This window comes from Tasmannia lanceolata, unplaced genomic scaffold, assembly GCF_043159265.1.
Source record: "Tasmannia lanceolata isolate RefF3 unplaced genomic scaffold, GAP_Taslan_0.1 ptg000015l, whole genome shotgun sequence".
In the NCBI taxonomy this organism is placed as follows: domain Eukaryota; kingdom Viridiplantae; phylum Streptophyta; class Magnoliopsida; order Canellales; family Winteraceae; genus Tasmannia; species Tasmannia lanceolata.
The window spans coordinates 52,796,898-53,057,916 of record NW_027518692.1 but is presented as its reverse complement, the minus strand read 5'-3'; the positions used below and the strand labels follow the sequence as shown (position 1 = coordinate 53,057,916).

General features: G+C 37.7%; 13 protein-coding genes and 1 long non-coding RNA gene across 40 annotated transcripts; 6 read left to right on the top strand and 8 right to left on the bottom strand.

The window, feature by feature from the left end:
• The first annotated feature begins 303 nt into the window (after positions 1-303).
• On the top strand, positions 304-3,698 carry LOC143892369 (very-long-chain 3-oxoacyl-CoA reductase 1-like). Of its 2 annotated transcripts, none has more exons than XM_077396954.1 (3): positions 304-1,011; positions 1,636-1,705; positions 2,940-3,698. In XM_077396954.1, exons 1-3 carry the CDS (start codon positions 374-376, stop codon positions 3,222-3,224), a joined length of 993 nt encoding a protein of 330 aa, XP_077253069.1. In that variant the 5' UTR covers positions 304-373; the 3' UTR covers positions 3,225-3,698. The 2 variants fall into 2 exon arrangements, with proteins under 2 accessions (XP_077253069.1, XP_077253070.1); XM_077396955.1 differs by having other exon boundaries at positions 305-1,011; positions 2,970-3,698.
• Positions 3,699-4,024: 326 nt separating this feature from the next.
• On the bottom strand, positions 4,025-16,664 carry LOC143892370 (Haloacid dehalogenase-like hydrolase (HAD) superfamily protein). 4 transcript variants are annotated; one of them, XM_077396956.1, is made up of 9 exons: positions 16,271-16,664; positions 15,467-15,537; positions 15,030-15,188; positions 8,512-8,578; positions 6,584-6,679; positions 5,901-5,947; positions 4,957-5,037; positions 4,329-4,443; positions 4,025-4,249 (listed from the first exon to the last, which is right to left on the bottom strand). In XM_077396956.1, the coding sequence occupies exons 1-9, from the start codon at positions 16,586-16,588 to the stop codon at positions 4,235-4,237; spliced, it is 969 nt and encodes a 322-aa protein (XP_077253071.1). In that variant the 5' UTR covers positions 16,589-16,664; the 3' UTR covers positions 4,025-4,234. The 4 variants fall into 4 exon arrangements, 3 of the variants coding, with proteins under 3 accessions (XP_077253071.1, XP_077253072.1, XP_077253073.1); XR_013255485.1 differs by lacking the exon at positions 5,901-5,947; XM_077396957.1 differs by having other exon boundaries at positions 4,025-4,443.
• A 477-nt stretch (positions 16,665-17,141) lies between these two features.
• On the bottom strand, positions 17,142-36,442 carry CER9 (RING/U-box superfamily protein). Its single transcript, XM_077396953.1, has 9 exons — positions 36,020-36,442; positions 30,687-31,382; positions 27,710-28,483; positions 27,383-27,594; positions 26,743-27,117; positions 22,957-23,114; positions 18,729-18,892; positions 18,431-18,577; positions 17,142-17,907 (listed from the first exon to the last, which is right to left on the bottom strand). Exons 1-9 carry the CDS (start codon positions 36,296-36,298, stop codon positions 17,383-17,385), a joined length of 3,330 nt encoding a protein of 1,109 aa, XP_077253068.1. The 5' UTR covers positions 36,299-36,442; the 3' UTR covers positions 17,142-17,382.
• Positions 36,443-37,594: 1,152 nt separating this feature from the next.
• Positions 37,595-44,727, bottom strand: LOC143892367 (putative E3 ubiquitin ligase SUD1). 5 transcript variants are annotated; one of them, XM_077396950.1, is made up of 5 exons: positions 44,348-44,721; positions 43,847-43,886; positions 43,485-43,597; positions 40,315-40,868; positions 37,595-38,096 (listed from the first exon to the last, which is right to left on the bottom strand). In XM_077396950.1, exons 4-5 carry the CDS (start codon positions 40,861-40,863, stop codon positions 37,725-37,727), a joined length of 921 nt encoding a protein of 306 aa, XP_077253065.1. In that variant the 5' UTR covers positions 40,864-40,868; positions 43,485-43,597; positions 43,847-43,886; positions 44,348-44,721; the 3' UTR covers positions 37,595-37,724. The 5 variants fall into 5 exon arrangements, with proteins under 5 accessions (XP_077253065.1, XP_077253064.1, XP_077253066.1 ...); XM_077396949.1 differs by lacking the exon at positions 43,485-43,597; XM_077396951.1 differs by lacking the exon at positions 43,847-43,886.
• A 2,687-nt stretch (positions 44,728-47,414) lies between these two features.
• Positions 47,415-48,857, top strand: LOC143846602 (early nodulin-like protein 21). The gene is made up of 2 exons (XM_077355080.1): positions 47,415-47,744; positions 48,264-48,857. The coding sequence occupies exons 1-2, from the start codon at positions 47,549-47,551 to the stop codon at positions 48,596-48,598; spliced, it is 531 nt and encodes a 176-aa protein (XP_077211195.1). The 5' UTR covers positions 47,415-47,548; the 3' UTR covers positions 48,599-48,857.
• A 1,943-nt stretch (positions 48,858-50,800) lies between these two features.
• On the top strand, positions 50,801-59,790 carry LOC143892366 (DNAse I-like superfamily protein). 2 transcript variants are annotated; one of them, XM_077396947.1, is made up of 9 exons: positions 50,801-51,068; positions 52,410-52,499; positions 52,906-53,050; positions 54,705-54,906; positions 55,358-55,436; positions 56,585-56,646; positions 58,195-58,281; positions 59,030-59,133; positions 59,375-59,790. In XM_077396947.1, exons 1-9 carry the CDS (start codon positions 50,826-50,828, stop codon positions 59,446-59,448), a joined length of 1,086 nt encoding a protein of 361 aa, XP_077253062.1. In that variant the 5' UTR covers positions 50,801-50,825; the 3' UTR covers positions 59,449-59,790. The 2 variants fall into 2 exon arrangements, with proteins under 2 accessions (XP_077253062.1, XP_077253061.1); XM_077396946.1 differs by having other exon boundaries at positions 50,805-51,068; positions 52,407-52,499.
• An 18,137-nt stretch (positions 59,791-77,927) lies between these two features.
• On the top strand, positions 77,928-81,924 carry LOC143892364 (putative aldo-keto reductase 2). The gene is made up of 5 exons (XM_077396945.1): positions 77,928-78,183; positions 78,745-78,945; positions 79,053-79,225; positions 79,381-79,483; positions 81,322-81,924. The coding sequence occupies exons 1-5, from the start codon at positions 77,980-77,982 to the stop codon at positions 81,667-81,669; spliced, it is 1,029 nt and encodes a 342-aa protein (XP_077253060.1). The 5' UTR covers positions 77,928-77,979; the 3' UTR covers positions 81,670-81,924.
• A 1,729-nt stretch (positions 81,925-83,653) lies between these two features.
• On the bottom strand, positions 83,654-133,163 carry LOC143892362 (Galactose oxidase/kelch repeat superfamily protein). Of its 2 annotated transcripts, none has more exons than XM_077396943.1 (20): positions 132,715-133,163; positions 132,361-132,447; positions 131,532-131,600; positions 131,322-131,454; positions 131,168-131,214; positions 127,129-127,215; positions 119,985-120,046; positions 113,633-113,675; positions 113,450-113,530; positions 109,272-109,388; positions 103,286-103,391; positions 101,572-101,635; positions 97,787-97,829; positions 96,045-96,320; positions 95,454-95,615; positions 94,130-94,243; positions 89,405-89,557; positions 85,192-85,278; positions 84,140-84,208; positions 83,654-84,041 (listed from the first exon to the last, which is right to left on the bottom strand). In XM_077396943.1, exons 1-20 carry the CDS (start codon positions 132,844-132,846, stop codon positions 83,934-83,936), a joined length of 2,040 nt encoding a protein of 679 aa, XP_077253058.1. In that variant the 5' UTR covers positions 132,847-133,163; the 3' UTR covers positions 83,654-83,933. The 2 variants fall into 2 exon arrangements, with proteins under 2 accessions (XP_077253058.1, XP_077253059.1); XM_077396944.1 differs by lacking the exon at positions 132,715-133,163 and adding an exon at positions 131,739-131,803 and having other exon boundaries at positions 132,361-132,453.
• On the bottom strand, positions 114,540-116,098 carry LOC143892363 (uncharacterized). Its single transcript, XR_013255483.1, has 2 exons — positions 115,361-116,098; positions 114,540-115,229 (listed from the first exon to the last, which is right to left on the bottom strand). It is a non-coding gene; the product is annotated as an uncharacterized LOC143892363 (long non-coding RNA).
• Positions 133,164-135,167: 2,004 nt separating the features above from the next.
• On the bottom strand, positions 135,168-148,999 carry LOC143892361 (peptidyl serine alpha-galactosyltransferase). 2 transcript variants are annotated; one of them, XM_077396941.1, is made up of 8 exons: positions 148,306-148,999; positions 146,186-146,356; positions 141,653-141,896; positions 140,985-141,185; positions 140,055-140,527; positions 138,040-138,204; positions 137,402-137,645; positions 135,168-136,475 (listed from the first exon to the last, which is right to left on the bottom strand). In XM_077396941.1, exons 1-8 carry the CDS (start codon positions 148,599-148,601, stop codon positions 135,801-135,803), a joined length of 2,469 nt encoding a protein of 822 aa, XP_077253056.1. In that variant the 5' UTR covers positions 148,602-148,999; the 3' UTR covers positions 135,168-135,800. The 2 variants fall into 2 exon arrangements, with proteins under 2 accessions (XP_077253056.1, XP_077253057.1); XM_077396942.1 differs by lacking the exon at positions 148,306-148,999 and having other exon boundaries at positions 141,653-141,867; positions 146,186-146,326.
• Positions 149,000-152,786: 3,787 nt separating this feature from the next.
• LOC143892360 (uncharacterized) lies at positions 152,787-166,984 on the top strand. The gene is made up of 10 exons (XM_077396940.1): positions 152,787-152,950; positions 155,551-155,576; positions 155,879-155,963; positions 158,140-158,349; positions 163,890-164,012; positions 164,299-164,356; positions 164,433-164,506; positions 165,143-165,231; positions 165,362-165,456; positions 166,653-166,984. The coding sequence occupies exons 1-9, from the start codon at positions 152,867-152,869 to the stop codon at positions 165,429-165,431; spliced, it is 819 nt and encodes a 272-aa protein (XP_077253055.1). The 5' UTR covers positions 152,787-152,866; the 3' UTR covers positions 165,432-165,456; positions 166,653-166,984.
• A 2,260-nt stretch (positions 166,985-169,244) lies between these two features.
• On the top strand, positions 169,245-196,591 carry EMB2423 (embryo defective 2423). 8 transcript variants are annotated; one of them, XM_077396938.1, is made up of 15 exons: positions 169,245-169,362; positions 169,761-169,945; positions 170,419-170,447; positions 172,297-172,399; positions 173,284-173,458; positions 177,637-177,834; positions 178,392-178,552; positions 180,519-180,783; positions 185,804-186,021; positions 186,316-186,414; positions 186,515-187,023; positions 189,419-190,188; positions 190,430-190,628; positions 194,184-194,380; positions 195,539-196,591. In XM_077396938.1, the coding sequence occupies exons 2-14, from the start codon at positions 169,771-169,773 to the stop codon at positions 194,343-194,345; spliced, it is 3,063 nt and encodes a 1,020-aa protein (XP_077253053.1). In that variant the 5' UTR covers positions 169,245-169,362; positions 169,761-169,770; the 3' UTR covers positions 194,346-194,380; positions 195,539-196,591. The 8 variants fall into 8 exon arrangements, with proteins under 8 accessions (XP_077253053.1, XP_077253054.1, XP_077253050.1 ...); XM_077396939.1 differs by lacking the exon at positions 169,245-169,362 and adding an exon at positions 169,413-169,683; XM_077396935.1 differs by lacking the exon at positions 169,245-169,362 and having other exon boundaries at positions 169,413-169,945; positions 195,809-196,591.
• A 1,234-nt stretch (positions 196,592-197,825) lies between these two features.
• LOC143892081 (small heat shock protein, chloroplastic-like) lies at positions 197,826-198,200 on the bottom strand. The gene has a single exon (XM_077396549.1). It carries the CDS (start codon positions 198,198-198,200, stop codon positions 197,826-197,828), a length of 375 nt encoding a protein of 124 aa, XP_077252664.1.
• Positions 198,201-204,443: 6,243 nt separating this feature from the next.
• On the bottom strand, positions 204,444-258,817 carry LOC143892358 (uncharacterized). 9 transcript variants are annotated; one of them, XM_077396928.1, is made up of 20 exons: positions 258,606-258,817; positions 255,843-257,968; positions 248,327-248,549; positions 241,206-241,344; positions 232,838-232,989; positions 232,548-232,631; positions 232,370-232,432; positions 224,520-224,651; positions 224,232-224,441; positions 222,598-222,714; positions 222,085-222,134; positions 220,290-220,452; positions 220,048-220,185; positions 214,811-214,933; positions 214,600-214,698; positions 213,456-213,545; positions 213,224-213,308; positions 205,633-205,763; positions 204,946-205,097; positions 204,444-204,653 (listed from the first exon to the last, which is right to left on the bottom strand). In XM_077396928.1, exons 3-20 carry the CDS (start codon positions 248,441-248,443, stop codon positions 204,590-204,592), a joined length of 2,109 nt encoding a protein of 702 aa, XP_077253043.1. In that variant the 5' UTR covers positions 248,444-248,549; positions 255,843-257,968; positions 258,606-258,817; the 3' UTR covers positions 204,444-204,589. The 9 variants fall into 9 exon arrangements, 7 of the variants coding, with proteins under 7 accessions (XP_077253043.1, XP_077253040.1, XP_077253046.1 ...); XR_013255481.1 differs by lacking the exon at positions 255,843-257,968 and having other exon boundaries at positions 204,826-205,097; positions 258,606-258,813; XR_013255482.1 differs by lacking the exon at positions 255,843-257,968 and having other exon boundaries at positions 204,826-205,097; positions 224,232-224,438; positions 258,606-258,811.
• Between the last annotated feature and the right edge of the window lie 2,202 nt (positions 258,818-261,019).

The window sequence follows — 261,019 nt, the reverse complement described above, 5'->3', positions numbered from 1 at the left end:
TTCATAGGGCCTCCTTCATTCTATCATTCCTCGCTAGCAAAACCCTTTTTTTAAATTCTTCGAAATGAAGGTGTTGTAGTAGTCAGTTGTGAAATTACATCCGGTAAAGGGGGGTGAATTCAACCTGCAAATTTATGAGCTCCCAATCTCGTGGCTAAAATTTGGTTGACTCCAAAAATAAAATTCGAGAAGAGATGTCCTTTTTCGAGTGCTGATGTCAGCTATTAATTTAGCCCATTATGTTGCACCTACCCCCATGAAATCTTATGACCCTTCATGACTATTTGTTTTCCCATTTCTGTCCTTCTTCTATCCTTATCACCACCACGTCTCAGACCAATGCAAATGAAATCTAAGCTTCATCCTTTGAGGTATGGAGCTCCTTTGCATTGACCAAATAAAAACCCAACCCTTCTGGGTTCTACTACTCTCAGCTCTTGGATTTTTGTCTATCTTCAAGTTCTTCTTATCATTTCTCAAATGGGTTTTTGTCACATTTCTCAGACCCTCAAAGAATATCAACAAATATGGCTCTTGGGCACTTGTGACTGGACCCACCGATGGCATTGGAAAGGCTTTTGCATTTCAATTAGCTCAGAAGGGCCTCAATTTGATTTTAGTGGGTCGAAATCCTAACAAGTTGAGAGAGGTTTCAGATCAAATCATGGCCGTACATGGGAAAACCAAGATAAAAATTGTCATTCTTGATTTCTCAGGAGATGTTTCAGAAGGAATTCAACGTGTTGAGGAAGAGATTGAGGGATTAGATGTTGGGATTTTGATTAACAATGTAGGGGTTACGTACCCCAATGCCAAGTACTTTCATGAGGTGGATGAAGAGGTTTGGAAGAAAATAATCAAAGTTAACATTGAAGGTACAACAATGGTTACACAAGCTGTTCTTAAAGGGATGATCAAGAGAAAGAAAGGTGCAATTGTGAATATTGGTTCTGGATCTTCCATTATTGTACCTTCACATCCTCTCTATGCTGTTTATTCTGCAACCAAGGCGTAAGTATTCTTATTTCTGAGTTTTGATGTGGTGTATGCCTGTATAGTCTAGTATTTTTCAAAAAAAAAAAAAAGACTCTGGACATACACCATAGGATAATCCAAACCGTCCATTTGATGGGCCACAACGTAAATAGGTTGTGCCCAAAAAGTTATTTCCATTGGATGATCCTAGCCCTCCAATCTACAGAGGAACTGCATATTATGGAAACCTATATAGATGGGAGGGTTTGGACCATCCTAGGGAAATGATTTATGGGGGCACAACCTGTCTACATTGTGGGGTTTAAATATAAAATTTCTGACTTTTTATATGGTATAAGCCCGTATAGTCCAGTTTTGATATGGTGTAGTCCCTATAGTCCATGTCTTGATTTGAATTCAACTAGAGAAAAATAGCTTTTAGAGAAGTGATAAGAGTAGGGAAAAATGAGGTTCTGAGAGTCTAGTGATTTTATGAAGACACATCTAATCATCTACAATTCAAACTTTGAATATATTTCTGGGATTTTGCAGCTTCATTACATTTTTTTTTCTTTATTTGGCTTCATTATTGGATTGTAGGGAAATGTTATTTAGAGAAATTAGGTTTATTTTAGAATATTAATGAAGGGTTATTTTCAGGTACATTGATCAGTTCTCAAGAAGTCTCTACGTTGAGTACAAGAACAGTGGGATCCATGTGCAATGTCAGGTATGATGTTTCTGCTTCTTTGGTAGGTGTATTTGAAGTAAAATTACTGTTTTTTGTTATTGATATTTTTTTTATAATTGCACTAACTCATCTTGTCTTGTATTATTTAAACTGCTGGCAAAAGTTATTGCAGTTCCCAAAAAGCTGGGAGAAACCGGCTAAAGAAGAAAAGACAAGCTGAGTTTGTAGAATTATTAAAAGGAAAAATATATCAGCACAATCATGTTTTGTTATATGCACAGTCCAAACTTGTGTGTTAGTATTTAAAGAGCTGTCAAAAGGTTATTGCAGTTCTCAAAAAGCTCTCACATGCCGATTAAAAAGAGAAAAGACAAGCTAAGACCGTGCAAATAACAAAACATGATTGTGCTGATATCATTTTTCTTAGTCTCTATTTGGTTCGCTGGGAGAGTAGTGGAAGTAGTAGTCAACAAGAGGTGACAAGGATGTGAGATGTGTAGAGTTGTCTAGAAAATGGAATAAAACTTGGCTTCGGATCAGTTTGGAGGAAGTTCCTCCGGACCCCTTGCTAATAGTGTAAGAGCAAAGGGTGTGGAAATATCAAATCCATTGAAAATAAAAAGTAGCCATGGATTTGATATTTCCACACCCCCTGCTATTAGAGGGCACTGAGGTGTGGATTTTATAATCGAGGATATTTCAAGTTAAAACTGGGTGGATTTTAAAAGCTTAAACCAGGATTTTAAAATCCTGAAAATGTAATCTAGGTTTTATCTTATAAAAGTCAAGTATTAGCTTATAAAATCCAGGGTTTTAGGCTGCCTTTATCCAAACGGCTTTGGAGTTTTGAACTGAGGTGTGGATCTTTGTTTGATCTTTTATTAGTATCTCCTAACGGATTCCGTTTCGATGAAAAAATGGGCATTATTTATTGGGGCCACGTCCACTAAAAGACAAAGGTAGGGAGCAGAAATTATTAAGGAGCGTAAAATTTCCTGTCTTTCGACCTTAAAATGGACGTAAATTTTGTTTTATGTTGAACACGGAAATTTTCATAGAGTTTTTCTTTTTTGAATTAAATTTTTTATTTTTAGTCTTTTCCGATTCTGTTCGGAAGGTAATAGGAATACCGATCGGATTAGGATACCGATTCCGTTTCCTGATTCAGGTAATTCCAATGCAGCCATAGCTTCTCTTCTTCTTTTTTTGTTCTTTTAATCCAGAATTCATCTTGGAATACTACTATATCTGACTCTTGTATTTTGTTTATCAGTTAATAAAATTCCAGGATTCTTGGATACAGGTTCCACTATACGTTGCGACGAAAATGGTGCCCTTTATGAGATCTTCCTTCTTTGTTCCAACTCCAACTACTTATGTTGAAGCAGCTATGGATTGGATAGGCTATGAACCGCGATGCACGCCCTATTGGAAGCATTCTATTCAGTGGTGTTTGGTTTCTCTATTTCCAGAGGCTGCCATTGATGCATGGCGTTTACAACTTGGGATTCAAAGGAGAGGAAAGCTGACAGGCACTAAGAAGGAAAGCAAAGAGTAACTACTAACTAGTCTCTTTTATATGGTTATTGAACATTCAAAGAGTACGGACCACACTATATAGTATGGTCCAAACCTTCCATGTGATGGGCCACAGCGTAAGTAGGTTGTGCTATAAAAAAGAACATTTCTATAGGAAGATCCTAGCAATGATTGTAAAAGAGGGTTCATGATCAAGCTGTTATTTGTTGTCCTGACAGTGTTTCTTGGATTTTAAGAAAGAAATCCAGGTTTTAAAAATCTCTCCCCCATCCTGAGATTTCTAAAGCCTGGAAACATGCGACGATCACCTGCTCTCTTGCTGTCGGAAAGAAGGGCGAGAAATCAAAAAACAACGGCCTGTCTCTTTCTTCTCTCGTCTCACATCTACAATTTTGACGAAATCCAAGATTCTGAAATCCTCATATCCAAACACCCCCTTCGAAGTGGGATTTTTTTAGTTTATTTGATCAGGCCCATCGTTGGATGGCCCTAATGGCAAGCTTGTAAATATATTTAAGTGGGATATTATATATAAATAGGGATTTGCTAGGCAATTTTGCAGAAAGTCATTTCGAAGCCCACTTTTGCAGGAAAGAACAGGCACACAGGGTCACAATTTTAGCAGATTTTGTCTTATTCATTTAATTTATGTAAGGCAATTCTTTACCACAAAAGTGAGCTGCAAAATGGCTTTCCGCAAAATTCCTAGGAAATCCCATAAAAATATGATTAGAATTGTGGGATTGTGATTCATCCTCTACTTCTTTCACTTCCAATAAAGAAGCTCAACATTCATCCTAAGAAACAAAGAATTCACTATAGAAAGGAAACTCTTGCCTGAAAGCTCAAATGGGCTGTTTTTTCCAAGCTGAATGAGCCTGAGAACTCTGACATAAACTTCAATTCAATCTCTAGGGAATAAAATATGTTACACTTACACCTATCAAATTTCCTGTCCACTTCTTTCCCACAGATGTTGATAACAAGATTCAGGCATGAATCTTGTTAGAGACAGAGCTGTCTGCCAACTCACGTGTTGCTTCTCTACAAGGTTTAACACTATTGTGAATACAATCATGTTGATAGAAACAATGGGGATAGAGAGAATTATCTGCTAACTCACATATTGCTTCTCTAGAAGGTTTGCACAGAATGTCAAGTCGAAACGCTGCTCGGGGGGATCACCTATGCAGTCAAATACTGCATCCGCTGACAGGAAGTCCTCTTCCGCAGTGTAGCTGCAGTCGAACAGTGAAAACAAAATGTGTACATGGATTAGATCAAAATCCACAATTTTCTGATTGTTGGTCACTAAAAATATGATAACCAGTGTCATCAAAACGATTGCCTGTTCTACTTTAGTGCGAAATAACCCAATAATTCACACTGATAGCTCATGAAATATAATGGTGGCATTGATCATTTTGAATCCCTAGGAGGCAGAACTCAGATTTTTTCTTCTGGGTCTCTTAAAGGTTTATATAGCATGCATTTTTCAGCATTGGGTTAAGATTCAGCTTTTCTATACCCTCAATTGATCTGTAATTTGCAATCTAAGAAAATTAAAAAGAGTATATGAAACCTGCTTCTCTCAAAATAACAGAAAGGTGAAGATTTAGGGCTGATAAAGTTTGAGGTTGTGATGAATGTGTTATTGGATAATACACAAGAAAATAAAACTGCTTCCCATAACAAAAAGATGAGTAAAATAGAGATGGACTTTTACTGGATGAATGATAGTCAATACTCACCCACTCTTTGTTACTATACACTTCATTCCAGCAGCCTTGGCTGCTGCAAGACCTATAGCACTGTCCTCGACCACAACACAACTGCAGAAAATGGAAGAAAGAGATTAAATTAGAAGGATTTTTACCTATAAATCTCTAATCTGTAAAGCATATGCTGATTGGTCATCAAGAATCATGAAATTGCCAAAAAAAATTCAATTAATCCCAAAATGCTATGCATGGTAACATACATTAGATACGAAACATTTCTACACCAAAATATCCTTTGAATAACTCTATAATGAATTGTTTTGCCAACAGTTTCCGTTTTGTATCCCTATGAAACTGCAATAGCTTTTAATTGTAAAAATGGTAAGGTAAATTTCCTTTAGGCAAAATCATTCAAAAAAAATTTCCTTTGTTCATTTCATAATTTTCAATGACTAAATTTCATTTATTTTGCCGCAGTTGAACAGTAATCATATATACATTTAATATATCCAGGTGAGAGTTAATGCAAAAATGGATATAAATATTTTGAATAAGGTATTAATAAGATGATGCTCCATTTATAATTCAAAACAACAGCTGAGAACTAGAAAAACAGATGTACATTCTGGTTGGGATTCTTTTTTATCTGATTTTACCAAAGGAATTAATGCATGTATCGATGTTCCCTGACTTCATCCAGAATGTTGTAGTTAATATCTTGATTTCGTTTATTTTTTTATGCATATAATTAATTAGAGGGACAAGCCAGAATGGAAATGTCATTCCAACAGGTCTATTGTTGGCCCTGCACAGCAGGATTCATAAACAAGACAACACATGTTACAGGTGTGAAGGCCCACTGCATGGGGCCAATCAGAACATGTTGGAATTATTTTTGCCCCGGAGTTTGTCTCTACATCATTGCCCTTCTTATATAAAGTAAATCAGCTTTCTGGAGATATATAGAGCAATACCTTGACGGATCAACACTCAAAGTACTGGCTGCTAATAGATAGATGGCCTGCCAGAAAACAATGATCAGTTTTCTTTAACTTTCAAATATTAAGAATAAAGTTTTTTGTTTATCTTGATCATTAATATTATTAAAAAAAAAGTAGTCCAACAGAACAGCACTGAATTATTCGATGTCAGACAACTGATTAGAAACCATGAGACGTAAGAATGAATTTTCCAGTAACGATCTCAATGAAAAATATTCTAGTGTATATGGATGCACTGGCTGCAAATTGTTAAGGGAGCGGTTTGTTTTCAATCTGGGGTAGTAGTGTGTATTAACTTGCAAGGTGGTGAAAAATTATACTTGCGGTAACTAGAAATAAGGTTCTCCCCAATAAATGTAATTGTCAAAGAATAAAATGAGAAAAAAAAAAGCCTCGACGCATAAATCCTACCAGAAAAGTGAAAAGGAAAACAAAATTGTGGGTATGACTTTAGACTAAAAGTACAGGCATGTAAATCTAGTGAATAGATACTTACAGGAGCTACAGATACAATCATAAAGCTTAAAAGAATCCCAAAAAAATAATAGCGCATAAATGAACATCAAGAAGTGATTGAGCTTTCAGATACTACTTATCTGGGTATGACAGAACAAACATTGCATAACTTAATAACCTAAATGGGCCAAAGAACTTACTGGATCAGGCTTTTTACGAGGAACCACATCTCCTGCAAATATTGTTATCTTCTCTGCTCGGTCAGGACCCAACAAGAAAGAAACTATAGCTGAGACCTGTAATCAGCATGCATAATGCAAATAGATTAAAAAAAAACTTTTTTTTTTTTTTACAATTGTCTAATGTAATAGTTCCAAACGGAAATATACTCGCCCTTGAATCTAGATTGTCATTGTACAACATGTTTCTCAATTAATGACTTGACCATGTCAGCATATGCCAATTAACCTGCCTCTTCTATAGCTCAAGTTCAGGTCAGTGGGTGAAAAGTACAAGTGCCTAGTGTAACTATTCGTTCCAGCAGGCTTTTCCGGCCTCATCGTCGTAAATAAAGTCCGGAAGGACTTCGGGTGTACACTCATTGGAGAGGCCACGAGACGCCCAATGGAATCCCGATCTGTGATTTTGTGGTTGGGACTTTGGATTCTCCGTGGTTGGCCGGAGTTTGTTATGGTCTTGGCTGTATTGCCAGAGAATCTACACGAATCTAGGCAGATGGTTTCATTTGATCGAGCCATCGGAGAATCCAGTTTCCAAGATTCCTACCCACTTCAATGTCTCTTTGTTGTATGTTTTGATGAACTTTGAGTGCAATATCAAAAATAGCACGGGTGCACATTAGCTAAGTTAAGTTGGTTATTTTATGTAATTAACATAGGTACAATCATAATTGGCTGTAATGGCATTAATTGTAATCTACTACAACTCAAAATATATAAAGACTACATATGGTTACCAATAAAAAAAAACATATGGTTGGACTTAAACGGTTAAACCTCAACAAAATTTCATTTCAGAAAAAAAAATGCACAAATTTTCTTCTCTCTGCTCTTTCTTTCCTCCTCTCTCCTATTTCTTCTTCTCCCATATGAATTGGATGTGGTTAGTTTCTAAACATTAAAAATATGTGATATATGTATCTCTCTCTCTCTCTCTCTCTCTCTCTCTCTCTCTCTCTCTCTCTCTCTGTATATATATATATATATATATATTTCTTCTTCTACCATATGAATTGGATGTGGTTAGTTTCTAAACATTAAAAATATGTGATATGTCTCTCTCTCTCTCTCTCTCTCTCTCTCTCTCTCTCTCTCTCTCTCTCTCTCATATATATATATATATGAGAGAGAGAGAGCGAGAGAGAAAAGTGTTTCTAGTCTGCCAACTAGAGATCATTCTCTAGTCGGACGACCAAAAAACATGAGTCCCACCTTATTTGGGTGATGTAAAGCATTCATTTGATGGGCCCTGACATAGAGAGGGTGTCCACAAAAAATCAGCTCCATAGGATCATCCCAACCCTGTGATTTGTGGAGCTTAAAATGGACGGCTATAAATCGGCACAAATCTGTCCATTTTTTAGCTCCACAAATGGAAGGGTTAAGATGATCCTATGAAGCTGATTTTTTGTGGACACCCTATCTATGATGGGGCCTATCAAATGAATGCTTTAGATCACCACAAAAAATTTGGGACCCTAGTGTTTTTGGTCGCCAGACTAGAGAATGATCTCTAGTCGGCAGACTATATATATATATAACTAAAGCATTCCTGCACGTCAGCGCAGGGAGGTTATCTGCGCTTTATTGGTTTATAAAGCACCCCATTGGTTAGTATAGTGGGTCCCCCTTTGAAACGTATAGCGGGTCCACAAGAAAGGAACCAATGGGATGCTTTATAAACCACTAAAGCGCAGATAAGCTCCCTGTGCTACAGCATAGGAATGCTTTTATATATATATATATATATATATATATATATATATATATATATATATATATTTTAACAGTCTTTTCTAAGACTATTTTTGTGTCACCATTATACATTTCTCATCTTTATGTGCAACAAATTACTACAAGCAGTAATTGTAGAACCTGATTATGCATACCGCCTTCTCATTTGATGTACTGCATACAGCAACTTTGACTCCTTTTTTCAAAGCCTCGTCAATTAACCTAATCAGTTCAATTAGAGAAATCAATTGATCTAGGAATAAAATCAATATGTGGAGTAAAATCAATAAGCTCTTGCATCTAGGAACTGATTTATTTCAATGCTCCCAACAACAATATATAGAAAAGAATTAAAAGACGTTCTTGAATAATCAAATTAGTCACCAAGTAGCATAAAGTAGGAAAAGGTTTAAACAAAGGCAAATCATTTGTTAAATTCTATGTGAAGAACTTGAAAACCAAATATCATAGATGATGTTCCTTCTAAGTAAGAGATAAGGTTCTTTGATGTGAGTTTTTATATGGTGCCCGACCGTCAAGTACCGTCAAAGTGGTACCACCCTTGATAGCAGAGCACTTTTTAAGAGTCTGCTGTTGGATCAAATATCAAGGATGGTACTTCCATCGTACCACCTTCACGGGACTTGACGGTCGGCCACCATATAATTTCTCCTTTGATGTTTCCATCCTTTTACTTAACAATTTCATATTTTTACTTTTTTTCAATATCTATGATGGCTGAGGCAACCCCAATTGGTAACCATCTCATTATCAAAAGAAAAATGAAAACAAAAAGTTTGTCGCATGCTGCATACGAATTGATCAATATGATATCCCTTCCATTTCTTTCTCCCCACACCCAATGCATTGTGCATGGGCTTTTTCTAAGCCCAAAGTACCAAATAAATCATCGATGACAAAACTTTCAGGGATTTTGTGAGGAATTTGCTACAAGCAAAAAGCTAGGGATGCCTAAGAGGGAAGGAGAGCATTAGTAGCCAGAAGATGAGAAGAGTTCATGTCTATAAGATGGATATTCACTAATCACGTGTTCACACCTTCCAAGTCCCTTTCCCTAACAGGGAGAAATATTCCCCTCTTATGAATTCCTTCATATTTTTTTTGAACGTTGAGACATATTAGATGAAAAAATAGGGGGCAGAAGCCCAGGCAACCGACATGGTCTTTACAGTGAAAAAGGGAAGAGAGAGGAGTATAAAAATATATCTTGGTGACTCCAGGGGGAAGGAAATCAAACAACACTAAACCTTCCCTAGAAGCACCAGCCCGGGCTAACCTATCCGCGTCTCCATTAGCCAATCTTCTTACATGAAGTTAAGAGATGGACGCACCAGCCACTCGATCACGTATCTCATCAAACCGATGTGCAAATCTCCATGGATGGGGATGACTCCTCCTCAACCACCTAATGACGTTTAGGGAGTCTCCCTCTACGATTAGACTATCCAAGATGTTGCAATCTACGATCCTTATGCCCTTGAGGACCACTCTCACCTCTACCTCATTGGAGTCAACACCAATAGATCCAGAAAAGGCCCACCTCACAAATCCATGGTCATCTCTTAATACCCACCCTACTCATGCTGGTCCAAAGTTTCACAAACAGGGTCCATCAAAGTTAAATTTCATTTTTTCGGGATCTGGTGGCTCCCATCTAGGGGCTAGGATCGACACCCGCTCACTGCTGAAGCATATTACTCTCCACCCTTGCCAAAGGTCGAAGGCTGATGATACAAACCTGAAGTTCAGTAAAGTCTTAGTCCAAGCAATGGTTAGGACGATAGTATCCGTGTAGACAAACTGTGAAGACTTTACTAGGCGGGTGCATCCATCTCTTATAGGCATGGATGGGCATGACTCTCCCTCCTACTCTTGGTGGTCCAGTGACTTCAGATTTTTCAACTAAAATTGGATTCGATTCGATAGGAGGAGCATCTCCCTTTTCATGGCATCCACCTATGGAACAGGCCATGCAAAGACATCTCCCTTATCTCTCTTTCATCCTAGAAAATGTTCTAATCAGCAAGTGATGCAGTCAATTAGTTTTAAATTTCAGCCGAAATCTCGTTCAGCCGAAATCTGAAATTTCAGCTGAAATATTTCGGTGTCGGTTTGAAATAGTGTACTGTAAATTACAGTTCAGTTATATACTGAACCAAACTTGTAGTGGGGCTGGTTTGAATAGTGGTACACAAGTTCCAGAATAACCTGATCTAAAAGCGTTAACTGTCAAAAGCGAATTCGAATTGAGAATGTCTGGCTTTAACGAAATCAGCAATTAAGGTCAGATTAAATCTCTCTCTCTGCAATAATCCATTTCAGTCAATCTGAACTGAAATAAGATTAGCAAACAAAATTCAGCATGAAATTCAGCATCGAAGGAGATTAGCAAACGAAATGGCGGATGGCTTGGCCAAGGATGGTGTATTGTGGGACTCTATGTTTGACATTGTGTATACCGATAACATCCATAACTCTCTCATTTTAAGTCCAAAACAAATGAAATCAGTCTCTATCTGCTCATCTCGAAGTTTTCTTTGAAACGTAACAAACGGCACCGAAAAAGTCAAAGGGATGAAAGAGTTCTGGTCTGGTTTCTAAAGACTGTGCGAAACGTCACCCAAAATTAAAAACTCCGTAGCTCTCTCATTTTAAGTCCAAAATGCGTGAAATTTGTATCAATCGGAGGTCTTCAAATTGTCTTTCGACCGAAAAAACCTCATCAAAAAATTCAATGGGAAGAGAGATTTATGGTCTCTTTACCTTAAAACAGCATCAAACCGTAGTTTTGGGACAAAATGGAGTTATATAGTAAAACATCCATAACTCTCTCATTTTAAGTCCAGAACAAGTGAAATCAGTCTCTGTTTAATCATCTCGAAGTTTTTTTTTCAAACGCAACAAACGGTACCAAAAAAGTCAAAGGGATGTTAGGGATGAATAGCCTCTGGGATTTTATTTTTCTTTCTTTTTTCATCCATTGTATGCTCTGAGTGCAACTATAGTGTGCTATGTCTGGGGATTCTTGGTTCCCCTTGTACTTTCATCTTGGTAATATATGTCATCTTTAAAAAAAAAAGAACTGAAATAAGATTAAGCTTGTGTGCTCTCTTAGTCTGCCAAGTCACACCAAGTTCGAGCTCCATTTTCGCGCACATAACATTAGCACTCGCAGGATTCCAAGGGTTTTCTGCTCACTGGGTTGTGGAACCAGTCAATAGAAATCAGATTTATTTGCACCGTGAACTGTTGTTGCATTGAAGTAGTTGCAACCAGAGATTATGAAGATCAATCCAGTTGCTATTTTCAGTAACTCCGGGTCAGATCTATTTCAGCTCAAAACAGTCACATCTGCTACTTTTTTTTATGGCATAGGGAATCCCCACCCCAATTTTTTAGAGCGGTACTATTCCCTACGGATGTGCGCAATCACCCGTAAACCACGTGCACCAGGTAAGCCCTGGTAGATTTGAACTCGCGTCAATGGGGAGCATACCCATGACTTTAAACCAAAGAGCCACACGCGTACGGGTTTCAATGTTGTTCTTCAGTTAGTCCTATGCTGAACTTACAAAGGAATCCGACTTGAACACATTGGCTACAGAAATTTTTTACAATTTCCTGTTTCAGGAGTACGACTCAAGATCAGTTTCGTGTAAGTTCAATTACTGGTTGCCGCAAATTTTACGAACTTAAGCCCTTTAGTTGTTGTTTGGCTCCAACCGAAGCCATTTCATTTCAATCCATTTCCGAGTAGTTCTGATCTGCGTAATCACAGCTGGAGCTACCCATTATACCTCACTTCTTTGGTTATGATAAGTGCAAAGATGAGTTCCTATATTGGGTCGACGTCATCTAAACATGCCAGGTGCAAGTGTGCAACACAGTATGAGCCATCAAGAGACAATTCAGTATGCTACAGAGACCGTAGCTTTTCGCGCCGAATCCATGTGGGTATGCATGGGAAGGGAGCAGTGCGAGTTGCGACAGGCTCCATTCCACAGATGGGAGGAAGTCCGTGACCATTTCATAAGGATCTATGCACCGATAGCTTATCGACAGAGACTTGAGAGGGAAGCCTGTAATAAACGAGAACCTAGACAGGAACCTAGACAGGCAAGGCAGAGACTGAAGTTGTGGCAAGTAGTGAAGAAGGGGGAAAGAAGTTGCGGCCGCCATGAACGACTTAGTAGGAGAGGTTGTTGATGATGATAGTGACCACCAAGAACAAGAAAAGTGCCATGAGGAAGCAAAGGAGACCATTATCTTGACAGGAGGTGATGACAGTGATGAGCCTGATGCTAGTGAAGCTAGTGTTGAAGTGGACGTCGACACTAGTGAAGCTAGTGTTGAAGTGTTGAAGAGGATATGAAAGTTGAAGGAGAAGATGAAAAGCAGAGAGAAGAGGATGTTGCAGATGACATTGACTTTGTCTTGGTAGTAAAGGAATTCGTCGCAGCGGATAAGGTGCTACCCATGGCTACTACACTAGCCACAAATGAGCTCTATGGTGAGATTTCAGCTGATTCACATATTGAACCACCCAAAGTTCAGCATATTATCCATTTGAGGTTGGGAGATGCTCCACCAAACCGCCACCCTTGCAGAGATAGTTCACATGAGCCAGAACGTATGAGGCAGGAGATTGAGATTCATGGGTTGACAGTCATGAATCGAGAATGGAGAGAGTGATGCAATACATTCCTTGGCGCATTGGCTCATCCATGGACTGCACTAGTATTGTTGTCATACTAGTGTCTTTCCTCTGTTGTAGTTGTAGTCTAGTGAACGAGTTTGCCTTTATTACTTTGTACTTATCCATTTTAGTCGTTTGGCTATATAGTCAAGTTGGTTGAGAAGTAGTTTGTAAGGGATAGTTCACCAGAGCCAGAACGTATGAAGCAAAAGGTTGAGATTTCAGAAATTTCAGCCGAAATTTCAGAAAAATAATTTTTTTTACAATTTTATTTATTTTCCAAAATTTCGGTAATTTCAGCTGAAATTACAGGATTTCGGCCGGACCGAAACCGAAATTTAAAACCTTGGTCACTACATTTACAATTGTCGGAATCCGACACAGGTAGCGAGTGTCGGGTTAGGCAAGCCTCAAAAAAGAAAGATTCATGAATTTGCAAAAATATTTTAATCAATTTTTAAATTTAAAGTTGTTTAGATAATAAGGTTATAATAAATAATATATTGAAAATTTTAATAAGTACATATAATGTTTTATTTTCATATAAAACGCAATATTAGGATGTATAAAACGCAAAGAATGCCGTACTATAAAGATGTGGTAGTGGTATTCAGGGAAAAGAAAGACGAGATCTAGAGCAATTTTTTTATCTTTACAACTGCCTTTAATTGTTCCACTCTGCAATTTCTATTGGGCATTGTGATTTTAGAGCAATCTTTACCATTTAAACCCATTGGGTGACATGTATATGCAATAAAATATAAAAGGACTACAACACAAAACTCACCATGATTTCAGAAGCTGAGACATCTACAGCCACACAACACTGGAAGCAATTATTTGAAAAACTAAATGTATTTCAAGAGATCCTACATTAACTGAGATGAGTTTTGCAAGAGCTTCAAATTTAACTTTAATAGCACACTAAAAAGAATTTTTTTCAAGATGACCGCCACTATCACCATCACTAAAGCACAAGCACAGAAGAAAATGAATATATCTAGCACATACTAAATGTGCATGGCGACTGTGTGGAAACATTCTTCTTTCTCTCAGATTATACATAGTTAACGTAGACCTACAAATAAAAAAATCAGCCCCATTAATCACTGGCAGGACTGAGTAAATAAAGAACTTGCTGCGCCAATTATTGACTCGCTCAAGTCGACTAGTTTTTACTATGGGAGATTTCATGTCCAAGTACGAGTTTTTAAACAACGCAACAAACAACAACACAGTAGGACTTCATGAGATAACTACAAATAACCTGTGCTACAGAATTTAACATGATTCATCAAGTTTTGAATGAACTGAGGCCACATTTGGATACCCCCAAGATTTAGATTTGGATTTCTCACATTTGCAGTTGAGATTTGGAACTGGATCAGATCCTTAGATTTCCAGATCAGCTACAACAGTGAAAAAGATTCGATTTTCAAATCTGTTCTATAAGACATTGTTTGGAAATCCATATTTGTGGCAATCACCTTCACCCTCGCTGCTCCTCGACCTTGCTGCTGCAGCAGCCAGATCCCTCCCTCCCTCTCTCCCTCTCTCCCTCTCTCCCTCTCTCTCTCAACATCAGCATGAGGATGATTGATGTATTTTGTATCCCAAACTCAAATCCAAATCCAAATCCAAATACAAAAACATGAGGTATCCAAACTTGGCCTAAATGTTTTGTTTCAAGACATGCCTACCTACCCTCTCTTTAAGAAAATGAGAAAACAAATTTAAAGCATGAACCCCAGAAAAGCAGCACAACATCCTGTCTTGCACAGGAAACACGAGTGATATACAACAACAATCTCTAGAATGTGAAGAGAAGAGACATCCAAAATACAAGGCAAATTATGGGTCAGTTAATTGGCAACAGGTTCAAATACAACCAAAGGTGACTAATTATGTAAAGATTTGACCTTAGCACAAAAATTGGTAGCTCAAACAGTATCTAACCTTGCAACACCAGGTCGAAGAGGAAGCAACTTCTTCTCAATAAGTGCCATAAACAATTCTGTCTTCCTTTTATGAAGAGAAGCTATGAATTCCCTTCTTTCTTCATCTGTCTTAGGGGATTTTTCTGGCCAGCATGTCTTGTTAAAATATGCTGTCATTCTGAACGTACCCAAAAAAAAAAATCAATGATTACTTCATGAAATTATTACTCCGATGAAAAAAAATCAGATTTGTTAGTAACATTTCTGTCATTACACCATTTTAAATAAGAAAGTATCAGTTTACTCTCACTTAAAGTGCTCCAATAAATTAAAATTTACTATAATTCAGCATGGCGTTGTTTCATATAGAGCATGTAAAACTCAAGCATGCACTTGAAAAAAATAATTGAAATTCTAATGTGGGTGTGCATTGGAATCTCTGGAAGGGCTACTAACCTCTCTTTCCCACCCCCGATTTTGAGCAATTCACCGTACAAATCCACGTCCCAGCTAACACCCAATTCCCTCTTTGTGATCATTCACACACAAAAAAAAAGTTAAGAGCATGAGTTTTCTGCAGAGCAGTTTGACAAAAAAGATCATCAAATTTCCATGAAACTTATAGAAAGCGAACAAAATTGACATGAAATGTTTAACTCACGCTCTTCTTTCAAAGAAAGATAGAGAACCATCACCATAAACGAAACAAAAGGCGAAAATTTTTCTAATAAAGATTCAAAACCATTCGACCTCCATGAAAACAAAGCCAATGAATGAGAAATTCACACGAAATATTCAAATAACAACACGAAAAAAGTCCACATTCCAAGTAAGTGAAGAAAATTGAGTAACTTTTACAAAAGTGATTCAAAACCCAGATCATAAGCCACTCCCACAACAAAGAGAGTGAAGAAAAAATATTTATAAAATTTCCTACTTTTTTTTACACATGGAAAAAGATAAGTTGAACCAACCCTATTCAATTTTTACCTAAGAGGGACCTCCAAGTAATGATAATATCCCTCTAAATTAATCATAATCATATGATTTTCCCTCTAAATAGTGGGAAGAAAAAATTTCCCAACAAATCATTTTATGTCAGAAATATTTTTCTTGCAATCCAAACAGGGCCTAAAAAAAGAAGCAAAAAGAAACCCTCCCCAGTCCCCATTAACCCTGAAAACTGAAAATCAATAAAACCCAGAATCAAACTATAGAGAGAGGGGGAGAGAGAGAGAGAGAGAGAGAGATAAAGCAAACCTCGGTGAAAGTATCATTGAAAGAAATGCGGTGACCGTCTTTTTCGGTGTCGACGAGGACGCCATCACAGTCAAAAAGGAGAGCTGAAGGTAGAGAAGAAGCTGAACAAAACATTCCTTTGCGAGTACTGATCCTTCTTCTTCTTCTTCTTGTATTAACTAAAGAAGAAGGATTTACTTCATTGAATCGGAGGGTGGAAGTGGAAATCTTCGGGGGGGAAAGGAGAGAGGCAGCAGGAGAATAGCTTCTTGGGGAAAAGAGGGAGGACGAAGGAGAGAACGAAGAAGAAACCAAGGTTGAAGGAGAGAGGGTCGCCATTAACAAACAAATCAAGCTCTCTCTCTCTCTCTCTCTCTCTCTCTCTCTGTAACGGCTTTGTATGCAACTTATCCTTCACCGGGCCACAAAATCAATATAGGCGTTTATTCAAATTTAATTTATGTTAATATCAACCTTAATTAACTATAATCATATCATTAGCATCTAAATCATGGAAACAAATTTTCCAAGAAATTTTTTTCTATCAGAAATGTTTTTCTTATAATCCAGACAGGGCTGACTCTTTCAATGTGATACAAATTTTAACCCATTTTTGAAGCTTACTAGTTACTATGGGTGTAGAATGTTTTAGGGGGCATTTTACATTGTAAGAAAGGGAAAAATAAGTAAAAAAGTTTGACCCACCATGCAATGATCCAAACCGTTAATCTTTTAGGCCTTACTCTGGATGGGTCATGTATCAAAATCTGCTCTCATCGGCAATAAGAAATACCACTGCAATTGGGAAGAAAAGGACATTTTGCTGCCACAATTGGGAAAATTTTTAAGACCACAGCCCATTTCAAAAGTCACTGGCAATAAGAAATAGCACTACATCAAAGGGGTACAACAAATATTATTAATAAACTACACAGTTCTTAGATAGAAAAGGTCTTGCAAGTTTCAAAAGGGGAAAGCAAAGCAGTTAAGCTCTCCCTACCCACCATACATATTTTATATGCACACCCTAAACAAAGAGAGCACCTCTAAAATTTTACAAGTGACCCACAAAATGCCACAAGAAGGAGCAGAGCAACAGCAAAACAGAGAATGTTGATGAAAAAACTGATAAGTTAAGCAGCTTGTTGTTGTAGGTGATTTTGATGATTAGCAAGCCTCAATCTCAGCCCTACATCAGCCTCTTGCTCGCGCCACACTAAACCCACGTCGGCCCCACTAGAATTTTGCATCTCTGGAACAATCTCTGTTTCATTCCTCTTCTCCACTGCGTCCTCTCCAAAGTTATGTAGCCTGCGGCCAATCAAATAGCGATCATCCCGTATAGAGTTGTGAAGGTTTGTGAACCAGACATGGAATCTCTTGGCGCAAAAGCAGAGCATGCTGAACAGAAGGCAACCCAGCCACGCAAACCGGTAGACCGCTGAGTTTACTATTAGTGGATAGCCGAGTGCGGGGAACAAACCCCTCGCAAACACGTAGGGCACACATAAGGCTGTTAGTAGTTTCACCATGATGGGGAACACAATTTCACGCAACACCCACAGTCCTTGTAGCCGTGAGAAGCCGTCATCTCTCACTCTTTCGAACTTTGTCTTCCAACTTTCATCCACCAAGGGTGCCATCTGATCCAACATAACCTGTTTCAATCAAAATAAATGTAAAGGAGTGTGAAGACCCAGTTCTTTTTTCTATTTTTATCATCCTATACTGCTGAAACAACTACTTTCTAGGCCGAAGCATAGTTAGCAAAAACGGTGTTTTTAAACACCGTTTAAAACTTGTTTTAATAGTTTGCCGTTTAAAACTCCTTTTAAAACTTTTACAGCAAAAAAACTCCTTTTTTTTTTAGGAAAACATTTTAGACGTATTAAACACGTTTTTTTGGCCAATTTTCCACGTTTACCTCTACTATATTTTGTAAATTAAAAAATTTTAAATGCACTTTTTTGTGTTTCCATCTTTTGACTTCGTTTTTTGAATAAAAAACTGTATTAAACTTGAATTTTTGCTGCCTGTTTTATTGCCAAAATACTTTTACTAACTATGGGCCAAAGTCACTCCATTTATCAGTTCAACTTCTGAGAAAAGATGAAACCACTACTTAAAATCCGATTAATATTTCATTTATAGCTCAAAAAGAGCAAGTGAAAGAACATGTACCAGCCTGGTCCAGATCTTAAGGAAGATAAGTCCCAATGCCCAGTCCTGATACAAGAGGAAGACTGGGCTTTCATCCACAGGCACACGCATTGGCACGATCACCAACAGCTCAAACAGTAAACCGATCAGCACTGGAATGACAAAGATCTGAAAACAAAAATCACGGTCATCACATGAAAAGAAAATCACATCCATATGTAAAGCAAAAGCTGATAACAAAAATCACGGTCATCACATGAAAAGAAAATCACATCCATATGTAAAGCAAAAGCTGATATCCCACAATGAAACAGCTTACCCATAGTGACAACAGCGCAGAACTCTTAAAAACAATAGCACACCATTTCCAGACTTGGATCACCAAATCCCCAGCCCTCCGTGTTTTAACATAATCAATTGAATACCTTGCCCCAGCTACAGCAGTCCAAATGATGTAGCATCCGATATTGAATGCATACAGATCTTGAAAGAAAAAAGAAAGAAATTAGTGTCCATAAGCATAAATTATCCGAGCAATAATATTACGTTAATAAAATGAAAAACACAATTACGGGGACACAATTACGGGGACGAGAAGTCCTATAATTGGGGTACAACACGAAGGGATTAGCCAAATCACATAACCAGTCCCAAAACAGTCCTAGAAAGGCACTGATCCTTTACTGACATCAAAACTTCAGTGACCCTAGTCCTCTAATGGGACTATTTCTCTTATGATAGTTATTTCCCTATTTAGCCCTTGTTTCGCCAGTTCATCTGCTAATGCATTTGCAGATCAATGCCAGTTCCAGATCTATGGTTGAAACTGATTGAATAAGTCTAATCTCCAAAACGACCCCAGCTAACTTCCATGGTTCGGGTATGCTTTGATGATTCTCCCATTTGAGTCACGAAAACCCCCGCATACCCATCATCCACAGTCTACCCATTGAGCCATCAAAGTTTGTTTTTAACCATCTGATTGGCGGAGGCACCCATTTAGGCTTAACCTTGGTGTTGAAACCTTTTTCCCATATTATTTAACTCCAATTTCTTAGTATCTCTAGCATACAATAGGATCACGACTTCTTACTAGTTTTTGCCCTAACGATTACATCCATTTTTATATCCAAAATGACATCTCCGAGCACTGCTTTTATCATTAAAAGCATAACGAACCCACTTCCAAAGCATTTTCCTGTCCCCACAAAAAGGATTTCTTCCCCAATCAAGAACCACATTTTGTGTTGAGGAATGGAATACCCAAGAAATCCCAAAGCAATGAAGGATCATGCACCAAACTTCACAAGCAAAATCACAATAAGAAATAGACGACGAAGGATTTCATCCTATTTTTTGTAAAGCACACATTTGCTGCACGTCTAAGCTTCTACGTTTGAGCTTATCACAAACATTTATCTTTTTCCATAGCATTGTCCACACAAAAGGAACTACCCTAGATGGTATAATGGCCACCTTCCAGATTTTAACAAGATGAGATCCACCGTCTCCACTAATGGAAGAATGACAAACGGAGATGGTGCCTTGCACGTCTAGTATCAAAATTCTTTTATCGGGTCTACCCATTGAGCCATCAAAGTTCGTTTTTAACCATCTGATTGGGGGAGGCCCCCATTTAGGCTTAACCTTGGTGTTGAAACCTTTTTCCCATATTATTTAACTCCAATTTCTTAGCATCTCTAGCATACAATAGGATCACGACTTCTTACTAGTTTTTGCCCTAACGATTACATCCATTTTTATATCCAAAATGACATCTCCGAGCACTGCTTTTACCATTAAAAGAATAACGAACCCACTTCCAAAGCATTTTCCTGTCCCCACAAAAAGGATTTCTTCCCCAATCAAGAACCACATTTTGTGTTGAGGAATGGAATACCCAAGAAATCCCAAAGCAGTGAAGGATCATGCACCAAACTTCACAAGTAAAATCACAATAAGCAATAGACGACGAAGGATTTCATCCTATTTTTTGTAAAGCACACATTTGCTGCACGTCTAAAGCTTCTACGTTTGAGCTTATCACAAGCATTTATCTTTTTCCATAGCATTGTCCACACAAAAGGAACTACCGTAGATGGTATAATGGCCGCCTTCCAGATTTTAACAAGATGAGATCCACCGTCTCCGCTAATGGAAGAATGACAAACGGAGATGGTGCCTTGCACGTCTGGTATCAAAATTCTTTACATAGCTAGATAGGTAAAGGTTACTAAGTTTCCCCAATAGGTTTGAGAAGGGTGCATATAGGTTTGAGTTGCAAACTCTCAGCCCTCTATTGATTGCTAGGATATACACACTGTTTGGAAAAATATGGCACGACAGAGATTCTCCTAACCATAAATCCTCCCAAAACCTAGTAACCCTCCCCCTTCTCACCCTAATTCTAACTCTATACTTAAACAAGGGTATTGACAAGCAAATTGATACTCTCGAACCTTTTGCCTAATGATGGGGTCCCTACTCCCTATTCCCTCATTGCTTCCCATATTTGTCCCCAATAATTGTGCAGCATTAGGCATCTTTTTCTTCACCGAATCTCTAGATCCATTTCCCTAGTAGAGTTATTTCTCAATTTCAACCGGTTAATTTGAAGTCTCCCTTGTTTTTTGGTTCTCTCACTTTCTCCCATTTCACGAGATATTTTAGCCTCTTTTATTCTCATAGAAATCCCTTCGCACCCATTAGATTTTGTTAGCAACCGATATTGGAAACTTAAATAGTGACATAAAATAGATAGAAGATTTACCAATGCCGCCTTAATAAGGGTGATCATCTTGCCAAAAGAAAGATATTTCTTCTTCCACGATGCTAGTTTCCTTTCCATTCTTTCATTATCGGAACCCAAAGGTATAGGGGTTCGAAAGTAGTTGTTTTCTACAACCCATTATGTTTGCAAGCTCTTGGATTCTTCTCATTGAACATTAACACTCGTTATTGAACCTTTTTCAAAATTTATTTTCAAACCCAAAAATAATTCGACCATCGAAAGATTCTTATTAATTTTTTACTTCCCCAACATCCTTGTTCAAAAATACTAACATATCAAACCCAAATTGTAGGTGTTAGATAGTAGGGATATTCCAACTAGCTCGGAATCTTCCCACTATACCTGCCTCTTCTGCCTTCTTCAACATCTGACTAAGAGCCTCAATCACCATGATGAACAAATATGGCAATAAAGGGTCTCCTTGGTGAAGACCTTTTGAGTTTTTTGAAGAAACCAATCAGAACTCTGTTTAAAATTATTGAGAAAAGTGTTGACGAGAGATAAGATTTTATTCAGCTCCGCCATTGACTTCCTAAATCCCATTTTTCTTTGAACCATATCGAAAAAATCCATGTCCACGTGATCATACATTTTCTCCATATCAATCTTGCACATAATCCCCGCCTTCCCTTCTGTTTTCCTTGAGTCAAGACGTTCGTTCACAATAAGCGAGAGGTCAAGAATTTGTTTTCCCATAACAAAAGATCCTTGATACAGTGATACGACCACTTTGAATCAATTAGCTAGCACCTTAGCCAGCATCTTGTAAGCACTGTACATCTAACTCACTGGCCTAAAATCTTTTAATTCTATAAAGCCTTCTTGGGCGGTAATGTAAGTGGTATTGTTCTCCTTTCCCAGACTTCCCCTCTCACGGAATTCATTTAGTAGATTTAAAAGGTCCAACCTAATTTCATATCAAAATGATTTATAGAACGACATAGAGAATCCATCCAGACCAAGTGCTTTATCTCTTTTCATTGAGAAAAAAGGTCCGCCTCACTTCTTCCTCAGAATTTCTTTCTAACCATTTGCTTCGATTGGATCTAGAGCATTGAAATCCAGATTGTTAATCTTGGGTATCCAATCACAATCGTTCATATAAAGAATAGAAAAGGATTGAACCAACATTTGATTGATCCTCTCCTTTTATTTGAATACCTCCTCATGAACAATGCAATCTATCGCATTTGTCCTTTTCTACCACAAGCCGATTTGTGGATGAAACTGGCAGTTTTATCTCGTTTTTTAGCCATAGTGCTTTCAATTTTGTCTCAAGCTAATCTCTTTATGGACCCATATTCAATTCAAACACTCAAGGTTTCTTCTCTCTTCCCTTAGGTTCTCTCAAATAAACTGTACTTCTAAGCGGTCGATACCTTCGATTGTGTGCAAAATTTCTCCCTCTTTTTATTACTTTAATAGAAACTTTTCTTCCATTGCTTTATTTTGTCTTTGAGCAATTTCTGCTTCCTACAAAATATGAAATCTTTCCACCCCTCAAAGCTCAAACTCCTACCACCATTCTTTCAATTTGTTTTTCAAAACCCGGAATCTCCAAAAGTGACAAATTAAACTTAAAGGGACTCAGCACCCCCTGCCAATTCTTTGATTCGAGCAAGATTGGATGGTGATCAAATTAGTTGTAGTTGATGGGGATACTGGATCTCCTAGTCTTTAGATATAAGCACCCTATCTATGATTTTCCATAAACATGGCATGCACATTAAAAACCAGTTATTTTCCATCTACTTACCATTACATTTGACACCATGAGTTATTGGGAGGCGAGGAATGGCATTGAACAGTGCCCGTCCAAGTGAAATGGGTACAACTATCAATGATGAATTGAAGAGAAGCAAAGTCATCCAAGCTAGCACCAGCAATAGCACAATGCGAAGTACAAAACCATACCTGCCAAGAGTTGAATTTCAAATTGTCAGTGTAGATGATAATGGTAGGGAATTTGGATATTGTTATCACCATTAGTGAACTAGTCAGAGAGAGATCAAACCCAAAGGTGAAAACTCTAATGCATATGAGAGCATCCAGCAATAACATAACCAATCACATGAACACTGCCCATACAATTCAATAAATTAAAAAGCATCCACGAAATAAGCAGCAAATTACTTGCATGACACCATATCCTTAGCTAAACATAAAGGTTAGGCTACTCAATCAAAAATACTCCACAGGAATGGAAACACATTTTCCAATTCCAAGAGCTCAAAGATGATAAATGATAATAGAAAGAACTGACATAAGGTATATTATCCAATTCTGCAAGATAAAAGTGCAAGTAACAAAGGTCAATCCACCTGTTCAATCTGTTTCAGTTTACCAGGATGTAGCCAGATTTGTGTCCATGGTATTTGCTCTGGCAAAGCCACTTCTTACTTTCACATTTTTCCCACTCCTCACTACTTGCTAAGTGGCATGACGTAATTGTTCTCAAAATTTTATTCGCTTGGGTATTTCTTGGAATAGTTTCAGAATTTGACATTTTCCACAAGACATTACAATGAATTCTCACAGAAAAAAATAGTTAAAAATTATTTTCAAAAACTGTTTACTTAAGTAATTGGTGTGTTGTTTCAATTAACAAGGCTGACAATCACTCTCGGAATCAACCCTAACAATTAATTTTTGGACCCCACACATGTACAGGTATGTGTAATTGAGACCATTGATCATCATGAGCCAGCCCACATGGTCCTGGTCCCATGCTAACGGACATCCTATCCGTAAGATGAGTACAAAAATAAATGATTTGGATATTCTTAGCAGAACCCTAAATAAGACTTGATAGATCAAGCAGTTAGGATCATCCCATCAAAAGCTGGGATCAACAGCAATTGGCTGGACTTTGGTTGCCAGTCCGATCAGCAGATCCGATAATACCATGTGGCACAAATGGGGCCCTAAAAGTGGCTGTTAGGGAAGAACCTAAGAGCAACTGTCTTTTTAGCATTTTTCGGTATTATCAGTTATTAATTTCTGTTCTCTTTAGAATAAATTTTAAACTACAAGAAAAATAAGAGTACATTTTTATTGGAAAAGATGAGAAAAATTTTTAAAGGATACAAGAAAATAAGATAACTTTTTCAATGAAAAAGATGAGAAAATTTTTAAAAGGAAAAGAGATTTTTTGTCAAATAAAAATATTAATGATAAATGATAACAAATATTGCAATTTTAGCTTGATAACTAGAATACGTGTGTGTGTCCTGAAGCATAATCACGATGTTATCAGGATATCTGGATTATATTACTATAAAATTCTAGTCGGATATAATTGCCACATATAACCATAGGAAGTCTACCCATTCCATCCCCCAATCTCAGTCTAACATGTACATTACAACAATTTAAGAATTTAAATACCTTCTTAAAAAAATAAAAGAAAAATCATAAAATTATATATTGGTCCTTTGGCAGACACATGTTGTTCCTTCCATAGCCAAATCAACAGCCACGTTCTAACCAGAGCATAGGTTTTATCAAACTATCTTCACATAAACCAAGCTCGTATAAATTGCAATATTGTTTTGGCATCTAATTTTTTTCCCTTTTTTCTTTTAAGCATATATCAAGGATTACCAAAGCAAAAGAGGGGAGAAATAAGACAACCACTTTCGGTTGAAAATATTCTTGAAAGTAATGGAACATTTTAAGAACAATTAAAACTGAGGGGAATGATACTATGAGATGCGCTTAATGTGAGTACTTTGAGCTAGGTTAACCTTAAAGATGTCAACATGATCCAGATCCATCATCTCAGGCCACCTTCTTGTCACATAATGTGAAAATCACTCTGTTCCAAATTTATAACTATTCCATCATGGAACTTGATTATACATAGTTGCTCATCTTTTCTTACCTATTGATTTGCAAATCATTGATTGGATTGTTGGGATATATGTTGCATGGATTCTTCATAATGGGCAAAGTACCCCGTAGACACGTGTCGGATTTCGAGACATCGTAGATTCTTTTATCTTTTTCTTTAATACTACTAACACAAAGCTTACAATTAGCAACTCATTTTAATTTTATCTATCCTTATAGCAAGTTTTTTAAATGGAAATAAAACATTACATTTACATAATCTATTAATACTCCTAACATATTACATATATAGCATACTATTACATATATAGCCAAATTCACAAATCCTTTTTCACAAGGTTTTCCGAATTTGGCACTCGGTGCCCATGACATGTCCGTACATTGTACCAACGAACCCATGCAACATAGGTAGTACAATTTTCTGGTCATGTCATATCCACGATAGGGCTCACCAAATGAAGACTCCAAATCGTACTAATGCCATGCAAGTGGGCCCCAATAAATCAAAACTAGATAACAGAAACAGAAAAAAAAAATAACAGCTTTGTGAAAGTAAAATTGCAAAAACAAAAAAAAAAATGATTAGTAGTTTTCTTCAAAAAAATGATTAGTAGTTTTCTTCAAAAAAAAAATGATTAGAATAAAATTGAGAATTGGCAGCTACTGCCAATCTCCAATTTCACCCCCAAGATTCTCACAATCTGGCCACTCTGCACATAACATGTGGATGTGATGGGGACCATTGGTCCACTCCATGTTCACCCCTTAGATTCTCACAATCTGGCCACAGTGCACATAACATGTGGGTGTGATAGGGACCATTGATTTTGCAGACCACCATAAGACCAAATGGTCCATAAGATCAAATGGGAATACCCATTCCCACATCGAACAGACAGTCCCCTCAATCAAAATGGAACCTTTTTTCTCATATGTTCAGCATGAAACCAAGTGCGACAGATAGAAAAATGAGTGGCATGCACACAAACCCCTACTTAATTCATTTATGGTTTTTAGAGGACAGTGGTTTATGAAAATCTGATTTTCCCCTATTTCAATGAATTTATATTAGATATAAAAATTAAAGTAAAAAAGAAAATTTTCAAATCAACCAAAATGTCATAAAGAGTGATCAAATTAAGAAATGAGTTTATTTTACAAAGAGCACCAAGTCATCCAGTGCTCCAATTAAACTATTAGATGAGTTTTGAGAAAAAGAAAAGATAAATTCATTCTAGATAAATTCATTCTAGATTTCGAAGCTAGCTTTAGTGATGCGCTTTAGTGATGCACAGTGATCTATTACATCATGGAGACATTTGGTACGAGAAGGCTTCACAATAACACTGAAATAGAAATTTGGAAGTGGATTTTAACTCAAGGCCTTGTTTGGATCGCAGGAACTTTCTGCAAAAGTTTGGAAAGGAAAAATATTTCTAAAATTTCCTATTTTATTGACACACAACAGCTGATAATTTGAGCCAACCTATGCAGCTTTTAATAGTGGGGCCTTCATTTTATTATATTATCCCTCCAAATTAACCACAATCATGTCATGTGCCTCTAAATTGTGGAAATAAAAAATTTTCTTGAGAAAACATTGTCCATCAGAAATGTTTTTCTAGGAATCGAAACTCAGCCTAAGATAATGTTTCCGTAAGATTAGATCATAGTGCTGAAAGATACTTACTCAGCATCAGCCTGATCATCACCATCTGACTCGTCCGCTCCATCCATGTTTCCCGCTGTATTAACTCGTCTGTCAGAGTCGTCAGCAGCCGCAAGTGCAATCAAGGCCCTATCTTGTTGCCCAACTCCACCACGGCGTATGTTACGAAACCTGTCTTGCCTTGCGAGTCCCACATTACCATTTTCCTGCCCACCATTATCCTCGGGCCTCGGTAGCAAGAAATCAGTTAAGCCGAGGGCCCACCCAACTACTGTAAACCATTGACGGAAAATGGCTTTAATAGTTGCTCTCGGCTTAAAATGCTCAATTGCAAATGGTATACAGATTTGAAACAAAAGCATGTCCGCAGGGATCTCAGTAAATGGATCAGAGACACTGCAACATACAAATGAGTATATAAATGTCAAAATGACAAAAAACCATATTCAAAAGAAATAAATTCAAGCATGGTTTTAAATTTTGGACGGACCGAAATTTATACTGAAACCGAAATTTTAAATTTACACCAAAATTTCCACCAACAACCGAAATTTCGGTTTCAACTGAGGCCGAAACCGAAACCAAAATTTCAAACCTTGAATTCAAGTGGACCTGAAATGGTGGACAAATTTTATCCTAAAATGTAGATTTTGCAACTTACGTAATATCCAGTGGAAAGACCGAAGGTGCCAAACGCATGGCAAGTTTAACAGGTATAAATACAAGCATCACAATCAAACTCCCATAGACAGCCACAGACAACAAAACCCGACGTGCATGCTTGTGCACAGGGTCATCAATTAGATCACGGAATGGATTATAGTTTGGATCAGCTGGGTCCCGGAGAAAATATAGAACTCCATTACGCAAAACCTATCACAAACAGATGAATAGAGAACTTAATTAGAAAGACAGGTAAGATGATTAATGATTAGAAGAAAGAATAAAACATAAGGTTCCTAAGATCAAATGGGCGAAAGAAAAATACCCCACGGAGAAGGCTAACAAAGATGCTAATTTGTAGCATGTAGACAATCCCCACAAGCCAATGTATCAAGGAACTTGCTAATGGTGAGACTGAGAAAAACTCGACCCTTTGTGCAATTGTTGTCCCAAGCATCTTTATAGTACAAACATCAAGCCACCACCCACACATCAGAGGGAAGACTCCAAGTTCAATAACCAGGAGAAAAGCAACCTTAACCATGGTCATCAAATGCTTCATTCCGGCCAAGAATTGTCTAATAAGGGATGGAATTGCGTCTGCTAGTGAAGCAATCCCATGAAGCCTTCCGATAGTCAAAGGCTCACCTCTAGTGTAACGAATTAAAGCAAGAAGGCCAAGGTAGCAGATGACCATAAAAAATATAAACACATATCCAATGCTAAGGGTAGTAAAATCCGGAAAGCGTGAGGTTCCAATACTTGCCCCTTTTAATAGATCTGCGGCAAATGGTTTGCTGACAATGTTCGAGACTTCGTCTAGTCCGGTTGAATTTACCTTCAAAGATTTTGCAACCACCTCCATGGCATGGTCAACGAGGCCCTCACTATGGCTTCCAGATGACAAATTTGCAACGGCAGTTAATGCACTCTTGAGTGTGTTATTTGCTAAAGAAAGGGCTGACTCCGTAAATGGCAGAACTGATAAAAGCGGACTGGATGTTGAGAAAAACCAAGATATGTAATATAGGACCACCCGTCCTATAGAAAACGGCAGGAAAACTACAACGCCAAGGAATATTAAATTGCTTGCTAGAACCTGTAACGAAAAAATATATATATATTGGTCAGGACTAAGATCCACACGGCACATCACACAACAAAACTCACTATAAGATGCTACTTATGAATTCAATGGGTAAAGTCCATTACAGATGTCATATGGAAAACATTTTAAAAAGTTGCATAAATAACAGCAAATCCTCGTTGAGATAATCTCAGGTTCTTGTATTTTAGTACACCCTTCTACACACACGAAGTGTACTCTGGATCGCGCATGTGTGCACGCATGTACTCTACTTCGCACCCGCGCACAGAGGAGGTCTGAAGATACTTCCGTGTCTGTCCGCCCTTATAATAAGCACATGAAGATATGTCTTATAAGGGTAAGTGCCATGTATTCTGAATCAGCGAAGCCTTTCCTCTCAAGCGACGAGACATGTGTTCTCAATCGGCAAAATCAAAAGCCTTACTGTGTCTTCCTTACCAATTACTGACCTAATATTGTAAATTGGGGGCCCTCTCAAGCGACGAGACCTGTGTTCTCAATCAGCAAAATCTAAAGCCTTACCATGTCTTCCTTACCAATTATTGACCTAATATTGTAAATTGGGGGTAAGCCAGACATTGCTTTTCCTTCACTAATGGAAGTAACACAAGGAAAGATTCTAGATACTGTCCTCGTCGGCGAGGTCCAGTTTTTTCCTATCCTGTTACTTTTTCTCTTCATTTGGTAGCGAAAGTGAGTAATTTGAACCAAGAACGTGATCATTGAAATGTGGGACACTCCATAAACACTATATTTTTTAACATATGCAAGTATGCATGATCCATGAATAGAAGAATGGCAACTTTCAAGTACATACTTCAGTGTAAGACTACGAAATATACCATGGGGAAAGCATTTAAATAAAATATTGAGAAAATAACAAAGAACCCCAAAACAACTATTTGTTTTTTTAGACAGGCAAAATCATCCAGTACAGCTTTCTGTCCTCATTTTCTTTCTTATCAGTTTATTCTTACGATATGGAAGGCTATAAAATTGGGCCAAAATTCGCTATCAATGCTCTAAGCCGCTAGCACTTCGCAGTATACAATAATTCTTACTAAGGGAAACATATTTCACCATAAGTCTCCTCATATTGGAACTGCTTCGATTAACAAACAGTTACACCTAGAAGAATCATACATTAAAAAAAAAACACTTAAAAGTGTTTCCTTTGGTAAGAAACAATCTATTTACCCTGGCCTCTTGTTTGGCCTAAAATCAAAGATGTGGACTCCGCATGCTGCCAATGCAAGACCAATTGGTTTAGGGAAGCAACATGAGTCCAGGAGAGCAAATTTATGATGACCATAGGCAATTGAATATTTAAAAGAAGAGGTTTTAACAAACTCAAAGTGATAAAAATGAAACAGATTGCTTTAAATCCCAATTGAAACAGAAATGAAAGAGATTGACTGCCAGTAAGAAATCAGAGGATGCGAACAAGAAGAAAAAGGGAGAGATCATTATGGAGTTATCGGTCGGGAAAATCCCAGTAAAAAGTAGTATGTATTATAATATTACTTCCCGCCTGTTTGGCCTAAAATCTAAATATGTGGGCTCATGCTGCTGATGCAAGACCAATTGGTTTAGGAAAATAAAACAAATCCAGAAAAATAAATAAAAGATGACCATAGGAAATTGTATGTTTAAAAACAAGAGGTTTTAACAAACTCAAGTTGCCAGCATTAGGCATAACGGCAAAATATACATCAAGTTTATTTTTGAAAGCATCATTTTAAATCCCGAGTGAAGCAGGAAGTGAAAGTGACTTCTTGCCAATCAGAAATCAGAGGATGCCAACAAGAAGGCAAGGCAAGGCAGGGGACCACTATGGAGTTGCCGGTTAGGAAACCACAAAGTGATGTAGGGCAGGGGAAGAGAACTAGAAGAAATATGAGAAAGATAAGAGAATAAGAGAAGAGGAAGAAGAAATCTGTAGAGGGAGAATCAATCAATCTTTAATCATCAAAAACTAATAATCTCTAATACATGAGGCCTATATATAGGCAATGGAAACAAAATTCCATGGAAAATAAAAGCCCTAAAACTAAAAATATGGAAATAAGAATCCTAGAAACTAAATAACAAGGAAATAAATCCTAATGGGCAAATTTGCCTCTTATTGCGCCTACAATCTGCATCAAAAAGGATATAAACAACATTAACAGCAAAAAAGGAACAATGAACTCACAGTGATTGCATTTTCAACCAAATGAAACACGGGCCCTTGCATGCCAACAAGCTCATCAAAGGGAACATCTTCCGCACCATCAGCATCATCTAGGCCATCAAACATCTGTTCAACATGTGCCTCAAGACGTGCTGCCTGCATTTCTAACCGAGCAGCAACATTCTCTGCATTTCTTCTAATTATTTGACCCGCCCCTGCAATACCTTGTCCCACACCCACATCTTCACCATGCCCATTGCCAGCATTAATTCTATTAGCCGGGGCAGGAGGTCTCCTTACTGCACGAGCACCATTTCTGTCTTGGCCTTCATCTTCTCTCTCAGCATCATGGCCTCCTAACTCCCGAAGATTTCTAAAGTAGTCCCTCGCAGAAGTGGCTCCAAGAAAAATAAATACAATACTAGCAGAAAGTATAAACCCATGCAAGCAGTCTGTAAGAATTGAAGTAGCGGATATGTTACTCAGAAAAAGTCGTTGGGCTTCACCAAGACTCCTCACAAATGTCAATCTCCATATCCAAAATGTAATGAAAGGTATTATAAGGAGCCAGACAGAAAGTACAAAAGCAAGGCGGAGGAAGAACTGCAACACATGGCATGTTTTCATTGCCATCCCAACTATAAACTCCTGGAAAGGTAGCCTTGCTGGAGCATTGTCGGCATAAACAGGAGAGAAAGAAAATGGATGTTTACACACCTGTAAAGCATGTCAAGTGCATTAATCAGAGCATTAAAAGTGTGTTAATCAAGTTAAATAACGTGTAGAAAATTATTAAAAGATAACAGAAACATATTTACAGCAGTTAATAAGACGAGGAATGATAGACTGAAGGACGCCCTTGCAAAATGCAGTTACAAGGGAACCCCCATTGGTCATTGGCAACGAAGTGCACTTATAAGTGCACCTAAAAATGTGGAAATAGCGTTGGCCAAAGAACGATAAATACCAAAGACAAATACGAGCGCCCTTGTAACCGGTTTTTTTTGCAAGGGCGCCCTTCAGTCTATCATTTCTCTAATAAGACATGAAAAAAGAGAAACAAATAGGATCATCCACAATCCACTAGCATCTAAATCCTAACAGTGTTGTTGATATAAATAATGGCGTGTGCATTTGACAGACACCAACATGTCCTATATACTATGTGTGTTGAGAGTTGAGACAAAGTCAACAAGATGCCCCGATGCTATTGACAGTGATAAAAACGTGACCCGTGTAATATAGCCGACAAATCTTTCAACCTAACGTTGCCTACTCATAGGTTAAACAATTAAGGATGACCAGTATGCTAGATGCATCAGCTCACTTAAAGAAAAATACGATGTAATGGTAGAGGGTCCCATCAACACAAACAATGTTTGTTTGTTTTTTTTAATGAAGACCTCATCACAAAAAATGTTAAGACAAGATTATGGTAAATAACAGCGTCAGAAACAAGGAAATTTCTGCAAAAATGCCCAGAAACTGTGGATTGGAAGCAAAGTTATTTTATTAGCTGCACACATATGGTTCAAGGCTTCAAGCATCAAGTGCAGCATTTAAGGTAGGGTTGTCTATTTCTGTCAAGTGAGTTTCTCAGTGCTTTGATCTGGTCAAGTAAATTCTTATGGAAATAAGTATTACTTTGGAGACATATGAACTTTATCCTCCATTTAATTACTTCCACAGAACAAAGACAGTTCCTTAAACCAAGAGTCGTGCTTCTTTTTTTCTAGTGGCAAGTTCTACAATTCAACTTCCTAACAATGAAAAATTCAAACTATAAATTGGAAAATCTCTACACCATATGTAATTTCCTTCTCTTATTATCATCATCAAAACTCTTTTTTTAACAAGGTAAATAAGGGTGTGTTCTTTAACTATTCTCATGATTCTCATTCTAGAAGCTCGAATCAATTCTTATACTTTGGACTTTGAAGTGCTTCCGGTATTAGAATCATGTTTCTTAACTCATTTCTAAGAATCATTTTTTCTTTTTTTTTTGGAATACAATAGTGTTCTTCTGTAATTAAAAAAAAAAACAAATTGATTCTCAAGTACTAATGGAAACCACTATAGTGGATTATAGGCTAAATTCCTGATAACATGGGAGAAACCTGTCACTTCCCCTAACTTGAAGATTAAGGCTCATGATTGTTAAAGCCTTTAACAACTAATTAGAGAAGCTAAAATAAAATGGGTGTCAATATTAGAATAAGGCAATGCGGAGATCCTTCCCCCTTAGTTTATAGCCACAACACATGTTATTTCTAAGATTTCTAAAATAAAAAATAATTCACAATCTATAACAGAGAGAGAGAGAGAGAGAGTGCGTGTGTGTGTGTGTGTGCCTTTTCACATTTATTAATGCCTAATCAAGAAAATGCCAACTATCAATAGCCTAGGCAATGCCTCTCCTTGCCATCTTTGGAAGCTATCTTTCCTTCTCCTTCAGGGAAAGTTCTTTGGAAGCTATCTTTCCTTGCCATTATATGGTCGCTATGGAGAGTAAGAAATGCTAGAACGTTTAAAGGAATTTCGAAAAGTGTTGTTTTTGTTGCTTTAAAAGCTACGGCGTTAACTATTTCTTGGGCGAAGTCTTTGCCTCTTTTTAATTTTGTATCCGCTTTCGATTTATGGTATGGGCAGTTAGTGGTGTGCTCAAGTGTAGAGAGGAGTAATGTTATTGTTCAAACTTGGGTTCCTCCGGAGTATGGCTCGTATAAGTTCAATTTTGATGGATCAAGTTTTGGTAACCCCGGCCCGGCGGGTATTGGAGGGGTTTTCAGAGATGATAAAGGTGAGGTGATTTGGTCTTTTGCTGATCCTATTGGGATTGCCGATTCGAACGAGGCGGAAGTGCGGGCTGCACATCAAGGTATCAAGCTTCTTGAAGGGGATAATCTTAATAATGTGGTGGTGGAAGGTGACTCCATTAATGTTATCCGTTGGCTATCAGGCTCTCATAAGTTTCCGTGGAGATTTGCAGACTATTTTAATGAGATTTTTGATATCATTGGTGATAATCATGTGACTTTCAATCATGTGAGAAGGTAGGCTAATGAAGAGGTGGATTCTCAAGCTAGGAGGGGGGTTGATTTGGAGTCGCTGGAGAAATTCGACTTTCTTCCTCTTGATGTTGTATTCTCTTGATTTGTAATATTTTTCTACTTTGTAATCTTTGACCATCTCGGTCTTTTTTAATGAGTTTCACCATTAAAAAAAAAACAAAGAAAATGTCATTTCTACTTGCATTACTACCTCTGAATGCCTGCTTGATAGTTTCTAAAACTTAACTGATGTAGATATGCCCAATAAGAGGCATATTTGCCCATTAGTATTTATTTCCATGTTTTTAGTTTTTATGACTTATTTTCCATGTTATTTAGATTTAGGGCAGATATTTACTTTCCAAAGAATTTTATTTTTATTGCCTATATACAGGCCTCATGTATTAGGAATTTTAAGTTTGAAGATTCATGGATTGGAATAGAGATTTTCTCGCCTCTAATTCTTCACTTCACCTATTTCTAGTTCTTTCTTCTTCCCTCTTCTCTTCTTCCCCTATTATTCTTCTTCTATTCTTCTCCTTCTCTTATCATCTTCTTCTCTTTTCTCCTCTTTCTTCTATTTCTCTTCCCAGTCCTACATCAATTTGGTATCAGAGCCAGGTTCCAAGTCACCGAAGATCGATCGAAGTTGTCGCCGATCAAAGAGACTCTTCGTCGTGCACTGTTTTGCCATTGGAATCCGAGTAAACAACCAGCAACTTGCACCCAGATTTTCAGCCCTTTAAACATACTTGCAGGTTGGTATTTTCTCAGCCCATAATAGCCCCATACCACACCCTAATACTCCGCTTTTCAGCCTCACCAAACAGTCCCTTTCCTTGAACCCAGTCCCTTCAAAACCACTTTTTTCCCACCATTTTCAACCTGCAGAAGACCATATATAGAGAAATCCCCACGATTCAATTTTCCTACCTGCAGCACCTATTCCTCGCACCTTGCAGTGCTGCCCATCTCTTAACCAAACCCTCTCCAAACAGCTCCTAAGAAGTCAAACAACGGGTCCACATGGCATACGAGCAAACTACTAGCAAAATCCAAGCAAAAAACACCAAAAAGGTGATTTTTTTGTTATCAGTTTGCAAGTACTCTCTCTCTCTCTCTCTCTCTCTCTCTCTCTCTCTCTCTCTCTCTCTCTCTCTCTCTCTCTCTCTCTCGGCTTGTCTCCTCCCTGTTGACTACTTAAGTTTTAATTCACCACTACTCTACGAGGTAACTACCTACAACCAAACCAAGCCTACCTATGCATCTATGCACAGTAGCAACATCTTTTGTTGATTAAACGTTGCTTATTGGATTAATCCAATCTGATTGTCTTAATCAAGATGAAAATAATCTTTTTGTATTCAGATCTGAAAAAAAGTACATTCCTTCTTGAATTCGTGACTATCATAGATTGTTTTCCTGGATCCAACACAGATTTCCATCATCAGTCCTTTCTTTCTAAATTCTCATTTATTTCTGATTGATATTTTGATAATCCTAAACCTGCTTGTTAAACATCTTACTTTCTTGGCTTCTGATGATCCTTCTATAGGATATCCTACATCAAACGTATACGCTGATCAAACTCATCCAGGTTGGAAGTATGAAGTTAACCCAGATGAAAATGATAAAAATAAGACAAATGTGTTCCAACCTGCAGTCATAGGACTACTAATACCAGAACTCATAAATCAAAACAATCTCCCTCTATGTACAGTCAGGCCTTAAGAATGGATAATATTATCAAGTGTTCCCAATGGATGATGCCTCCACGCTTGAGGAGACATTTGACAACCTATACTGTTTTGAATCACTATGTATCACCATCCAAAATGTATTCCGAGGGTAGAAATTCTTTTTTTTTATGGGCAAGCTGGGGTTTTTGGCAAGACCCCTAGCAGTAAATCAAAGGTAGAAATTCTTAACTTAAAGCCTAAGCAAACGTGATTTTTTACATTTCTTTTGAACAAGTGAAACACTAGTTCATTTAACAAAGTGAAACACCAGTTCATTTAATGAAGGAATCAGAAACGTAAACCCTAAAAACAAAAAAACCAAAGCCCCATTTGGATTGCAAGAAAAAAATCTCTGAGAAATGTTTTGTTTGCCCAATTTAAAGAGAAATTGTATGATTATGGTTGATTTAGAGGAATATCATCATAAATTTAAGATCCATGTAAATAAAAATTGAACAAGGCAAGTTCAAGTTAACAATTTTTAACATGTAAGGGAATTAAAACAACATAGAGGGCAAAATCAATAGAACAAACGAAACAACAAAACCCTAACCCTAAAAGATACCTCACACTGGCGAGCGTTGCTATGATTAAGCCACTGAAGGAGGCACTCCTGATGGACGAATTTGATGCTTCCGCTGCAAGCGCATGGATATCGAAGGGGGTTTTCGAGCTCTCCGGGGTTTCGGCAGATCCTGCATACATCTTCTTCTTCTTCTTCCTCTTCCTCGTACTTTCTGTTTGGTGGATTATTTTGATTTTGTTGGGATGAAGATGATGATGATGAAGGTTCTGGTGATGGGTAAACCTTGATGCCATCTTTTTCCTCGGTTGATATTTCCATGGAAATCTCTAATCAGAGGGTTTTCCCTCTCTTTCTCTCTCTTTTTCTCTGAGACGGAAAGTTAAGGGAGGAAGAGAAAACCAGAGATATGAAGGAAGAGGGGAGGAAAAAGGGAAAGGTGAGACCGGACAGGCTCCGTCCAACCTCTAATTTCCACATTTCATTTATCATAGATGATAAATCCGCAACCCCCTCTAAGATAATTCGCATCTCTTTACTGTGAATTAACGTCAAAAAAGGCGGTTCAGGGGTGCGAATTATCCTAGAGAGGGTGCGGATTATCATTTCCCTTCAACTAGTCCCCAGTTTGTTTTTTTGGAGAAATGATATCAGCACAGCTATGTTTTAATAATTACACAGACACAACTTGTCTGTTGGTTTTTAGTTGGTTTTTAAGAGCGTTTTGGGAAATGTAATTACCTTTAACAGCTCTTTAAACAATAAAGAGACAAGATAGGCAATTTGTCTAATAACATTTCCTTTTTTTTTTGTCCTTTTCTTGTCCTTTCCCTCGTTGAATGGATTTTTATATGGTGCAGAGCAGAAAGGTTACGAAAACGATAACTCTTCGAATCGAAGGCTTTAGAATCATCTAACCGCCTCCATTTTTTGGGCCCAAAAAAATGAATTGTTTATGGGAAATGATATAATCACACCCTTTTTTTTCTTTGGACAGCCCTCTAATGTAGAGAGTAGAGAGTCAGGATTCTTTTCTAACAATCACCCTTGGGCCAGAGTGCCATGTGGACTAGATTGAGTCCCCAAGTGTGGGCCTCTTACTGGTGGTTCCACGTTGATTGGATGATCTAGACCCTTGATTGTTTAGAAAAAAGAAATTACTACCCTAAAGATTGTTTCTCTACACAAGAAAAAAAAAAAAAAAGGTAATAAGAGTTTTAAGATCTCTGTCATGTTGGGGTTCCACGCAAAAGCAAATAGTCCCACATCGGATAGAGTGAGATGGATGTAGTCGGGTTATAAGGGAATGGCACCCTCCCTCTTACGGCTAGCTTTTAGGGGTGAGTTCTACCCGGTTAAATTCCCTGGCATGTCAATCTATGATTTCACTTCAGACGCAACCGATTAAAAACCCAAATCTTTATTGCATGTGGCAAAACCCATAATGTCTCTTAAACCCATGAATCAAGTTTACCATAAACATTAGACCATATTAATCTCTGCAACAAACTAAAACATACACCAACTAAGAAGCCAGTGCATGTGCACGCATGAAATTCAGAATAACACCAGATAACTAACCTATAGTAATCCTACTAACCCATAAACATCAAGAGATGATTAATTGCCTTTTAATTAAATATCGTGAAGGATAACAATTGAATCTAATCAGCCATCACATACTATAAAACCAGTATCAAATGCTTAATTCCTGAGAAGAATTGTCTAAGGGACGGAATTGCCTCTGCTAGTGAAGCAATATCCCATAAAGCCTTCCCAGAGTCAAAGGCTCACCTCTTTTGTAAAGAATTAAATAGACAAGGCCAAGGGGGCAGAAGACCATACAAAATATAAACATATATCCAACTGCAAGAGTAGTAAAATCAGGGCGTGAGGTTCCAATATTTGCCCCTTCTAATAGATGATCTGGAGCAAATGGTTTACTGACAATGTTCGAGACTTCGTTTGCTAAGGAAAGGACCGCCTCCGTAAATGGCAGGACTGATAACAGCTGACAGAAAGTTGAGAAAAACCAAGATCTGTAATATAGGACCACCCGTCCTAATGAAAACGGCACGGAAAGTACAATGGCAATAAATATTGCATTGCTTGCTAGAACCTGTAACAAAATAAAATGAAAATTGTTCAGGACTAAGATCCACATAGCACATCACACAACAAAACTCACTATAAGATACTACTTATAATTCAATGGGGTGTATATACAGAGAAATGTGTAAATTCATGATGTATTCGACTATTCCTTAATGTTTTAACTAAAAAATAATTATATCGAGAATATTAAAGCAAAAGTATCAGAGTAAACTCCATTACAGACGCTATATGGAAAACATTTAAAAATGTTCCATAAATAACAGCAAATCCTAGTTGAGAGAATCTCTTCTGTTTTTCCCTCTCCTGTTAAATCTTCAGTTGGTGCTTGATGGGGATCGTAGACGTCCCTTACGGGTTTATTCTAGGCAGGGCTGCACTCAGCGGCCTTGTAGGGATCTTTGTATTATTCGTAGGGATATATTAGGGATTATTTGTTGTTCGTAGGGACATTTAGGGAATTTTTAGCTTTATTAGGGATATTTTGGTCTTTAAATGAATTTTGTCTTTTATTGATTTTAGGGACATGCTAGTCTTTTTTTTTTCTTTTTTTCTTTTCGTTTTTTTATCCTTTTTTCTTTTTTCATAAGAGTTACAAAAATCACCGACTTGGGTTTCTTCTAAAAGAAGAAACCAATTAGGATTTCTTCATCTCTCAGCGAGATGAGGCGCGGCACAGCATGCGACGGTGACAGCGGCGATGGCGCAGCTCCGGCGGTAAGGGTGATGGAGAAGACGGGTTGAGGTTTAAGGAGGTGCTAATCAGGAAAGAGGGTTTCAGTGGCTGATGTGTAGGGAACAGGGAGATGGGGATGGGATTTGAAGTTTAGAAAGGGAAAAAAGGTTAGGGATTGAGGTGGGAGAGATCAGTTTTGTTGGGTCTATTTTAGGTGGCGGGGTTTAGAATTCGGTTAGGGTTTGATGAATTAGGGTTCATGGTATGGTTAGATGAAGGAGGTGGTGGTGGAGTCTGTGATAGAGGAAATGAGGTGAAATTGTGAAGATGGTTGGCAAGAGGGCTGTCGGGAGTGAGATTACATGGGTCTAAGAGGTTGAAGATAACCGAGTTGGCTCACGAGTCAACTTACTCGATAGCAAGAAGAAGCTACTATTTCAATCTTTCCTTTCTAGATTTTCGGGACAAAACCAACGGAATCTTCGAACCTTTTACTCTGAAGCGTCTTGGATCCTTCACTATGATGCCAAATTGATGCAGGCTAGGGAGAAAAGAATAAGAGAAGAGAAGGAGAAGAAGAGGAAGAAGAAGAAGGGAAGTAGAAGATGAAAGAAATCTGGAGAACTCAGTAATAAACTCAATAATACATCAAAAGTGAATATAAAGTCTACAAGTGGCTTATATATAGGCATCAACAATAAAAAAAACTAAGATGTCCCTAAAATTAATAAAGGACCAAAATATTCCTAATAAAGCCAAAAAACCCCAAAATGTCCCTACGAACAACCGATAATTCCCAAAATGTCCCTACGAATAATAAAAAGATCCCTACGGGGCCCCTGAGTGCGGACCCGCCTAAAATAAACTCGTAAGGGACATCTACGATCCCTATACATAATATTATGTATGATAATATAACTTCACACCTATTTGGCCTACAATTCAAATATGTGGACTCATGCTGCCGATGCAAGACCAATTGGTTTAGGAAAATAAAACAAATCAAGAAAACAAATAAAAGATGACCATAGACAATTGTATATTTAAAAACAAAAGGTTTTAACAAACTCAAGTTGCCAGCATTAGACACAAAGGCAATATATACATCAAGTTTATTTTTGAAAGCATCATTTAAAATCCGAGCGAAGCAGTGACTCCTTGCCAATGAGAAATCAGAGGATGCCAACAAGAAGGCAAAGCAAGCGATCATATTGGAATTGCCCGTGAGGAAATCCTAGAGGATATAAACAACCAAGGTTTTAAATTTAGGCCGAAATTTCGAATTTTGTTGGGACCGAAACCGAAATTCCCAAAACCCGAAATTTCAAAAATATGATTTTTTTCACAAATTTACTAATTTTCCGAACTTTCGGCCAAAATTTCGGTAATTTTGGCCGAAATTAGCTTTCGAATTAAAAATGTAATTCATTTTTTCCCCGAATTTCGGACGAAATTTTGGTTTCGGCCGAAGTTTCGGTTTCTGAATTCGAAACTGAAATTTAAAATCTTGTAAACAACATTAATAGCAGAAACTGAACAATAAACTCACAGTGATTGCATTCTCAATGAGATGAAGCACGGGCCCTTGGATGCCAACAAGCTCTTTATAGGGAACATCTTCTTCAAGATCATCATCATCATCATCTAGGCCATCAGACATCTGTTCAACATGTGCCTCAAGATGTGCTGCAACATTCTCTGCATTTCTTCTAATTATTTGACCCGCCTTTGCAATACCTTGTCCCCCACCCGCATCTTCACCATGCCCATTGCCTCCATGTCTGTCTTGGCCTTCATCTTCTCTCTTGGCATCCTGCTCTCCAAGTTCCCGAATACCTCTTAAGTAATCCCTCGCAGAACTGGCTCCAAGAAATATAAATACCATACTAGCAGAAAGTATAAAACCGTGCATGCAGTCCAAATAAATTGAAGTAGCAGATATGTGACTCAGGAATAGTCGCTGGACTTCACCAAGACTCCTCACAAATGTCAATCTCCATATCCAAAATGTGACGAAAGGTATAATAAAGAGCCAGACAGAAAGTACAAAAGCAAGGCGGAGGAAGAACCGCAAAACATGGTATGCTTTCATTGCCATCCCAACTATAAAATCCAGCATTGTCAGTATAAATAGGAGAGAATTATTAAAAGATAACAGAAACATAGATATGGCAGATAATAATACATGAAAACGAGAAACAAACAGGATCAACCACAATCCACTAGCATTTAAATCCTAACAGTGTGCATCTGACAGACACCAACATGCTCCATATACCATGTTCTGTTGAGACAAAATCAAGAAGATGTGCCCAATGCTATCGACAGTGACAAAAACAAGGCCATGTAGTATTATAGTTGATAAGTCTTTTAACTTAAAGTTCCCTACTCATAGGTTAATATTAATACATGCATAGGTTCACCCCTATGACTGACAACTAAGTGTTAGATCACCATTGTGACAATATTTGCAAGATATTGAGGGTTTAAATACAAATTTCTTGTAAATCTTCTTGAGAATTATTTTGTGAGCCTCCAATTGTATATCAACCTTTGTGAGAAGGTCTTTTGTATTATTCTTCTTGTATTTGGTGAGAAGGCAGAGGGCGAGCCTCGGCGCAACGGTAAGGTTGCTCCATTGTGACCTGGTGGTCATGGGTTCGAGTCACGGAAACAACCTCTCTGCAGAGCAAGGGTAAGGCTGCGTACATCTAGCCCTCCCCGGACCCCGCAATGGCAGGAGCCTAGTGCACTAGGCCTCCCTTTTTTTTTATTTTGTGAGAAGGCACAGCATCAACCTTCGGTCTTGGTGAGAAGGCACCATATCAACCTTTGGAGTCGAAGGTTGGGGGATAAAGCTTTGGGATTTGGTGAGAAGGCACCGGATCAACCGTCGTAGTAAACAGTTTGATCTCCACCCGCAAGGGGATCGGTTTAGTGAAGCCTCAAGGAGGGAACATCCTTGAGAGAGGATTTGGCCGAACCACTATAAATCTCGGTGCACTCTTTTCTCTTTATCTCTTTATCTTTATTGTGCATTAAATTTATCTTCTAGTTCTTTCCTTTGCTTTGCTCTTGAAATAACATTTGAAATACTTTAAAAGAACAAAGTTTTTAAAATACCCAATTCACCCACCCCCCCGCCCCTCTTGGTTTACCTTACCTGGGCCAACAATATCTGCTATGATATATTAGGTTAACAAATCAGTTCGTTCTTAATCATCATCTCCTTATTCATAGCCTAGCAATATTCATCCTATCTATTACTTTTACAACCCTCGTTGTTGCTATTGTTTGTTTCTTTCATCTCAATTTACTACGACATATTCTTATCTCCAATCCTATCTTCCTTGCAGAATTCTCTAATGGTCTATTTGGTTGCACAATATCCTGGATCCTGTAGAGGTTTTTGTGTAGTTTTTGGCTGCCACATCAGCAAAATATTTTGGTTGGTTGCATATAGAGTTTCAAAGTTCAAACTGCCAGGAGACTAGGAAAATCCAAGCAAAAGCCACCAAAAAGATGGTTTTTCAAGTGTGTTGGGATTGATGCTTTTTCTCTCTTTCTCTCTCTTCTATCTCTCTTCTCTCTATACATAGACTGGTAATGACACCCCCTACACTACTTGACAAGCTTGACAGCCAAACACCACTTAGTACTTACCACTACCCTACGAAGAGATAACTTGACTCGTCTCAACCCTGCTGACTACTTAAGTTTTAATTCACCACTACTCTATGAGGTAACTACCTGCAACCAAACTGAGACTAAGTATACGCCTGTGCACAGTGGCAACATCTTTTGTTGCTTATACGGTGCCAATTGGATTAATCCAATCTAATTGTCTTGATCAAGATTGAAAAAATCTTCTTGGCTGACTGTTGGATTACAGATCTGAAACAAAGTATTTTCCTTCTTGAATTCGTGACTGGCATAGATTGTTTTCCTGGATCCAACACAGATGCCCATCATCGGTCCTTCATTGATAAAATTGCCATTTATTTCTAATTGATATTTTTGATAATCCTATGCCAGTTTGTTATATATCTTACCTTGTTGGCTTCTAAGGATCCTTTAATAAGACACACTAAATTAAAGGTATATGCTTATTAACCTCATCTGGGTTGGAAGTGTGAAGTTAACCCAGGTGAAAATGATAAAAATAAGGGAAATGTGTTGCAACCTGCATTCATAAGACTACTGATACCAGAATTCATAAATCAAAACAATCTCCCTTTATGTACAGTCAGGCCTTAAGAATGGATAATATTATCAAGTGTTTCCCATGGCTGATGTCTGCGTGCTTGAGGAGACATTTGACAACCTGCGTTATCAAGCATTATGAATCATGATCCTCGAAGGATGATGAATCCCCTTTGACAGCCTATACTGTTTTGTATCACTATGAATCGACATCCAAAATGTGGTCAGAATGTAAAAATTCTCATCTTAAAGCCTAATCAAACATGATTTTTTACTTTTTCTTTTGAACAAGTGAAACAATAGTTCATTTAACAAAAGACGGTAGAAACACAAAACATATCAAAATACTGAAACATTCCCAATAGAGCTCATGTAATAAAGTTACAACGCATACACACAAGGGTTCCAGAATATTTTTTTTTTCCAACCAATCCCTCTAATTAGAATAAACCAAGAGAATTAAAACCTCTTGGAGGCAAAATCAAGAGAAAAACAAAACAACAAAACCATAATCACTTGCAGTAAAGTTTTAATCGGCATTTTCAATGCACTTTTTCCCAAATCACTTGTCTCCATTATCAAGGTTCTGAAACTCACATCTCATAAAAGGCTCTAGATTCTATTTAAACCTAAATCAGGATTAAATCAATCATCAACCCAAATTTAAAAAACACAATAGCAGAAAAAAACCAAAAATAGAAAAATGCTTTTGGTGATTAAGGCCGTAATTCAGAAGCAAACAGACAAATGAAATCAAAGAAATTAGCAGAATAGAGTCTTCACATACAAAAAAACAGAACCCAAACCCAAAACCGACAAATGACAAAGATGGATCTATAGAAAAAATCAAAGAGAAAAGATCAAGACAAGGAGATTACCTTTTACTGAGAAATAGCAATAGAGAACTGCACCCCTTCTCTAAGAAAGACTAATGAGGTGAAAGGAAATAAATGCGTGAAATAAGAGAAAAATAGTTAAGAATGCCTAAAAAAATATATGTTTTATAGACAACAGAATCATTAAGGCCCTATTCGGTTGGGATTATGGACCAACCGATTGCAATTGTTGCAACCAATTATAACAATCACCTATTATAAAAATAATCTATTATAGTGTAATTGTGTTCTGCTGCATCACTTAATAAGTGATTATTTACAAATTTGATAATGACGGCCTTTGAACCCTGGCTCAATTCCAATTGGAATTATAATATGGAATCAGATTCAATAAAGATTCAGATCGTGAGTTTTTTACTCCAAGAATTTGTATTTTTCAATGGTAAACAGATCTGGAAGCTTTTTCTGTAATTTTCTAACTTGATTTTCAAAGACAATTCAAGGCATCCCTTAATCTAAACAACAGGATAAGAAATCTCTTACCAAGTGCTTGCAAATAGTGGAGGATCTTGATGTGAAAACTCAGGAAAATTTCTTCAAGGAAAGAGCTGAACGAAGAAGACATCCATCTAGGGTTAGGTTTTTTATTATGATTTTCACAAAAGATTCAGAGAAACTAGAAGGTTCTTCCTAGATCTATCGAACCAGAGAGAGAGAGAGAGAGAGAGAGAGTGCTAGGGTTAGGTTTTTGCTTTTGATTTTTGCAAAAGATTCAGAGAAACCAGAAGGTTCTTCCTCGATCGATCGAACAAGAGAGAAAGAGCAAGGGTTAGGTTTTTGCGAGGAACGGGACAGAGTTTTTTCGCAAAGGGGGTAATTTTGTCGGGGTAACATCGCCATTTTAAAATTTTGTAAGGGCATAATTGGAAACAGAAGGCGGAATTTCTAAAATCGCGCCTCGAAAGAGCGCTCAATCGGTTTCAATCGGATGTCAAGCACCAAATTTGGTGATTATGCGTCATAGTTATTTTCTGTAAAATTCAAATAATCGGTTATTAATTTACAATCGATTAATATTCATACGAACCGAACACCATATTTTGGGTAACCGATTGTAGAATCGGTTATAGCTGACAATCGGTTGTCAATAATCCCAAACGAACTGGGGCCTATCAAAGGATAAATTTGGAAGAATATTAACTTGGTAATTCTCGTTCCAGAAATGGAAGTCGATGATCACCTTACCATTTTGATTTGTGTGAAAACTCCTCAGATCGAAGGCTTTTGGATCATCCAACGGCCCTAATTTTTGTGGCATGGCTATGATGGGCCCAAAAAAATGAATGGTTGAGATTCTTGAGAACCCTCATTCGTGTGGGCCCTGTGCCCTGGGTCCTACTGTGGGCTGTAAGGGGGTGCAAAATATAAAAACGGTATAAACAAAGAAAAACTCTACAAAGGGCAGTGATATTTCCCCCCTCTGATGGATATTTGCACCCCCCGCCCTACCCAACCTAACAGATACCGTTAGGATATATGAAGGGGGGAGGTGCAACCGTTAACCCCAAATGCTTTAAAAGTTAACTATTTCTGTTGTGTGTGTGTGGGGGGGGGGAGGGGGGGGGGGGGTGTTGACTCTTATTGAGTCCCACATTTGACCAGAAACAGTGTGGGTCGCTATTTTTGGATCATTGGCTTCACCTTGATTGGATGATCCTAGACTCTTGATCTATTAATCCTTGTTTAGAATCCCACCAAGGAACACCAAAAGCATTGATATTTAATTATTTACAGCCCTTTATCTTAAGAATGGAATGTTCTGTGAATGACAGAACAAAACAATGCTATGAAGCAAGATCTTTAATATTCACACTCTTGCGTATACAAGTTCTTGGTTGGTAATTGTGTATATAGGTTATATATACAAAGATATGAGATTTTATATGGTGTGAGTCCTTATAGTCCCTTATTTTTAAAAAGTATTGTATCAACCACATCATAAGATGTCCAAACCGTACATGTGATGGAACACAACGTAAATTGGTTGTACCCCATAAATCACTTCCATAGGATAATCATATCCCTCCGATCTATGAGGATTTGCATATTTAGCAGTTCTTCAAAGACGTTCATGACTTCATCCTGACCTTAGCTTTAAGATATCCTCTGCTTAGAAGCACCAAGCCTGGCCCCCATACATGAATTGGGGTGGCCTATCTCGATCACTGGGATAATGGACCCTAAGTAGGCAACATGGGTGGAGTAAATGGTTTACGCATTGAATGAGATCATTGTATCCTAGACTAACATGTGAACGGGGATTAAGGGTAAGGTTTCAGAAAAATACCTTTTTATATGTCCTAATACATGAGGGGTTATATTGGTCTGTGGGCTCTATATTATTGGATTTGCCTTATAATGGTTCTCGATGGGGATCACATTAGGGTATGATGGGCTATAGGGTAACCTAAGAAATCAATAGGGTTTCTTAACAAGGAATCTACTACCTTGTCAAGAGTAAAGTCATTTACAATTTTGATCACAACACTGACTTCTAAAAATACCTGGGCGGGTGATTTGATAAATTGTTTATAAAAAGTTTTTCCAGTGTCATATTTTTAAATGGAATTTGCAAATGCATTTACGGGTCCAGGTTGTCTTGATACTTCAATCACAGATCTAAAGGCGTCCATTGTTGATTTGTGCAAGCAGATCAATTTAATCACCATCTGATGGTTCTAAAGGAATCTGATCATGGATCGGGCGCTTTTCGGCCATTGATTAGACCAATCCGATCAATCCAATTACCCTGGTTGAACATACGATCCTCGATCAACTAAGATGTGCATGCATCACCGACCTAAGGTAGGGCCGGGTATTGCAATTTTACACCAATGCGTGGGGCGCACCATCTCCACCCAAGGCCATGCACAGGGTGGGCCCCATCATTTTACACCTCATGTTTTGATGGGGTAGGTCCCACTATCTTCACACATACCCAAAGCATAGAGTGGGTCACACCATTTTACACATGTTTTGATAAGATGGGTCCCACCATCTCCCCCCAAATCATGCATAGGGTGGGGCCCACCATTTTGCACCTCATGAGTTGATGGGCTGGGACCCACTATTTTACACCCATGCGTATGAAATTATGAATGCTGGTAATTCTCTAATTTCCAATCACAAGTCATGCTTATTGCTCCATAGGATGATCCTGACCCTCCAATTTATACAAGGACTGAACATTATAGAACCTATATAGATCAGAAGGTTATGATCATCCTATGGAGATGATGTACAGGGTAGAGCCTATTTACGTTGTGGCCTGACAAATGAACGGTTGGATCATCCTATGAGTTGGCCCCCGCTGTACTTTTTTAAAGTTCCTAAACTTGAAGCAGACACACGTTTAATTGGGAATGAAAGAGAGGAGTGCCATTATTGAAACTAGAGAGTGCGGATATCTTTTCTCACACGTTTTACCGCGGAAATACAGCCAGATAAGAACTTCTCATCTTTTGAAATTTCAATTAGACCAAGTCAAATGCAAGCCCACAAACGGTTACCTCCCATATCTCCACAACTCACTCTCTCATGACTCATGAGAACTAACTCTTTAACAACCCCACCTCACTTCAATATCAGAATACCTTTAAACATCCGAATATCTCTCCCAAAAATCTCTTCTTCTCCCTCTCTTCTCACCAAAACACAGTAAATACAGCACCCCAAAGGCTAATAATGGCTTCCCTTTACTCCATTTCATGCAAAACATTCCTCTTTCTAACCATCTTATCTTCCCTCCATCTTTTTCTTGTGGTTTCTTTTGAGTACGATGTTGGAGACACTACCGGTTGGGTCGTTCCCTCGCACAATGACAGCCAATCCTACAATGAGTGGGCATCAAAGAACAGGTTTAAGATTGGTGACACCATTGGTATGTTCATAAGAAAAAACCCCATTTCTATCTACTTTCTTATATTATCTACATATCCAAACTATATGGTGTGTGGCCGTATAAATTTGAATGAAATGATTTTTGGGGCACAACCTATTTCATTGTGGCCGATCAAATGTACGGTTTTGGAACATCCAATAGTGTGGACTGTACCGTACTTTTTACTGGTTCATACGAGCACACATCATATAATTTCTCCAACTTCAATTCCATGTTTTTGATACGGAGTTAATTATATTTAAAAATATATATATCCAATTTCATGTTCAAGTTCATGATATCAGTGAAGAAAATGACCCACCTTGTTACAAACCCAATTGGTTGGCAATGTGATTATGTGATTGATCTTCTTAGAAGGAATATCAGTCTCTCGACCCACTTAGAGGGAGCGGTCAGTCCTCCTATGTGTGCAGAAACACAGTTCAGGCCTAACTAATTTATTTCACCCCATGTAGGACAGATCTAGGCACGTAATGCATCTCCTGATTTTTTTTTCAGATTTCAAGTACAAGAAAGATTCAGTTATGGAGGTGAGCAGTGAAGATTACAACCAATGTAATTCTGCTCATCCTATCTTCTTCTCCAACACGGGGCATACTGTCTTCAAGTTAGACCGATCAGGGCTGTTCTATTTCATTAGCGGAGCTTCGGGACACTGCGTGAGAGGACAAAAAATGATTGTTAAGGTGTTGGGTAATTCGCCAGCTCCGGGAACCTCACCGGTTCCACCGGGTGGTCCTGATGAGCCCAGTGGTGCAGTTCTAACAGCTAGTGTTTCTTCTCTGGCCATTCTCTATCTTGTTATGTTTTTTCTAGGGTTCCTCTTCTTTTAATTTTATGTTCAAGGTATGAGTTGGAAGACTGTGCAAGTTTCTCAGTGTCGTGGTCAGTCTAGTTTAGGTTTCTTCTAGTTATCTTCTTTGTCTTCCATGGATAATTATTAGGGTGATTTTACAAGTTCTGATATATGGGATTTGTAAAGACATTGTATGGGTTTGATCACTGTTTTTTTCTATTTTAAGTTTGATTGCATGAAAATTAGGTTCTCCTTCTAAGGTTCTTTCCATACAAATGCATTTACTTATTGTTCTATGTAAAGCTTCTATAATTTCATTGATCCAAAGTTCCAAACCATTTGTTTTCTAAGACTTGTTATTAATGTGCAGTGGATTAAAATCCAATCTCATCCCAGTTTGATAATCCTAAGCCTCTCATTTGTGATTAACAATGGAGGATGAGAAGCAAAGAAAAAACCAGCCTGTATCTATAGCCACAAATTAGGGGGTTTAGGATGGACCGATGGGAGAGGATTTTGATGCATGATTCATACATGGCAAGGCCTAACAAATAAATGGTTTGGATCATTAAACAAGCAGAAGCAGTCCCACTTGTACTTTCGGCCGCTCAATTTTTCCTTGTGTTTCTTTGGGCGTAAATGGGCATAAAACAAATTTTATGAAAATTCAAACAAAATTTGCAAAATAAATTTGAGGGATGCTAGACTGAAAGACGCCCTTGCAGAAATAGGAGGAAAGGGCACCCACATTGATTGTAAGTTGTAACTTCACGGAGTGCATTCATAATATGTAACTTATGAAGTTGCAACAAATGGGGACGCCCTTTCCTCCAATTTCTACAAGTGTGCCCTGAGTGTAGCGTTCAACTTTACATAGAAAGAATCTGAGCCTCATGAAAATAATTAGCAAGTGATATACCTGCCCCTTTTGATCACCAGGAACACCCCTATCAGCGTTTCGATGACTAAAGAGGGGCTGTTGTGCTTAGTCATTGTCATTGAAACACGGTATAAACACAACAGTCATTGTCATTGAAACACGGTATAAACACAACAGCCCCTCTTTAATCATTGAAACACTGACATGGGTGTTCCTGGTGATCAAAAGGGGCGGATCTATCATTTCCCAAATAATTAACATAATAAAGTAGAGTATATTGGAAAGGGGAGTGATAAAATAGGAATGCAACTCGGGTCGGCCAGCCTGAACCCGACCCAACCTGAGGAACTCTTTTTGCCGACCCGACTCCAACCCGAGATTTTAAGCTTAAAAAATAAAATTTTTTTATTAAAAATGTCAGGTTCACTCGGGTCGGGTTGCCCAAGCCCTCAACCCGAACCCCACCCAAACTCAACCCAGGTTGAGAAAACTCACCCCTAACCTGACTTGAACTCAAACCAACCAGACTTTTTTTCGGGTTGAACCTTTCGAGTTTGGGTTGAGCCCACCCGAGTTGCACCCCTAGGATAAATCAACCCCCATATATCTTAAATTGACCCCATACAAGGCGGTGCCGAGAGAGAGAGAGAGAGAGAGAGAGAGAGAGAGAGAGAGAGAGAGAGAGAGAGAGAGAGAGAGAGAGACCACCCTCAGTCTCCATATTATTAATCCTTTTGTTTTACCAAAGTTTTACCTCGATTGGAAGTTGGAACATAAGTGGGGATCTTTCCTAAGGATCACCCAAAAAATGGCTTCCTTTCACACCCTAAAAATTGGTTGTAAACAAATTCACCATGATATCCCTCTAAATTAACCATTATCATGTCATTTCACTTAAAATTGTGGAAATAAAAAGACTTTCCCGAAAGAAATTTTTTCCATTCAGGGCCAAATGAAGCCACAACTTTCAATTTCCTCTTTACCAGTAGATAAGAACCTTAAATCTGTTAAATAAACAAAGATTTTATACGGTGTAAGCCTTTATAGTCCCTTATTTTTCAAAAAGTACTGTACGGATCACACTATAGGAGGATCCAAACCGTCTAAGTGACCGGCCATAACTTAAATAGATTGGGCCCAAAAAATCATTTCTATAGGATGATCCCAACCCTCCGATCTGTAGAGGAACTGCATATTATGGAAACCTCTAAATCAGAACGCTAAGATCATCCTATGGAAATGATTTTTTGCGCACTACCTATTCACGTCATGTCCCATCACATGGACGGTTTGGATTATCCTATACTGTGGTCCGTACAGTACTTTTTTGAAAAAAATAAGGGAGTGTAAGTGCTTGCACCATATAAAATCTCTGCTAAAACATATGAGTTGGGTAGCAGGAAAGATGAAACGCTTCTTCAAACCGGTAGAGAAAGGAGCTTCCAAAAAACCCTTCCTTTCTCCTCCTCCAGAAGATGAGAAAAACGTAGAAGGAAGAACAGGGAGTAAAGACCCATTAAAGTTCTTAACGTGGAACGCTAACAGCTTTCTTCTTCGCGTTAAAAATAATTGGCCCGAATTCACCAAATTCATCCAAACCCTCGATCCTGATGTCATCGCTCTGCAGGTAATCTACACTCCCCTACCCCCTTTTATGTGGAAACTTCGCTAATTGTTTCTCAATGCATGTTATGACACATGGGTTTTGGTGTTTGGGGTTTGATTCTAAGGTTTTGAAGTGGTTTTGGCTGTTTTGGTTACTGGAATTTTGTTGGGTTTTGGGTATTGGATTAGATTTTTGTCTACATTGATGCTTTTTGGTTGGTTGTTTTGGTTTGTCATTTTTTTTCCTATGGTTGGTTACATTGGGAGTAGTTTTAGGCCTTGTTTGGATTGCAGGATTTTTTTTTGGAACAGTTTGATAATGGGAAATATTTCTAAAAGTTCCTACGTTGTCTACAGGATAGAAAAGATAGCTTGAAGCAACCCTATTCAATTTTTTGTTAAAGGGAATTTTAATTTATGATAATATCCCTCTAAAATAACAATAATCATATCATTTCCCTCTAAATTGTGGAAAGAAAAAATCTACCCTAGGGAAAAAAATTTATCAGAAATGTTTTTCTTGCAATCCAAACAGGGCCTTAAGGTTTTGGAGGTAATTAAGGTAGCTGTCTTTTATCTTCCTTTTCTTTTCAGGAGATATTGGTCACACTTAGTTTTGTGGGGTTAAGTTTTTTGACCTAGATGGATTTTGTTTTTATTGATGGGCTGACTACGCTTTTTTTTTTTTGGTTGGTTGTGTCTTTTTGGGTGGACTAGAGTTACATTGGGAAGTTTAGAAGTGGATTTTTGTATTGCATTAAGGTTTAGAAGTGAAAGTGAGCTACATCTTCTGAAGAATTTTATGGGTTTTGTTTGATGGAAGGTATTAGTTGGTATGTTGATCTGAATTGATGTGTTGAAGATCATATTCTTACATGAATTACTAGCAATGTGTAAGATAGGTGGGGTTGGGCCTGTAGCTCAGTTGGTTGAGGCTTTGCACCTCAACCTCGAGGTTGTTTGTTCAATCATGGCTTACCCACCGCAAGAACAAGGGGTTGGTATGTAGATCAATTGGTTGAGGCTTTGTTTCTTAACATTGAGGTTGTAGATTCAATCACAGCTTAACTACCCAAAATAATGTGTAAGATAGGGATTTTTAACCTTGTTTATGAGTAATTCAAGATTAGCAGTATTAGTTTTAGTATTTATTCATTCTGGGGGAATTGGCAGTAAATAAAAATAAAATCTGTGCAAGAAAGATACTAGCAAGATGCTCAGAAAATTAACCAAAAAATTCTTAACCATGGAAGTTAGTGTTATTTCTTTTTAAATATATCAGTTTTTATGCTGAACTAATCAGATATGCGATTGCATTGCCGTAGATTTTACTAACAACACTTGAGATGGATGGTGGTAGGAGGTACGGATGCCAGCGGCTGGGTCCAAGAGCATGCCTAAAAATCCAGGAGAGCTGAAAGATGATACAAACTCTTCACGCGAGGAAAAGCAGGTAAAATTATGGCACATGAAAACTCATTCCTATTCAGAATGCAGATTTATAATCCTTACTCCGTGAGTTTGTTTATATATTGAAGTTAGATCAACCCCAAGACCTTTTGATCTAATTTTACATTAACAATATTATTTTTGGGGATTTGTCTTTTCCTTGTCTAGATTGTACTTTTACCTATTAAGTGAACGGTGAACCAATGACAAGAGCCTCTTTCTTTTCAGTAATTTTTATACATCTCTTCTTGCTCATGTTCTTCAACCTATTGTTTGTAGACTTCATTGACTCTATGAATAAAGGGATTATCTAATTTTTTTATATACATTTCATGTGTCTATAATCTCTAGGAAGCAAACTACATACAACTAATAAAGTTATCTATGTGGGGTTTCTCAATTTAATGCAGATGTTGATGCGTGCTATTTCAACTCCTCCACTTGGAAATTATCGTGTGTGGTGGTCTCTTGCAGATACTAAGTATGGGGGGACTGCTTTGTTCGTAAAGAAGCAATTTGAACCGAAAAAGGTCTCTTTCTCCCTTGACAAAACAGGTAATGAACCATGTTGGAAAGAGATACTTGTGATTCTCTTATTTTAGGGCTGGAAGTAATTCTGCGAATTGGAGATCTTTCCCCACTTTTCCTTGTACTTAAGTAGAACATGTGCACATAACTGAACACTATAAAATGTGTTTGCCGATGTGTCTATGTTATTTTCTTTTGATTGGGAAAATAAAAAATATATAGGATTAAATGGTTTTTATACTTCAATCTGATTATCTCAATTGAGTCCTTGGTCAACACATTATTTAGTCAACAAGTGTGAATTTACAATTTGAAAATTAACTGAAATGCATCACTTATCCCACAAACAATGTCTTTGTTGAGAAGTGGATGAGGTAGAGAAGAAGGAGAAGAGGGGGAAGATGAGGGATTCTCCACTAAGGAGATCCCCATGTAATATGATGCATATAGAGGCCAAAAGTAGGGCAACATGGTACAAAGACTACAATGCCCTCCAACATACATATAATGACCAGATTCCCTTCAACACTCTCCAACACTCACCCTCAAGCTGGAGTTTATATACCATACAACTCCACACTCCAGCTTGTTACAAAGAAAACTACAATAAACAACTTATTATAACCATACAACAAAAGGGCGGCCTAGTGCACGAGGCTTTCGCCATTGCGAGGTCTGGGGAGGGCTAGATGTACGTAGCCTTACGCCTGCTTTGCAGGGAGGCTGTTTCCGTGACTCGAACCCGTGACCACGAGGTCACAATGGAGCAACCTTACCGTTGCGCGAAGGCTCACCCTCTATCCATACAGCAAAAAACAATAATCCCATACACACTCACCAGCTTGGTACAACACTCCCCCTCAAGCCGGTATGGTGAATACATAAGGAAAAACATAACAAAAAAGGGCAACAGCCATAGAGAGTACAACAGCTTGATCAACGACCACCAAAAACAACAGCTCCTCCTGAATCAACACTACCACCAAAGCAATCAACATAGAGCCTCCCCCTGAATCAGAGCAATGACCAACGAATCCGCATACCAACAAGTAAGCAACAACGATCGAATGGAGGGGTCCTCAGCAGTGAAACAACAACGAACCACCAAGAAAATAAGCACACCAAAGGCGCGCACACGAACGACAACAAAGCACCACGGATAGACATCAGCGGAACGACACATTGCCAAGAGAAGAAGAAACGAATAGACATCAGCGGAACGACACATTGCCAAGAGAAGAAGAAAGACAACCACAAGAAAGGTGATCGGAGCTAACAACCAATGAAAGATGACCTTGATCTCTAGTTGTCTATCATGCATTAATGTTGAGTTCTCTGCTGCTGTGTAAAATAATGTCTTTGTTGATGGAAGGCTAATGTTGCAGACTTTGATTTCCTCAGTCTCTCCTACGGTGATACAGTTGATATTTCCTCTGTCTAAGACTAAACTTTTATTGCATTGAGTTCTCTGCAATATGCAATTTTGATGTGGTTGACTGCATATAGTCTTAAACCAATAAGCGTGTCTGTCTAGCTTACCTACCAAAAAATATGTTCTTTATGTTTCTTCTTGCTTGCCTCATATCCGCTAGGACCGCTATAGATTTATAGGACTAGTTTTTATTATTCCTTTATAAAATGGTATGGGTTTCAATTCACATATTCTTTTTGTTGTTTACAGCTTTGAAACATGAACCAGATGGCCGAGTAATTTTGGCTGAATTTGAGAACTTTCGACTATTAAATACATATGTACCGAACAATGGTTGGAAAGACGAAGAAAACTCATTTAGAAGGAGAAGAAAATGGGATAAAAGAATTCTGGAATTTGTTCTTCAGTCTTCAGATAAGCCTTTGATTTGGTGTGGAGACCTGAATGTTAGGTAATTGCTTCTAGCTAGAAGTTTTTTTTTGAATGGTACTGCTAGCTAGAAGCTTACTACTTTTTTTTAATGGTACTGCTTGCTAGAAGCTTACTACTTTTTTTTTTTTGAAGGTAAAGGCTTACTACTTTTTGTGATGACCATTTCTCGTTTCTCCTCATCTAATGACTTAGTTCACTCTTATCTTTGTCGGCTTTATTCATCTCTTGACTTATCTAACTTATGCTTTATTTGAAGTTCTTATTAATTGAAGTCGTGGATCATGGATTAAGGAATCTCAAAAGAAAATCTATATACTGAATAAAATTTTGAAGTCTCTTCATTGGGTTACATCTTGGAAATGATTCACTTTGGGACCTCAAATTTTCATTTCTAGTTTTTTCAATTCATGGACTATGAGGGTATTCTCTTCATGTAATTCTCATATTTTGTCTATGCTTGTTATTTGCAGCCATCAAGAAATTGATGTGAGTCATCCTGATTTCTTCCGGAATGCAAAGCAGAATGGTTATATTCCTCCAAATAAAGAGGTACTCATATTTCATGTACATGTTTGTTTGATCAAAAGTGCCATATGTTTTCCTACTAACTATTGGTTTTCACTACATGCATGTTCTTTCTGTGCTACAACACATTGGAGAGTGAAGCTGTAAATTTCTCTTTATCATTGATGTACTTTATGGCAATGTTACCTATCCATCTTAGTTGTGTATATTATAATCTTATTTGGTAATAAATTGTCCTAAGTTTATCTTATATTTGAATCAATCATCTGTGGGTTTAATGAAAAAATATTATTCCCTATCTATTTTTCCTACAACAGCTCACATTGTTCAAATGTTCTTACCTCATTTTTGCCAGATATTGTTTTAAATGTTTCATTTCCCTATGTTCTTAGAATCTTACCTCATTTTTGCAAGATATCGTTTTAAATTTTATTTTTTCCCTGTGCAAATCCTCTTCTTTAACTTATTTGTTTCATTTCTTTTCTTGTTCACCTTCCCTTTATTTATTAGTGTTTATGTAAACCTCCCAAGAGTTATAACAAAATCCCATTTTTTCTTTTGTAAACTAGCAAAATAAATATGAAATGTGGCATTAGGATTGCATCATAGTAAAGAGCCAATTCCAAATAGCACGCTAGACCTAATGGAACATTAGAATACCTTAAGAGTGTATGACTACCTTTTACTGGAAACCTATAAGAGTTAATTGAGGCCTTTTTTTGGACCAAATGTCCTACAATATAGGGGCCTATTAAACTCACGAAGAAATTGATTCTATTATCCCTTAGCCAATCTCATATGGTCCAAAGGGTGTTTTTGCTCGATATTAATCTTATTTGCATTCGAAAATTATTATTTAAGAAATAGTATTTTCATATCTAATTACTTACTAAACCTTTTGAGTCTTAACAGATGAAACATTAATAGCAGGAAATGCAAGAATGAAAATAGTTTTTGACAAACAATAGTAATGATTTTTCTTCTTTTTCTAGTTAGTACCCATACTTACAAATCTTAAAAGGATATTTGTTTGTCTTAAAAGAATATGTTGTTCTGTTATATGTGAATATGTTTTAAATTTGTAACACCATTCAAAAATATGTTTTAAATTTGTAGCATAATGTAAAATTTGAATCTTTGATAAAACAAGCCTAAATTTTTTGATGATGCAGGATTGTGGACAGCCTGGATTTACCTTAGCTGAAAGGCAGCGGTTCAGTACCGTATTATCTCAGTGCGTGAATCTTTTGGAAAATATGAACCTATTACTTGTTTCATTGATATGCTCAAAACTTCTTATATCTCCACATTTAATTGCGTCTTCTATTCGTCTGAATTGATCATTCATGGGGGCGAATGTGGATTTAGAGTTCACACACACACACACAGAGTTGAGTACTCTGGCAATAAGATTATTCTCAGATTGAGACAAAATGAGCATGTTGTTGTAGAACAACACCATGGATTTAAATTTCGGTCTTGGTTTCGGTTTCGGTTTCGGCCTTGGCGCAAACCGAAATTTCTGCTGAAATCTGGTAAATAAAAAAAGCATTATTTTACTATTTCGGAAATTTCGGCCGAAATTTTGGAAAATTAATATTTTTTTGAAAAAAAAAAAATCACTTGTCCAAATTTCGGAAATTTCAGATTTCGGCCGAAATTTAAACCCATGAACAACACTATCAGTTCAGCATAGTGTTAGAATTTGGACAGTCTCAGATAAGATTGTTCTCTGATTGAGACAAAATGAGCTTCTTGTTGTAGAAGCAACACCATCAGTTCAGCAAACCTAGAAGCAAGACCATCATCAGTTCAGCGAACAAGATTTGCTTAGCGGAGCTCGATGTTGCAAAGCTACTGACAAAATGGGCTTCTTTCGTAACAGTAACATCCTTTTGGGATGGCTAATTTCGGTTCTTCGACCAATATTTCATATTTTGTTTCAAAGTAGCGTGCTACTCAATTTTGTTTCTAAGAGCGCCATTGGCCACCCTTTTAATGTAACTGGCTTTCCTTATAAAGAGTCATTTGAGTCGATCCATTCAGAAGTCAAAACCTAGAATGATCAATGATGTGATATCTATTTTCAAATCTTACCATCACATGATTTTTGACTAAATTTTGCAAAATTATTAAATAATTTTTATTGGATAATGGCACCGAATATACCTCTGAAGAATTTAACAAGTGTTATCTGGGCTGCATTTATTTACTGTTAACAAGTATCAATTATTCTATAATAGTTTGCTGCTGGTTATTGGATTTTGTTGTTATCTGGGCTTAAGGTAGACCCTTTCCCGACATGTTATAAATTGTTTTGTTGGATGTTTGACTTCTTTGTTGTTGTCTGATGCTAATTTATTTTCGATATGTGAGGAAATATGGTTAACAGCAAAAACGAAAAAACCTTGTCTTGGTTCCCTTATATAACCTTTTTGATATCATGGCATCATCATAGTATTAATGTTTTAATAAATGAAATACACATGATTGCTTTGATAATGGCGGCTCTCACTTTAATAGCCTTTTGTGGTTAGTTGTTTGTAGCTTTTTGGGAACTGTAACAGCTTTAACACCTAATTATAAAATTTAAATAAGGAGAGGATTGCCATTAGCAAAACAAGGGAGTGTAAATATCATTTCCATTAATGTTATGCTTTCCATTAATGTTATGCTTATTAGAAAATTATAAGTTTGAACTCTAAATTCAATTGTTTATTGCATTTGGTTATTTAGGAAATTTAAGCTACTAATTTCTGTCATTATTTGGGATTTCTTTCAGGGGGAAGCTGATGGACGCTTACAGATTCCTGCATAAAGAACAAGATATGGAACGTGGCTTCTCTTGGTCCGGAAACCCAGTCGGAAAGTAAGAAACATATATTGGCTTTTATTTATATTCTAGTATCTCATGTTCCAATTGTTCCTAGTTTATCTACTTGCATGTAGGAAATAAAAAAGGTGGTTATCTTATTTTTAATTATCCAAACTGAGTGGAAGATTCTTCATTTCCAATAGCACTTTATTTGAGGACCAATGAACCACTAGCAAGAATTTGAGAATGCTTGTGGATTTAGAGTGTTGGATACATTGGGGCAAATTTTGTTGGTTTTGGGAACTCATGTTTGCTAGAAGGCATTAGAGGGGCCTTTGTGACCACAGATTTGCGCTTTGTATACTAAGACATGTATTTGGCACAGTTTTTTTCATTATAACATTAATTTTTCCATTTCAGCATTTTTTTTTTCTAATTTTTTACTTTCTCCTGTCAGTTTTTTATCTTTTAGCATTTTTGAGAATCTGCTTCTTTCAGTCTTTCAATAGGAATTTCTCCATAAGCCATCATCTTCTTTGAGGGTTTTTCTAAGAAGCCTCGAGTTGCTTGATGCTTTTTAAGCCTAGCCATAAATCAGAATAATTTGATTACCACTCTTTTGGGAGTCCACTGTGTACATTGTGTAGCCCACCAAATCGATGGCCACGATCAATGTACACATGGCTTAGAAACTTTAAGCCCCACAAGGCTTCATACCATTTCCCTTCTATCAGTATTCTTTTTATTTCAGCCTCAGAATTTGTATCCAGAGCTAAAAAAATGATCATTGGAATGTTTGCAGACACCGAGGCAAGAGAATGAGAATAGACTATTTTGTAGTTTCAGAGAAACTCAAGGATAGGATCGTTGCAAGTGAAATGCACGGTCACGGGATTGAGTTAGAAGGTAAGGCTCATTTTTCCCTGTACAAATCATGCCAAAATTAAATTGAGTTTGAAATGTCAGCATTGTTGATCATGTTTGGTAAAGTTTGATCAGCTATTAGCTTTGCATATTTTATGGGTGACAGACCGGTTTAAATACCATTAGTCTGAAGCAAGAGTTCAAACATTGCATTGCATTTGTGTTACTCTGTCCTAATGATTTTTTTGTCTTCTCATCTTACTTTCTCTGGTACTATTTGCAGGATTCTATGGAAGTGACCATTGCCCACTTTCACTTGAGCTTTCAGAAAATACTTCTGAACCCAACCCATGTTAATTCTCTTTAGCCTTGCCTCCATCTTACTCTGGTTTTCATCACATTTGAAGAACATGCCCTTTAATGATGGCTTATTGATCATTTTCTCTGATTTTTGTTTCATAGGTATCTCATTTTGGATTATATCAATACGATATTAGAATGAAGATACTTAGTTTGCTGTAGAAAATTATTTCCTTTTTTCTTTATTTATCTAGTTATCTTGTGGAGAAAGGTAGTAGAATGGTGATGAAATTTGCTTTCTACTGTGTGGGTACTTTTTGGGAATAAACAGTACAAACAGGCTTCAAAACTTGAAATATAAGGATTAGACACCTCTAATAAATTGAGGTGGAAATGATATACACACTCTCTGGGCAGCAACCGAGTTGTGGGCCTTTAGTCTCTATGATCACCAAGTTTTTTTTATAGTTTGGTTTTCTGAAAGTAGATCGGAATTGATTCTTCGGCTGGGTCCAAATAATCCTTGAGTCCAATAATCAGTTTTGGACTCACAATCGGTTTTCAAAATCCAAAACAGACGGGCCTTAACCAATCAACCAATAAAAACCCTAGTCAAGGGATTAAAGAAGTCCCTCCTCTTCACCTATCTCAAGCTGAATCCTTTTGCAAATTTATGTTGGGTGATCGGATATACACCAAATGATAGTCTATGAAAAATCTCAAGACTAATAACAATTTAGCATACCATCACCTTAAGGGACTCCACATCTTATGGTCTTCCCCCGGCAATGATTGACTATACACTGAATAATGGTGTATTAACTTATACCGAAGTAATGCTTTATCATGTTGTCACTACCCACTACTTGAAAGCAAAAGAATTCATAACAAAGGATGGGCATTCATCCACGAAGCAAGCAGCAAGAAGAATCTAAGTTTTTATATGCATTACATTTTTTTAATTTCCTCTAAAGGGTACATATATAAAAGTATGGGTAACAAAAGAATAGGAACAACCAGACATTCCACACTCTATTAGTCTGACAAAGGAAACCGAAGTGGCTTTTTAGAAGGCCTATGAAGTACGATACCACCATAAATGAAGCACACCAATCTCAGAGCTCAAGGCACTGTGGTTCAACCACAGCAAAACCACTTTCTCTGCATCACCCAAATCCAATAAAGGAAATTAGATTCACAACTACCATACAGAATATCAGATAAAACCAATGAAAGATACAAAATAAAGCACAATAAAACCAATGAAAGATGCAAAATAATGCATGAAAAAACCAATGGAATACAAATTAATGTACAAAAGCATACACTTTTTGTGTGATAGGGATTCTCATCTTGCTTGTATGCACCATTGTTGTTTTGTGGTGACGCTGCACCCCCGGCATTGCTGGTCTTCTTTTCATCTCTAGCCTTGTTGAATATGACTGTAAATCCTTCAGCCGAAGCAGGATTGTTCACATCCCATTCGCCGAATTTAGGCAATGGTCGACCCTTATCCTGCTGTATATAAAAAAGATCAACTATAGAAGAATTAGCCAGGCTCTTTTCAAGGAAAATGTGCAATAAAACCGTATAACTTAGATAATTTGAACACTGATGGATTTATGTTCTTATCTACGCGACAGTAGGACAACACTATCCAAAAGCCCAACACCATCCTAAATCTCTGCATGAGATTGGGACAAGCTACTGAAGCATCTTGTTATGAGCAATGCCGTAAAAACAAGTTTCATCTCTACAAAGAAAGCAGGATATAGAAGAAAAATAAAAGGCTAAAAGAGGTTTAGACCTGAATAAAGGAGAGAAATCATTGTTGCAATAAAAGATTTGATCTCTACAAAGCAAGCAGGATAGAGGAAAAATAAAATGGTACAAGAAGGTTTTAGACCTGAATAAAGAAGAGAAATCAATGCAATAACAAGTTTCATCTCTACGAATAAAGCGGGATATAGAAGGAAAATAAAAAGCTGAAGAAAGTTTTAGAGCCGAATAAAGAAAAGAAATATTTTCTGGGTGATAGATATAAATGCACAAAAACAAATACTGGTATTTTTTTAATGAATAATCCCTGTTACATGGTTGCTAATTCAACACAAAAGCTTCCATTCCAGGATGGGAAGCATTCAATAAGTCGGATAATGAAAATCAAAAGATGCAAGTCATCAGAGATTGGTTAACTCGTAGTTTAGTATGTTTAGTTCCCACTTTGAATGCCATCATATTCAAAGTAACCTACAATGCATGTGAAATTAATGATGTAATTTGCATAAATGCCCTAACATTTTTTGTGTTTCCTGTCCATACGTTGACAAGATCATGGCAGATTGTTTTCATCATACACAATTTATAGAAACAAGGTCAAAAAGAATTTGAACATATAGAACTTTATGTGAATAAAGGTGATAAGCGTGATACAGGAACAAAAGGGAGGGAAAATGAAATAGGAGAGATTTCCTCATATTTATATTTCAATCCAAGTAAATCAAATAAAAAACCAGCTCTCATTTTTTTTTTTTTAAAAATTCCAAGAAAATCAAAAAAAAAACCAGCTACTTGATTTGATTTGTTAGCCATTTTACATATTTCACTTACTTCACTTACTGATGTTTCTCATTTGTCAGTTTTGGCTTCTAAAAAGTTTGATTCAAGGAAAACACACCAAGTTAGTATTCAATGCAATTTGCCTAGGAGCAAAGGGACAGCAAGTGTCATGCACGTGATAAAAGGCCACATTCCCATCTGTAAGTGAAAGCAACTATAGATGGGAGTTTAAAAATAACAACCCAAAAAGCCTAAAACTAAAAAGACTTCATTCATGTCCCATCCGCAATTTGAAATACATCAAGTTGTATTTTTTTTATGCAAATGGTAGCCTAAAATATTATAAATTGATAAGTAATAACACTATTTCAAAACTCCATGCGTCAATCGTTGACTCAATCGAGTTGACATCCTTTTACCTTGGCCGAATAATTCTCTGAGGCCGTATTTTGCCCAATCAAGTCAATCAACCCCCCCTTTGACTCTTGAGTTATAACCGCCTCAACCAAGTACTAGGGCACATCGGCTGAGTGCGGCTGCGCCAGGCCAAGTCAACCACGATTTGCTTTGGCCATGTTTTGACCATCCCCGTTTTGAAACAGTGGGTTATAGTAGACATGCCATCATACTGGATATACATGTATTGAAGTACTAAACATTATGCAAATAAGTTATAACTCCAAAAATAGTCATATATAAACCTTTATGTGATCATATGAATTATAAAAGCTATAATTAATTTGCTTTAATGACCAATTGACTGCCTCACAGGGACGTAGTTGGAATTAAATATGGAAGTGTCCCTGTGTTGTTGCAATTTTGGAAGTATGCAACCACAAGACCTTTGGTGGGCACTCCTGTCCAAGCGGAGTGGTTGCCTCCACTCCTTAAGGGGTTGGCTTCCCGTGACATGCTAGCTCCCCAAGCCCAGCAGGCTATGAGTCGGAACCTTGGCAATGTGAACGAAGAGTCATGTGAGGCCCTAGCTCGTGCGTGTGTGTGGCACAGCGGGAAATCGTCTTGCTTGTTGGTGTACTCTAAGTGAGCTTTGGGTGCGAACTATGAGTCTTCTAAAGGATGCTCCAATTTCTTTGGTCGAGGACATCAACCAAAGACAGTGTAAGCTAGGCTGGGTTCACATTTGCATAGCGCATAAGGAACCATGCTGAGGTTTAACCATGTCGACGACTTAGCAATGTTGTATGTCTTGTGGGTATCTCTAGGCGTTCCATGATTTCATGGAAGGGTGGGCGTCTCACGGATTACTCCATGTTGCATGCTTGCTCCTTGGATGACAAAGCCTTCGGGTTTGGTGGACCGGGACGTGATGAACGCAATTTGTCATTCCTTGGTGGGCTTCAACTATCCGAGCATGACAGTGAACTTGGGCCACGACCTTCAAAAAGTCCCATGATGTGGTCATGTGAGCGCCCAAGTCTTTGGGTTTGGCAAAGCGAAGTGTGGCTGGACCCGGCCTCGTTGACTAAAATCCATAGGTTCCTATTATGTGTGAGATACAAAGCAATTGTGTTGTGCAAGATTCTATGGGGAGAAAGAGATACAGAGCGCAAAGTAGCGTTTAAAAACTCATTGACTCGACTCAGAACTCGCACGAGTCAATTCCCCTTTTACCTTGGCCGTGTTCCTCGTTGCACTGCATCCGCATTCCGCATTCCGCATTTTGCCCTACAAAGTCAATAAAAACTCCCTTGACTCTCCTGAGTTATGATCGCGTCAACCACATTCTTGGTCGCGTCCGCGCCGAGTCGACAAGGATTTTTCTTGGCCGCGTTCCCCGTCGCATCCGTGTTTTTTGAAACTGGGGCAAAGGGTGGGTTACAGAAAGAGGCATGGCATAGCAAAAATCGGGCTTTAATTTTTGTGGGAAGGACATGTTTCAAGGATGTTGGCAGAAATGCCTTCGGCCGTATAGTGGTTTTGAAATGTCTAAATTGTTGGAAGTAGTTTACTCCACAATTCTCCTTATACATACCGTAGATATTAGGTAAGTGAACAATAATAAAAAAATGTGAATGACAGTTGGCAAAGCCACTCAACTACTTTGCTTTATATAGGTTGTATAGATAAAGAGAAATACGAGTAAAGCAAATGCTATTTTGTCACAACACACTAATTTAACCTCGAGTCCTTGGAAGTATATCAGTGATAAGAGTTTGAATGAATCAGAGGATAAAGGAAAAGTAATTGAATTAAGTGGCTCCAGCTAAAATTGATGAACTATCATCATTGGCAGGTAAGAAAAAGTATCCTAAAGAGTGTTGTAAGACACCGCAAATGAACAAAAAGTCTGGCCCTAGAAAGAATTCAATCTCATAAGGGGATGTAGATGTATGTAATAGTTTAAGGGCCAAAGATTGTATACAACAATTTTTTAGAGGTAGCTAAAGTGGCCCTAAAACTTTGAAACAAAAAGTCACATAAATGGTGCTTGACTTGCATACATATACACCTGGTGCATGACGTACATAAATCAACACCAAATTTTTACCTACATTAGGGCAAAAATTAAACCAGTTGCATGCTAGTAAGTGACCTCATCTAAACTGAAAAATCTATCAACCATTGCATACAAGTTGAACTATTTGGTGCTAGTCCTATTGAAATTGACTGAAGTACAAGCGAATTTATCTATGTTATGAGTTTCGGAATCCGATACGGACAGGTATGAGTTTCGGAATCCGAAATGGATATCAAGTGTCGGATTCGGCAAACCTAAAAAAGAAAGATTATGCAATCTTGAAGTACTGGAATCCAACACGGGTACTTCGACCGTTCAGAAGAATCTGTGAGAAATTCTATCTTGCTACAGCACATAAATTTAACCTTGAATCCTTGGCAGTATATTGGTGATAGAGTTTAAATGAATGAGCGGATAGTAGAAAAGTAAGAGAATCAAGTGGCTCTAGCTAAAATTAATGAACTATCATCATGGCCAAGTAAGAAAAAGTATCCTAAAGAATGTTGAAGATACTGTAAATGAACAAAACGTCTGACCCTAGAGAGAATTGAATCAGATAAGAGAATATAAATGCATTTAAATTAAAGGGCCTACGATTGTATGCAAATAACCGGTAGAGGTATCCAAAGAGGCTGTAAAACTTTGAAATCAAAGAAGTAACATAAATGGTGCTTAATATACAGACAACTATACCTGGTTCTTGATATACATAAATCAACACCAAACTTTTCCTAACATTAGGGAATTTGTAGAAAAATTATTCCAGTTGCATTCTAGTGAGTGACCTCATCTAACAGAAAAATCTGTAATCCAATGCATACAATTTCAACGATTTGGTGCTCGTCTTTCTATTGAAACTGATTAGAGTACAAGTTAATTTATGAACCAGAACATTCAGCCCAAAATAGACAAATCGGAAGAAACCCTAACAGAATTTTATGCAATAATCAAGTTATTAAAAAGAAATACATAAGCCTAATGGCTGCTACTCTTTGGTTAAAAACGGTACAGTGCTCAAGATGGAACAGAATCATTTTATTTGTTTAAGGATATTCTCGTATTTGATAAAATTTACAAGAGACATGCAATGACTCAAGGGTTACTAACTCAAAGACACATTTTTATACTAAAACATCTTATAAGATTTTAAGTAGGCCAATGCATTTGCTTTATCCACAAAGTTCATATAACAAGCCTAAGGGGATCATTAAAATCCTAACAGACCAAAGGCTGGAGGTCGATTCTTTTATACTAGGTCAATCCGAGCATTTTAAGAAAATATTGTCAGTCCCCTCCATGACAGCGCCTATGATTTCTGTTTTGATTCCCTTATCAATTAAAAAAAATTCAGTGAAAGCAAAATACGAAATAAGAAAAACATTGCGGGCATATAGACCGAAGTCTAAACAGTTATAAAACTCAATTCTATAATGGTCAGCATTTAAATTATCTCATGATAGGGTAATTAGTTGTCCTAACCTGAATCATTGGAAGTGAAAAAAAAAAATTAATCTCAAGAATTTTGTGCACAATAGGAAGAACAGTGAGCACCCATTCTCACCCTCAATTAACAACCCAGAAAAGAAAATCATTTGTTTTGAGATAACAGACTGGTAATAATATATTCCTATTCCTCAGAATATGTTCAGCAGAAGAAGCAATATATCTAAAATTTTAATTATAATAACAAAATTCACATACAATTGAATCAGCCATAAAAAAGAGATCCTGGAGAGAAAATAAAACCATTTTCAATAAGCCAAAGCTAAACAAATTAAGCATATCTATTCATTTTCTCTTCTATTTGCAATCCCAAATAATCAAAGTTCCCATAATACACCTCCACCAAGCTTTTTCTCCCTTTGTCCTTTGTTACCCACAACAAAATGAAATCATCCCATACTTTAGCAAAAAAAACTGATATTACCCAGATGAAATATTGTACTACTAATTTAGAATAAACAAATAAATCAAAAATAAAAAGAACCCAAATCTCCCAACATGCTCTTATTACTTCTAAAACTCTTCCCACAATTCAAAACTAACAGAATCAAATAAATCAAAATCTTGAGAGAGATGAGAACATCTTACCGACGACATGAATGGAAAATCACAAAAGCTTGGGATTAGAGAGAGAAGAGAGAGGAGAGAGAAAGAGAGGAGAGAAAGAATGAATGAAAGATATAATAAATAGAGAGACAAAGAGACCGTGTCAAAGGGCGAAGAAAATGGAAGGAAAATACAACGAGGAATGCGCGCTACATAACAAATTTTAGCTGTCTCTCATCCCTGTTTTTCATTCTCTTTTTCGTTTTTTGAGCATACTACTGTCTCATCTTTATCCCATTATTTTGTATTGTGGGTCCCATTTGATCTCTTGTATGATCTGGACCATTTATCGGTTAGGCTTCCAGGAGATCATCTGATGGTTGCGTGATTGAAGGAAAATGAATCATCCTAGGCACTTAATAGTGCACTGATATTGGCACTACCCTGTTTTAATAATTGCACAAACTTAGTGTGTCTTCTCCTTTTTTATTGGCTTTTGAGAGCTTTTTGTTAACTGTAATAATAACCTTTGGCAGCTGTTTAGATTATAAAAGACAAACAAAACATGGCAATGCCAATATAAATGGTATTTTCTGTTTAAATTTGGGCCTACATTTTTTTCATTGTGGGACCCATCACTGAATATGCTACATAAGATACTACGTGGGCCAGCCTGTTATAGACTGACATGGTGTGTGTGTGCGCGCGCACATAGGGCCCGACCTCGTTGTAATAGTGGGTCCAACTTTTGGCTAATCTGGACCGTCTAATTGGCGTAATATTAGAGGCATAAGAGATCCAAAGTGAGGTCTATCAATTGTACGGTCCAGATTAACCAACGGAGTGACCCACCACGCCGCGATGGGCGCACCACATGTTGTCACAGTGAGTTGCTCTCTAATTAGCATTCCTCCTCAAACTTACTGGTTTGTTACCTTCTTCATCGGTTCATTTTGTTCATGTTCGAGTTCACAGTTGGCAACTTTTGTACAAACCCAATTTGTTACGGGTGAGCCTATGGGACGTGAATGTGGACTCTAAAGAAAAGATGGAAATATTGAAGTCGATCTCTAGTCAATGTTGGGCATCCAAGTGTGTGTCATTTGATAGTGTTTCGGTCGAAATGCCGCTAGCATGGCCGGTTAGTAGGGTGGTGTGTGGTTTGTGGTGAATGCGTGGGCGTGCCGGTTCTAAAGAACAGTTCGAAGTTCAATTCGAGGGGTCGACGATCTAATATAATTTCCACCCGTAAGATTGGATTTCAGGCGATTGAGAGGAAGAGGGGAACATCATTTTTTCTTGGGCTCTAAAGCCTTTTCTCAGACAGAAAGGACTTTTCTAGAAATGATGCGATGCAAAATTTGATTGTCAACACATACAAAGTGCGAACGACTCATGGTGAACTCCGATGCGCGTAGAATGCAAATGATGTCGTCAATGCACTCATAATGCAAACGACTCTCAGGATCGGCAGATATCCGACAAGTTGTTAACAAAATAACACAAATAGATGCCAGTGAGAGGGATAAGGAATTAAAGAGAAAATGATAAAAGATAAATGCTGCAACTACTAAAAAGTAAATGACAGTGGATGAAAAGAAAATGAAAAAAGATAAATGCTAAGACATGTTTTGTGTTGGTTCTGTGACCTCTTCTTCTGAGGTAGTCATTTCTTTTTCTAGCCTTTTCCTCATAACTACTCATCATTGTCCCTCAGATAGCCGACATATTCACTCAAGCTATGACTAGGGATCATCATCTCGTTGGTAAACTCTCACTTATCTAGGGGTGTTCATTATTCGGTTAAAACCGAATAACCGAACCGAATTGGTTTGGTCGGTTCAGTTCGGTTGTTTTCCTTTTCGGTTCAATTTTGGTTTTTTTTTTTTTTTTTTTTGGAAATTCGGTTATTCGGTTATCTCAAAAAAAAATCGGTTAACCGAAATTATGATAAAAACCATTATTTTTTTCAAAAAAAAGTACTATATGGGCACTCCGTAGGATGATCAAAACCGTCCATTTGATTGATCACAACTTAATTATGTTGTACTTAAAAAATCATTTCAATTGGATGATCCTAGCCCTCCGATCGAAACCTAGATTTTGCTTTTTTCCCTCTTTCTCCCACTATTCGGTTATCTTAATAACCGAATTTTTAATTTCGGTTCGGTTTCGGTTACCGAAATTTGATAACTGAAATTATTTCGGTTATTTCGGTTCGGTTATAACCAAATAACCACCCCTAATCTATCACTTATCTACATTCAACCTCAAGTTTGAGAGGGAGTATGTGTTCAAGGATGTCAAAGAAAGCTTCATTCCAGCAGTATCCAGGTGGTGAATTAGAGCTGGAAGGAAGCCCTCGGGGGGGGGGGGGGGGGGGTACTAAACTCTTTAGCAACTTCAGCTTCCAACTTTCACACATTGCCTTGTTTAAAGATGACTGCAGCCTCTATTTTCTAGAAAGAAGCAGCTGGCGTATTACTCCTTTGATCTTATCGGACAGGTCATCAATCAATAGCTCGGTCTTGCATGACCGATTTCAAATTCAAAAATAGGTTTAAACATTGACCCCATATTCCTTTGATTGACAAAAGCAAGTCGATGGAATGATGCCTTAGACCGATTGTTGGTCAGGTTGATGTTAAAAATGCTAATCCCCTTCTAGCTTTCTAGGCATTTGTGCATATCTGCCGAAATAACATCGTTCTAGCACTGGCATTGTTCTCTTTCAAATCTTAGAAATTGAAATTCATAATCTTCACTCGATCCTGCCGTTTCGTATTTCAGATTTTGGCGAAAATCCGGGATGCGTGTCATCCTGGGATGTAGCACTTCGCTTCAAAACCTACAAGATATGCTTCGAAGATACCCACCGAGGCGTTGGCTCTTTGGCATAAAGTCATGGGTTTGCTCCCTATCGACGAGTGTTCGAATCCTGCCTTTTACTTACCTGATACCCGTGGTGAGTGGGTTGTTGCGTGTATCCGTAGGGACTATTCCTACTCCCGAAGGGACATCATTCGTCATCAAAAAAAGAGAAAAAGAAATGGTTGGAAGATGGGAAAAGCAGCAGCAATCACTATATATTCCTAGTATGCACGCTTAGATGCCCTGAAAGCTCTCACGGAGATTTCGATAAAATCTTCTTTCAAAATGAGAAATAAAGACATCCCATCGAATCTTGAGTAGCTGAAAATCTTAATAAGCCAATATAGTCCTAGCCTCACACACGCACAGAAAGTGGGCGAAATGGGTAGACCGCATGTACAGACAAAAGGAAAATTCTTGGAAGGACATTGGTATTTATGAGGCTATACATCTATCAAAGCCCTGGATAACAGAAAATCATCCATTGCTGGCAGTGGCTCTGCATTTCACCAATTCTTTCCATCTTAAGCTTGCTCCCATGAGTCCAACCCTTTTAGACATCGCTGGGCTTGACCAGCCTCTTTCCTCATGGCGAAGAGTTTTATGCCAACTCGGACATTGTCGAATTTGACAAAGGCCCACTTACAATAGGTTTGATACCTTGTATTGGAAATCTAAAGGTGCCATCAATGACCAAGAATACCTTGCCTTCTTACTAGTTTGAATATGCAAATTTCCCGTATGCTTTAAGGAGAAATTATATGGTGTAAGGCCTTTGTAAGGTGGAAGTACCGCCCTTGACATTTGATCCTACAGCAGCTCCTCAAAAAGCTCAAAAAGTGAGCTGTTGTTGGATCAAATATCAAGGGCGGTACCCCTACGTAATGTTGTAAGGCCTTACACCATATAAAATCTCTGTTTTTTAAGTCTTGTAAAGTTATCAATGCCAATTTAAAATTAGCGCTAGCTTTAGCAGAGAGACGGAAGTTAGCTCTAGGTCTCATGGTCCTATTTGTCATCTATTGTAACGATGATGTGGCAGCGTGTATATCGCTGGAGACGTCGGAGGCCGTGCATTTAACCCCTAATGTTTAAAAAGTTACAAGTAGACCCCTGTGGTTTCAATTTGTGTTAGATAGACCCCCTCAGTTGACGGTTCGTCCACAGATTGAAGGGTTAGGATGATCCGATGGAGCTGATTTTTTAGGCACACCCTATCTATGTCATGGCCCATCAAATGAACGCTTTGGATCATCCAAACAATATGGGCCCACTGTGTTTTTGGACTCGGGTATGGGCCCACATTGTTTGGATGATCCAAAGTGTTCAATTGATGGGCCTTGATATAGATAGGGTGTGCCCAAAAAATCAGCTCCATCGGATCATCCTAAATATGTGGACGAACTATCAACTGAGGGGGCCTACCTTATACAAATTGAAACCACAGGAGGTCTACTTGTAACTTTTTAAACATTAGGGGTTAAGTTGAATGTGTCAGAAACCACAGGGGGTCTAAAAGAAATTTATGGCTATATAGAAATGTATATTTGTAAGCTGAGGAATTTTAGAATGAAGGGAGTGCTTGCAAAAAAAGAGGTGAAATGGCTCTCCTATTGGCTACACATCATCAGCATGCATTAATAACAGCTGAAAAGTCAAATATGATGGTGATGTGCAGCAAATGGGGGAGCCCTTTCACATATTTTTTGCAACCAATAAAAATTTCACATTCATAGGACATTTAAATTATGGAAAAATTATTAAAAAAATGCAAAGTTTTGTTTAAATTGTGAATAAAGGGTAGTGATTTGAAAATTATAAAAAATGTGTTGTCAGGTGAGAGAAGATGGCTTTTAGGACAAATATACCCCTCCTAGTGGTTCCGTAGTGGTTCCGGGATAGAAAATGTGGTTCCCTAGTAGTTCCAGTGTATAAAATGTGGTTCCCTACTGGTTCCGGGGTAGAAAATGTGGTTCCCAAGTGGTTCCGGGGTATAAAATGTGGTTCCCTAGTGGTTTTGGGGTATAAAATGTGGTTCCTTAGTGGTTCCGGGGTATAAAATGTGGTTCCCTAGTGGTTCCGGGGTATAAAATGTGATTCTATAGTGGTTCCGGAGTATAGAATGTGGTTTCGTAGTGGTTCCGAGGTATAAAATGTGGTTCCCTAGTGGTTCTGGGGTATAAAATGTGGTTCCCTAGTGGTTCGGGGGTAGAAAATGTGGTTCCCTAGTGATTCCGGAGTAAAAAATGTGGTTCCTTAGTGGTTTCGAGGTATAAAATGTGTTTCCCTAGTGGTTCCGGGGTAGAAAATGTTGTTCCCTAGTGGTTCCGAGGCATAAAATGTGGTTTGGTAGTGGTTCGAGGGTATAAAATGTGGTTCCCCAGTGGTTCCGAGGTATAAAATGTGGTTCCATAGTAGTTCCGAGGTATAAAATGTGGTTCCGTAATGGTTCTGGGGTATAATATGTGGTTCCGTAGTGGTTCCGTGGTATAAAATGTGGTTCCCTAGTGGTTCCGACGTACAAAATGTGGTTCTCTAGTGGTTCCGGGGTAGAAAATGTGGTTCCATAGTGGTTCCGGGGTATAAAATGTGGTTCCCTAGTGGTTCCGAGGTATAAAATTTGGTTCCCTAGTGGTTCCGGGGTAGAAAATGTGGTTCTCATGCCGGGCCCGTACAGGCCGGGACGACCCGCGTGTCACCCGGATTTTTGCCGTATTTTTTAAGATGTTTTTGGGAAATGTTATCCGCACTACCGTATTTTGATGAGGACACTCCTCACTTTATTAAAAGTACGGTATGGCCCGCATCATAGGATGATCCAAACCATCCATTAGATGGGCCACAGCCTAAATAGGTTGTGCCCCAAAAAGCATTTCTGTAGGTTTATCCTAACCCTATGATTAGAATGTTAGAGGGTTGGTCCTAACCCTCTATAGATCGGAGGGTTAGGATCAACCTATGGAAATGATTTTTGGGACACAACCAATTTAGGCTGTGGCCCATCTAATTGATGCTTTGGATCATCCTATGGGGGGCAATACCGTACTTTTAATTAAATGAGGAGTGCCCTCATCAAAATACAGTAGTGTGGATAACATTTTCCTTTTTTTGTATAGGAATTTGCTAGCCACCTTTGCCGAGGCAACTTCTCGGCTTGTTGCCCATCCTTTGATGCAAAGATTGGCAGAAGTAATATGGGTGCAAAGGTGGCTAGCAAAAGCATAATTGCAAAAAATAGTAATCATTACTTGCAAAAAATAGTAATCATTACGGATTTGTGGCTGAAGTGTTAAGTTTTAAATGAAAAATTACGAAAAAATGGAAGCAAAGTATTAAAATTACGAAAAAAATACTAAAAGGATGCACTAACATATGACAATTACCGAACTACAAAGTTTGATTGTCTTCCTTCGGACTTCCGAATGGAACCAATATTTTGGTTATGTATACTGGCTTCCATTCGGAAGTCCGAAGTTTTGTTCGGACTTCGGATGGAAGCCAGTAGAATAGGGATAATTTCAAAGATTTTTATTTTCAAATTGAGTAAAAATTCGAAGGATAATAGAGATATACATTGTGATCTTAGTGTCATGCAGGCAACCATAAGTTGAAGCTTGATTTTGATGTTTTAGAATAAAAAAATGCAAAGAAAATGGATTTATCTTGAAAATGGGGAAAACAACAAAATTCAGTTTTAAGCTCAAAATTCATTTTCTTTGCATTTTGTAACACTCCTTCGATAAGTTTATCATGAATAAACACTCATGATTACCAAGTCCTGTTGTAAATGACAACCTTCAAAACCCTTCCATGGAGTTTTTCATGTTAGAAAAGTCTTGAGAAAGAAGAAGGTGGTAGGTGAGAAGGTAATAAGTGCATAGGGATAAGTGCAAAAAGGTGGAGAAAAAAAAGAGGTAGGAGGGGTATATTTGTCCTAAAAGCCTTCTTCTCTCACTTGACAACACCCTTTTTATAAATTTCAAATCACTACCCTTCATTCACAATTTAGACAAAACTTTGCGTTTTTTTAATAATTTTCCCTAATCACTTGTAAGGAAATTTTTATAAGGCACCTAGTTAATTTTCTGGTTACAGACAGCTAGCATAGATAATGTACATAAAGAGTTCTAGGTGGGTTGTTCTACCATCTTACGTTGTTGAGATGGTCAATATCCTAACATACATGTGTTACACGCTTCTAGTTATCAAGGTCCTATGAACCGGTTGGGAGTCCAAAAATAATTACTCAACTCAAAATTAAGTGTAAATTTGAGTCCAATAATCATTTTTGGATCTTAGGGGGGGGGGGGGGGGGGACGTAAAATCAAAGCACTGATCAAGCAGAACATTGCCTTTCTCCCATCTTAAAATGGAGAAATTATATGGTGCCCGATTGAGTATGCTCGTATAACGGGGAGCCATCCTTGATATTTGATCTAACAAAAGCCCCTTGAAAAGATGAAAAAGAGGGTTGCTGTTGGATCAAATATAAAGGGCAGTGCCTCTTGCACGAGCATGCCCAATCGGGCACCATATAAAATCTCCTTGAAATGACATTCCATGCATATGATAAAAGACTATAAAAATGGAAGATTTCGCTTTTCTTACTCAAACGCTAAATGAGGCTTGATGGATCAAGAGCCTAAGATCGTCTGATCAAGGTGTCTGTGGTGACATTTCTCATGAAGATAACCAATGTACCTTTATATCATAAAAATGAGAAAAAAATTAAAAAATGGAGAATTTACTAAAAAGAAAAAAAATCATAAAATATTGATAATGGGTAATGGCCAAAATACCCTTATCTCAAGGAAAAATGATAAAATTTTGGAAAGAATTAGAAAAAAATCATAAAGAAGTGGAAACAATCCTCAACTACTCTTATGTAATGAGAAATGACCACAAGACCCCTATCTCATTGAAAATGAGAAAAATGGAATAATTACGAAAATTTCTAAGAAAATATAAATTCATAAAAATTGAAAAAGATCCTGAAATACCCATATACATGGAAAATGAAAAATAAATGCCATTATCTAATAGAAAATAAGTAATATACCCTTATATGATAGAAAATAAGAAAACCAGAAAATAAGAAAAACAATTCTAAAGAAGAAAAAAATCGAAATGCCCTCTGGCATTGGAAATGATAAAAAATACTATTATCCAATGAAAATGACCAAAATGCCCTTATCTTATGTAAAAATGAGGAATAGAAAAAATCCTAAAAAGGAAAAAAATTCTATATCATAAAAAGACAAGAATGCCCTTATCTCATAAAAATGATCCAAATACCCTTATCTCATGGAAAATGAGAAAAAAAATAATAGAACAACATCCTAGAAAGGAATAAATCTTAAAATATCTTTAAGGCATAGAAAATAGCCAAGGGAAATGATAAATGCGCCCCTTTTCATCACATGGGACACCCAAATGCAGTGTACGTGGCAGTCAATTCCGTTGAATCCTTCTGACGTGAAGTAGCAGTCATTGATACACTGCTGCTGGGTGTCCCAAGTGATGAAAAGGGCGCATTTATCATTTCCCATTAACCAAATGTCCATATCTCATAGAAAATAATGAAAAAAACCACCATTTTATGAAAATTGACCAAAATGCCCCGATATCATAAAATGACCAAAATCCCCTCATCTCATAGAAAATAAGTAAAATGCCCTTATGACATGAAAAAATTACTAAAATATGCAAGTATAGTATGACCCACCTATTGGCATGATCCAATCCAAACATTTATTGGTCCCCGCCATAGATAGGGCCACAACATTTGTTTATTTGGTCCCACAACTTTGTTTAATTGCACCCGCAACTTAGCCTACCATCTTCTTGGAAAAATAGTAAAAATTAAAATGTAAAACCTTTTAGGGCTTTGCAATCTCCTACTTCTTTACGAGTAACCCATTTTAGTGAGTCCCTCAACATTTATTTGGACTCACAATTGGTGCCCCACAAACTTTCAATCGCAATGGTGAAAAATTAGAATGTAAATTTTTTTTAGGAATTTATAGTCCCCATTTCTTCACGACTAATCGAGGACTTCAAAGCCCTGATCATTCTGGAGTCCCTGCTTGAAGACTCCCAAGCATTTCCAGCATAACCCACAATCTGTTGACCTTCCCTAGAGTAACCAACAGTCGTGGAAGTCCCCTGGGGATTTAAAATCCTACATGACTAACCTCCTCTCTTAGGATAAAAGTGAATTGACTTCCCTATTAGCATTTCCAATAGGTGTCTTTTTAGGAAGGGCCTTAAAAGTGAATTCCTTTTAAGCATTTTCATATAACACATCATATGCTAATCAGTGTTCCTTTGTTTTTTTATATGGGTTACTCTACGAGCATGTTTGGATGTGCAGAAAGTTCTTTCACGAAAAAGTTTTTTCCTGAAAAGTTCTACTGTGGATTTTTTTTACTTGAAATTTTTTTTCTACCATTATTTTCACACTGTTCAATTTTTTAGAATTTGAAATTCTACTATTTGGTTGGTGTTGGTCAGCATTTTTATGGAAAATTATTTGGTGGAATGATAAGGTGAAAGGTGCCCCTGCAATGGCCCAACAACAAGGTCTCCCCATTAGCTCCAAGTTACTCACTGCAAGTGCACACAGTGTACTTCATAACAATCAATTTTAGGTTTGCTAATCATCAAAACACGGGTAAGAGAGTAATTGCCTTGGGCTAACAAACCTCCATCGAGATAGCGAATCGGACAACTGTCGGCCACCTGAACGGTAAGTCATACCATTGTTTTACTTCAATCTTTCCAGAAATGAATTGAATTGACGGAGACAAGTGTTTTAATGAAAAAAATAATATAAAAAAATCCAGTCAAAGTAGTTATCCGATGTAAAAATGGTGAAATTTGGGGTTGTGTCGGTGAAATATCGGGCCGTCTTATTGAAATGTGAGGACGTGTCGAAAAAAGTGGGATCATGTTGGGAAACTGATGGGTCCCGTAGGGAAAAGTTGGGTCTTGTCGGTCGTGTTGGAAAAAAGAGTAGACTTGACATCTACACACATATCCCCACTTTTTCCGATATGACCCGAAGTTTCCCCTGATAAAACTGACATTTCCAACAAGACCCAACATTTTTTGTAGGGGTGTCAATGGATCCAGACTGTCTGAGGATCGTTTGAATCCGAAAATTAATGAACGGGATCTAAACATATGAATAGGATTCATGGGCATATTTCGGATCATCAAATCTGGGATCCGAAAAATTTTGGATTGTGTATGAGCACGCCACAGATGCCCATTGGATAGTCACGATTCGAAATGGTTTACAAAAAATACCCTCTAATTTTTGTTAATGCTAACGTTCTATGAAGGGTATTTTGGTCAAAACATCTCATATCACTTAATGAATCAGATGAGAATGCGATTTCACTCATTTCAGTCGTTTCATTTCATACTTTCACGAAGGAAAAGAGAGAGGCGTTTTGTTCTTTATGCATCATATTCTTTGATAATAGTTATACATTATATTTGTGTATGTAATTTTGATTAGTTTTATTGTTTACATGCATTATTATACACATAAATTAAACATAGATAAATTTTCATTTTAGTTGAAGAAAATGCATAGAGACACACTAATAGTGGACTACCATTCTATCTATTTTTTTTAAAAATTAATTGTTTACTTAGCGTAGTGGGACATAATAGGACACTCCGATGGACGGTCCGAATTAAAATGGATCGTGATCATGACGTGGAAAGTAGAATCCGAAGAACAATTTGACTCCGACCCGACCGATAAGGAATTTGAATGGATCGTGACTGTGACATAGGTGGATCCGACCCGAAGTGGATCTGTTGACACCCCTAATTTTTTGTATACACTTGAAGGCAAAAGGGTCTTTTGTATTGTACGGCACCATCCATAAGTGCAAAGAGTTGAAAGTGCCAGCCACCCATAATTTCAGAAACAACAAGGCAATTTTTCGGTCATTTTCCCTTAAATTGGGAGGGGGTGCCCATTTCTTTTTTCTTTAATAAAATTTTATCGTAAGCCATGAAGAAGAGAAAAAAAGAGTGAGGCTGATAGTCCAAAATGGCGTGCTTATGATGGTCATAGATGGCGTGCTCATGACGATCTCAAAGGCTGAAAGTTCGGTGGGGGGGGCAAGTTTACATTTTTTAATTTTTCTTTGGCTCATTTACCCACTTGTTTTGTCTTACTAAAGCAAAACTGAGTCGAGTGCAAACTAGGTAAGTCGACTCAACCCAATTCAAAACCGAGTTATGACTCGAAAGAATAATTTTTAGTAAAAACATATTTTAAGTAGAAATCCTAGTGAATTTTTTGTCCGAGTCAGTGTGACTCTGTAAAGTTGACTCGACCTAACTCATTTAAACTGAGCCAGCTTTTGGGGTTTTTAAACAATGAATTTCCCACTTGAAGGTGTGGTTGGCTTGCGTTGTCGTGTTTGTAGACCGCACATGAATCCCGAGTGGCTCCATTTAATAATTCAAACTTGGCTGGCATGACTAATGTAGTTCTCATATCACATCATCAGCATTCACAGAGGGGAAAAAGCACATATAAATTCTGTGGATCATAGACTAGAAGTCGCTCCTGAGTGTGCATTCAGTTAACAACTGTGGGTGTGATGGAGAATATTAAGCTTGGGTCTCAAGGTCTAGAGGTTTCAGCCCAAGGGCTAGGATGCATGGGCATGTCCGCCATGTATGGACCTCCCAAGCCGGAGGAGGACATGATCCGCCTCATTCGTCACGCCGTTGAGACCGGCGTAACGTTTCTCGACACATCAGATGTTTATGGGCCTTTCACCAATGAGATCCTCGTTGGAAAGGTTAGTTTTTCCTAACCCGAAGTGGTTTTAGGGGTGCAGCTTCGGTTGGGCTCAACCCGAACACGACGGGCTCAACCCAATTCCAACTCTGGTTGGGTTGGTATTTCTTGGGGTTGCGTTGTGTTATTGTTAACCCGATTTAATTTTTGGTTGGGTTATGGTTGAGGCCTTTGGGAAACCTGACCCAACCGGAACCTGATCTCCGTTCTCTAATTTTATTGTGATTTTCAAAATCTTAGTGTTACGTATTTTTGTTTTATTTATTTTTTGCTTCTACCCTTGGCAAACCTGAACCCAACCATACTCAACCCGACCCGATTTCGAAAAAAAAAGGTTTAGAAGGATCCGGTTATGGTTGAGAGATTTAGAGATGGGTTGGGATAGGGTTGACCATCCTCGACCCGAGGCTTGGGCTGGGTTGGGTTAGGGTTGAGGGAATGCAACCTGGGCTACGGTTTGCCTCAACCCAACCCAAACCGGCCCGAGTCGGACCCCTAATTGGATATTGGCCATTCGCACGAATTTCACTAAGTTGGAAATTTGTTGATGTTTTCTTTGCAGGCTTTGAAAGGCATAAGAGATAAGGTCCAGCTCGCTACTAAGTGTGGTGCCATGTTTGGAGCTGATGGGAGTGTAATAGTGAATGGGACCCCTGCTTACATTCGTGCCGCGTGTGAGGCTAGTCTGGAGAGGCTCGGCACGGACTACATCGATCTATATTATCAGCATCGGATTGATACTAAGACCCCAATTGAAATTTCGGTATAATTAAGACTAATAAGGATGATGACCCCTTTTTTGAATTAAGATTCTTCTATAGGATTAGTCCTTTTTTTTTTATCTGTTCCCTTTCTATGTTTGTTTATTAGATTGGAGCAATGAAGGAACTCATAGAGGAAGGGAAGATTAAGTATATAGGACTTTCCGAGGCTTCGGCATCGACGATAAGAAGAGCTCATGCTGTTCATCCGATCACTGCAGTCCAATTGATGTGGTCTCTATGGAACAGAGAAATAGAGGAAGAGATAATCCCTACTTGCAGGTGAACTAAAATATTTTTGTTTTTGGTTTTAACTTTTAAGAGACAATGACAAATTCACCCTCTTTTGTTTACTATAGACACCCCTTTTAATGATATAATGATTAAATTCTAAAGTGGGTATTGACATGACATTGTTTGGTTGTGTTGGTGAATAGAGAGCTTGGTATTGGAATTGTGGCATACAGTCCTCTAGGCATGGGTTTCCTTTCAGCAGGCCCCAATATAGTCACTAATTTGGATGTCACAGATCTGAGAAAGGTATGCTCATGGATTTTGACATGCTTTATTCGGTGCCATTATCTTTCCTCTTTTATTTGTAGACTCTTTCATAAAAGCAAAAGAGCGCTTCTTTGTCGGGACTGTATGAACATACTTTTAAGAGAAAGGTTTGTTCATATAGTCACTAATTCAAAAAAATAATAATTTATATTGTCGATAGATTACCCCATTATCAACAACCGTTTGGTGTCTCATCTCCCCAGTCTCAATTTCTCTCTCCTTCTCTAGGGCCGTTTGGATGCCGAGAAGATTTTGATTTGGAATTCTCACATTAGCAGCCCTTTTTGCGTTGACATTTAGATCCGCATCAAATCCTTGAATTTCCAATTCTGCGGCTGACAGTGAAAAAAATCAGATTTCCAAATAAACTGTGGAAATAAGAAATTGGAATCCACAGATCTGGCATTAGTACTTTTAGCTGTAAATTAAAGGCCAAAACTCATTATTGGACTGTAAATTAAACACGATTTTGAGCCCACTATCAATTTTGGACTTAAAATCAATTCTCAAAATCCAGAAGGCCTTAATTTTGAGTCCGATGTTCAGTTTGGAGCTCGCGATTGTCGGTTGTTACAATCTCAAATGATTGAGATGAGTCTGAAAAGTTGATAAAAATCAGGAAAAAGTTGCTCTGATTTTGAGTAGAGTTTTCTGTTTCCTGATTTTTTGCCGCTCCTCGATACGCTAGGTTCCTGTTTTCTGTTTCTTGAATTTTAGCCACTTCACCCTCATCTAGGCTTGCAGACACCTCTCGACTTGAAGACACTAATTTTTCATGAAAAAAATAATTCATGGCCAAACGCCATGTCCTTAAAAATTGAACCAAATTGCAATTTGTTGTTAGAATTTGATGACATCGTGGAGGAGTTTTTTTTTTTTTTTTTAATCATGTTTTATCAGAGGTTTAGAATGATCCAAAAAGAGTGGGCCAAATGGAAACAGACCGGATTTGTAATGTCCAACAATATTCATGGACTGATTAAGGGATCAAGCAATGATCAAACCTCTCGGGATGCCCTAAACACCTTTTACTTTGGCTAAGCTTTTGACCCAACCATTATACCATACACTTCAAGCTTGAAACGTGGAACACGCTATTCTAGCTGTAGACAGCTAAAAGTACTAATACCGCTATTTATTAGCCCTAATCAGTTTTGGATTTTGAGAATTAATTTTGAGTCCAAAACTGCGCCCCCCCCCCCCTCTGTCAAAAAGCGTTAAAGTCTGCCCGCAATTCACGTTAAAAGGGGGGGCACATAATCATCTCTTTTTTAATATTCTTTGACGACCTCGGTCTTTTTCAATCAAATTTGCTATCATTCAAAAAAACAAATCCTTTAAAAAGGACAACCAGGTTTTAGCATATAAAATCCAGGTTTTAGCCTGTAAAATCCAGGATTATAAAATCCATGTATCCAAGGGGCCGTTTGGATACGTGGATTTTAGAGTTCGGGATTTCTTCAAAATTGTAGCTTAGAGACAAGAGAAGAAGCAGACCAACCGTCGTTTTTTACTCTTTTTTGACTTCTCGCCCTTCTTCCCAGCAGCAAGAGAGTAGCAGATCCTCCCATATTTCCAGGTTTTAGAAATCTTAGGATGCATGTGAGATTTTTAAAACCTGAATTTCTCTCTTAAAATCCAAGAAACACTGCCAGGACAGCATGCAACAGCTTGATCAAGAACCATCTTTTACACTGTTTTCAAACTAAAAACCTGGATTCTAAAATCCGTGAATCCAAACGGCCCCTAAATGTCCCAGCATTGGCTGCTTGTCTTTGGGATCATATTAACGGCATCTTGATCATTGTGTGGTGCAGATAACACCCAAGTTCCAAGGAAGTAATCTAGAATACAATGCGCGAATGTTCGAGCGTTTGGAAGAGATGGCAAAGAGGAAAGGGTGCAGCCCTGGTCAGATGGCACTGGCTTGGGTTCACCACCAAGGCAAAGATGTGTCTCCAATCCCAGGAACCACCAAAATAGAGAACTTCAACAGCAACAGGGCAGCCGCGTTTATCAAACTTACGCCCGAAGAGATGGAAGAGCTGGATGCCATTAGCGGAAAGGGCGCAACCATGGGCGACCGATATCCTGAAGGGTTCATGAAATTCAACTGGGAAATTTCAGAAACTCCACCACTCTCTTCATGGAAACCTGAGGCATAATAGATAGATAGAGGGGGATATGTTTGAAATAAATGTTCTATGTTATTGGAATATGATATATGTGGAGTCAATAAGTTCTCCATTTGGATTGCAAGAATTTTCTCTAAAAGTTTGGAAATGAAATACATTTTCAGAATATTGTGCTTTTCCTTTGTTTGATTACACATGAAAAAAAAGAGTAACTTGAGGCACCGCACTTCGACTTATATTTACAGGCACCTTGAATTTATAATGAAAACATATCATTTACCGAGATTTTGTATGGTGTGTGGCCGTATATTCTCGTATTTTTCAAAAAGTACTGTACAGCCCACTCCATAGTATGATCCAAACTGTCCATTTGTTGGGCCGCAATAGAAAATTGTTGTCCCCAAAAACCATTTTCATAGGATCATCCTAGCCCTCCGATCTGTAGAGAAACAGTACGTTATGGAAACCTCTCTAGATCAGATAGTTAGGGTCATCCTATGGAAATGATTTTTTGGACACAACAAATTTTTATTTTGCCCCAACAAATGGATGGTTTGGATCATCCTATGGAGTCGGCCGTACAATAGTTTTGAAAATACTGGATTAAAAGGGCACACACCATAAAAAAACGTTCATTTCCCTCGAAATTATGAAAAAAAAAATCCTTAGAAATCAGTTTCCGCATAGACTTACCGCATGTTTGGCAACCATGAAAAAATATTCCATGAAATATTCGTGGGTCAGACTGTGAGAGGTGGGTGGAGAAAGAGAGGGATAAACTAGGTATAAAACTGAAGTGGCTTCCGTTTTAGCATTTTCAAAGGAACACATCATATGTTAATCTACGTTCCTTTGTTTTAATAAAGGCTACACTAGGGGCATGTTTGGATGTGCAGAATGTTTTTATGGAAAATATTTTTTGTTGGAAAGTTATTTTATGGATTTTTCTTGAAAATTTTTTTTTCTGCCATTTGATTCACAGCATTCAATTTTCTAGAATTTGAAATTCTATTGTTTGATTGATGTTGGTCAGCATTTTCATGTAAAATTATTTAGAGGAATGATAAGGTGAAGGGTTCCCTTGCAAGAGCTCAAGCCAAGGTCTCTCCACTAATAGTAAATGGCCAAATGCCCATATGCAAAATGAACGAAATACCCTATCCCATAAAAGTTTACCACAATACCTCCATCTCATAAAATGACAAAACTTCCCTATCTCATAAATATTTAAGAGGTAGGGATAAATAAAAGACGTAGAAAATGACTAAAATAACCCTAATCCCTTTGAGGTTTGCGTTATTGAGATGATATTCTAGTTATTTTCTATGTTAGTGCATGAACCATTCACTGCACCCATTCTGCCTACTTAGGGTCCCCTACCTCAGTGGCTGAGATAAGCCACCCAATTCGTGTATAAAGGCCAGGGTTGATGCCAGTTTCATACAGGAAGAGATGTCCAGTCTCAACCCGACTAGAACATTTTAGGTTTGTAAAGAACCAAAATATCATAGCATATCTCCCGCTCATTAGGATTTGCGAATCCATGTGCATGATATTCTTACGATGCTACCTAAGGGCAAACATGTGCTAATTAAGCACATCATACATTCCTGTTATATCACTCAGTAAGTTGTCATGAATTTCACTTATAAGTTAAGATTCAACACAAGAATTACTGACTTTTAGGGCATACACTCTAAAGTTGAGATGTTGAACGTAACTACACATTTTTAGCTACACAAGGAACCACTGTTGTGGTCGGATATTGATTGTAATTCATACATCATCACCACTGTTGGATTGTATGGGATAATGATTATAACCCTTATTGGTTTTGACGTCTAATAATATCAAGATTATTCAATGTATAATCGATTACTTTTTTACACACCAAAAAAGATAATGGGAACCAACTCTATTCAATTTTTTTATTTAGAGGGACCTTCAATTTATGATGACATCACTCTAAATTAACCCTACTCACATTCCTCTAAATTATGGAAAGAAAGAAAAATTCCCATTAGAATTTAGAAATATATTTCTTGCAATCCAAAGTCCAAACAGGGAATAAGAGAACAACAGAGGTCTTCAACCTTGACCTAGAAATATTCAATCTCACCACAAAATAATGCCCAGAAAGCATAAATATACAAAACTTCGAAATTAAATAAAATATTATCTATTGATCACAAATATACCTGCATTATTTGTTTTTAAACCGATTATATAGACAGCACATAGATATGCTAACTAAAATGCTATATCTGAAAACTGGTGCAAAAGCTTCAAGTGAGCTATCTTTGTGAAGTGTGATTCTTTTTTTTCTTATTGCCTCTCTTTCTAGAACTCGTTTCGCCAGCTTCTTCCTCTACAGCTTTCTGCTCTGCCTCTAGTACAGCCAACTGCAATACATGGGGAAAAAACATACATAAAATGGATTTTAAAAAACTGGAATATGTGGGTTTTCTCCTGATTGATATAGAAGATTGACGGGAAGCACCTCATCAAGGATCGGTTTGAGTTCTTTGAATCGAACCTCGGCAAGATCAAAACCATCTTTACGTAATTCCTACACTTCCAACACAATTAAAATGAGGAATGTATAGAGATGTAGAGGGGACAGAATATGCTTAAATGGCTTATAATATGGGAAATGAGTATGGTGCACAACTTGGATTGGGTCGGGCTAAGCTTTTGCTAAAAAATGAATTGGAATCAACCCAAACCTGACCCGATTTTATGATAAAAGCTCAACCCAAAAGGGCGGCCCAGTGCACAAGGCTCCCGCCATTGCGGGGTCTGGGGAGGGTAAGCTGTACGCAGCCACCTCTGCTTTGCAGAGAGGCTTTTTCCGTAACTTGAACCCGTGACCACCAAGTCACAATGGAGCAACCTTACCATTGTGCCAAGGCTCGCCCTCTAATTCCCAACCCAAATTCCCAAAAATCATCCCTTTCGGAACTCCAAACAATTAAGTATAGGTAAAATGAATTCAAAAAGTTGCTTTCAAGGCTTCTACTGCATCTCAAGAAAATAGCATCAGATATGCTATTATAATTTTTTTTTGAAAGATAAAATATGCCATTATAATATATAAAGCACCCCTATTCGCCCTGAGTTGGACCCCTAATTATAATAAATAAAAAACTATGGAGTCACGGGATTGAGTTTGTGGCACCATACGAATTCCATTTAATGTCATTTCTCCTCTACTTAACTTTCTCTTCTTCTCTTCTCTATTATACAGTAATCGAGTTTTTTCCATAATAAATTCAGCATTTACTAATGAAAAATGTACAACAAGGATTTGACATTTTTCACTCTAATGAGATAATTTCCACATGTTCTTGCAATGCATAAGATTCATGCCATTATTCATTGTCACTCAAGAATAAAAGGCATGGATCATGTTTGCAATGCAACTAACCAGTCATTAGTAAACTATTCCTATTACTAGACAGGACAAACAGAGGAGTGTGGGAAAACCAAGGGAGTGCAGATAGCTATGAATGCAACATATCCACTTATAAATCTTCCAAAGAGAAACCTGACCTTTCCAGTATGTTGAGTATGTTCATGTGCAGCCATTTGCCAGTACATACTCGTCCGTTTGTAAAAATCCTTCAGAGCTTCTCCGGGCTTCAAAAAAGATAGAAAGGTTATAAGACAAACAATGGATCCACAAAGTAAAAGGATGAATGCCCACACTGATTTGTACCGAAAATGCTTACATCAGTTGCAGGAATAGAAATGTAATTGCTTCTAAAGAATAAGATCAGACCAGATGAGGCAAGAAATATCTCAAACAATATGCATATATAATTGCAACAAGTTTAGAATGCTGTACGGTTATCAAATCCATCAACTGATGTGTACACAATAAGATGTTAATGATTCTGTAATCATAGAACTTGTGATATGCCTTATGGGTGAGGCTCTCTCTCGCTCGCTCTCTCTCTCTCTCTCTCTCTCTCTCTCTCATATATATATATATATATATATATATATATATATATATATATATATATATATGAGAGAGAGAGAGAGAGAGAGAGAGAGAGAGAGAGAGAGAGAGAGAGAGAAGCAGATAGCTTATCTGCACTCGAGTGCTGGAAAGGGGGGTGGGTGATCTTAAGCATTCATTTGACAGGCCCCATCATGGATGGGGGGTGTACAAAAAATCAGCTCCATTGGACCATGTTAGGGTGTCCATTTGTGGGGCCAAGAATGGACAGATACTGTTTGTCCACAAATCTGCCCATTTTTTGCCCCACAAATGAACACCCTATGGAAATCCAATGTAGCTGATTTTTGGGGGACACCCTATCCATGAAAGGGCCCATCAAATGAATGCCTTGGATCCCACCAAAAAATGCGCGCCCCTGTTTCTGTGCTCGAGCGCAGATAAGCTTATCTACGCTCGAGCGCAGAAACCCTTTTCTCATATATATATGTGTGTGTGTGTGCGCGCGCGTGCGCACGCTCTTTTGAGCATTCTCTCGCAGACACTATCCCATTGATAGACCTGATAAAATAATTAATCTAAAAATTTGTTAGCAAGCAAAACAGAGGTTGAGGTTTTCTATTTTTATTTGATAGGTGAGCAAGTAGATTCATTAGATGAAAGGACAAAATATGCGATGTGGACTACAAACGGCCTTCGAGTATGGGCTACTTGTTAATACAGGATAGTGTGTTTTACTTGCTTCTTTACAGTCTTGCATATTGGGGAATTATATGCAGTGGGTGGTGTGTTAGAGGGTATTTTGGTCTTTGTATTTGTAACCCTACTCTCTTGTGTGTGTGTGTGTGTGTGTGTGTGTCTATATATATAATATATTACTTTTCTGATACAGGGCTTATTGTTCCTGCACTCAAGTGCCAAAAAAAAGGTGGGCCCACATTTTTGGGGCGATCCAAAGCCTTCATTTGGAAGGCCCTTACCTAGATAGGGTGTCCACAAAAAATCAGATCCATTGGATCATCCTAACCCATCCAAAATTAGAGGGGGGAAATGGGCAGATTTGTGGACATACAGTGTCGGTTCATTTTTCCCTCCACTATTGGAAGGGTTAGGATCATCCTATGAATCCGATTTTTGGTACACACCCTATCTATGGAAGGGCCTTCCCAATGAATGCTTTGGATCACGCAAAAATGTGGGCCCACATGATTTTTCTGCACTGGAGCCAGATAAGCTATCTGCGCTCGAGCATAGAAACACAACACTTTTCTGAGAGAGAGAGAGAGAGAGAGAGAGAGAGAGAGAGGAAAGTGTCTCTAGTCTACCGACTAGAGATCATTCTCTAGTCCGCCGACCAAAAACACATGGGTCCCACATTTTTTGTGGTGATCTAAAGCATTCATTTGATAGGCCCCATCACAGATAGGGTGTCCACAAAAAATCAGCTTCATAGGATCATCTTAACTCTTCGATTTGTAGAGCTAAAAAATGGACAGATTTGTCGCGGTTTATAGCCGTCTATTTTAAGCTCCACAAATCGTAGGGTTGGGATGATCCTATGGAGCTGATTTTTTGTGGACACCCTCCCTATGTCAGGGCCCATCAAATGAATGCTTTGCATCACCAAAACAAGATGGGACCCATGTGTCTTTGGTCGGCGAACTAGAGAATGATCTCTAGTCGGTAGACTAGAGACACTTTCCCTATACATACAAAACGTTGGAGCGCTGATAGACCTGGTAAACGGGTGGGCCAGACTGGGTTTGACCCAACCCGTATGGGTCCGAGTCAAACGGGCCGGGTCAAAATGACCCGGAAAATTTTACGGGTCACGAATCTTGGACCCGCACCTGGCCCGTACGGGCCAGGTCGACCTGCGGATCACCCATGTTTTTAGTAAATTTTTGTTTTTTCAGTTTTATAGGTATTTGCTAGCCACCTTCTCCAAAGGCTACTTCTCACCCATCCTTTGCAATTGTATGTGTTGAGAGATTTGTCTTATTAGACGTGGTGAAAACTACACGGAAATACTATTTCTGGAAAGGTGGCTAGAAATAATAAGTACAGAAAGAAGCTAGCAATAATAATCATAAGACACTAAAGTTTTGGAGGAAAATTACGGAAAAAGTGCTGTAAAGTAGAAAAATTACGGAAAAAAGTACAGAAAAAGGGTACCCTTATATGACAATTACGGAAAAAACTACAAAGAAGAGGTATAGAAATATGACAATTACAGAAAAACTACTTTGTTTCACTTCTACGGGCACCCGCGGGTCCACCCGAACCAGCCCAGTTTTGACGGGCCGGGTTGACCCGCGGGTCAACTTAGAAACAGGTCACAAAATGTTGACCCAGACCCGGAAATTACGGGCGGGCCAGGTCGACCCGCGGGTCCGAGTCAATTCTTGCCAGGTCCAAGCACTGATATATATATATATATATATATATATATATATATATATATCATTTTACATGGGAGCTTCCTCAAGGAGACTCCATCTTCTCCCTCTTCTTCTTCTTCCTCTTCTCAATAACATGGTATCAGAGCATATCAAAGAGAGAAGGAAGAGCATTTTCTCCCCTCTCTCTCTTTCTCTCCCTTGGCCCACACCCTTCTCCTCACCTGCGCATCCCCAAAACCTCTGTAAGCTAGATATAGTAAAATGGTGTGAATCAAGTGTGATCGGGTGTTGGTCTCACTTTCAGGTTGAGCGATCCTCTATCCTTATTTAGGACTTCGTGGGTTCTCTCATCCGGCAGAAGTGTAAGGCAAGTGACAGTGGACTATTCTTGTATATCTCTCAATATGGGCTTGTTAATGTTAGATTGATATTCTAGTTATATTCCTATCTCAAACAGTTATTTTAGTTAAATTATCATGATAATTCCTTTGATTTTAGATTTCAACCGCTATGTAGATTTGCATGATGTAGTTTAAAAAAAAAATGGATTACTTTATGCTTTGTCATGAGCATGTAGATGGGGGTATAAGGGAGGCCGTTGTGTCGTTCTTGGACCAAAATGATCAAAAGTCAACACGATCAGTGTGCGCAGCCTTGTGTTGATAATCTTACCGAAGGGAAATAATCCCTAAGGCGGCTTGACATGATGTCTGTCATCCGTAATCAAAAGTCCAAAATCGCCACTACCTTTAGACGGGGGTAGTGGATAAGTCGTGAGGCAGGGTACCTGGACGGAAATAAATGAAAGAACAAGAAAAAAGGGAAAATGCCAGATGAGCCCGGGGTGTAGCCGTCGCATGTCATTTATAGAGTTTATACATTAAAGATGTGTGTTCCTTTAATTATTGTCGGTTATGGTTTATATTATTTCTTTATAGTTTCATATTTCGTTTAACAGCATATTCTTCATGGGATCTTCTACATTACCTCTCACCATTGTTGTTTGATGTACTTGAGCTTAGTTACCAGAGAGAATGTGCAAGATTAGGAAGAAGCGCTTCAAAATTTTCAGCATGATGAAATAGGTAAATTACTTTTTAAAACTTCCACATTAGACTGGATAGTTATAGATCAGTGAATGACATACGATGGTTAAGTGATCTTCTATTAAACTTTAGAACATTATATAACACATTTTCTAACACTAATTTCAGTCGATGGATTCTTTAATATTTCACGCTCATATTGAGCGTGAAATAACCAGTTATGAAAAGATCTTTTAGCATGTAAATACAAAATTAGAGAAATGAATGAATGAACTGCCTAAGAAAAGATCCGTAAATGTATCAGAGTGCTAACATAAAAAAAAAGGTACTATAAATTAAGAAACGGATATTACTATTGGAGTCCTTTGCGAATCTGAAAGGCCAAGGGTGGCTCTGATCTGTTCTATCCTGGCACGTTTCTCCTTCCTTCGAAGATTCTTTCCCTCACCCTTAATTATTGCAACAGCATTCTCCATTTCAAGAGTTCTTTCACCATCATTCCAAGTCTTTTCATGCACGCCAACAAGAAGATCAGAGAACTAAAAATGAAACTGACATAGAATACTTTAAAAAATTCTTGCCAGGACAGAAGCAAATATTTCAAGCAGGATATCATAAATTATTCCGAAACTATTACAATATTTCTATGCACACATATACTATGAAAACTCCAGAAACTAGGACATTGGTCATATATCCAAAAATAAACAAAACACCCATGTCATCCAAATATTGAACCAGCAAAACAACTACTCCGAAATCTGTTCATTTCGTAATGGAGTGGAACCAATAAATGTTGAAGACTTCCATACAATTTTCCAAAGGGTTGGGTTACCTTATACTTGTAAAGGAGCAATATTCCGTATTAGCAACTCATAATAACTTGAAATTGGGAAATATCATGTAGAAGCACAAAACTATTGGCAGCAAGATGCATTAAAGAAGTTGGACAAAAATAATTGCAGAATAGCTTTTAGGTTCTTGAATATTCAGTAAATAAAGTTATACTTTTTAGGTAATGAGGAAACTAACTTGTGACCAGAATGTCATTACGCTTGTATGTGATTTCCTACGATGACTAGCTCATAACAGTCCAGTACTTAATATGAAAACTGCACTATGTAATACTGAATTATGGGTGTGCCCATGGTCTGGGCTTGCACTACCATGACTACAAAGAATAAAAGCACATCCAACATATTTGCCAGATAATGTAGGCAACTGCTTACATTCAAAACAGCAAAAAATTGTTATATATATGGGTGGGTGGGTGTGTGTGTGTGTGGGGGGGGGGGGGGGGGGGGGGGGGGGGGGGCTGGGGGGGGCTTACTGTTCCTGTGCTTGAGTGCAAAAAACAGGGTGGGCCCATTTTTTTTGGGTGATCCAAAGCATTCATTTGAAAGGCCCTTACCTAGGGAAAAAATGGGCAGATTTGTGGACAAACAGTCTGTCCATTTTTCCCTCCACTTTTGGATGGGTTAGGATGATCCTATGGACCTGATTTTTCGTACACACCCTATCTATGGAAGGGCCTTCCAAATGAATGCTTTGGATCAACCCAAAAAATTTGGGCCCACATGATTTTTTTGCACTAGAGCACAGATAAGCTATCTGCGCTTGAGCGTAGGAACACTTGTGTGTGTGTGTGTAGAGAGAGAGAGAGAGAGAGAGAGAGACATGGCCATTTTTTTTATTTTCGAAAATTAACAAACACATGGGCATTGTTCTAATGAAAAACACTTTTACTGAAGAAAGCGAAAAAGAAATTATGTAAAGCATTGATATTGCACGATACATAAAGCCTAACAGCCAAGACCTTCCCTAACAAAAGAAATTATGTACAGTGCAAATATTGCTCATTTTCCACACACATAACATCAATAAAGGACAAGTTTAAACTAATAGACAGACGTAATATTTCATCTAGGATATGGGCCAACGTCCAAGGCCCAAAAAAAATTTCCTAAAAGCCCAAGCAATTTTTCTGTTACTGGAATCTCCTTTGACTACCAAACTTGGTCCAAGGTTCTTGCCAAAGATCCTTAAACAGTATATGAGACCTCGAGCCTCCACCTCAATTGAATCATTAATAGGTAGGGGGGGGGGGGGGGGGGGGGGGGGAATTCCCACTCAACAACACCCATATGATTTTATGTTGCACATGGTAATTTTAAGAAGGCCCATCAGACTACACTGTTAATTTTAAGAAGACATCTTGGCCTACCTCCTTCCATTTTCAATGAAACTTCTGCTCCACTAACCTAAGCCCAAACAAATTATTTGAAACTTTTAACTTTTTCAGATAACTGTCCAGTTGAAAATATTGGTTTCACTCCCTCATAAATGGCAAGAGAGATATCGGAGTCAATTTTGGCGAACTTTTGTCACTTAAAATTCTGCCATTTTATTATTCCTTTTGTAATCCATACTTCTAACGCTCTCGTTCTAAATAGAATCTTCTTGTTCATTTCGTTATGCAAGGGTAAAAGAGCTTGTATTTCTCAGAGATTAGGTGGAACTTTAGTAGAAGATGCATTTGCTCAACCTAAATGGAAAGTAATTTTGGAGGAAATACAAACGCTAGAAAAGAATAAACCTGGAAACTGGTTGTGTTGCCCAAAGGAAAATGCGGTAGGGATTAAGTTGGTCTACACTCTACACCTTGAAAAACAGACAAGATGGCATGGAGGACAGATACAAAGCAAGATTAGAGGCATATGGGCTTAGTCAAACATACGAGATAGATTATTAAGGAGCTTTTGCACATGTTACAAAGCTTAAATCAATTAGTTATCTCTTGCAGCAAACCATTCTTGGCCATTACATTACATCAACTAAATGAATATAAAGCATTTCTTCATAATGACGATAAACAAGAAGCGCATATGGCCCTTCCTCCTAGTTTTCACCCAAGAGGGGAAAGGTTTGAAGGCTAAGAAACGCTATCAGTGGCCTAAAACAACCTCTTCGGGCATGTGTGACAGGTTTAGCAGCTCAGTTGTCAGAGATTGGGATCAAGAGACATTATATTGACCATACTATGTGAAGATCAAGAAGGAACTGCTACATGAAAAACTTACTGTAACAAGCTATTTGACATAAAAAATTTGGGTCAGTTGATATCATTTTGGGAAGAGGGTGCCCAGTTAAAACATAGACATTTAAATCTAAATATAAAAATGTTCCTGACCTGTGGAGGACACTAGAAGATGGGGTAATCCTACAAATACTCAAATAAAGCAAGCGCATGAGTTCCACGATCAAAAGAGGAAGCTAGTTAGCGACCTCGGTCCTTATCAGAAATGGTTAGTATGTTGAAATATGCCATGATCACAAGTTCTGATATTGCATAAACTACAAGTGTTACAAATCAGTTCAGCATGCCCCACGAGCATCTTAGTTGGAAGCAGCTAACAGAATTCTCAGATAACTCTGATGCACTTGTGTGAAGGTATATTGTATGATAAGGATAAGAATACAAGTATGTAAGCATATTCTGACGCAGATTGGATGTTTCTCTTGCAAAAAGAGGATATCCAAGTGGATATTGCAATTGGGTAGTTTCTCTTGCAGAAAGAGGATGTCCCAATGGATACTGCAGTTTTGATGGAGGAAACCTAATCACTTGGAAAAGAAAAATAACTTATTCTAGCAAAATTTAGTGTCTAAACTGAATATCACGCAACTGTGAATGGTTCTTTTGAGCTAATATAGCTCAAGAGAAGAAAGTTTCCACAAAACGTAAATGTGAAAATCAGCTTTTTTTTATCTCCTCTAATCCAGTATTCGATGAGGATAAACAGTGAGGTGGAATGTCATTTTGCCAAAGAAAAGGAAGCAGAAAATTTATCATTGTGCCATATGTTATGTTTGAACTCCGAAGACAAACCTGCTGACATCCTTACAAAGGTAGTAGGAACACAATAGACATCGTGATATTCCACACAAGCTAGGCATAAATGTCATCTATGCTCCATCTTGAAGGGTGTATTGGAAGATCCTAAAAACGATATTCGTTTATTTCATTTTACTTGTAAGAGTGACTGGGGTGTATGGGTTTTTCCAAAGGGTATTTCCATTATTTTATAAATACACTTTTAAGTTATAAATAATTAATTAATGGACATAATAGTAAATGCACTCCCATATGATTTCTTCTCATTTTTTCCTTCTTCCATTATTCTTTTAGTAAGAAGGAAATATATCTGAGAGATAGAGAGAGCCTTCATTGAAAAAGGAACAGACCAAGGCTTCAGATTTCCCATGGGAATTCTCCCTCTCATACGATGAATACAACAGTATTTGAATTTCGTTTAATCCAGAAGAGAAGAGATAAAGGCCTTGTTCGTTTCAGATTATGACAACAGATTGTCAGCCCTAAGCCTATTATTGGACTCAAATTTAAATGTAATTTTAAGTCCAATAATAGGTTTTGGACTTACAATCGGTAGTCATAATCTGAAACAAACAAGACCAAAGAAAAGTAAAGGATTGACTAAAGAAATGATTTACCCATGCCTTCAACCATATTATATACAATGGTCCAATGACTTTCATAAGATATCATACAGAAACAACTAAAGTGCATCAATTCTGCGAAAAATGAACTATAAAATAAAGGAATAAGAAAGGGAGACAGACTCAGACGAATACATTGTGTGTGTGTCTATATATATATATATATATATATATATATATATATATATATATATATAGAGAGAGAGAGAGAGAGAGAGAGGCAGGCGTAAGGCTGCTCCATTGTGACCTGGTGGTCACGGGTTCGAGTCACAGAAATAGCCTCTCTGCAAAGCACGGGTAAGGCTGCGTACATCTAGCCCTCCCCAGACCCCGCAATGGCGGGAGCCTCGTGCATTGGGCCGCCCTTTTAAATATCTAGAGAAGCAATTATCTGACATTATTCATAAAATCAAAATGGTGTTTACATGTTGAAGTGTATTAGAAGTCAATAAATTGTTATAAGAGAATAAATGGAACTCCATGACCTGAAAAAAGCCATCTCTATAAGCTCCAAAAATTAACCAATGATGCAATCTGGGACCTACAAGTGAAAGTTGTACCTCTAAATCATCATCCTCATCTGTCTCATCGCTGTCACTTTCACTATTGCTTTGCTCGTCTTCAGTATCATCCTCCTCCTCCTCCGAAACATCAAGCCATTCACATTCAGATGCCTGTTGGTATAAAATGACAGAAACAATTGATTCAATAAGAAACGGGATGCCCATGATGTGATTATTACAAGTTTTCATGGGGGCTTGAAAATAAATTGCATGCTTTAATTTATACAGTTGAGAGGCATATGTATTCCATCAAATGAATGGGTTTTCCATAATATGGTAAAACAAAAAAACTCTTGCATTAATGGCAAGATTAAAGGAAACATGTTGCTAGAAATTACAAATAACATCTGTCCCATCACTAAAAGAATTTACTAGTAATTTGCAACACCAGGCTAAATGCAATTGTGACACCGAATCTAAGAACTTCAAGAAAACTTGGACTCTTCAATGCCTGAAAAGTAATCAAAGGCTAGTTTTTAGGTTTTTATTTGAATCGTAGATACTTGAATAATTTTAAAATGAACTATACATATTTTAAAGCTTCCATTTTGCAATGAAAAAAAAATGGGCTGGTGTAGAGCATGGTTTCCAGAGTGGGAAGCGAGTGTGAGAAGCGATGCGGAAGCGGAAGCGAAAGCGAGAAGCACGGGGTTTAGAAAATAGAAAATACGGGGAGCTAAAGCCCTATAGAAATTAAAGAGAAAATGTGTGGTAAGCGTCATTGAAAGTCAACATGAAGCATGTAATAAGCCTCATTGGAAGCAAACATGAAGTACATAGAAATAGTATGATTGTAATATGTTAGGGAGAAAGGGTTAACATAGGTAAGGATTACAAGTAGAAAATATGACTTTGCCATCCTTTTTTTTTTTAATAGCAAAATTTGCGACTAATTAGAATTAATAGTTTTAGGAATCTACAGTTTCACATGTATATTTGATGTTAAGATTTTGGAAAACATTAAATTTTCACGCTTTAAATGCACTCTTTTTTTAAATACGCTCCTTCAGCAATATCGAAAGGAGAAAATATTCTTTCAGGAAGAAATAATCACCTAAACAGGAAGTGTACTCTTAATTAAGAAGAAACACGTAGTAAGCGTCTGTGAAGCGCGCCTCCCCTAAATTTGGGAAGTTAACTTCCCATCTAAGTACGAAGTTTCCAGTAACGATGGTGTAGACAAGGATGGCCAACATTTCTAAAGATTATGAAATAAAATAATTTCCTTAACTATATTACAACAGTGAAATAGTAGATGAAAATGAAAGGCAGTAAAAACCAAGAGTGTCTAGAGAATAATATAGAATGAAACGTAACAAACCGGTATGATGCACTTCCAATCATCAAGTTTGCTGAGATTAAGCATGTAAAGATCATCAAGTGTAATTTCTTGATCTTTGACCTCCATCATGCCTCCATAAATATATAATGTATCTCTTGCCACAGCCATACAAGAATTGATACGTCCGCAAGGCTTCACCGCCTAAAATTTGCAATAGTTTCACAAATTAACAGTTGAAAAGAAAAACGAACATATCATACATATGATCATGGTTTGTATTTTTTCCTTTCTTTCTGTGTGTAATTCTGGCCTACTGGGGGGTGTGGGTGGCCTTTTTTTCGGTCTATCCCTTTTAATATATTCAGTTACCATTCAAAAAAATAAAAAATGATCATGGTTTGAAATTTCAGCCGAAATACCAAAATTTCGGATTTCGGTTGGGACAGAAACCGAAATCCCCCGAATCCAGAATTTCAGAAATATCACAAATTTCAGCCGAAATTTCGAAATAAATATTTAATTCATTTCTTTTTTGTACCAAATTTTGGCCGCAATTTTGGGATTTCAGCCGAAACCGAAATTTAAATCCCTGCATATGATGCACCATCAATTTTAGGATTGGTAACCAACCTCAGATGAATTGCTTGTTTGCATATCTGAATTTCGATTCTGTTGCTGAAGCTTTTGATCAGATGCATTGGCACACTCATTGTCTTCGGTAGTAAGATTTCTGGATATATGCTGAGATATTTCATCAATACCACACTCCATATCAGATACTTCTTCATAATTCTCCAAGTTCTCATATCTTTCACTTGATTCAGCTTTTTCTAGATCATGTTGACTCTTCTTATGCTCAGAAATGCTACCATTAGATTGTTGATCTGACCTCTTACACCCTTTTAACTATATAGAAATTTACACAACATTCAAAATTTATGTTAGTTGCACACCATTAGTTTTAAATATCTGTTCCCCAATGGGAACTGCCATTGAATGCGATGGAAAATAAAGTGCATTATATGAAACTTGAAATTTTTGAGAAATGTAAAATGCAAAGATTATAATTTTTTTTCTTTTTGAATGGTTACAAGATTATAAATTTACGTTACCATTTGAAGTTATATGTGTGTGTGTGTGTGTGTGTGTGTGTGTGTATGTGTGTGTGGATGTGCGGAAATCAAATCAACATCTGATGGTACCATGTTACATCATCTTTCTCCCGTATTTAATGAGTCTTTCTAAAATAAGATGGGAAACACAAATGGTTGAACCAATTGGAAGGTAATGAATGGTTGAACCAATTGAAAGGTAATGAATGTAATAATCCGTCATTAGAAGTGCTTGCAGTAGTTGTAAGATTCTGGAAGACCTTTTCATTGTGTTTATGCAGCATGCCACAAATTGCTAAATACTCCACAGAACATTGGCAACTATTAGGGCCCGTTTGGATACCTCATGCATTTGTATTTTGATTTGGATTTGAGTTTTGGATACAAAACACATCAATCATCTTCCTGTTCATGTTTTAAGAGAGAGAGAAAGAGAGAGAAGGAGGGTGGGAGGGATGTCTCGCTGCTGCCGGAGCAACGTCGAGGAGCAGCCATGGTGAAGGAAGTTGCCACAAATATTGATTTCCAAATAATGTCTCGCAGAACAGATTTGAAAATTGGAATTTTTTGCACTGTTGTAGCTGATTTGGAAATCTAAGGATCTGATCCAGTTCAAAATATCAACTAAATCCAAATCTAAATCTTGTTGGTATACAAACATGGCCTTACTGAAATTTCTCATCTATCTATTTAATCAAGAAGAACCGATAAATTTTTGAACAATATATGTGTGTGTGTGTGTGCGCGCGCGTGTGTGTGTCTTTCTCAATCTACTTCATTTTACTGTCATTTTTTACGTAAAGACGAATAAAAAGGGGTTCAAATGCTGTAAAAGGAGTGGAAATATCATCTCCCATATAATATAGATAATCTTTAAATGAACTTGCAGAAAAGGATTATAAAGCTCAATAAATTCACAAAAAGAATATTAAAAGTACATGAAAGTATTGGTAGATCTCTTAAAACATGTTCTCTTTCCTTGTCCGCCAACTATTCATGACCTACCAAAGGCACTTCTATCTTTAGTATTAAGTACTATATTGCCTGTATACATAGATAGGAGCTACATATTTAAGATGTATACAAACTTCACAGGTGTATACACGTCTATGATTACACATACATACGTTGGAGTATTAATTTTATTACTCAAATGAAATTTAAAATAAGAGTGGAAAAATATCAAAGAAACAACAGTACCTACAAGGCTACAAAGATATAGTAAACATGATAAAGAATTTTCAGAAGTAATAAAAATACTTTATCCTTAGTCGATTTATCCTTCCGCAGCTCCAAAGGATACCTATAAATAGAAAAAGAAAGAATCAGAGTTTGAATTGAAGGGAACAAAACTGTTAGTATTCACCCAAGGTTGCCTTCGTAGGCACAGGTCAGCATGCAGATCTACTATAGTAGATTCAAATACATAATGCAGCAAATACTTCTATCCAGAATCATATGCATTTTGATGGCACTCATGATTACACACAAAGTTCCTCCTCACATTTTTCTAGACTAACCATGTGATGGATAAAACATAGATGCCCATAACCAAATGGAGATTTTCGAAAAAAAAATAAAAAATCAGAAGATCATGGCCAGACAAACAAATTTATAGGTGCATATTCTCTCAGATTAGGTATATACCACAACCACTACCCGTCCTAAGGGCTGGACCGGCTGGAAGAAAACATAATGATCAAAAGAAATGTACAGATAATTGGGTCGATTATCTGTAGCTCAAAGTTATACTATCCAAGATTGAGCCCAAGGATCATGATTCTCTAACAATTCTCCACAGTAAACATGGGAAGGAAGAGGAGTATAATTTAAATTGTCTAGCATTTTACTTAATTAGATGACTATTTGCAGACATCAAGGCATGCAAAAATCAGCAACATGCAAGTGCTATAGGAACTCTTCTTCAGTAGCAATTCAAATAGAGGAATCATGAGAGACAATTACATTTATAAGGAATGACATTTCCTTTTAGAAATCAACAAAATCGAAGCAACCCGGTCCACAAAAAAAAATGGTTACAATGATTCTATTAACATTATCAATTCGATTTCCACATAAAAGATTTTGATATATCCCTAAAACTCATTACAGATGGATGCAAACAATATTTGAAAGGGAATTTAGTTAACACATTAGAGCATAATGTCTACTTGTCGATCAAGGTCTTTTGTTAGCATCTGAACTAAAAATGCAAATACAATTATTTGGAATATAGAAATGATCAATAAACAATAAAAATATGTAAAAAACTAACATAATTGCATAAGTACAAATAGGATCCACACTTTAAAATAGCTATGATTCAGCCGACACTCTGAATTTATTGCTAGCACGTGCGTAGTGCCCTGTATGACACGACACGCGTGTCAACACTCCTTTCGACACTTTTTTTTGTACTACTAGAAGTGCCAAACTTAATGTGGGTGTGTCGACACGTTTTTGTACTGTCCAATTATGACTTTAAGACCATAAAGAGGTTTAAAAGGAAAAAAAAAAAAAGAGAGGGGGGGGGGGGGGGGGGGGGGGGGGGCAGGGCAATGGGAAAACATCCTTAACAAGCTAGGATCGTCAAACCCACATGATTTTAAGGCCATATTCAGTCCACATTCAAAACTCTTGAGCACCATCCACAAAGCGTCATCTGGCTCCTGAGCCCATAAGGGTCTTGAGGCCGTGCAGCGTGACATGTCATTCCACCTAGCTCTTGAGGCCACGGAGGTGAGACATGTCATCCCAGCTTCTCCCTGGGCCCACAGAGGTGATACATGTCCTCCTACCTGGTCCCTAAGCCAATGAGGCCTTGAGCTCACGTGGTGAGACACCTCACCCCCATTTATGATGACCCCGAAGTAGGCGTCGTAATCTTCTCCGGCACACTACCCTCAACAAGCCACGCGCCTCCCCAACAAGCTAATCAAAGGCCACCTGCCAACCTTGGAAAGAGGCACAACAGTGCCAATAACGGCCATGATCAGAGAGGTTCCGTCCATGGTCAGAGCCACCATCACCCAAATGCACCAATGCCATTCTTCGCCAGGAACACACGGCAAACTCACAATCCAGGAGAACTTCATCTATAAAATGGAACCTTCACCTAGCATTCATATGGGAGAGGAGAAGAAAGGTAACACAAAGCCAAGGTACGCTTGAGCTCTAGTTTGAAGCTTAGTTCCATCTGTTACCTCCATAGCTGACTTGAGTGTCGAAGGGTTCCCCCGAAGTTCCTAAACTCCGGGTGGCCTTAACCCTTTGTCCGTGAACGCAGGTCCCTTGCAGCACTTCTGAACCTCGAAGCGTCTCGGAGGACCTATCAGAGCACTCAATCACTTTTAGACTGCAACACCACCAAAATGAATTAGTCCAAATTTTGCATGTGTACCCTATGTCCCAAGCAAAACTAACAATAGAGAGATGGGAAATAAATAAATAAAATGTGTTCCAGAGGCACCAACAAGCCCCAAATGTAAGATGCTTCCATCGATTCCTCTTATTTCAAGAAAGCACAGGGCAGAAGCCTATGCCAATTGAGGTGGTCAAGCCCACATGCCAATGCCCTATCATACTGCACTTTGCCTTGTTTGAATCTTTACCCCCAATGGTCCTAACTCCTAAGTAGGCCAATCCAACCACTCCTTCATGATCACTCGTTGAGCCGACGACAGGTCTGGTCTTGGGTTACCGAAAGACGAGCCTTCCTAATGGGATAAGAGAATTTCAACTATTCTCTCTCTTTCTCTCAATTGAAGAAAAAATTGGAAAATAAAACAGCAAGTACAAAAATGAGTAATAACCCCCAGTAGAGATGGGGGAAAATGACAAGAAGATATTGGAACATTAATTTAGATGAGATGATGGAAGCAAGAGTTCATTTTGGTCATGGTACTAGGTGTTCTATTTGCCCGTAGCTCACGTTTGATACCTGCAAAAGCAAATCTAGGAACAGTTCTTTATCATCTCTTCTAAGCTTCTTCTTAACTCAACACTCAAATTCTCCAAACTGCTTCCGACTTTCCACCCCATAAAATAAGGGGAAATAGTTCATTCCATAAAACAACTACGGTGTATCATGATAGGAAGCATATATGAAAGTCATGAGTCCATTACAAGTCTGGTTAAAAACTTACAATTATATTAAGTGACTTAAGTGAAACTTAAAAAATACCTATTATACCACTATGGATTAAACCATCTGTGTTAAAATTTTCTACTTCAAAGTGGGCTCCATTTGCATAAGAACCAGGCTCCAATCCTAGGTCAAGAAGAGTAGCTTTTCCATGCCTCTTTGGTTAATCCTTTGGCTCAAATCATGGGTCAAAATCTGGATACAAGCTCAAACAATAATCGAATTTTAGCTGTAATCAATCTTCTGTCTGAGATGAAAATTTGGCTTAGTACAAAATTACCTCCTTAGATTGAGGCAAATTCATCTCAGCTATAGCCTCCGCAAAAGAAGAGTCTGACTAGAGAGGGAAAGCCTAAGCTTGGGTTAGGCTGCCATCTCTAGGGGAAGATTCAGATTCTCATTACAACACAAAGAGATGTGAAACCCCATTCAGTCTCAAAGGTTTAGAAGACTCCACCTAATGGGAAATCAATGAATAAAATGCTCCTGCAACAAACTACTCATAGATGATCAACACAAACCTCTCACAAAATCAAGCTCTCATGGCAGGAGCATTGGCTCTTGATCATGTATGCCAAGAACCGTAATTTAACAAACAAATCTCATGCTATGTATTGTTTATTCAAGTAGAAGTCAATTTCAAAGATCCATCAATAAAAAAGTATATGTCAATTTCAAAGACCATAAAAACAATTAGAACAACTGAAACGAAGGATGGAATCTAGTATTCCACTAGATTTTGGGAACTATGGGGCCTAATAAAGTGAATTACACATGAGCATAATAAAATTGCAAAAGACAGAGTCACAACTCACAAGAATAAACATTTGCTTAATACTGTAGGTGAATTTAACATTGTATTAAACTTCCATAGAAACTAGTCTCAAGATATGAAACTTACCATCGATAGTTGTCCAATTGGAAGCCATAAAGCTCATTCAAGAATAAACTCATTAGCACATCACCTGCATAAACATAACAGGAAGCCATTATTAACAGCGTGCTTATTAGAATATATGCATGCAGAAAGCCAATAGCTTATCTTATATACAGACTATTACTCCACATTCTTCATTCCACTGACCTTTGTTAGAAGATATAGATGTAGTTATGTGCCTAACGGTAGATTTGTCATTGTACTTATCTTTCACACACACACACACAGATATATATATATATATATATAGTAGTGCAGGAGAGAGACTCTCCAACTCACATTCTCTCATCTCTTCTCCTCTTTTCTTTCTCTCAACATGGTATTAGAGCCCTAAGGACCACCATTGAAACCTCCCATTGGTTTCCCCCTTCCCCCTACCTTCTTTCTCTAACCCTAACCCTAATCCAAAGCCACCACCTCCCTCCCTCTCCTTTTCCACTCTCGCCAGCCCTCCACTCTCGCCTACACCCTCGCCTCTCCCTCCTCCACCCGACAGCTCCTGGCAGCTCCCTCCCCTCTTGTCTCCACCTCCCTCGACCCCACCTTCTGTGTTAGATGGTAAATCGCCTTCTCGATCTTATATCCTCAGTGTGATCCTTTTCCCATAATTCCACGGGTCTTTGGATGAGTTTGCTTTGTCCACAACCTCTCTCCGGTCCTTATAAATTGGATCTTCGGGCGGAGAGATTTGTCATTATAGCGTACTCTCGTACCTAAAAGGGTTATCGATGTTACAGTCTTCGGTTGCGCCGATTATTTGTTCCCGCCGATGTCACTTTCTTCGAATCCGTGCCTTTCTTTACCTCTCCCACTAAGAGTGTTGTACCAGACTCTAGGGTTCCGCTTCCTCTTCCCATTCTACCTGACCCTGTTGAGTCCATTTCCTCTCCATTGCAGTTGACTTCGGCTCCTCCTCCAGCTCCTACGAAGGTCAATCGGCGGCATCCGAGGCCAGATGTCCATCACCCTACGCTCGAGGCCTCGTCTTCTCAGCCGGACAGAACTACTCCAACTTCCCAAGTATTGTTCTTGTAGATTCCCCTACTGCTTACCGTACCCGTTGCTGTATCACTGCTCATATCATTTCTAATTTTATGTCCTACGATCATCTCACCCCTCTGTTTCACAGTTTTGTGCCTTCTATGTCTTCTGGTATTGGTGGACTTTGCAGAGACTCTTCGGGTTTAGTTCGTTGGTCTTTCTTTGGCCCTATTGGGGTGGCAGAATTTAGGGAAGCGGAAGTCAGGGCAATACATCAAGGTATTAAAATAATAGATCGTGATTGTTTGGATAAGATGATTGTAGAGGGGGATACCAAGAACGTAATTAGGTGGGCTCGACTGTTACACCGTGGAGATTTGCACCCTTTTTTTATGAGATTTTCAATCGTGTGTTTAGGTCTTCTATTGTCTTCAGGCATGCCAGAAGATCTGCTAATGAAGTCTCGGATAGGCTTGGGCTTGCCAAAGACGGCGTGGAGAAGTCGGATTTGGAGTTTTTTTATTTCCTTCCACCTTGACCGCATCTCCCCTCTGTTGCTTATTATTCCTTCTTTGTATTCTTCTTTGCTTTGTACTTTGGGGTGGACCATCTCGGTCTTCCTTTTTATTGAATGAAATTGCTACCATTCAAAAAAAAAATGTAGGTCCATCAGTTCATAACAAAAGAAATAACTAACCTTTAACTTCCATATCCACTACACCCCCAAACAGCAAAGCCCGCTTCTTATGTACACACATAGAAAACCCAGCACGAGGTCCAGGAGGCATTCCACCTTTCTTTACCTATACACAAGAAAATGGTGTTCCTTAAGTGGACATTATTGACACAAAGATATCCAATATAGAAAAGAACATCATCATTCAAAAAAAATATAGAAAACATCAAAGGAGAGTCTAAATCCACCAACTTATGAAAAGTAGAAGATTATGAAGGTCTGTTTCATAATTTCACTCATAATGAGTGTCAATAACTAGTTTGCGGTGGTCCAAAGTCCAAACAAGGTTAACCTTAAGATATGGGGTCTCAAACTGTTCAGGTTTTAATACATATCCAACAGGCAATAAAGGATTATGTAGTATCCAACACTTGACTGCCATGGACACAAAAAACATATAATTCTAACATTAGGTTAAGTAGAAAGAAAGACCAATGTATAATATTTTGTAGCCAGATTTTAGCGTCTTTAAAAGGGAATGAAAACTAACGAATGAAATAAAAGTTTACAATTTATTGGTAAACATCTTTATTGGTGTGGAGGTGCCAATGGCGTACTCTAGGAAGTACATGAGTGTGTTTGATGGATCCACTATTGCTCAACTGGCATCTATCTATAAAAAATCTGTTCAAGTTTCTCAAGAAGACTATAATGAGCTGATTCATCCTAGAAGAGAGTTGGGATGGACACTTTTTCCACTCTTAAACACTATAAAACTTCCATTAATTCTAAAGCAAAAACAATGAAAACTAAAGAATACAATAAAAGTTTACAATTTATTGGTAAACCTCTTTATTGGTGTGCCAAAGGGCATGGAGGTGCTTAGGGTCATACTCTAAGAGGTACATGAGTGTGTTTGATGGATCTTCAATTGCTCAACCAACATCTATCTATAAAAAATCTGTTCAAGCTTCTGAAGAAGACTATAAGGAGCTGATTCATCCAAGAAGAGTCAGGATGGCCACTTCTTCAACTCTTAAACACTACAAAACCAATCGAGATACCTCTGATATCCTTGCTTCCACTAGTTCTCCTACCCATTCTAGAATATTGATTCAGGGCGAAAAGACCATATGTTATGGGGACCATCCTAAGATCAAAATTTAAATTTGTATGCGTCTCGTAAGTCCCTTAAGTTACAGTAGGGGTACCATTGTCTTTTCTCGTCAAAATCACTTAAGTTTTTTGAGTTACGAGTGTCCTAAATAGGCCCCACTCATATATTATGGGAGTTTTAAGTGGGGAGAGAGTTTTTAAGTCATTAGAGGGTATTTTAGTCCAAAAGTGATTGGTTTTTGTTTAAACTTTTACAGCTTTCTAGTTCTCTTCATTTTCTTATATATTGTAAGCCCCATGACACTTTTCTTTTAATAATGAATGATGATGGATGGATGTTATGAGATACCATGATGGAATGATGAATGCTATGATGGAATGAATGAAAAGATTGTTCTTTGTTGCTTTGCGACATGGTGGGGGTGAAGCCTTCATCATCAAGGTGCCATGCATTGACCTTCGATAAGGTGTGAAGCCTCTACCCAGGTGCGATGCCTAACATATTGCTAGTGCGATTCTAGCATACTCTTATTCTCCATTCTCCTTTAGTGAGATGCCTTAGCTTCTTTGGTGAGATGCCTTGTGATATGTTCCCCTTAGTTGCAATCTAAATTTCTCTTCTTTTTTCTCTACTTTTCTTGGTTTTTTCCACACGAAAAATCTACACGAGAACCGAAAATATTCTTTTCCCTTACTTGAAACCTCAGAACAACATTTTTTTCTTCTCGTTCTACCCATCTCATCTCAGCCTAAACCATGTGTCCCTTAATCTTTCCCAAAACCCTCACCTGCACCTCGGCATATGTTTGGAGCTTCCCAACATATGTCTGCACACCTATAAACCTACCATAAACCTGGTAGAAATATTTTTTTTCAATTTAATCACAAATTTGGGGCACAAAATCCTAATTTTCACGCATCCTTTTCATCCCTAATCCCAAACATATTTTCCCCATATTTCTAAATCATTCATATTTCCCAATTTCTTTGAAACTCAAAACGCCTTCAAGAACCTTCCCTAAAAATAGAAAATACGATTTTTTTACTAAAAATAGTATACGTATTTATATATGTAGTTTAAAATCTGAAAATTTCATTCTAATATATATATATATATATGAGAAAACATTTCCTACACACTTGTGTAGGTAAGTTACCTACACACTAGGTTAAAATACAGTGGGGGCCCACATTGTTTGGGGTGATCCAAACCATTCATTTGAATGGTCCTCACATAGATAGGGTGTCCACAAAAAATCAGATCCATAGGATCATCCCAACCATTCAAACTATGGAGGCAAAAAATTGACTAATTTGTGAAGATTTATACACGTCCATTTTACCTCCACAAATCGTAGGGTTGGGATGATCCTATGGATCTGATTTTTTCTGGACACCCTATCTCTGTGAGGACCATTCAAATGAATGGTTTGGATCACCCAAACAATGTGGGCCCCCACTGTATTTTAAGCTAGTGTGTAGGTAACTTACCTACACAAGTGTGTAGGAAATGTTTTCTCTCTCTCTCTCTCTCTCTCTCTCTCTCTCTCTCTCTCTCTCTCTCTCTCCTATATATATATATAGGCATGAAGGGTCATGATTTTATCAGTACTCACAGGAACATAAACATATGAATATGAAAGTTTGATTCCATCTATGTACACATAAGTACACATATACATATATAATTAGTAATTTTCGTTAGTTGCTTATATATATGAATCTGTGATTTTATCAACCACATACGAATATGTATATGTACATATAAGTATAAATTCGGATTGGAAGGCGGTTTAGGATAAAAGTACATAAGCATAAAAAGACTTCTATAACCCCATCCTTGAAAGACTTAAAAACTTGGGAAAACTTAGTGTGTGTGGTATTTTATTTTCAGGTTGATTATATCGTACTCTCACGTAGAAGCGTTCACTCTCTCAGACATCAGGTTTAAGTATGGTAGGTGACAGCTTACTTGAACTTGTACCTTTAAACAATATAGAGTTAATTCGTGTAATAACTGTTCTTTCTTGAATGTGAAAATTTATAATTTGATGCCTAATCCTTGTAGAGATAAATTGTCTTGTACTTTGTTTATTTATGCAAGTTTATGCTTTATGATTTGTTATTGCTGGTAGCAATAGTACAAAATTGAATGCCAATGGAAAAGGAGGAATCAAATGGTAGAATTGCTCTCATGATAATGAAATTATGCATCTTAGAAATTCGGATTTATTTTTCTAATTGTGGTTATGACAACATGCATGGGGCATAATGATAATGAAGGATATCGGAGGCCGTCGAGCCGTCCAGGGATTTTTTAAACCCGAAGCCACCATGGGCAGTGTGCGCGACCCTATGTTGGAAATGCATCTCCAGGGACCAAGAGTTGCTGAGGCGGCATGGGGAATGCATGTCGTAAGAAGACCCACACAACCACTACATGCAGATGGAGAAGTGGGACTGGCGTGGAGGGCAAAGGTAACAGGCTGATTGGGAGCTGGAGGACCTTGAGTAGCCGTCTCATTTTGCATTCATATCATTCATATTACTCATGTTTATATCTCTAGATATTCTGTTTGGTATATCCTATTAGTGTAGTTTCCAGATTAGTATTATTGGATCCTGTTGTTTATCTTGTTATGCTGTTATTTCTCATGTTCTTTAAGGAATTTGATTTAGAATCTTTTAATTCTTATGTTGTTTAATAGTACCGGCCTAGGGGCTGGATGACCCACTAGTTTCTGTCGAGACTAACACCAAAAATACACTACAGGTTTTGCAACTTTGGACGATGAAACTAATGCTAATGGGGAAGCAAAGGGGCAAAGGGGTCAAGTGCAGAGTATTTGGATTGGCCATGTGGCCTTGATGAAAGTCCAGTTATAGTTTAATTGTATTTCAGATAATTATGTTTATTTTAGGATGCTATACTAAAATGGATTACTAAACTCTAGAAATATTGAGGTTGGTAATTTATAAGTTTAAAGAAAAATAGATATTTAGTATTTTACACTTGTGAGATGTATCTTTCTTTCTTCTTGGTAGCGATCCGGTTATTAAAAAAAATGCTCAAAAAATCTGGGTCGTTACAATTTCTATATGAAACCATCATGTTTTCAATGTCATCGCGATGGGAATATATGCAGATACCAAAACCGAAACCTAAAACCTTGATCATGTCAACATTTTCTGTTATCAGTCTGATTGTCCATAGTGTTGGTAAGGTCTTAGGTCATCCAAAGGGGAGGAAAGCTACATGAGGAGATGGAATCTCTTGTGAAAAAAGGGTATCTGCGATCTTTTCAAAATCCTAGTGGTAAGCAAACAGTTCGGCGTAGATGGATATTCACCTTGAAATTCAAACTAGATGAGCCCATTGAGAGGTACAAAGCACAGTTAGTACAAATCAGCATAAGGTTAGACATTGACATGTGGTATATATTATTCAAAGACAATTTGCACTTGTTCCAAAGTTGAAATCTATACATGTGATCTAATCAGTTGCTGCAAATTGTGGCTCTCAGAATTTCATCAACTTGGTGTCGAACAGCCTTCTGATCTAAAGGAAAAAGTGCATACAGATGTACAGTCAATTTTTTTTGGCTCAGAGTGAGATTCAAAAGGCATGTCGTTTAAAAAGACATTTATTGGTTGAAACAATCTCCTAGAGCTTGGTTAGACAAATTTGGGAAGGAAATATTGGAGATTGTGATCATTATGCCTTTGAAATTAAAGAACTCCAACATATAAATATTTTAAAGGAATGATTTTGCATTATCTCATAAAGGCATCTTTATATCTTAAGAAAATAGCTTACTAGACAAAATTAAAAGAAACTGAAAAGGTTGGCATGAAACCTGCTGACACTCCCATCTATTCTCTCCAATGAAAACCAAGGAAATTATCAACTTCTATTAGGAAAGATGATCCAACTCACTATCCATAAGCTTTATAGATCTTATATAAAGGTTGATCATAGTCTCATCTGATACTATGCATAAGCCTTCTACATCTCTTCGGCTTAAAGTCATGGGTATGCCCCACAGTGACGTGAGTTCGGATCCCCCCGTAGTAACCCAATGCACATGGTTTACGGGTGATTGCGCGCATCCATAGAGATTTGTGGGATGTTACAATTAAATTAATCAATTAAAGAGTGTAATGGACTGTAATTTTTTGGGGATCTCATTATAAGAAAAGCCAATTGCAAGATTGAAACAGACATTTATGATCAATACATTCTGTTCTCCTTTCTTTGTCTCCTCTGTTCGTGTCCTAAAATTACATATGCATATACATAGGGGATCAATTCTGTTATTTAGTTCATCGTGGCTTAAGTCTTTGCAAATTTGTTTCTTAAATTTTTGCTTAATCAAACAGAGGAAAAGTGGCGGCAGATACAAGTAACTAATTCAGATAATACAAATAAAAGAAATGTACATAAAATTAACATCCCTTTTTGTGTTGGGTTCTTGCGATAGATAAGGCTGTTGCACGGGTAGAATATGGGTACTTATGTAGAGGAAAGGTAAGTAAAAAAAATTAAAGCATGGGATAGAATTGATTTTCAAAGATAATTTCTGCCTGGACAGCCTATTTTTCCCAACATTTTTTGCAGTACTTCCTCAATAAAGAGATTTTTTGGAGACTACTACAGAAAAAAAAAAGAATAATGAAAAAAATATGACACATCTACCTACATTCAACGGTGCATTGCTAGCATTTTCCTTAGTGATACAGCTTTATTAAATATCATGCATAATTTACAATTTATCAAGCCACATACGAATATAAGCAGCCGAATATAAGCACTTTTAAAATTCAAGGAATAATAGATAACATTAGCAGAATAGGATTATGTGAATGAATATTGAAAACTAGATCATTAAACCTTGCTCCATTCCCAAGTTCGTGGATCAAGGCACCACATATCTGAATGAACAATTCCTTTCTCAGAGCTATTTTTATCAGACATAACTTCTTTAAAATAGCCACCATATAAAAATATCTGCACAAGGAAACTGAATCTGGTAAGCATATGCATACAGTTGCATTCCTTGTAGCAAGCCCATCATAAGGTTCTGAAATAGTATCCTCATAAGCCAATTAATGGAAAAAATTACCAGAAAGAAAGATAAAAGTAAAAGAGGCAGCATGAATAAAATTAAGCTATAAAAAATCAGTAAATATCAGAAGGGAAATTAGCTCCAATCCTTAAAAAAATGGGTCAGACATGCAATTTAACAAGATAACTTATCTTCCAAATCTAGATAAAGGAGACTAGTCTCAGACCCCTCAAAGGTAATCAAAACTCAAAAATTAACAGTAGAAATATACGATATTAACTGACCCGCGCTTCACCTTCTGGAGAACACTACTCTCACCAATGTAACACTCGTACTGAACCCAAATCTTACACTGATCCAACAAACCCAAGTGAATTTAGTATTAGGTGCACCAACACCAGCATCACTTCTAAGGGAAAATGTAATGATAACAAGGACGAAGGTGAAGAAAAATAATACTTCTATTGCACGAGTATGTTTGGAAGATAATCTCAAAATAAAGATTCCTCACCATTGTGGTCCATATTGTGGCATGTGTCACTTGTATGTACCAAAAAATTCCTCACTCAAAACGTTACACCCCTCTTCTACACCATTTTCAATACAAATATGTACAGGGAGATTATGGAACACTCCTGAAATCTTCAACTAATCTCCCCATTACTAGCCTTCTCTAGGTTCTCTAGGATGTAATGACTTACAAGCTTCTCAAAACTCGACCAAGCATGAAGATAGAAAGAGAAGAGAGCAAGTTTACACATCCACGAAATGGGGAAAGTGGGAGAAAAGCCACTCCGCGACTTCTTGTCTCCCATTACTTTCATAATATCCTTTGTTGAGATTACAATAATTCCCAATAGCATAGTATATTCACTAAAGGGCCTAAAGTTAATATACTATCTACTTAACCATGTGCGCATATACATGTTTACAAAGAGCAATCTATGTGACTTACACCCAATGATGGTGTATATAAATCAGCTAAGTTCCACACTCCCATTCAATTTGATGGGCTGGGTCATGAAACATAAATTTACGAATTAGAAGCATAAATACACACACCGGGTCATGTGTCATTGCTTTTGTCAAAAAATCCACAAAATCCACAAAAGGGTGTGTTGAAGAAACATATGGTAACCTGATCCACCCTTTGGAATAGCACCTCAATATGCTTTGTTCGCCCATGTAAAACAAGATTGGTGAGAATGTGAATACCAAAGTCAAAGAGAAGATAACAAAATCCGACCACCTCACTAGATGATGATAACATGGATCATTACTCAGCTACAGCCAAAGATGTAGAAACAACATCATGTTTCTTACATTTTAATGAAACCAATCAATCTCAGAGGAACATACACCAACCAATTGTTGAGCAACAAGTGTGTGGGAATCATTCCCAATCAGCATCAGCGCAGGCAATTAACTCCAGGGAGGATGAAAACGGAAAAAGAGACTATGGTCGTTGATGCTAACATATTTAAATTTCGGTTTTGGCTTCAGTTTTGGTTTCGACCTTGGCCGAAATCCCAAAATTTTGGCCAAAATTCTGTAAAAAAACAAAGTATTGTTTTATTATTTTACCAGCAGGCAAATGTACCAGGAGGGGACCACTTGTTCGATGATTCAAATCATTCATCTAATGGGGCCATTGTTGATTCACCTTGCCACAAAAATCTACCATGTTGGAAAATCCCACAAAACCCCGAGCTGAGGAAAGCAAAGGACAGCCTTTCGTAAGGAGGGTTAGACTGCCAAGGTGGGTCTTTCGTCGCGGGAAGGAACTCTACCAGAGGGAAGGAGACCCGTCGAGGTCGGAGCATCGACGAGTCGAGCAGGCAGAGGCAAAAGGATGGCTGGTCGAAGGATCCTCCACAAGGCTGAGCAAACGGTAAAACAATATGCAACGGGGTAGAGTAGAACTGTGTTATGTTGTGGTGAATCATCGAGTGAAGGACGAAGCTACAGTGTAAGTTGCATCCGAGAAATGTTTCTCCTTTAAAAATTGTCTAATATCATCTAACTCCTCAAATAAAAGAATTGTATTGTCCTTAGTAAACGAAATAACAATGTTTCATCATGCGAATGGAGGCCAAAATGAGGCCAAGGCAAATCCTAGTTGACTTGGCGCAGTGCACCGGGACACTCGGTTGACACGGACATAACTCAGGAGAGTAATAGGAGTTTAGATTAACTTGGTAAGGCAACATGCTGACTTGGACAAGAACTCGGCCAATGTAAAAGGGATTCGACTTGGGGGAGTCGATGATGCAAACAGTTTTGAAATAGTTGGATATACTTCTTTTGTCCCTTCCCAATTCCTTTTCATCCAAGAGTGTCATGGGTTCCACAATCTACCATCTAATAGCTTCCCCCATTGCTTAACTAGAAAATTTCAAATACCATCAAGCTAACCGAAGCTACAAAACAATCTGAACGGGTGGGATTTGTTTAGAGGGTCAGTCAGGATCAATGGCTGAGGATCCATCTTCTTAGAAACGATCATATATAATAGAGTGTCCCTCCCGACAGATGCATGCAGCCTGAGAGGTGTTTTGGATGTTATCAATGGCCAGAAATTGTTAATGATCTTGGTGTCAGCATCCTCCCCTCTAAACAACAAGATTCAGAACACGACGTCTCAAATGATCACCAAATGGAAGGGAATTACACCATGAATACGAACTAGTATCTGAGCATCCAAAAGGCTTCAACCCATGAAGCAAGTGTGATTTATCTCGAAAATCTCCCACAATAACCTCCCTATTGCCTCAAAGGTAGATGATTCCAACCCATGTAAGGGAACACCTTAAAATAGGAGCAAAATATCGTCCTATTTGAGGGAGATCTCCAGCTGAAATTTTTGGATGATGCAAAAAAAGGCTCCTCGACCAATATCTTCTCATACGAAAAAAATGTTAACATTGCAATGGAGAGGAGGACGAAGAGAACTTCGAAATTGCCAACCGAACGAGTGAGAATACGACCCCTAATTCTCCATACCCGTTAGGACTGTCCCTCCAGAATATCTAAAGGAATGAACCAATTGTCCAACCACAAATAAAACATATTGTTATTGGAATGTAGCCTCTTGGTCATCCATTTCACTAAAGATAATCATCAGTAAGTCGAGGGTTCCAAAACAGGTTTGCGGTGTGAGAGGATATTGTCCCTATAAGATTTGTTCTCACCATCCAATATCAGGGTTTCCCCTACATCTCTCAGATTCCCACGACCAAGGGACAGGGAACCTCTATGCCAAGAGTCAGTGGCTCGCCCAAACGGGATAACTCCAAAAAGTAACTACAAAGGGGATAGGTCAATTTTAAAGTATAGATGAACCGTTCAGTTTTAGTTCAATCCAAGTCCAATGGAAACCAGCATTTTCTACCAATTTTGTGAATTACAAGATAACTGAAATTCCAAAATCTGCATCTATTGCAAATCCAGACTCCCATTTGCCTTTCAGATTAAACCGTGCACCCCTTTCGACTCTGTGATCAAATTTCGACTTGACCAAATACTAAACATCCTTGGAGACACTAACTCAAGAATCATCGTCATTGTTCCAAGAACTACACCTAGTCTGGCGCTGCAACCAAGATTGAGGAAGCAAGATCTAGCAAGTCGATGAGGAAATCTGAGATTTTGATTTTGGGCTGAGTGTGATGGGGCCTTGGGGAATGATGGTGAGGGGTCTGAGGCAGAGAAGGAGGGGAGAGCATTCTCGGCATCCTATCATTATTCCCTCTAGTTCACCAATCAAGATTTCCATTATATCTAAATATGATCTTTCTAAATACTAAATTAATTTTTGAATGCTTATTAGTGGCAGCAAGAAGGCATTATAAGCATGATACAGCAAATCTTCAACAACATACTAATGTAGTAACAAATACATAAAATGGTTGAAAGTAATGTGTACAAGAATCAAAGCACATATTACTACACAAGATAAAGAAATTAACACGAGAAAAAAAAAAACAAATGCCGATCGACTCACCTGATCTTGAAAAACCAAAAACTGGAACCCACTCCTTGCACTTGGCCACATGCATCCAGGTGTGGGTTTTATTTCTTGCCACTGCAATGTACCAATGGGCAAACCAGATAAATAACAAAGTGGAGGCAAATCATAACAGGAAATCAAGTGCAAGCCGCAAGATTAGAAACAAAGAGTACTCACCTTGAATTGATCCAGATCAAATACGTGCAAATCATTGAAGTATCTGCAAATATAAATGAAAAGGCTGCAGATATTTAAAAATGAGAACCAAAACTTCCACTTAAGTACCACTTATTTTTTAAATGGACCACTAAGTACCACTTATTGCTTAAACGGCACTACCAAAACATTCAAGGAAAATGAAGTCTAAGGGGCCATTTGGATACGTGGATTTTAGAATCTTGGATTTCCTCAAAATCGTAGATGGGAGACGACAGAAGGAGACTAGCCATCGTTTTCTGATTTCTCACTTTTCTTTCCTTCAGCAAGAGAGTAGAAGATCATCCGATGTTTCCAGGTTTTCGAAATCTCAGGATGGGGAAGAGATTTCGAAAACCTGAATTTCTTACTTAATCCAAGATTCTAGAAGGAGACTAGCCATCGGTCTCCTTCTCTTGTCTCCCATCCAAGATTTTGAGGAAACCCAATATTCTAAAATCCGTGTATCCAAACGGCCCCCAAGTGATTTAATGCAAAACTTTTGTAGTTGTTGTTTTTCTTTTTCTTTTTTGGAAAGATCGTGCCAAAAAACTGTCCATAATATTTTAGCGAAGGCAACTATATTTGGGAATGTATCTGACTTTAGGAATCTTTCTGAATCAATATGACATGGCACCATACAAGATATGTAATATAACATCCAACATTTTTTTTAGGGAAATGACTTCAACACAAACATGTTCTCATACATGACGGTCATTTTTCTTGTCTTTTATATTTAAAGATCTGTAAAGGGGTTTTTACGGTCCCCAAAAAGCACTTACATGACAGTTAAGTGCTAAAAGACAAGATACATGAGCGCATGTATCAAAACATAGCTGCGCTGAAATCATTTCCCTTTTTTTAACAGTAACATATACACATTCCATTAAGATGCTAAAAACCATACAGCATAAGCGCAGGAGCTGTCCCACAGTATGACAGATTACATCACATAAAAACAACTAACAAAAACAGAAAAACATATCTACAAAGCTATCATGTTCATGGAAGCAATTCATCAATCACCAAAACTTCTCTATCTACTCCCTCTCTGTCTAGATTATCCACCATTACACTTTCTACAAAGCTATTACAACGGAACTGATTCACCAATCACCAAAATTTTCTCTATTCACTGCCACTATCTAGATTATCCGCCATTACACTTGCTACAAAGTTATCACAATGGAAGCAATTCATCGATCACCAAATCTTCTCCATCCACTCCCTCTCAATCTCGATTATCAAACACCAAAACTTCTCTATCCACTCTCTCTCTCACCTTTGAAGAGTTATTCTCAACCCTAAGAATAAAATAAGCCATATTCCAATAGGCTAATTTTATTCCGCTCTATCCATCCCCGAACCCGTAGGGCCTTTGGAGGAGAACCAAGACATAAAGGTAGTCCAAGATAATTGAAGTGATTTCTCCACCTTGCATCCCAAAGAATTAGCATGGTCTTGCAACCATCCTTGATCACATTTTTGCCCACAGATGCGCTCTTTGTCCGATTCATCCTCAAACCCGAAACTACCCTAAACCACCTTAAGATTGCATAAGGTGAGATACCGCTTCCTGTTTTAATTAATCAAAAAGAAGAACCCATCAGCAAATTGGAGATGTGATATCTAAGGAAAACTACTACTAACTTGGAGACCTTAAATAAAACAACTTTCTTATACACGACTTAGGAACAAACTAAATACCTTCATCACAATAAAGGAAAGGAGAGAGGGGATCTAATTGCATAACACTTCTCCCATATTAAAAGAAACCCATTGAGGTGCTATTAATTACTGATGAAAAAGAAGCCAGTGATATACTAGCTTTTTTCTACAGTCACCACTTTTCCCAAGATCCCATCCTTGCACATAGCCGACGAAATTGCAATTGAAATGATCATATGATTTACCGATATGGCGATATCTATTTACATAAAAGGCCCAATCTACCTCCCCAATATCTTGAATCGATACAATCATTCGCTACCAAAACTCCACTATGGTTTGTTTGCCTATTACAAATACACCTTGAAACCAGGATACTCAAAAGCCCTTCCTTGTAAGGGATGAGGGAAATGGAAGTGATGGAGGACAATCCTCACAAAAACAAGGGCAAAATAGTTATTTCCAAGAAACCCAAGTCCAAAAAAGTAAACCCAAATGATGCAGGACGAAAACGGAAGGCAACTAGACCGGTAACTTTGACACCAACTGATGCAGAACAGCCAAGGAAATGGGAATAGGTTATGCAGGCGCTAAGTTAGTGAAAGAGGGGTGACAGATCTGGACAGGCGTGGTAATTAGGGGAGGTTATGAAAGATCTGGTCGTGGGCGATGGGTGCAAGGTTTAGGGTCATGGTTTCAGGTTAAAAGGCAGGTGGTATGAGTACTTGTCATATGTCTGTTATGAGAGAACTGTTGCACGTTAGCGATGGACTGTTACAGGTGTGATGGCCTGTTGACAGGTGTCAAAGACGTTGACAGGTCTCAAGCCTACTGACAAATGTCAAATGACCAGCTGACAAGTGCCTGACAAGTGCCGAGAAAGTATGGTAACATAAACATTTCGATTTTTGGTTGAAAAAATCGGTGGAAAATCTGTAAAATCACAGAAACTTGTGGAAACGTATGCAAATGATAGAATTTTAACATGAAACTTCAGGAAATGCCAGAATAAGCACAAATACACACTTTGAAACCATCACATAAGCAAGACAACCATCCATAATGGTTTAATAACACCAGATACAGAGATGTCATGCATGTATGATAATTCAGTACATAAACTTCACATGTAATTCATATAAATATTTATACATAATACCTAGGGGAGTGATATATTCAACTCCTTTTCTTACTTAGGACAGCCACCTCTAGTGCATTTATGACTACTCTCTTACACTAGATATAGTATACCACTAGGTATAGGTGTCCCAAGCCAAAAAAAGGGGCGAATATATCATTTCCTAACAAATACACCATATTTCACTTGCAAATAATACAAACATAAATATATAACACATACTGATATAGTATACCACTAATGCACTTACAATTTTAGTTTTGGTACGCGTTTCAATTTCGGTATCGTTTCGGTGGTGATGGAAATGGAAACATTTTGGTCATTTCGAGTTGGTTGCGGTGGAAATTTAAATCCATGCAAGAAAGGATGGAGTTTTATAGGGTTCTAAGTCTTAGATCCATAACTGCGTAGGTAAAGACTGATTTGTAGGGATCATAGTGTACGGAAGAGCTTGGAAAGTTGCAATGGTAGGGGACTGCAGTCACAGGTTTAAGATATAGTGGTCATGAGCATGGTTTGAAATTTTGGCCGAAATACTGAAATTTCAGATTTCGGCTGACCGACACCGAAAGTACCTTGAATCGGTGTCGGTTTCAGATTTCGGCCGAAATTCAGGCTGAATTTTAAGCCAAAATATAATCTTTTATTTTTTTTCCAGAATTTCAAACTTCAGCGGAAACTTTGGCTAAAAATTCGGATTTTTACGAAAATTTATTTTTTTTACCAAATTTCGATTTCGGCTGAGGCCAAAACTGATACCGAAACCGAAATTTTAAACCTTTGTTCTGAGACAGTCCAGATAGAGGGATCGAAGGGTTTCGAAGGTGGATAGGAACAGGTATATAGGACTGGTTGGTGGATTTACAGGTAGCGCAATCCAATAGGATGGACTGTAACGACAGAGTTAGGATGTAGAATTATTAGCAGTCTGTTGGGTTTATTTGGGTCGATGGAAAGGTAGAGTTTTTTTTTCGCGCAAGGTTTAGGACTGTAACAAGTCTGGATAGGGACAGATATGCAGGGATTTTACCAGGCTTCCAACAATTTGTAGCATGTGTATAGATAGGGCTTGGACAGGTTCTTGAACCTGTAACAGGTCAAAAAGAAGGGGTAGTGTTAGGGCGTAAAGGCTATAATGTTGCAGGGATATAAAGGATAGGATATCGATGTGGTTTCAGGCGGTAGGTTAAGGATTCTTGAACAGATCTTGAATCCAGTATGGATTCTAGGTCGCTTCGGGTAGGCTAATGCTGTCGGGAGTCTAGAGGTAAGGATTTGAGTTGATGGAAAAGGGGCAAGGTGGAGTGGTTGACCGGTAGGCTAGAGGGTAGGGGACTGGTTCTAAATATGAAAATTTACAAATAAAGATTCAGGTAAAAACGGGTTAAATGAGTCAAGAACTGGAGATAAAGAGAGAAGAATTAAGAGAAAGAGCCATTGAAAAAAAAAATCAAGAGAAAGAGTAGAGAAAACAGACCTAAAATCACTCCAAGGTCTCCTAACATCACAAACAGGCTTACACAGTCTGGAAATTCCAATATTGAATATTCATACATAAAAATTGTAGATCAAAGGACCATAAGCCTTATATTTATAGCAAAATCAAACCCCACGAAATTCTTAGGGGGCTTAGAATATAATTCTAACCCAACTACACTTCTACTAATAACAATCAATCACAAGCTGCTGCCTGAGCTAGCTTGGCTTGTTCAACATTTAGGTGCACTCGAGGTGCAAGAACCTGTGGCTGGCCAAAGGTAAAATGGATAATTGGAATTCTGGGAACATTTTCTTAAGTTTTTTTGCTGTACATGATGCAAATAAATATGAAAAGCAACCCTCCATCATCAACCATACACATTGGCTGCCTGAGCAGGGGATCCAGACTGTCCATCAGGAGTTCCCTCCATTGTATGGGACACGATCCAAAAAACAACTGATTTGAGGAACATAGTCTCTAAGAAGTGTCCCTCAAACAAAAGGCTTTTGGTATCAAGTGCTTGGGGTTGGGAGGATAGAGGACGAAGGTGCTAACACTCCTTATCCATTCCCACCAATTTATTTCGGCAATAAAAAACAAAAAAGACTAATACAAGAGGCTATGGTCACCTGTCAAGATCTTCTGTGCCAAGAGAAATATACCTAGGACCTACCTGCAAGCCTCATTGGACCACCAAGGGCAACAAGTAGGCCCAGTGTTTGTGGCTCATTGATGCTGCCACCGGAAATGGCTTTGACTACATTGTAGATAGCTACAAATAAGATAAATTACTCTATCATTCCATATATAAAACCATAACACAAGATTTTGTCAAAATGTCCGTCAAATCTAGCCTATTGTGTCTGTTTTTAGGTTTCCAATTCTGCCTCTAAGCCACCAAGATGGAGCATGCAAAAGACTTAATAGAACCACCCTATTTTATCATGACAATTTCACCAAAAGGGCCCTGCAAATAGCTCCTAGAAGGCACGAGTGGAGATATCCAAACAGTAATAACCTAGAAAATGCCTTAAACTAAATCACGTTTCAACGCGATCAAAATCGGCAGAGCAAGGAATGCATCTCCAATATAAAGAAGTGACAGAGGACATTCGACAATGACCATAAATATGCCACAGATAATAACTAATAGATAAATGTATCTGAGAACGAGTATAAATAGCGTAGGTTCCTATGTTGTTTGGGTTATGTTAGATATTGATTCTATAGGACGTAACATAGATAGGGTGGTCCTAAGAAATCATCTCCATAGGATCATGCTAACCCTTGATTTGTGGAGGTTTAAAATGGAAGGCTATAAAATGGGTCCATTTTGTGCCTCTCTAGATCGAATGGTTAGGATGATCCTAAGGAGATGATTTCTTAGGAACATGCTATCTATGTTAGGTTTTATGGAATGAATGGGTTGGATGACTCAAACAACATGGCTTGATGTGCTATTTGTAGTGGCTAGCTCAGATAGCTTATATGAGGTCTCCCTCAGATCAATCGCCCCCCATAACTAATGCCTCTCACTCCTTATGTTGAATTTTGAATAATATGGATATCTCTTGTTAAAAACTACAGCCCAGTAAGGCATTTACTTTTTCTGTTTCACAATGTACCCAATAGGTCACGTGGACTTGTTTTCATAGATAAAGTGATACCACATGACGTTATTATTTCTCATTGTTGGACTCATTTGACACATCTATGCAAATTATACACTTGCGCATGCCCATGTGATGTATATTTCCTATAGTAGAAAATTTAGCGCTAGTCCGATATTGGATAATTGAGGCATTTTCAATAGGATGATGCGGAAATTTAAACAAATAAATGTGTCCAACAAATCAAAGTACAATTAAATGCATCAAATAAAGTTCTATCATTAGGAAAGCAAGCAACAATAGATGCCCACGTTGGGTTAGGAGAGAGAATGTAACATCCAGCAGCCCTTATTTAGCACATGTCATCCATAGAAACTAAAATTAATTAATGGGCCCACTGAAAAATTGATGCCTAATAAGGACACAACGCACAACCTCACTTCTCTTAGAGTATCGTAGAAGCCACCAAAAACAATTATCTTGTGCTTGTACAACACCTGTTACATACAAAAATGAAAAAGAAACAATGAGAAAACGAATAAGTGGAAAACTTGTCAACAAATCATTTAGCATCACATGTATTTGAATTTAACATAATGAAACTATCTAATACAATAGTGAGAGTAAATATTGTGGCAGAAGATTGAGTGAAAATGCATAGGTGTGTGGCAGAAGATTGAGTGAAAATGGATAGGTGTTCGGGGTGTAGAGTGGACAGTTTACTGATGTCTTATTCAGAGTTGCCCCTTGAATTGGGTATTCAATGGCCAGCATATCATTAATGTTACTTTCCGTCTTGCCTAAATTTTAATTCCAGCAGCAGTGGCAGATAAAATCAAAAAATCACACATCGTTTCTTTTCGAGTACTTAATTATTTTGAATTTCTACTTTTAGAGCAAATCAATCCTAAATTTAAGATTTTACCTTGATTCAGAAAAGGATTTAGTTCAGAAAATCAAAAAAGTGAGGATTTAGTGTAGACCATTAAAATGATTTCGAAGCATATCTTTAATGCTACTTTCCATAATTCCATGAGCAGTGGGTGATAAAATCAAAAAATTACATATGGTTTCCCACGAGAACTTAATTATTTTGAATTCCTACTTTTTAGAACAAATAGAACCTAAATTTAAGATTTTACCTTGATTCCGAAAGGAATTTAGTTCAGAAAATCAAAAGGTAAGGATTCAGTGTCGAACAATACAATGATTAGGCTGAAAATCCAAAAAAGTAGGATCTGGATGGTAAGAGAAGTTCAATAAGTTATAGAACTCCAAGTGTAGACAGCATTCATCAAGTGAACTCAACAACAAAGAAGTAGAAGAACTAAATTTAAAAGAGGAAATAGAAAAACAACTACTAAACCAAGGATTCAAGTTTTGGTTTTTACATTTCGGTCCTGACGGAAATAGAAAGATGTCAATTTTGGATGAAAATTTCAGTGGAAATCAAGTAAAATCATGGGATGTATGGAAACATAAGCAAATCTTGGATATTTAAGTTGAAACTTCAAAAAATACTAGAATAAAAACAAATACACACTTAAAAATCATCACATAAATAATAAAACCACCCTTATTGATATAACCATATCGAACACCAAGTGACATGCATTGTAGGGTATGTTTGATAATTCAGTAAACCATCACATTAAAAAAAAAAAAAAAAAAAACCACCCATAATGATTTAACCATATCGAACACTTAGTGACATGCATTGTCGGGTATGTTTGACAATTCAGTTAATACCACATTTCACATGCAATTCATATAAATACTTATACGAAGACTTTTGGTAAAAGTTATGACTTGGTCTGAGAGGGGATAGCATTCCTCTTCTGCACATCCATGGCGTTTTGAAAAATCCAAATATCTCAGAGACAGAAACATGGAATTTGTGATTCCAAGTAAGATAGGTTTAGCATCATGGGATCCTTTTCTATCAAATAGGAAAGGTTGTTGCAAAAAATGTACTTCTAAACCACATTTCACAAGCAATTCATACAAATATAATTATAAAACACAAACTATTATAGTGTCCAACAAATACAACAAATCACCATTAAAAAAATAATACACTAAATGGCAAAGAAAGATTCATTTGTTTTTCAATGGCAGAAAGATTCATTTTTTTAAATAGTTTTCTAATATTTTATAATTTTGTAATATTTTATAAAAATATAACAAAGATAGAAAATAGTGATAAAATGCAACATAATTTTATAGATAAATGTATGAACGCCTTAATTTTTCTTGGGATAAGTTTAATCAATTTTTTATTTTTTAATAAAAATACATAAAAATTATATATTATAAATATAATATATATAACAATAAAATATTATAAATTGTGCTGTTTATATAATTTCCTTGTTCATTCTAATTATTTTTTTATGATTTTTAAATATTATTTATTATAATTTAATATTTTAAGACAAGAAATTAATTATCTTTTCTAATTTTAAATAATTATCTAGCATTTCGTGAAGTTTCACCTTAAATTTCCATCATTTGCATATGATTCCATAAGTTTCCATAATTTTAAGGGATTTCACCAATATTTGCAACTGAAGCCGACATGTTTCGAAGTTTTGACCAAAATAATGTATTATGTACACGAATAGTTTTGGTTTCAATATGTTTTTGATGGGGAAGGAAATGGAAACATGTCGGTCGTTTCGTGTTCGCTTTGGCGGAAATTTAAAATCATGGCAAGGTTTAAGGTTTCGGTTTTGGTAAGCATTTTTTATGGGGAAGGAAATGGAAACATGTTGGCCGTTTCATGTTCGCTTTGGTGGAAATTTAAAATCATGGCAAGGTTTAAGGTTTCGGTTTTGGTAAGCATTTTGGTCCATACGTTACTGTAATTTTACAAAATTTCCAACCAACACCAACATGTTCCCAAGTTTCAACCAAAATAATGTAATACAGTTTAGGTTTCAATGTGCATTTTGATGGGGAAGGAAATGGAAACATGCCGGTTGATTCGTGTCAGTTTTGGTGGAAATTTGGAAATTTAAAACCATGGAAAGGTTTAAGGTTTCGGTTTTGGTAAGCATTTCGGTCGGTTTCAATTGGAAATTTCGGTGGAAATCCTGTAAAATAGAAACATATGGAATCATATGCAAATGATGGACATTTAAGATGAAAATTTCAAAAAATCTAGAATAGGCACAAATACACACTCAGAAACCATCACATAAGCAAAAAAAGCCATTCATAATAATTTGACATTGAACACCTAGTGGCATGCGCTTTCGTATGGAATCATCTTCAATCTAACATGAGGTTGAACCACATCAGTCACCCCAGTTGAAAAGAACTCAACCTCGAGTTCAAGTCATCCTCCTCTAAAGACAATCGCTTGTCAATGAAAACATTGTGGCAACAATCTACAAATTTAAGGATTCCGTCGCATTTCTAAACAAGAAATTTGGAAAGAGAATATTTTGGCGGTAACCCTGTTAGTATATCATCAAGAATGATGTAAATATAACTCCTCCAAGATTAGATGAACAACAAATGAAACTTCAATACTCATCTCTTCCAATTTATCAACCTTCTCTTCCATTGATAGACGATATATATGTCAATCGGCCCACCCAATGTTGGCTGATAATACATCAATTTTCTAAACACAATTTCTTTTGATGAGGTTACCTTGAGCGCAGTTCTCTCGCCGCTAATTCTGACAATCATGGTATTGAATGAATCTTCACACGGATTAGTTTGTGGCAATAGAAAATATTCACTTACCGCATGGGATTTGACTGTGATGGTTAGACCATTGGGTAATCAGACCAATCGCCATTTTCTAGTAGTTGGCACAAGGTTCGCTTGCTTTTTCCATTCCGTTGGTTCAGATTTTGAAGAGCGGAGGAAGAATACTTCAACAGCTACTCAGTTGGCTATCCCTTCACACTAATCTTCATAGTATACTTCTTTATCTTCTACACTTAGCACACAATTGTTGCAGATCTAGAGTATGTGGTGCGGCTTGATTGTGCACAACTTGAGCGAGAACGGTGTTGAGTTCTGTGAATTGCTCCCTCTTCTCTTTTATCTTCCGATCATTCTGCTCCCCTTGTTGAATCACTACCACTTGTTTTTTAATTAATATCCTAACCTCCTCGAGATTTTTGTCATCTTGCACATCTTCACTATAATGAGAACCGGAGGCCTTTTTAGGACGCATCTTGGCTGTAATACCAAATAATGTAGCACAGATATTCATTTAAATGCGCCAATACAAAATAATGCAGAATAAATTTATGATTGGCGCTCTGATGCCAAATAATGTAGCACGAATTTAACATTGACGCTTTAATACCAATTTATGGTGCAACTTATAACAGAAATAAATTGATGTCGATATAAATATAATCTCGTTTGATTACAACCATAGATCAAAACGACAAAAATCTTACAGAAAGTTTTCTTCCCCAAGACAATCCCTTGAACCCTAACTTTTTTCTTATTCCAAAATACGCAAAAATTTTGTCTCTCGAACAGTAGCTTTTGGTGATGACCCTAGGATCCTTAATAATTATGTCAACTCTTCCTAATAATGATGACCCAAAGATCCCTTCTTTGGCTCATGTCACTGGCCCAATTCGGGGTCACAAACAGTCCCCACCTTGAAAAATCCTTTTGGAGAACCATTCAAGAGAATCAAAAACAGAGTGGATGATATATATTCCTTCATCCACCCTTCTATGATACCTAGATACGCATACAATTAAGGACATGGATATAGGAAAGGCGATATGACTTATCATTTTTGGAATGTAGGGCCCAGATGTGGATAAGTGTATTTCATTCAATGAGATAAGATAGTTTTAAATTCCAGCCGAAATCCAAATTTCGGCTGAAATATTTCACTGTCGGTTTGGACCGAAAACGAAGGTACATTAAATTGGAAAAATACAGGATTTTGCCAAAATTTCCCCAAATTTTTGCCGAAATTCCAAAATTTCGCTTTGAAATTTCGTTTTTCATCTTTATTTACAAAATTTCCAATGAAATGTTAAAAAAATTCCTCTGAAATTTAAGATTTCCACCAAAATCGCCGAAATTTCCACCAAAATTTCATACATTTCGGTGGAATTTATTTTTTTTTTAAAAGAAATTTTTATCAAGGTTTTACATGATTTCGGCCGAAATAATTTCCAACCCGGTTTTGGTGGTAGCCGAAACCGACATTTAAATCCTTGGCGATAGGATACAAGACATGCATAAATAAAATACCAGAACACATAACTAGATTTAAATTAGACGATAGAATTGATAACAAATTAGTACTAAATCCGATTTTGTCCGAGACGGAATCCACAGATGACCAATCCACATAATCATAAGTTTTCTTCATGTTTAACTTGAACACAATACCTGGCCCTTTGGATTTATGTCCGGAATTAATCCTCATGACCGACCAAAGCCGCATCTAAGGTCTACATCCCCATTATAAACTCCCCTCTGTTAAGAGATATGCTCCACTGGGAAGCCCTTTTTACTATGGTTGAAAGGACTAGAGAAAGGATCTCACAGGTACTTTCCACAAGGCTAATAGGTCTAAAGTCTTTCTGTTCCTGAACAACTTTTGTGGAATTAAGATTATGAAGGCTGGATTAGTTACCTCACTGAGTTTTCCTCTTGAAGAATACCTCGAAGGAAGTCACAATATCAGATTTCACTACCTCCCAACAATGCTGGAAGAATCCCATGCGAAAACCATCCAAGACAAGGAGCCAGAATCCTTTACATGGCAAACACTCTACTTCCTTCGTTCCTTCTTCTTTAGAACGAGATTTAAGCTCCTCACAAGTCTTGCGGTCCAACCTATCAACATAATTTTGTCTATCTTAGGCTTTTGCCAACTCTCCTTAGCGTAAAGGGATTGGCAAAGTCCACAATGAATTTGGTGATGACCCTAGGATCCTTAACAACGATGTCAACTCTCAACTTGGAATGCAGTTGTATTTCTCCCTCACAGTATTGTTGTGGAAGGAATTTGTATTCTTATAATTTTATCAAACTGCTTTAACCATTTGACCCTACATTATTGACATCATTTTGTCTCTTCCTACGATATTTTTTCTCTTACAATCCCTTTAAGCTTCAGCAATTTTTACCATCTTCCACCAATATGTAGCCCGCTTCCTATTATATAATGCATTTATTCAAAAAGGGAAAAAGCATTATGGAACTTCAAAGCCCATTGTATAGTGGACGCCAAAACAAAACATTCACTTTCTCGCGAGTGCAACCATATCGCCACCTCCTAATACTCTTCGACACTGACCTTTATGGACTAGGACAGTGATTATTTTTGTGGCTACAAAGCTTTTACTCGGATAGCCTATTCGTGAAAATCCCCTCTTCCTAAACAATTGACAGGACAGCAAAGGGTGGTAATTTGATATTACTTGAAAGTCGAAATTGATACACAACAAGCAGCAAGCCCTTTCTCACGGTCAGAAATTGAGTGTATTCCACATAATAGATACCAATGCTTAAAGAATCATACTAGGATGACCACTCGACTAAGGCAAAAAGGAGTTGACTTTAATGAATCTTGATGCGGTCAACTTTTTTTCATTAACCTGGCCAAGTCAAAGAGTTTCCGATTGACTAGGATGGGTTAAACTTGAACTTGAACAAGAACTCGGCAAAGGTATAACCGAGTGGGCGAATCACAGGTTGAGCTAGGGAGCTTTTAAAAGTGGAAGATAAATAAAGATATGAATACACTCCAAATGTTACTTCACTTTTTTTGTCTTTTGTTATCAATAATCAAAATGTTCCTTTTACCTCTAGGCCTCAATCACACAGCATTGAATCATTCCTTGACGGTTCTCTTGACCATGATGTTCAATTGAAGGAAAATACAGTAGCATACAAAAAACAAAATGTTTGTGTGAAATCACGGCATCAAGTTCCGACAAACAATCAATATTCACAAAGAGATGGAAAGAGGACCCCCCGCAACAATCGGAAAAACCATCACTCCTCAATTGTGTCCTAGACCTGAAATTGATATCTATGGAACTCTCTTTTTTATATTTTAATATCAGCTACCATTAAAAAAAAAAAAAAAAAAACATTTTAATAGCGCTACTATGCAATCCAAACTTCTTCAAGCAGTATGGAATGCAAAACTAAAGGAAACAAAGGCAAATGGATAAAATAATTGCCAATGACAGTCCCAACAGGCCAAGACATGCTAACTCAGTCTACTTTATCGAAGGGACACAAACCTAGCTCAGTGAGAAGCAGATTGTTCCTAAGCCACATGCCGAAATTCTCAAGGTAAAAGGTTCAGTGGGCCATATACTTCAAGGGGCACCTCCACGTGCAAAAGATATGTTTCGTTGAGACATCTATTGGGCATGTGCTTCTGGCATTTTAGGACAACTAATACTAATTCATATTATATACAACACACATCTCTGACATGGAAAGCTTTTAAATTACAACGTAGTGTCAATATAGAGCTCCCATATGATTTTCCCCAAAAAAATTAATGCACTCCTCATCACTTAAACATAGTCACCATGTCATAAGCAAACCAAAAACATACCATGCGATGGCCCGAACGTGGACTTGGACATCCCTTCAATATTAATTGCTCCCACTGATTTGATTTCAAGTCTAACATCCAAAAGTCCTGTAACAAGACAGAAATCAAAACCAACAGATATGCTATGATGGCAGCAATGATCTAGAAACCATGTGTAAAATAATAGAAAGCTTTAACCACAATTTGAGTTTTAAATAACAGCCAATGCAGTAACATACTATGGATCCAATGAAAGAACATAGGCATAATCAAATTTGTAAACAGAACATTGAGAGAAAGGAGGTCCACACACAGCCGGAATGGGCATAACTAGAGAAAAGGCAGTGGGGCAGGCAGACGAAGAAGGGAAGTGGGTTCCTTCCTCGGGTTTTCTTCTTGGGTCTTTTCTCGGGTTCCTCTTGGGTATTTTCTCTTGGGTTTTTCTCTTGTACGGTCTTGGGTTTGAGAAGCAAGGATTGGGCTGCAGATTTGTGGGTTTTGTTTTAATCCATCGCAATCCTTGTATATTGTTTTTCTCAAAGTGGAAGATCGTGTTTCTCGCCAGCGGACATAGGCTTGGCTGAACCACGTAAAATCTTAGTGTTCATCTTGTGGCTTGTTTTATTATTTTACTATTCCACTGGTTTGCGCACGATCGGATCGGATTTGCTTGGCGAGTTTTCTGAACATGTGGTATCAGAGCTCAACTGGAGCGATCGTGGAGGCCGGGTGGAGTAATCGTGGATGTTGTGGTTGGATCGCGGTTTGAGCGATCTTTGGGAGTATAAAGATTGTCCAAGAAAGATTCTCGTTCGAGGTGGAGCCTACACCAAGAAGTGCGGAGTAATCTGAGATGACGGTAAAATCGAGTTCTACCAAGTTCAACATCAACAGACTTGACGGAAAAGGCAGTTTCACCCTATGGCAGATGAGGGTGAAGGGCATCCTAGTTCAACAGGGATTGGCTAAGGCGTTGAAGGGAGGATGGGAAGCCAGAGAAGATGAAGGATGCCGAGTGGGTAGACAATGAGTCGAAGGCGGTCAACTTAATTCAGATATGACTGGCAGATAACGTTATGTTTAATGTTATGGAAGAAGATGTGCCTAAATTATGGGAGAAGTAAGAAAAGCTTTGCATGTCGAAAGCTTGGCCAATCAGATGTATCTGAAGCGGTAGTTGTACGGGCTGAAGATGCAAGAAAGCGAGAATCTTTTGTAACACATTACGGTGTTCAACGGGCTTGTGGATCAACTCCACAAGGTTGATGAAAAGTTGAAGGAAAAACACAGGGCCCTTTCTGCTTCTTACTTCGCTTCATGATTCGTCTGACAACTTGGTGACAACTTTATTGCATGATAAGGATACGATAAAATTGGATGAAGTAATGGTGTCGCTCTTATCGCATGAGATGCAGAAGAAACAAGTTCTTGGTAGAAGTGAAAAGCATGGGTTGGTTGTTCTTTGTGGAAATCAAAGAGGAAGGTCGTCTGACAAGTGATCAAGAAAAGGCAGGTCAAGATCCATGGTTGGCGGAAAGAGTGTGCAATGTTATGGTTGCAAAAGAAAATGGCCACATCAAGCAGAATTTTCCAAAGCGAGTTGACCAGGCGAACAATGGTACTACAAATACAGTAGTGGCAGTAACTAATGAGCAGGGCGAAGAGGCTGGAGATGTTCTCACAGTCTCCACAGGTAATCACACTTCTCCTCGTGATGAGTGGATTCTAGATTCAGGTAGGGATGCAACTCGGGTTGATTTTTTGGAATTTGGGTTGAGCCTTTATCTTAAAATCAGGTCGGGTTCAGGTTGATTCCTATTCATTTTGTAGCAAACGCTCAACCTTAACAGACCCAAGTTGGACCCCTAGATTCAAGGTTCTCTGTTCATATATGCTCCAGGAAGGAATAGCTTGATATGTTCCAAGAGACAAGGGCGGGTGTAGTGTCATTGGGTGACGGATCTACTTGTGACGTCATGTGAGTTGGGACAGTGAAGATTAAGATGTCTGATGGAGTAGTTCGTACTTTGGGTGGTGCGGCGTATGTCCCAAAGATATGGAAGAATCTAGTGTCACTAGGCCGGTTGGACTCCAGTGGTTGCAGGCTTTCAGCTGCAGGTGGAGCCATGAAAATCACACGCGGATGTATGGTTCTGATGAAAGGAGAGAAGTGTGGTGAATTATATTGTCTGGTCGGGGACACGGTGACTAGTGTTCATAAGATCTCGATGGTTACTTGGAAAATGAGCAGTAGCGTGTCCAAGCGAAGGGTCTCTTTTGCAGTTGGTGCAGAGACAGGTTTTCGAGTTGCAGACGATGGTGACAGGATGACAATACCTGTGTTTGGGAGGATGGATCGAGATCCCTCTCCAAGGTTGACCGGGTGAGTCAACCAGTTGGCAGCTACACATGTGCATTGGTCGTGTTGATCGAATCAAACATGCATGTTAGGTTCTGATTTTATTATATGTGAGTTATTCTCTCCTGATCTACCAATAGATAGTCATAACTTTTTGTTTCTTTCCTGATCTACCAATTGCCAAAATCAGAACTTTTGTTAATTTTGGAAATTAATTATTTTAATTGATTTTAAAAGAAAATCATTTCAAATATGAAAATGGCAAATTTTTGTATTAAAAATATATAAAAAAAAAAGTTAAATTCATAAAAAAAAAAAAAAACCAGAATGGACATAATTCATACTATTGTATTGTTATATACACACACACATTTATATATAGTATTTTATACTTGGGTAATGATAAAGTGAAGAGCGCCCTTACAAAAACCCAACTGCAAGGGCGCCCCATTGGGTCAACGTCATCCAACCACATTAATAATAGCACTGAACAATGCAAAATAAAGGAATGTTAAATGCAGTTTGGTGAAGCATGTCCAATGGAGCGCCTACTGGGGTTTTGCAGGGGGGCTCCCTTCAATTTAGCATTCCTCTTTATACTATTGCAACTACTTTTTGAAGTTATATACAAAAATAAAAAAATGTTACAATAATTTTAAAATAAAAAGGAAATAATTGTTTTTACCATTTAGTGTATTACAAGGTATACTATACTAGCATGCAACACATACTAGAAGTTGTATAACCCTTTATGTGAAATGCGGTGTACATATAACTATGTATTATGTACAAATAGGTTATTTGTGTGGTGTCTAGTTTTTTTTAGAACTATCAATGGTGTTTAGTTTTTTTTAGAACTATCAATATCAGTATATCACAGTACCCGTATCAAAATGTCACCACAACAAGATAGGGAGGATAATATTGGTTGGCAACATGGGCAGTCTATTGACGATAATCGGCATAAAACAGTGTAACTATTGTAGGAAGAGGATGGCCAGTGATGGTTATTTGAGCTTAAAACAGCACATTGAAGGTGGATTTACGAACATGCAACAATGTTGACAAGCCCCCAAGGGTTAGGGGAACTATGATAAGGTAGTTTATTGATGACCAGATTCGTAAGCAGTTGAACTATGACCATCATAGCAGAGATAGGGTTGATGGACCATCATAGGAGCGATATGGATGATGGATTTGTGAGATGAGGTTGGAGTCCTTGGGGATAGGTGGTGTAGTCATTATATTGTACTGCTTTTGCATCCCACATAATGTACTCTCCTTATGTTATACTAGTCTACTCAGTACTCCGTTATATTGTACTATTTCACTATATTGTACTATCTTTGTGGAATTAATTAATGGATTGGTTTTCTTCAAACATGTGTTTATGTGGTGTTTGTGTTTATGTTTATACATTATGTGGTTGTATATATTTTCAGTCGTGAATGGGCTTTACTGTTATGACATGTAAATCAATATTTGATCTTGCTGAACCATTATTTATTTATTTTATTTTTTTGATAGGTAAGCTGGGATCGAACCCCGACCTCAGAGTGAAAGAACGTAAAAGAAGGAGCCCATCTTGCTAAACATGATTGAATCTGTAAGAAAATTATAACCTAAGAATAAGAGAACAGCAAAGATGCCCAAGATTCAGTACAACAGTAGAGTAGAGTAGTTCTAGTTCAAAGGAACTACCTTGTAATGATGGAAACGCTCCTGATTTGGTGAAGTAAACTCGCCGCCTAAACAAAAATAAAGTCAAATAATACCGATTTTTCATCCATGCGACCATGAATTAAAAGTTTAAAACAGACTACTAAAAGCAATAGTTGAGCCAGTTTGAGTTTACCATAAATATAAAGATGATCCTTCCAGGCAACAGCCTGGTGTGCACTACGAGGTGGTGGACTATTAGGGCTCGAGATCAGTTTCCATTCACGCTTATCTACGTCGTATCGATAAAGATCACCATATACAAATGTCTGCAGCAATAAGTTCGGTAAATTAGCAAAATCCACAAGAATCTTTCGAGAAAAAAATGAGGATAAAAAATGCTCACCTTATTACCGTTGTAGAATTCGCCACCATACAAAATTAATTCCGTCTCTTTCAATGGGTTTATGTTCAGCTAGACAAAACATACAGTCGTCAGTATAAAACTCCAAAATACTTTCAGTTTGAAACAGCATTTCTTAAATCAAATCCTAAGCAATTTTGAAAATTCTTTTTTTTTTTTTGGTATATAAGCTGGGATCAAACATGCGACCTCAAGGTTGATAAACAAAGCCTCAAACATTGAGCTACAGGCCCCAATCCCAACTTCGAAAATTCCTACGTACAAAGCAAGGCCAAGAGAAGGAAATATGCACAGTCAAGATGTCAAAAGATTTAGATGGATAAGAGAGATCATAATCTTGCATCCAAAACAAACAAATGCTTTCACACCAAGGCCCTGTTCATTTTGGAAATTTTTTTTTTTATTTTTTTTTAAAGGTAACAATTTCATTAATGACTAAACTAATTGCATCGATGGGGACAAGGTGTCCCAACGGTGTGAAAAAATCGTTTTGGATTATGAGAAAGCATTTCTCACAATACAAATGTTTGTTTTGGATTGTGAGTACTGACTGTGAGTCCAAAACTGATTATTGAACTAATTTTGAGTCCAATAATCAGTTTTGGAACTCACAATTCAAAACAAACAGGGCTTAAATAACATCAATAATCACTCTCCCTATCAATGCAAGTCCATGGATAAATAATTAATTGCAAATAAAGTGCACACATAGTAGAGCTTTCCTCTTCTAAACAATAAGAAAATAGGAAGAAAAAAATAGACCCAATTTAATTCAAACAATGAATCTTCCATTTAAGGGTAAGGCGTGCACCGAACAGTTCGATCGAGGGGATGGGGCAGGAACATTTTCTTCAACATGAACTTCCTTCTTTTTCGCCTCTTCTTTTTGAATACTCATCTGTCAAAACAACCATAGTTTCCAATTATGAGCTCTATCCTGAACATTTCTGAACTAAACACGTTACAAAGACATCCATGCCCATTAAAATTCCCATTAAAAATTCAATTTTTTTTTGGTTTGGGAAAAACCCATTTGTACATAGATAGAATTATTCATGATTGTGTTTTCTAGACAATAGAATCACATCCCAAAACAGTTGAAGAAAAAATAAACCATATAAAGATGAAACGATAAGGGTAAAATTTTTAGGGTTTTTTGTTTTACCAAGATGGCATCGATGTCGTCTTCTAGAGAGATGGTTTTGGTCTCTCTTCGGGATCTCTTTTCCTCTGCCTTAGCTGTCTTTCTCTCTGTTTTCTCCTTTCCCTTTCCAGGTTTCTTAGCCTTTTTACCCATGTCCTTCCTTTTCTTGGCTCAGAGAGAGAGAGGGTTTGTAGTGTTTTTTTTTTTATGAGAAAGCTAGGGTTAGGCAGGACCCCGAATAGTTAAAAACATCAAGAAAATACGAGAGAAAGGGCCAAAGAGGCCAACAAATCAGAGACAAAGCTGCTGAAAGAAAAATTTCAATCTCATATAGACGTTCTCTTCACGATCAGAATTGAGGAACTGGAGGCAAAGGGTCTGTTGTGTTGAAAATAGAGGAAGTGTGTTTTAGGGCAGAGGCAAACGGACTGTGCGCACTATGTATCCTCGTCGTGTTTGGATGTGCAGAAAGTTTTACCTATCAAAAAAAAAAAAAAAAAATTGTGCAGAAAGTTTTTTTCCCGGAAAGTTCTTTATAGATTATTTTTCCTGAAAAATGTTTTTAGAGTTTGGTTAACATCTTTCAATTTTTTTTATTTTTTGGGAAATTTAAATTCTATAACCCGTTTGGATGCCAAGAACATTTTGATTTGGATTCCTCACATTTGCAGCCCATTTTTGCGTTGTGATTTGGACCTGATCAAATCCTTGGATTCCAAATCAGCAACCGGCAGTGAAAAAATTCAAATTTCCAAATATGTCGTGGAAATAAGTAATTGAAAATCCACTGGCACTTTCCTTCACCCTCTTTGCTCCCCCTGTCCCTCTATGTCTTCCTCAACATGAGCTGGCAGATCTATTTATTTTGCATTGAGAATGCAATTCCAAATCCAAATACAAAATATGAGGTATCCAAACATACCCTAATTTGATTAACCATTTACATGGAAAATTATTTAGAATGATGTCAGAGTGAAGGGTGTGAGTGTAGCTGATGATTAAAACTAGCACCCAAATGGGAGATGGACATGTGGCACGAATCAAGAGTAAAAATGTGCAACAATCGAGAGTGGACGCGTGGAAAGGTTTTTCTTTTCCAAACTTTTCTAGAGAATTCCTACAATCCAACCTTGGAGAGTAATCCAAACTCAATAATGTTAGAAAGACTTGGTTATGAGATTTTGTCCTGATGACCTTCTTTGAGCCCATATGTGCCACGTAGACACGATCACTACCGTCGATCAAGCTCACAAACACAAATCGGCCTTATCATCTCTAGTCCCACCATTGTCCAAATAAACCCTAAGACCTTGTTTGGATTGCAAGAAAAACATTTTGGACGGGAATTTTTTTTTTCTCTGAAAATTTTTCTTCTGTGCACGATTTAGATGTAAACTATAAGACTGGTTAATTTGGAGGGATATTATCATAAATTGAAGGTCCCTTTTAAGAAAAATTTGAATAGGGTTGGTTCAAATGAAGTGTTTTCATGTTTAAAAATATAGGAATTCCAAACTTTTTCATAAAATTCCTACAATCCAAACGGACCCAATTAGACGATTATTTAGAGAAATTAAGAGGTTGATAGAGTCTGTGGACTGCATCTTTACCCATATTCATCAAGAAGAAAATTACGAGCCAAGACTCACAAGCTATGAAGTTTATTAACATTAGTTGGTATAGCAGGAGAATGAGATGCCAAGTTTGTAGTCTGTGGGTACTGCCATGTTTTTCTTCCTTTTTCTCTTTTCCATTGTATGTGGATCTTTTTGCCTCCTATTAAGTTTTATAAATTGACTTGTTCGAAAAAAATGACAATGAAGATCAAGAGTCTCTTTGAGAGAATTTATTTGATGAAAGGCCTTATGAACGCGTACTCAGCATCCCATCATTGATATTTGATCCAACATCAGCTCACTTCTTGACACACCCCTTAAAATTAATCTAACCGAGGTTTTTTTTTTTTAATGGTATGGCGGTATAGTTCAGTATTTTTCGAAACAGTACTGTACGGCCCACTCCATATGTTGATCCAAGCTGTTCGTTTGCCGGGCCTTGTTGGGCCACAATGTAAATAGGTTATGCCCCAAAAATCATTTTCATAGGATGATGCTAAACCTCCAATCTCCGGAGGTTCTATGAAAATGATTTTTTTACGGCCACACATTACATAACAGAGAGATGAACAGGTGTGTGTGTGTGTGAACTATAGAACAACATTAACGGCCTCTTTGGATGATTATTTTAATTTAATCTCTAACTGCAGATGGGACAGTAAGGCCTCTTTGGAAGCCATTAAGTATATCATTTCTAAGAATATTATAATCAGAACAGTGAGATAGAATTAAGTTAAAAGATTGTAGGAAAAAAATAATGCAAACTGACCTTTAGACTTGAAGTGACAATCTAAGCATAATTTCCCGTTACAGAAGTGTGCTATGGAATTGCAAGAAAAGCCAAAAAGACAGTCCGAATTGGAGTATCCACATTTACAAAATCATGTTAAGAAGCTTCACATTGATTCAAATATGCAAAACTGAACAAAAAAAAACGTCACAATCTGATGCATGGGATGAACCATCCCTTTGCTGCCTCTCTCATTATTATTATTATTTTTGAAAAGGTAACTTCGAATTTTATTCCATCAACCCAACATCATACACCCTGTAACAAGTTTGGCCATATTATTATTTCTAACAAGAATGCACTCCTCTCAAAACATTGTGTAAATGTTCAATCTTAAAAATCTGAAGGGACGTCAATATGATGACCCTGTAAAGTGACAATACAGTACGCGAACTCGATTATAAGATATATGCAAAATTGAAGTGAATCCCATGATAGTAATAATCCAACTAGAATGCGCTTGGGAGGACTTCTCACGAGCCAGGAATTTCCTACGCCAAAACAGTATCCATAGGCATGTCAAGGAGCAAGTATGCCAGTTTTTTTTGTCTACAACCAGTGTTGCAAAAATTTAAGGTTCAAAGTCTTTAGATATATCGCTTTCTTACCAGTTTGAATGGGATTCACATAAGACCTTTCATTATCCCACCTTCAAAGTCCAGATGTTACGCTCGTTCATAACCAGGAGAGCTTTTAGAATTTTAAGCTTTCAATGCCATTTCAGCATTAGAAAGATGCTGCTTATCATGGAGTTGATGAGAATTTCCGTTTGTATCTGAAAGTCCAGAATAAGAAGCTCTCTTCTTGTTTGTATAACCTTTGCTTCTTGTTCTCTCCCCTTTACGGCTCGAGAGTGCCACTGATATGACAGCTAAGAAGCCTAACACTGAAAATCCCCAAAGAACAACCATCGAAAATCTTAAAAAACTAGCAACATGGTATTGGACAGGTAGAGCTGATGCACGGGACACAACAGTTGGAATGTCAGTCCTTTCACTCCCAACTCTCCGCGGCAATGGAGCTCGCCTTTCAATACCTTGATTCAAAATAGCTTTGGTACTTGGATTGAGGCAATTCCTCCTTTCATGATGCAAGCGAAGAGCATTGTTCAATGTCCTCATGCATTCGATGCTTAACCGGTCCCTTCGTAGGATGTCTTCATTTGTTGAAGTAAGTGTTGATGGATCGGGCGGTTCAGGGAACCTAGTCCAACAAGTGTTTACCATATCAACATTCCTCCAGTTGGCTTTGTCGAAACTCCAGTTCCCGACACTAAATTCTAGCCCATAATGGAAAACCCTGGGGTTGACTCCAGGTTCGGGAATATAACCTGGATATATCAATATCTCTCTACTAACAATATGCCTCAGATTTAACTGCAAAAGAACAATAATAACTTTTGTCAGCCAAAAATCAAACATGGGTTAGAAATTTTAATGTTTTCTAACAAAATGATGCACCAACGAATCTAGCTAAAATAGTATTATTTAAGCTGAGGCAGGTCATTAATCTAAGTTCACATGTCTGTGCCTGCAAGCAAGCACCTGAATAGGCATGTTAATGTGAAAGTTTACGAGAAAAATTTGTCATATCTTTCAATTGCTATTAGGTTTCCACATTTAATTTTCTTGAAAAAATACAATTACATTATCCACATGTAACAGAAATTGAACAAAGCAAGATGAGATGTAAATGGAGATCCATTTTATGATTGCTTAAAAATTTTATTTTTTTGAGGAGAATAATTAGTCAAAAAAGATCAATGTTTTATAGTTGCTTAAAAAATTTGTGACCACATGGATAAAGGGGCAAATGAATATTGTCACATACATTTGTATTAATGTATGTATAATGTTTTATAGTTGCTTTAAAAATTTATTTTTTGAGGAGAATAATTAGTCAAAAAAAAAGAAGAAAAAGACCAAGAACAAATTTTTTATTTTTTTCTAACGGTATTAAAAACAAAATTTGCAACCACATGGATAAAGGGTCAAATGAATTATTGTCACATACATTTATATAAATGTATGTATGCATGTGTGTGATGTCTATGTGGACATGCAAGTATGCTTACATGTCGGTAAAATCAAATTGTGACCTGCCCTAAATGGGGTGGGGATACCCTATGTCATCCCAAAAAAAAAAAATTATATCAAATTTGTGTTCATGGATATTTTGGCACATGGCACGTGCATATTTGGCTTCACATATGCATGTAGTTACACAAGCATATGTGCACATGCACGCTTGGATGTATGGAGTCATCATTAATACAAGTAGCAAGGACCCACACACTACATACCTCTGATGCACCAAAGGAGTATCCATACATCTCACTAATCCAGCCACTTCCATAAATATCCCCAGTGAAATTTGTCGCATAGTGACCTTTGTCAGCCCGGACCTCCTCTGTTTTATGCAGCCACAGTAGAGCAAACTTCCGTAAATCATCTATGTGCATAACAATTACCCCACCAACCTTATCACAAGCCTCAGGATGCCGTGTATGAATTTTTGCAAGCTCATTATCACAACCAATAAGATACCTAAAGATGCAGGTGGAACAAGTCAGAGATAGATCTATATGTGGGTATCAGTTATTAAGAGTGTGCTTGTTTGTCTTACTCTGTCACAAATATCTCTGATATTTTCAACATATAGCGATTTTATCACGGTATTTTAGTAAAACGACAAAATCCCGATATAATCCTGAGCATTTAAAAAATATAGCGATATTTTCATTTATCACGATATTTTATGATATTTAAAGATTTTTTTTTAATTTTTCCTTAATTTATTTGTTTTTATATATTTTAAATAGTTTTATTTTATCATTTTTTTCTAGATATAAACCCGAAAAAATAAACAAAAATTCATATATCCCAAGATTTTCCCTTGTCGAGAAATTCCGGAGAACGATATTTGTGACATAGGTCTTACTCATAGGGGGTTGATACTGGACGGCCACGTTCCGCATTGAACTCCCAAGGTGTGATTGGAGCTCTCAGTATCATGTCTGCATCTAGAATAACTATAAATTCTGCATCGATCTCCACGTGATTAAGCCAATGAAGAACAGCTGCTGGTTTATTGATTGCTGGGTACCTGAAAATTAAACAAACATAGATGTTTAGAGACATGAAATAATTAAATATTTAAATTAAGGTTGGCAAACTTCTTTTTTTTGGCAAGTGAAAAGGTGAAACAAATAATGCTAATCTGTTTGTTTCTTTGCATTTTCAAAAATGTACTTTCATGAATAGTAATTTCTTTGCATTTTCAATAGCCCTTTCATAACTTTAAATATTGCTTGGAAGAAAAGGTCAGAGGTTCCCCATGGCTATTCAGCACCAAGACATTTTGAAAGAACAGGGTCATATAGAACAATGTTTCAAACAGAAAAAACAATACAAGGATAAAAACATTGTTTCAAATTCATTGGCTCAATTTTTTTTATCATTGCTAAGAAGCTAAAGAAGAAAAAAATAAACTCTCTATAAAGCAACTTCTAACCCTTATTAGACAGGTTTAGCAACCTCAATTTGATGAACTGATAATTTTTAAGATATACAAATTCAATATAAACAAATTTAGAAAGACTTAAAGAGGCCTGAGGTTAATATGGTTTTTAATTAGCTAATTTGCCCATTTTTTTCTCTAAGTAAAGCACTATCGAATGGTTGTGGATTTCTATGCATTGAACTAGCCCACATGGGGACCAGAACTTGGACAGAAGCTACAAGCACACGACTGTTGATTAATATATAGGGCCTGTAATTATTCACTTATTTGTGCTGATTGTTGTATAGAGCCATTATTTTTCTTGTGCTCACATCTAGTTGATGCTAAGTGACACTAACTTTGTCTCTGGCTATGTTTGGTTGCAAAAAATCCCAGTAGCCGTCAGGATTTTGTTTGGATTTGGGATGCCATTCCTCGTTTGGTTGCTAATATTGTGTTGAACTCCTTGGAGACTCCATTGAATGTCTCCTGGGTAGTTATTGCATGTCTGCTAAGGTGGCATTCTTGTCCCCTCATAATTTTCAAATCAAACTTTTTTGTGAAATTTTGCTTGAAAAATCTGGGGATTGGTTCTTTATCTCCTTCTCTCTCTTCCCTCTCTTCTCTCTCTATATTAGTAACGACGCCCCCTATATTGGTGATGACGCCCCCTACTTATTCCCCTACTCTTCGAGTCTATGCCATGCAACCAGACACTACTTGCCACTATTCTCCGCGGAAATTCTAGGCAAATCAAATGCCTATCTCCTCCCTGTTGACTACTTATTCCACTACTCGAGTCTATGCCGTGCATCCAAACTGAGACTTGGTGATATCAAAATCTTGACACCCAAGCATGGTTTTAAATTTCGATTTCGGTACCAGTTTTGGACCCCACCGAAATCGAAATTTCGACCGAAATTTCAGTAATTCCGGCCAAAATTTCGGTAAAATATTAAATTAATTAAAAAAGCATATTTTTGGGTGAAATTTTGGGGAAAAAAGAAATTTTGACCAAAATTTCGAAATTTCGGACAAAATAAAATACCATTTCGGGTATAAGTGATTTCGATTTTCGGTGTCGTTCTCCACCGAAAATTTCGGATTTCGGTCGAAATTTAAAACAGAAATTTCGGAATTTCGATCGAAATAAAATACCATTTCGGGTATTAGCGATTTCGGTGTCGGTCTCCAATGAAATCTGAAATTTCGGATTTTGGTCGAAATTTAAAACCATGCATCTAGGATGTGTTGACCGGAACCTCATAAGTGCATGGACATTTAACACCACCAAAAAAAGATTTGGAGCATTTCATTTTATATGATAGACAGTTATCTATGTATAACTATGCAGTGCGTATTATACGTATTGTCAAAGAATAATCGCCACTCAGCCAATATTAGTCACTACAACTACAAAAATAACAGATGATCACTGAAATAAAGGCAATTACCAATCACCAGTCAATGGGTGCCGGCTCATTGATGGAACATAATGAGTAGGGGCCAAATCATGGCCTGTATATTGCTTTAAGTCTCCATCCGTGCAGCTGAGAAGACGTGTGATATTGCCAGGCTGGCCACTCAAATAAAAGCTGTGCATAAGCCCTACAGTTTGCCAATCAAAATACGGCGAACACTCTGTGGAGAAAACTGTATGGATTTTCGGATATTTTCCTCCTGGTTCAACAACACCCTGTTGTAGCTCAGATTTCTGACTTCCCATATTGTCATGTGTTAAATATTTGGGCCTGGTTAGCTTAGAAAATGTTTCACTTTTTAGAAAACTTAAGTATTTTGACCATGGTGGCTTCGAACACCCGATTGATGCATGGTGTAACAGAAGGCCTTCATTTAAAGAGCTAATGCATTCTATGCTCAAAAATAAGCCCCGCCTCTTGTTTGGATCACTTTCCATCATTTGGACCTGCATATTGAAACAGCTGCCAGAACTCAGAAGTCATATGTGACAAGTCGACAAATTTTGGCCAAAACCGAAATGGTTCGACCGAAATTCCGGATTTCAGTCGGGACTGATACTGAAAGTACAAGGAATCAATTTCGTACAAGATTCGGGCAAAATTTCACCAAAATTTACGTCAAATTTCATTGTTATCCCTTTTTACAAAATTTCCACCGAAGTTTGGAATTTTTCCACCGAAATTTTATGATTTCCACTGAAATCACTGAAATTTCCACAAAAATATCCGAAATTTCGGTGGAAAATTTATGAAAACCGAAATTGTATCTTTTTTTTTTACATAATTTCGGCTGAAACCGAAATTTTTCGGTTTCGGTTCAATCCTTGGCGATGCAATTCTTTGGAGTATGGAAAGAGTTCCTAATATTAAAACAGAATGTCTTTTTTTCATGTAGCTCCGTACCTCTCTTGGAAAAGGAGGGGCAGGGAAAAGACGATTGCAGTCATAGACAATATTATCCTCATGGTGGTTTAGTTTGCTGAATGACCAATTTCCCACGCTAAATTGCAAACCATAATGCATTAGTATAGGCTCAACACCCTTTCGTGGAGTATAACCTGGGTAGATCATTAAGTTGTCATCTATCTTGTGACGAAGACCCACCTGCTCAAACAGATTATAGAGCCAAAATTATCAACCCGGATAACTTTAGTACAAGAACAGGAACATGAAATAAGAATTATGATTACAAAAAAAAACACAGAAGTAAATATTAGGGGTGCAACACGGGTCGAGTTGGATCGTGTTGAGGCCAACCCTAACCCAACCCGAGATAGCATTCCCTCAACCCTAACCCAACCCGCCTCCAAATCAGGTTGAGTCGGGTTGGCTTAGGGCCAAACAGAATGATACAAGAAAAAACCATAACCCTAAGAAAATCATGATAAAATTAGAGGAGCGAGGTCCAGTCCTGTTCGGGTAGGGTTGCCAAGGCCTCAACCCTAACCCAACCCGAAATTAAATCGGGTTGGTTTTTCCCAACCCTACCCAACCTGAGGAAATATCAACCCAACCCGAGCAAAAATCGGGTTGAACCCGACCCAAGTTGCACCCCTAGTAAATATGCTCACCTCTGCGGCACCAAACGAGTAGCCATACATCTCACTGATCCACCCCGTACCATAAATGTCACCAGTTATATTTGTTCCCCAATGTGCCCGATCCTCACGTACTTCTTCTGTCTTTGAAAGCCACATAGGTGCCAAGGCCCTCAGGTCATCAATGTGCATAGCTAAAAGCCCACCAACCTTGTCACAGAGTTCTGGATGCTTTGTGTGCAGACGGGCTAAAATATTATCACATCCAATCAAGTATCTGAAGAGGCAGCATAAGTCTTGAACAAATACATATGATAGGGTATATAAGTGGCAACAAAAATGACAATGATATAAAAAGAACATTTATTCTAAAAGCGATAATAATATTTTTTAAAAAATCTAAAAGCGAGAATAGAAAAGGTAAAGTAAGCAAATGATACCAAACACAAGATTTATGTCATCATGGCACAGATAGTTTCCAACAGAATTAAACTGGGAATCACCTATATTTCGGAGCTTTTACTAGAATGTAAATCCAATGCCATGAAGATCATAGTTCTCCCACTATAGAGACCATTATTTCTAGAGAATAACACAATATTCCTTTGGGGATTATTAATTCATTGCTTGGTAGTACTGTGTAATACGCAAATAATCGTTGTTGGACTCGAAATTCTATAAAAATGGGATAATACTAAAATCTCTAACTAAAATAAGAAGAGAGAGACAAGGGGGTGGTTACGCATCACATTATTCCCTAAAGTAAAAAAGGATAAATATGAAGTTAAAGTCCTTTAATAAAATGGAAACAAAAAAAAAGGAGCCTACGAACAATCGCCAAACCAAAGACTCAAAGATTACAACACAATTCAGTGTTCAGATTATTATTATTATTATCCCCCAAGACTTTCTGTAATTAGAAAAGTAAATGCTTGAGCTTTAGAAGCTTCTGGCCGGAACGCCTATAAAGCTCACTAGGATAAGTAGTATAATTGAACCAGACGAAACAACAAGCGATGAAACAAGAGACAGATAATTCTTCTTTTATTTTTTTTAAACATAAGTGGGAACCAATCATCTTTACAGCTAGTAAGAAATATGCACAAGTCCACAATATCAGGCATCAGATAAAAAGGAAAGTAGACCCATAAAATTCACAGCAGGCCTAACTCAAAGAAAGCTTATACATTTTGATAGTTTACAACCTTTAAGGCTTCTTTGGGTAAGCAAGATTCAAAATGTCAGTCGGAAGAGATTCCATGCCTTCAACAACAAATCGTGCGGATCTCATGGTTTAGAGCATGTGGGGCTTCTAGAGTGCAAAGACGATGGTTGTGTGAAGAACATGTAATCCCCTTTCATATTCAGGCTCCGCATGATGAATTGTAGAAGATAAGATTTGATAAAAGGCCTCCTTGATCGGTTTGTTGCTATTGAAAAAACCTTTGGATGAGTGTGACAAGGTCTGATGTACCTTGGTGATGACTATACTATGCTCATTTCATCCACCCATACTCGCTTAGCGTTTCCATCCTTCTCTAGGCTTTGAGTGTTATTGATCCAGTATGATGACCTTATGTACCTCTAAGCCCTCTTCATATTATTGTTGATTGCTATTATCACTATGAGTATCGCCTCATGCAATCTCACAAACGACCTTGGCACATCATACTAGTGATCTTTCCCACCACACCTTCAGAAGCATTGTGGGTAGTCAATAATCTCTCACATTATTAATGACTTAGGTAACATGACTTCCATTCTTCCATATTTAGGTTCCTCGCATATTACTATGGGCAACAAAATTCCGTTTCTCATTAGTCATATTGGTTCTGCATTTGTTTTGTCTTCCTTTGGTTCCTTCCATGTTCCCATTGTATATGCAGTCCCTAGTATTCAGGGAAAACTTTATTTTGTTGTTTTCTTTTTAGCCCAAATTATGTTACTGTGAGGATTTGCTAACAGGGAAGCTCCTTGTAAAAAGTGTGCTTTATGGCAACCTCTACTTTCTAATGGACACTTAGTGTTGTTGTAGCTTAAAATCATACTTTTAGTGTGGAGGTCTTTTCATGTGCGGAGTAGCTACAATTGCTTCAGTGGGACCTGTTGTCAATATTGGAAACATCCCTAGTTCCTCGATCCACTCCTATGTTTGTGGCATCACCAAGTGGTCCAAACAAATGCTAGTGTAGTGTCTCATGCTTTTATTTCTTCTTGTAAATAGCCTTTCAAATTCAAATAGTATTGCAATTAACTTTGAAAGCATTAAGAACTTCCCTTTTCTTCTAATAATAATAATATTATGACCTCCTTTCCATTTCAACTTATTCATTCTAATGTTTGGGGCCCTACCCAGTTGTTGCTCCTTCTCATTTTTATGTTATATTTGTAGATTATTACACTCATTACACTTGTCTCGAGCACAAATGAGATGTTTTCTCTTGTCTTTTCTCGCTTCCCCCTCCCCCTTTGTTATTGAGCATTATGGTGCATGTATCGCATCGTTTGAAAGTGATGACTCAAAGGCCTTTCAAGACTTCTATCCATCTCATGGAAAGCTTATTAATTAAAATCCTTATTATTCCTCTTAAGTTGTGGGGTTGTATTTGTTATGTGTGTGCCTTCATCCACTAATAAATTCTCTCCAAAGGCTGCTGTAAGTATTTTGTTTGGTATAGTGACAAGCACAAGGGATATTGATGTTACTTTCTTCTCGTAAGGTTCTAATCTCCTGCCATGTCTCGTTCTATGAATCGTGGCTCTAATATCCACATCACATTGGATGTTAGATTAAGGTAGAGATGTCAGAGATGCAGGCACTTCTGAATACACCCACAAAATAATCACGAATATTTGCCTTGGGAATTTCTCGGAAAGAGTGTCTCGGGATATTTTATTTTATTTTGTTAATTTCGGGTTTATATCAAAAAATAAAACTAGAAGACTAATTTTTTTTTGAAAGATAAAAAGTGAGCCTAATAAAATATTTAAAATATATAAAAATATAAATTTCAAGAACAAAATTAGGACAACCAATAATATTGTAAATTTACCGTGATATTTTGACGTAACAAAATAAAAAATAGGAAATGATATCACCACCGTTGTATTTTGATGATCTCACTCCTCACTTTATTAAAAAGTATGGTATGGCCCGCACCATCGGATGATCCAAACCGTTCATTAGATGGGCCACAGCCTAAATAGATTGTGCCCCAAAAATCATTTCCATAGGTTGATCCTAACCCTCCGATCTATAGAGGGTTAGGATCAACCCTCTAATATTCAGTCCCTCTATAGATCGGACGGTTAGGATCAACCCATGGAAATGATTTTTAGGGCACAACCTATTTAGGCTGTGGCCCATCTAATGGACGGTTTGGATCATCCTATGGTGCGGACCATACCGTACTTTTTAATAAAGTAAGGAGTGTGATCATCAAAATATGGTAGTGGTGATATCATTTCCCTAAAAAATGAAGATATCTCAATATTTTTTACAGTCTTGAGAAAGTTTTGGAACTATAAAATTTTATCACAAAATTGCAAAATATAGCGATATTTTTTAAAATATCAGAGATAATTGTGACTATACCCACAGGTATCTGTAACGACACCAATATCAGTCCATGGTTAAATAAAATTACTTACATTACGGACCCATAGTGAGGTCGGGCATCACAGTATCATAGTTTCCACTTTCCACCTTGGATGTAGATAACACACCTTAATCACCTATGTTAGGTGATAGCAGTAGATGCCATATAATATACACATATGAGAAGCATTTTGTTTGTCACAACAAGCATAAACTAGCGCTTGAAAATCAAGTACTTACGCCAGCATATGAACCGCTGACATTTATAGAGGGTGGGTGTTTCTAATGATGGATGGATAAAAGTTATCAAAGAGGAGATGAATGACCTTCACAAAATCAAAATATAGAAAAGTTGTAGGAAAAAACTATGGAAAGGAATGTGGTAGATTGTAAATGGGTTTTCAAGCTAAAATAGAAACCTGACAGAACCGTAGGGTTTCTAAGGACGGATGGATAAAAGCTATCAGAGAAGAGATGAGTGACCTTTACAAAATCAAAATATAGGAAGTTGTAGAAAAAACCTATGGAAAGGAATGTGGTAGATTGTAAAAGGGTTTTCAAGCTAAAATAGAAACCTGACAGAACCATAGCAAGTACAAGGCCAGCTTAGCGGGTAAGTAACAAAGACATAAAGTTGACTATGATGAGACGTTTAGTTGAGTAATAAAGAGTACTACAACGATGAGAGTCATTCAGGTGCGGAAATTGGTAAGAAGTGTTGTCACAGCATAATAGCCTCCTATGAAAGACTTAATTTTTATTTTTTTTGAATGGCCTATGAAAGACTTAATTAAACATGTATAGTTCATATCACTTAATTGCATGCACAGATCAATTGTGGCAACTTAAAAAAAACACCAAAAAAACAAACGTTAGTTCCTATCACTTAACTGCATGCACAGATCAATTGTGGCAACCAATAATGTAAAAAGAAAAAAGAAAGAAAGAAAATAAGTGATTATCTGTACCCATAATATGCGGCAACAGGCTTTCCTTTTACTGCACCAAGTTCCCAAGGTATAATTGGACCTCGGATTATCATATCTGCATCCAAAATCACAACCCAATCAACATTCTCCACATCTTTGCTATGATTAAGCCAGTGAACGATCCCTGCTGGCTTGTTGATTGCAGGGTACCTACCAAAAAAAGCAACTGATGAGGTTAAAAAAATAGACCTCGCACCATGAGCCATTGGGGAAAACATACATGCAAGAAAAACCCACAAAAGAAAGAGTGAGAAAAGAATATTGTTTCTTTGATGAATTTTGATGGATAGCTAAGATCCAGTACTATGCTCAAAGGGCGTAGCTCAAAATAAATAAATAACACTGAAGAAAAGTAAAAGTAATAAAAAGGGGAAATAATGAAACAGAGAGAGGAGAGTGATAGCATTGCATTGAGATGATAAAATAGCACCAGTAAAGTCAGAAAATCTCTTTAAAGATGACTCATTAATAGACGAAGAACAACAGTGCAGCCGAAAAGTACACATAAAAAAGTAAGACAAGTTATTAGTAGGAAAACAGAAACACTATAACCCAGAAATACGTTTAAAAGCAGTGCACTAAAAGAAAAGAAAATAAACACACATATGAGTTGATTCAGCTAACACATTGAAAGATAATAGCAGCAATCCAATCCAATATTAAAAACAAAATGCAAAGAAATTAACCATTAACAATAAAAGAAAAAAGAGATAGAAAAGAGTAATCTCACGACGTCTGTTTAAAAATATAAACATAATTCCCAAAAAAAAAAAGTCAGTATTAAAACTGAGAGACAGGGAGAGGCATATATACTAAAAATTAAAAGACAAAACATAAGTAATTTGACTATTTCATCCAGAGTCCAGGTCCATTAAGATGAATGAAAATCCATTTGAAGTCAGAATACAAAACTAAGTAAATCAACTTATCAAGCAAAGAAAAACTAGTTTGGGACAAAGGCTTTGTTGAGTTGAGTTGAGATCAAGCAAAGAAAAAAGGTAGCAAAGCCCCCAATTCTCTTAACAATACAACCCCATCAACACAGCAGGAAAAGGAAGCAAAACTCAACCCAAAGAAAAAACAAATTTAAAAGAAAAATAAAGAAGGTCAAATCCCCCTAAAACAAACCCCATTAAAAGGAAAAAAAAAAAAAAACAGATCAAAACAAGCCAAAGAAAGAAAACAAAATTATAACAAATAACTCAATGAAGAAAAGTGATCATATACCAATCTCACTCAATGAAGAAAAGTGATCACATACCAATCCCCTAAAAATAAAAAAATAAACCCATTTAAAAGCAAAATCAAGAAGGTCAAGTCCCCTGTAACAAATAACTCAATGATGAAAGGTGATCATACACCAATCTCCCTAAAATAAAGAAAATAAAAAATAACAAAGCCATTTAGAAGCAAAATCAAGAAGGCCGAATCCCCTCAAAACAAACCCATTAACACAAACACTTAAAATATTCAGCTCAAAATGAGCCAACCGAAAAAAAAAAACAATTATAATAAATAAGTCAATGAAGAAATGTGATCATATAGCAATCTACCTAAAACCAAAAAAATTAACAAACCCATTTAAAAAAATAAAGAAATTCAAATCCACCTAGAGCAAACCCATTAACAGAAAAACTTTAAAAAAAAAAAAAAACAAAGCTCAGAACTAGCCAGCCAAAAATAAAAAACAATTATAACATATAACTCAATGAAGAAAAGTGATCAATAACCAAAAAAAAACTAACAAACCCCACTAAAACACACCCATTTAAAAGCAAAACCAAGAAGGCAACCCCCCCCCCCTCTCTCTCTCAAACAAACCCATTAACATAACAACTAAAAAAACTCAAATCAAAAGGAGCCAGCAAAAGGAAAACAACTATGACAAATAATTCAATGAAGGAAGGTAAGCATATATCAATCTCCCTAAAAGAAACAAAACAAAAATTAACGAACCCATTTAAAATCAAAATCAAGAAGGTCAAATCCACCTAAAACAAACCCATTAACACAAAATAAATAAATAAAATCAGCTCAAAACTACACAACCAAGAAAACAGTTATAACAAATAACTCAATGAAGAAAAGTGATCATATACCAATCTCCCGTTTTGGGATGTCTGCTCATGGAAGGCACCTTCAGAGTGGGAGCAATACCCATCCCCTTGTACTTCCTCAGCTCCTCGTCCGTACAGCTAAGTAACCTGGTAATGGCCCCGGGCTGTTGGGCCTTCTTGAAGCTATGAACGAGGCCCACTGTCTGCCAATCAAAGTAGTCCTGGCACTCCACAGAAAACAAGGTGTGGATCCGCCAAGGGGCCTCTTGGGCTTCCAAGCCCGACCCATCTGTAAACCCTAAAGCTAACACAAACACCAATAGTAGAAATCTCACCATTTTTTGTCCAATTCCTCACGAGATTTCAAATGGGTTTTGTTCCAGAGATCTGAATTTCATGTCTACAGTTTGAGAGACGGTGAAGAGGAGGAGGGGTTCTGTTCTTCATGGTCAAATGGTTTTTTTAAAGAGGAGTTGCTGAGAATTTGGTTATTAAACCAGATTAAAATATTGTGTTTTGGGACGAGACGTGACTGTTTTTTCAACGGGGTTGTAACAGGGGAAGTGAGGGGCTGTACATAGGAAGAAAATGGGAGAATATATCCCTTCCTAAGACGCTAATCCATTGGCCCTAATGCGTGGGCGATGGCACAAAGATCTTCCGTTTGGACAATTCTAAAGTTTCAAGTGGATGGCTATGCAATTCTATCATTGATGCATATGCTGGAAGGGTTCTCACCCAAGGCAAAATCGCTTTGTGCATGGAAACTAGACCTGGCAAACGGGTGGGTCGGGCCGGGTCAACCCGCGGGTGATGCGGGTGCGGGTCCACAGGTCAGGTGAGGAAATGACCCGCATTTTTGCGGGTCAGAATTTAGGTGACCCGCGTGGCCCGTGGGACGGTTCAACCCGCGGGTCACCCGCAAATATATGTGATTGTAATAATTATCTTATTTGACAGCATCTGTTTTTTTCGTAATTGTCGTAACCTTTGTATTTTTTTCGTAATTTTAGAACTTTATAAACATTTATAGGTAATTTTTCATTTAAAACTTTATAATTTATCTATTTTACTTCTCTGTAATGATTACTTTTTTTGTTTTTTTATTTGCTAGCAACATTTGCCATGCGTGCTTCTTGCACGAGGATGGCCACATGCCTAGAAGTTGCTATAGGAGAAGTTTGGTAGCAAATTCTTGTAAAATAAAAAACCGAAGGAAATGTTATCCACAATACTGTTTTCTTATAAGCGCACTCTCACTTTATTAAAAGTATGGTATGGCCCACACCATAGGATGATCCAAACCGTCCATTAGATGGGCCATAGCCTAAATAGGTTATGCTCCAAAAATCATTTTCATAGGATGATCCTAACCCTCCAATCTGAATGTTAGAGGGTTGATCCTAACCCTCTATAGATCGGAGGGTTAGAATCAACCAAATGGAAATAGTTTTGGGGCATAACCTATTTAGGCTATGGCCCATCTAATGGACAGTTTGGATAATCCTATGGTGCGGGCCATACCGTACTTTTTATAAAGTGAGGAGTTCCCTCGGAAAAAACAGTAGTGCTGATAACATTCTGAAGAAAAATTAAAAAATACTTAAATATGCGGGTGCCCGCGGGTTGACCCGACCCGACCCGTGTTTTTGCGGTGGGTTGGGTCACACGCGGGTTAGTTTTTCACGGGTCACTAAAACTTAGACCCGTGCCCGCAAATTTGTGGGTGGGTCGGGTCGACCCGCGGGCACAGGTCGCTTTTGCCAGGTCTAATGGAAACTAGAAATCGCATATAAATATACTTTTTCATCGATTTTGCCCATTAACCCAAGATCCTAGGGTCAAGATGATCTGATGGTAATTCAATTTATAATATAAAATATAAAAACACCTTTGTGGTTGTCCAAATTGATAGCCTCTATGGGTCCCACTTGGACCGGAATAAATTTGTTTAGAATTATTAATTAGTAGGATTTCCTTTGTAGTCGTTTGGGATGTGTAGGAGTCTAAAAGATGTGGATTATTTAGATTAGGGATTTTCTACAAATAACTTGTACGTAGCCTTTCTTGAGGAGTGAGGAAATTTATCCCCGTATTGTGTTTTTGCACATAAAGGAGGAACGACCCACCCTTGAAGTAGGTCAAGAGGCTGATCTTATTGAAGCTAGGGACCGAACTATGGTTGGATCGGTTGTCTATTCTTTAAATTAGAGGGTTTAGCCTCGTCTTTTATCCGGTCCGGGCTAGCTATACTTCATTTTCCATAGCAAAGGTTTCCTCGTCATGGATGCACTTATTTGCTCGGGCCATCAGGCCCGGAGTGTTTTAGGTGGATCCACGGCCAAGGAGAGTTTCATGTCGCGATTACGGAGTCCCATTTTCATGGCGGTTAGGGCGATGCCCAGACTGACACTTGGAATCAGGAAAGCTAGGAATTGAACAAGCATATGGATCCCTTAGGCTCTGTTCATTTGTTTTCCCGGGAAAGGAAAAGATAATGTTTCCCAGGAATCTGATGCGGCATTAGGAAAAGAAATCCAAGGAATCTATGTAGGAAAAGGTTTCCCTATACTGTTTCTGGACTATTCACTTGCGCAGGAAAAGGTTTCCAGGGAAACTGCTTGCCCTTCTTTTTGCACTAGTTTTTTAGGGAAACGAAATCCGTGTGTTTTTTGTCGGAGATGAAATCCTTAAAGGGGGGGAAATGGGCTTTTCCATGTCTTATTTTGACTTATTGCTGAAATTCCACATGTGTAATTCTAGTTTCTCTGGAAAGCAAGTGAACACCAGAATTCTATCTTGTTAAGGAAAAAAGAGGCTGTTTTCCAGGGATTTGCTTTAAAGGGAACGCAAGCGATCAGAGCCTTAGGGTTTTTCCTTTGGATTGCATGGGGGACATGAGGCAGTCTGCGGTGTTACGACGAGGTCAGTTGAAAGCGAAATAGGCGTCAAACTCTCAACTGAGCTATTGAAAATTAGCAAGAGAGCCAATGCGCAGTCTGAAATACCAACTATTGGCGCACCTCTTATAGAGGAGAAAACCTTGCACATGACCCCATCTGAGGCGCCGTGGAAGGTCATGGTTTGGCGGGAGTCCCGTAAGATCCGATGTACCATCGTAAAACTCCAACTATGGCATTTTGATGTTCGGCTACATCTGTGCAACCATAACTTCTGATGTAGACAGAGAAACGACTTCAGCCTCCCACTCATTGGGGAGATACTTGTCTTTGGGCTCTTTAATCTTCTGCTGCACCTCTTGAACTTGGCGTTGAAGAGTCATAATAACTGGATGAACGGACGCTGGGTTGGTAGGAGTCAGGTTTTCCACGGCAGGGCTAATGATTGCGGCTTGGTTATGTGGTTCACGCATCGTCGTACTTGACACATAGGCTGAGGGCACGACATTTCTCCGTGGGCGCATATTCCACGGATTTCTCTCTAGAGGGTCCCGATTTTCCTTGTCTTGCACAATAGGTATGGGTTGAGCTTCGGGCCATCGCAGCATGAGCTAAGGAGGAATGCCACGGGCCTCAGCCAGCAAGTTCCTCACATTGCCTATGAGGAGTTGCAACATCTCCGTCACATCCACCATCCGACGTGATAAGTTGTTGAGCTGCTCCACGGTAGATTCGACCAGAGATGGTGTAGTAGATAACTGAGATTCTCTGGCATGAAGAAGCTGGTTTCCTCCCATCAGAGAGACTTGAGGAGAACCAAAACCTTAGTTGGTTTGGCTCCTGGCGATCATATTGCTGGGTATGGGGCTTCATGTAAGTGCTCTGACGAGGCCTTACGGATGGCGCCAATATGTTGATGCCGAAATATGCTCAAAGAACATGCGTTAGGGGTCTCTGAGAGACCACTTCGATGCTCAAGTTAGAAAATCGGCACACAAGCTGAAAAATCAAGCAACAATAGAACAAAATAGCAATGCTATGAATGGAATAATTCCGAGCAAGGCGGTCTTTTTATAGGAGTCCAAGGCCGTCTATGATATTTGCCTTTCTAGGAGTCTTCCCTAACTAGTCGTCTTTCTTTGGAGATGGTTTCCATGTTTATCTGGACGAGCACCAAGTTTCCGCATGAGAATTGGTTTATATATTTGGAGACCGAACTTCAACTAAAGGAGCCATGCTTGGGGAGGACTTTCGCTTGGGAGCCTTTCCTATTCGTTGGGTGTTACTAAAACCGTGGAGATGGAGGATCCTTCTTCTTGTGCTAAATTCGTGCTTGTAATGTCTTATGACACAATTTATCGAATCACTCCTATGTTGCCTCCGGGTAGCCCACACGAACATCGGTCACGATCAGTACAGACACACTCCATAAAAGTCGTGTAACCGCGTAGCAAACGAAAATTGCAAACCATTAAAAAGGGATATTTTGATATCCGCGCGTGATATCCGCGAGAGGTTTTTTTCGGGATTTTTAATAGCCTTTTACCACAGGTTACTTAAAAACATACAAGACAATTTGAATTCGTCATATTATAAAATATTGCCGTGCTAGTATCAGTTCCCTTTTAGAGAGAGAAGGAGTTCATCAAGCACTACATTTTGCGCGGAAGCTATAGGCCTATAGCACAACTTGGGTTCTCGGGATGGGGGGGATCGCGATCGCGATTGCCTTTCTCCTATTCCTCTTCCAAACACCACGCGCGTATACTTCTCTACAAAACCCCCAGGTGATTTTGTTTTCCCATCTAAAATCCTTCATAAAAATCGTACTCTGCTGAGATCTTAATAACTTGTGTTTTTTTCTTGGGTTGGTGTTAATTTTTGACGACTACGAGTTTTTTCCTTATTGGGTTTTGTTGTTTTTCTTCTCTGCACATCTCTTCTATGCATGGGTTTGTTAGGAACATAATAGATCTTCTAAGATGGGCCCCACCTTGGTGGAATAAATTAGTTTTGATTTGTGTAGCTTGTGAGTTTGCTATGGTATGAGTAAGAGTCTTAGAGATAAGGGTTATGGTATCTAGATTGGTTTGGGTATGAGTTTCAGAGGAAGTTATAAGTGGGTTTTCTATTTAACATGTAAGTAGTCTTTTTAGAAATCAATGAATGAATAATTTTATCCCAGAAATTGTGTTTTTATACAGAAAGGAGGACTGACCCTTCCCTCGAAGCGGGTCGAGAGGCTGATCTTCCCTCTAAGAAGACTAATCTGTTACGTGCCTAATGGGTCGTAATACAATTAAATAAGAAAAAGACAGAAAACGAGGGGGAGAGAGAGGTTGATTCGAGGCAACCCGTACTCCTAATGGCTCAATTCGAGAGGAGCCATGACTCTCCTAAACAAAGTCTCCTTTGCTGGAAATTTCTCTTCTTTCCATTTCATTGATTTACCACTGATTAAATACAAGCAAAAGGGTCGGGTTTAAAGAAAAAAACCTGAAACCCGACCCGATTCATATAGGTGTACTATGACTTTCTTAAACATCTCTCGAATAACATAGCAAATTATTTTCCAATGTATTGATATAATGGTTTTCATTGCGGTGACCATGTCTGTGATGTGAAAATATATGCACTTAATGACATAAATTTAGAAAATTTTGTTGTGTAAGATTTGTTGTTTTCTAGAATCTTTAAAATTAGTCACTGTCCTACCATTGTGCAACTAACCAACTCGTTCATGACCTATTCAATTCAAGTCCAGTTCCTTACTTGGCTCGCATTATAACGCCTATGCTTGTTACTCATTTTATTGGGTAATGTTTTTTCCGATGCCGGTGTTTGCTGCTTGTCATTGGCATTTTTGTAGTGATGTCAGGTGACCCCTGAAGTAGAGTGCGCTTGTTTCCTTGGCAAGGTAAGTTTGCTATTTGCCTTGGTCCCAGGGTCCTAACTGTGAATCCGTAGATAAATTTGCATAGGGTATTTGGAGCAGAGGCGGTATTAGAAAACTGAATGAACTAAACCTTAATGACTAAATTGTTGATACCAATATTTCCATCTTAGAACTTCTTTAGACTCCACGTTGCAATACAAAGCTTGTCTCTCCATCTCACTTTAGTGTGCTTGTCCTTAGATTTTGGCTGCTATAATTTCTAAAAAGCCATCAACAATGTCAACCATTAAAAATGTGTTAAATAAACTGAGGAATGTCATTATTGGAACATGAGTACAGATTTCATTCCCCTACATATATGTGCGTGCGTGTATCGAAATAAAATAAAATAAACACGTACACGAATGCATGTAAATTTATGTTGTTTTATTTTGAGTTTGTAAATCATGTCAGGATGTATGCTTTTTTATTTGATAGTGTATTGATGTTTATCAAATGTGAATATTTTCTAGGAATAGACATACATGGGAACATTTAAAAATGTTACTTTCCATTTAATCAATTCAAGTACATCAATGATCAAAACAACAAAATATAACTAACTATACATCATCAATTTTTTTAGATATGCTATCCTAAATATTTTAATTATATATGTGATGTTTTACCTATTATAAAATAATATATTGCATAAATACAACACTTCTGCAGTATAACCATATATTCTATCTTCCATATGTAAATTATGGACTACTGTTAAGGTAACATTCCAAAAAAAATAAAAAATGGAATACTTTTTAGGAAGTAGTATGGGTACATAATATATGAGGGCCATGTTGCCAGGTGGAGGGGAGGGCGTGTGCTTACATTCTTAACAGAGATGACTCTGTTCCAGTATGTATCCACTCCCAGCTCTTTAATTGACCTTAATAGAGGGGCTTCATCACCGTAATTGGGTATGCTTTCTAGGGGTTGTCTGTGAGTCTGTGACTCTCAAATAAGCTGTTCGTTTCCAATTTATTAAATGAGGGATATTTTATATCTCAAATAAGCCGTCTGTTTCCATTTTATTAAATAAGGGATATTTATCTTTTCAAGAACATTGGGAAGTCCATTTACAGGTCAAGTGATGTAAATTTTGTCCTTACTTTTATGATGTCTTGAATTGAAAGGTCAGCTTCCGACTTGGAAAATTGCTTGACCTAACTTTATGGTCTCTATGGTCATTACGTTCACCTCTGTACCCTTGTTCTTTTTTAAATGGTGTTTAGTTTAACAGTTTCTGCTTTTTCGAATGTACTAATACAAGGTATTCCTTAAGCATATTTCACTGCTGCCTGTTTACTATGTTTCTCGTTCTAGTGTGGCCTGATCTTTACTTTGAGCTTGCTTCAATTGGTTTGCTTGTTACTTTATCATGTTTCTCATGTTCTCTGTATCATGCCATAAATACTCTCTAACTGACCATCTTCATTCTATTTCCTGCTCCAGGAGTTTGAAGAACCTGTTGCTTCAAGGTAATGTGATTTACGGAATTAAGAATAGACCTTTTTTAGTGTTTTTCAAAGAAAGGTTAATCCCTTCCGACAATCATCTTAGTTTTATGTTGCTCTTCACTACTAAGAAATTTCAGAATAGGTCCGACACATGTACGACACATCAATATTAGAATCACCTTAAGCACAAAGATTTTTATATCAGGATAGAGCATATAATCTAGGAAAGATTATCATAAACCATTAACTGTTAACTGTATCCATTGCTGCTTTTATGTTATCATTTTTTACTCTATTGAAAGTTTACATTATTTAACTTTCAGAACACTTCAGCAAGAACCAATGCACAGTCATGAAGTACATTGTTCCAGGGAAAGGAGTAGAGCAGCTTGGGAAATAATTGAGGAGGTATCAATGGTTTACAGTGTGAACATGTTACTAGCTCCTAGCCATCAGTGATACCTGACCTTCTATATATATTCAAGCTTACCTATGCAAGCTGCTTGCTGTCGGCGAGTCGCTGGTATCGTTGTGTTCCTCTCCGACCGACGAATTACCTTCTAAAGTTTCAAGTCAATCCGATGGCCGGATTAGGAGAACAAAGATTTCAAAGTGAGTGGTAGTTCAAAAAATTCACAGAAACACTTTGAAAGCTTTGTTCTCCCGATCTAGCCGTCTGATCGACTTGAAACTTTAGGGTATTATTCTATATTTGGAGAGGAACAAAACAATACCAGCCACTCACTGGAAAAAACTTTTAGGTCACCGGTGGTAAGCAGTTTTCCGGGAGCTGCATAGGTAAGTACCTATGCAAACTCTTAGGTTTCCTTTCCCATATATATGTATGTATGTATGTATGTATGTATGTATATATATGTGTGTGTGTGTGTGTGTGTGTGTGTGTGTGTGTACTAGTAAAAAACCCCGTGCTATGCACTCACTGGAAAAAACTTTTAGGTCACCGGTGGTAAGCAGTTTTCCGGGAGCTGCATAGGTAAGTACCTATGCAAACTCTTAGGTTTCCTTTCCCATATATATGTATGTATGTATGTATGTATGTATATATATGTGTGTGTGTGTGTGTGTGTGTGTGTGTACTAGTAAAAAACCCCGTGCTATGCACGGGCCGACAAAGAACTGTACAGACTAGTCGATCCAAACCGTCCATGTGATGGAACACAACATAAATAGGTTGTGCCCCAAAAATCATTTCCATAGGCTGAGAGAGAGAGAGAGAGAGAGAGAGAGAGAGAGAGAGAGAGAGAGAGAGAGAGAGAGAGAGAGGTTTATGAGCTCGAGCGCAGATAAGCTCAGATAGCTTATCTGCGCTCGAGTGCTGATAAATCTTGTGGGCCCACATTTATGGGGTAATCCAAAAGCATCCATTTGGAAGGCCTTTCCATAGATAGGGTGTGTACCAAAAATCAGATCCCTAAGATCATCCTAACCCATCCAATAGTGGAGGGGAAAATGGACAGACATTGTTTGTCCACAAATCTGCCCATTTTTCCCTTCCACAAATGGGAGGGCTAGGATGATCCAATGGAGCTGATTTTTTGTGGACACCCTATCTATGATAGGGCCTTTCAAATGAATGCTTTGGATTACCCCAACAATGTGGGCCCACCCTGTTTCTGCACTTGAGCGCAAATAAGCTTATCTAAGCTCGAGCTCAGGAACTGTAAATGGGCCATCGTGTTTCTGCACTCGAGCGCAGGAGCTGTAAGCCCATATATATATATATATATATGAGGAAACTGCCAAACTTATGGTGAGCTAGCTTGCCCAATCACATGGGGGCCCACTTTGTTAGGATGATCCAAAGCATTCATTTGAAAGTCCCTTACATAGATGGGGGGTGTACCAAAAATCAGCTCCATAGGATCATCCTAACCCCTCCATTTGTGGAGGACAAAAATGGACAGACACAAATCTGCCCCATTTTTGTCCTCCACAAATGGAGGGGTTAGGATGATCCTATGGAGCTGATTTTTGGTACACCCCCTATCTATGATGAGGCCTTGCAAATGAATGGTTTGGATCACTCCCCAAAATGTGGGACCCATGTGATTGGGCAAGCTAGCTCACCAACAGTTTCCTCATATATATATTAATGTTTCTGCTCAGTCGAACAGATATCAGTGGGCCCACATTGTTTCGATGATCCAAAGCATTCATTTGATCGGCCCAAACATAGATAGGGTGTGCCCAAAAATCAGCTTCATAGGATCATCCTAACCGTTCGATTTAAGGAGTTATAAATGGGCAGATTTTGGAGGTTTATACCCATCCATTTTAACCTCCACAAATGGAAGGGTTGGGATTATCCTATGGAGCTGATTTTTTGGGCACACCATATCTATGTCAGGGCCCATCAAATGAATGGTTTGCATCACCCAAACAATGTATGTGAGCACACTGTGTTTTTGTCCGACCAAGCAGATAACGTTATCTGTTATCTGCTCGACCGAGCAGAAGCACCTCTCTCTCTCTCTCTCTCCATATGTGTGTGCGTGTGTGTGTGTGGTGGCCTGTTTTTGTTAATGCAGTTCAATTTTTGTAAAGCTACCGATGTTTGTTGCAGTATCTGATGCCATTTGTGGAACAAGAGAAGTACCAAATTTCAAGTAAGTGTAGGATTCATGCTGACAATGACATGTTCAGAGAGCAAGAGCAGCATAAGATTCACGTGGATATAAATGAGTGGCAGTGTGGATTCTGTAAGAAAAGCTTTCGTGCAGAGAAATTTCTTGATCAGCATTTTGACAACAGGCACTACAATCTACTGAATGATGTATGTCAATTCTGGTTTGTTGCACAGTTTTAAACGGTTCAGTTTGATTTTGACTCTTTGGTTTGAAAAAAAAACCCAGTGTTTGATTTTTCGTCCGGATATGTATTACTAATCATCAGCATGAGTAGGATGAGCCAGCATGAGTACGATGAGCCATGACATTACTTACAACCTCTCCCTTCATTTCTAAAAGATTTATCACTATCTTGCTACAGCCATGGTTTTAAATATCGGCCGAAATCCGAAATTTCGGATTTCCGTCGGGACCAAAATTTTGAAATTTTGGATTTTGGCATAGATTGGGTCATTTCAGCTGAAATTTTTAAAATTTCTGCCGAAATGACCGAAATTTGGATCCTTGGTTACAACTAATGTTCATTCCAGACTTTTTTTTGCTCACGAAAACTCGTCCTTATGACTTTCAGATGTTTTCCACAGGTTTTACCAACCTTTCTATTTCAGTACACTAAATCTTCTCATTATGAGCTACCATTCTCTTTGTTACCTACTTTTCCGGGATAATTATGAAACTATTTGCATTTACCACCTTGTAACTTGGACATGGACCCAGATGTCATTGATGCTAGGTGTCTGACACTTCCACTGAAATTACTTAAATGGTAACACTTCCATCTACATGCATTATGGTACTTAAAAAATGTTATAAAATATATATTTGTAGAGATGATATTCACACCCCCTTGTTTTGATATTGGCATTTCCCACTTTATTTTACCCAAGATAAGTATGACATGGTGAAATGACAAAAGAAGAACATGGCCAACACGGTGAAGAAAAATAGTAGATAGGTAGAAGCGATATCATGATAGAATATAAGAAAGGGAACGCATAAGAAGACAAGAGCCATGAGGTGGAGGAATATCATAATGGGAATAATGGAAAATAGATGTATCACTTCCAAATCACACTCTAATATTCACACTCCCTTCTTTTGATATTGGCATTTCTCACTTTATTTTACCCAGATAAGTACGACAGGGTGAACATGACGAAAGAAGAAGATGGCCAACACGGTGAAGAAAAATAGAAGATAGGTAGAAGGAAAATCATGATAGAATATAAAAAAGAGAACACATAAGAAGACAAGAGCCATGAGGTGGAGGAATATCATAATGGGAATAATGGAAAATAGATGTATCACTTCCAAATCACACTCTAATATTCACGCTCCCTTCTTTTGATATTGGCATATCTCACTTTATTTTACCCAAGATAAGTACGACAGGGTGAACACAGTGAAAGAAGATGGCCAACACGGTGAAGAAAAATAGAAGATAGGTAGAAGGGATATCATGATAGAATATAAATAAGAGAATACATAAGAAGACAAGAGCCATGACGTGGAGGAATATCATAATGGGAATAATGGAAAACAGAAGTATCACTTCCAAACCACACTCAAGTGCTTGGAGATAAAAGCATCCACCCAAGGCCTATATAAGGAGCACTCCTCTCATAGTTTGGGCATCAGTTGGAATTGCACACATCGGTTAGATCGATTAGAATTCCACAAATCAGTTTCATAGAGAGATCTTATAGTGTGTAGTCCTTCTTTCCTTGCAATAACTTTTCTTCCCCGCGAGTGTTAAATTTCCTTGTAATACTTCTCTTTTAAGTGTTACTTCCTTGAGTGTCTCAGTAAGAGTGAGGTATATATATGTTAGAAGGGTATTTTGGACTTTGTAACCCTATTGTGCGCGCGCGCGCGCACACACACACACACACATCATATTACATTGGAGCTCCCTAATGGTTTGTTTGGTTGCCAGTAAAAATTTTTAAACCTAGGAAGTTTTTAGTAAAATTTCCGTCCCATCCCATGTTTGGTTGCCTTTTAGCATTAGAATTTTTTTAACCCCACTCTTGTAATGATTGCTTATGAGTATGACATGGACTCCTTGTCCCCTCTTTTTCTTTCTTAGGGAATGATGTCCTCTCTCTTTCTCTCTCTTCCCTCTCTCTCCTCCCTTCCCATATTTGGTAATGACACCTCTAAATTTTGGCTGGAATTTTAGGAAAAAAAAAAACCTAGCAAATCCCGTTGACTTCACTGTTGGGATTAAAAGGGTCCTAGGATAAAAATTTTACTGGCAACCAAACGGAGCAAGGGACTCTCTTCTTCTTCTCCTGCTCTCTTGGAGGCCATGTTATAGTTTACATGGTATCCGAACTGATCTTAGATTAAAGCATAATAAAAAAGGGGGAAGATAGAAGGAAAATAAAACAAATAGAAAAGAAACCCTAACCGTCCTCGCTGTCGCCGTCGTCTCCTCACTACTCTGCCATCACCTCCCTCACCCTCACCTTAACCCTCCCTGCCGTTGCCACCACTCTCCCTCTCTGCCATCCCCTCCCTTCTTATCGTAACCCTCTTCGCCACGCACCATCACCACCCTCACCCTCACTCTCACCTTCTTGCCCTAACCCATCTGTTGTCCCCTGCCAAACCCTCTTAGCTAGGCTCCGTCACCATCCTAACCCTCAACCTATCCCGTAACCCAACCCTCATCCTCACCTTCTTGCCGTGCCCCATCTACCACCCCCAATCACCACTCCTCTCCACCACTCACCACCACTCGCCGTCCCTTCCACCCTATTCCACACCTTTCCTTTGCTGTAAACCCAAACCACTACCCCTAGCTGCCGTAAACTCACCTTTGGGTTATCCCTTCTTGCTACCTGAATAGTGAGTCCATTCATGACTTCTACTTGTACTTCTCACTGGGGAGCAACCCTGTAGATAGTGAAGTACTTGGAAAGTGCTCTTGGAAAATGTTTGTTCTTCAGAAAGCATAATCACCTGAGGTTAGAAGGGTTAACTGATGTAGATCGGACAGGATCTCCAGCAAATTGGAGATCAATTGTAAGTTTGTGGGTGGAAATCTTGAATCGTAAGAAACAAAATCTGTTTCTAGATCGAGTGCAGAGGCAGAATATCGAGTTGTGGTTCATACATGTGGAGAGTTGACATGGTTGAGGTCTCTTCTGAAGCAGATTGGTATTCCTTCATCATCTCCAACATCCTTGCATTGTGACAATAGAGCAGCACTTCATATCGCTTCTAATCCGGTGCTTCATGAGAGGATGAAGCATATTGAAGTTGACTGTCACTTCATTCGTGAGAAGCTTCGGACTGGAGAGGTTAGTACCACCTTCACTCGATCTGGAGATCAGTTGGCAGATTTGTTCACTAAACCGTTGGCGAAGTCTAAATTAAGAGATATTTGTAACACGCTGGGGTTGTATGATATCCACACTCCAGCTTGGGGGGGGGGGGGGGGGGGGGGAGGGGGGGGAGGGGGGAGTGTTAGAAGGGTATTTTGAACTTTGTACATGTAACCCTATATATATATATATATATATATATCATATTACATGGGAGCTCCCTAAGGGACACTCTTGTTTTCCCTCATTTCTTCTTCTTCTCTTCGCTTCTTGTCTTGGTGACCATGTTACAGTTAACAATATATAAGAAGTGTGTCGTATGACCATCCTTTGTAACTTTTGTTTTTAGCATTAATAAGATTTGAGAGTGCTATTCCTTTCGCTGTCCCATTTGCTACTTTGCCTGTGTGTTGAGACTCGCCGTGACTAAGGCATAGGAAGGAGTCGTCGCCATGAATGTGAAAGGCTCGGAGGAGATCAATTGAGTTCTCTTAGGAGTTCGGTAGAGGATTAGACGGCATCACGATTGGTAAGAGCACTCAACTAATCTTTTCTGTTCATCTCGTTTTCTTCATCTCTTGCCCTTTCTCTTCAACCCTCCCTATCCTTCTTCATTGTGTTTACTTATTTCACCTTGGTATCAGAGCGTGCCGATCTTTTTAAGTGGATCGGGCTGGCAAAGTATTTACAGAGAAGCCTTGATCACCAAAGCAATAATCCTCTGATCAGATATTCCCAATAATCTAGCATGCGAACCCATTAATAATGTAGTCATTTACCCCTTCAGGTACTTTTGCACATTGGCAAAAACATAATACATCCAATCCTACCACTCTCAACACGTGAAAAGAAAAATACATCAACTATCATTTCATCCAGAAATCTAATACAAATTGCTCTTGAGGTTATAATGATATATTTTAATTTAAGGATCCTCAACATTTTTATATTAAGAAAAAAGATGAATAAATTTGGAAAACTTGGATATAGATCCTGATATCGAAGAAATAGAATACATATGCCTAAAGATAACCAAGGAAACCTTCTCAAGCATTGCACAAATGCATTAGATTTGGGCCATTTTGCTGTTAGCCTGATATCTTCTATAATTTAATTCCAGATAGATTTTATGAAGTCATCCCTCTTGGAAAGAAAACGCTCCGCTACCTATCCTATATGCATAGTGAACCCCCATTATAAGACTGGTGTGGACTGTTTTCCATTATGATAGGGTTGCCTCTAGTATATTATGTTATTTTCTCAAAATATAAAACATGAAAAAAGAGAGAAAAATATAGGTTGCATTGGGTCGGGGATTCAGTGAAAGTTGGCTTTGGAACCCTATCAGTGAAATGATGAAAACTAGTGTGTTAGAAGAGAAAGTATCTTTCTTTTGGTAGTAGGATTACTCTTATTAAGGTGCTTTCAAATGTGTGCATGTCTACTCTATGCTACCTAGTGTTGCCTCATATAAAATATGTTATTTTTTGTGTTAGAAGAGAAAGTATCTTTCTTTTGGTAGTAGGATTACTCTTATTAAGGTGCTTTCAAATGTGGGCATGTCTACTTTAGCTACCTAGCGTTGCCTCATATAAATTATGTTTTTTTTGAATGGCAAGCATTATGGACATGTGATGCATTACAGTGACAGACAAACCCCAACAAACAAGACCATGAATACAATAGTTCTAATATGAGTTTTACACAGGTCGATTGCATAAAACACAATGGAGTTTTGATATCTAATATAGATTATGTTATTTTTCTCAAAATATAAAAAAAATGAGTAGTGAGAAAAAAAAATCTAGGTTGCATCAGATTGGAAATTCCGTCAAAGTTGGCTTTGGAACCTATCCGTGAAATGATGAAGAGAAAATTATATGTTACAAGAGAAATTATCCTTCTTTGGTCCATGCTTCGTGATGCAATTCATCTTTAATAATGAGCTGACTTTGTGGTCTCAAACTTGCAATGTTTGTGCCTGAATTGATAAGTTCTGTATGGATGGCAAGAATTTTGTTGAAAAGTTTGGAAACGAAAACTATTTCTAAAATTTCCTACTTTTTTTAAAATACAAACAGGATAATTGGAACCAACCCTATTCGAATTTTATTTCGAGGGATTTATAATTTATGATAATGTCCATCCAATTAACCTAAATCATATCAGTTCCCTCTAAATCATGGAAAGAAAAAGACTCCAAAGAATTTTTTTTCCTTCAGAAATGTTTTTCTTGCAATCCAAACAGAGTGTCGATTAGCATTCTGGTTATATTGACCTGTAGTTCTTTCGTATCCAGTTCACTGTGTAAAAGCAACATTTATTTAAAAAGAAGAAACCCTTGTTGATTGCAGGGTCAAGGGCGGTGCTTGGCAGATTTATGTGGGGCTCTGCATTGTGACCAGATAATCGAGTCCAAGTTGCGCAAAACAAAATGCAATCCTGCTGCGGCTGCAAGGAATCATCATCTTTGTGAGGTTGCCTCATATTCTATCAAGGATTTACATTTCGGTTTCGGTTTCGCCCGCCATCAAAATCGAAATATTTCGGTTTCGGTGGAAATTTCAGCCGAAATCATGTAAAATTCGGTAAAAAAAAAAAAAAAAAAAATTTCTGTGGGCCGAAGTTTTGGTAATTTTGGTGGAAATCTTGTAAATTTCGGATTTCGGCCAAAATTTAAAACTATGACTGCTTTACCCCTGTTGTATCAGTTTCTAATTTTCTATAATTTCTCATCATCTGTATTCCTTCCTTTAAATGCAGAGCCTTGCTGATAGTTGTTTTCCCGTCAACGAGGGTCATTCAGCTAGCCGTCTTCATGGTATCGTTTCATTTTGTTTCCCATTCTGAAAGCTGATTTTATTATGGCATGTTGTTTGATACTATTATATTGACAGAATTTTTCTTGCGCCAATTCTGCGATGCCCACACTTGCATTGGAGGGCGTAAACCCTTCTCCAGAGGGGGCAGGGTAAGGATACATTCACTTTTTTCTGTAATGGATTTTCACTGTTTTAAGTACGCTCGCTTTATGTCTAGAAATATATTATGTAATATTCTATCAATTTTGATCTCGTGCTAAGTAGGAAATTAGAAATTTCTTATTTTTTATAAAGCCAATGGCATAAATGCACTTTTGATTCATGGGATAAGATAGGAAATTAATACAAGACAAGGGCATAAATGTAATCTTTGATTTATGGACTTGATAGGTATTTCTATATTATTCAAGATTATTCTTGGCTTTTGCTTAATTACAGGACATGATATGTATTTCTATATTATTCAAGGGTATTCTTGGATTTTGCTTAATTATAGGATATGATAAGTATTTCTATATTATTCAAGGGTATCTTAAAATTTGCTTAAATGGAGGACATGATAGGTTTTTTTAAGTTGTCATGTGCATAGGAGGGTAATATGGTCATCAGAATGGTTGTTGGTGGGGTTTGGTGTAACTTGGCCCACACCTTACTCTAAGTCGCATTGAGATGCACAAACAATAGAGCAGGAGATCCCTTGGAAGGCTATTGCAGAGTATTCTTTAAAGTATGGCCTTATGGTTAATAGTTTCTGACTTTGTTTTGGGTTTGTTTCATATGTGCAGAGGCAGACAAGTGTACTCTACCTTGCTGTTTCCATACTGACCTTGATGGTGCTCCTTATATTCTATCTTATTGTTTTTTTGTACCGAAGGTATTAGATTCTTCCGGTACCAGTTCTCATTCACAACTTATGTAATCAATCAGTGATGTATGTTTTTTTTTTTTTTTTTTTTGTTGGGAAATGGGTCAATCAGTGATGTTATTTCTGTTCTATGTTGCAGAGAGATGAAAGGAGGCCTCCAGGATCTGAAGCGCATTTCAAAACCTGCAAGGAAGACAAAGCCATCTTAGTTGATACTTCTCCCTGTTACTGACTGTAAATCCCTTTTACCAACCATAGAAAAGTAGCTTTGCCTTTTCATTTGTTGCATCAAGCTTGACATGACTGATAATTAGGGGGATTTGCTTTTTTATTAGAGGTAAACCTTCATTAATGATGCCTAAAATAGCTTTCTTTCATCCCTTAGGTTATAATAGAATAGCATTTGCCTCGCCCTTCTGGACTGGTTAAATGCTCTATTCTCATAAAACTAGGAAAATGGTCCTGATTTTTACTATACCCATGACTGAAAAGCAATCAACTGCATCTTTCAAGGGCTTAACTCGTACAGATCCTCCACTACAAAAAGAATAAATAAAAAGGCAAATTCTCTCTTTCTTACTTGAGACTTGATATGTTGGAGGTGCACAGAAGGTACACTAGGTATTTCTTTACTTTATCATAGATAGGTAAGTAAGATTTGCTGAATTTTTATGTTAGTTTGGTCATTTTGACATGGTACGTTCCTCGATAGGGTACACTTTTTGGGGTTTATTTAAGTAACTTCTATGAATGGAGCATGCATTACCCTCTACAAGAAACTCCCCACTGACACCGTGCTTAGCCAACTAGTGTCTGCCATATCGTTGGCTTTCCTCAGCACATGACCAAATAAAATACCCCTGTCCTTATACTTCTCTGAGAAACCCTTTGGCATTGAAAATAAAAACAATCTAGAGCCATCTATTAATGTTTACCTATGTCAAACCTCCATTGTGTTTTATGCAATCAACCTGTGTAAAACTCATACTAGAACTATTGTATTCATGTTCTCATTTGTTGGGGTTTGTCTGTCACTGTATTGCATCACATGCCCATAATGCTTGTTTAAAATGCCTTTAAAGATCCACGAGCTTGTACGTCTAACTGGGAATTGTTACAACCAATGACAACTCTAGTGTATGGACAAGTGAAAGATACCAAAATGAACGTGTGCAAAAATCATAAAGTTAACATATATCAAGAGGAACTTGTCACTGGCAATGCATTCCCTTTGTGATTAGCTATTAGTTCAGATTATTGCTATGTGTTTGAGTCTATAAACATATTGATCTTAAAGCTGTACTATTCTTATTAATTCAAATTTTAACTTTATCTCTAAAAAGAAAAAGTTATCTTTAATTTGCATTTTTCTAATTTTTCATACCATTGTTGCCTTGCTCCATTCACAAAGCAAAATGGTTGTTCTGTAGGTTTCATGCTCCTGGTGTTAATGGTGTCCATCAGAAAAGGATATGGATAGAGGGCGAATGGAATGTGGGATTCGCTCTAGAAGAAACACATATTTCTCAACTGGGAGATTATTTCTTGGGGGAAAGCCAATGTAAGAATGCATTGATCCTTAAGAAGTGTTTCCATTGAACATATCAGGGTACTTGCCTCCAAATTCAACACATCTTCCTACCAAAAAGTAGGGCCCAAATCATCGATGAAAGCTGACTAATGTATCAGTCCTTTTTCTGAATTACAATTGAGTGCTTGTGCCCATTATAGTGTCGTAGAATGAAATGCCTTCTAATCTTTCCATTTTTCAGAAAAAAAATGCTAGTTTTTGGCTTGTGTTTCATCTTATACCATAATGTCTGCAAATTATGAGATTTTCTATGGTGTGGGCATAAATATCCATTTAAAAAAAAAGAAAAAAAGAGTACAATTGGACCCACTTCATAAGATGATCCGAACCGTTCATTTGTTGGTGGGCCACAACTAAAATATGCTGTAACCAGAAAATCATTTCCATAGCATCCTAACCCTCTGATCTATCATTCGGTCTCCTAGGCTTTTGATATGAACAAGTAGCTTTTCCAAAAATCTTACACATCTAGGCCTCTTGCCATTTTAAGAGTGTCACAGCATCCATGGCCATGTGTTTCGCATCCCTGCATTGATCTTGCTGATCTCTTTTATCCTCTCGGTCATCGAAAACCTCACTTGGGTGAGAAATTTATCGGTCATCGAAAACCATTACTGTTTACTGTTTGGTTGCAAGTAAAATTTAAAACCTAGGAAGTTTTTAGTAAAATTTTCGTCCCATCCCATGTTTGGTTGCCTTTCAGCATTAGAATTTTTTTAATCCCACTTTTGTAATGATTGCTTATGACTATGACATGGACTCCTTGTCCCCTCTTTTTCTTTCCTAGGGAATGATGTCATCTCTTTCTCTCTCTTCCCTTTCTCCCTCTCCTCCCTTTCCATATTTGGTAATGACACTTCTAAATTTTGGCTGGAATTTTAGGAATTGTAACAAAAAAAAAAAAAACCTAGCAAATCCCGTTGCCTTCACTGTTGGGATTAAAAAGCTCTTGGGATAAAAATTTTACTGGCAACCAAACGGAGCTGACAACTAGGATTCACATTATCACTTTCTTGTGATAGATCATTGGAAAAAGCATTGCAAAATTTATACCATCAGCTGCTGCTGGTGAACCTCACTTTCTATATCTCGAGATTTGCTAGTTTAAAAGCATTTCGCGGATGATCTGTTTCATGTGATAGTAATAAATCCCTACTTTTTTTTGTTACTTTTGGGTTTATAGCGGGAAAAACTGGGAAAAGTAAATTATTTAAAAATATATAATTTAAGAAAACATGTAAAATTTAAAAAAAAAAAAAAACATCATGATATTTTCACAGTAAATGATAGAAATGGAAATATCACATTTTTTTTAAAATCTTGGGATTATTTCTGGGTTTTATTGCTTTATCAAGATGTTAAATGTGGTTACATCTTGATATCTATTGTCATCATCTGCTTACAAGATTTCTATGGTACCCATCCATCATTCCTCCTTCCTTGAAAGCATTCCTGGATGCTTGGTGCAAGGCTATGTCTGATAGATTATTAGATTTAATGCGGTAATTAAGTTGTAAGGCTATGTCTAATAGATTTTGCTAAAAACAAAATTAAATTGTAGCCAACCCTCTCCAATCCTCATTTTATGGTAAAATTTTAACCCAAATTCCGAAAAAATCAACCCGAGTTGCACCCCTATGTCAAATGGTGTCGATTGTCCGTGGAGACGATTTGATGGGATGATTTAGAGATTTAAACATAAACTTGTTGTTGGTAAGGAATATAATAAAAGAATTTCTGCCAATTAATCCCTGTTTTGAATTTTTTTTGCTAAATAGTCGAATTTCATATCTGCCAATTGGTCCTTAAATACCCTCAACCTTCACTCTCAAACACGACCATTGCACATACTCTCTCCATATACTTGGTAGGACAAGCAATGATATAATCGACCTATTTTCTTCCTCGGGCCACACCACTTCTATTGTGTTTATTACTACTCATTCTACGCTAAAAAAACAGGTGGCCCATGAAAGAAAGGGGGGAGGATATATCATTTTCGGATCTTTGAACAAAGTGGGCCCATTGTATTTAAAAAAAATACATACTCCTATATATATGGACATATATTTCAAGAAAGAATTACTGGAGTCCACTTTATTCGAAGATTCAAACCGTTCATTTGTTGGGCCCCAATATAAATAGGCGTGGCCCCAAAAATCATCTTCATAGGGAGATCCTAACTATTTCCATAGGCAGAGAATTAAATAGGGTGTTGTCCGTTAACAGATTGGAGGGCTGGGATCATCCAATAAAGATGGCTAGGATCATCCGATAAAGATGATTTTTGGGACATAGCCTATTTTTATCGAGGACAAACAAATGAATGGTTTAGATCTTCGAACAAGGATCACGAATGCCATATGATATCTTCTCCATATAATAGGTGGGTCCCACCTTGTTTGAAGGCCTTTGATCAACAGAAAAAAATAAATAAATACTCATCTATGGGCCCACCTAAAAAGAACGCTTTCTGGGTCTCTCTATTGCTCCCTTGCCCAAGCAGTTAAATCAAAGGAGAAGAAGAAAAATAAATAAATAAAGGAGAGGTACATACATAACATATCTTCCATTTTTATATTTTCCTTTGACAATTAGCTTTAATTCATGCTAAAATTTCTATTGAATCCCTACTCTCTCACTCTCTTTGTTTTATTCCATAAAATCTTTCTAATTCCTTATCAGAACACAAATAAAATTGTTTTCTCTACTATATAAATAGAACCCACATAGCAATTTGTTTTAAACCAGTTCTATTGAATCCCAATTTTGTACTTGTTTTTTTTCCCTAATTTCTTATAACTCTGGGTAAATCAAATAGATGAAAGAAATATGTTATGTACAACTGCAGAGTAGGAATAAAAGGAAAGGTAGAAGGTGGGAAGACACACCAGTTTCACTTCAACAACACGCTTCTCGCTTCTAAATCTTTCCATTTTTTTACTAGGGTGGGAAACATGGAGAAGGAAAAAAGCGAAATGAGCAGAAGAGAAAAGCTTGGAACTGAAATCATTGGAAAAGTCGGAGATATAATATCTGTAATCAAAGACGCGAAGCTTGTCGATCAAGTTATCTGCGCCCTTCATTCCCTCGCTATTTTTCTTTTTCCACTCGATTCCATTCTCTTATCAGGTCAATTCCTCAGTTTTTATTCTTTTTCTATTTAAGGTTTTACCTTTTGAAATCTTTATTTTTCAAAGTAATAATTTGAGCTTTTCAAAGAATTTTTCATACATGTTTCTTCACTTCTGGAGAAATTTGTAAGGATGTGAATTTTTTTTCCATTTGGGGCTTTTTTTGAATGGTTTTTATTTAGGGCTTTTCTTTTTGGAATCTTTACTTTTTCAAAGTAAAAATTTGAGCTTTTCAAAGATTTTTTCATATATGTTTCCGCAATTTTATCATCCTATGGAGAAAAATGTAAAGATGTGAAAAAATTAGAAACGAGGAAGCAAATTCTTTCAAAAACAGAAAAAATGAGAACCATGTTGAGCGGAGTAAGTTTTGCCTATTAAATTAGTTCAATTTCTTAATTTTGAATCTAAATAGATTCAGGAAAATGACTTTGTTATTTGGTTATTGCTCTCTGTTTGTTCGAATTGTAGGTAGCCTCGATCAACGGTACAAGAATCAGGTGCGTCTATCAATTTATAGGCATTTTTTTTCTCTTTTCACATTTTGATGGTATACACTTGGGGCTCTAATAATTAATGCTCCATAAATTTATAATCTCTTATATCTTATTTCTTAGACCAGGAACCAGTGATATAAGATATAAGAGAGTACCTTCTTAGGAAATCTTCTTCAAAGTACAAACATGTGAACATTAAGAACATTAATGTTTTTTTTTTTTTGAATGGAAAAAAGATTTCTTTAAAAGAACATTCATGTTCTTCAAACATCAAAGTATATACTTCAAACTTCAAAGTATATATTGTATGTAAGTACATATTGTACGTGGGTACATAGGAAACGTTCTTCAGTCTCTTCAGTGAAATCCACTGTCGTGGTTACAACAGCCAATGTTCTGAAAATCGGAATCGTATCGTAAATCGTAAGAGGGGTCGGATCGTAAATCGTAAGATTTTTCAGATTTATATATAAAAATCAGAAAAAATAATAAAAAATAGGAAAAATTATAAATAAGAATAAAAAGAGTAATTATCAATTTTCCATTCAAAACCATTAAAATAAATAACATGAAATGCTTGATAACCACTTAACCGATTGTCATGATTAAAATTAATTAACCATTCATTACCAAAATGGCAAAATCCATTCATTCTCTCTATAACGATCTCAAAAAGATAAAAAAAACTTAAAGTCTCATAGAGCCTCAAAAGTAAGTTACAAAAATGATGATTTAGACTCAAAATTAAGGCTATGTTTGTTTTGGATTTTGAGAACAGATTGTGAGACCATAACAGATTATTTGGCGCAAAAAAAACAGAGCCCATTCTAGTTTTTTTTATTTTAAACAGAGCCTTAGGGAGAGATTGCCAGCCCTATTTGTTCTCAAAAACCAAAAAAAACAAAAAACAAAGCCCCCTTATATAACATATTGCCAGCCCTATTTGTTTTGGATTTTAAGAACTGATTGGCTTCCAATCGGTTCTCAAAATCCAAAACAAAAGTTGCAGGGGAAAGGAAAAAGAAGGGGAAAGGAAGGAGCAGAGGAAGAGGTGGAAGGGGAGAAAAAAAGAAAAGAAAAGAACATTCCTCTTCTTCTTTTTCTTCTCTACCTTACGGAGGAGAACCGAATGGAGGAGGGGTTTTAGCAAACCCAAAGTCGACGGCAAAGTGGGTTTTCTTTCTCTCCTCAAGCCCTAATTCGACGAAGATGGAAAAAGTCGAGGGATATGTTTAAAAACAGCGTATTATACCTTTTATGTTAAGTTGTTGGGGCCCACAGAGTTTAGAAAATGAGTTTAAACATGAATCGTACGATTCTTTGTAAAATCGATTCAGTAATCCGATTTGAATCGGTGGCTCTACGATTCGAATCGTGAATCGTACGATTTTAATAACCTTGACAACAGCCATGGACTCTGGTGTTGTAGTAACATGTAGACATAGAGACCTGCATGGTAGTGGCAGCGGCGGTAGGTCGTCGGGTTTTCTTCTTCCTAGATAGACAAGAATAAAATCCGGTGCATTAGAAATGTGGGTAGGCTAAGGACAAAGAGTTGAACAAAGGAAGTGCCATGTGGCTAGGGCTAATGGGCTGATGGGCTTGGGTGATGAACAATGGCGATCTGATGATTAATACTCTCTAATACCTTGTATAAAATACGGCCAACAACACTATTAATTATTAGAGCCACAGCTGTATATGATAATGAGATTATTGTTGGGTCACTCAGCTGGTTTAAATTCATTGATTTCCACCATGATGAAGATTAACTTTTCATTTGATATTATATCTTGCATATGCGAAATAAAAACTCATTTTTTACAGCTCCTTTTTTTTCCTGACATGTCAGGTCCTTGAAGCCAAGGTTCCTACCCGTGATGAAAGGGGTGATTGGTGGCGGGCATTCTATGGGGGAGCTGCATTTCCAGCACTGGCAAGGATATTGTTGTATGGTAAGTTGATTACCAAATACGTAGTCCTGTTTTCTAATTTCAACTTTCTAGAATTTGTGTTTGTCAAGAAAAACAATTAGTTCTACAATTCCAGTAAATTTTATTTTCTCCTTAGGAAAAGATTTTTTTTGTTACTTAAATTCAGTCTAAGCAGCGTTGAAATGGACTATGTTTCTACTTCCTTGATGGCTATTTTCCAATTTCGATTTAAAAAATTCGCTTCTTTTAGCTTATTTAAGCTGAATCCACCAGTATTAGAAACTAAGCGACATGTAAGTCAATTTTTATAGCTTAAAGCAAAATAGCGAGATGCACTCCATGAGAGTATTTTGGTGTTTCGAAGGCATACTTTGAACTCCAGACATTGTTGAAGTTGTTTGAGGAGAGTTTTTAGTTGCATATCTTCATGGCACTTTTGGTTTTTAGTTCAACAGATTGCTACCTGGATGTTTCTGCAGATGGAGAGAGTTTTCATGTCATGTATTACTCTAAAATCACAAGAAATAAAACCAGCCAAAATGCTTCATATTCTACTGACAACTCATGCATCGTTAAATCCTGCGTTTCACAAACGTTTCCCTCGAGTTTCACAAACTTTTCACAAAAGTTTCCCTTGCGTTTTCCAAGACGTTTCTCAATGTGTTTCTGAACATGTTTCTCTATCGTTTCCCGTTTCTCATTTCCCATTTAATTTTTTGTTTCACGTTTCGTTTCCCATTTTCATTTCCCGACCTGGTAACTATGGTTAGAACTACGACACTTCAAAGCATTCTTAAAGGCGTGTTCCTCATTCCTTTCTGCAATCTGACAGATAAATTTGTTATGTAATGATATTTTTATCATGTGTCTTTGTTTGCTCATACCAATTACTCCTGTATGTGCAGATGTTGCTTCAAATTGGCTAGCTTGTTTCTCAATTTCAGCGAGAAAGCATGTTTATGATTCTTTCTTTATTAACGGACCGTCAACAGAAACTGTTCAGGCACTAGTTCCTGTTTTGTCGGAGAATGGAATTAATGAAGATGTTGATCCAACTTCTGTTTGTTCAAATGCTGAAAGGTACCTGGGTAGTACTGTCTCTGAGTTTATTAGCTTTTGCACAAGTATAGTGTTTCTTTTGATATTTCAATGTACTGTGTTAGTTTATAAATAGGTGTTTTGTGGGATTTTACAATTAATCACTTAATGAGTGGCACATTCTATAATTTTGTTGAAGTCTCACTATTTTAATGAAATAGTGGGAGAGAGCCAGAGGTTGTTTGACCAACACACTCTTTTCGCCCTGTTGATTTGAGCTGTGATATTAGCTATGGTTTATCTTGATGTTAAGTGTTAAAGAGAGCATAATTCCACTTTGATGGGATTGTTGTTTAATTCCATCTAGCCACATATTAGGAGAGGATACTTGTTTTCGACTATAGATAGGTGTTGGACTTGGATGCATTAAGTGAATACTATAGACAATGGAATAAGTTTTGCTTGGATCTATCTATTTCATGAGGAGTTAGCTCATGCATACCAGTGATCAATATACTTCAAAATATCAGTTGAGTTCTTTTTCCCTATTTCGTTTCATTGTCAACTAGATACTTGATGAAAGTAAAAACCCACCTTGAAGGGAAAGAGATAAACTGAGTTCTTTGCTGATTTGAGATTGGAGCTGAATGTATGAAAGTTTATGTTCTTGGCAAAGATGCTCTTCCTCCCTTACTGCAGTTTTTTCTCTTAGCCTATGTTTGGTTGCACGGGTGGTGGCTCGGAGTGTAGTGGAATAAGAAGTCAAAAGGGAGGATACAAGCATTTGATTTGTCTGGAATTACCTCGGAGAATAGTGTAAGTAGTGTTTGGTTGTGCAGCATGTACTCGGAGAGTAGGAGAATAAGTAGGGGGTGTCATTACCAATATATATATATATATATATATATATATATATATATATATATATATAGAGAGAGAGAGAGAGAGAGAGAGAGAGAGAGAGAGAGAGAGAGAGAGAGAGAGAGAGAGAGAGAGAGAGAGAGAGCATCATTCCTTAAAAATTTAAGCAAAACTCCTTGCTTTTGGAAGAAATTGGTTTAAAAGTTATAAGGAGGGGACAAGGAATCCACGTCACCAGACATGCAATTATTGCATGGGAGACATTCAAGGGAGTCAAAGGGGAGTCCAATTCTATTTTGGCAACCAAACATGGAATGACATTCCAAATCCAAGCCAAATTCTGACGGCTGCAGAGCTTTTGTGCAACCAAATACACCCTTATGAAGCAAGAGCAGGGTCGCTATCGTAACAAAAGAAGACAAAGTTGTGTTTATGCGTGCTTACTGTGTTAAGTCCTTTGACTCCTTTCTCAGAAGTCAGAAGTGAGTGATGTTGGGATATTATTGGTAGAGCTCCTAACTGGCGTGACAAAAAGCATATGGAGACCAGAGAAGAAGGGTTATGTAACAAAATCGTAGATGGGAGACGTGAGAAGGAGACCAGCTGCTGTTTTCTGATTTCTCGCCCTTCTTTCGTTCAGCAAGAGAGTAGGGGATCATCCTATGTTTCCTTGTTTTAGAAATCTCAGGACAGGGGAGTGATTTCTAAAACCTGGATTTCTACTTAAAACCCAAGATTCTAAAGAGAAGCGAAACATATGGTCTCCTTTTTCTCTTGTCTCCCATCCAGGATTTTGAGGAAATCCTAGATTCTAAAATTTGCATATCCAAACGGCCCCTTAAGGTTTCCGAGTTAACTTACAAATGATACTCTCTTTGCTGAAAGTCAAATCTTTAACCACTTAAACTCTATTAGATCTACATGAGCTCCATTAGCTCTTTGTCTTCATGCTAGAGTGTCCCAATCCAACCCAAATGCTCGAGAATTTTGCTGCAGATGAATTCTTTCAAGCTTTAGATGTACAGGCTCTAAATTTCTTCCCAAATAGTCTCCACAACCCGTCAATGATTCAGAAAAATCTGGAAGAATAACTATAAAATTCAACACCAAACACTGCTGGACCCAAAAGTTTTAGCTGAATCTGATAATGTGGGATCCTCCTGCTGACATTAGCTGGTTTTATGCTGATTTCACCTTTTCAGTTCTCCTTGGCCCCGTTCATCTTCTCCCCGTTTTGTAGTCTTTCTACAAATCTTTACTCTCCTCGGTGTGTTCCGAAGAATAATTTTTTCACCAGCAAGTAAGAATGCCCCCACAGCGATCACAGTGCTATCAGTAATTGAATCATTATGGTTTTTTTCTGCTGCCACTTAGTGGCTGTTGGTAATGCAGATTTTTTCTTTTACATTGGAGATGTTTGTTTAATTGGCCGAGTGCCATACAACAATTGGCAGGCAGTATACATTGCTGACATGAAGAAATGGATTATGTTGGATATTTGTGGTAACTTCTTAAAGCATATTGGGTTAGAGCATTCTATAAAATTTTCACGGGTGTTGTAATGTGGTCATGTAGTGTTGTTGTGGAGAATTTTTGTTGTCGCAGAGATTTCATATGGTCGTGCAGATTTTCTAGAGATTTGTTTGCAACCATGTATTGTGCTCATATAGTGCTGTTTTGGAGATATATGCAATCATGGAGACTTACTGTGAATTAGCAATGCCGTCGTAAATATTACCCATGGTCGAGAAGATTTTGTGCTGCTGTCAAGTGAAGCATGGAATGCAGAGCCTTTGTGGAGATTTCCGGTCGATGTGTAGATTTCCAGTGGTCTCGCTTTGCTGTTCCGGAGTTTAACTATAGATACATCAATTCTCTATGGTAACAATTTTTTGTCTGAGGGGAGACTTTCCATGATTACTGTCGGGACCTGGGTAGAACTCGCCCTTAAATGCTAGCTGTTAAGGGGAGGGTGCCCAAGTCCTTATAAGCCCATCTACATCCATTCACTTTTCCGATGTGGGATCTTTGCTTTCGCTTGGAACCCCCAACAATCTCCCCCTCCCCATGGAAGCAACATGGACAATCTCGTTCCTCCACATGGAAGCAATGTGGGAACTACATGATCTTCCCTGAGGGATTATCTTCGTCCTTGAGGATACACCGGGTTTACCGAGATCTTCCCCGAGAGATTTTCGAGGGTACACCAGGGTTACCACACCCCGACTGTGATACCAGTTGTTGGGACCTGGGTAGAACTCACCCTTAAAAGCTAGCCATTAAGGGGAGGCAGGGGAGGGTGCCCCAGTCCTTATAAGCCCATCAACATCCATTCACTTTTCTGATGTGGGATCTTTGCTTTCGCATGGAACCCCCAACAGTTATGTTACTTTGTCATGAGATATTAGTGCTGTTGCTGAGTTATTTTCATTTCATCTTTTTTAATTTGGTAAGTTGCTCTTGTTTTCTTGGACATGCAATCTTCTTGTGGAATCGCAGCACTGCAGTAGCGATTTTTTTGTATGTTGCAGATAAATTGTGTGTTCATGAAGTGTTTCACATATATCTTCTTGAGTTACAGGGAGCTGTTTTGTTGTTGTCGAGTTGCACTTTTTTCCTTTGAGATTTTCAAAACTTGAGAAGATTTGTCTCTCGTTTTTGGTAGTTAAGCTGAGATTGAACCTCTGACCTCAGGGTTGAAGAACATAGTCTTTACCAATTGAGCTAGAAGCTCAGCCCCGAGAAGATTTGTGTTCATTGATGTTGTGGTGTGCTGGTGGAACTAACCTAGAGCACAATGCAGTTTCTGAGATGATTTCATATAGCATTGTTGCTTTTACCTCTGTTTGTTTTAGATTTTCCGTACCACTGTTTGGGAGTTTCATTTCTATCTTGGAGATTTTCTTCAGTCATGGAAGGGACTGCTCCTTCGTGTAGAACAGACCTGTTGCTAATTGTAGAGCTGAGCCGATACAATGTTTACAACTTTGAAATATCTTGAGATTGTTGCTGTTATTTTTATGGTTACCTTTTGAAATCTTTCGTAGCAGTTTAAGAGTTTGTGGAAGAATTGTGTATATGATGTTTGAAGATTGCATTCTTCCAACAGGTTTTACTTTAATCTCAACTTTGGGATTTTGTGGTGATTAGGTTTTTCTTGGTCCCACATCCATGATCACTTGTTTAGGCTGTCCGTGTTCAGTTGTATGACTATTTTCTGTATGTTCATTTTGATATAACTTGTTTTGCACTACACGGTTTTGCAATTATTTCCGCCTGTTACTATTCCTTGATGAATTTCTATTTCTTGGCAGAAATAGTTTATTATTGATGACAAAATTTCCCTGCATTTGTGAAAGGATGCTGGTATTATGCTTGCTGGAAAATGATGGAGTACGCCACATGGCTAGAGAATTTGGCGATTCAAGCAAAAGTGAAGAATGTGCTGATGAGTGGCTCAAACCAGACAAATTAGCCTTCATATCTAGGGTGGCACAGTTAGTTGCTTCTATTCCTGACAAAGCCAGCCTGGAAGCCCCGGTTGCACTTTCTTCGCAGTATCCTTAATTGGTCTTCATTCAGCAATGCTTCTCAAATTTCCACAGTTATCTTTCGAAGTTCCTTGAAAATTAATTTCAGTTCTTATCATATAGGTGGTTTCATAAATATGTAAACGATTTTCCATAAATCATTCTGAGTATCACTTCTTGAAATCATGGCCAAAACCAAAATTTCGACACTTCTTGAAATCATGGCTGAAACCGAAAGAAATCCGGTAAAAAAGAGTATTAATTTATTATTTCGGTAATTTCGGCGCGAAATTACTGAAAATATGGCCGAAATTTTGGATATATTTTTGAAAAAAAATTCAATTTGTCAAAATTTCGGCTCAAATTTCCAAAATTTTGGAAATCCAGGAAATTTCGGTTTCGTCGGTCCGAAATACATCATAAAGTTCCCCATTTGCTTATTAAAATAGCTTAAAACGTTTTCATGCACTTCAAATTCTTTGGGTTTTCTACTGATTATTATTCATTTATATCTTATCTCAGTTCCATCATAATGATCCGGACTTTCACTGATGTAGAGTTTATTCTTGACAACAATATTTTAGCTTGTTCTTCAAGCAGATCACTGTTCAGCTTCTTTCTGAAGCACTAGAACGGGAAGTAGAATTATATAATGGTACAGATACCTTGGACAAAACTGTTGTGGATGGCACATTCTTATTTGTTGGCGAAACATTTTCCCGCATTTGTCGGCGTGGGTCAGCAGGTTAATGTGTTGAACTTGAACTGTGATTGTTTCTGTAGAAATTTTTTACTTGCATGCATTTCAATTTAGAGAAATTATTAGGCTATCAGAAACGGATAGGGAACTACTGTAGAATGACTCAATTTTCATCATACCTTGTTATAATATACGTATGCAGAAGGTCAAATGCCCAGAGCATAGTTCCCTACATTTTCTTGTTGGGATTTCTTCTTTATGAAAGTGGCTGGCATGCTAAGAGTTAGAATGACTCAATTTTCATCATACCTTGTTGTGGTTTTTCTTTTGTCAAGGTACTATTACACTATATTTGTCTAGAGAGTTTTAGCCGGTTCCCATTGTCGTACAATAGATATTAAATCCATTTCGTTTCATCCGGAATGGGCAAAACATCTCATTCCATTGAGCAAAATGGTACAAAGGAACAGGGTGGAAAATTCCGGCCAGAAATTCGTTCTGTCCAGGTCTGTATCGTATCGTTTGTCCCATTTCATTTTGTTTCGTTCGTACCAAGTGAAACAAGTCTAAATGCCTTGTTCCTCACAAAATTGACAATAAATTCTAGACACTTTCCGTATTTGTCCTGTTACAATTTTTTTTTTCATTTTTCTATTTTAGCCTAATTTATTGCCTGTCTTATAGCTGTATGAAGGATATTTCATTCCTTTTCACCCTTCGAAACAAATGAGAGGGTTTAAAACATATCAAATGCACTATTGTCATCAATTCTTCAAAACGCTCATCTTCCCCAAATTCTAGCCCAAGCTTCAAGAGAAGTTTTTTTGTTTTTTTTTGTTTTGGTAGCTTTTAACACTTCTTCGACTTCCAACGCACTCTACACCAAGGGGAGGAGTTTTTGCTTTGTCAAAGTGGTGTATTCAAAAGATATATCATATTTTATGTATTATCTACCATATTTGACATTTCTTTTGTTGAATTTTTAATTTTCCAATTAAATCTAAAGACCAAGATGGGTTTGGGACCTTACCTAATTAAAAGAATATCTAGCAGTTGTTCCAGAAAAGTTAATGGAGAGTTGGTATTACAATTTATAGAGAAAAGAAAAATCTAGAAAAAAATTGTTTTTTTAGAGTTTGGTATTACAATTTATAGATAATATGTATACAATATTGCACATGCAATTTATATAAGTATAATTATGTAATACATACAAATATCGTTTACCACTAATACACCTACGGTTTTGGTTTCGGCATGTGTTTTGGTGGGCATGGAAATGGAAACATTTCAGTCATTTTGCTTCGGTTTCATGGTAATTTAAAGCCATGGTTTTGCGGGATGCCGAGTGTTATTTTTCTCATTAACAGGGAAGGAAACACTTCTGTAGACTTCTTGGTTGATTTTGAAGTTTCATGCTCAGACTTGTTGGTTTGACATGAGATGCTTTGATTGTAATTTTGTGCTTTTTTTCTTTTTGCCTTGTGTTTTGCCTTCTCTAGCTCCGTTTGGATTGATTTTCTTGATTAATAAAAGTTCACTTTAAAAAAAAGAAAAAAAAGATGTCACGGCCCATGAAACTTGATATTAATGAGTAATCATTGCACCTGAATCTTGCTTTGCATCGAGTAAAAGTGGGCTCTTTTTACTTGGACTTGGGATGGAGAGAAGTCATCTCCATAGGCTTGGGCTTTGTGTTTATTCTGTTTGGTTATTTTCTGGGTTTGTTTCGTAATCTTTAGTAATCAGTATGGCATTCCTGTTGTATTTAGCTCTGGGCATTCTTTCTGAAATTTGAAAGCTTATTCTATTATTATATGTGGAACACCTGTGAAGAAATAAGCATTGTTTGGATGGATTTTTGGAGAGCATGAAGTTGATGCTTTTCCCGTGCTGGATATTATATGTCATCATCAAATTTAATATAGCCTTTGAATAAAAATCCTTTCATAACCCTTGTCTCATTTTATCAAGATGATGGTTTTTATACTAATATTAAATTATTACACAGATGTTGTGCTAGTTGAAATCATCCCTCGGATTCTTGAACATGTTCGGAGCTTCTCATCGTCTATTGATCCTGATGAAATTGAATCAAAAGCTAAATCTCAATTATGGATGAAGATTGTGGAAGCAATAAGAGACCCATATGCTGTGGAACGATTCTCTGAAGAATTATTACGCCAGCTTGCGACTGAACATTTGAATGATACGGAAGCTTATTGGACTCTTTGGATGTTGTTTCATCGGACTTTTAAACATGAAAGAATGATTAGGTCAGTCAATGTGTTTGCCTTGGCATTCTTCTCAAATAACATTGTAGTTTTTCTTTCTTTGTCTACACTCTTTTCCTTTAAATTGCAATACTCTGGTGAAATTACAATCGATAGTCAATGTTTTCATAGCGCATGAATGTGGCATGAATAAGAATCATTGCTGAGTTTGTTCTTGGAATGTAGTGACTCTTCTCGTTCAATTTCCAGTAAATAGAGCGAGTTGGTAATGATTGTCAACGGTTGCATAGCATATGAACTGGACGAGAATGAGGAACAGTCCGGATTTGTTTTTAAATGCAATGAATTTAGAAGCTGCAAACAATTGCCTTAATAACGAAGCACTTCCTGCAAACTCATCAAGCACATTGGTAGTGGATGTAGGAGAAAATTTCGCATGTTATTGGTTTTTTATTTAAATGCTATTTCTCCATGTGCTGTTTCTGCCATCTAAAAGTATGTTTTGTACATAAAATGTTCTTCCTATTTCAAAATCAATTCGTTCGATGTGGACAGAAAAATGTCATTCTCCAAACACTAGAAACATTCTTTCAGTATTTTGACTAATATTAAAATGAAAATTGATAATAGTCTTAGAATTATAATGTTAACGTACATTTATACTTCATGTTACAAGCAAAGTTTTCAATTTCTGTCTCAATTTCGGTCAGCACAGAAAAACATTTCGGTTTCGGTTGGATATTTTGGTGGAAATCTTGCAAAATCACAGAAACATATGGAAACATATGCAAATGATGAAATTTTAAGATAGCACTTTGGGAAATGCTAGAATAAGCACAAATTCATGCATAGAAAACATCACCTAAACAAGAAAGCCATCCATAATGGCTTAATCACATCAAACACCTAGTGACATGCGTTGTCATATATGTCCTGATTAGCGAAGTCAATAAAGTACAATGTAATGAAGTATAAGAAAGTAGAATGATCAATCGTCTCTCCAAGGACCCTAACTCTGTGTCGATACCACATAGAATTATGAGTTATACCATTAAAAAAAAAGAATTAGGAGGTAAAATTGGTCCCATGCCGATCTGACATCATAAGCATAAGATATGGCTCCTTTGCTATGCAGTTCAATGATGCTGCCTACCAAATATCATTCTCCTTTCTGTGCTTAGTCAGAGACTCCTTATTTGTATGATGCTTAGATTTTGAAATTTGAAATCTCTGTCTCTTCACATCGTAATGAAAAGTGGGTCTACCATTCAATTAGGTTGGGCCCACAAAGCATGTTAACAAAGATTAAAAATCATATATGTTTTTCTACCTTTGCAATTTGTATTGACACCACTATTTACACCATTTACATCCTATTTACAACATTTACATCCGAAAGAAAATTTATCTGTAAATGCAACAAATCAATGGTTGAAAAACAGAGCCTTTCTAAAAACTAAAAATGTTCCAAGCAGAAAAACAAGGTCTTCGTAAAAACAAATTAAAGAAATATGTTTTAAGGAAAAATATCCAAACATTTTAGGGTTTTCCAAAACAGGTTTTTCAGAAAAAAATCCAAAATTTTAGGGTTTTCAAATACAGGGTTCTACAGAAAAATTCCATGGAAAACCAGGAAAAAAATGTTTTTCTTTGATTTGCAGTGTTTTTATTTTTATTTAGACTAGCTTTATACGCAGTAAATTATAACATATGTGTATTCTTTTGTCTAATTTTGACTTTTCTGGTCGATTTTCTTGAATTTTTTTTCGAATTTCAGGAATTTCGGTCAAAACTTTGAAATTTTGACTGAAATAATGGAGTGGAACGAATCCATTGAGATTTTTTTTGGTGGATTGAAACAGAAACATTTCGGTCGTTTCGTGACGGTTTCGGTGGAAATTTAAAACCATGGTTAGAAGCTCAAAGAAAAGAAGAAGAAAAGAAAAAGGAGAGGAAGAAAGAAGGAAAACTGGGTTGGAGGATTTCGTTAGCATTAAGTTCCAACCCTATGATGCTGTTCCAACTCATGATTTTATCCCCTGTTACGCAGACCCTGACTAATTATATTTACAAGTATGCCATTAGTACCCTTAATAATGACGGACCCCATCTTATCTAAACGTAAATACATGTTAACCGCTTAGTGATGATCCCTATCATACATACATTACTCATAATAGTCCCCCTCATCATGGAGCATAAATGTCATGCATGCCCAACTTGGAACAAAAAAAAAATCTAATCCGTGAAGGTTATAACTTTGGTGAAACTATCATCTAATTGATACTGTGACTGGAAGAAGAGGGTAGACACTTCCTCGTTGGTCACTTGTCACAATCAAACTGACAACAATCTTAATGTGTTTGGTCCACATGGAAAACTTGTTATTCACAATAGAACCTCATCAGAGATTTAACCTTGAATCCAATTTCTTGTAAGAAGAACCACAAACAAATCAACTTCCAGTTAGTATGCCCCGTGGGTTTGTAAAGGACCCATAACCTGTAGAAGTTGTACATATGATGCTTGACATGATTGGGGCTGAGGACATTTATGCTCCATCATGAGGGGTGAGGTGATAGAAGGATCCATTCATATTGATTACAGGCCCATGAGCAGCCAATGCATGTAGGGTTAACTATTACTTTCAATGTTTAAAAAAGCGGATGCGAGTCAAAATGCGGCCAAGAAAAATCTCCGTCGACTCGGTGCGGATGCGGCCAATAACGCGGTTGACACGGTTGAGTACTCAGTTGACGCAGTCATAACTCGGAAGAGTCACAGGAGTTTTTATTGACTTTGTAGGGCATGCAAAGCACAGAACACAATGGTAAAACGCAGAATGCGGCCAAGGGAGAAGGGAGTCGACTCGGGGGAGTCTAAGATGACGCGGGGGAGTTTTAAACCTATGATTACTTTATGGAGGAGAATGTGATAGTGTTAAAGTATAAAAGATAAATAACGCCTTTCTCCAACAGCTTAAGCTATTGGAGAAGTTGGTAAGTTAACATGGTATCAAAGCCAAAGGTCTCGAGTTCAAACCTCCCGGATAGCGAAAATCCACATGCAATGGTTAGCCCAAAGTGGGACTACATGTGCCACGTGTTTGCCAAGTGGGCCGCACGTGCGGGGGAGTGTTATAGTATAAAAGATAAATAACGCCTTTCTCCAACAGCTTAAGCTATTGGAGAAGTTGGTAAGTTAACAGATAGAAGCAAGATTATACCCTGCTAAGTACATTTATGCTCCATTTCGAGGGGGAGTTCGGTAGCAGCGGTTTTTGATTATATGAGTCTAATAGAAGCAAGGACCCATTCATATTGATTACAATTCCATAAGCAGCCAACGCATGTACGGTTGACTATTATTTTATGGAGGAGAATGTGATAGAAGCAATATTATACCTTCCTAGGGACATTTATGCTCTATCTTGAGGGGGAGTGTCGGAGGCAGAGGTGTTTGATTTAATTATATAATTAGATTATATCCCCTTTATTTTATTACTGTGCGTCATTCTTGTAATCTTTTTCATTAACTAACTATACTTATTATATTAATGGAAATGTGAGGAGTCTAGCGAGACTAACTCAGCTTTCTTCCCTTAAATTTCCCTTCTTCTCTACACTAGGTAATATGGTTTTGAGTTTCATTACATGAGGAGTCATTCGTTGCTGATTCCTTCTGAGAAAAATGTAGATGGTTAGCAAAGTGACAATGCTTCTTTTAGGCAATGATTTGGCTGACACTTTGAATTTATTGCCGACACGCGTCTCGTGTCATGTCTGACACGACACCCATGTCGACACTCCTTTAGACACTTTTAAGCGTATTGCTAGAAGTTTCAATAACTTTATATGTATGTATGTGTATGAGTGTGACACTATTTGTAGATTTTTAGGGGTTGCCATGTTAGATATCTCATATCTGTGTCGAAACTCGGCACACGAATCCGTGTCCACAAATCATGATTATATGTACTTTCCATTTTAGGCGTGTCCCCATGTCTAAAATTTGGGAGTTCGCCGTGTCCGACACTCTGTGTCTGTGTCGACACGCGACACTCGTGTCCGTGTCCACAAATCATAGCTTTTAGGATAGAAAATCAAGAAATGCCAATTCTTAACTTCTCAATGTCTGTAAGTTTATTCCCTGTATTGCTAATTCTATATCTCAGAAGATTTTCCATGTTTATTTCCAGCATAGCTTTGTTGTCATTTCATTATTGTGAGGGAGTGTCCACCATTCTGCTTTTTGGAATTCCTGTCTTGTTCCATAATGTGATCAGATTCATTAGTTTTCCATGAGCAGACATTGTTTTCTCTTTTACATGATTCATAAGTCGAGATTCTTCTTTAAAATATAATTTACTTAAATATTTGCATTCTTTTATGGTTCTTGTGGGTATTATTCTTCTGAAATTTATAAAAGAACATGCCACATTTCAGGCATTCAAAAAATAAAATAAAATACATACCACATTTCATTATACATTTGCTGTTTTCAGTTAATGATAGCAGTCATCTGATTTTCTGGTTTTTTGATAATATGCAACTTTAGAACTGTGACTGGACATTAATGGAAGACAAGCTCTTTATCAGTATCTCATCTCATCAGTTTGTTGGCCTTGGTTTAAGTGTTTGTTTTTCTTGTTTACTATTCCGCATTCTAGTAGGGTTGTACTATTTGTGTGTATTTTATGTTTTTCCTTGATTGATTACTCCCGAATTAAAGAACATTTTTTATGCTTTGCTCATTCGTTTATGGTAAGTCATAAGAATTAGGTTTTATCATTTGTGGCCATAGCTGTCTTGCTTGAGGTGCTATTTCCATTTTTGTCAAAAAAAACAAACATTTTTTTTTTACATTTTCATGCCTATATTTACATATATTTTATAAACTGTGTTTTTGAATTTTTACATATTTAAGGATAGGCATTAAGGATAGTCATATCATCTCAGACCAAAAAAGAACAGGACTTATTTGTTACCTTACCTAGTGAAGACTTTCTGTATGTCCTACTTAAGTCTCATTGCATGTTGATTTCATAAAACTTATGATTCAGGGCCATGTTCAGAGACAAGTTTCTACTCTGGAAAGTGTTCCCCGTCTGTTGCCTTAGATGGATTCTTCAGTTTTCTGTTCTCGAATGCCCACCATCCTGTACCAATGCAATGATGGAAGGTGGAAATACCGGTGGTCTCTTAGACACTCTACAACGTTTGGTTGGAATATGGTCGAAACGCGAGTTCGTTCAATCAGCTTCCATGGAGCAGCAAGCTTGTATCCTTTCCAAGGTTTAAAACTTCGGTTTCGGTTCGGACATAGCAGAAACGAAATTTCGGCTGAAATTCGGGAATTTTTTTTTCAAACTTGTGCCGAAATTTTGAAAAAAGTAAATTTCAGCCGAAATTTCCCTCTGGCCGAGTTTTCGGTTTCAGGTAGTTTCGGTTTTGGTCTTGACTGAAATCCGAAATTTCGGATTTTGGTCGAAATTTAAAACCATGATCATTTCTATGTCCTTTATCCATGCATTGAATTGCGCTTCAGAAATTTGTAAGTCCTGAATAAAAGCAGATATAACTGCAGCTGTAGGTCTTTGTCTGGAGAATATGTCCAAAGAAGAACTGGAGGCAACCAAGGACATAATGAATCCACTTCTTCACGGAGTTAGCTGTAGAATTTTTTTACCCTAATAAAGCCTCAGTCGTGCTAGATTAATTTGCATTGAGTGGCTAATGTTGCATGTCTTAAATTCTATCCTACTTTCTGGCAGGTAGACTAGAGAGCCCAATTCATTTAGTACGGAAAATGGCGAGTTGTGTTGCTCTGGCATTCTCCAAAGTAATTGATCCTAAAAATCCTCTTTACCTTGATGACAGTTGTAATGAAGAGACAATTGATTGGGAATTTGGGCTTACTACCCTACGAAAAAGGATAGCAGCTCCTTCCAATGGCACAGAAACTGCTAAAGATGAAGTACAAATATCTTCATCTATTCTGCAAAATGGAGTCAATGGTGTTTTGTCTGGGAAGGGTAAAACATCAAAAGTTGATAAGGAGTTACGTGAGTTCAGATTGGTTGATCCAAATGAAATTATCGATCCAGCAACACTAAATAATGATAACTTCTCTGATGGGGACGAAAGCCAGAATTCTGAAACTTTAAGTGACTCATCTTTACAACCATATGACTTATCTGATGATGACACGGACCTGAAAAGAAATTTTTCACAGCTAGGCGATATAATTTCAGCACTGCGAAAGTCGGATGACCCAGACGGCGTAAGTTATTTTCACCAATCACCTCTTTAACGATCATTTATGTGTTGATGCAGGAGAAAAATTCCTGAAAGTAATAAAATCAAAAGGAAAAATGTAGAATGCAACTAAAATAAGTTTTAATGAATTTACAGTAATATCTCTTTAAATAAAAAAAATATTTCTTTATCGATTGTACAAAGAGTAAAAAGAAACAGTGAGGAGAGACTTGATAGCTAGGAACATAGCAGAGAACATGACCCTGGATAGGATAGAATGGAAGAAAATGATCCACGTAGAAGAACCCAACTAGAACTAGGATTAGAGCCGGGTAGATTCCTTTTACCTTCATGATTTTTTTTTTTCTAAAGGATTCATTTAGCCGACCCCAACTAGTTTGGGGACAAAGGCTTTGTTGAGTTGAGTTGAGTTGAGTTTTATCGATTGTACAAATAGATAAAATATGAATTATGGCAAGTTTAAAAATGAAAACTAACCAATTGAGTAGCGTCACACCACTCTAGAAGAATGTAGAATAACACCCAAGAAAAATCAGAGTACTTATTCTAATTACAAACTAATAAAAATCATCAAAAACTCATAATTCTTAAAACCCTAGAACCAATCTCTACCGGTGAGCTACTAACCCTTTTAAAATAGATACGTAGTTTGTATCTGCTTTTTATACAACTTTCTGCTATCATTGGTTCTAAAAGCCCCCTTTTAGAAGTCCTGAAAAACCTCCCCCTTGTAGTCATATGATACGCATTAGATCGGAACAACTTGAGGTGAACTTTGATAATACCTGAACTGCCCCTACTTTCATGAAAAAACAACTTACAACCTTACCTAAAAATTGTATAAAAGGAAAAATTAGCAGTAGTAAGCAGTCCATTGAAACCTCTTCGATCCCTTTTCTTTTTTGCTTTCTTCTCTCTACTCTCCTTCAAGAAAGAACTCGAGATTCATCTTTCCATTTTCTTAACTTTCCAGCATCCAAACTTTTCATCGAGGGTTTAATAAATAACACTTTAAATTCTTAGTTCGCTTTCTAATCAAAGAAGCTATCTATACAGTAATCCAATCGAGAAAGAAATCAAGATTCGTCTTTACATTTTGTTAACTTTCCGGCTTGACACCTTACCCTAGCACATCATACACATGCCATCTGATCTACTTGACCTGAACGATCGCTTTGATCTTCCTTGCCAGGGGCCTATTAATCACATTGCTTGATCCATTGGCCAATCTGAAGATCCGTACACATATTTGTTATACTTATATGCCTGTGTGTCAAACTTTGGAGTATGTCCATGTTCCTTATCTTGTGGGCGATCAACTCCTGGAATGAATCCATTTGCGCTATTGACATTAATTAGGATTGCGTTGTTGAAACCTCAAGTAAACTCCATAGTATGAATCTTTGCTTGAAATATGTAGACCCATTTCTTCTATTTGTCAGATTTGGATTTGTTTTGGTCCAATGTGAGCCATAAATTGGTTGAAACTGGCTCAAATCTTAGATCCTCATTTTTTGTAAAATTTATCTAATTTCCCGCTTGATCATGGATTGTATCGCCCTACAAGACATCACCCAATTTCTCTCAAAATTCAGTCCTATTTTCGTTGTCATGTGAATCGAGCAAAATTCCAAGAATACAACAATGTACGACGAGTTTCTTTCGATGTACATAATTCATACATCCCATGGGGATTAAAATTTTCTTTGATAGAAAATATGATCAAATAAAATTTTCTATGACAAAACTAAAATTAAGGCTCCGTTTCTTTCGACGTAAAATTGGACGTAAAATTTGTTTTATGTTGATGAACATAAAACAAATTTTACGTCGAAAGAAACGGAGCCTTAAAAGGAAAAGTAGGATTCAACTTGAAGGAACTAGAAAAGACACACTACAGTTGTTTGTGCAACTTTATACAATTTTGTGTTTTCAAACCCCCTTTTTAAATTCTAAAAAATCCTCTCCTTATAGTCGTACAATTTGCATTAGATAGGGCCCAATTTTTCCTACTTTAAAACAACTTAATTAGAACTGAAATAATGCATATACTCTCCGTATTTCAAAGGAAACTTAATATCTTTCCTACACCTTAATCCAAAGGGAAGAACCACCATACTTCAAATTTAACGACCATGCAGCTGCTACTTCCCACCAAAATAAAATAATTTTTTTAATGCAGGATATAAAATATATAAAAAATGAAATGATAGATGGCTTCCATTGAAACCCCTTTGGCCCCTCTTCTTCAAACTTCTTCCTTGCCTATTAATGGAGGGTATGCTGCCAAATGTGTTATTAAGTAATTTAAAACAAGACTGATGAAAGAGATTTTCTCAATCATTTCTATGCAAAAATTTCTTATATACGTTTTTCGTGAATTTTGTCCTACTTTACAGGTGGAAGGGGCACTTGATGTTGCTGAAAAGCTTATACGAGCGTCACCCAATGAACTTCAACATGTTTCAAGCGATCTTACTAGAGCGCTTGTGCACGTACATTGCTCTCATGTGACCGTTGAAGAAGAGGAAGACTCCGCTGAAGAAAAGAGGCAAAGAGCACTGGTTGCATTGCTTGTGACATGTCCATTTGAGTCCTTGGATGCCCTAACTAAATTATTATATTCACCAAACGTGGATGTCAGCCAACGTATTCTTATTCTTGATGTTATGACCAATGCAGCCCAGGAGCTTGCTAATGCTAAAAGCACGAGGGTAAAACATCAGGAAAGGGGCCTTATATCAACTGTTTCAGAAAATCAGCCATGGTTTTTTCCCCCTAGCAGAGGCCCTTCTTGGGCAGGTCCTTGGGAGGAGGTCTCAGAAACAGGAACCGTTTTAAGTTTTACTCATCGCTATGAGAGAAAACTTCCCTCTAAATCCAATCACATCAAGTCCGGGAAATCACGCAGATGGAGCCTTCAATCGACTAAGATACAGGAAAACCAACATGATTGGTCAAAAAATACTTTTCCTATATATGCGGCTGCATTTATGCTCCCAGTCATGCAGGGATATGATAAAAAAAGGCACGGTGTTGACTTACTTGGTAGGGACTTTATTGTTCTTGGAAAACTCATCTATCTGCTTGGTGTTTGTATGAAATGCACGGCTATGCATCCTGAAGCATCGGCTTTGGCTCCTGCCCTTCTCGATATGTTAAGCTCTAGGTACTGATAACGAATATACTTTCAAGAGGAATGCTAAACTCAGGGGCGCCCTTGCATTTAACATCCTTTGACTTTTAATTTACACTATTATAAATGCACTATGGTGACGTGGATTCAATGGGGGCGCCTTTTCATCCCATTTCTGCAAGGGCGCCCTTGAGTTTAGCATTCCTCTATTTTCAATCATGATTTTATCCAATTTAATAGAAATTTCACATTGCTGGCTGTTACTTTTACGCAGGCAGATTTCCCATCATGTGGAAGCATATGTCAGAAGATCTGTCCTTTTCGCAGCTTCATGCATATTGGTAGCACTTCATCCCTCATATGTAGCATCCTCCTTGCTTGAAGGCAATCTTGAAATTTCTAAAGGACTTGAATGGATACGCATGGTGGCTCTTCACATCGCTGAATCGGACTCTGATGCTGAATGCTCAACAGTATGTACTGTTAAAGTCTTATGTTGACTTAAAATCTTGACATTTCTATCATTTGTTTCTTTTTGTTTGTAGCTTTATTTCATAATTTTATTTCTACACCTAATGAAGGTCTGTGTGGGAAGCTGCTTATTACCCATACTTCCAACAAAAACATGAATCTGATATACCACCACCACCGCTCTCATTACAAGATACCTAAGCCCCTCTCCCCTAACAATCTTTTAGAGGCCCTGGAAAGCTTGGCACATCGGGACCTCTCCGGCCCACAAATCCTTCCAAAATCTCACACATTTCCTAAACCTAATACTGTACTTGGCAAAAACTCAGCCCTAACATTAGAGATTGACCTCAACTCCCCCAAGTTTCGACCACTTACTAATTTCCTAAACCCCCATCCACACATCCTTCCCCATACTTTCACACAACCACCTTCCTCCAGAGTGCCCCTTCTCCTTAATACATCTCCACAGCATTTCCCCAACAAAGTTTTATTCCTCACAATCAGATTTTGGAGCCAGACCCCGTCCTTTCTTTGAACTAAAAACCATCTCGCATCTCACTAAATGTTTGATTCTTTTTCTTTCTTCTCGCACTTAGCAAAAAAGTCAAGTTGTGATCTCTCCATCTTCTTGGCCACCTTGTCTGGAATCTTAAAACGACGACATTAATTTAGTTGGAAGATTAGACAAGTCCACTTTAATTAGCATTAGTCTATCCGCAAAGGGAAGATTACCTTTTTTCCACCCAGCCAACTTTCTATTCATTCTTTTATTAACTGGAGCTATAACGACCTCAACAACATCCCAATCCCCAAAGACAAGCCCAGATAAGGCATAGGAAGTGAACCCACCTTGCAACTGGATCTCCTAGCCAACTCCACCTCCCTATTCCCTGACATGTTCAACTTGCCATTGAGCTCTTCGTCATGTTTATGCTTGGCCCAGAAATTGCCTCAAACCACCTCAACACCAAGCAAAGGTTCTCAACTTGACCCACCGAATCACGACAAGAGATCAGCCCCTCACCACCTACACTTCAACCTCTTCGAGGTGGATGTGGAATATGGTAATAGTTATAGGGTTATTCTCATAAGCTAGAGAGCCTTGTTAGGAATGGAGATAAAATAATTCTCATAGATTGGCATCCCATTTGATGGGGTAAGGAAGATAGGATTAATCTTAGAAGCTAGGGACTCATAGAATGCTAGAGTGCAAAAATCCATGGCTAGAAGCCTAAAAAGTCACAAAGGAATAGATATGAATAATAGTAGGCGACAAAAACAAAGAAACAAAGAAACATTACCGAATATGGAGAAAAGTTGGCAAAAACAAATATCAAACCAAACCCTGGGTGGTCGTTGGCCTTTTTTTCCCCCTTTGCGCGGGGGGGGGGGGGGGGGGGGGGGGGGGGGGGGGGGCGCTGTGTGGGGATGGAGAACTCCCACACCAAAACATTCACAACACTGCAAAAACTAGAGGAAATGAAAAGAAAAATGATAAAGTATGGCACAAACAAGGTGGCACCCACTTTTTTGGATGGAAAAAATGTTGCCGAGTTGTCGGTACAACTCGGAAATAAAAAATTCCACTTGGGAATGAAGGGCATGCCAAAAAGTGATCCAAAAGCAATCCATACTCCCAATCACCAAAAAAAAAAAAAAAACTTTGGATGAAGATCAAAGATGAAAAATATAGACATCTAGTTTGGAAAGAAAAAAAATGGAAAAATCTTCCCAAAGCTTGTGGAAGCTTTGAAATGGAAGAAAGGCTTGATAATTCTCCTCTAAATATCATAGAACTACTTCCTTGCCATTTGCCTTTCATTCCCTTTCTCTTCAAGGAAATGAAAACACGATTTTCTCTTGGTTGTTGGCAATGACGAACACATGAAAAATAAATTTTGACCTTAATGGGGCTCTCATACCATGATGCTTGATAGGATCAAGAATGCAATAGAGAGTAAGGGAGGATGGGAGAAGAGATGGAAGAAGTGAGAAATATTTGTGGGTGAAATCATATGGAGAGAAGCGAGCTCCTTTGCTATATATTAAGACAACTTATTGCAAATTGGAAATTCCCTTAATGAGGATAAACTCTGAAATACGACTAACTAAATATACATGAACACAACATTACAATTAGTTGTTACGAAAGGGGTGCTAATTAAAGATTGCTACAAAAAAAATGGTAGTGTGGGGTAGGCGCATTTGTAGAAATCTAAATGATAATGAGTTTGTATTTATTTTTTTTAGCATCTGACTGAGTTAGGAAAGGTTTTGTCTGGTTGGGATGTTGATAATACAGTTTAGTCTAGGATGAGCAACAAAAACTTTTGGTTTGATCTTGTTTTAGTCTTATCGAAAGGATAAATTTGCACACATTTCATGTAAATCACCATGTACAAAAGCATTTTTTTACATCTAGTTGATGATGCTTTCAAGCAAGTGACAGAAGGACTCTAATGGAATTCACCTTTGTGACAGGAACAATGGTTTCTTTGTAGTATATCTCATACTTCTGCGTAAATCCTTTTCAGCCGGGCCTAGTACCATCCAACTGACCCATCGACCTTATGCGTGATTATGTATACCCACTTTCTTCCAATAGGCATCTTTCCTTTCGTCAAGACCACTAATTCCCAAGTTCCACTTATTACCAAGGCCTGCATTTCGTTATCGACGGCTTCCTGTCACTTGGGATCCACCACTACCTCAAAAATCCTGTCACTTAGGATCAGCCACTACCTCAGAAAACCTGGCGGGAAGAGACAGAGTACACATAAGATATATAAGCAGCATAGGAAAGAGACAAGGATGCATATGACACAAAATAAGTTGGATGCAAGGTACACGCTTGATTTTCGAAGAGCAATAGGTATGTCAAGATTATTTTCAATCACAAGGGTAGTATCAAGATTACCTTGGTCTACCGGTCCCGATTAGGCTATTTGTTCTGCTGGAAAATTTACAATTTGACGTGACCGTTGTGAGTAGACTAGTAATTCCTTCTCTCTTTCTTAGTCGAACCAGTAGTAGAAGAATTAATAGGAAGCCTCAATAGGGACAAGAACAAGAACAAGACTCTTCGATTAGGAACTCTCCACGCTCCTCTTGAAGAGAGGATTGAGAACTTGAGAATAAAAATCATAGACTCAAAGAAGGAAACATCTATACCCTTTATGAGTGGGAGAATAAGTCCAGACATTCCACGAACAACTTTAGGATCTAGTTCATGCAGTGAAGCCATATTGTTAAAATCATACAATTTACGATTTAAATCGAATCGATGGTTGAACGATTCAAATCGGAAGGAAGAATCTTTTTTTTTGTAAAAATCGTACGATTCAAGTACGATTCGACTTTGAATCATGCGATTTTTACGATTTTTATGATTCTTTTTTGTTCTCTTTTTTTTTGTGGTGGGCGCTTTACGATTAGAAATAAATCGTATATAAACCCATGCTTTTGGTGTGTGTGTGTGTGTGTGTGTGTGTGTGTGTGTGAACCTATTTAAATGCATTTCTTATAATATAACCAATTGAATGTTTCAAATGTAGATGGCTATGACATGTCTCCAACTCCATGCTGAGATGGCTCTCCAGGCTTCCCGATCACTTGAATCTGCAGACCCTTTCAAGGCGAAAAGTGCCGGAATCACTTCCAATTTGTTGAAAGGGACAATCATAATGCCACATTCAACCACGCAATACCAGAACTGAATTATCTTTTGGTATTCCCTTCTCTGTAATATCAGGTATCGATTTCTCACATTAACTATGTATTTATCCAGCTCTGAAATTCATTTACATATTTAGTTCATTACAGCATTAATCATTCTGATTGTCCATCTAAAAAAAAAGAAGAAGAATAAAACATAATCTAATCAGGGAGATCTTTGGATCATGGCCCATCTGCAGTTGTGCCTTACCAGCTAACTGGTTCCACTTGCCACACAAATACTACACTTCAGTAGACTATGGAAAACTATAGACTTTTAAGGGGCTGTTTAGATCTAGGGGAAAAAATTTCATTGAAAGAAAAAATCTATGGAAAGATAATTCTTTGGGCCAGCCTAGAAAACAACAGGGGAAATTTTGTTTTCTGGAAAAATTTCCATGGAAAATTGTTAGCCAAATTCTGAAAAACTAGCTCTTCAAGGGATGAACGGGGAATAGGATATCTTGCCTTCTCTCTTTTGGATTATCCACGCCAGATTTTCCATTTGCATTGATTGAGACCTAAGCAATTATAAATGACCAAAGTCGAGCAATCTAAGTGTACAAAGCAGCAGACTAGAAGTGAATGGAACACGTTAACATCATTTAACCTCCTATATATATATATATGTGCGTGTGTGTGATTTGCTAAGCAATTTCGCGGAAAGCCGTTTCACGGCTGGCTTTTGCATGTGAAAAGAGCCAAAAGTGGCTGTTTTCACATGCAAAAGCCAACCTTGTAATGGCTTTCTGCGAAATTGCCTAGCTTATAAGAAGTAGTTGCTCAAACATGAAATAGATATCTGTGAAATTAAGGAATTTGGTCACTCAAGCTATTGCATAATGCTCTGAACTAAGCCCATCATGAAGAACATAAGCGACACCCTATTTGAGAACATTATACTGACTGCAAATCAAGGCGACATAATGAACCTTGCACCACTTTAATGTTATTATATATGAATCAATTTCCACCTTGTACAGCTATTTTCGTACAGTGCAATTACGTATGATTTTGACACAACAAAATCATACAAAGCTCATAACCACTTATGGAAAGTCTCTCTGGATTGAAGCAGGCTATCTATAGTTCCTTTTAATTCCTTTTGCTTCCTTTATTGTGATTTGTTACCATTCTCAAGGTATGTCACATGCAAAAGATGAAATGCACATTCACCTATGGCTTAACACTCCAGGGGAAACTAATCACCTGTGTTTTGAAAAGGGAAGCAAAGGCAGTGAAGTGGTGCCTCGATCAAATTTGTTCGACTGGCTAGTCTAGACCAATCCTGTAGCCAATTCAAACTGGTTCTGGTGGTCCTATATGTTCTCTGGGTTTATCTATCTATCACCAATTTGTTCCAGTATGGATGAAACGTTAAATTCGGTCCACTTCTTAAAACACATCATGACACCGGACCTATTTCCTGCTTCTTCAATATTCGTAATTTCTATTCTATGCCTAGATTGCTGGATTACAGATGGTGATATGCTAAAAAAGGGAACTGGAGATGGAGAGGAACTGCAATCTTCTACCAATAAGAAGAAGATTAGAATCGTGCTACAGTGTTATGAATGAACAACTGAATCGAATAAGAAGATTAGAATTCCCCACAAGGCCATTAGGCCATCATGGCCCTTCATCACAGCTGTTACTGGGCGATCTTTATAGGATTGAACTAGTTAATGGTCACAATTATATTGTGATAAAAAGGAAATGATATTGTGACTAGGGGTGCAACTTGGGTCGGGTAAAACCCAACCTGCATCGACCCGACTTGAAAATAACATAGGTCCGGTTTTTAGAAATCATGGGTCTTGGGTAGGGGGTCGGGTTTTAGATTGAAAACCCCGACTCAATCTTGGGTAAGGTCGGGTTTAAAGAAAAAGAAAACCGAAACCTGACCCGACTCATATGGGTGTAGTGTAACTTTCTTCAATATCTCTTGAATAATGTAGCAAATAATCTCTTGAATAACATAGGGAAACAGTCCTCCGGGTCTTCCTTGGCATGTTTGTAAATGATAGACTAATGGAAAAGACCAATGAGCTTCAGAATGAAGGCAGTTATGTTGGCACTAGGCAATACTAGAGGCAGAACAAATCTACCGTCTAGAGAAATAGAAGGCCAAGAAACAAGATGGATTAGAGCAAAGAACTAGGACTGTTCCTATGAATTGTAAACGGCTTTCTGTAAAAAAAAGTTACTCTTATATTCTAATCAATTTGATCATGTTTGTGATGTGAAAGTATAGTTTCCTTAACTGTTTACTCTTGATGACAGAAATTTAGAGATTTTTGGTGTCAAAATTTATTTTCTTGGTACAATCTTTAAAATTAGTCATGACAGCATGCTAAAAAATAAAAACCCGACCTTAGAAACTATCTCGGTTAGGGTCGGGTTTACGGATCTTGGGTTTTCCTATAAAAAAAATTAGACCCAACTATCGTGACCTAAGTGGCAATGCTGAGCTCCATGTCATGAGTCTCTGTAGCCAGCCTCTTGATAATTTCCTCAAAAAATCCTATTCGTGCAAGAAAAAGTACTTTGTTTCGGTTCGACCCCTAGTCACCTGAGCGAACAAAATGTGAAAGTAAGACCGACGGGAGAGCCCTACAATGAGAATGTGCATGCTTGTAAAAAAAATCTATATTTTGGTGATTTTCCTAAGCCTAAGGGATGTCTTAGTTACTTGTGATGTCGTGGTGAGAACCCATTTGTTCAAATACCCTGTTCGGTCTTACGCTCGGTCTCGCTAGCATTACTACGAGAAATGAGGTTAATCTTAGAACTAGGGAATGCTTAGTAGGGGCATTGTGGGTCCCACTTTTGCCTGATCTGGACCGTCCAATCCATCTCATAGGCTTTACTTTGAACGTTGAACATCCCATAATATGATTTTGACCTTCATGTTAAATAACAAAGTATAGACATTATATGAGATTTAATATGGTGGGACCATATAGTATTTTTCAAAAAGTCTCTGTATGGCCCACTTCGTAGTATCATCCAAACCGTTCATTTGTTGAGCACAATGTAAATAGGTAAACAGGTTGTGCCTTACCGTACTACCCAGTTCATAGGATGATCTAAGCCGTTCATTTGCTGGGCCATATAGATGTGAGGTTTGAGATCATCCTGTGGAAATGTTTTTAGGGGCACAACCGGTTTACGTCGTGGCCTAACAAATGAACGGTTTGGAACATCCTATGAACTAGGCCGTTCGAAAAATACTGGACAATAAGGCTACACCTCGCCACATTATATAGTCTCACAATTAATATGGCTGATTTGATTTTTAGTCTATAAGGCATACAAAGCAAGGCCTATTAAATCTACAGTTCGATCAACCAAAGATGAGATCCAGTGACCCATAGTAAGCAAGATTGATCTGTCCAGAAAACAAACAAGCAATTTCTATCCATTCTGAAAATCAAAAGACCAGAAAAACCCCACTCACCAAAATTCAACATTCAAAAAGCTCAATTAACATCTATAGCCAGAACCCTGCTTGAAGTCTTTGCCTTGGGAATGGTTATATACAACACCCCATCTCTCACTTCTGCTTTAATTTTCTCAATCTCAATGTTATCTGGCAAAACTATTCTACTACTGTATCTTCCATAGCTCTTTGAAGACCATTCTTCTACTTCTCCTTCTGGCTTTTTCTTGGGCAGCTTTTCTGCTTTGACTACAAGCATTTTCTCCTCAACCCAGACCTTGACATCTTTCTTTGTCATGTCAAATCTCATCTTGAACTCTTGTTCACCTTCCTTTATCTCCCATGGTGTCCTTCCCCTTCTGTAATTCACCCCATTATCTTCACTCAGAGAAGCGTAACTCAAAGGATCTTCCATTATTCTTTCAATGCTGTCTATCATTTGCTGGACTGTCCTTGCAGTTGGAAAGCGGTCCCATTTACCTGAATTAGTACATCTGTTCTTTGAAATGGGTTTCCAGAAAAAATGGGAGCTGTATAAAAATTAATTGGGACAGTGACATCCTCTTCTTCTAGTCTACAACCGGAAAAACACTACTAAACCAGTCTCAGTCTGCAACATGAACAGTTGGTGGGCCCAACTGTTGAAATCTTTGAACAAGGTCGGCCCACACCGATCCAAACCGTCCATTTGATGGGCCACAACGTAAATAGGTTGTGCCCCAAAATATCATTCCCATAGGATGATCGTAGCCCTCCGATCTAAAAAGAAATTGCTTATTATGGAAACCTCTATGGGGCACGACCTATTTGTGTTGCGGCCCATTAAATGGACGGATTGGATCATTCTATGGTGTGGGTCATATAGTTGAAAAATATGAATGGGGCCTACTTGTTCAAAGATTTCAACAAATTAATTGTTGGGCCCACCAACAGTTCATGTTGCATAGAGAAACCAGTTTAGTGGTGTTGTACAGGTTGTAGGCTTAGAGGGGGGGGGGGGGGGGGGGAGGGGGAATTTTATCAAGGAGAAGAGAATATGACTGGCCAGATGAATTTCATAGCTCCTCTGGCCATTTGCAACAACAAGATCCCATCTAGGATCTTATTTTATTTGTTTACATTCTGGAACACAGTGTATGAACTCTAAAGATGCCTTATGTACTGACTACTGAGTTTCAGAATGTAAAGAAATAAAAAAAAGATGGCTTATACACTGAGTTTTGGTATATAAACAAATAAAATAAGATCCTTAGGACATGGGAAATGGTACCCGCCCAGCTTCTTTTATTTGTCTTTTAGTAAAAATTAACAGAAAGAGAAACAAAGGGGGTAGAAATGATGGTAAAAAGGGGTTAAAATATCATTTAGCATCTTAGTTTATTTACCTAGTGGGGTAACTGGGGCTACCCTTTTCTTGTTTTCGACTCAAATCTTGCTCCAAAGTGACACAAGATTAGCAGATTCCAATGCCCCCTGCAGATTTAACATTTCAAAAAATCAATCAAATGACACTGACCCAGATAATTGTAGAATGATTTGGCAAAAGAAACCTTACCAGCAAATGATGGGAATAAAAACATATTTCCCTATGAAAATGCGCTTTCTCTGAATCCACACTAACACCTTGTTTTTATCCCAACCCTTCGTGTACAAAGAAAACCACAAGCAATCAAGATATGCACAGTAGCTCTTCTTTATCTTTGAAAAAGGCCTCCATATTTTCCTACACAAACCAGACTATTTTTAGTGTGGGGCCACCTGGCAGTACTATTTTGAAATGGTAGATCTTTGAGATATGGAACTCACTCCAAATGAGATCGAAACATGTTGGTGTCTATCATATTCAGTTCTTTCAAAATTTTAGGCCTGCTTTTTACAACCCTCTTTGACTTCTCATGGTGGGGATAGGTATCAGAGAAACATGGGGAAGGAATCCCAGTGCACTCTTCAGCTGCTTGTCGTGTCCTTGTCCTTGAAAACCTCTGCTTGGACACTGTAATGTGGATCCAATATGACCAATATTTTCAGTAAGAACAAATTCCATTATAAGACTACATACCAAAAAAACTGAATTTGAGTTTTTTGGAATTAGATTGGTTATCCAAATTTCACGATTAACGAGATACCATTGGGAGTTAGATATATCCCCATTAAGTTTCTATCATGGGTTTGACAGTGTTGATATATTTTAATAACTTAAAAAATTGGAACGTGTTTTGCAATGATTAGTTTGACACTTCGACTAGCAAGATCAAGATATGAATACTAAATAAAGCCACACGACATCTACATTATATAGAAATTAGGGAAAGCAAAATATAGAAATAGAAATCAGCAGAATGAAAAAAAAGAAAAGAAAATAAGGAAACCTAATATAAGATAGCAATAACATAAATAAGGAAAGCATCTAAATAAGAAAAATTATTTCTAACAAATACCCATGTAGGAGTTAATCTTATCAACCCAAAAGTTCTCAAAAACTCAAAAGCCTAAAGGGAAATTTCCATTCAATCATTTAAAGAGGTCCCTTACAATGTTTTAATAATATCTGTTTATTAGAAAAAGAAACCCTAAAAGCTAACTTAAAACCTAAACAACAAATCCCAGTCGTCCATCTAAAGTAACCTAAATAAAAGTTAAATGCCTGACAAAAATAACCCTAAAATAGAAATCCCGTAATAGACATGCACTTCATCCATCCGCAAATTGCTCATAACTTAATTAAATCACATTCAAATCGTGTGATCTTGGGCTTGAAAAAACCTTTCTAATAATACCAAAATCAACTCAAAAGAGTAAGATCTGATGCCTGAAAAGTAGGTTACAAATAAGATGACAAAAATAGAAGTTTAAAGAATAAGAGACTTTCCACGCCACACGTTCTTGGTGGTTTTCGCCTGAAGGAATTTAAGAAGGATTAGATGTTGAAACCCAGATGAGAAAACAGAGCAAAGATAATAAGAATAAGAAGAAATAGTTGAAAAGAAACTTACCTGAGTCACGAGAAACTAGGTTGATATTGGGACTGGTTTTCTCCATTTTTTCCTTTTCCATCGAAAACAACTACTAGGTTATTTTTTCCATTGAAAAAATTAGAGCAAGAGAACGAAATAAAAGTGAGAAAAGAGGTGGAAAGCGCCCTCTCTCAAAAGGAGAATTGAGAAAAGAGACTCTCTTTAGCGCACAATATTTGTGTGAAGCGATCAACGTAGTTTTTATAGGAATCCAAAAGAGGAAATGATATATTCACCCCTTTTCCTACCTGGGAGTTGGGACAACCCCTATTGTGTATTTTTGACTACTCTTTTTACACTAGAGGGGGTTTTCCCAAATAAAACAAGGGGACTAATAATATCATTTGCCGACAATTAAAATATTATTTGATGTTTGGATTACATGATTGGTGTAGATTTTGTGCAATAAGGAATCCAAACTAAGGCTTATAAAATGAACGGTTCAGATCAATATAAAGTAGAATGTGTTAGAATTTGTGAGATCTCAGTTTTGGATTGAGTTGAGATTCACCATTGGATCATCTTGAGGGTAGATTAGGCAAGTTGGTTATATGAGGAAACCTAGATTGATTAGGCAATTAAGTTAGATTTGGTAATTTGGTTGGATTAGTATGTTTCTATCTTTATCTCTCTCCTTAATCAAAACTATATTTCTATGTTTATCCTTTTGAGTGTTCTATATAAACACTCACTACACTCATTGTAATTTATCTAAAATTAGTAGAAAATCCTTAAATTAATATAGTTTTGATTACCTATAGAAAAGATATGAAAGAGGCGATTAGGATGGTACCTGAATCCATTTACGATCCCGAGTTTCCAGACACATCGCACTTACGCTCGGGTCGAGGCTGCCACTCGGCCCTCAGACGAATCAAAGAAGAGTGGGGAACCTCTCGCTGGTTTTTGGAATTCGACATCACGAAGTGTTTCCACACCGTTTATTTAAAATTATTGAACCCAAGAGGGTGAGCCTTGGCGCAACAGTAAGGTTGCTCCATTGTGACCCGGGGGTAATGGGTTCGAGTCACGGAAACAGCCTCTCTGCAAAGCAAGAGTAAGGTTGCGTACATCTAGCCCCCCATACTCTGCAATGGCCGGAGCCTCATGCATTGGACTGCTCTCTTTTTTATTATGGAAAGAGATAAAGATACAAACTTTAGGGTGTGCTAGGCCAGGCTTCTCATTCTAGCCCGATTCGATAGTGGAAAATGGATTAATGAGAATCTTTGGAAGTGAATCCAAGTCGCTCCAAAGAATCTCATTATCTAATTGAACTAGAACGTAAAGATTGAAACGGACTTTGCGGGTCGGCTTGTTGAATGGGATTAGCGGGATCATTTGCTTCTCTGCTTATTATGCACTCCTAGAAAAAGAGTAAGAATCCCTTTAAATAATGATTGCCGAACACGCCCTTAAATTGTTAGATCCCAGGAATTGGAATTGATATCCTATTCTGATTTTTTATGATTTTCCTATTAATGGGCTAGAAAAAAAGTTGACACTACACAATAACCATAGTTCCGACTGAGGTGGAATAAGAATACCACCTATTGGGCCGTGAAACAAATCTGCCATTTTCTCCCTCTAACTCCGCCCCGATGTCATTCTGACCCCTCATAACCGAAGGGTGCATTTGGATTGCTGGAATCAGGCACCGGATCGAAGTTTGGCTTAAAAAACTAAACAGAAATAGCGAGACATAAATAACACCATTTCTTAGTGTTTTTTTTTTTGCAATAATGGGCTTGTTTCATATAATTACCCTTCTTTTTCCTCAAAGGTTAATGAGGAATATGTGAATCTTGCGTATCTGTTACATATGAAATATCGTAAACGAAATTTATCAAAACAAGTAATCAAAGATCTATGAGAGAAACTGATATTAGAAATTCTTAACACCATTATCTTCTCTATCAGATCAAATCCAAAGATTAAACAAGTAGAGCATACTTCTAATTATTATTACTACTCATCCATCAAACTCTCTCTCTCTCTCTCTCTCTCTCTCTCTCTCTCATGGTGTCCACCTCTATTTTTCCCAGAAAAATATGAATGAGATAAAGGCAGATAAGGGTCGAGGTGGAACCACTTTTCCAAGGATCCAGATCATTGTGATCTCCACAACGGATGGCGATGCACCACAAATTTCTCTCCATTGGGCGACCTTAACCAATCAAATTATAGGTAGTATATAAACCTTTCATCCTTTGATATACTTTTGGGTGGGGCTGTTGGTGCATTTTTCTGTCAGGGGCAGTAGATAGTTGGAATATTACATCACTTATGATTGATCTAAGCTTGTTGAGGCCTTTTTGATACATAGATTTTATAATCCAGTATTGTAAATCCTGGGATTTACAAGCTAAAACTTGGATTTTATAAGCTAAAACCTTGATTTTACAATCCTGAAATGGCGAAGCCAGGCAGGCTTTACTATCCTGGATTATAAAATCCATGTATCCAAATGGGCCCCTTAGTATTGTAACATTCTACCAAATTCTGTAGCAGATGTCCTCGACGGCTCATTCTATGATTGCTTTTACTATGGTTGTTCTCCAGGTAGCCCTTTCACAGGCCACCCCTAGCTCATGAACTCGCTGCTTCACCATAAGCTACATTATAACGGATCGCACTCTGGTTGTTTTAGGTAGCCCTTTTCACAGGTTGCTTCTTCCGTCAAATGGCTCACTCTATGAAGGCTTTCACTCTAGTTACTAATAAGTACCCTTTTTAACAGGGCATTCCTTCTGTAACTCGAACAAGGGACATGGTGTTGGCTTTGTTAACAAATGTTTAAGTACCTAACCAATAGGTATGTAGACAGATTAACGGTGTCACCGATACCTTGCAAAGAAGGCATTCAAGACAAAATCCACCCTCAAGACAAAATTCAAGACAATTTTTGGATGATTTTAAAAACATGGGCAGGTTTGGATTTTTGAGATAGATTAAATGCAATTGTAAAATGGCTGAAATCTTCAAAAAGACATAAATAAATTTTTGACAAAAAAGATGAAGAAAAAACGGGTATTTTATTAGCATTTTGGTGATTTCGAAAGGGTGGATTTGAGTATATGATAATGGACCTTATTTTCAAAAATCCCCTAGTCGATTCACTAGTCCTAATCATGTCCACGTCCCCAACTCACAGTCATGAATTGTGACAGCTTCTCCATACTTCTTAGTGATCTTCCCTCACTACTCTTCTCGCGTGGGAATCAAACTGTATTGAAATCTCCTCCTACAATCCACACTCTTCCTATTTTCATATAAGCCCTTCAACTCAGTCCAGATTGTCCTTCGTCTCAGTGCCATTGTGGTCGTAAAGATAATTTCCACAGAAATCCCAAATTCCCACTGCAAACTAGTAAGGGCAGTGTAAACACTTTGGCCTCCACCTCCATAATATTGAACTGTGATTCCTTTGAAATAATGATAATTCTTCCCATTGTTCCCCTGGCAACAAATGCTGCCCATCTATTTCTACTGCCCCATGGTTCATTAATCAGGTTCTCTATCACCCACTCTGTTTTTTGTTCCACAATAATAATAATGTCTGCCCTTCTACTCTCTACAACTTTAATAGCTACTTTCTTCTCCTCTGCTCAAACCTTTGGGTGTCATACTAGCTAGCACTCATCTATTAAAAGGGGAGTACAAATATCACTTCCCATTTATAATTATTATTTGAAAATATTAATACAAAAAAAACAAAATAGAGGCCGAGCATGGAAGGCCATGTTAGTTCTCTTATCTGAGATTGCGAGCGTGTCAAAATACAAACTTTTCAACTCAGTTTCACTTGCCAGCACGTGTGCATTGGTCCTCCGATGAGTGTGCCATTCAAATACCTAAATTAAAGTTCATTTACCATTCAGAAAAATAATAAAGAAATGCATATACATATAACTAATTTAAATGGTGAAACAGAGAAAAGATTGAGAAGCACATCCATGTCTCGAAACGCTCCATACATAGCAAGCTGCTACTTACCAGCTATTACTTGCAGTAGTATCTACTTACAGATTTTGACGACCCGATAATAACAGAGATACACTGGGCCCCACCAGCATTGACAGAAAGAAGGTGGAGCTGGGCTTGCTCGGCTGGTGTTGTTTCCTCTTAAAAATCTAATCAGCTCACCTATGGCGTCCGGAGTTAGCATGTTGCTGTTGGTGCCTGTGGACTTTGCTTTCGTTATGTATCCTATCAGCATACATAGGAAGGCACACAATCTCGTTTATCTCATTCAGTAAAACTTCCTCTGTAATGTTATCCTTGATGCTTCGCATTACCTAGTCCCAAGAAACAGCTTTGTCAGTCATGAGAAAGGTGATTCTGCTCTGTCGAGCAAATAACTTATCTGCCCCCCTCCACACACACACAAGCACTTGACTTCCCCTTGCCTCACCTTGCCCTAGACCCTTCCATTTGCCTTTTAATTTTTCTACTCTTACACTAATGCCCTGTTTGGTTATTCAAATGTGGGAAACCAACGGCGTTTGAAACGCCGTTGATCTTCCAAAGATCTGCCCAAAGCATGTTTGGGCAGATCAGCTTTATTCAATTTCAGGATTTTTATTCAATTTTGGGACTTTTTGGGTCCGGTCAAAATGGAGTGTCTACATACGGGCATGAAAAACGACGCTTGTAATTTTAACATCTCATTTATTATAAAAATAGATGAGATAATTTGTGGTCTTTGAGCCTTCTCATTTTTTTCTCATTTTTGTGTGGCTGTTTCTATACTTAAGTTTACAAATCAGAGATTTTTATTAGGGGTGCAACTTGGGTCGGGTTGAGGAACATGATTACAAAGAGAGAGCAAACCTTCCTGTACGTGTTGAAATCATTTGGGGTTGCTTTGTCTGTCCTAATGCGCATGCATACCCACGAATGTTCTTCTGAATCCCAGGAGCATTCAATAATCTTCCCTGAATATGATGAGGTGTCTGAATCACCTGCAAATTTTAGGATGACCATGGGTTTCAAGGAACAGGATTTTTGCTAAAGTACTGCCGATGATTAAAAAAATAATAATAGAACTGAAACAGCCAAAACAGAAAAGGAACAGACTGGAGGGATGGGCAAGACCCAAAATTTGACCTTTAGAATATTAAAACAGCCAATCTAATAATATACCTAGTAATCAATAATTGCGAAGATTGAAGAGATGCGCAATATTTAGTGGTTTTATATTGGTTTTATTGTGTTTGTGTAATTGTGTATAGTAGGATGGGCAGAACATAAAAATGACACTAGTAATTTTATTTTATTGCTTAGCATATAAGGATCTTAAATGGGAGGTCCTGGAGTTGTACTTCACACCCCTACAAATTCTCTCCTTCCATCTATTTTCTTATCCTCTCTTCCTCAAATTCCAAAAGGTCTTTTTCTTTACTTTAACACGGTATCAGAGCAAAGGAAGGATTTCAAAAAAAAAAAAAAAAGAGCTATGGATTCTAACGCAACTCAACTCAATCTTATGTTCGAACTTCAATGGATCGTTCACCATGAATGCTCTCCTTCCCTCTATTCTCTACTTCTCTTCCTCAAATTCCATGATTGTCATCCCCAAAAGGTATTGTTTTAGTTCTAAATCGTATCAGAGCCAAGATTCATATGTGCCTTGGTTTGATTTCCTTCTTTTCTCTTGGAAACCCTAGATTTAAACTTCCTATTCCTTTTCTTGGAGTCTTTCGCTAAGCAAATATCATGGTTTTTCTCCCTTGCGCATAGAAAACCCATGGAGATTTTTGTGTTTTTATGCCAGTGAGTACCATTGGAGGTATTCCTCTTTCAGTAATAAATCAAATGAATTTAATGCAAACAAAGTTCAAGAATAAGCCTATAATTTAGAAAAGATTTTTTTTTCTAAATGGAATTTAGAAAAGATTATTCGAGAGGAAAGGGTTTACAAAGATTCAAAAGTAGGCCCAAACGCAAGTGAAACATCATGCTAGGGTCAGTAGCCCAAGACTCTTCTTGAGCCTCAACCTCTAGACACCTTCCTCAACAGCCACTCACCCCATCTCTCCCATATTCACCACCCATAACTTTCCTCTACAAAGCATTATTTTCCTCCTCAAACATCCATAACCATTTATGAAGACAGGCTCTATTTCTAAGAGTAAGGTTCCCTAGCACTAGATCCACATTCATTTTGGATTACATAACGTATCCTATCTCACCAAGTGCTTACTATGTTTCTTCTCCTCTTTTATTCCCATACGAAATTCCTTCGGATCATCTCAATTTTTATAGCCACCACTTTTGCATTTTGAACATTGATATTAAGTAGGGAGATTAGATAACACTGCCTTAATAAGATTCATTCTTTCTCCCCCATGGTAAACATGCCTTCTTCCAATCTGCGAACTTTCTCTCCACCTCCACAACGAGATTCTACATCTTACTAGGGTAATGCCTAACCCATGGACAAGACCGAGATCAGAGATAGGAGAATTTCTTTATTTCACCCAAATTCCATAGCAAGTTGAATCAACCGACCATCCACGATCTTGCAGCCCACTAATATACTCTTATTTTCACCTTTAACCTGGTATAGCGCGCCGATCAATCCTGCTAATGACTGACTTCTCCTTACCCCCCTTAGTGCAACCATACCAGGAAGAGAAAAGGGGAAACGAAGGACCCCTCCGGCGTACCAGCACAGTGGAAAGAGTCAAAGAGATGTTTTTATGTCAGCAACAGAAGCCCAAGCTCATGGCATTGTTGATGTTGTCGCAGTCGAAAATACCGGGGATTTCACATAAATTCTTGATTCCATTTCGAGCCATAATTCGAATGAGCCGTGATTTGATATTTTATCTTACCCAATGCTTTATTTCTGTCCTAGTTGATATGGAGGGTTGGCCCGGCCATTTACATCTGGTTATTATCCCCCCAAACCAAAGAACTCCGATCTATCTACATATTGGTCCCTCTCTCCAAAGGTACCTCACTTCACTGATTCAGATATTGCATAGCTAATCACTGAACGTGCGAAGCTTGATACCTTGTTGGAGGGCCAGTTTAGTGGACACCCACCACTTTTCACCGGTAAGAGAGGCCCTCTTTAATACATTAAGAAAAGATGTTCAGAGGGGCAAGAAAGACTCGGTCATAGGAACTTAGACCACCAACGCGCAAAGCGCGAAGAGTCATTGATCAGATTCGTGGACGTTCCTATGAGGAAACACTTGTGCTACTAGACTTAATTTCAACAGGTGGCATCTATTCCCCCATTTGAGACAGTTGAAGCAGATTCTATAAGAATCGATTCAAGCACAAGAGCCAAAGAGCGGGTTGGCCCATCTACAAGTTGAGAGTGTGCTCAGATAAGTGGGCTAACCAGAAATACAAGCAAGGGGATTTGCCTGTAATACGAGTAAGGGGAATGGAACACTTTCTATCATCAATCACTGCAAGTGGAAAGCCTTGGTGTTGTTGGCCCCACTCCCTATCAGATTCGAACCGCGTCTGAATGGAACAGATTTTGAGTCTGTCGTGTTTACCATCTTCATCATGTGAGCTTGGGCAGGGGGGAGCCAGATACTTTAAATAACAATATCTACGAAATGGTACTAGGAATTGTACATCTCTCCAAGTTTCAATCATGGGTCAGACTGAATTCAAGTATCATTTCAAATAGAGGAATTACAAGGATACTTAGAAATAAACGGATCTCGACAACAATGCTTCCTACATCCGCTTCTCTTTCAGGAGTATATCTATGCACTTGCTCATGATCATGGTTTAAATGGATCGAGGGAGCTTGACTGCAAGACCCACCCGTCGAGCAGGAACGAAAGTCGGCCTTAGTGATCTGATGGTGCCGAGTGCAAGGGCCGTCGCTCAATGGATAAAAGTTACTCTAGGGATAACATGCTGATCTTCCCCAAGAGTTCACATTGACGGGAAGGGTCAGGCATCCCAATCGGATCAAATGGGATGATAGTTTCTCATTTGGAATCTATAAACTCATAATTTCGATCAAATCACACGTCGTAGTATATACTAGGCTTTCTATTTCCTTAAGGGGTTTGATGTTCATAATTGATCATCAAATTTTCTTTTAGATTTGTTTGTTACTAGTTCAATGTTTTGACGGGGTCGACCGCTTGAGTACCGGAGCGGGGGGTAAAGAAGTCCTCGCTCAGGACATAGGCATTAGCTACCAATCACATTATGAGAAGGGGTCATTCAAGCGTATGCAAATAGATACTATGCTTACATATGGATCCCTACGTCGTTACATTCCATTTAGGATTAGAAATAGGCGTAATCGGACATGCTTTTTACATATCTATCGTTATTTGGGTACCATATTCACTTCTTTGGGCTTCGATTGAATCGGTATTGAAGAATCAGTACATGAAATTTTAATGAATTTGAAAGAAAGCACACTAGAAGGCAGTGATGGTATCAGCAACTCCTAGGCTGTAGTCCCTCTTCTGGAAAGAGAGTTCCTCTCTCCGTTACACCCATAATGGAGTATGCCCATTCTGACCTTTTAAGTGACAAGGGGGGTGAAGGGTTGGCTGACTTGGTCAGAATGTTAGATCAATAGGAAGAGGAGGAGTAAAAAAAAGCTTATGAAGAGCATCTATTTGAGTCGATCATTTCCAAGATCTAATTCCAGTTTTTGCTTATGGAGAGAACTCGATGGTCTTTGTTCTTTTTATCCAACTAATGACCCAGCGTTTACTGTGGGTACGATAACTGGTACACCAGAGGTGCGTCCTTCCTTGCCCTCTCAAGTACCATTTTCAAATTCACAATTTGGGTTGAAGAACCACAAAATATCAAACATATCACCGGAAAAATCAGAAGTGTAATCGCTCCAACCCCATTCAATCTAACCTCTTGAATATAGCCATTTCCCTCCATATAGATCAATAATCAATTTGCTCAAACCTTCCCCCTTAACCGTGATAAGAAAGTGGATCTCCTTGCCATAGCCCTTGTATTCCTTCAAAGAAATATTTTGAATAACAATCGGTATGAATATTGATGCAGAGCAAGTTGCGGACAAGTTTTATAGCAAAACTTTTCATGCAAGTGCCAGAATGGAACACACAAATCTATGTTAGTGTGAGTGCCGAGGATTATCAGTGCTAGTGATTATGGGATCATATGTTTTTAATCTAGTTTATGTTCATGCTTTCATAGGGGATTTATTAGGTTTTCATAGGCTTTGTCTGTGGGCCACAACTGCATTTTTTTTCTTTATTTTTCCCTTTCAATTTGATGCATGTAATGAATTATTAGAAGTGAGTAGTATTTTTGTGTGTTTTCCTTTTGGATTTCCTGCGCCCCTTTTGTGTAGTTTTTTTTATGGTAATTGAATTAAGAAAAAGAAGGCCGCTTTTCTCCCCTATCTTTGTTTCCCATGACATTACCTTGTTGTGGGTTTTTTGTGGGGAACCAAAGGAAGGGAGAGGGGGGGGTGATGTTTATTGCAGGCCCAATAAGAGAAATATTTGGCCATTAGGATTTATTTCCATGTTATTTAGTTTCTAGGATTTATTTCCATGTTTTTAATTTGAGGAATGATAGATGCAAGGGCTCACTTTATGCAAGGGCTAAAGAAGGGCCTTGGAATACATCCACGTCATTAAGTGCAACCGAATTCAGTTTCTCAACCGAATTTAAAAATGACGTGGATCTATCCAAGGGCCCTTCTCTGGCCCTTGCATAAAGAGGGCCCTTGCATATATCATTCCTCTTTTAATTTTTAGGGTTTTTATTTATTTCCATGGAATTTTACTTCCATTGCCTATGTATAGGCCTTATGTAGTAGAAATTTTCAGTTTTGATGATTAATTGATTGATTGAGAATTTCTCCCCCAGATTTCTTCTTCTTCCCCCATCCCCGCTTTCTCCTCTATTCTTTCTCCTCTTCTTCCCCTGTTCTTCTTCTATTTTTCTGCTTCTCCTTCTCCTTCTCGTCTTCTTCTATTTCTCCTCTTTCTTTATTTTGCTCTTCTCAGCCTACATCAAATTTGGTATAGTTTCGATCCTAGGATATGTGGGTCATGGGCCCAATCTGGGGGAGAAAAAGGAGGCCCCTTTTGAATCAAGAAAAAGGAGGCCCCTTCTGTCTCCTTTCTTCTCTAAGAAAGGGTGGATTTTTAGGTGTTGGAAAAGTTGCCTTGTTTCGCACAACATTACCTTGTTGAAGGTTTTTAGTGGGAAGCCAAAAATTGGAAAAGCTCTTGTTTCCTTATATGATTAGGGAAAAGGGAGAGCTAGAGCAGGTGTTTTTTAAGAGTAAAAAAAAGCACATGACCATCTTGGCGTGAGTTGAGAGAAAAGCACGAGAAAGGGAGAGAGAAGACAGCTTCTTCTTAGGTTTTCTCTTGCACAATACTGATTGAGATGACATGGGAAAGGTTGTGGTTTGTGGGTTTTGGCTATAATCCTTTTATTTTGTTTTCTCATAGTGGAAGATTGTGTTATCGCCCATGGACGTAGGCATCTTGGCCGAACCATATAAATCTTGGTGTGCGCATCTTATGGCTTGTTTATTTCTAGTTATTTGTTTATTTATTCGTGATCAGATCGGATTTTGCCTCGCAGATTTCTTGACATCAGAGATCGGATTTTGCCTAGCAGATTTCTTGACATTAGGGTTTTCTCAACCTATCTTGAGATCAAAACTTCTGGTTGTTTTTTCACTGTTTTGTGGTTTCTTGCACCCGTGCCAAAGCCAGAAATAACATTTTATCACAGACAGGTGCAGATCCTAACCACCCGGATAGCCTAACAGGAAGAAATAACATTCTTGCACAGGCAAGTGGAAATAACAATAACATTTTTGCACATGAAGAAATAAGCCTTTCTCATTTGGGTGCTGATTCCCTTTTGTTTTCTTCCATCATTTCTTTGTTACAAGACTAAGGGTTATGTGACATCCCCCTCCTGGAGCATATAGACTCCTCTCGGACATATTATATATATATATATATATATATATATATATATATATATATGAGTTAAGTGAAGCTACACATACGTGTAGCTAACTTAGCTACACTGACGGCTTAAATACAGTGGGCCCACATTGTTTGGGCGATCCAAATCATTCATTTGATAGGCCCTCACATTGATAGGGTGTGCCTAAAAAATCAGCTCCATTGGATGATCCCAACCCTTCAAACTGTGGAGGCAAAAATGGCCAGATTTGTGAAGGTTTTTACACGTCCATTTTTGCCTCCACAAATCGTAGGGTTGGGATGATCCTATGGAGCTGATTTTTTGGGCACACCCTATCTATGTGAGGGCCCATCAAATGAATGGTTTTCATCACCCAAACAATGTGGGGCCCACTGTATTTTAAGCCATCGGTGTAGCGAAGTTAGCTACACGTATGTGTAGCTACACTTTTCTCTCTCTCTCTCTCTCTCTCTCTCTCTCTCTATATATATATATATATATATATATATATATATATATATATATATATATATATATATATAGGAGAAGAGAAAAGGAAAGGATTTTTTTAATTATTTGAAAATTCTATGAGAATTACACATCACTTTTTTTGACTTTTTTTAAGAAAGGCACCCATTCAACCCACATATTTTCAATCCTACCCCCTCCTTTATACTTTTTAACAAAGGCACTCATTAAAGCCACATAATTTCAATCTTACCCCCCCTGCTTTGTGCTTTTTTAATAAAAAATCTATAGGGTGATCTTAACCATCCGATTTAAGAGGAACAACATATTATGGAAACCTCTATAGATTGGAGGACTAGGATCAGTCTATGGAAATGATTTTTGGGGCACAACCTATTTATGTTGTGTTCCACTACATGGGCAGTTCGGATCAACCTATGATGTGGTCCATACAGTTCTTTGTCGGCCCGTGCATCGCACGGGGTTTTTTACTAGTGTGTGTGTGTGTGTGTGTGTGTGTGTGTATATATATATATTCCCTATGATTTACCCATCCTCATGAAAATATGCCTCGGTTTGTTCTCACCCTCCTCTAGGGTCTGCAAGTAATCTACTCTACGTCCTGCTTCCTGCCTGACACCCCAATTCAGCACATATCATGAGATCTTCTAAATTCCCTTGTCAGTCGCGCTATCCTCCAAGAAAATGCCATCTCTCACTCGGCTAGATTTTTGTATTACATTATGCCTTTGTGTCTCAATTTGATTGTGATATTCCTTCATATCCTGAACATCGATTCATCATCAATCCATTCTTGGGGTTTGTATTGTATAAAATGGTTACAGCCGTAATCACTAGCTTATATACTTAAACCTAAAGTTAAGTAATAGCACTAATTCCACTAGTAAAAGACGCATCATAACTAAAAAATATGTATTCCCTATTGCTCCTGTATCATGAAAGACAATTCCATTAATAAGGAAAAGAAAAGGAAAAGAGAGTACAAATTCACCTTTAAAGATCACTCGACTCCCTTCCATTTGCTTCTTTTTACCTCTTTCAAAAAGATAAAGTAGTTGACGGTCATCATCTCCCACCTGCCACCACATGCACTTGTTATTCGTTCAGTTCCATGAGTTACGGATATCTCATCTAGAAAACCAGTATGACATCCATAGAAACAATATCCACGAAAAAAGAACGCCAAAACCATTGAGCAACTGTAACAAAGTCAAGAGTAAAACCTCAAACAGGAAATCGACTGAGTTCATTTCAGGATATTTCCACTTTAGAAGGCCTTCATGGGTACGAGGCACGTATGGATCATCCCAGCCCTGGCAGAAAAAAACCATTAGAAATCATCATAATATAACCTCACATCATATGAGCTCTTTTACCCGTAACAAAGAATTTTTTTTGTATTTTGTTAAGTTTACCAAGCAGGACACATATTAATGATTAACTATCGAAAGAACACCTCGGGCAACAGAAAATTTCATGACAAACAGTGAAAGTGCAGCTCATGCATCATAGTATCAAACCCCACATTCAGTTCGAACAATTCACAGACCACACAGCCAATTCATATGTGAGAGATAATTTTCATTTTATATCCTAACAGATTGCATCAAGTGGACCCCAACTAGTTTGGTACAAAGGCTCAGTTGAGTTGAGTAACAGATTGCATTTTAAAAATGAATTAGAGGATTATTTTCTTTTCTACCATAGCAAATTGCAACAGTAACTCATGTGAGCATCAATGTATGAGCATGTCACCATTTCTAGAATTTTAGAGGTTGCGTTGTCAGACCTTTTATTCATGTCGAAACTCGACACACAAAATCAGTGTTCACAAATCTTGATAATATATACTTTCTGTTTTAACCGTGTCCTGTTTGTAGATTCTGGGAGTTCACCATGTCGGTGCCCACAGATCATAGGTCCTAAACAGAAAACCTAGATTTCAATTCCACACAGATTACCCTTGTGTTTTCTTGTCTGAAAGGAACAATAAAAACAATTATGTTTCTCCACACTACAGATAAAATTTGTCATTATGGGTGCACTGCAGCTGTCTGGGTAACACCATTCCGATCCACAGCCAGCCAGATCTGGCCATTAACTTTCGTTTCTTTCTCCCTATGCAAAGGTGACATTTCTACAATTAGATGGGTTTTTTTCATAAAGACCAAAAAAACCAGAAAAAATTAATATAAGCCACATGATTGATGGTAATTGGCCTCGAATGATTTTTTTAACCTCCATTTTAAATGATGTAAATTAGAAGCCCCCATATGTGTGTATAATACATACACACACGGTCAGAGCAATAGTGGCTCTTTGTGAAACAATAATAGGACAACCTAACATCAGAACAATCTCAAGTACCTGAAAAATAAGGCCATCTGCCTCATGTGAAAGTCTTGGAATGAATCCCTTTAGAAGCTTGGTAACAGTAGATAACAACCAGAAATCCTTCCTCCTAACCTGATGAGCTCTAGGAAAATTAGTAAAAAGTATAATTCTCAATAAACCACTTCAAGTAAGCAACACAAAAATCATAGCATAATGGAACAGACATATGACTCTCTCGATATACCCGGAATGGTTCCATGTCATATCTGTAATAAGGATTTCTACTGTGAATAATATTTGAACGTTCATTGTTTCGAGGTTCAATCACTTCTTTCTCGAGTAGTTTCCACCTCTCATAGAATGGCCGCTGCAACAATATTTCATTATCAAACTTATGCTTAGCAAAAACAATGCACACAATAACAGTACAACATTAAAAAAAAAAAATAGTCATGGAAACCAAAGACAGAATAGACCTTTGTGAGTATGAAACCTTGAAAAAGAAACTGATATTTCACAAGTGAATTTTGTAGGTGATTGGGCGGATTGAAAAGAATATATGCCATATACAGCAAAAAGAAGAGAATGGGAGGAAAGAGGGAACTGTTTCTCAACATAAGTGACCTTGACATCAGCACAAGGCCCCATTGCACTGATATCAATGAGTGGTCATATTTGGTAGGTACCATCAGAAGTTTTCTGGGATGCTCCGAAATGGGGGACTGTTAAGTGGACATCTACGATACTTGACTGTGACACATCTGCAGAGGGCCCCACAGTATTTTGTTTACACTGAAATCATTAAGAAGTAGTTGTATTATATAGATACTCTTAGTAATTATCTGGAATTTGCTGTAGTAGCCTTGATTGGTTTCTATAATGCACTTGTACCACAAGCATGATTTTAAATTTCTACCAAAACTGACATAAAATAACCGAAATGTTTCTGTTTTCATCTCCACCAAAATGAATACTGAAACGAAAATTGTAAGTGTATTAGTGGTATATTACACCAGTATGTGTGACGCTATTATACTTATATGAATTGCAAATGAAATGTGGAGCATGTAAAATGTAGAAATATTTATATCAATTAGATATGAGATGTGGTATGTACTGGATTATTAGACATGCCACTAGGTGTTTAATGTTAAACCATTATGATTTTTTTTGCTTATGTGATGGATTTTTAGTGTACGAGTGCTTATTCTACCACTTTCTGTAGTTTCATCTTAAATGTCCGTCATGTGCATATATATTCCCATATGTTTTTGTGATTTTACAGGGTTTCGACCAAATTTTTCGTTGGAAACTGACATGCTTCCATTTCCATCACGACCAAAACGCAAGCCAAAGCCAAAACCAAAACCTGAAACTTTGAGCACAAGTCAATGGAATTAGAAAATGGAAGACTTCCCATGCAAGTGAGAAGATCTAGACAAGAACCATTGGCACTTCTTCAAAATCTTCAAAGAAAGGGAGGCCTTATTGGGAGATTGCAAAGAGAGATAGTTTCCCCAATATTCATAGGGAAGAAACGGGTTGCCAAGCTAATAATGATAAATTGTGATGACGTATTAATGCCCAATCTTTAGCTTTTTAGCTTGTTGGTTTGTTTGTGTCGCTACAATATTGGATCTTGTGATTCATTCTCTTTTCTTTCTTTCTTTTTTGAATGGCGAAGATATTCATTAAGAAGGAAGAAGACCGAGGTGGTCGAAACAATTACACAAGAAAAGAAAGAAAAAAAATAAAAGCCAACATTAAATAGCACCCCATCTCCCGATTAATGGCAGAGAATTCAAGGCGGGAGGAAGACAAACAATTCCAAACCCTCTTTAGCGACACCATTCCTAGTTCGCTTGTCGGCTACACTATCAGCGGACCTCCTCACATGGCAGATAGAAATCCTTTGGCCGCCCACGATATCTTTAATCCCGTCAAAAAAAAAGGAGCAAACCTCCATGGTACGTTGAGGGAAACTCTAGGCCGACAGACCACATTGAGAGAGCCCCCTTCCACAACTACCTTATCCAAGGTATCTCTCTCCAACAATTAGATCCCTCGGACAGCTTGCACTTCTGCTTCACTAGAGTCTACCACCCCTATAGGACCCGAAAAAAGACCAACTCACTGATCCCACTTCATCTCTAAGGAGTCCTCCAATTCCTATAGGGCCAGGATTCTCAAAACTAGAACCGTCAAAATTAAGCTTCCGAGAGAGTGTGTGTGTGTGTGTGGGGGGGGGGGGGGGGATCAATCCAGAACTATCTTGGGACCCTGCTCAAAGCTAAAGCATATCTCCCTCCACGCGTGCCAAAGGGTCAAAAGCAGACACAAATCTGAAGCAAGGCACAATCTCCACCCATGAAATAGTGTGTGCTACTACTTTAGTAAAAAGATATGCAGAACTTTTTGCGTGCCCTTTGAAGACACGGGCGTTTCTTTCTTTCCATAACACCCATATTGTTGCTAGGAAAGAAATGTTCCATAAAATATTTCCTCCAAGGGACCAACGACCAACTTTCCATTAGATCAATTAGTTTGGCCGGGAACACCCATGACGTGCCAAACTTACACAAAAGTCTACCCCACATCCCTCTGGCCATCCTGCAATGCAAGAACAAATGGCCAACTGTTTCTCCGGCCTCTATACACATCGCACAATGGTCAATGATCACCTTTTCCCGCCCGCGCAAGAAATCCACTATTTGAATTCTTTCGAGAATAGCGGCCCATCCAAAGGCACAAAGACTAGGCGGTGCCTGGAAGGCCCAAACCTTGGCTACTCTAGAGGGCGTAGGGCAAGACACAAGGTGGAAGTGGAAGGATTAAACAGAAAATTCCCTAGAAGAGTTACCCATCCAAATCCGTTTATCCACATCGGACAATTTAACATAACCCCCCTGTAAAATCTCAAGCAGCCTAGCCACTAAATTAAGCTCTCTGTCAAAGAAATTCTTTCTAAATGCCGGCTTCCATATCACCTTATTTTCACAGCTTTCAAAACACTCAATCACTGGCACCTCCTGCGAAGCAGCCACAGCAAATAACTCTGGAAAAAGCTCCTTCAAAGGTGTTTGGAAACACCATCTGTCATGCCAAAACCTGATACAGTCCCCTGATTATACTCTGAATCTAGTCCCAACACAAAAAATTTATTTGAACCGTAAGATGTGCACCATATTGTAACTCCGTTGTGTCTATATGTCCTCCGGCTCCCAATGGCCCAAAGCAGACCCGTACTTGCTTTTAATCACCTTGGCCCAAAGTTGAGAAGCCTCCTCCCCATATCTCCATAGCCATTTGAGAAGCCACCTCCACATATCTCCATAGCCATTGGCCCAAAGTTATGATTCAGTCCCCTTTCTATCTTTGTTTTCCTGATTAATAAATTTTCATTCACAATAAATTCCACGAAAGATCAGATGAGAATTTAAGAAATTCCACCTTTTTTATTAGTTGTTTGGCTTGTGTTACAACAATTTATTTTAGAAGTTTGAGGTTGTTCTAGAATCTAACAGATGATTTAGTTATTAATAGAGATATGAATTATTGAGAAAGATTTCTCTGAATAGAAGTAGGAATTAGAGATATGATGAGAATTTAAGAAATTCCACCTTTTTTATTAGCTGTTTTGGACTGTGTTACAACAGTTTGTTTCAGAAGTTCGAGTTTGTTCTAGAATCTAACAGATGATTTAGTTATTTTTAGAAATATGAGTTATTGAGTAAGATTTATCTGAATAGAAGTAGGAATTAGAGTTGCTATGCAATGTATCTAGGTTTTTTTTAATGGGATTTTCGGCTCGGCACTGTTCAAGAATTTTACTATTGAAGAATTTCAATTTCAGTTGCTTATGGTAGATCTATTTGATTTTCATGTTCACTTTCCTGCTAATAATTATATTGTCAAATATTCTGCTGAGTTATGGCACCGACCATGCCCATTCATGCTGAAGTGCTGCCAATTCATGCTGAAGTGCTACAAAACCATCTTGTGGAAATAGCAACTACCTGACATTATATTTGCTATAGACTCTAAAAGGATCTGTAAAGTTGTTTTTTTAGGGGTGGAAAGGAAAAGAAAACAGGGGTTTTCTCGTGTTGTATGAGTGTTTTTTTGGTTTCCTCAGAAACCTTTTTTGTTTAATTTTCTGAACTGGAAAATCATATTTCCGAGATGTAAAGGAGGTTCTCCGGTTATGGCCCCTCCCTTTTCCGCTGCTTTTTTAACGATCCAACCCTTTTCCGTCGATGGAAAACTAAAAGTCTAAAACACGACTCTATGACTCTCTGGTGTAGTCGATGAGTTGAAAATCCTCTAAAACCCTAATCAATCATCTAGTCGAGCCATAGAAATCCTTTTGAATCCAACATTCATCCATCTGAGCTTGTCTCTGAAACCCTCCATAAATGCATCTAGTCAACCCCGTTCCGCTCCCAAATTTAACCCAAATGCCACCATCTCTACATCTCCTGATTATATATTCCTCTCTTTCCCCACAAAAAATAAGGTCTCAAATTCCAATTATGTAAATGAGTTTTCCAATTTCCATTAAAGGGTATATATGAATCTCCTGTTCAGAGAGTTCTTGCAATTCAACTAGTATCAAATATGAGGCAAAGAAGACTGTTGGTTACAACAGCCCTAATTCCACGTTGGGATGCGTGATTGTTAAGGATGGAAAGATTGTTGAGCACCTAAGGGAGAGGGGAGTATAGAGCTCCGATGGGGACGACAAAGGAGAGGTATACGGTAACAGGCATGAGGACTTTGTTGAGCATTTGGATGAAGGAGCCAAGATTGCACGAGCAGAGGAGGATATCCGGTTTGTGGGAAAAACTTTCAGCTCGCATAGGTTTTTAGGAGGAAAAAGACAGAATAGTAAGTAAACAACATTTTATATTTTGTTATTTTTGGGCATATAATGTGTTAAGTCATTTTAGCATTTCTTTACTTTTTTCCCTTTTATATTTATTTTTATTAGTTTCATTTCATTTCTTTTCTTTTCTGCCACGTGAGTTTTTCGGGGTTTCCAACCCGAGGAATGCAACTGAACAGAGCCAAAGAGAAATCTACTCCACTGAAACTTCAGCATCTCTCTCTTGATCTCGAAATGCAGGAGCTGGACATTTCACAGGTGCAAGTCACTAGATAGCTAATTGGCACTCTTAGGCATGCCGATACAGGCCTGTTTGATCACATGATTTACCAGAGAAAAAGTAGGCATTTCACTCATGTTTCTGCTTGGTAATGAAGGTGTCGTATCGAAAAACAAAAAACAAAAAAAAAGGCGGGTCCAGTGCACGAAGCTCCCGCCATTGCGGGGTCTAGGGAGGGCTAGAAAAACAAATAAAACAGGGTGGTTTCATAAAGAAGGAAACAACTAATAAGCTCCCTAAACAATTCTATTAAGGAAACTGGAAGAAAAGTAATAGTGACAGCAACCAAAGATTCTATCACTTTTCTTCATCTAACCTCTACAACAGACTGCATATTAAGTGCCATTAGATCATAAATCAGATATCTTCTCTCCATTTTTTGTGTAGTCGGTACGGTGTCAATTATCATCTCACCATCAAGTAATGTCAGGTGATGAGTCTTCTCATTTAGACCCTAACAAACATAAAATTTGGGTTAGAAATGGATGACATTTAAAGAGAGAATAATTATTTATGGGGCTATTAACAACAAAAAAAGAGGTATAAAAGCATGCAAACCTCATTTGTTTGTCTCAGAGGAAAGCGCATCTGAACCCTCCGAAAAGAAAAATTTCTATCAATCAAAAAACACCCATCACATGTGATAAGCATCATGTAACGTGTTCCATCAGCTTTCCATGTAGCATAGTAATATCGTTGTCTCAATAGTTGCAAATTCTCTCTGCATTATAAAATAGTTATATCAAAAAACAGAAAACAAAGTCAAATTATAGGCTAAATATTGAGTAGAAAAGCAATGCCAATGCGTCCATTAATGGAGAAAACATAATAAATCACTAATCACAAAAATAACATCACACAGCAGATGAATGCGAGTCCTATCAACTAGAAAATGCCTCACATTAAGCAAATATCATCTTAAAAGGGATAATGATGCAAAAGCAAGTGAAACATTCATATTAAGAATAGTTACAAATATCAGCCTCGGGAATTTCTTGACAAGGGAAAATCTTGGGTGACTTCAATTTATGTTTTTTTCAGGAAAATAACTTAAAGACAAAAAAGATATTCCATTTTTATCTGCATATTTAATTTTGAATCAAAGAAAAATACTTTGGAAAAATGGACAAAAAGTCATGATATTAGCAAGGCAACAAAAACCACGATATTTTCGATTCTAGCGAGTTATAATCGGAGTTTTCACTTTTTGTAGAAACATTGTCTTTTAGCCTACCACAACCTCGGGTGTTGGTCTGTGGAAAATATTCCATGTGCCATTGGGATTCAAACTATTTTTTTTTCTCTGCCTTTGATCCACCTGTCACTAGAAATTGCCTCACTGGGTGTCCCTACTTCTCCTGATGTTATAGTTTAAGCAGTTAGATCTTGTTGAACTTGCCCATGCTTTTTCTTTACGTACATATGTCTTCTCATATGCTTCTACAAAAACATGAATCCAATGGGGACCCTTGAAGCAGGATCTTTGCAAGGGTGCACTTCAGTTTAGCATTCCTCTTTTTTTAATGGGTGCAAACAAAAGATTAGTATTTAACTGTTCTGATGATTTGTTCAAAAACTACGAAACTAACACAAAACTTGTCAACCCAGCCATTGTAATGTAACATAAAAGACAAACACCAATTTACAATTGGGATTCTAACAACGGTAGGTGGAAAGTGAAAAATATCTTCAAGATTTGAAGATTTCCCAATATCATCATTATATTATTTTGATATTTCATAATTCATATTTCCAAATTATTTAATTATATTTTAAAAAATTAGCTTAAAAATTTATTTATTTATTTTATAATTTGGCAATATGTAAGAGGGCGAGCCTTGGCGCAATGGTAAGGTTGCTCCATTGTGACCTAGTGGTCACGGGTTCGAGTCATGGAAACAGCCACTCTACAAAGTAGGGGTAACTCTGCGTACATCTAGCCCTCCCCAGACCCCACAATGGTGGGACCCTCGTGCACTGGGCCACCCTTTTTTAATTTGGCAATATGTACTTGTATTAATTTCATCGAGATTTTGCCTGTAATATGCAAGGAGAAACACAAAACTGAAAATATTTGGAGAAACTCCTTAAATTCCAGAGAAACAATATTTCACTTTGTATGGTTGGAAGTTTGCCATATCATTTCACCTTACATCCTTACACAAAATCAACATGACAAAAAATACAATTCTCGCATTTCACTTTCAATCCATCCCGATACTTGCTAACTGATTAACATATAAAAATGTATAGTCATTAATCAATTAGTATGTATCCCTACCTATATCAACCAGATATGCCTTACTGTACTAGTTACTGCTAATGGATAACGAGGGATGCAGTTAAACAAGACCTGTTGAGTGAAACTGGATGGGATCCTGGAAATTGTGCGTTCCCTTTTGCCTGACGACCAAGGGGAGAAACAATTATGAAATTTAATCAAAATACATTTCAACACAATGGCATATAACCTTGTGAAAGAGCAAACAAACAGCAAAAAAAAAAAGGGGGGGGGGGGGGGGGGGGGGCGGGGGGGCGCAAGTTTATAAGCACAAATGCAAAAAGTAAAAATGAGATAAATCTCCAAAATGATTTGGAAATATTACAAACCAAAATATTTGTCATATAATACAAGAACAATGATAACCAAGATGATGGCCTGAGAGATGGATAAGGGCAAAGTCATCTGAGAATCGTTACATTGTCCTAAATAAAGAATTAAGAAACTCTAGCTGAATCCTGATAGGATAACCCATGCAGTGTGAAAGTGCTACACTGAATTATCTTTGACTAGAAAGTAGGCATGGAGAGCGAATATAATTCACTTTTCAACCAAAAAAAAAAACTAGGTTTTTTAAGTGCCTACTCCTGATGCCAATTTCAGTGTACGATAGCAGAACTGCCGCATGGACTCTTGCTGGGCATTAGGTATTGCATCTCCCAAAACATCGTCATTTGTCAACACTTCATTCTCCACATGCTCCTGTCAACATGGAAATACTTGCTGAATTGGAAATGAAGATGAATGGAATCAATATTTATTGTATGTACGTCAAATATCAAAGTAAAACAGCAGCAAATTAAATAACGAAAGGAAAATAATGAGTGTGCAGCTAAAAACCCGATCTATCTCATTCAATCATTCGTTCAATCGTATATGACATGCACGTTGACCCCCTTTCCCTTTTGCCTTAGGCAAAAGGTCGAACCTCAGTGAGAACCCCTAATAGATAATTGGTGGAAACGTTGAAGAACCACAGAGAAGATCATTCATCCTATAGATAAGCATCTATCAGATAGATATGTGACAATTAAGCAACATTCATACAAACAAGCAATTTGCCAAGTATTAAAATTTATAAGTGTACCAGTTAAAGCACTTGAGAATCGGCCGATACGATCGCCGATGGTCCCAGAAAGAGTGATATGCTATGTTTCAACCATATTTTTGGGTTTTATTTTTATTGACTTCTTTGAATTTTCTCAACTAAAATTATGATTTGCTAATTTTAGATAATTTATAAGGTTTCCAGCGTCCTAGCGAGCCTATCAAAGTTTATCTATCTAATACTCTTTACTAAGAAAATAAATACATGCAAAGACAAAATTTTGATTAGTAAAACACAAAAATCAAAACATGAATGTAGACACAAGATTAAACCATGGTATTCAGCCGCAGCCCAACAAAATAGATGATAAAGCACCAAACTCAAAACACTATGATGCCAAATTTGCATAAGTTACATGACTTTTATTTTGACTTCTCTGCCAAAAAGTAGTCAAATAATATAATAACTATTAATCAGAGCAATAAATATATATAATATATTAAGCGTACTCATACATGCCCTCTCATCAGCACTTATAAACAATTAGAATACCAAGCACTATATATTTGTTGAGTGGATATTCGATTTCTCAACCCCGGCCAACATCTTCAACCTAATATGCAAAAAGATTTATAATCCTGCCCATAGTTAACAAAAACGGCGTTTTTTTTTCTCAAAAAATGCCGTTTAAAACTCGTTTTAATGGTTTGCTGTTTGAAACTTTTTACAGTAAAAAAAACTCCGTAAAACATTTTAAACTGTTTAAAACGTGTTTTAAACGTATAACCATATTAAACACGTTTGTTGGCCAACTTTCCAACTTTACCCCTACTATATTTTGTAAATTAAATGTGTTTTTTTTTTTTTTGCATTTTCTTTTTTTACTACGTTTTTTTGAACCAAAATTGTATTAAACTCGAATTTTTGCCGTCCCATTTTATTGCTTCTAAGAAAAGAAGAAGGTTGTCTGAAAAGAAAGAATTTGATGGACTACTTGATAAAGATTTTGGATTATCTTTGGGAAGAGAAAGCCCCGAATCACGTTTTGCTAACTATGATCCTGCCTCAAGAAGCATGCAAGCATGTGGCAGCCAATACTTGTAGAAAATGGAATTACAAATAATAATAATAATAATAATAATAATAATCTATACATCCCAATAATACCTACATGCAGAGGAGCTGCAATGCCACCATCATCATCATCATCCGGCACAGCTTCACCATTTAGATCAAGATCAGAAGATCTTTTCCACTCTGGCGTTGGAGGACAAATAATTGTTTCAGGCCTTTTTTCATGATAAAACCTGTATAATGCATCAATATAGTCATCCTTATAGATTCCAGGCGGGCGCGCTTTAGCAAATAGCTGCAGTGCCTGCTAAGCAACCACAGAGTTGTAGAGTTGATGAAATGTCAAGAGATAACATAAAAATACAAACAAAAGCACAATGCTTACCTCAGTGACTGAAATTGGTTGTGAGCGCATAAGAAAATGAACAATCATGAAACCTGTACGGTTATGCCCATGAGTACAATGGACAAGAACATATTTCTTTGAGTGCTTGTGGCTGGAGCCAAATTGCAAAACCTGAAATCAAAATGCAAGGACAAAAATGTTTGGGACATATCACTTTTTTAGTTTTTTTTTCCAAAGAAAGAGAGATCGTCATGAAGAAAAACGATTTAGATCAACATGTAATAATCAATTGACTGGACTACTTGACACAAAAGTTTGGAAGAAAAATAGGAGACTGTGACTTGTAGTGCCAATTGTATATATGCACAAAACATATCCTTTTTTTCCTTCAACAAGCGATCTGGTGATGAAACCAAAAATAGAGAAATTGAGACTATGCCAGCTTACCAAAAAAATTAGGCATATTGCGTAAAGCTTTGACAGCATTGTGACATTTATCGATAATAGTTTCAGTTCCGTGCAACAATGTCACAGGATTTTGGTAAGACAATAAAAAATAAAAATATATTTGAAAATTTCATAAGCGTAAGTGCATAACACCACTGTCACCAACAAGTCTATCGGGAATTTATAGGTAGCATATTATATTACTACATGTTGATTTATTGGCTACATATTGGTAATGGTAAACTATATCTACAATCACATGTTTTACTAATGACACTCTTATCTTTATTTTGTGATTTTCAATTAGCTAATAAAGGCTATTACAATTACCTAAAAACTATCAACAGACAATCAGTAAAATTTCAATAAAGTGAAGATCGCTATTGTCAAAGAAGGGAGTGTGGATATCATTTCCCATTAAAAATATACAGGTGGTATGTTCATAGGGATGTCGTGGTCATTTGGAATATCGTGAGAAATTGAAACATAAGCTCTCAGTAGAAACACTACGTTAAGTATTACAGTATTGCCTTAATATAAAACAACCATAGCAAAATTTATTTCCTGGCCTGTTGGTAAAACATAAGCATTCAAATATATGCCTTTTTAATATGAAATATCCATACCAAAATTTATGTCCTGAATCTGGTTCTCCACATATATCATTGTTTTTTTAAATTAAGCCGTGATGAAGGAAAGGAATTTAGATCAACATGTCAGAATCAATTGACTGGACAACATGACTCAAAAATTTGGAAGGAAAATAGCAGACACTGAGACTTATAGTACCAATTGCATCTATGCACAAAATATATGCTTTTATTTCCCCTTCAACTAAGAGATCTGGTGATGAAACCAAAAATAGAACAATCGACAAACCCAGATTTCAAAAAATTAGGCATATTGCGTAAAGCTTTGATAACATTGTAAAAAGTAGGGGTTGAGCCTCTTGCTCAATTGGTTAATTGCTTTTCAACTTTGAGGTTGGAGGTTCAACACCAGGTTACCTATCATAAAAAAAACAATGTAACAACTAAAAGGTAATGACAATAGTTTCACTTTTGCACAAGAATGTCGCAAGATGTTGATAAGACGAGAATAGAAGAAAATGAAAATATAGTTGAAAATTTCATAAGCATAACAACACTGTCACAATCAAGTTTATTGGGAATTTATAGGTAACAAATTCTATTTCTATATGTTGATTTTTTATTTTTTATTTTGAACAAATTGCTGGCTATATATTGGTAATGGTAAATGATATCCATTATCCACACTCCCTTCTTTTGCAAACGGCACTCTTATCTTTATTTTGTGCTTTTCTATTCGTGGTCAGTTAGAATATCGTGAGAAATTGAACAATAAGCTATCAGTAGAAATACCATGTTAAGTACTAAAATATTGCTCTTTTTTTTCAATGGTTGCAATTTCATTCAAAGAAAAAGGGGGGAGACCAAGATAATCGACCCCAAAGTACAAGATAAAAAGCAAAAGAGATACAACAGAATAAAAACAATACAATCAATCACGGGAGGACGAAATCAAACATTTACAAGCCCAGCCTCCCCACACCCCCACGAGCTAGACTATCTGCCACATGATTAGCCGATCTCCTAATATGATTGAAGATGATTGAAGAATCGCCAATTTGATCTTCAATTTCGTCAAACATAGATGCAAACCTCCACGGTGGGACTACAGATCCTCTAAGCCATCGGATAACATTAATGGAATCTCCTTCTACAATCGTTGAGTTCAAGGATTCTTTTTGTATGCACTTTATACCTTGGAGAACGGAATTGACTTCCTCCTCACTAGCATCTATCATCCCAATAGGGCTAGAGAAAGCCCATAAACCTCTCCCCATGAATCCCTCAAAACTCCACCAATGCCCGATGGCCCCGGATTTTCCATGCTAGAGCCATCAAAGTTTAGCTTAAGCATGCCCATCGGAGGGGCCTCCCAGTTCTGAACATCATCAGAAAGCTCATAAAACCTCTCCCGATGAATCCCTCAAAACTCCATTGATGCCCGATGGCCCCGGATTTCCCATGCTAGACCCATCAATGTTTAGCTTAAACACGCCCATCGGAGGGGCCTCCCAATTCTGAACTATGATGTTCGGCCTCTCGCGGTCTCGCCACTAGCGCGCACCACCCTCCACCCCTCCCATAGGTCGTGGGCTGATACGAAACGAAACATAGGGAGGTTTCTTACACAAGAAATAACCAAAGCTCTTTAATGTACAAAAAAAGGGGACTTTGCCGCTCCATCATAGATCCTAGCATTCCTCTCTTTCCAAATGACCCATATAGCTGCTAGAAAGCAACCTTTCCATAGCACTTTACCTTTCTTCCTCAATCGAGCCCCGTCCCACCCTTGAAGGAGCTCTGATAAGGTGGATGGAAATACCCATGCTATTAAAATATTGCCTTCTTAATATAAAACATCCATAGTGAAATTTAGATCCTAGACTATTGGTAATACGTTGAGTATTAAAATATATGCCTCTTTAATATGAAATAACTATGCTATTGGTTCGACAGATGATATTGTGGATGAGACAATTATAGATGTTGAGCCCGAGCTTATGTAAGATACATAGTAAGAAATGGCGAATATAGAGCCAAAGAGTCCAATGATTGATGAGGCATTGCCAGAGCATGGAGAGCTTGAGCATTCAACTGAGGATATCTCTTCCACATCAAGATAGGAGTATGGTGGCGGTGTTGAGTCTGTCGTGGATATTCAGATGGAGGATGACAGCGTTGATCGAGATATGCTCCCAACGAATGACTTTATTACTGATTTCACCGAGCCTAATGAGATACCAGTGGATGATGACATTATGGAGGTCGGCAATGGATTGGTACTGCCCATAACTGTCATGCCGATCCCACTGATCCAGGAGGAGTATGTTGCTATCTTCCCAGCGAGTTTGCTTCTTCAAAGAAGTTTGTATTTTTATAATGCTACATTGGCGATTTCTTCCCTCTCGCTCCATCGGCATTTCATACAATTCTCACAGTTGTCACAAGCATTAAACATCAAGAGTGCCTCCAACGGATTACGACTCTTACTGCTTTAGTGGATCATCTACATATTTGACCCAGGTGGACTAGAACTCGAAGGCGAGTTCTTTTCAAGAGCGGGAGAATGATGCAGATTGTGGGCCCAATAGAGGCAAATTTGCCCATTAGGATTTACTTCCATGTTATCTAGTTTCTAGGATTCTTTTTCCATGTTATTTAGTTTCTAGGATTTTATTTCCATGCTTTTAGTTTTCTAGTTTTTATTTTCCATGGAATTTTATTTCCATTGCTTATATACAGGCCTCATGTATTAGGGATTATTAGTTTTTGGACAATTAAAGAATGATAGATTTCTCCACTCTACGGATTTCTTCTTCTTTCTCTTTCTCCTATTTTCTTCCTCTTCTGTTCTTCTCCTATTCTTTCTCTTCTCCCCTAATTTCCTCTCTTCTCTATTCTTCTTATTTCTCTATTCTTCTCCTCTCTTTTTTTTGAAAAAGGTAGCCAATGTATTAAAAAAAACCGAGATGGTCAAGTACAACGGAAATAGAAAAGAAGAAAATACAGCAAATAAAGAAAATACAATCACGGTGGGAGAGAGTCGAATAAGGCCAAGGATTCCTTAGAGACACCCTCTCTGGCTAAATTGTCCGCTACTGAGTTTGCTGAGCGCCACACATGGTGGAATACAAAGGGAGAGGATTTCACCCAATCATACATTTCATCAAACAACCTATCGAATCTCCATGGGTGTTTCTCCGCTTTATTAAGACATCGGATCACATTTAGAGAGTCGCCTACTACAATCACATTGGTCGCCCCATCTCTAATCAAAAGCTTTAGTCCTTGGTAGACGGCACGAACTTTAGCTTCCGTTGCATCTGCTACACCAATGGGGCCTGCAAAAGCCCAAAGAGATTCCCCAAGATCATTTCTCAAAACTCCACCAACCCCAGCCAGTCCGGGTTTACCAAAACTGGACCCATCAAAGTTTAGTTTTAGAAGGCCACTAAGAGGGGGGTCCATTTCTCCGATATTTTTTCTCTTCTCTTGCTATTAGAACACACCTCTCCACGCTTCCCATAGTGCATAGGCAGAAACAAATTTGAAATTAGGAAGGGTCTTGGCCCAAGCGATCGATGGAGCAATAACTTTGATAAATAAAAAAAACAGACCTTTTTGAGATCCCGTCGAAGACTCTAGCATTTCTTTCTTTCCATATAACCCACAAGGTAGCCATAAAGGATATATTCCAAAGAATTCACCCTTTGTTCTTCCAAGGAGCACAAAACCAACCATGGAAAAGATCCATTAGAGATGCAGGTAGAACCCAATGGATACCAAATCTACAAAAAAGTTTATACCATATCTCTCCTCCTCCTATTTCTCTTCCCAATCCAATATCACAACAACTGAGCAGATTCTCTATGAGATGTTTGATCAAGGGTACGTGAACAATCACTGACATTATTTATGCTCATTAAAGGACAAGCTGGAAACCACTTAGCAAGTTGCCAGAATTGGGGCAATGCAGAAGGGTGTAAATTTGTAACAAGACGTTTACATGTTACATGTTATTGGTCAAACCCTTTATTTGAATGGGTAGTGTTGAATCCCTTCAAACATTGGCAATCCAAAATTAATGCCTGCCACATTAGCATGAGATACATTCCCCTATGATTCCATACATTATTGATTTGATGGAATAAGGAATGCAACTACTTAAAATACAAAAGGATTTAAGTATCAAAGGACAAGCGAATTGCAAAGACATGACTCGCTGGAATATAGGTACAGCTAGCCATAAAACACCAATCGAAACAAAGGAAAGTCTGGCAAACAAAACAAACATCACACATTTTACAACAGATGTAATATATGATTGTCATCCACAAGTAGAGGTGCTAACGTAGATAGCAGTCAGTGCCACACAAAGAGACACACATAAAGAAAATGGCAGGCAAAAACAAATAATGAGAACTTAGATATTTCCATCCCATTCCTTCTCTAGTGTAGTCATGTTTTTCTGTTAGTCACTAATATCATTTGGCGTAGTTATCAATTGCAATTGCATTCGTTAAACCACTGTGATTACCTTATTTTGTTTAAGTACTACGATCCGATTAAACTAATTCTGGTCTGTTATGTACAATGAGAAGAAAAAGTAAAATGTGAATACATGAGGCTAAAAATAGTGTGCTCCAAATATGAGTAGATGATATCTGTTACAAATGTAATGCCGTTAAAATTGGTGACAGAAAGAGAAATGGAATTGAATAAAGGTAAAATAAGTCTTTTCCATTTCAAAAAAATAAAAGTAAAATGTAAAGGCGGTTATGGGTAGCATCCCTAACTATCAGCTCTCGGTCTTTAAATGCCCTGTGAGTATTATTAAGAGGTTGGAACTTAGAACAAATTCAGAGGAGGTTTTTGTGGGGAGGGTGAGAGGAGAAGCATGGCATTGCTCTTGCAAAATGGGAGGAGTTATAAAAACCCTTTAAAGAGGGAGGTTTAGGGATCAGAAGAATCAAAGAAGTAAATCAGGCACTCTTGGGCAAATGTCTATGTCGATTTGGGGAGGAGGCGAAGCAGTTTTGGGCTAAATAATTGTGAGTAAATACAGGGTTGACATCAGGAACTGGGAGTCTGAGAATGGGTTTCGTCACTCGGGTATTACAGTGTGGCATGATGTTTTGAGAATTAAGCATCTATTCCAGCACAGTGTTAGGTTCAGAGTCCGCTCTGGATATCAGGTAAGATTTTGTCTCAATAAGTGTTGTTCCATCATTCCTTTAAAGGACCCTTTTCCAGACTTGTTCGTAGTGTGTGCATCTAAGGAGGGATTAGTTAAGGATTTCTTTGAAAGGAGGGAAGATCGGGTCATGTGGCTGCCTATTTACAGAAGGAATTTCTTTGACGGAGGATTGCGGGCGATGGCTAGACTTTTAGAGCTCCCAGAGGGGTACAACATAAAGAGAAGTGGCTCAGATATAGGGGTATGAATCTGGGACTCTTCGGGGGAGTTCACCGTAAAATCAATTTACCTTCACCTTGTGTCTTGTACTGTTGTCTCCAGAGTAGTTAGGGTTTGGTTTTTCCAAGCTCCACCCAAGGTATGTGTATTTGGTTGGGATGCGCTCCTTGAGCAAATTCAAACGGAGGATTTCTTGCATGAGCGTAACACGTTGATCATCGACCACTCTTGTTTTGTCTCGAAGCGGGGGAAGCAGTGGATCGTCTGTTGTTTCATTACAAGGTCGCTCGGAAAATTTTGAGCGGCATTTTAGGTAGATTCGACATGCCTTGGGTGTTCCCTTTACAACTCATCAATTTATTGGAATGTTGGCAGTTGGTTCCTTGGAGAAATAAAGGAAAGTTCATGTGGAATGTTTCTTTCTTTGCTAAGTTATGGCCTTATGGTCACTTGGAAGGAGAGAAATGCAAGGATTTTTAAGGGTCATGTTAAGAGTGCCCCCTTTTTACTCCTAAAGGTGATTGCTCTAACTATTTCTTGGGTTAAGTCGATCCCTAGTTTCAAGATTGTGTCAGCTTTTGACCTTTGGTATGGGAGGAGGTTTGCTTCAGTTCGGATTTGCGCCCCTGTATAATGCAAGTGTGGGAACTGCCGGCTCATGGTTTCCTGAAGCTTAACTTTTGTGGTTCTAGTATTGGAAACCCCTGTCCGGCAGGGATTGGGGGTGTACTTAGGGATGACATGGGTCTTGTGAAGTGGGCTTTTGCTAGTCGTTTAGGGGTAGCTGACTCTTGTGAAGCAGAGGCGGCTCACATTGGCCTCAAAATTTTGGTAAATTTGGTAGGAGAGTAAAGCGGTGGTGGAGGTGATTCCCTCAATGTGATCCGGCAGTTGTGTGGTTCTCAAGAATTCTCGTCGCGCTTTGCTCAATTTTTCGATGAAATCCACAACACCGTGGGCAATTCAGGTATCCTTTTCCACCATGTTAGAAGATCTGCAAATGGGGCAGCGGACAAATTAGCAACGGTGGGGGTCCAGTTGGAGGCCCTGGAGAAATATGATTTTCTCCCGCCTTGAGCCTTTTTGTATTTGCATTGTTTGTGATATTGTTTTTTCCCTTTTTCTTATGCTTTTTCCATCTTTTCTCCCATTTTATTTGACCATCTCGGTCTCTCTTCTTTAATGAATTCTTGACCATTCAAAAAGAAAGTAAAATGTAAATATATGCAGCTAAAAATAGTGTCCTCCAAATATGGCTTGACCATATCTGTTGCAAATGCAATGCTGCCAAAATTGGTGACAGAAAGAGAAATGGAATTGAATATTTAGATTCCTTCGGGGTAGAAAATAAAAAAATCAGCATACAATGCAAATTTCCATCATAGGATCCGGAAGAAACCAATAAATGCTAACAATACATTGTACAGAATATTTACCTCATTCACAAAAATGTTAACAGACTCATTATCAGGTACAGCATCCCGTCCCTTGCATGCAATCTGGAAAAAAGGAGAAAAAAAATAAAACTATGATGTTCAAAGAGTTCCTTGGCAATTTGATCATCTTCCAAAAGCATATAATTAAGAATGAAAAAATATAAAACTATCCTCTCACCTTAACATGATCAATACGTTGTTTCTTCCAATCTGACGGTGGATAGTAGCGAGTAGTATTCGTCAGATCAATCACAAAACCAATCTGGAGAAGGCAACCAGTTAAAAAAGGAACATTATATGTTACAACATCACTAGGATGATTTCAATTTAAAGGGGGGTGGGATAGTTGGAACCCAACAAAAACAATGAAGGCATGAAAACATAACTGGCGCCCCAACAGCAGAATGAACAGTGACCAAGTAAATATTTAGCAGGAACAGAATGTCCAACAAAATATGTTATACTTACTTCTCTTCCTAACACTCTTTGTTGATGAATCACTTGTTTCAAAGAATATCTTTTACCAGGCACTACATAAGCATTGTAAAACTCGCCTAGAGGAACCTTAGATGGAATTATACAACCAATGGGCCGACCATATGCAGGGCAACCCAACCAACCTGTAAAGCCAACAAAGCAAAGGAAAGGTTATAAGAAAGTAGAAAAAGGATAACTAAATCACATCATTGTACAATCCAAAAAAAATGGGACAGGAAAAAAAAAGTAGTTTTATTAATAAGTAATCATCAAAGAGAATATCCTCAAAACAGAAGAGACAAATAGAAACAATAAACTACACTGCTAAAATATTTGCAATGTCGGATGTTTGGTGATGCAAGGAACCTACGTAATTGAAATAAAATAGAAGCAAGAACAAGAAGATGAAGCATTGATAGTCCAATTGAACTGTTTGCAAAAATCAAATAATAAATCTATATATGAAAATTATAAGGCATATATTCAAACTCCAACTTCCAAATTTAGGCTACTTTACTCATGCTAGAGCGGTTCTACTCATACGTTTCTTTTTATTGGGGAATCTAATCATGTTGGAATCTCCTCCAATGCGCCGAGGAGCTATCCATTGATTCTAGTTACGCCCAATCCTTACCACAATCTCCAATGCAGGTTAGGGCTATTGGACCATTTTGGGCTTCGACCAAATCATTAACACCTCTTAACACCGACCTTCAATCACAAAATCAGAGGAGAACCATTGCAACTCCCTTGAAACATCAGCTATTGAGGGCTCTCTCTTGGAACAATCGACCGAACTTGTAAAAGCTCATGAGTAACCACTCGAGTTCAATCGATTCTCATCCATGAGAAAGAATCATTGTCAGACAATTCTTTCAATGACCCTAGAAAAGCACATTTAGACATTCCGAACTCCACACATGACAGCTCATTTGAGGAAGACAAGTCAATGGAACATCCCTCCACAAAATATTTCACCCACTCAGGCTTTGAAAATGTCGTTGCAACCACTATTATCGTCTCTCTAAATGGATCTATGAAGAGCAACTTTAAGGTACAAGAACTCAAGAAGCATCCACTAATGGAGAAACACTTGTGAAATATGCAAGAAAGAACTCTCAAGGGTCAAAGACGACTCAAGTAACGAAAGTGAATACAACAAGCATCATAAAATAGAAAAGTAACCGAAAAGAAGGGTACAAATACGCTATATGTCCTTAGAAAAATTTATTTTTCCGTACATGGCCTAAAACTACTCCATCACAAATTCTCCACTCCAAACGTTATGTGAAGTCTCATGAATGAAAGGATACTGATCTTACCCCGAATCTTGGTTCACAACTCTCTCTTAGTATCACTATATAATTATTCCATTTTTATAAAATATTTCCCAAGTAATTATTTTAACTACAACGCATGGGACACTTGGAAAAGCTCCTGATTTTACACACTAATCACCATGCATGAGACACCTAACAAGCTCATGATTTTTTACATGAGGTATTATGAAGTCACATAGTTTATATTAAGTTATTAAAACTAACCCCTTTTACTGCTTACTAAAAATCTGAATTTAAGAGGGTTGTGAGTGGCGCTAGAAAGTAGCCCCCACTAATGCCACATCATCAGCTCAGAATGGGGCAAAAAAGTAGCTCCACTAACTCCACATCATCAATTGGGAGTGGGGATAAATGTAGTGCCCTTAACCCACCTCATCAATTGGGAATGAGCATAAAAAGTAGTGCTATTTCATCAAATTTGAGAATGGAGCAAAAAATTAGCCCCATTGATGCCCGGGGTTTTAAATTTCGATTTCGATGGAAATTTCGGTGGAAATCTTGTAAAATCACAGAAACGTAAGGAAACATATGCAAATGATGAAATTTAGGATGAAACTTTGGAAAATCCTAGAATAAGCAGAATGCATGCTTAGAAAATCATCTCATCACACGAGCATGAAAGCATCAACAATTGCTTAATCACATCAGACACCTTAGTGGCATGCATTTTCGCACATGTTTGGTGGAAATCTTGTAAAATCACAGAAACGTAAGGAAACATATGCAAATGATGAAATTTTAGGATGAAACTTTGGGAAATCCTAGAATAAGCAGAAATGCATGCTTAGAAAATCATCGCATCACACGAGCAAGAAAGCATCAACAATTGCTTAATCACATCAGACACCTTAGTGGCATGCATTTTCGCACATGTTTGGAACAATAATGTCAATAAAGAAGTACAACCACAATGTAATGAAGTATAAGAAAGTACAATAATCAGCCATCCCTCCAAAGAACAAAACTCTATGTCAATACCATAGAGTTACGAGGTATTATTGGCCCGCATGCCGATCTCGCATCCCATGTATAAAATAGGGTTACTTTGTTGTGCAATTCAATGATGTTTCCTACCAAATATCATTCTCTACATTAACAAAATGCAAATAATAACATCTTTCCATTCATTTATTTATTTTGTCATTACAATCATTTTGGTAGAATTTCGAGAATTGTGGTAGAATTTTGGAAATTTCGGTTGAATATCTATAGAAATAATGGCATGGGAGGAATTCATTGAAATTTCGTTTCAGTGGAGATGGAAACGGAAACATTTCGGTTATTTCGGGGAAATTTAAAACCATGTTAATGCCACATCACTAATTGTAGCAGGGCTAAAAAGTAGTCCCTTTGATTCCATATCATCAATCGGGAGAGACCATATCATCAATTAGGAGAGAAACGAAAATGTGGCATCATCACTGTCACATGATCAATTGGGTGTGGAGCTAAAATTAGCCCAACTAATACCATATCATCAATTGTGAGTGGGGCTAAGGAGTAGCCCCACACATTCTTCTCATTTTTAAGTCATACGAAGATATTTGCATAGGAGGGACCAAAATCTCCTGTTTTCTACGACTTTTAAAAGAATTTAGAGGAATTTTTCGTTACCAAGATTTGGCCCCTTTTTTAGGCATGAAATGGTGGAATTTGGTTAAAGTTTCCAAGGAAGATATAAGAGGTATTGAAATACCTTTCGAAAGAGTCTTTATGGACCCAAAACAGAAGCCCAAGTGTTCATTTATGCACTTTGAAACAGGAAAACGAATTTTAACATAAAAGTTTAGAGAAGTGATATATCCGCCCCCTTTTTTTACTTGGGGCAGCCCCCTCTAGTGTGTTTATGACTACTCTTACACTAGAGGGGGCTGTCCCAAGTAAAAAAGGGGGGCAAATATATCATTTCCCAAAGTTTATCATGAGAAGTAGGGGATGAATTTTTTTTTCTTTTTTTTTATTTTTTTAGCTTGCATGACTTGTTAGTAATGTGTAAGCCCATCCCTTTATAAAATATCACTATCAACACGACATATAGGAATAATGTTGAAATAGGCAAAATCGAAGTTGAGATGCATCCAATCACCCGCACCAATGATGCCACCCCAAAACCTTCCAAACAGCAACCCATGGATAGTCCAACTTCGGCTCCTAAGCATACTAGAAATGGATATGATGTCAAATTATGAGATTTTCTAGGTTGGCACATATTTTTAAATGGAAGAATATCCTACAGATTGTATAAGTTGGCAGATTTGCAAAGGCTTTTGGTACATTTTCTGAAATGAAAAGCCAATCTTTAATGTTGCATGGATTCGGATTCGCGTGTCGGGATCCAACACGGATTCGAGGACTTGGATTCGGCAAGCCCCCCAAAAGTAGGATTCGGATTTGGTAATTTTTAAATAAAATAAAATTTTCAAAATTTAAAATTTAAATATGTATATACATGTGTGTGCACATAGGTATATACATTCATGAAAATTTTGAGCGTAGAGGGTTGTTGCGAGTTTTGTATTAAGAGAGTCGAAGGAGGAAGGGGTTGTGCATTGGGGTTTTTATTAAAAGAGTGAGTTGTGCTTTCATATAAAAAAAAGTTTAAGAAAACACATTTAAAGGGAAAATATACAGGATTCGCATTTTAAAAGAGAATGATGAATCGGATCCGCCCGAAAAAAAACAGGATTCGTGTGGAAAAGAGACAACGATGAATCGGATTCACCGGAAAAATAGGATTTGTGCGGGACACGGCAACGACAAGAATCCGGGTGTGTCCCACGTAAATCCATGTCCGACTCGCATGTGGAGACGTGTCGACACAGATTCGGCATAGGGGGCAAAGAATCCATGCAACATAGCCTATCTTGCATATTTGTTGAAATTGGATAAGGATTGACCTATCTTCTAGGTAAAATGAAGATTTACTTACTAAGATAGGATGAAGTGTTAATTATAAACAATCATACAAGAGAACACCTTTTCACAACTATGAGGATTTTGAATTTTTTGAGGCAAAACATATGAAGGATGGGGATATGTTGTAAGCTTGTAGATCATGATGGCGGTTGTTTTCCCTTCATGAGATCAACCTTTATTCCCTTGTTACCTCTAGTTGGACATCCATAATAGTATTTTTACTTCATCACATCAAGTTTGATTTGTTTCTTTTTCCTAATGTTGCAGGCTATGTAATATATGATCCCTGAAGGACATGATGGGATCTACCACTCATTGTGCTTCATTCACTTGTCGATAACCTCAAAAAAAAAAGCTCTCTGAATTGACTTTCATTCAGCATGGTCTCTACTATCTCTATTGTTAATGTTAGTTTAACGTCTTTAATAATCCATACTACTACTATAAGAGGTAGTAAATGTCATACATATTCAAATTACATTCTAAGATGGGTGATTCTAAAGGAGCCCAACAGGAGAGTATTTCAAGTACTTTTGCCTCTTCGTGACAACAATACATCCATGACAAAATGTTTTCAATAGCAACATAAGGCTACCACCACCATCTCTTGAAAATCCACATCCTTTTTTATATATTTCTTGTGGTCATTTTTACATCATTAAATACTTCCTTGTTTTAGCCGACCCCAACTAGTTTGGGACAAAGGCTTTGTTGAGTTGAGTTGAGTTGAGCAAATGCTTCCTTGTTTTCAAAAGTTTATAAGAGAATTCAATTTCCTTTTCTAAATGCTTAAATAGTAACCCTATTTATTTTAGCATTTATTCCTATTTGTTCTAATTTTCATGAATCTAAAGGATTCATTAGTCAACCCCATCTAGTTTGGGATAAAGGCTTAGTTGAGTTGAGTTGAGTTGAGTATTTATTCTAATTTACATTGAAATTATTTAATACATTCAAGGAAATCATGACTCATGACAGGAAGACAACTCTTAAAGCATGTTTTCCTGCTCAGTCAAATTTAGCAAACTCATTAGTTATTGGAACTTGAACCGTATATATGATCCATGGAATCATAGCCCACATGTCACCTTAAGAATTACCACTAACCCCAAAAGGCAATGAAAAACCCCATCATGAACAATCACCCAATCAGGACACTAGGCAAAACAGGCCCATCCCAATAAAAGATTCCCACCATGGAGATTTAGTGGGTGTTTGGATCGAGGAAAAGAAATTATTGAAAAAAAATCCCGAGGTCTAATAGGTTTGCAATTTTCCTTAAAAACAGGGAATATTGTTTATTTTGGAAAAAAAAATTCTATAAAAAGTGATTTCATGAAAGATATATGTTGATGCATCCAAACAGGCCCTTAGACTCATATTTAGAGAGATATTTGATTTGTAGAGAGATATTAAATGTTCCTTCTCCCATATTTTTAGAGTAGGAAACACTTCTGGACTTCCTTTGGCAAATTATGGCGTGTCTTGCACAAGGCTGATGGTTCGGCAACAACGAGGTTTCAAGTTACGGTTTCAGTATATGTTTCGGTTGTGATGGAAATGGAAACATGTCGGTTCACATGGAATTCGAGAAAATCTTGTCAAATTAGAGAAATGATGGACATTTAAGATGAAACTTTATGAGATGCTAGAATAAGCACAAACACGCAATAAAAACCAACATATACGCAAAAAAGCACCATAGTGGTTTAACAATACTGAAAACCTAATGGCATGCATTGTTGCACATGTCTAATAATTTAGTAAATATAACATTTCACATGCAATTCATATAAATATTTATTCATAATGCAATCACCACATTTCAGATGCAATTCATATAAATATAATTATGCAACACAAATTGGTATAGAATACTATAGAATACCACTAATACACTTACGACTTTGGTCTCACTATGCGTTTTCATTTTGGCATGTGTTTCAGTGGGGATGGAAACAGAAATATTTAGTCGTTTCATGTCAATTTCGGTAGGCATTTAGAACTGTTAACTTACCAACTTCTCTAAAAGCTTAAGCTGTTGGAGAAAGGCGTTATTTATCTTTTATGCTTTAACACTCCTCCGCATGTGTGGCCCACTTGGCAAACACGTGGCACATGTGGTCCCACTTTGGGCCGACCATCGCATGTGAATTTTTGCTATTCGGGAGGTTTGAACTCGAAACCTTTGGCTCTGATACCATGTTAACTTACCAACTTCTCTAAAAGCTTAAGCTGTTGGAGAAAGGCGTTATTTATCTTTTATGCTCTAACAAGAACTATTGGTAGGATATACCTATCTTATAGTTTTTATTTTATTTTCTTCTCTTTATTTGTATTGCCTCAGCTTGCTCCTACTAGTTGAGGTTTTCTTCATTTATGAGATCTCAATTGTTCAAAAAAAAAAGCAATTATAGATTCCAATTAATCTCTCCAGCAAAAAAAATGACTAGATCTTAAGTCTCTATTAGTAATAATGCAATAGTGTGATACATAATAAAGGCAACAAAAAAAAGATAGCAAGCATAAACTTGCCAACAAAAAATCTTAGATGAAAATATTTAACCTATCTTCCGTCAAAAATCAAGACTATATGCTAGTAGTTGATGTACAAAAAAAAAGAAAGAAAAAGGAAAAGTATAAAAAGCAACCTTACCACATCTAATAAACCAAAAAAAAAAAACCCAACTTCAAGTTAATAACTAAAAATCAATTATGGTAACTGTTAAATTTGGTTTTCCTACATTAACCACCATGTCACACAAGAATTATACAGGAGGTAAAGATCCCACAGCTTGCAGAATGTGCATGCAGCTTGGGTTTTGATATGGCCACAACCCCATGAATCATGGGATCTTAGGTCCCAAAAAAGGTCCATGAATTGGGGATTTTGGGTTGTTAGAATCCACATAAATAAGAGCTTTTTAGCAGCCAAAACCTAGGCTATTTTAGGCAGGCCAAAACCCCATCAATTAATGAGTTGGGGATTCCAGAACCCACCAATAAAGGCATTTTTAACTCTCAAAACCAGCTGAAGAAATGGGCTTAGGCCACTCAAAGAAAATGCACAGATCATAGGTTTCATGCTGCTCAAAAGCCAGTGAATTATCATTTGAGGCCGACCTAGAACACTTGCATAAGGGTCTCCATGCTATATCCAAACGGATTTGGGCTTCATGGAGAGAGAGAGAGAGAGAGAGAGAGAGAGAGAGAGAGAGAGAGAGAGATTTCCCAATATGACTGAATTCTCGCTTTGGTTGGAAATAGCTGAGGTCGAGATTCATCCTGATATCCAAAACTTTGTTTCAGGGGAAAGATTATTTGAGAGAGATAATAGAGGTGATTTGGGGTCCAGGGATATTTTTTCGACATGAAATGTGATAAAAGCATTTGCTTAAAAATTACACAAGGCAATCATTGAGTTGTCTGATTTGACTCCCTCTCACTCGGCTGAGTTCTTGCCCAAGATTGAGTTTATCCCTACCAATTCAATCAAAAAAATACTTTGACATGCCGAAGTAGATTAAATGTTGACCGCGTCAATCATTTAATCACCCGAGCCGACTACTTTTTACCTTGGCTGAGTTATAATCCGAACCCGAGTTCCTAAACACTGGTTAATAGACAGGAGATGGTTATACTGGGTAAAATAAGCACAAACAAATTTAAAAAGTGTGCTGGAGCTTTTAGTTATTAAGATGGGTGATTTGGGTTTATTAAATATGGTTAAGCGGGTTGTAATAATTTTACCTAAAAACATTTCCAAATGTTTTGAGAAGACAATGATAACAGAGATGAAATTTCATCAGCACCACTTTCTCATGGAATTAGAACATGACGCATTGCTAATATCTGTACATCAAACTCCATTTCCCCATGGAAGCATAAAATACAAAAGCATTACTGATATCTCTATTGTTAACAATTGTATAAAATACATAACAATACATAACATTAAATACATACATAACATTCAAAAAAACAATTGTATACAATACATAATATTATATACATAACATTAAATACATACATAGCATTAAATACATACATAACTTTCATATAAAAAAAAACGATTGTATACAATCCATAACATTAAATCCTACCATGGGGCAGCTTGGTTTTATCAAACAATCTGGGATTTCTCGTTTGTGCCACTGAATCATTCTTAGGTAGTTTCACAGTCCCCTTTGACCCTTCATCCGGGTGCTCTCTTTTTAATCGGCGACGCCTTTCTTCGCGCTCCTAAGGAATATATCACCAAAATGAGCAGCCAAATAGCAAGAAAGAGGAATCTAATTTACTTTAGCAAAAATTGATCTTCAAGCATTTCAGGAAAAAAGCATGAGCATTAAACAATGAAAACAAAGGTTCCGTCGGAAGGACATATCTCATCAATAGTGAAAGCATGGAAAAAGTAGTAACTAGCACAGTGTAAACTTCACAATTGTGGTTGCTCCGAAGATAGGATGTTCTACAGTGAGAGCATTTGAGTCAACAGAATGGTGGTAATTCAATATGATGCGTTTACAAAATCAAATAAAAGGTATCATTCAAAAAAAATCGACTAAAAGAGAGAAGTTACAACATCAAAGAAAAGAAGTTGCAGCATCAAAGAAAAGACTTGTTCCAGAAGTATAAAAAATATAAAATAGGGCCTACTAAATGTTTAAAAGTTCCTCACAAATGATGGGGTTAAAAAATAAAAAAGAAATGAGTAAAAAACGTACTTATAAACGATAGGGAAGACCACTAAAACAGTAGTCCTAAGTTTAAACCACATAGACACATGATAAAACTAACAAATTATTCATTACACCAGATGATTACCAATCACTTAACTCATGACACAATTAATGGAGAAAAAAGATTAATTAAAAAGTAAAAGACCCTATTTCAAAACAAAGTTCAGCATTAAAAATCATGTTTCTAAATTTCCTTGAAACTGAAATGAAACAACCTAAGTGTTTTGATTTCCACCCCCATCGAAACTCATACTGACCAAAACCGTAAGTGCATATATCACATTATTTTGGTCGATTGAAAATTTTAGTGAAGAATCTATAAAATCACAAAATGTACGAAAACATATGCAAATTATGAAAATTTAAGATAAACCTCAGGAAATGCTGGAAGAATAATTATTTATTTAACAATATGAAAAATAGTTATTAGATAATAATAAAATAATATTTAAAATCATAAAAAATCATAATGGACAAGAAAACTGTATAAATAACATTCACACTACCATTCCAAAAAAAAAAAAAAAAGATTCACACTATTGTAAATTTGTAGTGTTACATACTTAGCTTTATGATATTATAACTAATTTTCTGTATTTTTATAGAAAATTTTAAAATCATTAAATATGTAAAAAAATTAACAAAATCAAGGCATGTGCAGATTTCGCCATGCTATGTTATCCATAAAATTTATGTTGTCTTTTCTCACTATTTACTAATTTTATGATACCTTTTTTTTTTAAATGTTAAAAACCACTTCAAAAAGAAACAATATTTTATGGGCAGTGATAAATTGAAGCCCAAATATCTTAAATCGACCCCCAATGTGTCTTTCTCTCTCCTCTTTCTCTCTCTAACCCAGAGGAGAGAGAAAGACACATAGGGGGTCAATTTATCACTCCCCTATTTTATTTGCCAATTAGCGTACTATTGGTATACTATACCAACATGTGTTACATAATTATATTTATATAAATTGCTAGTGAACTGTTGTGTATAAATATTATGTCTACATATACATAGGGAAATGTTACCAGCACAACCATGTTTTAATAATTGCGCAAATGCAGCTTCTCTTTTCATTTTTAATTACTTGTCAGAGCTTTTTGGGAACGGTAATGACCTTTGATAGCTCGTTAAATAATAAAAGATAAGATCTATTGTGCAAATATCAAAACATGGTTGTGCCGATAACATTTCCCTATATATATATATATAGGGCTCACTTTTTTTTATCCATCAGACCATCTGGTCCGTCAACCAGATATAGGGTGAGCCCACATTGTTCGGGTGATCCAAACCATTCATCTGATGGGCCCTGACATAGATATGGTGTGTCGAAAAAACATCTCTATAGGATCATCCTAACCCTTCGATTTGTGGAGGTTAAAATGGATGGGTTAGTGGATGTTTAAACCCGTCCATTTGTACCTCCACAAATCGAATAGGATGATCCTATGGGGATGATATTTTGGGCTATAGCCTAAATAGGTTGTGCCCCAAAAATCATATCCATAGGTTGATCCTAACCCTCCGATCTATGAAGGAATGAATATTAGAGGGTTGATCCTAACCCTCTATAGATCGGAGGGTTAGGCTCAACCTATGGATATGATTTTTGGGGCACAACCTATTTAGCTTGTGGCCCATCTAATGGACGGTTTGGATCATCCTATGGTGCGGACCACACCATACTTTTTAATAGAGTGAGGAGTGCAATCATCAAAATACAGGAGTGCTCCTATATATATATAGACACATGCACAAATACTGGCATGGGTTACATAATTATATTTATATGAAATTTGGGTGAAATGTGGCATATGTATTATGTACAAATATAAGAATTACATGTGAAATGAGATATATACTTATATAATTATATTTATATGAAATTCAGGTAAAATGTGGCATATGTATTATGTATAAATATTTATAAGAATTACATGTGAAATATGGTACGTACTGAATTCTCTGACATGAGCAACAATGCATGTCACAAGGTGATTGATGTTTTTTTTTTTTTGAAATGGTATTCGTAGCCAATAATATTAATATAAAGGACCGAGATGGTCAATATACAACGAGAGAAAGAGAGTACAATAGGGAGCAATAATAAGAAAAGAGAAAATCACGCAAGAGAGAGTCATAAACGGCTAGAGAATCCTTGAAGACTCCATCTCTAGCTAAACTATCAGCCACCTGATTAGCAAATCGCCGAACATGATTAAACACGACCTCCATGGACCTCACCCAATCAAGCATCTCATAAAAAAAACCTATCAAATCTCCAAGGAGGTTTGATTGAACCTTTTAGCCAACTAATGACATTAGATGAATCTCCTTCAACCACTAAATTTTGGATGTTGTTTTTCTTCACCAGCTCCATACCTTGGTGTATTGCTCGCACCTCTGCCTCTAAAGCATCAGCCATCCCAATAGGCCCTGCAAAACAGAGCACCACTCCAAGCTCATTTCTGACAACACCTCCAATTCCTGCATGACCAGAATTCCCAAAAGCTAGATCCATCAAAGTTAAGCTTTAAGGAACCTAGCGGAGGGGGAATCCAATCTTAAACATTTATTTGTTTCCTTTCCACACTAACACAAATATTCCTCCACCTTTCCCACAGGTCGTAGGCAGACACAAACTTGAATAAAGGGAGGGATTTTACCAAAGAAATAGTTAATGCAATCACTTTGACGAAAAGGTATGACAAGCTCTTGGATTTACCTTTAAACAACCTAGCATTTCATTCCTTCCAAATGACCCATAGAGTGGCAAAGAAAGAAACATACCATAGAATTTTATTTATTTTTTTGAAGGAAACATACCATAGAATTTTGCCTCTTTCTTTCCACGGATGAGCCGCCCACCCTGGCAATAAATCTAGGAGAGATGCAGGAAAAAACTCAAAGATATGCCGAATCTTCTTATCAACTTACCCCATATGACTCTAGCAAACTTGCAATGTATGAATAAATGATTGGATGTTTCCCTGCCTCTATACAGAGAGCGCAATAATCAATGATAAGAATCTTCCTCTTTCTAAGGAAGTCTACCATCTGGATTCTTTCCTTAAGGGGGGCCATCCAAATGTGCTAACTCTAGGAGGGATCGGGAAAGTCCACACTCTGGCCACCTTGAAGGACACTGGACTAGTCACTTGATGATGATAGAAGGACTTGACTGTAAATTCTCCAGATGTATTACAGATCCAAACTCTTTTGTCGTCCCCATCTTGCTTTATGTAGCCCCCCTCAAGTAAATCTAGAAATTCATCCACGGAAGGTAGCTCACAGTCAAAGAAATTCCTTCTGAATTTCGGATTCCAAACTATGCTGCCATTACATCTTTCCATATTTTCCTTTACAAAGCTGTCCTTATCCAGATACACCACGAATAGATCTGCAAACATTTCTTAAAGGGGTATAACCGAGCACCAAACATCATGCCCAAAACGGATTCTATAACCGCCATAAACCCTGAACTTAACTCCATCAGAGAACAAGTAGTTGAATTCATGATATCTCTCCAAATGGATACTCCTTTGAATTTAAAGCTGTCACTTGGATACCAATTCCCCGGAGTAGCCCCATACTTTCAATTACTCACCAAAAGATAAGAAGCTTCCTTGCCAAATCTCCATAGCCATTTACCAACAATGCAATGTTTATTTCCTTGACTCTCCTTATACCTAAACCTTCACCTTTAGTTGTCTTACACACTTCCAAGTTCCAACCACTTTACTAATGGAATACCATGTTTGTCATCAGTGCCCCCCCCCCCCCCCCCCCTAGAAGCCGCATTTGAATTAGCTCAATTCTTTTCACTACCGCTACCGGGCATTTAAAAATCGACATTTCATAAATCGGAATATTGGCCAACACAACTTTAATGAGAGTAACTCTTCCCCCTCTAGACACCATATTTCTCTTCCATGTATCCAACCTTTTTTCCACCCTTTCCAAAATGTGACCCCATTGACATTTTTTAGCTTTTCCAATTCCAAGGAGTCCAAGATAAGAGGTGGGGAGGGAATCCTCTTTACAACCCAAGATACTAACAAGCCCTTGAATGAGACCTTCCTCTTTACAACCCAAGATACTAACAAGCCCTTGAATGAGACCTTCCTCCAAATGAATCCCAGAGCATGGACTTGTGAAAATTGGACCTTTGGCCCACTATTGCTTCATAACAGCGCAAAACCGCCTTCGTGTTCAGCACTTTCAATAAGTCAGAAGAACTAAACAAAATGGTATCATCGGCAAAATGCAATAGGGTAAGTTCCACTCCACCCTCTCCAATCTTAAAGCCTTCAATTAAACCACAAGACTTACCTTTCTCTAGAAGCCTGCTAACTTGCTAAGAGTTTCTGCCACAACAACAAAGAGAGAAGGAGACAACGGGTCACCATGCCTCAGACCCCTTGAAGCTTTGAAAAAACCTTTCGGAGAGCCATTGATAAGAACAGAGAACCAAGCTGAAGACATGCACCTTGAAATCCAAGACCTCCATTTTGAACCAAAACCCATTCTATACATGAGATAATCCAAACACTTCCACTAACCCTGTCATATGCTTTTCCGTGTCTAATTTGCACATAATACCACTAAGCCCCACCTAGTGATGATGATCAACCACGTAATTCGCTATCAATGAGCAATCAAGAATCTGCCTCTCACTAATAAAAGCACTTTCGCTACCCAAAATGATGGATGGGAGAACCTTCCTTAATCTTTCAGCTAGCACCTTTGCAAGAATCTTATACAAACTCCCCACCAAACTAATGGGACGGAAATCATACACAGATGATGCACCCACCACCTTAGGAATCAAGGCAATGAAGGTAGCACCTATACTAGGACGCGGGGCTCCATACCTCCCTGGCCAGCTTGCAATGCATAAAGATGTGATCCACCGACTCCCCTGCGTCTATGTATAGTGCAAAAATGGTCGATGATCAGCATTTCCCGCTTGCACAGGAAGTCAACAGTCTGTATCCTCTCCCCCCGAGTAGAGCAGGCCAACCGAAGGTACAGACTCTAGGTGGAGCCTGGATGGTAAACACTTTAGCTATTCTGGAAGACGCAGGATGGTCCACACTTCGCACTTCGGCGACTCGATGTTAGCCCTATCAAGTCGATCAAAAACTCCTTTTACTCACCCGAGTCAATAAAAACTAGCAGCATCAATCATTGACTCACCCGAGCTGACTAGGCTTTAATTTGGGTGAGTTCTTGTGTGAGCACTTTTTTAAAAATACTGTTCTGCGATCAATTACTAGTAAACTACCAAAGATAATAAACCTAAACGTACCTGAAATGCATATAAAAGATATATAAACAGACGATGGGTACCAAAAACATCAAATGTACCTGAATCGTACTAAAAATGCATAGAAGCTAAAAGAAGAAATTTTCATTATAGAACAGCCAAGTGGGTATCCCTGTACCAATTGTTGGAAAAAAAACATAGAATGTACCTAAAGCATACTAAAAAAAAATGCATAGAAACCAAAAGAAAACATTTTAAGATGCAAGAAATGGGCCCATTTTCACTATAGAACACCCAAGTCGTCATTCCTAGACCAATTATTGGAAACTATGCTCCTAATCTTAATGCACATGAATTTCTAACTCGTTCACACTAAAGTTGAGCATAACAAAAAATTCAAAGAGAACCCTACATGAAAACAACAGGGACAGCTCAAAATCCCAAGCAAGTCAAACCAAACATATGGGAAACCATCTAGGCTGAGGCCAGAATATGAGGTGAGAAAGGGCTCAAAATCAAAGTCATCCGTGACAAGTGAGAAATGAACAGCTGGCAATGTTGCAGTTCTGTTCATAGGCAATCTCCACTCCCTTGAAACCTTGACAAGATTTGTTGTTCAATGCCTAATGTCAAGAAAACTAGACCAGATTGCTGTTTTCTTCAGGTTGACTCGTAATTTAAAAATGATCGATTACTTTTATTTGCTCAATTTAATGAATCTGCATTTGAATAATAAAACTAGCACCAAACCAGCAAACTCAAGCAGCAAACAATGTAATGAACAGAAGTCAAAACTTGAGCAATTTTCCTAACATTCGCCTGCTTGCTGACAATAAACCAAATATAAATGCTTGTGCCAGAATACCCTGTAATAAGAACATAAATAATAGATCTATATTTATGAAAGATATTCCCTTTACAATAATGACGGATGAAAAACCATCAACAGCTAATTTTCGTTTAAGACATTGTTGATACACAGAAACAAGTCATCACCTTCTTGTCTTCTATTGGAAAATGTGCTAATTTCATGATAAAGAACAAGATGAGCAAATGACGCACAAAAATATAAAATCTGAATAAGGGAAAAGGCATAAGAATATTTGACCACAGTTTCTTTGGCCTCACCCCCTACACAATTAATCAATAAATTTTCTACTCCTAAGCAAAAAATATGCTAGAGTAGAAGAAAGAGAAGAGGTACTCTACGATAGATTTCCACAGATGTTTCTGTGTTTCCGTCTACGGTAGTTTCTTCTTCAAAAGTCTCTTCCTCATCTTCAGGCAAAGGCGAGGCATTCAAATCCATGGAGACGATCATTCAGCATCAACCAAGCCACATTAGCGGATGTATAAATCTTTGGGTCCCTCGATGAAGCTTTTTTAATCCAAAAAACGTTACTTTAGCAAAGAAACTGAACTTCAACCTATACAGTACAATAAATTAAATACAATCTAAGCACTAAATTTAACCAAAGAAATAGGAGAAGACCTAATAAGATAAACACCAAGCATTGGTACACAAAAATAGGCACTAAAATGGGGCCAAAATAAGTAATATAATATAGCTTAGTCAGTAAATAAGAAATAGTATCCTCTACAGGCATGCAAACCCATTTACATTTCATATAGCCATGAAAATATCCCTTAACCAAAAGGTTCCCTAACAAATGGGAGAATTTCAAAGAATGAATTAGATCCATGGTGGTGTGAGCAAAAATCCCAGCAAACAATAGAAGGCCAAACTAAGCGCACAATTAACGTCAGAGCACAAACAAGAAGTAGTAAATGGAAAACTACAACGATATCTTCCAATTGACTAGCAAATAATCATCCCCATACTAACGCATAGATTAAACAATCTGAAAATGCTTTGCTGAAACTGAAATTGAAATTTCTGCCGAAATACGGCAATAAAAAAAGTATTATTTTATTCTTTCCAAAATTTCATCTGAAATTCCCTAAATTTCGGAATAATACTATATTTAAAAAAAATCAATTTCTCAAAATTTCAGACTGAAATTTTGGATTTTGGATGAAATTTAAAACCATGCTTGTACGTAGTGGGTATGTTTTTGGGTATAGAGGCAAGGCGGCATGTCCCCCTCTTTTAACTCGCTTCATTCATTAATAAAATTTAACGCGTTGTCCATGGTTCCTAGATAAATTCCGATTTAAAAAAACAGTTGGCTCTATCTAACTTAAATCATTAACACTACCCATCATGTTGGTGCGTCAAAGTCATCAATGCCCAAAGTGGAACAAATAATCCCAAATTGGCAACGGGCAAGAGCTTTAATAAAAATGTCGTCCAATTGGTCTTTGGACTGCACATACAGTGTCAATTGCTATAGCATTGACATCCTAATGGTATTGAAGAACCTTGCTGATCATCTCCTTGGCTCTGTGCAACTCCTTGCCTTGGTGCGTCAAAGTCATCAATGCCCAAGATGGAACAAATAATCCCGAATTGGCATCGGGCAAGAGCTTTAATAAATATGTCTGCCAATTGGTCTTTGGACTGCACATACAGTGTCAATTCATATAGCATTGGAGTCCTAATGGTATTGAAGAATCTTGCTGATCATATCCTTGGCTCTGTACAATTCCTTGCCTTGTCATTAGCACTACAAATGACGTAAGCCCAAAACATTTAAATGTATCTTGTTTGCACTAGTCATATGATGCCTCCTTAGAATAATACCCCTTGTTACTCTCCGTCTTGCTGGCTCACTTTGGCCACTCAAGGAATTTTTTTACTTTGGCTTGCAAGAAAAAACAGCCCTCTTACCGAACCGTCAAACGACTCAAACCTACTGATTGTTGTCAAAGCCTACAACAAGTCCAATGCAACATATTTTTGGAGTTCTTGCTTATCATGGAATTGCAACCCATCCACAAAGAAGAGTTTCTTTTTCGAACGAGTGAAATATATTAATAAATCAATATGAAACAAGGCCAAAGCATTCCCACATGGGAATCAACTACAAAAAAAAACAAAGCATGCCAAACAAACAATTATGTGCAAGAACTACCAAAATTGGCAATTTGCACGACCATACCCTTCCCGATGAATATGAGAAAAAGAACACTCCAAAAACTAGGGGTGCAACTCGGGTCGGGTTCAACCCGAACCCGACGGGATCAACCCGATTTTTGGGCGGGTTGGTTTGAATTTTTTCAGGTTGGGTGGGGTTGCGGGTTGGGAACTTACAACTAGACAGAAAATCAGGTTGGGTCGGGTTGGGGTATCAGGCAACCCAACCTGAATTGTAACCTGACCATTTTCTGCTAAGTTTTTTTATTTATTTTTTTCAAATTTTAGTAATATTTATGGTTTTAGACTTTTAGTCTTTTACTTTTGGACTTAATAGTTAAAAATTTTGGGGAAAGTCACAAATACCACTCGACTCTTTCTGTTTTTCCCCAAAAATGAGAAAATGAAACCCTAAAATGTATAAGTACAAGTGGGGCCAACATAGTTAGATGGTCTAAACACGATTCAATATGGAAATCAGGTCGGGTTGGGTTGGGTCGGGTTGAGGAAATTGTTCCTCGGGTTGGGTTGGGTTGGGTTGGGTTGGGTTGGGTTGGGTTGGGCTCGACCCGACCTGAGTTGCATCCCTACCAAAAACTAAACAATACCCTTCATGTCCTTGAATACGCGCCAAAATCCCCAAGGGGGCATGATTACTCCTTGAACCACCTGACCTGATAATGTGAAGCTTTGATCCAAACTATCGAGGGATTAGCTAACCCCCATTCCAAGCAATAAGGACCTCTGCCAAATCTGCGTCGCAATTGTTGTAAGGACCTGAATGTCAAAATCACACGTCCAATAGTAGGATTAGTAAACACTCCCCCAAAATCGGCAACTCGATAATTCACCCTAACCCTACTCCCTATTAAGCTGCTTGTCATGCCATAAAAATTAATCTCAATCCATCCAACTTAAGGAGGAAGCCATGTATTCGGATTGATAAGAGGCAACGATTAGTGTGGGGGTAGGAGGGGTAATTAGAAATGATGGCAATCCAATCATATATATTGTCATGTAATAATAAAAAAAGGGTGGCCCAGTGCACAAGGCTTCCGCCATTGCGAGGTCTAGGGAGGGCTAGATGTACGTTGTCAAACATGTAATAATATAGTAGCGATTTTCAATCTGTTTAAAATTTTAATAATTATCCAATTAATGATGCAGCCCAAGTTATTCTTTTTGCCATTAGAAATGTGATCATTTCTTTCGTTCCAAATGGTTCAAATGGTACATGGGAATAAAAACTTCCAAGGGCAAGCCAATCACTTATTACACACTAGCTTATTCCCCGAAGACCAAATAGAGCCAACGGATGACAACTCTGATTATGGTAGAAGAACTTTGAACAAACCGAAGAAGAAGCTTCAAATGTTTACCACCCTAGACATTGAATAAAGATATGCGACGATCTCCCCATACGATCCATAGAAACAATAGTCCAAGTAATCAGAGGCAAGGTTTTAAATTTCAGTTTCAGTTTCGGTTTCAGTCACCACATAAACGGAAAAGTTTAGATTTCAGTTCGAAATTTTGGCGGAAATCTGTAGAATCACGGAAACATATGTAAATGATAAAATCTAAAGACAAAACTTCTGGAAATGCAAGAATAAGTGCAAAATACACACTTAGAAACCATCACACAAGCAAGACAACCATCCATAATGAATACATCAAACAGCTAGTGACATGCACTATCGCGCATGCTTGATAATTTAATACATATCAAATTTAACATGTAATTCAAATAAATATCTATACGTAATACATGCAGCACATTTCGCGTGTAATTCATAGAAATATAATTATGTAATGCATGCTGGTATAGTATACAACTATTACACTTTCGACTTTGGTTTATGCATTTTGGTTGTTTCAATTTCAGTTTCACTGGGGATGGAAACGGAAACATTTCGGTCATGTTGGGTCGATTTCGGTGGAAATTTAAAACCACGATCAGAGGTATTTCTTTTATTTGGCCAGTTCCTAATGAGAACCTTATCCTGCATTCGCACGCCGGAGATAGGAGATAGCACTTGGGGATGCTTTGATTCCAAATGATCAATTCATTAGGATAAATAGTGGCCAGTTAGCTAGTCCGATAGGTCAAGAAATTCAGCAGAAATTTTGAGGAAGGCACCAAGAGTGATGATCACAGTAGCGGGCTAAGTTGTATAGGTAGTTAGCGACAGATGCCATCTGGGTCGATAGCTCTTGCACAAAGGAATAGGTAATGCCTAAGCAAATAATTTCCAAAGAGAGTCCATCAAGAGCCCATCTTCCAGTCGGAGGCATTTGCCCTTCTATCCATGTTTGGAGAATAAGACTTTAGACAACATTTGGAGTCTGACATTCTTGATACCAAGACCACCAGCCGATTTGGGCATTCAAACTTTCTGCTAGTTTATTAAGATGCAAAATCCTAAATGAAATTGCCATTCAGATATAGAGCAATTGGATTCTCTCAATTCTTCCTACAATTGAGGTCGGCATCCTAAACATAAATAAAAAAATATTTAAATGCTCGATAGAGAAGCTTTAAGCAAGGTCATTCGGCTTGGAAAGGAAAGGTATTTTCTTTTCTAGCTCTCAAGTTTAGATTCTATTCTTTCAACTATTGGATCCAATTATCAGGGTAGAGATTACCTCTCTACCACCCTCAGATACTTTAAAGGAAGAGGAGCTATCTTACAATTTAAAAGTGATACAATGTCAATCATAATTGATTCATCAACGTTGATGCCACTAATTGATTTATGTCTATCAAGTCTTTGTCCAGTAATCTCTTCATTGATAATGATCAAAGCATTGATCTTCAGGTCTTGGGATATGATCTATGTCTCAAATATCGTTCTTCGGAATTTCTCGGCAAGGGAAAATCTCAAGATTTATTAACTTTTTTTGTTTTTTTCAGGTTTATATCAGAGAAAAAACAGCCAAAGTGTATTTCATCCATTCAAGAAAAAACAAGTGAAACTTGAAAATTGAAATCAAAGAAAAGTTTCTAATAACTTTCCGAATAGCTTTTTTTTAATGATTAGGAATTTTATTGAAAAAGATGAAAGAGGGATGCTTGCGACCACGTCACCACGGTGGTCATGGTCAATAGAAATGAAATGCAAATAACAAGATAAGGAATCACTAAAAACAAAACCCTCAGTGGGTAGGATATCAAATAGCTCAAGGCTCTCTATAGCTACGACTTCCCTCGCTAACCTTTTGGCTTCTGCATTAGCCGCTGCCCGCCGGCCTTCTACCATGATGGAAACAAAAAGAAGAAGCCGACACTTGCTCCTGAATCTCGTCTATCCAGGAACCAAATCTCCATGAATGAGGGTGACTACCCTTTAACCACCTGATAACATTGGTGGAATCTCCCTCTACTACAGTGCATTCTAGGAGACTGTTGTCAAGTATCCTGATCCCCTAAAGAACCTCTATGATCTCCGCTTCATTTCAATCTGTGATCCCAATCGGACCTCGTCGCTCCAAACTCATCTTGAAGCAAACCTCCCACTCCTTCAAAACCGGGATTCCCCATGTCCGATCCGTCAAAGTTTAGTTTCAACCACCTAAGCTAAGTGGCTCCCAATCCACACCTGTTCATTGCTGCCACAGACCTCTCTCCACTCGTGTCAAAGTTCATAGGCCGACACAAATCTAAGGATGGGAATAGGAAATAGTAACAGAGAACCTTTAAAAAGATAAATTGATAAGTTTTAACCATCCCCTTGAATACCCGAGAGTTCCACTCCTTCCATAATACCCATATATTCGCAGCTGGAGAAACATCCCATAAGATCTTTCTTTCTTTCCACCAAGGTACAAAAGACCACCCCTCTAATAGATTAATGAGTCTTGCAGGGGAAACCCACGATATGCCGAATCTATTCAAGATTTTATTCCACATCTCTCTAGCCAGCTTGTAATGGAGGAACATGTGATCCACTGACTCTCTTGCCTCCACACATAATGCGCAGTGGCCTGTGATTAGCATTTGCGGGTCGAGCAATTGCTCCCCTAAGAATTTTGTCAAGGAAAGTTGCCTGCCCAAAACCAAAAAAAAAAGGTTGTCTGCCCAAAAGCACAAACAATGGACGGGGCTGGGATGCTCCACACTCTAGCAAGAAGCAGGGATGTGGAGCAAGGTGTCACTTGATGAATAAATGATTTGACAATAAATACCCTAGAGGAATTCCATATCCAAACCCTCTTGTCCTCTCCAGTCCTCTTTATTTAGCAAGCCCCCAATACCTCAAGTAGTCCAGCCACTCTACCCAATTCTCAGTCAAAAAAGTTCATTCTGAAGTTTGTTTCCCATGATGTCATGTTTTCTGACCACTCAAAACAATCCTTGTCAAATATGTACGTATCTTTTTTTTAAATGGTAACTATAGCCTCTAAATCCTTGTCAAATATGTACACCTATCTACAACCACTACAAATAAATCCGGAAACATCTCCATGAGTGGGGCCTCCTAACACCACTTGTTGTACCCAAACTTTATTTTGTCTCCCATATAGACTCTAAATCGGATCCCTTCCATGAACTTCTTGTTTTTGCCTCAAGATCTCCATACTGTCAATCCACTATGGTTGACGAGTGTCGCATGTCGACACGGACACAAAGTGTCAGACACGGCAAACTCCCAAAATTTACAAAAGGGGACACAGCTAAAATAGAAAGAAAATATAATCATGTTCTGCGGACACAGATTTGTGTGCCGAGTTTCGGCACGGATATGAGGTATCTAGCATGGCAACCCCTAAGAAACTAGAAATAGTGGCACACACATATATACGTACATACATATAAAGTTACTGACACTTCTAACCATACATTTAAAAGTGTCTAAAGGAGTGTCGATACAGGTGTCGTGTCGCGTGTCTCAGCAATGAATTCAAAGTTTCGGCTAAATCATAGTTTTTTTTTCCACCTGCTCACTAAAGCAAACCTAGATATGATGATGGGAAGGGATAAATTCTGCAGACCGGTAAATTGGTCAGCCCATCAACTTCTTCATCCGATATGTTTTTTTTTATGACATAGGGTATCCCCACCCCATTTTAAGGTGGGACTAATCCCTATGGATGCACGCAATCACCCGTAAACAATGCGCATCGGGTTGACTACAGGGGGATTCGAGCGCTCGTCACTGGGGAGCATATCCATGACTTTAAGCCAAAGAGCCACACCCGTTCGGGTTTCTTCATCCGATATGTTAATACCCAATATTCTTGATTCATTGAAGTTTGATCTTTGACCTAACATCGTCTCATAGCATCGAAGAAAGGGTCTCTGTAATTCTAACAAATAAAAAGATAGAAAGGGGATCACCCAATCTTAATCCTCTGGTTGACTTGAAGAAGCATTTAGGGGGAACCATTCAATAGGATTGAGAACCAAGCTGAAGACACACAGTTCTTAATACATGCCTACCAACTCAACTCAACTCAACTAAGCCCACCATCAGAGATCAAATCCCATTATTCCTAGAAGGTAATCGAGATGATCTCATTCTACCTGGTCATACACTATTTTCACGTCCAACTTGCATACAATTCCCCTCTCCTCGTTCTTAAAGCAGTAGTCTACAAGCACATTTGCCATCAAGGCACAGTATAGAAATTGCCTCTTTTCAACAGATGTTGATTGATTACTAGATATTATATTTGGAAGTACCTGTTTTAACTGCTCCGCCAACAACTTCGCCAGCAGGCACCGCACTAGACTAATTGATTGATAGTCCGTGACATTCAATGCTTCTATTACTTTTAGGGTCAAAGCAATAAAAGCAGTCCCAGTTCCTCTATCTAGCTCTAGACCATTATAGAACCTCCTTGAAAAATTTTGCAATAACATCTTTAACAAAATTCCAAAATCCATCCGGCCCGGGGCTCAGTCTCTTCGCAGTGCAAATAGACCTGATCTTATCACCTCTTCATTAAACGGTTTCTTGATGAAGGCGCTTTCTTTCCTCCAATCTGCTAAGCATCGCCCCATATGATTTTGGACGAGACACGCCCTCAGATGAGTATAGGCCCTTGCAGAAATCTACAATTTCCTTTACTATCACTTCCTTGTCCTCTCTTAGCCAACGATCAACTTGTGGGATAGTCATGCGACTACCACGTCTCCTCGCACTAGCAATCCCATGTAAGTATGTCGTATTTTTATTTCCTTGAGCCATCAAACTCTGGAATTTTGCCTCCACGATATCTCTTCCTGTAATATCATACGATTTTATACTCCTCTTTTAAGGACCCCATCTCCTCCAGCTCCGCTGAGCTAGCACATCCCCTCTCATCTACTCTAGTGATTTCCTTGTTTTTAGCTTACATGCATGTCTTTCTTTCGGCCCCCTCTTTTTGCCTAACATGATTCTACTTGTTCAACTTCTTTTTATATAGCATATTTTTTTACCAATCATCACATCTGCTGGTCCTGAAATTGAAACTTCACTCCACCAATTACTCAGTCTTTCCACCATCTTGGGAGTCTCCAGCCAAGCTAACTCGAATAAAAAAAGGATATGGCCCTACGACTCAAGCCTAGAATCCAGAAGCAAAGGGCAATGATTGGAGGTAGTATGAGGCAAAGCCAACTGGCAAAATTCAGGGAGCAAGGACAACCAAAGGGGCCGTATAATCAGTCAATTCTACTCTTACTGGAATTTCTCTCCGAGGTAAATTGAGCCCCACACATTGGGAGGTCAATAAGATTATTCTTGCTGATAAAATCCAAGAAAAGCCTTCATATATTGATTGGCTCTGGTACACTCTACCCATTCCTCAATCAATTCAATCTCATTAAAGTCTCCCCCTATGCACCACGAGTTTGAGAATTTTTGCCCCACCTCATCCAACTAGGCCAATAGCAATCTACAATCCATTCTCTGAATAGGCCCACACACTCTTGAAAGGATCCATAATTCCATACTGACAGGTCAGCTACCTTCTTACTCAAGGTGGCAAACAGGGACGGCCTCCACGGCTTGCGGGCCAGGCACGATTTGGCCACGGACCGTGCCGTGCCGGCACGAATAAGCCTAAGGTTAGGCACAGCACGGCCCACGGCCCGTGCCGGGCCAGGGCGCTTCTCTTGCCGGGCCGTTCCGTGCCGCGTGCCTAAACTCTCAGCCCAGCACCGCCCACGCACTGTAGCAATTCCTGCCGTGCCGGCATGGCCCACGGCGAGCTGTGACCGGGCGGGCCGCAGGCCGGCACGGCCAAATCTCCACCTTGAGTTCTTACAATCAATACCGACCGAGTACCTGTTGATAAAGCTCACGATCAGCTCAGAGATCATGTAAGCCCAGCAGACAATAACCCAACTTGCAAATCCAACTGTATCTATAGTCGCAAAATCCCAAGAAGACTTGCCTCCCAGGCCTTTTAACACCGCTCGAGACATGTTGTCCATTCCTGACTCTGGTTTGTATTTTGTCATCAATTGATTAACATGGGCCTTTTTTCCAGCGAACCCAGCCCTCTTACGCTATAGGATAAGATCTTCATGATGAAAACTATTGGCGTGGATTCCCCCATGGGACGGGCCCTACTGATATGACCGCTGCCTCTTGCTTTAATGCAAAAACCCAGTCATAATTCACTAACGAATGAAGTCAGACCATCTCCCCAATCATTCTTCTTGAAGCCTCCAATCTTGAGGCCTCTGAGGGGTCTTTCATCTGCATTTCCCTTGATTCATCCTGAAGAACTAACCGCCTTAGATTGTCTTCCATGCCCTCATAGGATAACCCTAATTTTGCTCATTTCCATGGTATGGTTCACGAATCGGATTGGGACCTACAAGATTTATTCGTGAACTTTTAGAACCGTGATTTAAAAAAAGATAAAAAAAATTGCTAGTGTCTTAAGCAAATGGTCTTCCCATCGGTTACTGGAGTAGCCCCTATAGAGAATCAAGATAAAATAACTCAACTGAAGTGAAACTTTCACAAAAAATAATTAACTGAAATAACTAATACAAAGAGTGGGACCAGAGAATTTTGTCAGGCAAATAATACGTTCACCCCTTTGTTTAGTTGGGACAGCCCCCTCTAATGTAAAAGAGTAGTCATAAATACACTATACGATAAACAAAGCAGCGCCCTAACATACAACCTTAAAACAAGAAAAAAAAACCTTACTCATACCGAAGAATACCTAGACTTGATCTCTCGATAGAGAGAAACCCTAATCCATGCATAAATCGAGATATCAAATAAATCTGCAGAAAGAAAACCTAACTACGAACGCCGAATGCCCAGAGTTGGTCTCTCAAAAGAAACCCTAATCCATACATAAATCGAGATATCAAATCCCACTCCAATCCAAGGGTTAAAAACATGAGATCAACAAGAATAACACTAATGATAACCTTTACATACGAAAATCCATTAGAGAAAAAGGAGGGATCACAGTAATTGAAATAGGAACTGACCTGATGACGAAAAACACGATCTATGGTGTTCGACTCTCTGTTCGTTCCTTCTTTCTCCTTTTTCTTTTACGCTTCCTCTTTTTATATTATACTAATATTGGCACACCCGTGCTTTAATAGTTGCGAAAACTTCTTGTAGGCTGATTCAAACCCCTTATAACGTGTTTTGCCCGGCAGACTTTTAACGCTTTTTTACGTCAAATCACGTTATCTGTGGTGCGAATCATCCTACAGGGGGAGCGAATATATCATCACCCTAACCTTTTGACACCAGTTTAAATAATAAAAAGACAAGCTGGATTCCTACAATTGTCAAAAAAAACACACAGTAGTGTCAATATCAGGAACCTTTATATATTAGGAAAATATCTCTCTATCTCTCCAGTCTCCATGTCCGATTCTCTAAAATTTGTTTTGAGTTGTGAAGATTTTACTTTACTTTCTACGGGTTTGGATGGAGTCTCCATGGGGCCGTACAAAAGTGAGGGTGCAACTCGGGTCGACCCAAAAGAAAAATAAAAAATAAAAATGGGTCAGGTCGGTTCGGGTTGAGTTTTCCCAACCCGGGTTGAGTTCGGGCAGGGTTGAGGGCTTGGGTAGGCTGACACGAGTGAAACCCGACATTTTTATCAAAACATTTTTGCAAGCTTAAAAACTCAGGTTAGGTAGTGTTGAACCTCAATTCATGTATCTTGTCACTTAAATATTAATAAAGGTTTCATTGCATGACATTTATTGAGTACTATCCCAATAAATACGATTGATGTGCTTATTATTCGACACATATTCGTCCATGGGTAGCAAAGTAAGAATATCATGCTCAATTATTGCCTACATGCAAGTGGAATGGAGTAGCTTATCTCAGTCGCTTGGGTAGTGGACCCTAAAGCAAGAAGAGTGGGTGCAACGATGGGATCGCGCACTGAACAAAATCACACTAGAATGGCCTGTGGACAAGAGTTAGTAAGGTTATTCTAGCTTAGACTTGAGTGGTCATATTGGTATGTGGGCCCGGCCTAAATTTATGGTCTATCTAACAATAGTCCTTCTGTGGGTCACCTGAGGGTAGTACTGGAGTCTTGGACAAGCCCACGAGGCTAATAGGGATAGCCGACATGGAATTTTCCACCCCTAATTAAGGGGATATCATCTACAATTTTGGTCAAAGCAGTAGGCCTGTAAAATAGCCTGTCCAGACAAATTTAATAAATGTATCAAATGTTTTACTATAACACTTACATGTTTTTAAATGATTTTGCAAATGCATTTGCAGGCCCTATCTGCTTGGCTGGAAGGTTTACCATGAGTGGGCCCATGCGGGTAAAGAATGTCCGCCATCCGTAAGACCCAATTGGTAGATGTGGAAAGGGTAAGGGACTTGTACATGTTAGAAGTATTAGGCGTAGGATGGTTTGACGATTATCTTCATGATCACATCTCGATAGAGGCCACTGATTCAATGTGATTGTAGTTTTGACTACAAAGCAACACTTTAGGGCCCATCTCTAGGTTCTAAAGGATCGACTATTAAATTCTTGCAACAATCCCACTCACAACTCAAACGTCCAATTTGTATCCTTTGGACAGGAGTGCCCTTCGGGCATTTGATTATTACATTTTTATCCCTCGTATTCCTTTTCATAGTTACCCTTTGTTTTTTCAAAATTAATGACCTTCGTATTCCTAGGCGAATTTACCAAAATATCCTTCGACCTTTGATTAGTTACCAAATTGCACTTTGATTACACTAATTAGGATTGATGCTCTAAATCATTTTTTGGTTGATGGTAACTTCAAGTTCAGGGTATTTCATTCCCTATTAAAGATCATGATAAAATTAGAGAGAGGGCATCAGATTCGGGTCGGGTCGAGTTGCCTTAATTAATGTAAAACAAGACAAGTTCGTTCCATTATCAAAACATGAAGGTGTGGATATCTATCTATCTATGATCTATAATATAGAGATTTAATATGGTGTAAGGACTTACAACAATAGGGTAGGGGTACTGGCCTTGATATTTGATCCAACAGCAGCTCACTTTTTGAGCTTTTTGATGAGCTGCTGTTGGATCAAATGTAAGGGTGGTACTTCCACTGTACAAAGGTCTTATAGTACTATCTACTATAATAAGCTGGATGGAAAAGAGGAGAATTTTTTGATTTTTTTGAAAACTATATGAGAATTACACATCACTTTTTTTGTCTTTTTTAACAAATGCACCCATTCAACTCACATATTTTCAATCCTACTCTCTCCTTTATGCTTTTAACAAAGGCACCCATTAAAGCCATATAATTTCAATCTTACCCCCCTTCTTTATGGCTTTTTAATAAAAAAATCTATAGGGTGATCTTAACCATCCGATTTAAGAGGAATTATGGAAACATCTATAGATTGGAGGGCTAGGATCAGC

Excerpts from the sequence above, each read along its gene's own strand:
- LOC143892369 (XM_077396954.1), top strand. The coding sequence starts at position 374 with ATGGAGCTCCTTTGCATTGACCAAATAAAAACCCAACCCTTCTGGGTT. Across the intron at positions 1,012-1,635 it reads GTTTATTCTGCAACCAAGGC|GTACATTGATCAGTTCTCAA; the intron begins GTAAGTATTCTT and ends GGTTATTTTCAG. Across the intron at positions 1,706-2,939 it reads GGATCCATGTGCAATGTCAG|TTAATAAAATTCCAGGATTC; the intron begins GTATGATGTTTC and ends TTTGTTTATCAG.
- LOC143892370 (XM_077396956.1), bottom strand. The coding sequence starts at position 16,588 with ATGGCGACCCTCTCTCCTTCAACCTTGGTTTCTTCTTCGTTCTCTCCT. Across the intron at positions 15,189-15,466 it reads ATCGGGGGTGGGAAAGAGAG|AATGACAGCATATTTTAACA; the intron begins GTTAGTAGCCCT and ends GGGTACGTTCAG. Across the intron at positions 4,444-4,956 it reads TGTATAGTAACAAAGAGTGG|CTACACTGCGGAAGAGGACT; the intron begins GTGAGTATTGAC and ends GTTCGACTGCAG.
- CER9 (XM_077396953.1), bottom strand. The coding sequence starts at position 36,298 with ATGGAAATATCAACCGAGGAAAAAGATGGCATCAAGGTTTACCCATCA. Across the intron at positions 23,115-26,742 it reads GATGATCAGGCTGATGCTGA|GTATGGTTTTGTACTTCGCA; the intron begins GTAAGTATCTTT and ends AACTCTTGGCAG. Across the intron at positions 18,893-22,956 it reads TCATGGTGTCAAATGTAATG|ATCTGTATGCATTCAATATC; the intron begins GTAAGTAGATGG and ends TTTTCTTTCAAG.
- LOC143892367 (XM_077396948.1), bottom strand. The coding sequence starts at position 44,429 with ATGTCTTCTTCGTTCAGCTCTTTCCTTGAAGAAATTTTCCTGAGTTTT. Across the intron at positions 40,869-44,347 it reads CCACTATTTGCAAGCACTTG|TTGGGATGGCAATGAAAGCA; the intron begins GTAAGAGATTTC and ends TGGATTTTATAG. Across the intron at positions 38,097-40,314 it reads TCATTGAGAATGCAATCACT|GTTCTAGCAAGCAATGCAAT; the intron begins GTGAGTTTATTG and ends ATTTTGTTACAG.
- LOC143846602 (XM_077355080.1), top strand. The coding sequence starts at position 47,549 with ATGGCTTCCCTTTACTCCATTTCATGCAAAACATTCCTCTTTCTAACC. Across the intron at positions 47,745-48,263 it reads TAAGATTGGTGACACCATTG|ATTTCAAGTACAAGAAAGAT; the intron begins GTATGTTCATAA and ends TTTTTTTTTCAG.
- LOC143892366 (XM_077396946.1), top strand. The coding sequence starts at position 50,826 with ATGAGTTGGGTAGCAGGAAAGATGAAACGCTTCTTCAAACCGGTAGAG. Across the intron at positions 56,647-58,194 it reads TTCAGTACCGTATTATCTCA|GGGGAAGCTGATGGACGCTT; the intron begins GTGCGTGAATCT and ends GATTTCTTTCAG. Across the intron at positions 59,134-59,374 it reads TCACGGGATTGAGTTAGAAG|GATTCTATGGAAGTGACCAT; the intron begins GTAAGGCTCATT and ends TACTATTTGCAG.
- LOC143892364 (XM_077396945.1), top strand. The coding sequence starts at position 77,980 with ATGGAGAATATTAAGCTTGGGTCTCAAGGTCTAGAGGTTTCAGCCCAA. Across the intron at positions 78,946-79,052 it reads AGACCCCAATTGAAATTTCG|ATTGGAGCAATGAAGGAACT; the intron begins GTATAATTAAGA and ends TTTGTTTATTAG. Across the intron at positions 79,226-79,380 it reads GAGATAATCCCTACTTGCAG|AGAGCTTGGTATTGGAATTG; the intron begins GTGAACTAAAAT and ends GTTGGTGAATAG.
- LOC143892362 (XM_077396943.1), bottom strand. The coding sequence starts at position 132,846 with ATGGGTAAAAAGGCTAAGAAACCTGGAAAGGGAAAGGAGAAAACAGAG. Across the intron at positions 101,636-103,285 it reads AGTGGATATGGAAGTTAAAG|GTGATGTGCTAATGAGTTTA; the intron begins GTTAGTTATTTC and ends ATGTTTATGCAG. Across the intron at positions 97,830-101,571 it reads CAATTGGACAACTATCGATG|GTATCCTTTGGAGCTGCGGA; the intron begins GTAAGTTTCATA and ends TTCTATTTATAG.
- LOC143892361 (XM_077396941.1), bottom strand. The coding sequence starts at position 148,601 with ATGGTGAGATTTCTACTATTGGTGTTTGTGTTAGCTTTAGGGTTTACA. Across the intron at positions 141,897-146,185 it reads CCTGTTGCCGCATATTATGG|ATACTTGATTGGATGTGATA; the intron begins GTACAGATAATC and ends CTGCCTCTTCAG. Across the intron at positions 141,186-141,652 it reads ACTCGTTTGGTGCCGCAGAG|GTGGGTCTTCGTCACAAGAT; the intron begins GTGAGCATATTT and ends CTGTTTGAGCAG.
- LOC143892360 (XM_077396940.1), top strand. The coding sequence starts at position 152,867 with ATGGGGGGGATCGCGATCGCGATTGCCTTTCTCCTATTCCTCTTCCAA. Across the intron at positions 152,951-155,550 it reads CTTCTCTACAAAACCCCCAG|GAGTTTGAAGAACCTGTTGC; the intron begins GTGATTTTGTTT and ends TTCCTGCTCCAG. Across the intron at positions 164,357-164,432 it reads TTCAGCTAGCCGTCTTCATG|AATTTTTCTTGCGCCAATTC; the intron begins GTATCGTTTCAT and ends TTATATTGACAG.
- EMB2423 (XM_077396935.1), top strand. The coding sequence starts at position 169,651 with ATGTACAACTGCAGAGTAGGAATAAAAGGAAAGGTAGAAGGTGGGAAG. Across the intron at positions 172,400-173,283 it reads GGCAAGGATATTGTTGTATG|ATGTTGCTTCAAATTGGCTA; the intron begins GTAAGTTGATTA and ends CTGTATGTGCAG. Across the intron at positions 180,784-185,803 it reads AAACATGAAAGAATGATTAG|GGCCATGTTCAGAGACAAGT; the intron begins GTCAGTCAATGT and ends CTTATGATTCAG.
- LOC143892081 (XM_077396549.1), bottom strand. The coding sequence starts at position 198,200 with ATGGAAGATCCTTTGAGTTACGCTTCTCTGAGTGAAGATAATGGGGTG.
- LOC143892358 (XM_077396928.1), bottom strand. The coding sequence starts at position 248,443 with ATGATCGTCTCCATGGATTTGAATGCCTCGCCTTTGCCTGAAGATGAG. Across the intron at positions 222,135-222,597 it reads CACTGAAATTGGCATCAGGA|GCAAAAGGGAACGCACAATT; the intron begins GTAGGCACTTAA and ends CTTGGTCGTCAG. Across the intron at positions 213,309-213,455 it reads CAGTCGATTTCCTGTTTGAG|GTGGGAGATGATGACCGTCA; the intron begins GTTTTACTCTTG and ends ATGTGGTGGCAG.